Genomic DNA, 284,110 nt, shown 5'->3' with positions numbered 1-284,110 from the left:
GGTGATAGACATGAGCTTGGGCACCTGGCTTTTCTATATTTCTTTATGTACTTATATTTCTTTGGAAGCACAATTAAAAAGAACCACTAGATTTGACTTAAATAAAACCAGAAGAATTTGATTACACCTAAATAATGAAATTGTAGAACTTGAAAGAAAACATTTTAACTAATGATTTCATTATAGAAGGTTATTAAATTAGTTGTCTGTGTTTGGGGTAATAAAATAAATAAGGGAAGAATCTCAAGTAAATAAGCGAGTTAAAAGTGCCAGTTTAGCTGGGCACGGTGGTGATGCCTTTAATCCCAGCTCTCAAGAGGCAGAGGCAGAGGCAGAGGCAGGCAGGTCTTGTGAGTTGATTCTGTGAGTTTGGGGCCACCCTGCTCTATATATCGAGTTCCAGGCTAGTCTGAGACTTCATGAAAGAGAGACCCTGTCTCAAAACAAGCAAACAGAAGAACAGAGCTACTCCCACTCCCAACTGCAAGCATTTTTCAGGAATAGCCCCTGCTCTTCCTTCTCATTTCTTCTGCTGAGCCTAAGCCACTATTACCCTCAGCCATCTTTACGTGACTCTTCATCTACTTTGCTTCCACGACACATCCCCGTTTCTGCCATATTATACACTAGGTTAAAACAACAAAAAACAACCGAGCTGGGCAGTGGTGGCGCACGCCTTTAACCCCAGCACTCGGGAGGCAGAGGCAGGCGGATCTCTGTGAGTTCGAGACCAGCCTGGTCTACAAGAGCTAGCTCCAGGACAGGCTCTAAAGCTGCAGAGATACCCTGTCTTGAAAAACAAAACAAAACAAATAAACAAACATGTCTGCTCCTGGCAATACCAGTTACTTCAAGAGGAAGATGGGCATTGAAGAGGCTCCTTATGGAATTGGTTAGCCATTTGGGCAAAAAAACCTGCTCTTTCCTGGACTGCTTAATGAACTGGACATGTAGGACCTGCAGAGAAATGACTGAAGGGTGGGACGATCCTTTGGGGTTCCTACTTCATGAAAGAGTCTGCCAGACATTCTGCAGGACACAGGAAAAAAGTGACTGACAAACTGCCAATATAGGTGGAACTGTCTTTGAAATGTCCTGCTTTGTGGAAAAGCCTACTGGATATGATGGGGCTGTAGGCTGAAGATGGATGCTCCAATGATACAGAAGAACATTGGGTGACTGTCCAGGCAGCGAGATATCTCTGTCAGTTCTAGAGTTCTGCAAGTAGCTTACAATACACTTCCTGTTTACTTAGGTAATATTATATCCTCTGGAGTCTTTGATGGAGTTGAAGAATAGATAGGAAGTAGGTATAAATATTGTAACTGTAATTCTTGCTTAATAACTTTTGTTATATGTAATTTTACTATGTTAAAGTTATAGCCTTCCTTTTGTTTAAATAGAAAAGGGGAAATGGTGTGGGAGGTTTTTCTATCTATGCGTTTCTTTTATTGGTTAATGAATAAAGAAACTGCTTTGGAATTAGATTAATAGAAATGGGCTAAATTAATATGTAAGAGTTAGCCAATAAGAAGCTAGAGCTAATGGGCCAAGCAGTGATTTAATTAATACAGTATCTGTGTGGTTATTTCAGGGCTAAGCGACCTCCTCCTAAATATTACCACTGCCAGGCAGTAATGCATTTATTTAACTCAGTAAATCCAGGATACTATTATTTCAACTGATGGTCAATATTAAAGTTGAGTTATAAGTTACATTTTTCCTATTAGGTCTTGGAAATCCAGCATGTATTTTAAACAAATATACTTTTTAATATTTATTTATTATGTATACAATATTCTGTCTGTGTGTATGTCTGCAGGCCAGAAGAGGGCACCAGACCTCATTACAGATGGTTGTGAGCCACCATGTGGTTGCTGGGAATTGAACTCAGGACCTTTGGAAGAGCAGGCAATGCTCTTAACCACTGAGCCATCTCTCCAGCCCTTAAACAAATATACTTAACTTAGTTGTTTTACTTTATTTTGGTCAATATTTATATTTTCTAACATTTATAGTTGGAAAAGGAGTCACACACCTCGTTTTCCCATACTTTCAATGAATTAGAATTAAAATTCAGTCCTCCACTTGGACGAGCCATATTTCAAATGTCCTCACATACAGGTGATGAGTACTGTTTGGAGCAGTACAATACATTCATTTATTACATGACAAATCACACAAAAATACACACACTGCTGGGAGTTGCTGTCACACACCTTTAATCCCAGCACTTAGGAGGCAGAGGCAGGCAGATCTCTGTGAGTTTGAGGCCAGCCAGGTCTATAAGAGCTAGTTACAGGACAGGCTGCAAAGTTTTAGAGAAACTCTGTATCAAAAAACCAAAACCAAGTGCGCGTGGTGGGTGGTGGCTGTTATTCTGCATGTCCCAAAACCTCCAGGATACAAAAGTCCCTGTGAGCTGTTTGGTCGTTCTTTACTGGTAACCAGAGATATCCTAACTGAGAGTGGAGAGCTCAGTGGTTCGCTAAGAGGGGAACTTTATTTAGATTGAGATTTAGAAGAAGTAATAATTAATAGGAAAGTTAGTGTGATTAGTGTGGGGTGAGTGTGTACTAGAAAGGAGAGCTTCATGAATCCAGAAGAAAGCCACAAGACTGGAACATAGAGCATGAGTGGAGAGTGGGTGAGCTTGCAGACTTCCAGCATGCTGGGCTTCAGCCGTGTGGAACAAAGACTATGGCATTGGTCAGTGCTGATGTCCCACAGCAGGAAATGCAAAATACTCTGTGCTCTGAAATAAACCATACAGGACAATGTCTAATCAGCCAGCATCTTCAAAGGGGAAACTAGTTAGCAGTTCTCCTATGAATAAAGATTTATTTATTTATTATGTATACAACATTCTGCCTCGATGTATGCCCGCAAGCCAGAGGAGGGTGCCAGATCTCAGTACAGATGGCTGTGAGCCACTATGTGGTTGCTGGGAATTGAACTCAGGACCTGTGGAAGAGCAACCAGTGCTCTTAACCTCTGAGCCATCTCTCCAGCCCCTATTTGCTGACTTTAAATGTGAGTTTGGAGATAGAAGATCATTTGGAACCATGTGAGAAAATGGCTCTTTTCCCACCATGAACTGACCAATTTTAAACCTGGAAACTCTGGTGAGTATACATTTGATGAAGCCATCCTTTCCTGAACTCACTTAAACACTCTTGCAAGATTTTTAATTTAAAAATTGTATTTAGTGTTACTGTTGTGTGTAGAGACAGCAGACACCTCTAGGAGTCTCTTCTTTCTTTCATCAAGTGTTGTGGGGATCAACCTTAGGTGTCAGGTTGAACTTCGAGGGCTTTTACCTCCTGAGCCATCTCACTAGCGCACAAATGGTTTTGAATGGTTGTTTTTCTGTATCTGAGAACAACTCTGCTATGGGTGCCTCCTCCCACCCCCTCCAGATTTATTTAAGTGTATATGTGAGTGTATGCTACATGTGTTCAAGTGCCCGTGGAAGACAGAAGAAGGTCGTGGATGCCCTGGAACTGGAGTTACAGGCAGTTGCAGCACGTGGATGCCAGGTTGTTCTTCTACAAGAGCTGTACACAGCTGTAACCATTGAGCCGCTTCTACACCCCCCCCCCCCCCCCCCCTTGGGGTTTTTGTCTTAGATACAGTGTGACTGAAAAGTTTTGCTGTTGTTGTTGTTAAGTATTCAGTGTCCTGCCTGCATGCATGCCTGCAGGCCAGAGAAAGGCACCAGACCTCATTACAGATGGTTGTGAGCCACCATGGGGTTGCTGGAGATTGAACGCAGGACCTTTGGGAGAGCAGACAGCCTTAACCACCGAGCCATCTCTTTGGCCCCTTTGTTTTATTTTTTCGAGACGGGGTTTCTCAGTGTAACAATACTGTCTGTCCTGGAACTCACTTGGTAGACCAGCCTGGCCTCAGACTCACTGAGATCTGCCTGCCTCTGCCTCCCAAGTGCTGGGATTAAAGGTGTGCGCCACCACTGCTTGATAAAAAGTTTTAAAAGATATGCATTTATCAGTGAGAGAAAAAGAATAAGAAATTTGACCGTGTGGCCTTAGATTGTTCTGTGAATTTGAAAATGCATTGGAAAGTGAAAGAAGGCAGACTTAGATTGCTTTGGAACCACCCATCCCAGTGGCACCGCACATTGCTAAGAATAGCTTTAAGGTAGTGGAGAAGTGAGTGGGTTTAAGATGCATCTCAGTCTATCCACTGATCAAGCGGTTAGCATCTTGAGTATTAGGACTTCCCAGGGCACTGGATACAGGGGGGTCACTGAAAAATTATCATGCCAAGAATACATTCCGGTTTTTGCACAAGCACTGGGAAGATGGGGTGTCTTTTCCTTATTTAGGAAAGATTAGTGGAGGACGACTCGGAGCAAGGTACATAGGTCATATATTAGTAGTGTCTTTCCCACTGTCTCTGAGACAGCCAAAGACACATAGCAAATAGGCATTTGGATATGAAGACCTAGAAAAGTAAACCCGAGAGCTTCTGGCATATAGATGGAGGCAGAGGCAGGTGGATCTCTGAGTTCAAGATCAGCCTGGTCTACAGAGCAAGTACCAGGACATCCACAGCTACACAGAGAAACCCTGTCTCGCAAAACCCAAACCCGAACGAAACAGATAATACAATTGGCTGAGATAATCTAGAGAGTGGAACATGAACAGAAAAGGGTCCAACTCCAAAGGAACTTCACTAACAGACGGCATGAAGACAGGGCAGTCAGCAAGCAGCCGCGGAGAGCAGTGGTATGCAGAGGACCAGCTGGCACAGTCCTGGCAAGTGTGACCTAGGCACAGCTTCTGACGTAGTGCAGCCAGCTTCTTGTTCTTCCCTGACAATAGCTGATTCTGATTAGATCAGATATGTTAGCTGTGAATCCAGTTTCTGAGTGATTTCAAAGATTTTGTTTCAGTTAGCTTGACTAAGCAATGTTTGCTCACAAAATGCTGAGCTCTAGTGGCTGTGGTGGCACATGCCTTCAATCCTGGCTCTGAGGAGGCAGACAGGGGGATCTCTGTGAGCTGGCAGCTACAAATAGAGTAGGTCTACAAATAGAGTTCTAGATCAGCCAGGGCTAAACAGTGAGACCTCATCTACAATAAAACAAATAAACAATAAAAACAACAACAAAAGTTTTGAGTTCCACGTTGGGCCTATGTGTCCCAGGTCAGGGTAAAGCAACAAGCAACAAGCTTGGTAACCACGAGAATATGAAGTGCGCATTGTGAGGGCTGTCCTCTGTTGCTGGCATGCAGTCAGTGGCCATGTTAAACACACAATGAGCCAATCTGGAAAACAAGCTACTTCATATTTTGACACAATATCTAAATATTAAAAGTCATAAGGAATAGCTCATCTTAAACAATATTTTACTTCTTCAATTAGATATCTTTTAAGTATTAGTGCACAAAGGGAAAAATATTTTGGGCAGTTTGTACACATTGTTAAGAAGGTTTGAGGAGTTGTACATAGTTTGCTATGGCTTAAAGTAATAAATAACACTGTACCTCAGGCTGGGGGACTTAACAGAAATTCATTTTCTCTCAGCTGCTGAGAGTTAAAGGCCATGGTGCTGGCAGGACAGGTTTTCTCCCCCTGAGGTGTTTTTCCTTGGCCTGTCTGCGTCTGTTTTCTGTCTGTGTGTTCATACCGTCATTCCCTCTGTGTGTCAAAGATCTTCCTCCATCTGCTTAGTAGGACATCACTCGTGGTAGATTAGGAGTCACCTTAATGATCTTATTTTAATATAATTACATTGTCAATGATTCTGTCTCTAAATATACTCTAAATACTGAAACTTAAGACTTTTACATGGGAATTTTGTTTCAGCAGGTTATAATAACCAAAAAATTTTCCTGTAAGGAGTCTTTTTTCTGTCCTGCCAGCCAGCTCCCAAATAATGACATGGAAATTTATTAATTATGAAAGCTGGGCCTTTGGCTTGTTTTTAACCAGTGCCCATGGCTATTAATCTATGCTCTGTCACGTACCACCCATCCTGCTTCCTCCATGCCTCATTCCTCCCCTTCTGCAGCCTCCCCATCCAGATTTATTCCTCCTTCTGTTTCCTCTCTGTGACCGGAAGTCCTGCTTATACCTCCTGCCTTGCTTTTGGCCATTTAATGTTTTATTACACCAATCATAGCAATACATCTTCATATTTCTCCCTTTTGATTTAAATAAAAAGGAAAGATTTTAACTCTAACATAGTAAAACTGTGTATAATAAGAACAATTATCAGGTAAAAATTACATTTACACCAGGTGGTGGTGGCACATGCCTTTAATCCCAACACTCGGGAGGCAGAAGCAGGCGGATTTCTGTGAATTTGAGGACAGCTGGAACTACAGAGCAAGTATATAAAGCTATATAGAGAAACTCTGTTTCAAAAAAGACCAACCCCCCTCAAAAATTACACTTACAATGTCTAGTCTATACAGAAAAGCCCTGTTAAAAAACCCACCCCCCCAAATTACATTTACAATGTCTAGTCTATCTATATTTGACAAATTTAGAGACAACAATATACCATTATCTATTCTATCTTGGTGAGTCCAAAGTTTTGTCCTAATTTGCTTTTTATCCTAACTTATATTGCCAACCACAAACTATCTTTTTAGACCTTAAAACGTTTTCTTAGATAGCCAACTTAAGCTTTTATGTGTCTCAACCCTATATATTTTGCACCTCTTTTGTGAGATTCTTTTCTGAATTTGGTAACAATGAAAACTGTAACTATAACTATCTAGTCTTCAATCCCATCAAGGACCCAAGAAGGTTATAATATTACCTGAATAAATAAGAAGTATAAGGTAAGCAACTCCCAAATCTAAAAGAAATGATAAAGATAAGGCTACCTGGACAGTCATCCAAGTTCCTCTGCAACACTGGGACATCCACCTCCAGCCTACAGTCCTATAATATCTGACACACTCTTGTGAAGCAGGAATTTTGAAGGACTGTTCTACCTTGTCTTGGCAAAGTTTGGCAGTCACTTTCTTTGTGCCCTGCTTGTCCAGTTTGGAAAGCATACTGTCAGCAGTTGAGGCAAGGGCAGTTTCTTTCCCAGTAGCTAACTTTGCCACAATAAAGCAAACTCCATATGGAGGTTCTTTGATGCCCATCATCCTTTTTTGAAGTAAATTGGTACTGCCAGGAGCAGACATGTCTTACTGTCATGAAAAGCCTTAGGTTATTAAAACATCTTAAGTGCCATAGCCTATAGGTCTCTGAAGTGTTTGAAGACCATCTGTCTATCTAAAACATATCTACATTTGACCTTGAAAACATACCTAACATGGCTAAAAATTTGATTGTTATATGACTAACTACTAACATGTATTTCTTTGTTCTTTTTGGTTTTTCAAGACAGGGTTTCTCTGTGTAACCGTCCTGAGTGTCCTGGAATTTACTTTGTAGACAAGGCTAGCCTCAAACTCACAGAGATCTGCCTGCCTCTGCCTCTCGAGTAAGCCACCACTGCATGACTAACCTGTATTTCTTAATTATCCTAAGTAGTTTGTAATAATAACTTTCAAGGACTAGAAGTTTGCTTTACATTTTAAAATAAGCTGAAAAGATATAATACCTTAAACAAGAGTAGAAACATATATACAATATAACAAAAATGACCTTAAATTTGCATCAATATACACAAATTTATACCAATGTAAAATATTTGAGACTAGTTGTTGTTCAAAAGTAGACTCAACAATCCACCCTTTTATCTCATAATTTATATACTATATCCCCCCTTTTCTTTCAGAAAGAGAGCCCTGATTCTAATTTTATTCAGCTTTTTTTCTTGATCATTATCAATAACAACTTGTAATCTCCTCCTTAAATGATAATAAATATCCATACCCAATGAAAGACCAAAACCACCCACCCCACCTACCTCTTAGGAATGTGGGCTTTGTGTTCTCTAGACTGCTTCCTGTTGTCTGAGACTACTGTTGTCTTTAAGAGACCCTGAAAAACTGAGATAATGGTCAAGTCCTAGGAGAGCTAGCTGTTTCATTTGTTGTCCAGTCTCTGTGTAATGAGTCAGTTAGGGCTTATCTGAAGATGCAGCTAGAGTAGTGTGTGAGGCTAGACTATGTTTCAAATGTAGATTTTTGAGGAAACTGCAACAGAGGCATTCTGAGAGATTGAATCACCTGGAATACTTGTCTTCTTTATTGGTGTTTTGTCTTTTTTTCTTTCTGAAAATACAGAAACTTTTAAAGGTAACATATACATACATACATACATACATACATACATATATATCTGTATTAACACGAGTATGGAATGTGCAGTTTATACAAGTCAGTTAAATATGATTTTCTGTTCTATGTTTGATCAGGTAAAGGGTATTTGTCAACTTTATGAGTCCATTTGGACTATATAACAAACCCCTATCCATGACATATGAAAGGATGACATATAATAATAATTCATGAGGGCCCTGTAGCAAACAGGATTTATTGTGTCTCAGTCAGTCTCAGAGCTGTTCCCTTATAGAGGGATAAGCATTTCCATCACCTGTCTTATAGTTTTTTTTGGTTTCTTTTTTATGTCTGTAGCCTCAGATTTTCAGGAGGTCTCTCCCAATCAAATCTTTCATTTATTAATTTTGAAGAGAACCAAAACTTTTCATTTCTGGTAGAAACAAAGGCATAACCTCTTCTCCAATGCAACATTTTTTCTGATTTCAATTTTGAAGTTAAGACATTTTAAAACTAATAGGTTGGTTTAATTTAGCAGTTTCCATAATCCAATGTCTCTCAGCAGCTACTGTTTTTGTACATTAGCATTTAAAAATTTAAAAGTACCATATAGGATCCAGACACCCTACGCATTTCCCATCTTCATGTGGCTTTTTAAATATAACTTTACTCTTTCTTTAAAGACTTTACTTAATTATTTTAAGCTATTTTATTTGTCTATGACTGTCTACTATACTCTTTTTTTTTAAAAAAAAAATCTGTTTAAAGGACAGCTTTACTGTGAGCCTTCAGTGGTCTCTGACTACAAGACAAATCTTAAACAGTCAGGTCAGCCACTATGTGACTCTAACCGGCAGGGTCCAGGAGCCGTATCTCTGTATACCACTGAGCACCAGATGCCCTGAGAGACTGCAGGACTAGGAATCCACATCTGGTTCCTTGTTTGTGAGTTTGAAACTTTTTTAAAAAAGCTTTCTCAGGACTTATGTGGAAATACATGCCCCAATGTTGAAGATCATATGTAACAAGTCTTTCTCCATCCTGTTAGCCAGCTCCCAAATAGCGACATGGAGACTTATTAATTACAAGATCTTGGCCTTAGCTTAGGCTTGTTTTTAACTAGCTTTTATGACTTAAATTAACCCATTCCTAGTCATCCATGCTCTGTCATGTACCACCCATCCTGCTTCCTCCATGTCTCCTTGCCTCCCCACTCATGTCTAGACCCCTCTTTCTACTTCCTCTCTCTGCCCGGAAGTCCCATCTATACTTCCTGCCTAGCTACTGACCATTCAGCTTTTTATTATACCGATCATAGCAACATACCTGCACACAGTGTATAAATATTCCACAACACTTTCTTGCTAAGATTGCCTAGATTTTATGAATTAAAAATAGAATGTATATCCTCAAAAATTCTTGGCCAAGTCATCTAATAATTTGATATTTTGAGCTTTTACTAAGGCTCCCATAGAGTGACAGGTATTGCTCCCATATTTCAGGGACTTGTGTTTGATATTTGTAAGGACACAGACTTAGGGTCTCAGACCCACGCTACACTCATTAAAAGAATAAGTAAAAGGTTCAGGAGACCTGCCCAGAGTGTCAGAGGCCTGAGTGACCTGCCCAGAGTGTCATAGAGGCCTGAGCGACCTGCCCAGGAGCAGTGAGCGACCATTGGGAACAATGACAGCAGTGGCTTACAGAAGCTATCATAAGAAGTTCCTCTGGGAAAGAGCACCTGAGTGCCAGCCATCATTCACTGCCATTCTCCATACAAGATACTCCACCGCTGCAGTGACCACCAGAACCTCAACCCCACCTACACCTAGAGGAGTGATCATGGGAACCATGACCTTGCCTCCACCTGGAGGAGGACCATTTGAGCTTTGGGCCCACTTGCACCTGGAGGAGCGATCACCTGAGGCTCTGTTCTGTCTGCACCAGAAGGAGCATCAGTGGAGCCATAGCCCCCAACTATACCAATTGGAGGAAGAGAGACCCCCCTGAAGCACAGGCTCCACCTATAATGATAGGAAGAATAGATAGGTAGACAACAAGGGAAGAAAACACTCAACAATATAAAGAACAATACAGCACCATCAGAAACTAGTGGTTCTATAACAGCAAGACTTGAACACTCCAATACAGATTAAACAGAAGAAAATGACCTTAAAATAACTTTATGAAAATGATTGAGGCCCTTAAAGAAGAAATGAAAAATTCCATTAAAGAGTGGAAAAAAATACAAACAAAAAATGGAAGAAATCAACAAATCCCTTAAAGAAAACCAAGAAAAAGCAATCAAAACAGGTGAAGGAAACGATTTAAGACTTGAAAACTGAAATAGAGGCAATAAAGAAAACATAAACCAAGGAAATTCTGAAAATGGGAAATTCAGGTAAATAATCAGGAACCACAAATGCATGCATAAACAACAGGAATACAAGAGATAGAAGAGAGAATTTCAGGCATTTATACAATAGAGAAAATATATTCATTGGTCAAAGAAAATGTTAAATCCAACAAATTCTTAACATAAAACATACAGGAAATCTGGGACACCATGAAAAGACCAAACATAAGAATAATACAGAGAGGGGGCTGGAGAGATGGCTCAGTGGTTAAGAGCATTGCTTGCTCTTCCAAAGGTCCTGAGTTCAATTCCCGGCAACCACATGGTGGCTCACAAACATCTGTAATGAGGTCTGGTGCCCTCTTCTGGCCTGCAGACATACACACAGATAGAATATTGTACACATAATAAATAAATAAATATTTAAAAAAAGAATAATACAGAGAGAAGTCCAATTCAAAGACACAGAGAATATATTTAAAAAAAAACATAGAAAAAAACTTTCTCAACCTAAGGAAGGATATGCCTATGAAACTACAAGAAGCTTACAGAGCACCAAATAGACTGGACCAAAAAAAAGTCCCCTCACTACATAATCAAAACACTAAACATATATAATAAAGAAAGAATAATAAGAACTGCAAAGGAAAAGGGCCAAGGAACATATAAAGGCAGACCTATCAAGATTATATCCCACTTCTCAAGGGAAACAATGAAAGTCAGAAGGTCCTGGATAGGCATTATGCAGACACTAAGAGACTACAGATGACAGCTCAGACTGCTTTACCCAGCAAAACTTACAATCACCATAGACGGAGAAAACAAGATATTCCATGACAAAACCAGATTCAAACAATACCTATCCACAAATCCAGCCCTACAGAAAGATGGAAACTCCAACCCAAGGAAGTCAGCTATGTCCACAAAAACATAGACAATAGATGATCTCACAGCAGCAAATCCCAAAGAAGGGAAACGCACACACAATGCCACCACAACAAAACAACAGGAACTAGCAATTGCTAGTAAACTAGCAACCCTTAATATAAATGGACTCCACTCACCTATAAAAAGACACAGACTAACAGACTGGAAATGAAAACAAAATTCATCCTTCTGCTGCTTACAAGAAACATACCTCAACTTCAAAGACAGACATTACCTCAGAAAAGGGTTGGGAAAAAAATTTTCCAATCAATTGGACTTAAGAAACAAGCTGATATAGCTATCCCAATATCTAACAAAATAGACTTCAAACTAAAATCAATCAAAGGAAACAAAGAAGAACATTTCATCTTTGTCATAGGACAAATCCATCAAGAGGAAATCTCAATTCTAAACACCTATACCCCAAATAAAAGGGCACCCACATTCGCAAAAGAAACATTACTAAAGCTTAAATCACACATTAAGCCCCACATGCTAATAGTGGGAACTTCAACACCCCACTCTCAGCACTGGACAGGTCTGCCAGATAGAACCTTAACAGAGAAAGAATGGAACTAACAGATGTTATGACTCAAATGGATTTAACAGACATCTGTAGAACATTCCACCTAAACACAAAAGAATATACCTTCTTCTCAGTACCTGATGGAACCTTTTCAAAAACTGACTACATCCTCAGTAATAAAGAAAACCTCCACAGATTAAAAAAAAAAATGGAATAGCCTCATGTATCTTTTTAGATCACCATGGCTTAAAGTTAGAATTCAACAGCAACACTAATTCCAGAAAGCCCACAAACACGTGGAAATTGAACAGTGCTCAACTGAATTACCACTGGGTCAAGAAAGAAATAAAAAAATAAAGATTTCCTAAAATTCAATGAAACTGACCACATAACATACCCAAACTTATGGGACACAATGAAAACAGTGCCAATAGGAAAGTTCATAGCACTAAATGCCTACAAAAAGAAGCTGGGAAAACCTTACTCTAGTGAATTAACAGAAGACCTGAAAACTCTAGAACAAAAAGAAGCAAACTCACCCAGAAGGAGTAGATGGTGGGAAATAATCAAATTGAGGGCTGAAATCAATAAAATAGAGACAAAGAAAACAATACGAATAATCAATGAAACAAAGAATTGGTTCTTCGAGAAAATCATCAAGATTGACAACCTTTATCTAAACTAACCAAAAGGCAAAGAGAGAGAGAGAGAGAGAGAGAGAGAGAGAGAGAGAGAGAGAGAAAGAAAGAGAGAATATCCAAATTAATAAAATCAGAAATAAAAAGGGGGACATAACAACAGACACTGAGGAAATTCAGAGAATTATCAGGTTATACTTCAAAAACCTGTACTTCACAAAATTGGGAAATTTAAAGGAAGCGGACAATTTTCTGGATAAGTACGACATACTAAAGTTAAATCAAGACAGGAGAAACAAATTAAATAGATCTATAACCCACAAAGATATAGAAACAGTCACCAAAAGCCTCCTAACCAAAAAAAGCCCAAGGCCAGATGATTTCAGCACAGAATTCTAACAGAATTTCAAAGAGCTAATACCAATACTCCTCAAATTGTTCCACACAAAAAAGTAGAAGGAACATAGCCAAACTCTTTTTATGAGGCTACAGTTATCCTGATACCCAAACCACACAAAGACACAACTAAGCAAGTGAATTACAGATCAATCTCCTTCATGGACATTGATGCAAAAATACTCAATAAAATACTGGCAAATCAAATCAAAGAACACATCAGAAACATCATCCACCATGATCAAGTAGGCTTCATCCCAGAAGCCTACTCCAGCTTCCCCTTCTTCCCTACCATATGTATGATCAATCTGAAGGACGGTCCAGTGCCCTGCACTGAACACAGCAGCCCAGGGTTTCTATTTTCTGCCTGTGCTGTCAGATTCTTTCCCAATACCCACAGAGGAGCTATGTCCAAGATGGCTTTGAGCCAATATCATAGCCCTCCAACCTTCAGCAACTCCCTGCCCTGTAGCTTAGGACCAGAAATTTGACCTTGCTTTCTCTTCTGTAAAAGGACCACCACAGTGTATTTAACTTTTATGTGAGGTTTTTCTTTTTGTTTGTGATATTCCTAGCATGAAGCAGCTACCATAGGCTTTGTTCAAAAAGAATTTGCCCCAATGAACACTGTTTTCTTCCTCTGAGCTTTGCTCTTACCACAGTTCCGCTCTTTCTCTTTATAGATCAAATATGGGGAGGGCTGGAGCCTTCTCATAACTCTACTGATTCAGGAAGGCAGTGAGTTTGCCTTCTTTGCAGTGGACTGAAGGTCAGCCAATTCCTGCTTCTGCCATGTAGAGCCCTGGTTCTTCAAGTATGGTGGCTGGAACAGCAGCATCAGAGTCACTTGAGAATTTGTTTCTTGTGCAGATTTTCAGGCTCCACCCATATTATTTAAATTAGGGAGTAAGGACCCCAACATTGTCCAGCATGTGACTTTGATGAACCCTCTTGGTGATTATGGCAGCTACCGAGTGAGGGGGTAAGAACAGGGACCCCAGAGCCAGGATGCTTGTATTTCATCCCCTTCTTTCACCTATTATTTGGTGGCCCTGGTCCCATGAGTGGTTTCTCTGAACTTTCTTATTTACTGAATTGGGTTGCACCTGCTACAGAGAGGTGCTGCGAAATCAACTAAAGCAGATCTTATGAAGTCCCAAGACTTTGTAGTACATGGAGTCTCGGATCTTAGCATGGCATAGTGAGGGCATTACAAAATGGAGAAATGTATGCTGTTTTTAAATAAAATTTCAGAATTGGTCAGGGCTAGGCCCTTGGAGACTGTGATCTAACTGTATAGGATGCAGTCTAGGACTGGGTTTTGGGAAGCATCTGTGATAGCTCTAATGTAGATCAGAGTTTGGGACCAGAGTTTAAGATTTAAAGTTCAAGAACTAGACTAGCTGAGTACCAACCTTGATGGTTTGTGCACTAGCTGACTGACATTGGCAAGCTGCTTGTGTCTGGACCTTTAACACTGGCCTCACAGCACCTGTGTGACTCAGATTTTGGATTGCCAGTCTTCATTGTTGGCCAGCAGCCATAACTATTATCATCATCGTCATCATCATCATCATCATCATCATCATCATCATCATCATCATCTTCATTATCATTGTGGGGACCCATTCGTTTTTGGAGGCAGCTGAGTTCCCTCTACAGGGTACTCATCTCCCACCCCAACTTGGTTATAGTCAACACCCCTTTGAGAAATTGAAGCCTCCACTTACTGGAAGTGGGAGAAGATGATTTGGATGCTCTGGTTTTCAGGATATAGAGAAACCAAGGTGAAACTGACAGGGAAACTTTCCCCCTGTTGGTTAGCTTGCAAGTTCCAGAAGGTGTTCTGTAGGCCTGTGGGGTAGGAAAGAGATCAATGACCTTTGTATACTACAATACTAACCTGCCGGGCAAGAAGTGTCTGCTGGAGCAATAGTGGCACTACCATGATGGGGAGGGAGGGAGGTAACCAACTGCTTTCTCATTAGAGTTGAGGTCTCTTGCACAAGAGGGAATTTATGCCTGGTACTCTAAACCTGACAACAACAAAAACGCTGGCTACTGTGCTAGTCTGCTTTCTGCTGCTGTGATAAAGCAGTGATTAAAAGCAACTTGAGAGAGAAAAGCATTTACTTAGTTTATAGATTAGAACCCATCAAGGGAAGCCAAGGAAGGAACTCAAGGCAGAAACTTGGAGGCAGGAATTGAAACAGAGGCCATGGAAGAAAACTTCTTACTAACTTGTTTCCCATGGCTCATTCAGCTTGCTCTTTTATAAAACCCCAAACCACATGTCCATTGCTGGTGCAGTCTACAGTGGGATGGGTTCTCCCACATCAATCATTAATCGAGAATATGCCCCTACAGACTTGCCTACGGGCCGATGTGATGGAGGCATTTTCTCAACTGACATTCCATCTTCTCAGATGATTCTAGCTGGTTGACAAAATAAAACTAAAGGAAAAGCTGAGAGACAATTATTCCTAGTATATAAACTAATGACACGACCACTCTGTGCTATGATTAAGGAGAAGGTTTTATTGTAGGTAAGAGAGACAACAGCCAGAAGCATCTGGAAGAGTCCAGAGCAGTGGGAGAAAAAAATCAACTGAACATGGCCAACAGACTGGAGCTGGGCAGGAGAGAATCAGAAGAGCAGAACTGAAAGGAACAGGAAGAGAGGGAGAACATGGGAGAAAGAAGGGAGGGAAAGGAGGAAGGTAGAGAGAGGCAGACAAAGAGAGTGAGCATAACCAGAACAGCAGGGTCATAAGGAACAGGAGTAGCTGTGGGGAGGGAAGTCTGTGGGCTGGGGGAGTTCAGGGTAGGGGAGGAGGTGAGAAGGGCTAGGATGCTAGCATTGACTTTGAAATGTGTAACAGGTACTTGTGATACTGAGGGAGCCTGGAAGCAAGGAAAGGTTTTAATATGGTACTAGGTACCACAGGTAGCATTTTGTCCATTCTGTCTGTTGGAAATTTGGGAAATTGGAGTTTCCTTTGAACCTGACACCTAGATTCCCAAATTATATGGTTTTGGAAAGCACTGACATATTCCTGGGAGTCTAGAAGACTATGCACCATTTTAAGGTGTGTGCCTGAGAGGACTAGTAACACACCTAGAGAGTATAAGCTTGTCCTAAGGTAGTGCATCCTGAGGATATTGGAGGTTCTTCCCAAGGAGGAGAGGCCTGAGACATGGTTCTCAGCTGTTTGGCTCAGTGTTGTAGGCATAGCCCACTGGTACCCTGAGCCCCTCTGCAAAGACTGGAAGATTTGGTTGTTGTTCTTGTTCCCAGGAATTTCAAGACATCTTTGCCTAATTATTAACTGCCTCTGGGCAAATCAGTGTCTATAAACAATAAAGGACACAGATGTTAGAGAATCTGTTGGAGAAAGTCACCCAAGAAGCTACAAGACTGTGACAAGCAGCAATAGCAGTCTTGGGAGATGGAAGACTAGCTTTCAAAAACATTATTTAAAATATCTAGTTTTCAAAATGACAATAAAGCATGATAAAATAGAACTCACAAAAGACAGAGCAATCAACCAAAATGCCAACTGAAAAGACCCAGATTTCAGCCCTATTTAAACAAAGATTTAATTCAGCCACTTTAAAATATGTTCAAAGAAAGCCATGTCTAGTAACTAAGAGAAAGTATAGGGTTGTCATAAAGGATATTAATAAAAAGAAAACTACCATGAAGAGGTGGGTAGAAATTACAGAGTTGGAAACTACAATAAACAAAATGACAGTGTCACCAGCAGAGCTCCATTTCGAGTGTGAACAGGAAGAAGAAAGAACCCACAGACTGGGAGATGTGCCAACTGAAGTTATTCTGAAAAAGGGAAGGGTGGATAGAAAGGAATATAGGGCTCTAGGTGTTTCCTCCAAATGTGTGAAAAATGTAAGTCATCGCCATGCTCACAACAAGAAGGTGAACAAACTGAAAATCAGCAGCTCTACAGAGGTCAATTAGAGAGTTGAAGTCAGGACAGAGAGCCAGCCTACACACATAGACAGGTTAACAGAGAACCACGGCTCACCAGCCACAGTGAGACCCTACACTGGTCATTACCATATGTCCTGGAGTTAGAAGTGGCATAGCTGCAGAGTTGTGACCTCCTGGATGCCCAGTCTGAAAGTGGGAAAGATGTATTTTAAATATATTTTTAATTTTGCAGGATTGAAAATTAATAGGTTGCCTCGAGTCTCAGACATGGTCTTGGAATTTTTAATATAATTAAAAAATATCTATATCTATATCTATATATATCTTAAACTGCATATAATTTTTACTTCCAGTCGAGATGCATACTTGGATAGCTGTGATCTTAGGTGACGGGTGTAACGTTAGGCCCAAAAGGAAGGGACTCAGTTAATTTGATTCAGATGACAAGTGAACTTGCTCATCAGAGAAATGCTTCTGTTCCTGGTAAGAAATCTGGCTTCTGAACAGAGCCTCAAACAAGAGTAATCTCAGTAGGAGGGATGGATCTTTCTCTTAGGTTATCTTATATCTTCAACTATAAAAAGATGGAGCCTGAAAAGAAACTGACAAGAAAAAAATCACACAATTAACCTGACTAAAATAGGGATTCTCTTTAACTTCCTTGTTTTGCAGCTATTCAAGCATGAGGTGTGAGACCCTGCCAGTGTCGCTGAGTGTGCGCTTGAATCCTAGTGAACAGCTTCACCTCACTTCACTGTACAAGTGAACACAGCCAAACACATGTAGCTTATGATGTCAAGGGTGTTTAAAACCTCAATCCATGATTGTGTTTAAATAATTGAAACAGTTGACCAGGTTCTGATTGGCAGACTCTCAACTGTTAGACTTTAAATGATATAAAATAGTCTCTAGTTCTTGAAGCCAAATTATGCCTAGAGGTGGGACAGAATTCGGCATTGTGAGGAAGGGGGCTGGAAGCTGATGTCACAGAAGTTGGCTTAGAGCTGGTGGTAATTTCTAGCATCCCTGGCAGACCTTATCCCTCCCTCAGTGGAGTACGTTGGTCTGTCTCTGAACTGCTCAAAGAGATTGTTTAGATCCTTTTCTCAAATCACGGGTTTGAGAAACGGCAAGTTTCTGAAGCAGCCTATGTCAGAACCTTTTCCTTCTATTTGGAGGTGTGTGCTCACACGTGTGTGCACGCACGTGCATGCGTGTGCTTTAAATAATTGTCGTTAATTCAGTGCTAGACATCTTAACTTTGGTAAGTATGCTTTGTAGTCATATTGTTTCCTGTAGTCTCTGGGCTTGCTGCTCCCCGGTTTCAGATAGTAGACTAAGTCCAGGAAAGGGGGACTTGGTGGGAGGGTTAAGTGTTTAGCAGGGAGACACATAGCCTGCTAGAAGACAGAATGAGGCATAAGAAACTCCTGAGAAAGCTGGCTCATGGTCTGAACAAGCCTGTTTCAGGCTCAGCAAGAGCTTGCCTGGACACCTATAGAATCTTTTTAACCCTGAGATAGCATAACCTACTTTGTTTGTGGGGGTCTCCCATCCCTCCAAAAAAATACTGCTTTTAACATAATTTTTTTTCTCATCAGTTTAAGGCAATAACATTTTGAAGCGTCATTCCCTCCGTCCATGAAACAGCTCTCCCCAGTGTACTTGCTGGAGGAAGTTGACTCAGGGAGCACAGTTGGGAAGGTGTGGGAAGCTCCAGTGTGGGCTTTTCATTCGCTCAGGGTCCTTCACTGCCTCTGAACACTAATCACTTTCTACTGTCATCCTCCTTTCCTGGTATCTGGATTTTACTATCAAGCCTCTTTTTGTTGTTGTTGTTGATATTTTGTTTGATTGTTTTTTGTTTTTTTGTTTTCTGTTTCCAAGACAGGGTTTCCCTGTGTAGCTTTGGAGCCTGTCCTGGAAACTCGCTCTGTAGACCAGGCTGCCCTTAAACTCAGAGATCCACCTGTTTCTGCCTCCCATATGTTGGGATTAAAGTCTTGGGCCACTACTGCATGTCTCAAATCCCTTTTCAACCACAAATAAACTCTCTTACCCACCAGAGGTCAGCGTGGACCTCCCTGGACAGAGTTCCTTCTACTTACACACATGAAGATCCATGTTTGGGACCTTTCTTTTTCACTGGGGATGGGACATGGGGTAGCAGTGGCCAAGTGGTTGCTGAATTTGGGAGTGAAGCCACCTCCTCTGCCCGATCTTCTCTTCCAGGTGTGAAAGATGTCAAAGCTGAAAATATATATTCTTTTCGGCATTGCTAGCGGTCTGCTGTTTATTATATATATGCTGTTAATTTTTGCTTATCGTCTTGTCTGGAAAGAAGTCAAGGAAGTCATGTAAGTCACATGAGTAGGGGTGAAATCACTTCTGCAATGGAACACTGGGCCCTCTGCAGGAGCAGGGTCATTTCTTACTACAGTGGCTTCTGGTAGGAAAAGTCAAGACCACTGTCATGTTTGAGAGTATGTGGGCAGATGGGTACAGAAACTTAAGGGTTTTCCTTCTAGCTTGGAGCTGAGAACTTACAAGTCCACTCTTCTCAGCCTGGACTGTGTGTGTGTGTGTGTGTGTGTGTGTGTGTGTGTCAGTTTTCCCGTGTGCAAAAGCAAGCATGTGCCAGCATTGACTTCTGTCACCAGAGAGTGTGCCTTCAGGTGTTTTAACAGGACCCTGGCTGAGCACCCTTTCCCTCTCTGACACTGTAGACTGGGGAATCCACAGAGGATGCCTTGGGCATGAGCTGTCTCCTACTCACAAAGAGTATTGCTATAGCGACCTCTTCACACTCGCTGGGGAGCTCACATGTCCCCCGATTCATTGCCAGTGGCTGTGGGAAAAGTGAAATGGGTCCAGAGAATAGACTCCATGGAGGACAGCTGACAGGGATGGAAGTCAGACGAGAGATGTTTGAAGACTGGGAGAGGCAGGCTGTCAGCAGTGATGATGTCCCTTTCTTGGGACTTAGATGGTGGAGACCAGGCTGAGCCCAGCCAACTCTAGCACCTTCTTCATCATTCCCACATCTCATGGGCCTGTAGCAGCCACTGGGGTGCAAGTCACTCTCCCTTGCTTGAAGTGGCAACCTAGGTTCACATGCATAGCAACTGTAGGAGAGGAAAAGAGAGAGGAGGAGCAGGAGCTTTACCTCAAGGCTGGTGTCACATGTGTGATGGGCTTCAGCCCCGGACTTTCCCATACAGCCCTCATGACTGTAGACGCTCACTGGAAAGGACAATTCTAAGCTCATTTTGTGTGTGTCTTTTCTAAGATTCGCAAATCGTGGAGATGTCGAAAGCTGTATTGAATCAAGGAAGAACACTAAAGAAAAGATCATCCGGGCTAAACCCATTACTGATGAGTCTTGTACCCTCCAGCACTGTGAGGAGTGTAGCACCCCGCCACCTTGTTTTTGTGGCAACAACAAAGGACCCTGACATGGCTGAGGCGGAACCCAAAATTATCAAAATCAGTATTTCTTTGTCAGTAGAATGTTTTATTTTTCAAATTAATTTGTTATGTTTATACTCTTATTTACTCTCTAATATGGTTTCATTATATTCTTTGTATAAACACACAATAATAAAAATAGTCTTATACCTTCACATGGTGGTGCTGATGGTTATGAACATCATTTTTTCCTAACATTTTAACTCATTTTGAGGCTTGAGCTATATTACTATGTTGCAATATTAGCAGAGAATTAGAGTAGAAAACAACAAAGGGGTATGTAGACAATATTAAATATTAAATATTAAAGATGGGATATCATTTTGTGAAATGCCTAAATTTTAGAAGTTTTTAAAATTATGTTTAAGACTGAAACTTCTGAAGCCCAAGAGAAAAATGATTCCCCTGAGATGCCTTTTTCAGGGCTAAATTCTGTTTGAATTTTCTTACATGGGATTCCTTTTTCTTACTTACATCCTGTTTAGACCGTATTGTACTTAAATTTTACTTTTTAAATTGAAAATAGATTTTCCCATACAATCTATTCTGATTATGCTTCCAAATGGCCCAACTCCTCCCAGATCCTCGTCACCTTTCCACCCACTGAAGTCCATAGTCCTCCTTGCTTTTCTTCATTAGAAAACCAACAGGAACCTAAAGAAAAAAAAATAAAATAAGAACAAATGAAATCAAGTGGGACAAAACAAACAGAAAAATAAAGAGCCAAGGAAAATGTACAAGAAACACACACAGACATAGAGACACACACACTGGCACACACAGACCTAGACACACACACTGGCACACACAAACATAGAGACACACACACTGGCACACACAGACATAGAGACACACACACTGGCACACACAGACATAGAGACACACACACTGGCACACACAGACATAGAGACACACACACTGGCACACACAGACATAGAACTTCTATGGAAGTCTACTGACAGAACCTGGTAGTTGTTCAGTCCATAAAGCTGGATGCCTCAGCTGGTCTTCAGTATACACCAGAATCCTGGAAAACGCAGGCTCTGCTGCCAGTGAAGGGATGGACTTGCTAGAAATGGCAGGGAGCAGGGGTGGGGGTGAAGAGCAAAGGTCAAAATTCCTTCCCCCATGTCCTTATGCAGGCTACCACTAGGTGGTGGGGCCCAGATTAAAAGTGAGTCTTTCTACTTCAAATGATTTAAGAAAAAATCCTAAGAAGGTTATAATATTACCTGAGCAAATAAGAAGTGTAAAGTAAGAAACTCCCAAATCTAAAAGAAATGATAAAGACACAGCTACCTGGACAGTCACCCAAGTTCCTCTGCAACACTGGGACATCTATATCCAGCCTACAGTCCTATAATATCTGACACACTCTTGTGAAGCAGGAATTTTGAAGGACTGTTCTACCTTGTCTTGGCAAAGTTTGGCAGTCACTTTCTTTGTGCCCTGCTTGTCCAGTTTGGAAAGCATACTGTCAGCAGTTGAGGCAAGGGCAGTTTCTTTCCCAGTAGCTAACTTTGCCACAATAAAAGCAAACTCCATATGGAGGTTCGTTGATGCCCATCATCCTTTTTTGAAGTAAATTGGTACTGCCAGGAGCAGACATGTCTTAATGTCATGAAAAGCCTGAGGTTATTAAAACATCTTAAGTGCCATAGCCTATAGGTCTCTGAAGTGTTTGAAGACCATCTGTCTATCTAAAACATATCTCCATTTGACCTTGAAAACATACATAACATGGCCACAAATTTGACTGTTATATGACTAACTACTAACCTGTATTTCTTTTTGGTTTTTCAAGACAGGGTTTCTCTGTGTAACAGTTAGAGCTCAGTTAGGACATGGTCAACAAGAGAAAAATGGCTGTCTATAGAATGGGAAAAGATCTTCACCAATCCCACATCTGACAGAGGACTGAACTCCAAAACATACAAAGAACTCTAGAAACTAGTTTCCATCAAACTACCAAATAATCCAATTTAAAAATGGAGTACAGATCTAAACAGAAAATTCTCAACAGAAGAATCTCAAATGGCCAAAAGACACATATGGAAATACTCAACATCCTTAGTTATCAGGGAAATGCAATCCAAATAACTCTGAGATACCATCTTATACCAGTCAGAATGACTAAGATCAAAAACACCGATGAGTGCTTATGCTGGAGAGGATGTAGAAGCATTGCTGGTGGGAGTGTAAACTTGTATAGCTTCTGTGGAAACAAGTATGGTGATTTCTCAGACAATTAGGAATCACTCTACCTCAACACCCAGCAATACCACTCTTGGGCATGTACCCAGAGGATGCTCAATCATACTACAAGGACATTTGCTCAACTATGTTCATAGCAGCATTATTTGTAATAGCCAGAACCTGGAAGCAATCTAAGTGCCCCTCAACCAAAGAATGGTACATATACACAATGGAGTGCTACTCAGCAGTAAAAGACAGTGGCATCTTTGTAGGCAAATGGATGGATCTAGAAACAAACATCCTGAGTTGTGGAAGCCCATGTGTGAGCCAGTTCCCCTCTGCAGTCCATTCTGACTTATAAGTCATTTGAGTTCAAGATTACCTGCTCTACTTTTTCCATTAGCATTGAAGGCTGTGAGAGACTTTTGATTTAGACTGTGAGCAAAGAACACTATCTAGTAGACTGCCGACAACAACCGGCAGGAACATCGAGATAAGAAAGTAAGGCTGCTTCCAAGCAACAAGCACGTGTGGGAGAGGAGGCGACTCACTCAAGGACAGGAATGGTCTTGTGGTTAGATGCTGACTGACTGTCTGTGCTGTACTTTGCTTTGCTTTTGTATATAAGCAAGTTCTGAAATAAACTCTGGGCTCTTTGGCTGCTTGGTTTGAGCAACCGGCTAGCAGGCAGGCCCCCCAATTCTAACCCGTGTCTTTTGTCTCAGTTTCTTTCATCTGACTTTCCTTTAGCCTTAATGACCCCCCACTCCAGGAACCCTAGCTGACTTTGTAGGAGTGGACTCCTACACTGAGTGAGGTAATCCAGACCCCGAAAGACAAATATCGTATGTACTCACTCATAAGTGAATACCAGACATAAAGCAAAGGATAACCAGCCTATAGTTCACAACCCTTAGAAGCTAGAACCCTCGTCCACAAACAGATACAAGCAGATGCAGATTCCCAACTAACCATTGGGCTGAGCTCCCAGAGTACAGTCGAAGAGAGGGAGGAGCTATAATATGAACAAAGGGGTCGAGATCATGAGGGGGAAACCCCCAGACTCAACTGACCAGAACTAGTGGGAGCTCACTGACTCTGGACTGACAAGGGAGGAACCTGGATAGGACCGAATTAGGTCCCCTGAATGCAGGTGACAATGCTGTGGCTTGGGCAGTAGATGGAGGCACTGGCGTTGGTACCAGGATCTAACTCTAAGGCATGAACTGACTTTGTGGAGCCCATTCTCTATGGAGAGGTACCTTGCTCAGCCTAGGCCCCAGGTTGGGGAGTGCAGTGTGTGGAGCGTGGCTCTTCCCCTACAAGGTGATAGGACAGACTTAGTTGACTTCCCACGGGAGGCCTTACCCTGCAGAATGGATAGGTGGTGGGAAGGGGGGAGGTGGGGGCACCTGGAGGAGAGGAGGGAGGGGGAAACCGGTATTGGTATGTAAAAAGTAAACAAACAAATAAAATTAATTATAAAAAATCCCACTAATATAGGTGACAGTCTGACCTGTGGGTATAAAAATTACACATAGGGAAAGTATTTGCTGCTATTGCAGAGGACCTGAGTTTGGTTTTTAGTATCCACATGGTGGTTCAAAACTATCTCTGACTCCAGCTCCAGGGGATTGGATGCCCTTTTCTGGCTTCCAAAGGCACCTGGACGGACACACACACACACACACACACACACACACACACACACACACACAGGTGGGGTGGGGGAAGAAAGAGAGAGAGAGGAAGAAAAATTGAAATTTTAAAAATAAACCTTTTAAAAATAAGTATAGATGTTTGCACAGGTCTGTATTTCAGGTTGGCTTGCCTGGTCTGGGGCTCCCCAAGCCAATGGGTAAATGTAGAAATGGTGCTTAAGTGTGTGCTCTCCTCAGAATGTCTGGGCAGGTACTTAACCTCTTTGGTTGATCCTTATTTCCTCTGGTAGTAATTGAATAATAGCAACTGGCAGGCTGTGGACGTTTACTTGTATCAGAATATTACATGCTGAAGGTCATTTATTTTTTTCAGAGCAACCCCCTGACATGAGCAGTGTGGTCCGTCTGGGGTGCAAGCAATGGCAGGTAGGTGGCAGTCACATCTGTCGGCTGTGGTGACGGGAAAACGAGATGAAGTGACGTTTGATTGGTGCTGTCCCTACATCACCCACCATCTTTGTGACCTTTGCCTTTTCTCTCACTTAAAGTGGGACAGAGTTTCTTTCTTTTCTTTGGTTTTTTGAGACAGGGTTTCTCTGTGTAGCTTTGGAGCCTGTCTTGGTACTCACTCTGTGGCCCAGGCTGGCCTTGAACTCACAGAGATCCACCTGCTTCTGCTTCCCAAGTGCTAGGATTAAAGGTGTGTGCCACCACTGCCCCACAGGGGACAGGGTTTCTTTTTTCAAAAAATATTTATTATATATACAGTGTTCTGCCTGCATGTCTGCCTGCAGGCCAGAAGAGGGCACCAGATCTCATTACAGACTTTTGTGAGCCACCACACGGTTGCTGGGAATTGAACTCAGAACCTCTTAACTTCTGAGCCATCTCTCCAGCCCAAGAGGACGGAGTTTCTTATGTCTTCCTTCCTGCTTTCCTTGTCCCCAAAGAGCAGCTAGACCCTCCTCTTCTTTTAAAGACCTTACTATTGATGGTTTTAAAGGAGGGAGATAAATGTTAAACCAGGCTTAAACGAATTTCAAGCAGAATAGAATCTTGACAAGAATATGCTTTAAGGCCGGTGACAAGCGAGATCATGGCACCACTAAAACTTAAATTTTCTGGTATCTGCTGTGTATTACTTCTGCTCTAGGAAGCCTTCTGCTGAAACTCTGTCAGAATTAAAATGTGTCAAAAGTGTAGTTCCCAGAATGGTAAGCACCCCACAACTATCTGTAACTCTAGTTTCAGGTGATCTGATGCGTTCTTCTGGTCTTTGGGCACTGGGCATGTTTTTGGTGTTTAGACGTATGTGTAGGCAAACACCGTACACATAAAAACAAAAACAAAAACATACCACTGAGTTCTGAAACTTGTTGTGGCAGAGAAAGAAACAAAACGAGACAAACCAAAATGAATCAACTTACTCTTTGGTGGAGACTGTTTTTGCTTGTCCCCCATGGGATTTTATGCCTAAAGAATGCTATAATGATTCACGAAATTCTTTTCCAGCTTTCGTACCTGCTTATCCCCTCAATTATGTGGAAAGCCAACTTGAGTATGGAATTTGTGGCTAGTAGAATTAATGGCTTAAGCAGAGTAGTAAACTTTGCCAACTTATCAGTGAGTTTTGGCCAAGGAAAGTTCAAGTCCAGGTCATACTGACATGCCTTTGCTGCAGGGTAGGCTGCTCCCATGCAGCAGACCTGTTTACAGAGATAATTTAAAAAGGCTTTGGGATTTAAATGTCAGCACTATTTTTATTTCAAGTCTTTTTGCTTTGTTTGGAAAGATTCTCTTCCAACATTAATAGCATTTTAAAATAACTTCTGTTAAAATGGGATGGAAGGAGATCTCTTTGTTTGTTTTTTGAGATCGGGTGTCTCTATATAGTCCTAGCTGTCCTTGGACTCACTATGTAGACCAGGCTGACCTTAAGCTCATAGAGATCCTCTTACCTCTGTCTCCAAAGTGCTGGGATTAAAGGTGTGTGCCCCCATGCTCAGAGAGAAGGAGAAGTGTTTAAGGTTTGGAGAGGTCTTCATGGGTCTCAGAGACAAGCCTCTGCTGCTCAAGTTCATCAGTGTAACAGGCTTCACCTGGGGGCTGAGTTAAACCCAGATTTCTGAGTGCCTCCCGAGCATCTGATTTTTAGGAGTGAATTTTTACTGATTCTCCAGCTGATACTGGCACTGCTGGTCCTGGGCCCACACTTGGAGAACCCAAGGATGGAGGATCGATGAGTCAGACAGTAGAAAAATGGCCATGTGGCAGGCAGCACACAGTAGGTCCAATTTGTGCAAGAACACCAAAAGTCCAGGACATGCACCAAAGCTACACAGAGAAACCCTGTCTTTTAAAACTACAAAAAAAAAAAAAACCCCACAAAAGAAACAAAAGCAAAAACAAAAAACAACCTCCAAAGGTAAGAGTGACTCTTCTGTTTCAGGTGAAGGACCTGAACTTAGAAAGTTCCCTAAATTATTCAAGAACACACAGTAACAGAAAGCATTTTGTTCTGTCTTTGGCTCCAAGCTGTATCTATTAAAATAAGTTGATCTGTCTAGCTGAAACTTTGTCTAGCTCCCTCTGCATTCAGGGACACTAGCTTGTTTGTTTTAGTTTTTTTTTTTTTTTTTTTTTTTTTCCTTCCTCCCTCCCTCTGTCCTGAAACTCATAGAGTCACCTGCCTCTGCTTCTCAAGTGCTGGAATTAAAGGTGTGTGCAGCACACCCAGCTAGCCGTGTTTTAGTTTCTTGACGGGGAGGGGGGGTTCTCTTATAGGTTAGGGTAATCTCATTTTTGCCCTGTACCGTGAGGCTGGCTTCCCAGTCCAGCCCCTTCTCGCTCAGCCTCCTAGGTGCCTCCTAGGTGTGACCCCCCCACCTCATCTGGCTTCTTGTCTTGCTTTTTAAGGCAGAGTTTCATTCCACAGCTAAGCAGCTGAAGATGACACCTGAGCCCCCAGCAACACTTCCCAAATGCTGGGATTGCTAACACATGCTTTTCCTGCTTACCACTCACCATAGACACTGCCAGTCACGGAAATGTGAGTGAGGTGTTTCCCATGTATTAGGGAGTTCTCCAGAAGTCTGGAGGTACTTTAATTTGACTCAGTTTGAGCACTATCTTCAGGAGATAGAGCCACAGCCCACAGATCAAGGCTCAGTACCTCTAGACTGCTATAGCTTTCAGCTGCAGATCTCAAGTTCTATGTTGTGAGCCAGCATTTCCAACTTCAGTTATAAACTGGGGATTCCAGCTTTGCCTTCCTCCAGGTCCATTTCCTTGTGAGAGGAGCTCACAAACTCATCATCGCCGGGTTACAGGCTGATTATAGTTTGATGTGGGAGGGTCTTCTGTTTTATGTTGATATCATTGGTTAATAAAGAAACTGCCTTGGCCATTTGATAGGCCCGCCCTTAGGTGGGTGGAGTAGACAGAACAGAATGCTGGGAGAAAGAGGGAAGTGAGGCAATCGCCATGCCTCTCCTCTCTGAGTCAGTCGCCATGAAGCTAGCCACCAGGTCAGACATGCTGAATCTTTCCCGGTAAGCCACCACCTTGTGGTGTTACACAGTTTATTAGAAATGGGTTAAGTAGGGCTGGAGAGATGGCTCAGTGGTTAAAAGCATTGCCTGCTCTTCCAAAGGTCCTGAGTTCAATTCCCAGCAACCACATGGTGGCTCACAACCATGTGTAATGAGGTCTGGTGCCCTCTTCTGGCTAGCTGTATACATAATAAATAAATAAATAAAATATTAAAAAAAAAGAAATGGGTTAAGTAAGATGTGAGAGTTAGCCAGTAAGAGGCTAGAGCTAATGGGCCAGACAATGTTTAAAAGAATACAGTTTCCGTGTAATTATTCTGGGGCTGATCTAGCCCTGCGGGAGCTGAGTGGGACGAAAAGTAAGCCTGCTCGCATCCACACTACAATAGTTGAAAATAAGTGAAGAAGATGAACATCCAGAAAAAGAACCACAGGACAAGGTATGGTAGGGAAGGGTGCTTGTCATCTGTGTCCTCTCAAGGTATCCCACCCTCCTGTATCGGGGCATCTAAGTCATCTGGATGGCACAGTTTAGGGACTTTTACAGAGGCTCCATCATGCAGGCATGATCAGTTATCAACTCAGTCACCAGCTTTTCTGCTTCAGCTGCACTGGTACCCAGAGAGCTCCATCGATTCTCCTGTCTCTGCCCGTGTCAGTGCTGGGGTTACAGGCATCGGCAAGACCATGTCTGGCTTATGTGGGTGCTGGGATCTGAGCTATGGTCCTCACAGTTGCCAGGCAAGTGCTCTTACTGGCTGAGCCATTTTTCCAGGCCCCAATTTTCATACTTTGATGTGTACTTTGCATTTTGTTCCTATAAAAATTCTGTCAAGAAGAACCACCCATGTACACAAGGATCGTGTACTGGCTTGGGTTTGTGTATCAGCTTGACACAAGCTAGAGTCATCAGAGAGGAAGGAGCCTCAGTGGAGGAAATGCCTCTGTGGATCCAGCTGTAAGGCATTTTCTCATTTAGTGGACAATGGGGGATGGTCCAGCCCATGGTGGGTGGTGCCATCCCTGGGCTGGTGGTCCTGTGTTCTATAAGAAGGCAAGCCAGGGGAAGCAGCTCCTCCATGGCCTCTGCATCAGCTCCTGCTTCCAGGTTCTAGCCCTGCTTGAGTTCCTGCTCTGACTTCCTCCAGTGATGGACTATGATCTGGAAGTGTAAGCCAAATAAACCCTTTCTTCCCCAACTTGCCTTTTGGTCAGGGCATTTCATTGCAGCAATAGAAACCCTAACAAAGACAGATAGTATTTACATATATCTACATGTATACGTGAGTATCATACAAACATACTGAAATTATTGGCTGTGTGAATGGACATACACCTTTTAAATTTTAATATAGATTCTAGAGTGAAACTGTAATTTGATGCATCCAGGCTGTGGACGTAACTTTCTGGCAGAGCATGCCACTTGGCATGCACAGGTTCCTGGGTTTGATCCCCAGGAAGTAGAAAAAGAATGTGCCAGGTCGTGGTCCTCACCTTTAATCTGAGAATTTGGGAAGCAGAGGCAGATGGATCTCTGTGAGCTAGAAGCCAGAGCTAGTTCTAGGACAGATGGAGTCCTGTCTCAGAAATCTTGTCTCAGGGGAAAAAAGAAAGAAAGGGAGAGAGAGAGAGAGAGAGAGAGAGAGAGAGAGAGAGAGAGAGAGAGAGAGAGAGAGAGAGAGAGAGAGAGAGAGAGAATACATGCACTCTCTTTGCCTGCACCTTCAGGAGAGGGGGTGATTCCTACTGAAACCAGAAAAAATTTTTTTCTGCCAGTTTTCTAAATGAAAACGAACTTTTAATTTCTTCAACCATACCAGAGAACTTCTCATATGGTCAGAGTTTTCTGTATTTATTTTTCTATAAAGTATTTCTATACTTGGCACAGTCTTCTATTGGCTTCACACACACACACACACACACACACACACACACACATACACCTCATTTATACCATTTTTTTAAGTTAAGGAAAAGAACCCTTTGGCAAATCTGTTTCATGATATATATTTATCATGATATATATACACACACATATATATGTTTTCATTCAGCAGTGAATAATGACATATATATATATAAACACGTGACAGTACAGCTCATTTCTCTGTGTGCTAACCATGTAGAGTACAGGGTAGAGATATTAAAGTCTTTCCCAGGACACCCAAAGGCAGGCAGAAAAGAATTTATGTCTTACGTTGTCTGCAGAGAGGTCCACATTGAGATACCGGCCCACCTGTGAATGTTGTTTAGAATCAGAACAATCTGGCAAGAGAGTGTAGACAGAAAAGAGCAGGGGACAGACACCAATGCATGCCAGCCAGTTCCCAGAGTTTGGAAAAGGAGGGGTCATCCAGGGGCAAGAACAGAAAGACGGGTGGGCACCATCTTCCAACCTTGCTTCTCAGGCTTCCGAGGCTTCCAGTGCTCTTAGATGGCAGGCCCGTGTGTCCTTCCCACCCTCTGCTCAGGCTGCCCCTCCCCCACCGTGTGCTCCTGGCTTCATCTCTCCTGACTCCATGGCCTCTGTCCCTTTGTCCCTTGTGCTTTTATCAGTTGGTTGCCTCTTTTTTCTACACCCCACCTGCACCCCACAGCACCTTATTTTCAGCCTGACTCACTGTTGGGTTGATTCAGAGCAAGGTGCGGTAGGGATTGTTTCTTTTTTGTTCCTTTTCCTATCCATAGATCTGACAGTATCTAGCAAATAGCAGGTGTACAGTGACTTTGACTCAGGAATGAATAAGCTTTTTACCCGACTGGGACTCTGTAAAGCAGCTTTAACCCTTTCTACTTTTTTTTGGGGGGGGGGGTGTTGATTTTGTTTTTGTTTTTCAAGGCAGGGTTTCTCCCTGTAGTCTGACTGTCTTGGAACACACTCTATAGACAGGCTGGCCTTGAACTCAGGGATCTTTAATCCTTGCCTCTGTTAGGATTAAAGTTGTGTGCCACCACTGCCTGGCTACCTTTTTGTTTCTTAAGAAACACACTGAGGACAGGATCCTTGGAAGTAGAAAGTGACTTCTTGCATAGGGGTCTAGAACAGCAAGTAGTGACGGGGTAAAGATGTCAGCAAGCCTGTTTTAGGGACGGTTGATAGTTGCTGAGGAGCCAGAGGCTGTGCAGGCCAGAGCCCAGCAGGGGGCAGCAGAGGGCCGTGCAGGGCCTGTTTCCCGGGATCCTCCTGCAAGGTCCCGGGTTGAGCAGCCACAGCCTGGGTTTCGCTAATTCTTTGCAGTACTGTAGTGCTTGACAAAGTAAAGACAGAGATTAAGGCAGCCTTTACTACGGTGTTGAGATCTGCTGATACCGCTCAGATACCACACTGCTGATTCCGCACTGAGTGTGTCTTCCTGTGGGTTCCGGGAAAAGAGGAAAATGAGATTGGAAGGCAAGGGTGGGGTTGGGAGCTATGAAAAGGCTGCCTAGACCCCAAGTGGAATGGTGACGACAAGTGGGATTTAGGGCACCGGGAGCTAGGGAGGCTAAAAGCAACGGTCCAGGACATTCATGCTCAGAAATAACTTTGTTTCTTTTGTTCTCTGGTGGTTTTCCTTCAGTCCTCCTTTTTTGTTGGTAAGGTGTAGTGTGTGTGTGTGTGTGTGTGTGTGTGTGTGTGTGTGTTTTAAATGTTCAACCTATCATGGGCACCTCTAGGGAAAAGGATTTTGCACAGGTTCCTGGAGGCCGTCGAGGTCACAGACGCAGTGACCAGAGGGCAAGGTTCTGCGTGGAAACTGCTTAGTCCAGGATTCTGGTTTCTCACCTCGTACTCTGTGCATAAACACACATCCACACGCAGCATGCGTGTGAACACACCTCAGCGTGATTTAAGTCTAGGATCAAGTCACATCTCAGTCCCCAGCTGCCTAACACCCCCGACACAACCTCAGCTCCTTGACAGTGCCTTGCTGACTGCAACTGCTTTAAGGATGAACATGGAAGCTGTCGACTATTCTGTTACCCCAAAAGCCCAAGGTAGAAAAAGCCGAGAGGGATATGCAGATGAGAGACTTACAGATACGGCTGACAATGACACCCTCACCCCCAAACTGGAACTTCAGGATAGCCTGTGTCAGCTCTGTGCTTTAGATTCGATCATCACATTGCTATGGTTTCTTAATTCCTTCACATTGGGCTTTTGTTTCTTCTCTCTGGGATTCCCCATGAGTAGCCACCCCTGTCAAAACTCCCCCCCCCCCCCCTCTTTTGGTTTTTCGAGACAGGGTTTCTCTGTAGCTTTGGAGCCTGTCCCAGAACTAGCTCTTGTAGACCAGGCTGGCCTCGAGCTCACAGAGACCCACCTGCCTCTGCCTCCTGAGTGCTGGGATTAAAGATATGTACCACACAACTGCCCGATGATAGAATCTATTTTATTATTATTATTATTATTTTATGTTCATTGGTGTGAGAGTCATATGTCCTGAAACTGGAGTTATAGACAGTTGTGAGCTGCCATGTGGATGTTGGGAATTGAACTCAGGACTTCCAGTGCTCTTAACTGCTGAGCCATCTCTCCAGCCCCCTAAAATGTGTAGCCCAGGTTGGCCTGAAACTCATGATCCTCCTGCCTCTGCCTCCTTTAGCAAATCCAGCTTACGCCACCACAACTGGCCAGAGCTCTTGATGGGAAGGCCTGGAGCAGGTCCAGCCTCTCCTTCCCTCTGTCTTTTGACCTTGTGATCCTCGGTGAGACCACAGGCATGGTTCTTGGAACTTCCCATAGGAGAAGTGTTTAAACCAGGACCCACAGCAAACTCTCTGCCTTCAAAGCTGGAGAAGGATGGCTCTCTATGTGGATCTTAGTTTCTTGTAGAGGCTGAGATGAGAGTCAAGTCAGTGTCATTGGATCAGGAGGGCAGGAAACCTTGGCTGTCGTCCCCCACTGCCAGCCCCTCTAACTGCTCGAGAAGTGGATGTTACTCACCCACTTTGTAGACATGATGAAATGTCTCAGCAAGTGTCGTCCACTCAACACATAGTGGAGCTCAAACACTGTGGGGGCCTCTCCAGGACGGAATGACTGAACTTGGGCGGTCTGCCTCGTGTGTGTGATCTGCTTCGGACACGCTTTTTGGAGGAGAAAGGATTTGTGAAGAGCTAAGCTTTCAAATGTTCTTGTACATTTATCAACTTTTTGCAGGAGGTGGAGGGAGCGGTGAGGAGGGCCTCTCACAGAGGTTCTACTTGTAATGAGTAGGAGAAGCAAGGTGAACCTCAGAAAGGCACTTTCTGGACCGGTGCCATGGCTCAGCTGGTGAACAGCTCAAAGCATGAGGCCGGGAGTCTGATCCCCAGTACCCTGGGTGTGGTGGTGCATACTTATAATCCCAGCTCTGGGAACACAGAGGCAGGCCTCGAGCATCAGGCCAGCCCCAGATGACAGTGAAAGACCTTGTCTTAAAAATCATGATAGAAGGCTGGAGAAATGGCTCCGGGCCTCAGAGGACTTGGGTTTGATTCCCAGCACCCACAATGCAGCTCACAGCTACCTATAAATTCAGTTCCGGTGATTCAGCACCTTCTTCTGGCCTCCTTAGGTACTTCAAACACTTGGTACACCCACAGGCATGCAAGCAAAACACTCATACATATGAAATACGAATAAGAAATCCTTAAAAACGAAGAAATGAAAACTGCTGATTCTCCTGAGGAAGGATGCCTGAGATTGGGCTTTGGCTTCCACGTGCATGTGCACTCACGTGAATCCACACTTACATGGACACCCACCCACACGAATACCTGCCCACACATCAGCACCCACCCACATGAGCACATGCACATGAGTACACACACACACACACACACACACACACACATGAACACACATACTTCAACAACTCACATAAATACCCACCTGCATAAATACCCACCCATATAAACAACCACCCACACCAATACACACACACACACACACACACACACACACGAATACATACATATACATATACCAAAGGAAGGAGAAAAGAGAGAGAAAGAAAAAGGAAGGAAAGAAGGAAGAAAGGAAGGAAGAAAAGAGGCCCAGTGAGCCTGCCTCACAGGAAGTTGGCACCTAGACTTGGAGCCCAACTATGGGTTTAAGTTCTTTTTTTTAAAACTTCATCATATATTTATTTTACAATATTATTAAAATAGCGCTTTATACCAGGAGTGGGGTTTGAACCCACACAGACATATATCCATTGGATCTTAAGTCCAACACCTTAGCCATTCGGCCATCCTGGTGCCAGCTGAGATTAAGTTCTTAGGCCATGATGCTTGCTCTATGACATCGGGGAATACGGCAAGCTATCAAGTTTTGAGTTTCAGGCCTGAATACAAGAACTACTTCCTTGGGCCTTGGTGTAGGTCCAACAAAAACCCACAAGTAGAGCACTTATTTGGGTGCCTGGCTCCCCAAAGAGCAGCTGTTCCCACGCTGCAGAAGACACAGCACTGAGCAGGTTTGCAGGCACTCGGGAGTCCTTTTCTCCTAAAAATGGCCACACTCAGTCAGAGAGGCACAGGGAGGCAGTCATGAACAATTCGTCCTTTCTCTTTTTCCCCTTGGGAGCAGAGGTGGGGGCAGATTGGTGGGCAATGGAGCACGCTGAGCCACATGCTGCCCCTGGTTCAGACTGTTGGTGGATTAAAAGGAGGAGTTCTTACCGCACGGCAGAAGGCTGGTGGTCCCGCGGAGGCATCAGGAAATGGCTGAAGTCTTCTGAATCCAGACGGCCTGATGCTAATCTTCACTGCCAGGTTGACCTAGGAGATCCACCTCTGGTGTGCCTGGTGTTTCCAGAGAGGGTTAACTGAGGAAGGGCCACTGGTTGGCTGGTGCCTTCACCATCATGATATCAACTGAGCCAAAGGAAACCCTTCCTTCCTTCGGCTGTGTTTGTCAGTTATTTCTGTCACACCAACAAGCCACGTAACTAATACACCTGGCCTTTAAGAGTCCATGCCCTTCTCGTGTCTGGCCTTGGAGTCAAACTGGATATGGCAGGAAGCCTTCCCACTATCTGGGCAGGGCCCTGCAAGATTCAGGGAGTAGTGTATGTTAGGTCTACTCTGGGAGCAAGTGGGAGGGAGAGAAGCAGGAGAGGTAAACAGGGCATGCATTTAAGGAGATGGCTCTTACGTTGGTACCCTGCCCTTGCATGAGCCTAATGGGGGGTATCCCCCATAATGTACAAAAATTAGAACTTGGGACACCTTCCCTGCCTCACTCTGGGGCCAGTAACAGGCTTCCTGTTACTGTTCTGTTTCAGAGCAAGGGAGACGGCATCTGCTTAGTGAAGGGTGTACCTGTGTGTGAGCATGCGTGCGTGTGTGCGTGTGTGCGTGCGTGCGTGCGTGTGTGTGTGTGTGTGTGTGTGTGTGTGTGTGTTTCACATCTCACGGATGAGTGCTTGGCTGTACTCGGCCGACTTCAAGGTAGACCAGGGGATCTGACTCAGGTCTATATTCTCTTAGGCGCTACATCAGAAAGTACCAGGCTTCTCTCTCCTCCTCCCTCACAGCTGTGGCCCAGAATGGAGCTGAGGATTCTGTGGAGGAAAGTACCTCAGCATCTACTGCAGTGTGGCAGGTTCTCAAAGCTTTCCATAGCTCAGGACTCTGGCTCAGCCCCCCTCGTCCCATTTCAGAGTTTCTACAGATAGAATCAAGAAGCCACCTGTGCATAGTCTTTAGGTGCCTGGGGACATACTGAGTTTACTCAGGTGTGTTGGTGGGCTTTGACTCCTTCCTACTTGTTGCCTGGAAGCTTTCTTCATTTCTTGCCACGTGGTCCTCGACAACACAGCAAAGACTGGAAAGCTAGAACTTAACATTTCCCAGAATCCCTTGTAGCTGGGACACAAAAGGGTTTCTGAAGCACTGTGGGAGGACAGAGGCCACACTTCTGTTCCTGTACTTCCTGCTGGCCTTGAAATGGCGGGGCTGACTGGCCTTTCTCTGGGAGTACAGGCAGACATTCTTTGGCCATCAACTTGGGCACCGGGAAGCAAGGGGTACACATTTAATCGGGCGCCTATGGCAGCATTGGCTCTGGAGAAGATAGAGTCCTGGTTAGAGGGGCCTTGCTGCTTGCTTGGTGGTCCAGGTTTTCTGGGAGCCTTGCTGAAAGCTCAGCCTAAACTATTCTCTAAATAAATCCCTTCTGGTGATTCTGTAAGACACTTAATCCCCTGTTGTGAATCTGGACTGGCCGATTCTAGCCAGAGTGGACTTTACTCCCTTCAGCTAAGCAATCCGAGTGGGATGGAGAAACTTCAATAGCTGGGTTGTTCTAAGTTCTCTCTCTCTGTGTGTGTGTGTGTGTGTGTGTGTGTGTGTGTGTGTGTGTGTGTGTGTAAAGGAGTCACTGAGATGTGCTGGAGACTGAACAGAAATGTAGCTAGAGGCAGAAGGGCCCTGGATGGTGCCGGCCAGGTGCTGCTGTATTGTAACGTCCTTCCCCAGGACCTAGGTCGGCTTCATGTTTTCCACAAAGATTGTGCACATACTTGGTGTGATTTATTTATTTATTTTTGGCACTGAGTCCAAAGGAGTATCTGAATTTCACGTAGAGTATAGTAGGGCAAGAAGTGGGGACTCAGATTTGTGATGGGTTCTACTGTGTTTATTTTCCATTCTGTCCTGGTTGTCGTTTGTTTGTTTTCTGGGCAGGGTTTCAAGTTCTCTGTATCTGCTGATGCTGGTCTTGAACTTCTGGCCCTTCTGCTTCCACATCTCCAGTGCTGGGATTACAAGGATGTACCACCACACTCTATTCTCATCTTCTACCTCATCACATGCCAGTACCATGGGGCTCTCTCTCTCTCTCTCTCTCTCTCTCTCTCTCTCTCTCTTCCTTTCTCTCTCTCTCTCTCACATACACACACTTCCCCCAAGGTTCTTCCAAGCCACCACCCCCACATTTGCTTGGTAAATATTTACAGTTTAAGAGAAGGCAGGCTGGACTCAGAGACAGCATGGATCTCGAGCACAGGAGCCTCCCTTGGGTCAGCTTGGCCTGTGGATATCTCTGAAGGATGAGGTGTCCTGGAGGGAGACACTACAAGCATGTCCAAATGTTTGGCCGAGCTCATGGTTAAAAGAATTCTAAAACCAGTCACTGATTGTAGGTTAACCACACAGTTCGTGAGCTGCAGAGCATTGTGGGTACTCAATCTGAGTGGAAGACTTTAGTGCTAAAAGATGGGTTTGAGTTTTGAAAAGTAACTTTAGTTTTTAACCTCTAAAGATAATCCAAATATTTTACTAAGTAAATAAAAAATTACTATAGTAGTTAGAACTCAATAGTCTTAAACAGTGAACAAATCACCTTCATGGTGATGCTATTTTTTTAGATTTATTTATTTTACTTTATGTGTATGAGTGTTTTACCTCCATGTATTTCTGTATGTGGCGTGTATGCTTGGTGCCTATAGAGGCCAGAAGAGGGTATCAGATCCCCTGGAACTGGGGCCACAGTTGTTAGCAGCCATGCAGATGCTGAGAGCCAAACCCAGATCCTCTTCAAGAAGAGAACGTGCTCTTAACCGGACCACCTCTCCAGATATTTTAATATTTTTAAATATTAAAAATATTGTAAATATTTTTAAGTGTATGTGGTAGATGTGTATGCACATGTATGTGTAGGTGCATGGACACATACATGCAGATGTGAAGCCAGAGATCAGATTGGGCACCTCCCCCTATCACATCCACCTTCTTTTCCAGATAGGGTCTTTCACTGAAGCTGCAGCTCAGTGATTTGGGGGGACTTGCAGGCCAGCAAGCCTTGAAGGCCCGCTTGTCTCTGACTCCTAGCACAGGGGTTATAGGCACACACTACTGCACCTGGCTTTTTTCCTTTCCTTTCCTTCCTTCCTTCCTTCCTTCCTTCCTTCCTTCCTCTCTCTCTCTCTCTCTCTCTCTCTCTTTCTTTCTTTCTTTCTTTCTTTCTTTCTTTCTTTCTTTCTTTCTTTCTTTCTTTCTTTCTGTTTTGGTTTTTCAAGACAATATTTCTCTGTAGTTTTGAAGCTTGTCCTGGAACTAGCTCTTGTAGACCAGGCTGGCTCTGAACTCACAGAGATCCGGCTGCCTCTGCCTCCTGAATGCTGGGTTTAAAGGCATGCGCCACCACTGCCCAGCCTGCATCTGGCTTTATAAGGATGCTGGGGATTCAAACCCAGGTCCTCATACTTGTGTATCAAGCACTTTTAATAGACTGAGAGGGTTCCTCGGCCTGTGATTTTTTTTTTTTTTGAGACAGGGTTTCCCTGTAGCGTTGGAGCCTGTCCTGGAACTACTCTTGTAGCCCAGGCTGGCCTCAAACTCACAAAGATCTGCCTTCCTCTGCTTCCTGAGTAATGGGATTAAAGGTGCGCGCCACCATCGCCCGGCGTGACTTTTAAGTCTTTCATTGGTGTATATTTGTTGTAAGAAGTTATGGTTTCATAACTTTTTATTCACTCATACCATGACCTTTGACCCCATTCACCCACTACCCTCTCCTGTGCTTATCCTGCGTTCTTTTCTCAAACAGTGGTCCTTTTGTGCCATTCGTGTATACATGCATGTACCCGGGTAATCTAGGTCCCATGTAAGAGAAGAAACGTGACATTTGTCCTTCTCGATCTGACTTATTTCATGTAATATGACTTCAAATTTTATCTATTTTCCTGCAAACAACACTTTTTCTTTCTTCTTTATCTGAATAATCCCTCGTGCATATGCTCACATTTGCATTACCTGTTATTATTATTATTATTATTATTATTATTATCCACCTTTTGATGGATAGCTGGATTGAGTCTATTTCCTTGCCATTGCGAGTAGAGCAGCAATAAACATGGACGCGTCAGTACTATTTGGTGAGATCTAGAGAACTTTGGGCATATGGGTCAGATGGTCCTACTTTTGGTTTTCTGAGGAACCTCCACACTGTTTACGAGAACAGCCATGTCTGCTTACCCTCTAGAGGTTTCCTTAGAGTCTCAACATCATGTTCCAGGCAGCCATCACCAGCCAGAGTTGGATATCCAATAGGTCCTTTTTCTAGCATGTTTTTCTACTCTGCTATAGGCTTGGCTTGAAATGAGATTCATAAATTTTGCTGTTTTCTAGAAAATTTATTTTTCATGATATGCATGTATATTAGACTATTTAACACTTAAAATACTCATTCATGCTTCATCCAAAGTACATATACACCCTGGAGAAAATATCAGCATGTTGGCAAAATGGATGAGCAGAGCCCAGAGAAAGATTGTTCCCCCGTCACCAACTTCCTGCAGGCTGGCCTTGGCCCCATCTAGTGAGCCGATGAGCCCATATCTGAGACTTCAGCCACTCAGGGAAGCAATTGTGGCCAGATGATAGCAGCTAGAACACCCCCTCCCCCAGGAAGTGGCTGGGGCACATCCTCTAGGCCTGTCAGTATGCTATCTGGCCTGGAGTTGGAAGAGAAATGAAGGAGTCATGTTTTTGCAAGATGCTGGTCTTAAACTTGAACTAAGGATGCATGTAAGCTCATCATGTGAATTTGGGTGGATCACTGTACACAGGTCCCTTCTTCTTCTTCTTCTTCTTCTTCTTCTTCTTCTTCTTCTTCTTCTTCTTCTTCTTCTTCTTCTTCTTCTTCTTCTTCTTCTTCTTCTTCTTCTCCTTCTCCTTCTCCTTCTCCTCCTCCTCCTCCTCCTCCTCCTCCTCCTCCTCCTCCTCCTCCTCCTCCTCCTCCTCCTCCTTCTCTTTCTTCTTTTCACTTGTAAGGAGAGTTATTTCCTGTCAGCTACACTTCATTCCCACCCAACCTAAACCCCAACTAGGTCAGCCCCTAAGACCAGTCACTTCTGACCTGAGGTAGCATCTTCCTTGAGGGATGCTCTGCCCTGCCCTTGACTTTTTGGCCAGCCCTGAGATTGTCCTGGCCTGGAGCTGCAGCTTTTCTGCCCTCTTGAGTCCTGGATGCTCCATTTCTGTACTCCCTTTAACCCCCACACCTCATACCCTATTCCACACAACTGCTGAGCTGTTTTCTGCCCACCCTGGATTCTTAGAGCCTTTTCCTGGTACCCAGCGCCCTCTACACAGCTTAGTCCTAGCCTGCTAGGCCCATTAACACTGCTTCACTAAACAGCGTGGTTGGGAGGAGGCTAATGTCTTCTATGAACTCATCTTTAAAGCACCCTTTCTTTTAGCTGCAGCCGGACTTTTCTGGGACATCTACAAAGATAATTTTTAGCCCTTATTTATGGCCTGCAGTCAGTAGACAGCTCTTAAAAGTACACAGGCCACCAGCAACAGGCCCAGCACCAGGGTTACTGTCATCTTTAGACACAAACTAGTAATATCCAGGGGTGTTCCCATCTCCCATTTTTCCTTTTTGACTTATGACCTTAAACTGACTGAATATCTTGGGTTTTTTTTTTATTGTTTTGTTTTTGTTATTTTTGTTGTTGTTGCTTTTTGAGACAGGGTTTCTCTGTAGCTTTGGAGCCTGTCCTGGAACTAGCTCTTGTAGACCAGGCTGGCCTCGAACTTATAGAAATCTACCTACCTCTGCCTCCCGAGTGCTGGGATTAAAGGCATGCACCACCACTGCGGGGCCCGAGTATTTACCTTAAACATGTTCAGGAATGTGCCAGACTCCAAAGTAACCCACATAAGTATCTGTGGTCTCAGATAAAACTCTCCAAGCCTCTTTTCAAGAAGGGGACATTACTTTGACATGGTCTCCCTAGCTTGCCTACCCATGCAGCTAATGCAGCTCTCCCGACTCCTTGTTTGCCTTTTATTTCTCTCTTAGCTCCTTCAAACTGTGGGTTTGTACACACAGTACAAGATGATGTTCGGCTGCATCATCTTCCCGACTCCTGTTACCAGCCAGGCTTCCCCTGCCCTCCCTTACTGACCTGCTGGCCACTCCAGCTTTTATGTGACCATTTTAGAGCTGCCACACACGCTGCATGTCCTCAGAAGAACAAGAAGGAGCCCATTTGTATTGATAACAATAGTGCTTGAGCATGGCCACATGCTCTGTGGTTCCCAGGTGTGGTGTGTGTGTGTTCGCACACGTGTGCATGTATGCTTGTGCACATGTGAGAGTGCAGTAGCCCTCAAATCTCCTAGAGCTGGATTTAAAGATTGTGAGCCTTAATAAGACACATGGCAGCATTACTCACAAGGAATCTCTTCTGTAGGATGAAGAGCAAAGAACAAGACTCCAGGGAGGGGCGGCAGAGCTCTAGTAATAACTCAGCAGCCTAGTTCCTTGCTTCTTCCTTTCTTTCCTCTCTCTCTCTCTCTCTCTCTCTCTCTCTCTCTCAATCTCTTTCTCTTTCTTTCTTTCTTTCTTTCTTTCTTTCTTTCTTTCTTTCTAGGTTTTTCAAGACAGTTTTTCTGGGCAGCTGTGCCCTGGAACTTGCTCTGTAGACCAGACTGGCCTCAAACTCATCCACCTGCCTCTACCTCTTGAGTGCTGGGATTAAAGGCATGGGCTCTTTGCATGTTTTTTAACCTTTCAGAAGAACTTTGGAGTTCCCATTTGGACAAAAAGAACAAATAAAAGTACCAAATAATTTTTTGAGTTGTAAAGACAGATATAAAGATAACTAACATAAGTAAACCTGATTTATAGTGAGAAAAAAATTTAATGTAGCACTAGTTAAGATTGCTGTAACAAAGAGCCCAGGCTGACTGGTCTAAACAGTAGAAATCCATTAGCTTTTGGTTCTAAAGACTGGAATGAAAGCACTTCAGGGCTGCATCCTTCTGAGGGAAGGCTGCTTTAGCTGACTTCTTTTTCTCTCTCTCTCTGGGGTGCTGTTCTCCCTATAAGGGACTCAGTGCCCAAATTTCCTTTTCTTTTTTAAACTAATAGTTATTGTTAGGAATATTTTCTAACAGAGCCTCTCTGCCAGTGCAAAGAATTCCATTCAGACCAGATTCAACCAAATTAAATGCCTGTGGAATAGGGTGGTCCCCGGTGGCCAGAAGCATGGCAGGGGAAAGACAGAGGGAACACACACACAAACCCAAAACCATGTGTTCCTTCTCTGGGCCTGCCTAAATACCCTGTGGGAGAGGTCAGCGCTTGGGAGGCTGGGAGTTGGAGTCCGGACCAACATTTATATTGGACCAGAGCCCACTCTAATGATCTCATCTTAACTAATTACATTTACAACTATAACAACCTTATTCCCAAATAAGGTCACATTCTGAGGTTCTGGGGACTAGGACTTGAACATGTGAATTTTGGGGTAACAGCCCAACTCATAACAGTGATTAGCATGTGACTAGTATGCTTAGAAGGTTTACTGAAGCTTTGGTCACTAAGGGGACTTTTTGTGGACCCCCATCAGAGAGCCTTTCTGTTGAGCTACATGCTCGGCACCCCTCGTAGGAGCAGCTCATGCAGAAGCAGAGTGTGGAGAGGTCTTCTGTTCTGTTCTGTTTTTCTCCTGACCCAAGCAGTGGCAGCAGGGATGGTGAGAAAGACAGGGTAGCATCCAAGGGTCATGAAGGCCACACCTGAGCCAGATGTCCATGTTGGACCTCTAGAGATGCAGGCCACCATTCTCACTTTGTGCTGTGCTGGGTATTAGACCAGAATTTCATCATGCTTACTAAACACTCTACTACTACCTGACTACAGCCCTGGTCCCTCAATATATCTTCATGCCATTAGCTAGAGCCTAATGTCATGGTTGCTTTTCCAAGGGAAGCCATCACTCTGAAAGGCAGGGATGAGAAATTTAAATTTGAAATGCTTACTGATGACATCAGTAGCCAGGTGATCTGTCTTTTGTTGTTGTGTCTGCCTCTCATCAGGTCAAAGATCTGTCTGTGAACATTGCAACAATGCCCTTGGCTCTTCAGACCCCTGGCTGGTGGCCCCAGGGGATTGTTAGTGAACCCTTTGGTGTAGCCCAGCCTGGGATGCTGTGGCTTAGCCCTCACCTTCTCACCTTCACTCTTGAGTCTGTGTTGACTTTGTGGAGGACTTGGGATAAAGATCTATCTTTTAGGGATCCACTAATTTATCTTCTTACCAAACTCAGAGTCAGCAAGTATTTATTGGCTATCTGAACTGTCTTAGTGCTTCTGTTGCTATAAAGAGACACCATGACCAAGAAAATGCCTATAAAGGAAAACATTTAATTGGGGCTGGCTTATAGTTTCAGAAGTTTAGTCTATTATCATTATGGCGGGAAACATGGTAGCATGCAGGCAGACATGGTGCTGAAGAAGGAGCTGAGAGTTCTACACCTTGACAACACAAGGAGTAACTGTATACTGGGTGTAGCTTGAACATTTAAGACCTCAAAGCCCACCCCCACAGCGACATACTTCCTCCAACAAGGGCACACCTACTCCAAGAAGGTCACACCTCCTAATAGTGCCACTCCCTTATGGACCAAACATTCAAACACATGAGTCTGTGGGGGTCATACCTATTCAAATCACCACACTATCCAAGTTATGTCAGCAATTACACATATGTAAGATCATTATACATGATCCTGACTTGGAGTTTATATTCACCAGGATAAAAAGTGATGTGGGAAAGGCACACGGAAGGACAGGCAGAGAGCGACAGTAATGGCTGTTTGAAGGAAAGCCAGTGTTAAGAAGCAGAGAGAAGATATGGGGGAGATGACTCAGTCAGTAAAGTAGCTTTGGTGTAAGTGTAAAGACCTGAGTTCAATTCACAGAACCCCAGCATGGTGGCACATACTTGTAATCCCTGTGCTGGGGAGGCAGAGAGAAGCAGATCCCTGGGGCTCACTGGCCAGGGATTCAACTGAGCTGAATGGGTGAGCCCCAGGCCAGTGCAAGATCCAGGCTCAAAAACAAGATGAATGCTTTAAAGTTGACCTTTGGCCTCCACTTGTACACACATGCATGTGTACCTGCCCACATATATACATGAACACATATACACATGTACCCACACGCACGCACAGAAGGCAGTAAGAAGCAAGTGCTTATTTTCACCTGAGGTTTTATGGAAGAGGTGCTTATTAGTCTGGATGAGGGAAGACTGGATGGGATTTCAATGAGTTCAGAGAGGGAGGAGTGTGAAGAGCAGGCAAGCAAAGACAGGAAGCCAGAGCCTTTAGGGATTCAGGTGAGGCAGTTAGGGATTTAGGGATTGAGGTGCTGCTTGAGCATGGGGTGGTGGCAGGCTTCCCGGAGGGATATAGTGGGAGATGAAATCATAAAGATGGCCTGGATTGTGCAGGATCTTATCTTGAGGGATTAAATTTTATTCAGTAAACAATGTGGATGGCATTTAAAAAGGAATTCATGCTATGTGGACAGTCTGATCACAACTGTGTCTTAAAGGGCCTGGAGAGATGGCGCAGGAGTTAAGTGTGCACGCTCCTCCTGCAGAGAACCTGTTCTGGTTCCCAGCACCCGGATCTGGCTTGCTCACAACTCCCCGTGTGTAACTCTAGCTCTAGAAGGATCTGCTGCCTGAAGCGATGTCTCTTGGCACCTGCACTCACGTAGACCTACCCAGAAGCAGGTATACACACATATGCAGAATGAAAACTATTAAAATCCTGTGTTTTTAAGATTAATCAGGGCAAGGGAGATGGCTCAGTTGGTAAGAGAGGTGTGGCCCTGAGTTCAGATGCTCTGTCAGGCATGGCCGCATGTGCGTAGATCCTGCACTGGGGTCATGAGGGTAGAGCTAGGAAAACACTGAGACTTTCATACCAGCCAGCTGAGGCAAAAATCAGTCAAGCTTCAGGTGCAGTGAGAGACACAGGGATAAGGTGCAGCATGATAGAGCAGGATATCTGATGTCCTCCTCTGGCTCCTACATGTGTATGTGAATGTACACACACACACACACACACACACACACACACACACACATTGATTATCTAGGTTTTTCTTTTTTTTTTTTTCCCCAAGGCAGGGCTGGGGAACAATTGGCAACCAGTGTCTGATCAGGCTATTGTAACAGCCTCCACTCTGGCTTTCCTGCCTCCAGTTCTACCACATTAATCCAGTCATTACACACACACACACACACACACACACACACACACACACACACACACACACACACAGAGTTAGATATTGGGGCCTGGTGTGGTGGTGCATGCCTTTAATCCCAGCACTCAGGAGGCAAAAGCAGGTGAATCTGCATTAGTTCAAGGCCAGCCTGGTATACAGAGTGAGATCTAGGACAGCCCCAGTATGTTCTTAGAGCTGCCAGTTAGTGAGGACACCTGCTAAACCTGAATGCTCCTGTCTCTATGTGGTCCTTCCACCTCTGAGCATCCTCCAATCCAGAACTGGTATTCTCATGACCGAAAGGAAGTGTTCTTGTCCTTGTTCCCCTATTTAGAACATTGTAGTAGTCTTCTGCAAGTAATTACATGGAGTGTCTTTTGAGAAAAATTACAGCCTTCATTTTGCATGAGCTCCTTAGTCGTTATTTTTGGCTTTCATGAATTGGGACCGACCTTAGATTTCAGTGGCATGCTTCTCAGAAGCCTTGTTAGAGATGACAGTTGTCCATGTTCCCTCCCAGCCTCCAGTTTGAAGTAGAATCCCAAAATAACACTTAAAGCATGCATCACAGGGGGACATATGTGACACACATTGCTGAAGAAGTCATGGAATCTTTGACCTTTCCTCGATAAGATGGTGAAGGGTAGAGTTTCAGTGTGGCCTCTACGAGGGATTTGCTCAATGCAAACCAAATAAAATTCCTCACTGATAGGAATTTTAGACCTCTGAGAGAATTTCTTTTGTTAAGTCTGTTTACAGCTCAATGGGGAGGAAACACTCCCCACCCCCTCTCCTTAGCCTGTCTTCCTGATCTGTTCATATGCAATAGTCAGAGCTTGTTTGTCAGATTCCAAGGGCTGAACTGCCTAAAGTCTTGACCAGTCTGGGCTGAGAAAGGACTTGGGCACTTGTGTGCCTCAATGTTTATAGACTTGGAGGTGGTCTTTGCTTAATAGCTTTGCTTCCTGCAGAAATGGGGCCTCTTCTTCAAGCAATGCAAAGTTAATGCTATACCACCCACTCAGGACTCTGCCTCTGGGAAACTACTCCTGCCTCCTTTGTCCCAGCCAAGGTCTCTCTCTCTCTCTCTCTCTCTCTCTCTCTCTCTCTCTCTCTCTCTCTCTCTCTCTCTCTCTCTCTCTCTCTCTCTCTCTCATTGTCAGAGGTGGCCTCACAGGGGAGGTGGCCATTTTGACCAGTGAGGGAGGGGCATGGAGTCAGTAGTATCATAGTAGACCTCAGTCATGGTTTGCCTGGCAAAACAGCTGCCATCTCTCTCGGCCGAGCTTTGGTTCTTATGAGAGTCCACCCATCAAGCCTGTGGACTGTTGACATTCCGTCACAGAAGGAAGGGTAGAGGCAGTCCTCGGATCTTCATCTGAGATTTGAGCTGCTCCTCTCAGCCATTTGTGTACAATTCTGCCCTAATCCCACGTGGCGCTCTCCAGGGGGCGCTAGAGCACGTGTAAGCTGGGGCAAGATCGTCGTCTGCAGCTCTAGAGAAGCCATCATCCATGTGATGACTTCCCAGTGTGGCTACTCTGGGCTTTCCTACATTCCCACCAATAGCCCCTTACCATGCCCTGTAAGGAAAGCCCATTCATTTGATGCCCAAGTTGAGCTTCGTAGTAATCACGATGAGGTTTGTAACTGGGACCCTATTATGAAGGGGGTACTTCAAAGTCTACCTCAGAGCATCCTTGACCACTGAAGCTGGAGCTGAGCTGCTGCTGGTGATTTGTTTGGTTTTCTTTTGAGACTGGGTCTCACTATGTAGCTCTACGGTAGCCTGGAACTTGCTGTGGAGACCAGGGAGGCTTTGAACTCAGAGAGTCACCTGCTTCTGCCTCCCGAGTGCTGTGATTAGAGATGTGTGCCGCCATGCCTGGCCTTTTGTTGATGTTGGTTGGATTTGTTTTTTAAAGCAGGTGTTCGGAATTTTCATGTCTAAAGATGGAGATGGGGACTCCTAACCCCTTGGAGAGGGCTCCCAGCTTTGTAGCAGCAGCAGAAGGCTTTAAGAAGGCAACGGATTAAAATGTGAAAGGGAGTGTTAAGGATACAGTGCTTTCTATGGCTGGCAACTGTGCCCCTCTGCCAGATGGCATGGAAGGAAGAGGCATGTAGCAGCATCTCTTGAACGAATGAAGGAGTCCTGAGCTGTGGATATTACTGTTAAGCTGTGGTTTTGGATCCTACCAATTCTCTAAGAACAGTGGTGAGTCTTTAGATTCCTGGAGAAGTAAAACCAGTCTCCTCTTAAGATCTTGTATCCTCCACTCTTCTGACTTCTATACAGTGACATAGGATCTCTAGGCCAGGCTGGCCTCTACCTGTGAGTGCCGGCAGCACAAGCACGTGCTGCTAAGTTTGTTTTGTTTCTGTGCTAGGGACTTAACCCAGGGCTTCGTGCATGCTAGACAAACACTGCACCAGCTGAGCTCCATCCCTGCTGTCCGTTCTGGTGTGTTCTCTGGTGCCATCAGCAGCTGATGCTATGTCCAGGTCTGTGCTCCATGAACTCCATCTCTCCAGCTCTTGTAGTTTGCACGGTCCCTCATAACCTCTCTGGCTTATATCATTTTTAGCCTACTAGCACTAATGCCCCTTATACCCTACATCTAAATTCAGGTAATCTCTGGGCCATAGGATGGCAGCTCACATGCAGAACCATGGTACTGCCAAAGGCCATGCACCTGGAAGGGACAGTGTTGCTTAGTTTCTGTCAACTTGAGATGAATTAGAGAACTCCAGCTGAGAAAATGCCTCCCTCAGATTGGCCTGTAGGCAAGTTGTGGGGGCACTGTCTTGATTAATGATTGTTGTGGAAGGGCCCAACTCACTGTGGGAGGTGCCATGCTTGGGTATGTGATTCTGGGAGGTATAAGAAAAGTAGATGAGGGCTGGAGAGATGGCTCAGAGGTTAAGAGCATTGCCTGCTCTTCTAAAGGTCCTGAGTTCAATTCCCAACAACCACATGGTGGCTCACAACCATCTGTAATGAGGTCTGGTGCCCTCTTCTGGCCTGCAGGCATACACACAGACAGAATATTGTATACACAACAAATAGAATATTTTAAAAAAAGAAAAGTAGATGAATGTGAAGCGAAAAGCAAGCTGGTAAGCAGCATCCCCCATGATCTCCACTTTGAGTCCCTGCCTCTAGGTTCCTGCCTGGACTTCCTTCAAAGGTGGACTGGGATATAGAGTGTAAGTTAAAGAAACCTTTGCTTCTCCAAGTTGTTCTCAGTCTCTCATCCCAGCAACGGGGACCAGATCAGGACACACTAGGACTCGTTCTTCCTGTGGACCCATGGTCCAAATGCCTATCTCAGGGTCTTGTGTTGTCGTGTTTCAATACCAAGATGTTTTCGACATCCAGAAAAGCACACTAGGCATTAGTTCAGCCTGGGAGACTTGAGCGTCACCCTAGCTACACTGCCACTGGGAGAATCCAGCACAGGCTCAGAGGCACTAAGAAACTCGCCCTTTATCCAGAGAAAGGAAGGAAGATCACAAAGGAAGGCTCTGGTCCAAAGAATTCTTTGTCTAGTACATGGTCTATTTTAAATGTGAAAGTTCAAGGTTATGAAAGCAAACAGTTTGCCTGTGTGTTTGTGAGTTCTGGGACAGAGCTCTTTCTCCATGTGTGGAGGACATGCTCAGATAATTGTGCGATTTTTGGGCATTGCTGAAATAAAAGAGGCGCTGAGGCTACAGACCATGGCACGCAGAACAGCGACCCTGGTTGGCACCGCCTCCATGGGACTCCAGAAGGGGTCAACACTTGTAAATACCACGTCGTTAGCGTTTATATTTGCACAGTGCCCCTCATGCTCCTTTTTGAATTCTTATTCCCCAAATGCTGATGCTATTTGGGGGGTGGAGGAGCCTTTAGAAGATGGGACTAGCTGGCATGTGTAGTCTCTAGGGGCTGGTCTTTAAAGGGTATGGTCCTGTCCTAGTGCTTTCTGGTCCCTGGTCTGCCACATGCTCCTGCAGCCAGAAACTCGGCCGTGCCTTCCGAGAGCGGTTGATGGCTCCCTCTGGAATAAGCCTTCCCCTCGTAAATCATCTCAGGTATTCTGGTCTAACTAACATGAAAATAACTGGCAGACAGCTGGCTCAATCGAGTAAATGGACTGGGAAGCTTCTGCCAAGAACAGAGGACGTGGCCCGCCTTCTTCTACCCTTGTTGGCTCAGCCCGACTTCCTTATGACCTCCTTTTGTTAACTTGAATTTAGATGGCATTGACTCTGTCAGGCATCTTTGTAAAAATCTGTTTCCCAGGGATTGAGGTGGGTCTTGCACTCTGCTTCAGCCATAAAAACCAAGCCTTCCTTTTCTTTGAAGGAGAGAGCACAGACCTTGGGATGTTTAGGCTTAGTTCTGTCACAGAGCAGCCGTGTAACATTGCAAAAGGCATTTCATTTCTCTAAGCTTCAGTCTCTTAACTGGAAGCCATGCACCAAACACTTCTAGGCGTGCACTCTGAGGTGAGTTCTGTTCGGAGTGCAATGAGTCTTAAATCCTGAGTGTTTGCTTATGTCTCCTCCGCTCCCCTCCCCACTTCTCTTTCAACATCTCCAATTTCCTTCCTTCCAAGACCTGGGTTCACATCTTGGCTTTTCACGCCTAAGAGATCTTGGAGTGTGAGATGACTCTTGTGTAAATGTGAGTCAGAATACAATAGTACTCAGTAGATTAGCAGTCCTTCCATCCATTCATCCTGGAGGTTAGACAGTTCCTGAGTGTGTACCTCCCTCGGTCTTCTTTCCATCCTCCAAGTTAGTCAAGCACGAAATATAAACATCCTCCAGGCGCTGTAGAAGGCACTGGGACCTGACAGATGACAAGAGGAACTGAATATGCAGCATTTTAGTGGTGATAAGTGTAAGAAATCAATGGATGGGGTGGGGGTGGAGGAAGGTGGGGGTGGGAGGATGGAGAACCACAGGGCAGAAGAAGCAGCTCTAGAAGGGACTCAAGCACATGGAGGGACTGTTCAGCTGACAGTGGCTGGGGAAGGCCACGGTACAGCAGTGAGCACAGCGGGGGACACGAAGCTGGAGGACTGATGAGGTCAGCGTATTAGTCAGTTGTCTAGAGTAACAGAACTTGCAGAATGACCCCACCCCCCATTGTGCAGGTCCTGTTTAGGGAACCATATTGTTGAGATTTCATGGGGCAGCGTCCCTGTTACTGCTGGAGGACACAGTCTCACAGTAGGCGCCCTAGTTCTCTGGCTCTTACAACTTTTCCAGCCCACCTCAAAAGAGATGCTTCCTGAGCCTTAGGTGTAGATGCACTGAAGATATATCAGTTAGGGCTGGGTATCCCATGCTTATTTACTCTCTGCATTTTGGCTAGTTGTGGATCTCTGTAATAGCTGCAAAACTCATAATTTTTTTTTGAGGTGAAGTTTTACTATGTGGTCCAGTATGGTTTACAACTCGTACTCCTCCATCCTTGGTCTCTGGAATACTGGGATTACAGGCATGTACCACCATGTATGGCCTCACATTAGCTTTTTATGCTGAATACATGGGAAGCCATTGGGGCATTACAAGAAGAAGAGTGACAGGATCTAACACAATCGCATTGATCCACTCTTCCTGCACTGAGAGGCAGGAGGGCAGTTAGAGGAACTGATCACACTCCAGGAAAGGATAGTCAGTGGTTTAGATAGGGGTGGGGTGAGGGAAGTTGTAAGAAATGGCTGCATCAATCATACCAAAAGCAATCTACAGATTCAGTGCAATGCCCAGCAAAATCCCAGCAAAATTCTTCACAGACCTTGAAAGAACGGTACTCAACTTCATATGGAAAAGCAAAAAACCCAGGATAGCCAAAACAATCCTGTACAAGAAAGGAACTTCTGGAGGCATCACAATCCCTGACTTCAAACTCTACTACAGAGCTACAGTACTGAAAACAGCCTGGTATTGGCATAAGAACAGACAGGAGGACCAATGGAACTGAATAGAAGACCCAGATATCAATCCACACATCTTAGAACACCTGATTTTTGACAAAGAAGCTAAAACTATAAAATGGAAAAAGGAAAGCATATTCAGCAAATGGTGCTGGCATAACTGGATATCAACATGTCGAAGAATGAAAATAGATCCATATCTATTGCCTTGCACAAAACTCAAATCCAAATGGATCAAAGACCTCAGCATAAACCAACCACACTAAACCTCATAGAAGAGAAAGTGGGAAGTACACTTGAACGCATTGGCACAGGAGACCACTTCCTAAATATAACCCCATCAGCACAGACACTGAGAGAAATAATTAATAAATGGGACCTCCTGAAACTGAAAAGCTTCTGTAAAGCAAAGGACACAGTCAACAAGACAAAATGGCAGTCTTCAGAATGAGAAAAGATCTTCACTAACTCCATATCAGACAGAGGGCTGATTTCCAAAATATACAAAGAACTCAAGAAATTTGACATCAAAAGAACAAATAACCCAATAAAATAGAGGAATCTAAAATGGCTGAAAGACACTTAAGGAAATGTTCAACATCCTTAGTCTTCAGAGAAATGCAAATCAAAACAACTTTGAGATTCCATCTTATACCTGTAAGAATGGCCAAGATCAAAAACACTGATGACAATTTATGCTGGAGAGGATGTGGGGCAAAGGGAACACTTCTGCATTGCTGGTGGGCGTGCAAACTGGTACAACTCCTTTGGATATTAGTATGGCAATTTCTCAGAAAATTAGGAAACAACCTACCTCAAGAATCAGCAATACCACTTTTGGGTATATACCCAAAAGATGCTCAATTGTACCACAAGGACATGTGCTCGACTATGTTCATAGCATTGTTTGTCACAGCCAGAACTTGGAAACAAACTAAATGCCTCTTGACCAAAGAATGCATAAGGAAAATGTGGTACATTTACACAATGGAATACTATAGAGCAGAAAAAATAATGATATCTTGAAATTTGCGGACAAATAGATGGGTCTAGAAAACATCACAACGAGTGAGAAAGACATCAGACCTAGAAAGACAAATACCATATGTATTCCCTCATAAGTGACTTTTAGACAAAAAGCAAAAATAAAAAAATAAAAAAACCTCACAAAAACAAACAAACCAAAAAAACCATTCTGCAATTAACTTCCCAGAGAACCTAGACAACAAAGAGAACCCTAAGAGAGACATACAAAGACAAGATCTCTTGAATAAATTGGGAGTATGGGGACCATGGGAGAGGGTAGGAAGGGAAGGGAGAGGAAGGGAGGGCAGCAGAAAAAAATATATATAGCTCAATAAAAACAATTTAAAATAAAAAAGAAATGGCTGCATTATGGACACATGAAGATAAGGCTGGCAGAGTTTTTGGATAGTTTCCTGAGGGGCATGATGTAAACAAGACACGTATGGGTACTGTTTACATTTGTACTTGAGAACTTGAAGGATGGATTGGGTGCTTACTGAGACGGAGACAAGGGGAGAGCAGGGGCTCAGGTTGAGCGTGTTTAATTTGATTCCTGAGACATCCAAGAAGAGGCATTGAGTGAAAGTTGGATGTTTGACATGGGGGTCTGAGGGACAGATTCAGGCTGGCTGTGAACATTTCACAGAGTGTAGCACCTAGGGAGATGGCTCAGTTGCTCAAGCGCTTTCTGTGCAAGCATGAGGACCTAAGCTCTAGACCCAGAACTCATGAGAAGCTGGGCATGGCGACAAGCACGGATAATTCTTTCACTGAGGAGGAGATGGGCAAGTCTTTGGCATTCACTGCCATCTAGGTTAGCCGAATCTGCAAGCCAAATCAGTGAGAGGCTCGCTCTTTCTTTCTTTCTTTCTCTCTTTCTCTCTTTCTCTCTTTCTTTCTTTCTTCTCTCTCTCTCTCTCTCTCTCTCTCTCTCTCTCTCTCTCTCTCTCTCTCTCTCTCTCTCTCTCTCTCTCTCTCTCTTTCTCCATTCAAAAATTTCCACTTCCTCCCCTCCTCCCATTCCCCTCCCGCTCCCCCACTCATCCACCTCCCTCTCCCTCCTTCCTTATGAGAAGGCAAGGAACCCTGCCCCGTGGGAAGTCCAAGGCCCTCCACACTACATCCAGGCCCAGGCAGCTGTGCATCCAAATAGACTAGGGTCCTAAAAAGCCAGTACATGCAGTAGAAACAAGTCCCAGTGCCTTTATCATTGGCTTCTCAGTCAGGCCCCATTGTCAGCCACATTCAGAGAGTCCTGTTTGATATCACCATAGAATCTTTGTCCGGTGACGGATGGAGATAGAGACAGAGACCCTCATCAGAGCAAGGGACTGAGCCAAGGTCCAGTTGAAGAGCTGAAGGAGGGAGAAGACGAGCAAGGAAGTCAGGACCACAAGGGGTTGGTCCACCCACTGAGACAGTGTGCCTGTTCTAATGGGAGCTCACCAAATCCAGCTGGACCAGGACTGAACAAGCATGTGAGAGACTGTTTCTTAAACAAGATGGACATCTCTTGAGGAAACAGGCCTGAGGCTGACCTCTGGCACACACACATATGTGATTCTACATACATTTGCACACACGTGAACAGGCACACATAAATTTTTACAATATGGAAAAACTGTCTTCAGTGTGTAGATGGCACTTACAATCTTGAGTTTGGATAAGGTACTCTTAACGATGAGTTAAGAAAATCTAGGTCTCAGGACTGAGTCTGAGGCGGTTCAGTATTGCTCACCAGGGAGATAGGGAGGAACAAGTTCATCCTCCCAAACTCTCCTCTTTCTCTTTTTATCATTATGAAAACAACTATGCTATTTAATTCAGTTAGCATTTACTTGAAGAAAGGTGCTTATAAAACATCTCCAGGGTTTGCTCTTAAAAAGTAATGTGTGCTCTTTGCGACTTCAAAGGCTTTTCAAAAGACAGCTCCATACCCCAGGCTGGGGAAGAAGGCCGCGTGATGCAGGCAGTGACCCAGGAAGGCCAGCGCATCCCTTTCAGGATTAGTGAAATGGGGCCTTCGTTAGCATTCATCCCAGTGGAATGTCAGCTCGGAAACTTCAAGAATCTTCTGCTTCACATCTCTTTCACTTTTCCATCCAAACTTCAAGAATCTTCTGCTTCACATCTCTTTCACTTTTCCATCCAACAGAAGAACCATGTGAAGCCAGGAGGGAGAATCTGAGAAAGGTTGGAGTGTTCCTGCGGTGAGATAAGCAATCTGTTGTGTCATGAGACGGATTTAGAAGCTACAGGAAGCAGCAAGCTTGCTCCCCTGCAGAATTTGAGTAGGGAGGTGAGCCACTGCTAACTGAGGATGCTTGAGGAGGGCAATGGAGGAGCTGGAGGAGGGGTTCTGTGCACTCTAGCCAAGTTTATGTGATGCATGGGTTATCTGGCAACAGACTCTACAGCTTTCGTCACATTTGCAGAGGTATGAGGCCCTAAAAGGTGCTAAGAGAGGGCTGTCCTAGAATAGCAAGCACATGGCGGCTGTGAGGCCTCTGTGGCCATCTCACGCTAAGTGCTGTGGTCCTCACAGGCTCTGACATAGCAAGTCCCCGAGCAGAATGTTCCTGAAGGAAGGATGTGGACTTTGTACTTGGGCAAGCTTCTATTTATATTCCCAGCAGCTGCCTTCTACCTTTGAGATCCCAGATGCGTGCTTAACTTCCTCTAAGCTTAATCCCTCTATTTGTAAAATAGGAATAATAAAATCCACCTCACTTTGTAATGTGGCTTCAAGTCGCCCAGTAAACATTTGGCATGTGGTAAGAGTTTGGGAAATGTGAAGTCCTTCCGTAACTCCTTTTCAGTGGCATCTTTTGTTGCTTCACAGCCTAGGAAAGTGGTCCACGATGCTTAGGTTATGGCCTCAGGTATCATTATGTGAACTATTAGGGTTAGCTGCCCCCAAGGCAGCTCATGGTGTATGAGACCCGATTAAGCACATGCTGGCAGGTGAGATCTCTCCTGCCAGTTTCAAAGAATGGTTAGACAAGCCAGGAGTGGTGAGGCTATTATGGGTCATAGCCAGATGGGTGTGCAGCTAAAAAGGAGGCAAAGAGAGGAGGGGCTTGGAAAGACAGCATCATTTCTGGGAGACAGCAGTGGCCAGGGCTCTGCTTCCCTAGGGTCTGTGTGCTCTTCCTCTCTTGTCCTTGGGCCTTTGGAGATTGATTTATCCTTGGCACAAGCTTTTTTTCCACTTGAGCTAGCCAGAGTTGGTTTCTGGAACTCCAAGAAGCCTGTGTGGTGGCATCCATTCTGGCCCTTAGGCCCTGCACAGTCTTCTCACTCAGCTGCCCTCCCCCCAACACCTCCACAGGCCATTTGTCACTGCCCCAGACCTCAGAGCTGTCTCTCTCCTCTGGTCAGGCCAGGAAGATGGCTGTAAGGAAGAGGGAGTGTTGAAGGTTATTCCCTGCCTGGCCTGATGTGGAATTGGTCTTAGCAGAACCCAGCAGGGAAGCATCCATGAGTTAGTTTACCCAGATGCCCAAAATAGGCTTTGTTTTTCCGTTTTCCTCCCCCCTCCCTCCCTTCTTTCCTTTCTTCCTTTCTCATTTCTTTCCTTTCTCCCTCCCTCCTTCCCTCCCTCCCTCCCTCCCTCCCTCCCTCCCTCCTTCCTATGTGCACGTGTGTGCATGTGCATGTGTGTGCATGTGCACGCAGAGGCCAGCTGTTGACAACAGGTGTCTCAGTCCCTCTCACCCTTATTTGTTGATACAGGATCTCTCGCTGAACTAGAGTTCACTAACTTGGCAACACTGGCTGGCCAGCAAACCCCAAACCCCAGAAATGCTCCTGTATTGTGATGACTACCACATCTGGCCTTTCCGTGGGTACTGGGGACCTGAACTCAGGTCCTCCCGCTTGTGCAATGAACATTTTATCACCTGAGTCACCTCCATGGGTCTCTCTTCTTTCTTAGCAAGGATGTGATTTTAATTCTGAATTTCAAATCGTTCTGGATGCCCCGAGTCCCCTTGCCATTGCTGGTCTTCTCTGGGCTCCTTCACCTCCAGCTCCTCCTCCTATTTGCTCTGTCTCCAGTAAATCACTTCTGGAACAGTAGCAATAATTATTGTATACTCTTTACCTGGATACTCAGTGTTTGAAATATTTAGTCGGGGGGGCCTCATCCCAGGCCCTGGCAACCATCTTTGGAATACTGGGCAGGAAACTCCATTTCAAGCCCCCTCTCCTGGTAGTTGCCTTAGCCAAACTCCACCTCCAAGCCTGCCAAACTGTGACCCCTCCCAAGGGAGGGTCAAGACCACTCCCACAGCTGCTTAAACTGCCCCCAGAGAGTGAACACGTGGTCTCCCCTTTTCTCTCTCTTTTCCTCTCTATGCTTTCCTGGGGCAACCGGGGGGCATTGCATTAAACATGGGTGCCTTTTAATTTGGCTTAATTTGGTCTGATTGGAATCATTTGCATTGGTGGAGAGGCTCATCTAACAAATATTCCTAATATTTGGAGGTTCCACAGCGGGGGCGGGGCTGTCTTTCCCACAGGCCCAGGGCCACGTGTTGGAAAACGCTCTTCTCTGCGTACTCTCCGCTAGGCTAAGATTGGCTTTGTCTCGGTGAGTCTCCCTTTTTTACTTTATGCCGCTAGGGCTATGGGACCCATTCGCATTTATCTTTGTCTATTTTCGGGCTTTTCTGTAAGAGTCACAATTGTGCCAAAAGCCCCATCCAAGCTGCGAAGCCAGGCTTTGCTGAGGTGAGATTGCATGTATCAGAGAAGTCTGCCACTCATTTCTCACGACCCCCGTTTTTGACTCAAGAGTTTTGTCCCCTTAGACACACTGAGACAGACTTGAGTCCCAGAATTTGGCATAGACTTTTAAAGGGGTTCTTGCGATTCAAAGCTGAATCCTCAAATGCCCTTGGGCTGCCTTCTACAAAAATCCTTTTAAATTGGGGCTAACACCTAACATAAAAACAAGGCTCAAAAAGCCCATGGTTTGCCGGGCGATGGTGGCACACGCCTTTAATCCCAGCACTCGGGAGGCAGAGGCAGGCGGATCTCTGTGAGTTCGAGACCAGCCTGGTCTACAGAGCTAGTTCCAGGACAGGCTCCAAAGCCACAGAGAAACCCTGTCTCGAACCCCCCCCCCCCAAAAAAAAGCCCATGGTTTCTAGATGTGTGTTCCCACGCCCTTTCTCCCTCCCCCTCCCTGCTTCTCTAGCTGTTTGCTGTTGGTCTGGGATTCTCTAAAACAGATCTGTTTCCCCAGTCCTTCCACTCCAAAACCTTAGAGCTCTTCTGTCCTTATGTTTCTACAGCGTCTGCTAATCCTGTCCTTAATGGACCACCTCTGTGCTTCCCTGGCTCTGCCACCTGCCTGCACCGGGATTTTAAGTTGGTCAGCTGACACAGGTTCTCTCCTCTTTCAGTGTTTGTTCTCTACAACGGATCCAAATCTGTTTCCCCTGTCCTTCCACACAAAAACCGTATAGTTCCTCCATCCTTTTGTTCTTGTTCCTCCTTGCAGTGTCTGCTAATCTAGTCCTTAAAGGGACCACCTCTGTGCTTCCCTGGCTTTGCCTCCTGCCTGCGCCAGGATTTTTAAGTTGGTCAGCTGACACAAGTTCCTAAAAGTGTTTTATTTTTCTGTCTGTTAGAATAATGTGGCCACAGTATATCTGTGTGAATATGTGGGTGTGTTTTCGTAGTATGTTGCTTTATGTCTTTATGTGTTTATGTGTTCATGTTTTAAGATCTGTAAAACTTATAACTACAGATTACAACAGCTCTGGAAAATTACATACATGTAGGTAACCCCCATTTTGACCCCATCACCATCTTGGGTAAGAGTACCCACATGTGCTAGTATTTTTTCACTTATTAAAATATTCCTTTTAATCTTCTTACATTTGCTAGCATTGGTAAGCTGTAACTAACTATTGGGTAAAATAGATGTCTGATTTAACTAACAGGTAATGGTATCCAATTCTCAGGTGCCTTTACAGATTTGAGAGTATGACATTTAACAAAAGAGCTTCTAATACAGAGACATGCCAGCTCCCACAGCACCCTAGAGCTCCTCCAAGAAGATACATGGTAGCAAAAGTCCTGCCTCTGGGCTTGCCTTTGGTTTGGCAAAGCCACCCACACAGCAAAAAGCTGCCGTCTACCTCTTCAGTTTCCTGGATGCCACCCGGGAATTGATCTTCTCATCCTGCCAAGACAGGTGGACTAAATCTTCCCCCGACAGGAAAATCTTCGGGCCTCTTGTACTCAGCAGCTAATGGCAAGCCCTGCTTCTAGGACTGGTGTTCTCCAGTGACTAAGGAGAGACTTGGGATTGCCTGCGTACCTAAAAAAGCTCTCTCATTTGTGCTCATTTATCTCCCTTAGATCTGTCTAATGGCATTTGATGACTTAAGGTACTGGTAGCTCATTACTTCATTTGTTAAGTTTCCTGCTAAAATACACACAGGTGTGCCTCTTTAACAGGCTTCATAGTCCAGGACTAACAGGTTTCAGGTTTATCTTCAGAGGTTCAGAGTTTCCAGTTCCCTTTAATTGTCTTCTAAAATGTTCATGCCTTTTTACTTAAAGCCATAGCCTTTTGCTATGTCACCAAGATGTAAATCTGTTCCAGTTGCCTTATAGACACCTACAGGTTCCTGGAAAAAGTTCTGCTGCTGTATCAAAAATCAGGTCTGGTAAAAACTAACAGTCTCCAGAGCCTATTTTAGCTACATCCAGTTTCAAGCATATTTTGCAGGTCACTCCTGCTGTCTGGGCCAAGATCAACTTATAAAGTGCTCTCCAGACAATGCCAACACCTGCACCAGCTCCTGGGACTTCACCATTGGTACAAACTGTCTTGGACCAAGGACACCTACCAACTAAAATCTGATTTTATCTGCTATTGTGTCCCAATTATACACACGAGCCTCACCTATAAAACCAGGGCACTTCTCTGTCCCATTCTTTCTGGCAGTTAATGACTTCCCATGGCTAGCCCCATTCATAGGGCCAATAATAACAATACTTTTTTCCTCCTAACCATCTGTCTTCTCATCTCCCTCAAGAAACAGCTGCCTGAGAACTCCAGGATGACAGGAAAGCAGATGCCTCTCCAGCCACACCTCTTGCTGAGTGTGAACCCATCACCTCCCAGCTCTCCCCTCTTCCACATCCCTCCATGCCCACAGAAAGCAGTCAGACTTGAGCTGGCGCCTCTTTATCCACGGTGTCTAAAATGTTTGGTTGAGGGGTTTCACCTCAGCTCACTGGTGTCCCCTTATCCAAAAAGCTTAGAATGTTTAAAATATTTGGTCGGGGGCCTCATCCCAGGCTCTGGCATCCATCTTTGGAATATTGGGCAGGAAACTCCATTTCAAGCCCCCTCCCCTGGGAGTTGCCTTAGTCCAAACTCCACCTCTGAGAAAGCCCGCCAAATGGTGACCCCTCCCCAGGGAGGGTAAAAAAAGGCATGACAAATGGTGACCCCCTCCCCAGGGAGGGTCAAGACCACTTCCACAACTCTCACAGGCTACTTAAACTGCCCCTCAGAATGAACGTGTGGTCTCTGGGTTTCACGTGGTTTTCCCTTTTCTCTCTCTTTTCCTGGACTGATTGGAATTATTTGCGTCAGTGGAGAGGCTCCTTTAAGAGAAACCCAACACTCAGATACTAATATCTTGTCATATTTGCCCAGTCGTTGATCCCATGTCTATGCATGCATGGATGATCTACCCATTCATTTATTTATTTATTTAGCATTTATCTTTTTCCCTGGAACTGTCTACAGATTTTTGCCAAATGTCCCAAGAAAATTCCAGACCATTTGTTGTGTTTAACTGCTAGGACTCTTGGGCCCCCTTTTCTGTGGAGGCTCCAAATCTTTGGCAGTAACATGGTGGAAGCAATGCTGTGGAGTGCCTATGTCAGTCTCTCCCATGACAGGGGCTGCTAATCTTGTTCACGTGACTCTGCCACATTTCTCCTTGTAAAGCTTCTTAATTAGCATATCATGGAGGAAACACTTTGAGACTATGGAAATGTCTGTGATTCTTAAACTTTCAACGGGAATTTTAATATTCCTTAGTGTCTCCTCCCCATCAATAAATAACATGACTGCCAGATCACGACTGTCTAGTTTTCACATTCTTCTACATTTATCAAAGATTTTGTTCCATTGCAAAGTAGAACCTCCCTTTCTCTTTGGTTTGTCTTTATTAGCATGAACTCATAATTTTTGTTTTATTCAGTGGCCAATAACTCTTTACCAGCATTATTTGGCTGGCTATCCATTGTCTTAGTTAGCTTTCCTTTCCATTGCCATGATAAGATACCATGACCAAAAGCAACTTGGGGAAGAGAGGGCTTATGCCAGCTCCTATTTCACGTTACCATCTGTCATCTGTCACTGAAAGAAGTCAGAGCAGGGGCTGGAGGCAGGAACTTAAGCAGAGGCTATCTATGAAGGAATGCTGCTCACTGGCTTGTTCCTCATGGTTTGCCCATCTTGCTTTCTTATAGCACCTAGGCCTACTTGCCTGGGGTATCCAAAGTGATCTGGGCCCTTCTGTATCATCACTCAGGAAAGGGCCCCGTAGGCTTGTCCATAGGCCAATCTGGTGAGAACATTTTCTCAATGGAGCTTCCCTCTTCCCAAATGACTCCAGCTTATGTCAAGTTGACATAAAAGTAGCCAGCACACTCATGCTGTCTTGGATGTGGCCAATTGGAGCCTCTTCAAGAAGCTCTACTTAACTTTGACATCTTGATACTGTTTGCTTTGTGACATAAGAAACTCTAGTTTTACCTCACATTTTCCCTGTTCTAACCCCCATCAAAAAAGTCAGGATGGTACTAATCCCAATATTGGGGAGCAGAAGCGGCCGGGGAGGGGGGTCTTCCCAGGGGCTTGTTGGCAGCCAGTGTAGCCAAATCGGTAAATTCTATGTTCAGTGGGAGACTGTCTCAAAAAGTGAGGCAGACAGTGACTAAGGAAGACACTAGTCATCCACCTCTACCCGCAGCATGCACATGCACGCACATGCCCCTCCCCACATCCTACTTCTTTCCTGGCCATCTCACTCCTGTCCTTGTCACACCTGAACCTCTCAGAGTCCCAGAGAAGGTATGAGCTCCTCCTTGGATCTGGAAGCCCTTTTCTCCATGTGGTGTGGAGCTCAGCTTCCATGTCCTGTTTGGTCGGCACTAGTACTCCAGGATTATTCTCTTGCAAACTTGCAGAAACGTCCACTCGTGTCCCTTCCCTCCCTATATCTTTTCTTTCCTTACCTTATTTTCTCTCTCTATTTACTTATTGCTTAAGGCAGCATCTTTCTTGTTTTTTTTTTTTAAGATTTATTTATTATGTGTACAGTATTCTCAGTATTCTGTATGCATGTATACCTGCAGGCCAGAAGAGGGCGCCAGATCTCATTACAGATGGTTGTGACCCATCATGTGGTTGTTGGGAATTGAACTCAGGACCTTTGGAAGAGCAGGCATCTTAACCGCTGAGCCATCTCTCCAGCCCAAGGCAGCATCTTTCTATATAGCTCAGGCTGTCTGGATCTCGCTAGCCTCCTTTCTCAGCGCCCCGCACCCCCAAGCTCTGGGATTAGGGTGTGTTGCACAGCTCTCAGTTTAAACACACGTTCCTTTTAAAAGAGTTCCTGCTAGCATTTTATTGGGATGACAGGAGGCAAGAAATACTATCATCCTGGAGGAGGGACAGAGATTGGGATCTTGTGTTTGCGGTCTGCCGTCTTGGGTTGGTCACTCGAGGATGCTAGAGTTAGATTGGAGTTTGCAAACTGCAAGGTGGTGGCAAGGTTCCTCAGCTCTCCACATCGCATTTTTCATCTAGGAATTGGGGTGGGAAGCTACACATCATGTTATTTGGCAATGGTGGCAGCATTAGACCATGTGTGCACAGAGCCTGGCACAGTGCCTGACCCCGACGTCACTGAGTGACACCTGTTGGTCGCCATGCCTGCTACTGAGTTGGCCTCTCATCGTCCATTCATTCGGGATCTGCTAAGTACTGGGCCTTCCCAGAGTCCCTAAGTTAACAGGGCAGGGAAGTCAAGCTCCCTGAGAAGCTGTCCAGCAATCAACCCCAGAGCTGGCTGCATTCTTGGCAAGAAGCCAAGTCTCCTCTCTTGGCGTCCCTCTGTCCCAGGATGAGCTTTTGTTTTCCCGGGCCTTAAAACTTCTTCCCAGCCAAAGGTCAGATGGCCAGCCGCGCCTCCCTGAGCCGTGGGCCAGTATTGCCTCTGTTGGCCATCGCTTCTGTGCCGAGGACACATGGTGGCCGCTGATGGGATGAGTGATGAGCTGGAGATTTTGGTAGAGTGAGGCCAAATCCCTGTGTGGCTCCAGGAACACGGATAAATATAGCCAGAGTAATTGCTTATGTTCTTTTAAGGATTAAAAGTCAGCTTTTGGGCAAGCTGTGAAGCTCCGTGACCAGGACAGCGAGGGACACAGTTCCTTTTTTAGAGCTGTGGTCAGCACTCCTTGTACATTGCTGGATCCTAGGTCTTAGTGACGCTACCGTCACATGACTTTGGGGGTCATTAAGAGGGCACAGATAGGTCACAGATGATCCTACCACCACATTCCATGACCAGCCAGCACTGGGTCAGTTCCCCACAGGTACTCAGTCAACAATGCTATTTATTTATTTATTTATTTCTGAGGCAAGGTTTCTCTATGTAGCTCTGACTGTTCTGGAACTTGCTTTGCAGACCAGGCTGGCCTTGAACTCACAGAGATCTGCCTGCCTCTGCCTCCTGAGTGCTGAGATTAAAGGCGTGCACTGCCATCACCTGGCTTTATGGTTATTTTAATCATGTGTAGATGTGTGTACCTGTGCACGTGAGTGCAGGTGCTCATGGAGGTCAGAGGGGACTGTTGGATCCCCTGGAGCTGGAGTCACAGCCTTGTGAGCCACTCAGCCTGCATACTGGGAACTGAAGGTAGGGTCCTCCGTCGTCATAGCAAAGCAGGCTCTTACCCATCTCTGCAGCCCCATCAATGAACATTTTAAGTGCATGAATGAAAAGATTGCATTTTAAAAAATAAGAGTATCTAGTTAACAGTAGCATCCTGATGTTGGTTGTTCAGTTCTGAAATCCATAACTGTGATATAAGTGCCACCCCTGAGGGAGGCTGATGAAGGAGCACTTGGGACTCTACTATTTTTATAACTTCCTGTATGCCTGTAATTGTTCCAAAACAAAAGTTAAAAAAAAAAAAAACACCCACCAATAACCTTTAGTCAGAATCTTCCCGGCACTCTTGACGGTTGGAGGAGGCAGTGCTGGAAGACAAATGAGTTAAATCTCCGCTCAGAGCAATGCTTTTGTTTAGTTATTACTGTTATTGAATGTAAACACATGACTTAGTCCTGTGGCCCAAGACCCTAAATGAATAAGTAAGACAGAGAGAATACATGTTAGTCTTTAGCATGTTTTATTCCATTTTTATTTTGTATGTATGCATGTAGGCATGTGCATGTTATAGTAGGCACGAAGAGGTCAGAGGGCAGCTCATTGGAGTCAATTCTCTCCTTCCGCCACGTGGGTCCTTGTGGGCAGGCTTGCCAGCAGGCACATTGATCCTGTGAGCTATCTCACTGGCTCCAGTGGTTCACTTATTCCACAACTTAGATTCCTTTCCCAGGGATAATGTTTTAATATTGTTGACTCTTGTGCCAGCTTTTGTATGCATTGAGTGTGGGTGTATATGAATGGATATAAATGTCTTCATATGTGTATAAATATACGTCCACATACACTTTCCCACCCATGTGGTAGAAGATGTTCTTAGCTACCTCCCCATGTACCAATACATCAGTCTTCCGTACTGTGGCCCTTTAATACAGTTCCTCATGTTATGGTGACCCCAATCATAAATGTTTTCATTGCTACTTCATAACTGTAATTTTGCTACTGTTATGGGTTATAATGTAAATACCTGATGTGCCACTCTGTGGAGTCACTGCCCACAGGTTGAGAACCACTGCCTTAGCGGCCTTTTCCCATCGTTAGAGCAATAGCTCCCTCCTCCTTTGTTATGGCTGCACCCCATCTTCTTTTATGGCCCCCAAGTAGTGCTCATTTATGTCACTCCTAATCCCCTTGCTTGTATAAACAATGCTGCAGTGAGTAATCACATACATCTGTCATTTCCCAAGTGTGGGAGTTGTTTATAAACTAAAGTCCTAGAAGTAGAGCTGGGTCAAAGGGCACGAGCCTCACAACCTTGACAGTGCTGATGTGTCCGCTCTAGACTCGTTCTGTGGGCACGAGCCTCACAGCCTTGACAGTGCTGATGTGTCCGCTCTAGACTCGTTCTGTGGGCACGAGCCTCACAGCCTTGACAGTGCTGATGTGTCCGCTCTGGACTCGTTCTGTGTTGCACATCCACCAAGTGATATTTTACGAAATGCTTGTAATTGAAGTGAGTTTGAAAAAGTCACTTGGTGACCACTTTGGAGTCTGGCGAAAGCTTTGGGCCTCTACCAAGAGAAACAGGAATCAAGCATTGCCTCTGAGACTCACAAGTCCGTCCAGGCCCCTGGGGGAAGAGCCATGGTGGAAGGGATGGCAGATGGCGTAGAGGAAGGAGTTGTAGCTGGAACACCTCAGCTCACATGTGGGCCCTGGCACCCAAGGCGGCAGAGCATTCGAAGGTTGTTCCATTTCTTTGAACCTCAGTTTTCTTTTCAAAGGCAAAATGCAACAATTCCGTTTGTTAAGACACTTGTGAGATACACACATGCTTTCACAAAAAGTATCTAATGCACAATTAGGAAAATAGCGGGTGTTCACTAAGTGGCTTACACACATACAAGTGTGTGCACACACTCATAAGCACACAAAGCCTTAGGCTCCATTTTTAGCCTCTGGTTACCAGGTGTTCCTGTAATACCCTTTAGAGCAGCGGTTCTCAACCTTCCTAATGCTGGGACCCTTTAATACAGTTCCTCATGTTGTGGTGACCCCAAACATACAATGATTTCAATACATAACTGTAATTTTGCTACTGTTATCAATTGTAAATGAAAATATCTGATATGCAGGATATCTGATATGTGACCCCTGTAAAAAGGTCATTTGACCCCCAAAGGGGTCATGACCCACAGGTTGAGAACCACTGCTCTGGAGCAGCCTGTCCCAAAGTTAGGGCTGTTGAGAGTCACAGAGGACCTTAGTTTGGACGAGATGCCTGTGTCTTGTTTCAGACTCAGGCCCATGACATTCGAATTTCTGGAAGAGGAGTCTAGGGCTTCTCAGTTCAGGCTTAGAGGTCTGAGTCATTTTGAGGTTGGCAGAGCAGCCAGCCAGCCCAGTCAGTGTTAGTAGTTTGCACGTGTGGCTTTGCTAGTGGGATGCACATCCACAGACAGATGTGGGTTCCCAGGGAAAGAGTGATTCGTGAGGCCAACAGGCAGATCTGCTAGGCAGCAGAAAGCTTACTCAACACCCAGGAGAATGGCCAGGACGTTGTGCCGGAAGCAAGCCTGGCACAGAACCGGCTGGATACAGATTAGTTTGGGAGCACCTGCTCTGTGACTGGCCTGTGGCTAGGGGCTGGAGATGGGGCATGTGCTCATCCTGGCAGAAGAAGGCACGAGGCTGTGGGCCTTTGAGGACTGGAGTTCTCAGGTTTAGCAAGTAAAATGTCTGGTTACATTTGAGCTTCAAATGAACAACATACTATCTTGTGGTACAAGCATGTCTCATGCAGTATTTGGGGCATCCTTGTATGGAAATAATTACATTGCATTTGAGGTTTAAATTTGAGTATCCTGTGGTGATCTGCCTGGGCCACCCAAGGGCTTTGGGGTTGAGATCTCTAACTGCAGAAAGGTGGTGGAGCCCCCGTGTGGTTGTCTTAGGGTTGACAGTCTGTGCCTTGAACAAGCATGGACAGGGTGTGGACTTCAGAAGAGAGGCAGGCTTCTCCACCTGAGTTGAGGGGTGTGGTGGGGGCAAGAAATTCATCCATGCTGTTTTAGTACCCATGAGTCCCTGGCCCACAGTGTCCTGATCTTTCACTATTGTTCCACTTCAGAGATGGATAGACGGAGGCTTTGCCATGTTAAGACTACATCACTATTAGGTGGATTGACCCCCGGGGCTGCTGCCAGGCCTGGAATTAGCTAATCCCCTTCACCATGCCCTTCTTTTCTCTGGCAATTCTGAGAGTTTAAGATGGGAGTAGCCTCCGCCCCCAAATCCCTGGGACAGGAAACATTCCCAGCTTCTCTTGGCACTGGGCCAGGATCTTATCTAGGCTCACAAGCTGGCTGGACACTCGGGGGTGGGAGGCTGCTCTGCATATGTCCCCTTCATCCCACTCTAGCGAGGACAGTGTCTGGCATCTCTAACCACCCCCCTAGGTACTGCCGTAGGCTACAGGGGTACCCCTGCAAGATCCCAGGATAAGGGGCTACCACTCAGGCCCAAAGTCCCTTGAACCCTGAGACTGACTGGGAGGCTTCTTCTGTCTTTATCCCCAGAGCCAGGCTGCAGGGGGCCTGGTGGATCTCTGGTTCCCAGTCCCAACCCCTCATCCCAGCCCCTCTCTGAGGAGGAGGCAGGCAGCCGGGGCTCTGCAGCCAGAGCTTTTCAGCTCGGAGCTCTGGAGCCAGATGTAACATTGACCTTAAATGGTAAAAGCTCCCCAGAGTGAAGAGAGGCTGGCCAGGGAGGAAAGGGGAATAACTCAGTTTTAGGTAAGTCATCGCTATTGCCTAGAATAACCTGCCTCTTCAGCCCGAGGGAAGCAGAGAGGCGCCTTCTTCTCCTTAAAGGTACAGGGTGCTGGGATGGGGGCACTTAACTTTAAGTTGCAGGGGAAGTGGCTTGGTTGGGTGCTATTTTAGCCGAGTATTTTTATTGTTGCTGTCTTAAGTTTTAAATAAAAAATGAAACTCGCGATCCTCACTAAATCCTGCCCCTTCTGCTTGCTTCTAGAAAGCATGTGCAGGTTGGGGTAAAGATGGGGCTTCTCCACGAGACCCTCACCCTGGTTTTCCTGTGGGACCTTTGTGGCAGTAGAGTAACGCGGGTCAAGGTTGTGCATGATAAGCAGGGTGGGCTTTCCTCCCCGGGACTTCCTGTGTCTCTGCTTTGTTACCCCTCAGGTCCGTGTATGTGAACGGCCGTTAAGTCCAGCCGCTTCCATCCTTGACTCTGCTCCATTTCTATGAGTGACCTTTCTGACCTGTGCTCTGTTCTCAGCTCCCGTTTCCATCTCTGACCCCATTTCTCTTTTTGTACCTGTCCCCTAGCCCACCACATCCTCCACCCTTTCGTGGCTTTCTCTGTGTGTCCCAGCCTGTACCCCTCCAGAGATCACTGGAAGCTATTTCTAGAGTGAGTGGCACTCAGACAGGCTTTCCCAAAGGGAAGGTAGCGGAGCAAGGCCCAGGAGAGGCCCAGCTGCTGGGCTCCCTTCTGCGCAGTAAACAGTTGTAAAAGTTGGAGAGGCCTCGGAGTCTGCATAAACAACAGCATGGCCTGGGACCCCTGGCTGGCGCTCCTGCCGCCACAGGAGACAGCTGCTGCTCTTTAACACTCTTCAGGCAGCTTTGGGGTGGTAGAGGAAGCAAGGCAGCCCTGAATTTGGCTGAGCTTCATTCTGCATGGAGCAGGAGGAAGCTGCCAGGGCTGCCAGTCTGGAGATTAAGCGAGGAAGGACCTGGAGGAAGGGCCTCCCCACCCCCAAAGAGGTAACACATGCCAGTGGGGCACAAGCAGCTACCCACTCCTCGGTTCAGGGGTTTGCCTAAACCACACAAGAAGTGTCAGCGCTAGGATTTGAAAGCCGGTCTGCGTGGGTTCCCACCCGACACCCGACCGCTGTGAGTGCCTCTAATACTGGCCTCTGATTCTCAACTAAGCGACAACACAAACAGTTGTTACATTTTGGCTCACAATTCAGTGGCATGTGTGTACAGCATGTGTGTACATGCGTTGGAGGTGGCTGTTTGTATTCAAGCCTGTGTCTCCTCCCATATGCGTGGTGGTGAGTCATGGCCATGTATGCACCCTTTATGACCCTCTGGGAAGGAAAATCGTGCTAATCGCTCCAACACGAACAAGGCATTGCCTATAAATGTATTTTCTGAGCCATGGAGAAGTCGCACAACTGATTTATCCGCAGTTGGCCATCTCTAGAGGTTCTGCTTTTGACCCCTCCCCCCCACACCCACGTACCATTCACTTCTGCTGGGTCCTGTTTCTTGAGAGAACTGTGGGAGGAGCACAAACCCTCTTGCTGTGACATGAAGTGTCACATGGCCCCACAGCCTTGCTAGGACATACATCTGTCCCTCAGCTTTACAGGTTGGGGCACTAGGGCTAGAAGGTATTTAGTGCCACCAGTGACCCAGTATTTTAGGTAGGTTGAGTAAGAACCATGGGATTCCCAATCCCCAATAGGCCCAGGGGCTCTTACGTTGGAGATAAAGCATTCTGGGAGTTCTTGGGAGGAAACTGGATTGTTTACATGACAAATGGGCTCCAGCAGTTGGGAGACTGAGTCTATGAGACAGAGTCCACACTGTGTGTTCCATCCCCAGAATGAGCCAGAATGAGTTTCCAGAGCCAATTGTTTTTGAATGAATGGACAGATGGAAAACTTCTAAGGTTTTCCTGGTTAAACAGCACGCAGGTTTATTGATTATGTAAACGAAGATTCAAAGGTCAGATTTTGCCATCTGGGGGATGCTGGAGGGGAGGCTCTGGCTAGCCCCCTCTCCTTGCTGTGTCAACTGAGTAGCCCCACAGGGCCCCTGGGCTACTCCATAGCCATCTTCATTGTGACTTTACAGTCTGTTTAATGCCCAGGGCCCAGATGGAGACACAATAACTCTGCCCCTGCAGCTTCGGGAGCTACCTGAGTCAGAGCGGGGAGATGGAGAAGCAAGTGCTGGTATAGTAACAGCCCTAAGGGCAAGGAGAAAAGGAAAAGAAACAGGCGTTAACTGAGTTCCTACTGTGTGCTCAGACCTAGTCCAGGTGTGCTCTTCAAGTTAGTGCTTGTGTTCTAACCCAGGGTGTTGTAGCTTAGAGGCACACAGCTCTACTAGTGGGGGAGGGGTGGGGTCTAGATCAGGCTGCTTCTCTCTAGGATCAGGCAGCTTCTGCAGTAGATGTCACCCTCCCTGTGGTTAGTGACTCAGGTCCCAGGGGTGCTGCTACCCAAACAGCAATCAAGAAGAGAGAAGGGACCACCACACCAGCCCTGTGGACTGTGTGTTAGTATTCAGGTATCTGTACTGGTCTGCCCTTGAGGTCCTGACAGGATACGTCCCCAACTGCAGCCACTAAGAGCACCTTCTGTTTCCATTTGCTGCATTACCGTTGAAAGGTGGGCCTTACCCACCTCCTGTCTCTTTCTTTCTCTCTCTCTCTCTCTCTCTCTCTCTCTCTCTCTCTCTCTCTCTCTCTCTCTCTCTCTCTCTCTCTCTCTCTCTCTCTCTCCTTGCCTCTCTCTCTTCTCTTCTGCTGCTCCTATCTCCAGAGGCTGGTCTCTCTTCTCCCCTCTCTCCTTTCCCATTCATTTCTCCCAATAAGAACCCCTCCATCCTAGCTCTGTCTCATGATGTCTTTCTCTCGTGAGCTGAGAGCAGCCCTGGTCAATCTCACATGATGGACCTTTGGACCTGGCACCTGAGTCGAGGTAACTCTTGCCTGTGGCCTTGGGCAAACCTTGCCCTCCCTGCCAAGGACTTCTCTAGGGAAGACAGAAAGCAAGTGACAGTCAGACAGAAAAGCTTCCCCAGATGGTGACAGCTATAAAAAAGTGTGTGAGGACTGGGCTTAGGCACAAGATTGGACCCTTCAGCATTCCATCATGGATTAGGGAGGGGCTCACAAGGTCCCACCCTTCCCTGAGGAGCTGTAGACAGTTAAGGGTTGTGTTGGAGTGAATCTCTTCATCAGTGTAGCCATTAAGATGCCTATACTCTAGTAAGTAACCCCCCATGCTTACACAGACAACCCTAATTAACTCAGTGGCTCAAAAATAAATAATAATAATAATAAAAACCCACAGAAGAGGACTAATGGAGAAGGGGGGAGCAGGAATAGGAGGGGATAGGGAGAGTATTGAGGGTGAATATGATCACAGTTCATTTGTGTGTGTGTGTGAAATTGTCAAAACAATCTTAAGTTCAACCAAATGTCTTCTCAATAACAACATGGTTAAATAATATAATTAAAGTTATTACTACAAAACGAAGTGTCTTAATCAACACTGGTTACGTATTATTTTCCTTTATTTATAATTTTTATTCAATTATTTTCTGGTAGTTACAGTAGTTTATGCTTCTGCTAAACTTTCTTTGGAATACAGAAACAAGTATAAAAACAAAATTCAGAAGTAATTATAAAGAGGAGAGCCACTTCAGAATCCCATCATTCAGAGATAAATATCGCTACTATTATGGTATATTTCTTATTTATACGGTTTTATACAGTTTTACCATTCAAGGACTGTGCAGGCCAAGACCCTGCTTAGCCACTGAGATCGTGTGAGATTTGTCTATAAGCTACTCTCCGCTCTCCTCTCCTCCATTGTCCTTCTTTGGAGACAAGGACTTGGGTAGCCCAGATTGGCCTCGAACTCATCAAGTAGCTGGAGATGGCCTTGAACTTCTGATCTTATTCCTCAATACCTGCTGCAACTTTCAGTGTTTGCGTCACAGTTTATCAAATAGAGCTTCAAGTGTTCTGGGTGCCATTGTCATTTTTGTCAACTTAACACAAACCTAAGAGTCCCGGGGAGGAAGGAAACTCAATGGAGGAATTGCTTCCACCAGATTGGCCTGCGGGCATGTCTGAGGGGGCATTTTCTTAATTGCTGATTGATGTGGAAGTGCCCCACATGGGCAGTTCCATCCTTGGGTGAGTGGGCCTGGGTTGTTTAAGAATGTAGCTGAGCAAGCCATAGGAAACAAGCCAATAAGCAACATTCCTCTGTGGTTTCTGATTCAAGCTCTTGCCTTGAGTTCCTGTTTTGGTTTCTCTCTGCCCAAGTTGCTTTGGTCATGGGTTTATCCCAGAAAGCAAACTAGAACACTAGGCAATTAGCTTACCAACTGAGTCGTATCCCAGTCCTTTAGATTCTTTATATTGTCTTATAATTTATAAAGCTAAGACCTCAAAGGGCTTTGTAGTCTATTTTTTTTTAAGCTGCAGTTCCACTGTGATCTTTTCTCTGCATTGGTTACAGTTCTTCGAGCATAATGGTTTTGCAGTGGCTTCACCGTGCAGAGTCATGTTAGCCATGGCAGTTCCGTCAGCAGCCTTCTTGTTAGTGGTGCTTGCAATGTGGGTTTCCCTAGAGGATTACCTGAGGGACACACGTGAGGTGATGACTTTCCCATGTGTTTGGGAACTCAGTTCTCAGAGGTGAATATGTGCTGTGTGGCCTGAAACTTAGGCTGTTCTGCAAGATGTCTGCCAGTGGGGTTCTGGCCAGCCTTAAGCACAGACAATCGCATGGTTAGGACACAATTTCTAGATCCTCTTGGTCTCCTGTGCTAAGGAGGGATTCTGTGTTTGAAGTCCCATGTCTGGGAACGAGAGTTGCTAAAGCAGATAAGCCTGGGAGGATCAGGAAGTGATCATCCTGTGTGAGCCCAGCGTGCCTTCAACAGCTTTCTTCTGCTTCCTGTCTCTCTTCTTGGTAAAATGAGAACAGGTCTTGGCGTGGAACCTTTGGTAAGCAATAGCTGGGATGAAATCACTGTTTTCATTGCATTTATAGCTCTCTCTGTGTTAACTGGTACTGACTTTTGTCACTTTAGATAGGGCATAGAGTTTCTCCTTTAAATAAATGCGACAGTGGTTGCTGGCATCACTGAAGGCCTGTTGTGTACTGGTGATAGTCAGAGCTTCACCAGCAGTGGCTCACGAAGCTGTCATGACAACCCTTCCAGGCAGCTGCCATCGTTGTCTTCATTGCACAGATGAGGCACAGAGAGGGAAGGGCAAGGAACTTGCCCAACAACATGCAGTTAGTAGGTGGTTGAGCCCAGATTTCAACCTTGGTTCATTGCTTACAAATGAATATTAATAGATGAACAGGCATGACAAAAATTATCAGAGTCATGTGCAAAGGTTCCATCTAGCCTATAGTTTGTGGGGCAGCAGGTACAGTGCTGGCAGTGTTGGGGAGCTCAACCCCATGAGGGAGGAGCATACACACTGCTCACAGCCTGCTGTAGAGGGGAGAGGCAATTCCCAGAGTGGCCTCCATGGGAAGGGACACACAGCCACAGTCAGTTCTCCTACTGACACACTGAAAAGTAGGTGGTTCCAGAGGCTCCTGGCTCAATAAAAGCAAGCTGAAGACACACAGCATAGACCTGTTGTACATGTGTGGTCGGGTGCACACCGAGCCTCTGTGGAGAGGTGGTTCTATGTTGATCAGCTCTGCCGTCATGGTCACGTGGAGAAATGGCACCTCGTGCAGAGGGCAGCATGGTGCTCTTGGCTAAGCGTGTGGCTCTCTCATGGATCAGACATATATTTTGAACTCAGTTTCCTCTCCTATGGTATGGATAGTGTCTACGCTGTGAAGGTGAATCCCTCAGCCTATTGTCTGTGTTCAGATACCATCTGTTCCTCTCCAAAAGTCTCAAAAAGAAGACTCCTGCTCTCCATCTGAGGTTCTCACCATGCATAACCCTGTGTCTTGTTCTTACTTGTGTAGACAGTTTAAGGCCAGCAGGGGACTCACTGTCTAGAGGACTACCTTTGAACCCTGGCAGAGTCTTCAGAAGGCCCCATGAGGGCACCTCCTTCCTTTACTCCCTCAGGCCTGTTGAGATTCAGAGACTAATCTCCCTGATATGGTAGGTAAAGCTCCTATGGGGAAATAAAGGCTATGGAGGCCCGAGGCTTTCTAATAGTGCCCATGGTCTTAATCACTGTGCCATTGCTGTGAAGAGACACTGTGTCCAAGGCAGCTCATAGGAAGGAAAGCCTTTTACTGGGAGCTGGCTTACAATTTCAGAGGCTTAGTCCATTAGCATCATGGCAGAGAGCATGGTGACAGGCAGGAGTGGTGTCGACGAAGTAGCTGGGAGCTGCATCCTTATCCACAAGCAGACAAACACACACACACAAACACACACACACACACAGAGACAGAGAGAGAGAGACAGAGAGAGAGAGACAGAGACAGAGAGAGAGAGACAGAGAGAGACAGAGAGAGAGAGACAGACAGAGAGAGAGACAGAGAGAGACAGAGAGAGACAGAGAGAGAGAGAGAGAGAATGGATACATCTGGCTTGGGCTTTTGAAACCACAAAGCCTACCCCCAGCCACATACTGCCTCAAACAAGACCACAACTACTCCGACAATACCACCTCCCAATCCTTCTAATTCTTTTAAATAGTGCCACTTCCTGGTGACTAAGTACTCAAATACATGACTCCACAGACTCATGTGTTTCAAACCACCACACCCAGAGGGGAGGCAGGGCCCTTTAAATCTCAGAGCTGGAGGAGTTAGCACTAATTCCACAGAGAAAGAGCAGGGGGAGGGGTTGAGCTGTTCACAGGAGCATGCTTCTGAGCTCCATCAGAATCCTGCCCTCGGTGGAGCCAGCTGGTAGCATCATCTCTCATGCAACACAGTGTCTGGCCCATACCTAGTAGCAAAGCTGCTCCTTCAAGAGCTGCTACTTCAAAAGTAGCCCAAGAGATAGGTACTGCCTTGTTGAGAGACTCCGAGGTTAACACAGTCACAGGAGAGTGGGAACCTCAACTCCTGCCTTTTCCACTCGCAGGGTGTTCGACTTTTTGCCTTCAGATATGCCTGGTAGAGGACTTGTGTAATAGAAACGTCCCTGGTTTAAGACTTGCTCCAACTAGGAGGGCTTAGACTGATTTTTTTGTATGTATGTTTGTACATATATATGTGTGTGTGATGTATGCTTGTGTATATGTTCTTGGACATGTATACATGTGAGTGTGGAGGTCAGATGTCAACATTGGATACCTTCTGTCACTGTCCACCTTATTTTTTGAGACAAGGTCTCTCACAATCGGGACATCTGAACTTAAGTCCTTTTTCAAACCTTTACTCAGCTGTCTCTCCAACCCATACCCCCCCACACAGTCTAAGTTCTATATAGGCAATTCCAGGCCAGAATTAAATGTTTTCTTTAGCTCCTTCTTTTGGGTTACTTCTGGGTTGCCATTTTTTGAGCAGGATGTATATGTCATATCTGATATAACTAATACCTCATAAATTCATATGTTAGCTATCTGTGTTGTTTTGAATGGGATTGGCCTCTATAGGTTCACATATTTGAGTGCTTGGTCCCAGCTGGTAGAACTGTTTGGGAAGGATTAGGAGGTGTGTCACTGGGTGTGGGCTTTGAGGTTTCAGAAAGTTCATACTGCCTCTCAGAGTCTTTCTCTGCCTCACAGCTGTCTGTCCAGATGTGAGCTTGCAGCTATTGCTCTAGTATTATGCCTGCTTCCCTGCTGCCGTGCTCTCCGTGATGCTCATGGATGCCAACCCTTCGAAATCATAGACTCCAAGAAAACTCTTCCTTTTATAAGTTGTCTTGGTCATGGTGTCTTATCATGGCAACGGAAAAGTAGCTAAGACACCATCTAAGGTTGATAGGACCCGACTGACTCGGGAAGGCTAGATCACTTAGACAGGAACACACATCTTGTTTGTTACTAGTCTTTGTTCTTTGAAATAGGGTCTTGCTGTGTATCTAGGTTGGTCTAGTACTTTCTGTGTAGCCCAGGCTGGCCTGGAACTTGTGGCGACTTTTCTGCCTTATCATCTCAGGTTCTAGGATTACACATATAAGCCACTGACCTATCAACTAGTGACAAGGTAAACCAAACAAACACCGCACTCCCAAGTCTCCAGCTTGTATCTCTCTGCAGCTTACACAGTGAGACTCAGAGCAGGGGAGAATATTGAGCCTTCTGTTCCTACTTCTTTAAGAACAAATCCCAGAAGGCCCCAGTGCAACTGATCAGAACAGAGGCCCTGACTCTTGGAGCATGAATCTGGGGTACCTGCACCCCCACTCCAGGCCTGCTTTACTCTGTCCCTCTCTTTTCTCTTTTCTCAGTGTGTGACAATCTTTCTAAGGTCACATCATCTTCCCCATGAACAAGCCTCTTCTCTGTCTGGGAAGAAAACCTAAGTCTAATCTCATGAGCCTTCTACTGGCAGGAAATGCCATGTCCTGCACTGTGAACCTTGCATCACTGTCTATGGCGCATCAAGATTTTTGCCCTGAGAGTTTATAGGCACTTCCACAGTTAACGAGGCAGTCAAAAGTAACAACTGATCAAACCCCAGCTCCACAAATTGCCTTGTGTCCTTGGACAAATCCCTAACCTCTTCCTGGCTCCTTCCCCGTATAATTATGTCCATAGCACTGCTTAAAGGGTCATTATGAAGAAGAGGAGGAAATCTAAACCATTGCACATGCAACCTTGTCGTCCATGTACTGAGGAAAGGGCTCAGAGGGTAATGTGCTTGCTGTGAAGTGGGGGAACTTGAGTTCAGATGCCCAGTTCGAGGATATAATCCACCACAGTGGGAAAACATGGCCACAGGAGCAGCTTGGGGCTGTGGCAGCAAGAGAATGAGCTACTTGCTTATATCTGGGCAGATCAGAAAGAGAGAAAAGGGGATTCTGGTGTTCAGTTGACAGTCTCTTTTCTCCCTTTTATTAGTCCAGGACCCAGCCCATAGGGTGGTGCCCACATCTGGAGTGGGCCTTCTCTGGAAATGGCCTCATAGGCATAGACATAGGTGCGCCTCACCAGTGCCCTAGGTGTTTCTTAACCCAGTCTGTAGATGGAAGTTTCTGTCCTGCCCAGTTCCACAGCCCCAAATTCAGTCCCAAATAAACACACAGAGGCTTATATTAATTATAAACTGTTTGGCCCGTTGTTCATGCTTATTACTAATTACCTCTTCCAACTTAAATCAACCCATAATTCTTATCAATGTTTAGTCATGTGAATGGTACTTTTTCTCAGTAAGGCATTCTCATCTTGCTTCCTCTGTGTCTGGCTGGTGACTGAATCTCTGCCTTTCCTCTTCCCAGAATTCTCTTAGTCTGGTTGCCCTGTCTATACTTCCTGCCTGGCTACTGGCAAATCTGAGTTTTATTAAACCAGTAAGAGTGACAAATCTTTACAGTGTACCAAAGCATTATCCCACAGCACCAATCAATTTGACAAGAGCAACTATCATAGAGATAGAAATTGTGGTGGTCATGACAGTTACCTTTCAATACAGGATGCATAATGCCACTACTGGGAAATAGTTATGAAATAGTAAGGAAGTTTGTTTCTATATTTTTTTAAATAAAAATAAAAACTGGCTTCCAAGTTTTTTCCTATGTTCTGTCAGGATATCTTGTATTTCTTTTTTTGCTTGTTATGTTTATTTTTGGAGACAAGATCTTGCTGTGTATCCCAGGTGGGCCTTGAACTCATGATCATCTTGCTTAATCACTCAAATGCTGGGATTTACCTGTTTGCTCTCTTAGTCCTGGCATGTCTTATCCTGCACGGATGGGTCAACTGTACTATGAGGACTATTTCTCTAGAGTACAAACCTAGCCTGACCAGTCTCTGGTGATTCCTTCTCTCAGAACAAAGATCTTGAATAACCCAGCATGGGATCAGCAGCAACAGTCAGTGGTCAGGATCATGGGACACAGATGTGGCTATGGAGAATCAGCTTAGATCATCTGTGGGTCAAGAAAGACCTCTTGTGGGTTGAATAATCTTTTCCCAGGGGTCCCATATCAGATATTCTGCATACCAGATATTTACATTTCGATTCATAACAGTAGCAAAATTACAGTTATGAAGTAGCAACAAAATAATGTTATGTTTGTTGTCACCATGTGAGGAACTGTATTAAAGGGCTGCAGCCCTAGGAAGGTTGAAGACCACTGTCTTATATGCAGGGTTTCCTCAAAAAGGGGAAACTGTTGAAATCAAAAGTGTCTTCAGAAGAGCTTTTGACTTGTTAACTTGGTTTGTTTTTTCTGGCCCTCCTGCTAAGCTTCCCGGCTCTCCACCCCAGCACACACAGAGAATGGTGTCCGTCACATGTGGGAATTTTACCTTTAAGCCATTGGAGGGCAGCCTTATTTCCTTGCCTTGTCCCTGTATGGCCAGTATAAACAGACAGGTTTGGTGTTCCAGGGGCAGACTATTTCTTAGTTCTTCTGGGCCCAGGGAAAGCAGGTTTGGAGGTGTTGGGCCTCGAGGATTTCGTGTCTTAGACCCAGGAATGCTTGGCAAGTTGTCCCTACACTATTCTTAGAGTTTGTAAGGCATCAAAGTCATTTCTGCACACACAGCACTGTCTCAGAGCTCAGAGAGGAAGGCTGCATTTGATGAAATCTATAGGGCTGTGTTTTATCTGATAACAACAAGAAGAACAACCAAAGCCCTGCTATTATTACTCTAACAGCTAGCGTTTATTGAATGTTAGCTAAATACTGTGTCTGATGCATCACCTATATTATTCATATTTCTGTCACTCCGTGAGACAGGGTCACATGGTGGAAAGCGTCAGTGCCAAGGCCACATTGCCCTTGGTTGCCAAGTGCATACAGCACGTTGAACGCTAGACATTCTGCTCGAATCCTAGAACCTGGGAGGCAGAGGCAGGTGAATCTCTATGAGTTTGAGACCAGCCTGGGCTACATAGTGATTTCCAAGCAAACCAGGCTTATGTCACAAGACCCTGTTAGGAAGAGGGAGGGAGGGAGGGAGGGAGAGAGGGAGGGAGGGAGGGAGGGAGAGAGAGAGAGAGAGAGAGAGAGAGAGAGAGAGAGAGAGAGAGAGAGAGAGAACCAGGATGAGGGGGAAGGGTGAAATTAACTCTTGGGAGTTGACTAGGCCAGGAGGAAAGTATAGTTGAGTTAGTAAGGTGTCAAAAAGGTTTTCCCAGGGGGTGGAAGAGATGACTCAAAGGTTAAGAGCACTTGCTGCTCTTAGAAAAGACCCAGGTTTGGTTCCCAGCACCCATGTGGCGGTTCACAACCATTTGTAACTCCAGTTCTAGGGGATCCAATACCCCCTTCTGGCTTTCGTGGGCACTGTATACACATGGTGCATCTATACACATGCTGGCAAAATATTCATACCTATAATAAGAAACAGATATAATAAAGTTAGCTCATTGTTTCGAGAGAGGTACTAAGAAAGGGTGATTCTGTGGCAGGTTGTTCCTGGGCCCTTGGTAGGCAGGGAATGAATGGAAGAGTGAGAGTCCCAGAGATGCTCAGTGCACACCCCTGGTGCCATTTCCTGAGAAGAAATGACGCTAATGTAGAAGAGGTGATCCCTGCTCCTAAGCCTGGCTCGCACTGTGCCGGTGAGCAAACTTACTCTTTTCTCCAAAGGCTGGCTCCTCACGAGTAGACTGTTTATCCTGCAAAGGCCCAGGGATCCACCCGACAGTTGCGTGATTGAGGCCATCCCAGGGCAATAATTGTGACAGACACTGTGTGGGTGACAAGGAGGGGCCTTGCAGGTGTGTTTGAGAGCCAGCTGTTCAGGCTCATTCTCTGAAAGGCCCTGCAGTACCCCTGGGGACAGCTGGGCTGGCATCAGGCTGTGCTTAAGGAAACATTTACTGTTGGAGGGATGCCTATTTCCCTGCCGTTTTGTTAACAAGACGCTTGATTCATGCTTCAGTTTAGACAGCCACTGTGCAGATCAGAGCCAGTGGTGTCGTTTTCATCCTCAACAGAACTCTGAGAGCCCGGTTCCCTTTCCCCATGCTGTAGGTCGGTTTCTCCAGACTCGTTGGCTTTGGGAGCAGGAGAGTGTTCCTAGACCCTGGAGCTCAGTCCTGGGAAGGGATCAGAAGTGGAGGAGCCCAGGAAGACCGAGGAGATGGAGTGTGCAGTCAATAGACAGTCACACAACACCGGCTTTGACTGTGTTTCTATAGCCTCCCGAGGACCATAGAACCTGCACGGGAGAGCTTTTCCTGAGCTAGTTCTCCAGAGTTCACTTTCAGGCATGCATTAGATGGTACAACCAAGCTCACTGCTGCCAGCCCTGCCCCCAGGCTCTCATTAGCATCTTGCGGACCCCAGGTACTTTTGTCTACACGGGTCTTTTCCTCCTTCAGAAAATATTTACAGCTAGGAATGCAGCTCCGTCGGTTGAATATTTGCTTAGCAGGTACAAGCCCTGTGCTTCTTCAATCCATAAAACCAGGAGTGATGGCGCACATCTGGAACCGCACATCTGGAACCCCAGCACTCAGGAGGTAGAGGGAAGAGGATCTGAAGTCCAAGGTTATCCTCAGCTAAGGAGAGTAGAAAATAAAACCAAACGTAAAAGTGTTCTTTTCTAGCCTTGTGGGAAGATACATACATCCACCGAAACATGTTCTTTGACCTAAAAGTCCATTTTTTTCTTCTGACTTTGAAACTGGAGCACTTTTGTGGGTCCCTTGCCCTGGTCCTTCTGTGTCTGATGAAGAACTTAGTCCTGTCTACATTACCTGTTGTTATGAATATCATTAGGAGACTGTAGTGCCAGAATCCCCTGGAATTGGGGACAGCTGTGGAGTCCTGAGGGCCACCTCAGACGCACAGTTCTGCACTCTGAACCTTCCCCAGGCCCTGCTGACAGTCTGCAAATCTGTTGCCTGGCACACTGAGAATGCCTGGATCCCAGGAAACACACTGCTTCCCTCAAACCTCAGAAAGGAATTTCATGGCAGGACGTCTAAGTATGGACTCTTGGGAGATGTCTCAGTCAGTACAGTGCTTGCTGTCTAAGCGTGAGGATAAGTTCAATACCCAGGGCCTACACAGAAAGCTAGGTGTGATGGCGTATGCTTGTAATGCTAGTACCAGGAGGAGGAGAGACAGGTAAATCCTTTTGTCTCACTGGATAGCCAACTTAGGCCTACTAGATGAGTTCTGGGCCAATAAGAGACCCTGTCACAAACAAACAAACAAACAAACAAACAACCAAGGTGAATGGCTCCTGACCTCCGGACTCCACATACATGTGTGCGCATGTGCATACACAGAGGCACACACGGTCCAATATGGAAGGTGTATCCAGTATTCAATAGCCATGTAAATGTCAAACTTCCTGGATGACCTGTGTACCCTCCTCCTTTACGCGATCCCCAGTGGACAAGTGAGCTAAAGGGGCATTAACCCTTATCTGGGTTACTTCTCCAGCTTTTTTTTTTGTGAAGTACCAGTGCTCCGGAGCCATTTCTACAGTAAGCCAGTCATCAGCCCAGGGTGACACAGGTCTAGTCACAACCCTAAGTGACTCCTCTTCCTCGCCCACATCCAGATACCCTCTAACCCAAAAGGCCTTAGGGCACCCCACGTTTGTGTTTTAAAGGGGCTACTTGGCCTAGGAAAAATGGCTTGACCAAATAAGGCTGGAAGACACTATGCCCTGTGTGTCCTGGAGATTTATGCTGTGCATATGTGTCCCGAGTGCTCTGGCATGTCCTCAGGGCCGAAGCCTCTCAGGCACCGAGATCCTCAGATGGAGTGGCATGTGAGCGCTTGCTCTTTGGAGCTGGTATCGTCACTTTAACATGCTTTGGGAACAGCTAGGCTGGTGTTTGTGCTTGAATGAATGTGGGGTAGATCTCCCAGTACCTAAGGATCCTCAGCTCCTGCAGAACCACCAAGGATATCCAGACCAGCCCCCCAGAGCTCCTAGTTGGAAGGCAGGTGGTGGGTGAGAATAGGGAAAACATGGACTTTGTGTATGTATGTGTCCCGCTTTGGTTTTTCGAGACAGGGTTTCTCTGTAGCTTTGGAGCCTGTCCTGGAACTAGCTCTTGTAGATCAGGCTGGCCTCAAACTCACAGAGATCTGCCTGCCTCTGCCTCCTGAGTGTTAGGATTAAAGGCATGTCCCACCACCGCCCAGTGCTCTGAGTGTTCTTAATCCCCCCCATAGCCTCCCATCATCTCTGAGACTTCGGAAGCATCACGGTATTTCACAGAGCCTCAGTTTCCTTATTTGAAATGGCACCTATCCATAGGAAGTTCGAGTGTCTCAAGCTTCAGGCCTGTGGCAGTTCTCCTGTGATCAGGGAAGGTTGGCACTGCGACCCACCATCTTTTGCCTGTCTTATTTTTTGTCCCATGCCAATGTGGAATACTAGGGCTGGATGCCTGCAGTCCACAGGCCAGCAGGGCTCCATCATATTGCTTTGGAGGTCACTAAGACACCTTCGTTCAAGAACTGATTTCTCCCTAAGAAGGGAAGAGTCACTCCTGGGACCAACAAATGGCCAGGGAGGAAATCCAGAGAACTTTGGCTGAGCCATGGGCTGTTAGGGTCACTTTGGTAGAAGGATGAGAAGAGATCACCTGGCTAGGATTCTAGAAAGCAGGGGAGCACTCAGGAAAGGTGCACATTATTGTTGGATCTGGACAGAATCTGCCCCAGGAGAAAGGGCAGGTTAGAAATGAGATACCACCCAGGCCTAGTGGTGTAAACCTGTGACCTTAGCTACGGGAGAGGCCGAGGCAGGAAGACTGTGAATCTAAGGCCAGCTTGGGCAGCTTACTGAGATCCTGACCTAAAATTAAAACATTGAAGGTGTGTCGGGGACACAGCTTAGTGGCAGGGCACTTGCCTAGCATGTCTAGGGTCATGTCCCCATTCCATCTCTAGTACTACAAAATAAAATTTAAAAAAATAATAAGGTGGTACCAGCTGGCAGAGTGTCCACAGAAGCCTGTGCCAGCCCTGACCAGCAGGGGCTATATCTGAACAATGGTGATCTGAGAACCAATCAAGAAAGGCCAACTATTTCAAAATGACCTTAGACAGAGAGACAGTGGACAGGGGGCCCGATGGTGGCGTAGAAAGGGCTGAGCTGGAGTGTCAGTCTTGGCTGAACCTTCATGGCTGTGTGGTCTTGCCAAGTCCCTTCTGCCTGGCGGTATTGCTGTCTGAGTGTATTCAGCAGTAGACAGGAAATCCCTTGTACAATGGAAATGTTCCAAACAGAAAGACAGTGGCATTAAAACAGTCCCCTTCAAGGAGCCACAAGGACAGGGAAATCATGGTGAACCCACTGAAGAGCCTTGGCCTCTCCTCTCATGACGTTACCTAAACAGAGACTTCTTGTGTTGGTGAGGATGAGAGGTGGTGAATTAAGTCACATGACTTGGAAGTTCCACTTTCAAGCGTAAACACAAAACAACTGAAGATAGGTGTTCCATCAAAAGTGGCTATGCTAATATTTATAGCGGGGCTATTTCCAACGGCGGAAAGGCAGAAATAACCCACATGTCGATGGGCTGATAAAAGGACAAAGTGTGGTATATCCATACAATGGAGTATTACTCAGCTGTGTACAAAGAAAAGAGGTTCTGGTAAAGGCTGCTACACAGATGAGCCTCAAAACACTGTTTAGGTGAAAGAAAGCCAGGCACAAAATTACCTATTGTATGTTTCCAGAACAGACAAACCTGCAGATTCGTGCTACCTCCCACCTTCCAGAACACGTCTGTTAGAGAAGTCCAGCCCCCATGGGAGTGGGATTTTACTTTCTAACCTTCATTCTTAGGAATTAGGTCACAGCTCCACGACAGAGAACCACCCACCGCTTCTCCAAGGAAACATTCATTGTTGTCATTATTATTGTTATCATCATCATTATTGTAATTTTTATTGAGTCTCATGGAGCCCAGGGTCAGACTCTCTATGTAGCCAAGACTGACCTTGAACTCCTGATCCTCCTGTCTGTACCTTCAAAGTTCTAGGAGCTTCCAAAGGGAGCTCTTTCTGCTCCCTTAAGCCATATAGCAGGTTAAAGGTCTCTAACGCAGTAACATCAAGTGGAAGGCACAGCTTGAGAGTTTCCTGCCTGGGAGGCAGCTTGGGCAGTGCAGGGTAGAGAGGGCCAGGCAGGAGGGAAGCCCAGATGGAAGTTTGATCTGACAAAGGCATGCTGGGAAAGCAGGGACGTTTTAGAAATAGCGACATCATGCCCAAGGGACTGTCCCGGCTTAGGATGGAAAGCAATTTTAGATGCTCTTAGGACTATTTTTGGAGCCAGAACCACAGTCGTACTGCTGCTTTAAATGGTGGATGCTTAGGGAACCCTGAAGCTCAAAGGTTGCTCCCCACCAAGCGTTGGTGCAACATGCTTGGAATCTGTAGGATCTTGCTCAGGCTCTCCCTCCTGGGACTGCTTCCGGTTTCTCTAGGGTACCCAGAGCTAGAAGCACCCAACATCAACTTCTCCAATCTGTCATCTTGGGAGATGACAAAGCCATTTCAGGCACACTGTGCAGCTTGGACTTGGGAGAAGTCCAAGAAGCTAAGCCTCGAGAGGAGAGAGAACAGGACAGAAACTATCCAGACACACCAGTGGTCTTGCCTCTGCTGAGCTGCGAGGGAGCCAGCACTGGGTGCAGCTCACAGGTCACAACCATTCTTCCTGCCGAGCTCATCCATCACCAGCAGGACAGGATGACAGGTGATGTCCTCACTGTGATGGGAGTGGATGGGCAGAGAGGCAGCCAGAGCATCTTCTGGGGAGTTCTCAGCTGAAATTCCGCAGGAATGGCCTAGTGAGCTTGGAAGAGCTCACGGCTCCATGTCTCTACTCTTTCCTACAGCAGAGGATGAAACAGGTCTGGCTGTGAATCTCTGTCTGTGGGGTAAAGCCTGTCTCTGTTTATTCATAGAGACTTCAGGATGAGAACTGCATGACACAGTCCCCTTTTGTGCCCGTTCTCGTAAAACTCATCTTTGTGTATGCCTCTGCCAAACAGAATTCCAACTGTGTCCCATGAGAAACAGTATATACCCAGAAGGAAAAAAAATCTTACGTTAGAAGTAGTGTGCATGTGTGTGTGTGCGCGCGTGACTGTGTGTGGGGCATGGATAATAAAAACCCAGAGTCAGATATTGGGGTTCAACCTGAAGATCAGAAAAACAAAGCAGCCAGCTACTGGCTCTTTACCTCAGACCGAAATGGCGATTCTGCCTCCACGAATCCTCAGAATGAGACTGAGCCTGAGACCTGTCTCCTCTTGTTTCATATTCCTCTCTAGTGCTGGGATTGAAGGCATGCACCACTACTGCCTGCTTCTATGGTTAACTAGTGTGGCTATTCGGATTAAAGATGTGTGCCATCAGTGCCTGGTCTGTATGGCTGACCAGTGGGGCTGTTTCACTCTCTGATCTTCAGGCAAGCTTCATTTATTAAAATACAAATGAAATATCACTCTCTCTCTCTCTCTCTCTCTCTCTCTCTCTCTCTCTCTCTCTCTCTCTCTCTCTCTCTCTCTCTCTGTGTGTGTGTGTGTGTGTGTGTGACTACACCCGGGACCTTTTGTCTAGACAGGATCCCAGCTTGCACTAATCTTGCTTGTACTCACCTGCCTGCAGTAACTTCGTTGCGTCCATGTCTCTTGTCCCTCCTCTTCTTTCAAGCTTTCCCTGTCTCCCCTTCACACCTTCCAGCATGACCCCATCAGAGAAGCAAACTGCACCTCTTCTCTCCTCCACTCTTCTTGCATTATGTACATTTAGAGATTTAGGTACTATCTGACCTAATGTCTTTTATCACTTATGTTGGCTCAGTTCTGCAGTGCTGGGAGTGAGGACTTGCACAGGCAGGTACTGTCACTGAGCATGGGGCCCAGCCCACACCTTTTGTTTGAGGAAACTTCCCCAGAGGTAAAATACAGATAGGGTCAGCTTGCATGCCCTTTATTAATTTGTAATCCATGCACCCTATAACCCACTGATTTAAATGATTACAGTGTTTTTCTAAAACACATTCAGAGTTATGTGATCATTATCACAATCTAATTCATTAAAGTCAAGAAACTCCCTTCATGTTAACAGCCACTGTTGATTCCTATCCCCCCTGCTCCGCCCACTGTTCATTCCTTCTATCCCCCTGCCCTAAGTGTCCACAATTTACTTTGTATTCTGAAATCTTATATGAATTAAGTCAAACAATATGTCTCTTATGACTTATTTCATTTAGCATACTATTTTGAAGGTTCATCTTTTCATTTATTTTTAATTAAGCATTGTGTGGGAGGGGATAAGTGCACATGAGTACAGTACCTATGGAGGCCAGGAGAAGGCACTGGATCTACCTGGACCTGCAGTTATCAACGGTTGTGAACTCTTTGATATGGATGCTGGGAATTTGACTCAGGTCCTCTGCAAGATGTGTGTGTGTGCTTAACCACTAAACCATCTCTAGCCCTCTCCCAGATGCATGCATAGTCTAGCATGTACATTCTTTCAGATTGAGTAGCATTCTATTGTATGATTGGACCATATTTTGTTCAGCCATTGATTAATTAATAAGCATGTAATGTGTGTTTACCTTTTCACTATTGCAGGAAAGGCTGCTGTGGATGTTGTACATGTGTTTTGTGTAGATATAGGTTCTTTTCTCCTGGGTAAACTGAAGGAACGGAACTAATAGATCAATGTGGTTCTGTTTAACCTTTAGATGCTAAAGAAGTGGTTCTCAACCTTTGGGTCACGACCCCTTCGAGGGTTGTATATCAGATTTCCTGCATATCAGATATTTACATTATGATTTATAACAGTAGCAAAATTACAGTTATGAAGTAACAACAAAATTTTATGGTTGGGGTCACCACAACATGAGGAACTGTGTTAAAGGGTTGCGGTATTCGGAAGGCTGAGAGCCCCCGCTGTAAAGAGCCGCCAAAGCGCTGTCCCATTTACTGTTCCTATCAACAATACAGGCGCCTTCACTCTCCTGCACCCTCATCCAATCGGGCGCCTGGCTTTGTGATTTTTGCTACTATAGTGGGTTTGAACCGATGCGGCATTCTTTAAATTGCTTTTCTTTTTGAGATTATAACATAATTATATTGTTTCCCTTTCCCTTTCTCCTTCCAAACCCTCCCATGTGCCCTTCCTTGTTCTCTTTCAAATCCACGGCCTCTTTTTTCAACTGTTGTCATATATATGCACACATATATACACTTAACATATAATATTATAAATATATAATAAATGTAAATATATAACTTCGATCTGCTCAGTCTATGTAATGTTACTTGTAGGATGTGTGTATTTTCAAGGCTCACCATTTGGTGTCAGATAACTGATATGAATGCTCTTCTCTGGAGAGGACTCTTCCCCTCTCAGCTTTCCTTAGCTGCCTGTAGGTGAGGCCTCATGACCTTTTTCCTGTCCATTCTGGCACGTGTATTGCTGTCATCCTTGTTTGGCTCACATTTATGCTGTTATGTGTGTGAACCTTCATAGGTGTAGTTTCTGCCACTCTTAGTGACCGTCCCACAGTAAACTCAGTGTTTCTCTGGCTCTTGTGATCTTTCCACTCCCTCTCCCACAATGTCCCCCTGAGCCTTAGGTGTAGGAGTTATTTTGTAGTATGGGACCAGGTTCCATAACTGCATTTTGATTGGCTGTGATTTTCGGAAATGGTCTCTGTCGGTTTCAAAGAGAAGTCTCTTTAATGAGGGCTGAGGACTACACTTCTTGTTGTTTCTAGACAAATGTTTAGAATGCCATCAGGTGATGCTGGTTTAGTAAAGTGAAGGCTATAGGTTCTCCTCCAAGATCCATGCCTCCACTAGCAGTTGGCGAGGTTTCCAGGACCAGGCATGGTTCCCTCTTGTTGAGTGTGTTGATAATGCATCGTTATTCTGGCTTCTATTTCCTTGGTGGTTGAGCATCTTTGATGGTGAGCATTTCTGCAGCTGATCAAGAGTGCTTTTTAAAAAACATATGTGCTGGGAATCCAAATTCATATTCAGGCTCCTATAGTAAGCATCTTTACCCATCGAGCTATCTCCCAAGCCCTGAGCCTTAGTTGGTCATCTGTGTATTCTCTAGAGATGACTATTCAAAACTTTCACCCATTAAAAATGTTCTTTTTATTATTGAGAAATAATAGTTCTTTATCCTAGATATTAGTCTCTCAGTAAGTACCCCCCTTTTCCCTATTATGTCCCTTGTCCCTTGACCTTCACCCCATCCCCCACCAATACAACGTGAAGACACAATGAAAATGGAACTGTCTGGAAGCCAGGAAGAGACCTCATTAGGACCAAACCAGATAGTTTGATCTTGACTTCCATCCCTAGGACTGTGAGGAGATAAATCTCTCTCTCTCTCTCTCTCTCTCTCTCTCTCTCTCTCTCTCTCACACACACACACACACACACACACACACACACACACCATCTTGAATATATATAAATTTTGGGGCTCAAGAGATAGCTCGGTGTCCAAGAGTGCTTGCTGCTCTTTCAGAAGACCAACAGAGTTTAGTTGTTCCTGACACCCACACTGAGTCTCTCAAGACTGTCTGTAACTACAGTTCGGCGAGTTCAGCACCCCTTTCTGTCCACTGGGGCACATACACTATACAACACCCACAAATAAAATGAATCTTTTTAAAAAGTTGTGCATGTGTGTTGGGTAGTTTGTATATAGTGTGTGTGTGCATGCGCACACATATGTAGGAATGAATGCCCATAAGGGCATATACCTAAGTGGAGGCCGAAAGAGGATATTGAACGTCCCCTCCATCACTCTCAGTCTTATTCCCTTGAGAGAGGGTCTTTCACTGAACCCAGAGCTGATTGTTTTCCAGTGAGGCTGGTGGTACTCTTGTCCCCATCCCTCAGTGCTTTGGTTACAGTTGTGGTCATGCTTTTAAACAAACAAACAAACAAGCAAACAAACAAACAAACTCAGATAATCGTGTTCACACAGCAAACACTTTTACCCAATGAGCCATCTCCCAAGCCCTAAAAACTAATTTAAAAAGAAAAAAACAGATAGGAAAATGGATAAAAATAGAAAAGAATGGGTTCCACAAAGTTCTCCTTTGACCTTTACACACAAGCCCCTCCCCACTGTAATAATAATAATAATAATAATAATAATAATAATAAGCTTTAAAAATTAGAAATAAAGCACAGAAAAAGTCACCCCAAATCCTGATGTGCAAACAGCATGAGGACTTACAACATACATAGTAGCTGATTTTACAACATACATATAGTAGCGGACTTTACAACATACATAGTAGCCAACTTTACAACATACACAGTAGCAGACTTTACAACATACATAGTAGCGGACTTTACAACATACATAGTAGCAGACTTACAACATACATAGTGGCACATGGGGTCCTTCTGTGCATAAACTTGAAAAATTCTGAATTGCAAAATCTTGCTCTAACTTTGCTCCCGTTTGAGCTCAAGGTCCATTCAGGGTGATCTGACTGCTGACTGCTCTTTGTTCTGTGAGGCTCTCGATAAGCAAGAGCAAGATGCTTCTGGTTTTCCTGCATCAGGGCCTCGAGACTCTGTGGAGCTCCTGGGGCTCCTGGCGCACAGGCGCTGGCCCACCGTCAGCTCAGGCTGTCCCCCTTTCCTGCGCCCTCTGTTAGCTGGTGTTCTGGATTCTCCTAGCCTCTGAGCATTTTTTTTTTTTGCTATCCGGCCACAGCGCTTTTAGGAAGCAGGCAGTTGTAAATCACTCACAGGGCGATCCATAACACGAAGTGCCAACTCCAGGAGAACCGATTTCCCCAGATAATCAAGATGCTGCTGCCTTGGGATTTGGGCCCGTGGGGATATCTACAGCAGCGAGGAGGGAGGAGGTGATGGTGCTCCTGAATAAGTAGTGGACTGCCTGATCCTGGGTGATGAAGAATGGGTGTTGTTTTTGTCTGTGTGTATCTTCCCGTCAGGCCTCTGGGGAAAGCTGTATGCTCAGAGTCCTCCGTGTGTGTGTGTGTGTGTGTGTGTGTGTGTGTGTGTGTGTGTAGGTAGAATTTTTTTTGGATCACCAGCTCCAAAATAAACGTAGAGACTTAATATTAATTATAAATGCTCAGCTATTAGCTCAGGCTTGTTACTAATTAGTTCTTACAACTTAACCCACATTTCTTATCTCAGTTCTACCACGAGGCTCATGGTGCCCCATTTTCTACATGTCCTGCTTCCTCTGCATCTGGCTCAAGACCTCTTCTCACTCTGCCCTTCTTCTTCCCAGCATTCTCTCTGCCCTGAAAATTCTGCCTAGCTATCAGCCAATCAGCTTTTTATTAACAATGAGAGCAACATATATTCACAGTGTGAGAAGGATTATATATGTATATGCTGTGGAATATATATGTTACACACACACACACACACACACACACACACACATTTTCTTTCAGGGCTAAAGTATGTTCCTTAAGCCTGAAGGAAGAGCCACAGGAGAGAGTTGCATACTTGATGGAAAGGGCTGATATGTTAAGCCCGGCGTAGGGTGGTGGGAGGGGCAGGGTCTCTGTCGTGCTGTTTGTTGTCAGGCCTTTGGTCACCAGGAAAGACCAGGCCTCTGGCCAGTACTCCAGGGGTCGAAAGTCTAAAAACCATTGTATCAAACCTGAAAAGCTAAACCCAGGGAGGTTGGAGTGGGAGGCTGCTGGCCAAGTTGATAGAGCAATTTCACACCCAGCTTGCAAATGGGTCATATTGCTTTGAAAAATTCTAGTTCTCTTCCCTCAAGGGTTGTTCAGAAAATGTGGGCTCATGGGTGGCTGAAACTAAACAAAATGTCAGTTGGTGGAGGAGACCACAAACACTGGCCAAGGGGCTGGAGAGATGGCTCAGTGGTTGAGAGCACTGACTATTCTTCCAGAGGACCTGGTCCAGTTCCCAGCATCCACATGGCAGCTCACAATTGTCTGTAATTACAGTTCCAGGGGACTCAACACCCACGGCAAAACAACTATACACATAAAAACAAAACAAAATAAGAATAAAAATTAAGAACAAAAATGGGTAAGCCAAATTTGCCACTGTAAGGACCAGAGGAGTCACTGTGACATGTCTGTCACCCATGTGTGCTCTCTTGGATGGTAGACAGTCTAACTTATGTAAGGCAATCTTTTAAAAGAGGGGTTTCTTCCCTGTTCATAAGGGAAAATAGTCTCTAGCCAGGGCCCAGGGTGTTGGGAAACAGTAAGAGGGAAAAACTGAGTCAGCACCTCCCCTACTCTGGGGGAGGCAGTCTCAGAACAGAGGTGCTGAGGACCCCTCAGATTCACAAATGTCCTTTTCAAGAGTCCCATTTGTCACTGACACCCTTGGCCTCGACGCTCAGGGAAAGCCTATCCATCTTCCCACAGGGGCTCTTAGGAAGTGTGAGCTCAAAGAGCGCTGGAAAGGGTTCCTTTAGCACTTTTGCTGAGCCTCGGCACTCCTTCAGAATCAGAGATACACAGATGTCAGACACTGAGATCAGAAGGACACACGGAGTCTGCTAGGACACCCTTGAGCTGTTAACCAAGTAGGGGACAGTACCCTGGAAACAGATAGCTGTGACTGTGTGGGAACAGGGCTGGCTGACTTGTCTGCAAAAATACATTGTTTGTTTTGGGGTTAGATAAGTGTGTCTCAGCTATTCAGCTGTCCTTGTTGGGGGGGGGGGACATCCACAATACATAAATGAGTGTGGATGTATTCCAATGCACATTTCCTTCCTGAGACAGTCATGTTTGGTGCACAGGGGTAATTTCTTCAACTCTGTTAGAGGAATGCTTGTAATAATATGGGAGCAACAATAACAAAAGCTGCCATCCTGGTCGTTGCTTTGCGCAAGATTCCATAGTAGGTGTGGAAACTAGGCATGGTATTTTTGCTTTGCATATATTTGCATACTCATTTTCATAACAATTTAAAAAGACTTGGAGATTCGAGAGCCAAAGCCTAGAACCAGGAAGAACAAATGTAAGGCTGAAGTCTATGTTAGCAACTAAATGATTCAAAATGCCATAAGCGAACAGGGCAGAAGGTTAGAGAAGGAGCCTCCCACAGGTCCCCAAGGGCAAATGTCCTCTGAAAGGTGGGAGCTCCCAGCTCTGAAAACCTAGGCAGACCTAATAAACCCTGACAGCACCTGATTTCCTAGGGTCTGGGGTCCTTGGGGCTCAGCCTGTAAAAGGGGCTGGCCTACCCTTCCTTCCCAGAGTGCCCCTCCCACCCCCACACGACTACAGAAGCTTTGTTCTGTCTGTCCCGGGCTGCTGCTACCCCTTGTAACGCAGGCTTTAATAGAGACAGGGAATGCTCCCTGAGAATGTCTCGGCTTAACCCTGGGATTGAGCTCCATCCATGCCGTTTATCTAACAGTTAACACTTAGGTGGAGCCCTTGCCAGGGAAACAGCGGTGGTGTGGCAGATGGAACAACATGGATCTGGTTGCTAAAGGCAAGCCCTTCTCCATGATGAATTGGGGAAGGCTTAGCCGAATAAACTGCCTCTGGTCCCCTGTCAGTGGCTGGGGTGGTGGTTATTGTTGAGGTTCATGCCCCAGGTGCTCTGTTTTGTGCAGTTCCAGAAGCCGCATCACGCGATACTAAACAGAGCTCTGGCTTGGGAGTCAGACAGCACTCAGCTCAGGCCTGTTTATGGTGTGTATCTAGCAGGCATGATGCTTGGGACATGCTGGCTCATCCCATCAAGCTTCAGCATGAGAAGGTTGTTGTTAGAACTATGTAAGACCAAGGCTGTAACGGCAGATAGAGCCCGTGCTGCGTGCTGGGATAAATGTCAGTGCCCTCCCAAGGATGCCTGGGAATCACCGGCATAGCCTGGCTTCCCAGAGGAAAGTGCCCCTTCCTGTCTGTGTTATGAAAGAGTGTAACTAATGTTTGTCATGCTATGTTTTAGGCCGGGCCATGGACAATGGTCAAGCCCAGCCCCTCCTCTGGAATATAAGAGCTTATTGGTATATGGTGTGTGTGTGTGTGTGTGTGTGTGTGTGTGTGAAGGAGACATGGAGCTTCTGACAGGGTTCAGAAGGGAGAAGAGTTCTGAGGACAAGGTCATGGGAATGTTCTTACAGACTAGCTCAGAGCTAGCCTGTGGGCTGTAGATCTGTTTTTCTAGCTGGGACTCTTAGGCAGGTGGCAGAACAGAGAGGTATGGGAAGTGTCTGATGGACAGAAGGCCTCTGTGTACCCAGCTTTACAAAGTCACTGATCACATCAGGTGCAGCTCTTTATTATCCGTGCCCAGTGTCAGAGAAAAAACAAAGTATTGTTTCTTAGAACCACAGCTCACCAGGATGAAAGAGGCTACCCCTTGGGACTTGTTTCTTTTAGACTCTCAGCTGTGCTCTGTTTCACCTTGACTTCATCCTTAAACAAGTTCTTCATCATTATCACAGGGATTCTTGTTTATTCTCTTCAATGATTGGTCTACAGTTAAGAGTAAACTTCCCAGCATGCCCAGCAACGTCTTATTGTGTCTTGCTGTTGTTGTTCAGCCATATGTTACCTTTTAGCCAATTCTGTGAACAGTGGATGTGATGTCTAGGTTTCCACAGGCTACCTCCCGTCCTGGCATTGTTACCTAGGCTCCGGGCTTCTGGTCTCATGACTGCTCCTCATGCACAAAGTGGAGCCTGGACTTGAGGAACAGAAAGTGGGCGCACAATTGAAAACTTACATCTATGTTAGGAGGTCATTCAGCATGGCGGTGAGTAAGGCACTTCACACCCAAGAAGGTTTTTCCCAAACCGCCTCTGCCCTCTGGAGCCACCAGAGCTGACTCCACCCTGCATCCCAGCCCCAAGCTACTGTAGCATTTCTGTGGTCTCTGAAAGCCAAGAGTCCCTGTGCAGAGATGGACAGGGTGAAGGTGCTCCATGCCACCTGCGCTGGGAAGGCTGTCTTGGGCTCTGAAGATCTCGCCTGTTGTTTTCCCCCCGGGGACACTGCAAGGACTTTCAGCTCCCAGAGAAGAGCTTCAAGACTCAGGGCATTGTCCTGGTTGGTGATGCCGGCTTTGGGAAAGGACTGGCAACTAGAACAGTCAAGACTGAACCGTCTCCCATTGACAGCTGTTGCTAGTGCAGAGAACAGTCTGTACGGCAACTTTGGATTTTTTGTTGTTGTTGTTTGCTTGTTTTTATAATTTTTGTATGTGTTCATGTGCACACATGTGAGTGTGCACAGCATCTATGTGCAGGAGGAAACCAGAATCAGCTTTAGGTGTGTGTTCCTCAGAAGTCATCCAATCTTGTTTTCTGTTGAGACCTGGTTTTTCTTTGGCTTGATACTCACCAAGTGAGCCCCTGGGATCCTCCTGTCTGTCTCCCCAGCACTGGGGTCAGAAGCATGGACACATGACCAACTTTTTTTTAAAAGCTGAGTTCTTGGTATCTAACACAGTTCATCATGCTTACATTGAAAACATCTGTGTACTGTGCTCTCTGCCCAGCTTATCTCTTTTGTTTCTTTCTGAGACAGGAGCTTGCCATGTAATCCTGACTAGCTTAACAGTCATGATCCTCCTGTTCCCGCTTCCCAAATGCTGGGATTACAGGCATGAGGCACCATGCTGGGCTAGGAGACCCATTTTAATCCTATATCCTCTGACTGTGTGACCAGTATCTGTCCTGCATCTTTTTTTTTTATCATTTCGTTTATTGATTTTTTATTGAGCTCTACATTTTTCTCTGCTCCCTTCCCTGCCTCTTCCCTCCCCTTCAACCCTCCCCCAAGGTCCCCTTGCTCCCTATTTACTCAGGAAATCTTGTCTTTTTCTACTACCCATGTAGATTAGATCTATGTAAGTCTCTCTTAGGGTCTTCATTGTTGTCTAAGTTCTCTGGGATTGCGATTTGTGGGCTGGTTTCCTTTGCTTTATGTTTAAAAACCACTTATGAGAGAGTACATGTGATAATTGTCTTTCTGGGTCTGGGTTACATCACTCAAAATGATGTTTTCTTGCTCCATCCATTTTTCTGCAAAATTCAAGATGTCATTATTTTTTCTGCTGTGTAGTTACCTCAGTCAATATAGTTTTTTCTAGATCCATCCATTTGCCTGCAAATTTCAAGATGTCTTTACTTTTTACCACTGAGTAGTACTCTATTGTGTAAATGTACCACATTTTCCTTATCCATTCTTCAGTCAATGGGGCATTTAGGTTGTTTCTATGTTCTGGCTATGACAAACAATGCTGCTATGAACATAGTTGAGCACATGTCCTTGTGGCATGATTGAGCATCCTTTGAAGATATACCCAAAAATGGTACTGCTCGGTCTTGAGGAAGGTTGTTTCCTAATTTTTTGAGAAATTGCCACACTGACATCCAAAGGGGCTGTACCAGCTTGCATCCCCACCACAATGCAGGAATATTCCCTTTTCCTCACAACCTCTCCAGCATAAGTTGTCATCAGTGTTTTTGATCTTGGCCATTCTTACAGGTGTAAGATGGAATCTCAGAGTTGTTTTGATTTGCATTTCTCTGATGACTAAGGATGCTGAACATTTTCTTAAGTGTCCTTCAGCCATTTTAGATTCTTCTGTTGAGAATTCTCTGTTTAGGTCTGTACTCCATTTTATATTGGATTATTTGTTCTTTTGATGACCAATTTCTTGAGTTCTTTGTATATTTTGGAGATCAGACCTCTGTCTAATGTGGGGTTAGTGAAGATATTTTACCATTCTGTAGGCTGTCGTTTTGTCTTGTTGACCGTGTCCTTTGCTTTACAGAAGATTTTCAGTTTCAGGATGTCCCATTTATTAATTGTTTCTCTCAGTGTCTGTGCTGCTGGGGTTATATTTAGGACATGGTCTCCTGTGCCAATGCGCTCAAGTCAGTACTGCATCTTTGAAGTCATATTTTTCTCATTTGTAAAATGGAGCTATAATCCCTTGCCCAGAGCCTCTATCTGTGCCGGGGACACGGTGTGCCATGTGAGAGAGCCTCTATCTGTGCTGGGGACACAGTGCCCTTTGGCCCAGGCCCCGCTGTCCACAGTGAGTCTGAAATGAAATGGAGCTGAGGAAGAGGAGGGCAGATGTGGGGGTGATGCCGGGCAGAGGTGTCTATCTACTTTATTTTGTCATCATAATCAATGCCTGGCAGAAGGTAACCTGAGGAAGAAGTAGTTTATTTTGTAGGTACAGTCCACCGTGGAGGAGGTGAGGGTGGGGAGTGGAGGGTAAAGGAGTAGGAGAATATGGTGGTGTTGCTGCTCAGGCTGTGGTGGCAGCAGTGTGAGGCCAGGAACAGGAAGTGGAGACAGGAGAGGAAGCCAGCTGGGGCCATAAGCCGCAAGGCCCACCCTTGAGAGATCCACTTCCTCCAGCTAGGCCATAGGTCTCTAGTGGTCCACAACCTTCCAAAACAGCACTACCAGTTCAGGGGCCAAGTGTTTAAACACAGGAGCCTGTGGTGAGCACCTTTACATTTAAACTGTCACAAAAGAGGGCTTAGGCTGTCAGTGTCATCCTTAGTTGAGTTAAGGAACACATGGGAGTGTCTGCATGTACCCCCTTACTTGAATACTTCCTCTTCTTTATACCCATGGCAGTTGTTAGAAGTAGACAGACAGTTGTTGTGACGTGGCATGTGATTCCTGTCACTGCTGAGTTGTGTTTGAAGTGGTTTTTTTTTCTAGGCATACAGTCATTGGCTTGAGAGGTCCTTCATTGATACAAGACCTGGCCTCCCTGAAGGAATGAAGCCAATCCAGGGCAATCACATCTAGGCCCATACAGCAAGGAGCCTCACCAGGGACCATACAGCCCTGAGAGCAGAACTCTGTGCACTTGATGAGGCACCCCTAGCCTTTTGGAAGGACCGGCTCCGTCTTGCTCACTGGCCTTCGTGAGGGTGCTTGGGGCCGGCACTGCTGTTGAGACTGAATTAGATTAATTGGTATGTTAGGCCCAGAGGAACACACTTGAGGGCATAAATCAGAAGTGGCAACTGGTAGCTGCAGTCTAATTCCCCAGAGACTTGTGCTCAGTCCTTTGGTATCTCTCTCTCTCTCTCTCTTTTGGTATTAGCTTTAACATTTCTAAATCAGGTGGTTTTATTTTTAGCGCTAGAGTTTTGGCTTTTCTTGGAAGCTGAAAGAGCTTGCCAATGAAAGATGGTATTTCTTTCTGACCCCAAAACTAAATAGCAGCCATCCTAGATAGTCACACCCTCTGCCACCACAGACCCCATCAATCCGCGGGGGGTTCTGCCACTCATCCTACTGGCCTGACCCCAGAAGGAGATGCGTGTACCATCTCTTCATGGACCTTGTTTTCACAGAAGCTGCTTCCCAAAGAAAGCAAAGCCTCCTTCCTACGGATTACAGAGAGAGCAGGTCTTCCGTGCTTGTCCCTGTACTGGGCATCGCTGAGATACAAATATCTTTACAATGAATTTTTATAAGATATTCATGAAAGTAGAAATGAGACAAGTTCTTGCTGTTGAGGCATTTATATTCTAACTGAGCTGAGGCCTCAGAGAGCTCACAGTGGAACCTTGGACTATGTCACCTGAATTACAAAAGGGTTTCTGTAGATGGAGCCACACAGAGGATCACAAATGGGGTCATCAGCTGGGTTATCTGCAGGGACAGATAGGACATCACCGTCACATCAGAGTCAGGGAGTCCAAAGGCAGAGAAATACACACATGGGGGCCAAGGTCAGAGGTCAGAGAAGATGCCAGCTTCTTTGCAGGCTTGGGGAGCAGGGAGAAGGGATCCAGCCAGAGGTGAAGAGAAGCTTCCTTCCCTTGAGCCTCTGGGAGGAAGACAACTGGCACTCAGATTGTATTTATTTATTCTGAAATGTTGATACTTTTGTGTGTGTAGGTGTGTGGCCCACATGTATGTCTGGGCACTACTTGCATTCCTGGTTTCCTCAAAGGCCAGGAGAGGACGTCAGATGTCCTATAGCTGGAGTTACAGATGGTTGTGGGTGCTAGGAGTTGAACTCAGGTCTTCTTGATAAGTCCAGTGCCTCAACTGATGAGTCATTTTCTAGCTTCCTGCCAACACTAAGAGTCTAGCCTACTGAGACAGAACTTGACTTTCAACAACAAAATTGTAAAATAATAAATTTGTGTTGTTGTATGTTACCAAGTTGGTGGCTATTGGTTGCAACAGCAATAGGAAAAAAATTATAGGAATGGAATCATTTTTTTTTTCTGGGGTAAAGAGGAGGAATGGTTTAGGAAGGAGGGTGTATTTGAATTGGGTTTTGAAGGATGGGTAGGAGTTTGACGGGGAGGGATAGCAACTCACGCATAGGGGAGAAGATGTGTTGCAAACGTTATAAAAACACAGTGAATATCCCCAGCGTGGCTATTTGTTGGACACTGTGGTCAGCACATACAATTTCTGTGGTTCTTCAGGGAGGACGTGATTAAAGGCAGCTGGCAGGCTCGTAGCCAGGGTGATAGGGTTCTGTGTGCACCTGGCAAGAATGGAAGCCAGGCCTGCTCAGCTTGTGGTGTGCAGTAAACAGTGGTAGCCAGTACTCTGGGAGAAGGGGTGGCCTTCACAGGCCATGCTCGCTCGGTCTGTCTGCAGACGCCCCTGTTACAGCTAATGACAGCTGAGACGAGTCAGACAGTGTGCCACTGGACAGTTTCCACTACAGGAGTGCATCGAGAGCACAGATCCTAGTGAGACCTAGTGATTTCACAAGAGAGTGGCCTAGTGTTGGTGCCCTTCAGTTTGAGCTAACTGATTCAGTTCAAAGTCCGTGTAACTTGATTTTGTGCATATATCTGTACTGGTGTGTGTGGGTATTCAAGGGTGCGTGTGTGTGTGCATGTGCACTCGTATGTGTGCGTGTGTGCGTGCGTGCATGCATGTGTGTGTACTTGTACATGTAGAGGCCAGAGATCAGTCTTTAGTGCTGATCCTAGAGAGCTGTTGTTTTGAGACAGGGTCTTTCCGACCTTGGGGTTCACCCATTAAGTTAGCCTAGATGACTTCAGAGCTGGCCCTTGTGAGCCGGGTGAGCAGTTCCTATATCCCACAGCAGAAGCTTGTCTAAAATACTAGGTAGGGAAGACCAGGTTCAGCCAGGTGTAATGATCCTCAGATCCCCACCTGGGCGAGGCAGGGCCAATCCCAGAGCCTGAGAAGGTCCCGACTCTTCACTTCCTCTGAGCATCCCCTGGGGGCCCTGCCCTTTATGGGGCTCTGGGAACTTGGTATACCATGTGGTCCCTGACTTCAGAGGTGATGCACATCACCCTGGCGTGAGTGACTCAGGAAAGTGTCTCTGGACAGCCAGGCACAAAGGGAACTGGGTAAGATTTATTTCTGCTTGGAGCTAAGTAGGAGGCTCAGATGCTTCCCTGCCATTCCTGGTGCCTTTGAACTGCTGTGGATTGAGCAATCACACATATTTCCAAGAAGAAAAAAAAAAAAAACCATTTTTCAAGCGGACTTCTTTTTAAAAAAAGAACTGCTGAAGAGAACAAGCTGGAGAGGAAACCTGGGGCGAACGTTTTTTGACTTATTTCCTGTCGTGGCGGGGGAGGGGGTCAGTGGGAGCAGGGAGGTCTGGCCCTGGCCTGAGCATTCTTCAAAGGCCAATGGATCCAGAGCTCAGATAAGCAGGGCTGGCCCAAGCCTCCTTGCGCTTCGGTGGCATTTGCACCCAGGGCTTTCTAAGTATCAGGGCAGGAGTGATCATGGTGTTGGTCCTTATGGGCGTTGGCCTGATGGTGTGCCTTGGTCTGGCGGTGATTGACAGCTCGACTGAACAAGTAGATGGGCAGGTACACAGCTGAGTCCTTCTCAAGGCAGCCCCAGGTCTGGGACACTGAGACAGCTGGGCTGTCCCGGTCCTGGGATGTCACAGCCTCCAGAGTATGTCCACAGGCACAGTCTGTTTGGACATGCCGAGGAGCTACCTCCTTGGGGGTCTCCTCCCTAGAGTTCTCTCTGGGAAACTGGCCCAAGACTTCAGACTAGGGGGGCTGTTTACCTCCCGAGAGAAGCAAGGAGCAGGTCCCCCGGGACTCCACAGACCAGCACTGTCCCTGCTTCCCCTACCTTACTTGGAATGGTGCCTCCCCACCCTCACCCCCACCCCATACTTATATGATCACATTTAATCACGAAAACCACAATGCGAGCGGCTGCCATGTGAGCTCACCTTGTGAGAACGATACAGAACAAGCCTCAGGGAACTCAGGAAATTTGCTCAGGCACACTGCGAATCGTTCTGCTTTTCTTAACTCTGTGTCTGTTTGTACCACACACTGATAAATCCCACTCGTTCTTTCTTATCTGTGATTTTTCCACAGCCTTCATATGCTCATCGTTCTCCCCTCCTGTGTCTAGCTACAGAAGCAAATGCTTAAAGTTCCTCCAGTTAACTCTTGGCTTTCCTTTTGCGGACCTGATACTGAAGCCAGGATTTCACGCTAGCCAAGCACTCTACCACCAAACTACTTCCCATTTCCAGACAGGATCTCACTAAGTTGCTCAGGTCGGGCTTAAATTCACTCTGTTGCCCAGATGGACCCTGAGCCATCTTTGGTTTTCTGAGCTCTTTCCAGTTCTGTCTGAGACTGACGAGGCAGAGCCAAGCCTCCTCCTTTTCCTACTCTCTCATCTGCACACACACAGACACACAGACACTGTAGACACACACCAGAGGAGGAAGGAAGGCCCTGGGGGAAGTGACTCAGTGGCCTGCTTGTCATGGGGAACTCTCTCCCATTCCCTACACAACTGACATGTTGGTCCCAGACTCTTTAGTGCGGCCTGACTCACTCTGAGCAGGGTTTGCTCACCAGAGGCAGCCTGCCCCCAGTCCAGGAGTGGCTGGTGTGGCCAGAGAAAAGTGGGCCCCAGGATGGTATCCTAGACAAGGAATCTGCCAGGCTGCTGTTCTGTCTTTAGGTCACTGTGGAGTACAGAGGTGCTGCTGGGGACAATCCTAGGGAAATGCCTCCCAGGTGTTCACATCTCCATTTCTACCCTCTCCATCCATCCTTACTCCCCATTCTCCTAGCAACCCAAATATGCCTTCAGGAGAGTCAGGGAGCCATTATCAGATTGATAATGGTGTGAGCGCTCATTCATGCATCTACTTGTCCAGATAACCCAAGTGTGAGTGTGGTCAGCCACTGTGGGGGAGGGGGTGGGGAGGTGGTCAGCTGTTGCTTGTACATGGAAGTCTTTGGAACTCACCATTACCACAGGGTTGGCAGATATAACCAGGGCTTTGAACCAGACAGACCCGGGACTAGTCATAGCATAGACCCATAGCTGGCCACGACATAGCCTGGGATACCCCCAGCACCCCCCCAGCCCTGTGTCCTCCTCCTCAGCCCAGTAATGTTGGTCGAATGTCTTGCAGACCACCCCCCGAAGCCGGTGGGGGCTGGCTGTGGCTGCAGACTTCAGAACTCCTGTCATGTCTAATGCTCATTTATCTACTACTGGTACATACAGGGAAGAAGCCCTGGCCAGACTGAGGCCCCTGTGTGATTCTGAGCCCCTGGGATAAGAGACAGAATCTTGGGGCTTTGCTTGGGTTTTGGTGACTGAGACTGGGAAAACTCAGATGCCTCTTCAAAGTGGGCACGGGAAGCTCCAGAGAGCATGCAGTGTGTCTGCATGTTGCAAGAATATATTACTCTAACCCTTACACCAATCCTAAAAGGTCGGCACCAATACAAATGAGGAACCTGAGGAAGGGAGACGGATCTAGCAGGGCAGAGCTAGGAGAGTTGCTGCTGGATCTGCTGAGCTCTTGGGTTCGCTCGCAGTACACAGGAGGTAGACCTGGCTCACTCGGGGTGCAGACGCAGGTCTGTAGTTAGCCAGGACACAGAGTCTCTGCCCAGTACCTCAGGCTCAACACAGTCATCGGAGGACATTCTCCAAGGCCACCCAGGGTGAGGGCAGGAAAGAGCATCCTCTCCTGTGAGTGAGACCACAAGTAGAAGGGGGCCAGAAGCTCAGCTCTCATGTTGGTTTTCCTTCTGCCCTCGGCTGGCCTCGCACTCACATCCCAGGAACAGGGACTCACGGACCTTTTCTGAGGCTATCGTTCCCTAGACGTGGCCTTGGTCAAATCCCCGCCCTTCCCTCAGCCACAGCATCCCATCTACAAGAGTGGGAGCAGAGGAAGCAGCCTCCGGCCCCTCTGGATTTGTGGAGGGGCTTAGAGATATGTATGTATAGTCATTCCAAGCAGTCTCCTGCCTCAGCCCTTTGCCCAGATGGAGACCAGCCTGGATATTAATAGTACCCTAATCACTCTTACATTCTTTGGGTGCTAAATGAAAGCAAAAGTCTCAAGCTGTAAGAACAAAATCCTCCCTTATGAGAAGACTGAGTCACCCCAGTGAGGTCCATGAGGCTGGCTTAACCCCTTGCTTTCCTAAGGGCCTCTTGGCTCTTCCCCTGATATCTAGATTAGCAGAGACAGTGAGAACCAGACAGCATGTAGGCCATGCCCCTGGGACACGGTGACTCAAGCGAGGGGTTTGATCTTTTCTGGTCAGGCCACACGGCTCTGAGAGAGGCCAGCAGGCTTGGCCCCACAGTGACCTACAAAGTCAGGCAGATACACCGAGCATGGCGGCCACTGCAAATCCTGGGTGATAGCTTCAGGATTCTGTCACCAGCCCAATTGAACTAATTGTATTACCAGTGTTAATGCTTCCATGACCACTGCCCAGGGAGGCCGAGAGCAATGAGGGTATTTCTGGAAAGACTATTCCTGTCTTCTCCCGGACTCTTTACAACAGCCTGGTACTTGCTGAGGCACAGCAACCAGGTGGGCCGAGTCTCCTTTGTCTACCCTAGGATCCATCAGGTTCCCCAGGACAATGAGCACAGGGAGTCCTGATGGCTGTTGGGAATAGAATAAAGGTATGTGGCCTCTATTGCCAGAGCCTCCTGCCTTCCTGCCATCCTGCTTGTCCTCAGACAGCCCACAGAGTTCTGAGGAAGCTCTTACAGGACAGAGCCTATGCTTTTGACCTAGTGTGAGACTTCTCGGTGTGAGTGGTTCCATGAACAAGTCTCTGCACGCTGTGTGATTGGACGAGTAGAAAGTAAGGCCAACGAAGGGGCCACTGTCTCCGCCGTGAACGAACACGTGGCCACACCATGTGCTAGGACCCTGAAACTTCAAGCTGTGGCCTTCTCTGGGCGGGTGTACGTGTGTCCAGCTCATGTCTGGAGGTCAGAGGACAACCTCAGATGTCAGTTTAGTCTTCCACCTCTTTTGCAGTAGAATCTCTTGTTTGCGCTACATACAGCAGGCAAGGCGGCCTACCACCGTTTTAAATTTTCCTGTCTTCTCCTCCTATCTTTCCTTAGGAACAATGAGATTACCTATGTCTGCTGTCACATTCAGTTTTATATGGGCTTTGGAGATTTGAACTCGGGTCCTCATGCCTGTGTGGTAAGCCCTTTACCCACTGAGTCATCTCCCTAAGCTGGGCATGTTCCTTTATCTTCAGAAGACATTTGGCCTGACAACCACAGGTTCAGTGTTCCCTCCTCTCTGTGCCTCTGGGAGTTTATACCCCAGCTCTTCCTGCTGGAGAGGGGCTTGCATAAGACTCTTTGGCTGTACCTGAGTAAGAGAGAAGGTGATGCTTTGGACTCAGACTTACCAGTTACATGACCTTGCTGATCATCTCTGAGCCTTGGCGCTTTATTACACTAAATGAAAGTAATAAAACTTACAGTAGCTCAGTGGTAGAGCACTTGCTTAGCATGCTCAAGGCCCTGGGTTCAATTCCCAGTCTTGCACAAAACAAAACTAAGTAACACACCCCCTCTGCCATAGGGGTTTAGCACGAAGATAGCGCTTGACTATACACAGTAGTATGGGACACCCGTAGGGAAACTGATGTATGGATCACAAAGGAATATTACCTGCTTTCTTTCATGAAGTAGGTAGACTATGTTAGGATAGTTCAGGGATGTCTAGCCTCTTCACTGGCACAAATGACCGACTGGATGGTTATCCCAGCAGGAGCTCTTGGGTACTTTACCTTGGTCTAAAGGTAACAGAACCCTGTCTTATTTGTTTCTCCTCTTTGTGCCTCAGTTTTCTTCCCTGTAAAATGGGCCAGGTTCTGCTTTGCCATTGGTAAGAGTCCAAAGAGCTGATTGGCTCTTGGCATGAATCACTTAACCTGACCTGGCTGGAGAAGCATCAGGAAATATTTGGAAGTGGATTGAAAAGGAGGCAGGGAAACATGACTCAGTGTTCTCTCCTTTTATGGGCTGGCACTCAGAGCACGGCTTCCTGGAGGTTGTATTCCAAACTGTGCCCTGATAGATGTGAGGTCCACACGCCCGTGAGTCCCCGCAGACCCCCAGATGTCACCCTGCCAACCGGACTGGCTTTCGCCTTGCTATTTTAAGCAGAGAGTTTATAATAATGGGTGGGAAAGCGCATGGAGCCCGGGCAGCATGGGAATGGCCTGCAGCAGGGCCGCAAGGGCTCCCCTGGAGTCGCATGGACTGCATCTTGTCCAGCCATGGGACTGCGGGCAGCCTCCATCCAGCTGCAGCCAGCATCTCCAGGTGTGTCTGACTGCGTCCATGAAGTTTTGTTTCTGCCTAATGACTGGCAAAGGTCTGTCTTCAAGAGCGAACAGTGGAGGGTTAGACATGGGATATTTCTGGTATGGCTTTATAATCCTAGGATCTCTGAATGAGCCCTGGGCTGGGAGCATCCCTGTGTCTGGTTGTGACTAGACAGAGTCCGGGACTTCAGAGTCGGAAAAGGCCACTGCTGTGGCTGGAATTCCCATGACCCCTAGAGTCAGCCAGTATTGAAAGTCCCCCAGGAGCAAGAAACTCTTGACCTTGCTGAGTATTGTCCTCCATCTTTAGCTGGCTCTAGAAATGGTTCCTCTGCCTTCTCACTTGGCTGATGGGTCCTTGGCTGCACACCTGTCCTTTGGAGACCCTGGGCCTCATGATTACCTTTCAAGTATCTGAGAAGAGATCGCTTTTCCTTGCGGCTTCTCTGGCCCAGGCTGAAGTCTTGAGTTCGTAACAGCAAATTCTTGTCCTCCTAGAATCTTCTCTTTTCTGAACATGGTCTCGTTGTCTGAACCCTTGTTTGACAACACACAATATGCGTTGTGTAGATTATTATTATTATTATTATTATTATTATTACAAATTTTCACCTCCTCCCCTCCTCCCATTTCCCTCCCCCTCCCTCCCCTCCCCTCCCCCTCCCTTTCCAGTCCAAAGAGCAGTCAGGGTTCCCTGCCCTGTGGGAAGTCCAAGGTCCTCCCCCCTCCATCCAGGTCTAGGAAGGTGAGCATCCAAACAGACTAGGTTCCCACAAAGCCAGTACATGGAGTAGAATCAAAACCCAGTGCCATTGTCCTTGGCTTTTCAGTCAGCCCTCCATGTAAGCCACGTTCAGAGAGTCTGGTTTGATCACATGCTCCATCAGACCCAGTCCAGCTGGCCTTGGTGAGTTCCCATTAGATTGGCCCCACCATCACAGTGGGTGGGCGCACCCCTCGCGGACCTGATTTCCTTGCTCATGTTCTCTTTCCTTCTGCTACTCATTTGGACCCTGGGAGCTCAGTCCAGTGCTTCAATGTGGGCCTCTGTCTCTATCTCCATCCATCACCAGATGAAGGTTCTATGATGGTATACAAGATATTCATCAGAGTGGCTATAGTATAGGGTGCATTGTGTAGATTAAGACACAAACAGAAAGTGGAACGGCTGCCTCCCATACTTTGGAAACTGTTCCTATTAAGATAGGTTGGCCTTGCAGGGGTAATGCAATGATATTGCCCGAGAAGATGTGCCAGCTTGCTGTTACCCTCAACTGCCCATGACAGTGCACTACTGTTGCCTCTGCTGCTGATATTAATGTCTAAGTAAAGGTAATGAGATTATCCAGAGAGCTCACTTTTGGGGGGACCTAATGTTCAGTTCCTTCATCCAGTAGTCTCTGGGGGATGGAAGACACAGTGGCCCGGCCCCATAGCTCTTAGTCTCTGAAGTCAAGATAAATCTGCTTGGAGCCCAGCCCAGTGTGGCTTCTTCCCTGCCAGCTCATCTACCCTGCTCAGCCCAGGGCTATTCTGCAAATGGATAAGTTCCATTCGCATTTCTGTGCTATGGCTCAGCTCCAATGGCCCTCACAGCATAGAGCTAGACCATGAAACCACGTCGCTCTCCCAGTCTGCATAGTCAGGGTCTCTTTCTTGAGGTCTTAGAATTTCTCATTTTGAAGTGTTTATGCCAATCACAGTCTTTCAGGTGCCTCCCAACACTGGACTCAAGACCCCATGAGGGCCAAACCTATACCCTGTCTCTCTGTGTCACAGCACAGGACACAGACCTAATGTAAAGTTTGTGAAGAAAGAATGAATGACCCAGCCAGACAGAGTGGTACATGCCTGGAGTCCTAGCACTTGGGACGCGGAGAAAAGAGAACCTGTCAGCCTCATAATGAGTCCAAAACAAACCTGGGTTGCATCAAACCCAATCTTAAACAACAACAACAACAACAACAAAAGTTGTGTGTGTGAATGGCCTAGTTGACATGAGATTTCCAAGATAACCAGCAGGTGTCTCCCCAAATGCTTCAATGCAGAGTGGGCTACCTATTGGGGTAAAAGACAAAAGCCAAGACAGTACCTCCTTTGACAGCTCCTGGATTAAATGTCCCCAATTCTTTTAAACACGAACGTGGCTTAAACTCTTTAAACCACCAATATTTGATGTTTTTTGAATATTCATAACAAATCAGACATTTCCCCTGCCTTGGAGAGCCGGATCCAGAGGGTGGTGGGGCAGATGCCAGGTATCAGCCTGGTTGGCAGCACCCTGGTTTAGGGAACTTTCCAGGCCCTGTATGTGGAACAGGAAGGAGATCTTATGTCACGGGAAGCAGCAGAGCTTTCTGGCCCTTCCTACAGGTTCTAGCAGCCAGCAGCCACTCGCCTTGAGAGGGTGAGACAGTGGCTACTCAGTTAATGGTATTGTCTTGTTCTTCCCGTGAGGAGGAGGCAGACCCAGGAAAGGACATGTGGTACAGAGGAAAGAGTCATGGGCACCAATGGATGCAAACACTCTGTTTTTGTGTGATTCAGGACAAGTGACTTCCACCCTGAGAGGCTCTTCCCTCACCTGTAGGACAGAACTATTGATGCCCACCCTCACCCAAGGCCACTACAGGGAGCCAGTTTGCTAATGGCAGCCATGCAGCTGGTAGGAGTGCAATAAATGGCGTACAGATGGTATCTGATCTCAGCGAAGCGTCCTCCCTCTGCTATAGCTTTGAGGAGCTGGAATGTTTCTGTTCTGGAATAGATATGTTTACTGTAAGGACCAAATTAGATGCAAAAGGTCACCCCTGCCTGTGTAAACAAAGTCAGGGAGCAGGAGGCGATGCAACTCCCAATGCCCGCTCCCAGCCTCGCCTTGCCTGACCTCCGGTGTTGATGTAAACCCAAGCAGCCGGTCTGCAGCTCTTGGATCCTGGAAATGGAACCCAGCTTGGGACACGGATGGGAAGGATTTTGACTTGTCCTTTTGGCATCTCCCCAGCCTGCAGAGCCCAAGCGTCTTGGAGCATCTTTGGGGTTGACACAGCAGAGGTTCCAGGCATACACAACCACTCCAGCCAGGAGGCTGCCATGCCCCACATTCCTGAGGATGAGGAGCCCCCTGGAGAGCCACAGGCAGTCCAAACCCAAGTAAGTGCCCCTTCCTGCACATGGCTAGCCTGGCTGGGGGCCAAGCTAAGCATTCTGGGCTGAGGCCATGGCTTTCAAACTGGCCACAGAGTGCTCAGACAGCGGGGCAGGCTGCAGGGGGTGCCTGGGGATGGTACGTGGCTTCTGCTCTGGAGAATACGCTGCCCTGAGTTTATTTAAGTGGCCATGGTCCCATGAAGCCCGAATATGGAGCCATCCAAACAGTATATGACTAAGGCTTCATGAGATTTCAAACTACCTTGGCCCAGACTGCTCCCTCTTACAGGGAGCAGACATAGTCAAAGGTCGCTCTGCTTCAAATGAATATCATAAGTTCACAGTAAAGGGTAGGACAGGGTTTCAGGCAAAGTTGATAATAAAATAGAAAATGGTTTTTAAAGTGTTCAGTAGGAGCGTTATCATTGAGGCAGGTATGGTGGCTTATGCCTGTAGTCCAGCCTTCAAAAAAACTGAGGTAGCAGGTCACTTTGAGTTCCAGACTAGCTTAGGCTACAGACCCAGACCCCCATCTCAAAAAACAAAACAAAATGAAAACCCAAATAACAAAAGCAACGGCAATAGCAAAGAAGGTACCAATGAGGTTTTATTTTGCAAATTAAATTAAGAAAAGCAATTTTTAGCTATATATAATCACAAAATATAGGTTATATGTTTATTTTAAAATTTTTGGTCTTGATCTGCATGTTATTTGTTTTGTTTTATTTTGTATATGTAGTGTATGAATGTGTTTTCACATCCATGGAAGTCAGAGGCTCATGTTGAGTGTCTTCTTTATTCTTTATTTTTTGAGGCAGGGTCTCTCCCTGAACCTGGAGATCACCAATTCGATAAGACTGAGTAGAAAACTTTAGGAGTCTTCCTGTCTGTTTCTCACACTGCCCCCCTTTTTATGTTGGTGTAAGGATCCAAACTCAAGTTTGCATGCTTGTATGGTAGTGACTTTCTGGTTGGGCCATCTCTCCGGCCTCTGCTTATTTTTTTTTTTCTGTCAACCAAAAAATGTGTTCATATGATACCACATTCTTCACATTTTATTTTATAGCAACCCCAGCAAGAGAATGTTTAAAATGTAAGGCTATGTTTAAAATGTGAAGCCATTTCCTTTTGAAGAACCTATCTTGCCATCATCCTCCTTTTTTCTTTATCTGGTCACTGGCCCAGCTCTGTCTGATCCTCCTGGATTACAGGCCTTGCTTATGAAGGTCACCACCACTATTTTCTTTGACTTGAACTTTACCGTTGGTTTGTACTGAACTTGTGCCATGGCCTTGTATCTGACTATGGTCCATACTGATGGGTGCTGGATGAGACAGGCTTACTAAGTGAGAGAAGAGGGTGTGAGTGAGCATCGTTTTTCCAGATGGGCAGATTCCTAGTGAATATTTTCATGTTGTGATGATATTTGTTTTCTTACACATTACCGTGGGAACTAGGATAGCAAATATTTAGACGGGAATAGTCCTTGTGTCTCTATATCCCAAGTTCGTGAGTTTGAGATGTGAACTTGGCAGCTTAGGGATAGGGGGATGTCTTTTCCTTAAACTTCTAAAAAAAGAAAACAGTGAACCAAATGCTCATCTCTTTGTCTACAGACCACAGCTTGAGGTTCTAGGGAATGCTTCACCGCCTCCTGGGGGCGTCTTGGGCTATAATAGGTGCTGTTTATCAGTAATCCCCAAGGCAACTGAGGTCTGAGGACTTGGGGGAGTGAAAACGGAGTGACCACGGAGGGCAAACAGTGGTGATTGGATCCAGGTGTGGCTGCTCCCAATGCCCTGATGCTTTCTTCAACTCTGTCACCCCTGTGCCCTCTCATAGTGGTCATCTCTGACCCTCCACTCCACTAACAATGGCAACACACTGGACTCACATTCACCTGGATCCCAAATCGTGGGCATTTTCCCCAGACAGTTAACCCAAGAATAAATATGGGGAGCCTCTGTGATCCCCTCAGCCAGCAGAGTAACAGTCTGTGGGAGGAAGGAAGGCAGTCCAGTTCAACATGACTAAGCAGCTGGTGTTAGCTCAAACCCCAGAAGTCTGATCCCGAGAGGTTTTCTTTTAGACATATTTAAACACAGCACAATTTGGCAAAAACTTTTCTGGTGATAATAACTCAATCTATGCGCATAATAAAGCACAAATTAAGCTCAATAAAGATCAGACACGACTACATAGAACTCTACAGAACACCCCCATAAAAATGTATTCTATAGATCGAGACAAACAAGCTTACATTAAGGGTCCAGGGGAGATTCCAGGGTGGTCTCAGGCCTCACAGATAGCACAGAAGTCACCAGACTATTAACCACGTCCTCTCCCAGCCTTTGTGTGGATAACAGGTTATGCATCCTTCCCTTTGAAGGAACAGTCCTGTGTATTTGACATTCCAGCCTCCTCTAGTGTGTGTCTGTGAGCCCAAGGACCTCCATGCCTCCTACAGATAAAAGCAACCCGCAAGGCAAAGATCCGACTTCATCCTTGGTAAAGGCTGAGTCCCATTCTTCCCACACCTGTAGCTCTCAGCGCTTAGTAGAGGATGCTGCTCTTGTAGAGAATCTGAGTTCAGTTCCCAGCATCCACCCACAACTGCCTGCAGCTCCTCCTCCAAGAGGTCTGATGCCCTCTTCTATATATACGCATGCACACACACACACACACACACACACACACACACACACACACCCACACACACACCCACCCCACACACCCCCACACACCACACACATACCACACACATGCACCATACACACACCACACCACATATACACACCACATACACCACACATGCCACACACACCACACACACCACATACAACACACATGCTGCACACACACACCACATGCACCACACACACCACATATACACACCACATACACCACACATGCCACACACACCACACACACCACATACAACACACATGCCATATGCACACACATACACAGACACCACATACAACACACATGCTGCACACACACACCACATGCACCACACACACCACATACACCATACACACATACACACACCACATGCACCACACACACACACCACATACACCACCCATGCCACACACATACACATACACCACACACACATACACACACACCACACACACACCATATACACCACACACATACACACATGCACCACACACACACACTACACACTAATAAAAGTAAATCTTTTTTTTTCTAAAAAGTGCTTTTAAACCATATCCTCACAAGACAAAAAAGCCACTCCCCTTCTAACCCTTGTGGCTATCAGCTGCTTGGAGGTCCTGCTACATGAGGGCCAGGGTATAGGTGCAGGTGAGTTTCTTAGTGGAACAGCATGGGAGGAGTCCATGAACTGACTGTAGAGCCAAGGGTGAGAACTGTGATTGGCCAGTAGCAGCCCTAAATGCCAGTTCCCCACAAGCTACGCCTACCTGTGACCTGGAGCCAGAACCAATGAATATAATGATGAGGTGGGTTTTGATGGTCTGTCTCTGGGCTTCTAAGGGTCTGAGGTTATCCTGAAAATGTCAGCAAGTTCCAGTGGCTAAGGCAGCAATAGAACCTGGGGGAGGATGCGTGAGGGACTCAAGACACCTGGGATCCAGGAGGCCCGGATCCCTCAGAGAAGACAGAGAACAAGGTTTTAAACTATGACCTCTGTGGTCAGACCACATTGGCTTTGAATGCCAGTTCCTCCATCTCCTCATCCAGAGACCTGGATGCCAGGTCTGTAGATTTCTCATCCCCGTGGTTCCCTGTGTTACTCCAAACAGCTATAGCTGTTGCCCTTCCGTTCTGATGATCAGCTCAGCCCTGTGGCGGTTCAGAGCCTTAAACAGAGGTCTAAGGTCCACATGAGATTCAACATTCTTTTACTTCCAGGTCTGATCACCAGGCTCTGGGCCTCCCTGAGTTCTCCAGAAGCCAGATAGACATGGCTCCTAACAAGTTTCTGCCTACTGAGCACCTAACACAGCACAGCCTCAGGGGATGCTCAGATCTCTCAAGCTAGCTTGGAGCCTCCAGGGGCAGAAGCTTGGTTCCCTGGGAGCACAGAAGCCAGGCAGCCAGGAAAGCAAGGCTGGCCAGGATTCAGCCGGAAGTCCTTGGTCTGTGTGAATTCCCACTCCACAAAGCAGGCAAGGGACAGAGTATCCCTCAAGCTCATAGCTCCCTGGGGTCCAGTCCTAGTTTTGAGTACTCTAGTTCCAGCCTCCCTTTCCCACCACTAGCTGGATTCCTCACAACAAAACCACTGAAGTTGGAGGGTTAAATTGTTTCTCTGCCCTGAAACTGCTCACTGGAAGCTGTGATTAAGGCCTGCAGTGCAGACAGGCTTCCAGCACTGACTCTGCAGTGTGCTCTCAGCAGTGCGTGTTCTCTGGGCACAGGCACAGCGAAGGACACCAAGTCTGTACTCAAGTGGCCCTGACTGATTGGAGCTGTCAGGACACAAGCCTAGGATGTTTAGGGAGCACAGAATGACAGTCTGTCAGCTGGAAGGATCCTAAATCACATATGTCTTAGTTTGTTTGCTGTTGCTGTGATAACTTGGCGAGGGAAGGCTTTCTTTTATTGTGTACTTCCAAGTATCAGTCCATAACTGAAGGAAGTCATGGCATGAACCTAGAGCAGAAACTGCAGAGGAACGTGTGCTGGCCCGTCTCTTCCTCACTGTGCAGTCGCAGACCCCAGATGCAATGGGCTCACGTCATCAGCATCTCCTGAGCTGTGACCAGAAGCCGTTTAGGAAGCTGACTCCCTGGGACGGTGTGATGGCCTCAGAGGTGCCCAGTGCACTTGGGGTCATGTCAGTAAAAGCCCGAGTTTAACTTGTCCAAGTCCTGCCCCCTCCTTGGGAGTTTCTAGAAGCCTCCAGGAGCAGGCCAGTGTAGCTCATAGATGGAGCATCTACGCTCCTACTGTTCAACTCTGACATTTCCCTCTCCATCTCTATCTGACACAAAACTGCTTGACAGTAATAACTGGCCAGGCACCAGAGACTATGCAATTATATTAATACATTTCACTTTAGATAAAAAATTTACTCTTTGAAAAATCCATACATTTATACAATGTATTTTGATCCTATCCACTCACTATTACCTCCTTCAATTCTCCATAGTGCCCACCCATCTCCCACCCAACTTCATGGCCTTTTATGTTATTGATAGCCCCGAGTCCACTTAGTGCTGCTTACTCCATATGCACAGAGAGGCATGGTCGACCCACCTGCAGCTTCCTTCCTCTTCAGTAGCTACCAACCTCCAAGAATTCCTCTGCTAAGGGTAGAGCTGCGGAGTCCCTCTCCAGCCATGCTGGAATTTGGACTGGCTTGATCTTACAAAGGTCTTGCATAGGTAAGCATAGCTGCTGTGAGTTGGTGTAAGCTACAGCCATGCCATGTGTTGAAGTTAGCATTTATAGCTCTCCTCCCCATCTACTGATTCTTACATTCTTTTGTCCCCTATTTTGAGATGTTCCCTGAGCCTTGGAGGGTGGGAAGTTGATAAGATGACCCATCCACAGTTGAGACTCAGGTCCTTACCCTCAGCACTTTGACCAGCTATGAGTCTCTGCATTAATTACTGCACAAAGAGGCTTCTCTGCAAAGTGTAGGGTAGCACAGACCTGTGGACATAAGCATACATATTTAGAAGGGCTTAGACAGTGCGATTGTTTAGTGAAATGCAGCAGTGGGTCCCACCCCAGGGTCTCCCTAGGTCATGGGCTTTTGATCAGGTTTATAACATCAGGCATGAAATCCCTTCCTAGAGAGCCTCATATTAACTCAGAAGGAGATCGGTTGCCCCATACCCACCGGACCACTACTGCATCAGTGGGCACATCTTGGCAGGTTGTCAGTATTATAGCATGCAGGGTCCACTACTGGGTGAGATGATTGGTGATTGGTGTCTTTTCCCCCCTAGCCTCCTGCGTAGCCCCATCCGGCGCCATGTAGGCTTGCTGGCAGGGAGAGGGTTTCCTGGGCACTCTGGGTTGATGACTTCATGTCTTGTATCCAACTTAACCTTTAGTCCATTTTAAGAGTCAGGATTAAATTCCATTTTATAGTCGAGGAAACTGAGGCACGAAGAAGGTAACTAACTTTCTCTGAGTCTGCGTAACTCACAAGCAGAAAACCAGGGACTCCACGCTTGGCATTCTGGCCCAGAACCCCATGTTCTTGGTTTCTACTTCGTACTGAGCCCTGCTGACTTTGCCTCTGGAGTTTCTGTGAGACGTCTGCAGCCTGAGCAAGGTGACACTGTTTTGTGCTCTCAGAGCCATGGTCTGAGAGGAGCAGCAGAGACCCCAGAGAAGGCAGCCCTGTGATTTTTCAAAGCCCTGCCGCTGTGGCAGAGGGTCTTACCAAATTCCCTCTTCCCTCCCAGGAGCACAAGCGCAGGTCATAATCCTTCCAAGAAACTTGTGAACTCCTCATTCTCCTTCAGCTACATGACAAAATAGCCCAATTGGTTCTCTGGCTCCCCCAGCCGTACTCTACCAAACTAAGCCTGTCTTAGGCTGCAGCTCTGGGACACCCCAGCTCCCGCAAAGCAGCTGCTCTGTGCTTCAGGTTTACATGTTCCAGACAGGTATTAGTGTCCTGTCACACCGAGGCTTTTGTGACTGAGGATCACTGTGGCACTCCGCTGTTTGGCGGCATTACCTCCTTTCCTGTCCCCAGTTTTTAAATAGCTGGGATGAGATTGAGATGGGCTCCAGAGAAGCAGCCCTTTTTGTGTGGCCCTGTGATGGTCAACCTCAACTGGGATTTACAGCCACCTAGGAAACACTTCTGGACGTGTCTGTGAGGGTGTTTCCAGAGAGAAAGGTTAACTGATGTGGGAAGGATCCACCTTGAATGTAGGGGGCACCATCGCATGGGCTGGGCTCCCAGAACAAATGAAAGGAGAAGGCGAGCCGAGGACCAGTGTTCATTTCTCTCTGCTTCCCAACCATAGATGCAGTGTGACCGGCCACCTCACACTCCTGCCACCATGCCTTTTCTGCCACAATGGGCTGGACCCTTGAGCCATGAGTAACAGTCAACCTTTCCTCCCGTAAGCTAGTTTCGTCAGGTGTTCTGGAACAACAGTGACAAGAGGAACGGACATAGGCTCTAAGGAGGGAGCCCTTTGCGGGGACCTAGGAACCTCTGCTCTTAAAGCCACTGGGCTCCTCTTCTTGGGATCCAAATTGAAGACCCTACTAAGTACCACCATAGCATATCAGAAGTTCTTTCTCTGTTGGTGTCAATACAGTCAAGACTCATCCTGTCTTTCCTCTCGGGCAGTTAGGGCTCAGCCCATCACACTGGTCTGTCCTCTTGTAAGAGGAGATGAGCAAGTAACACCCTCTAAGCAGCCAGAACGTTCTTACACCTGTATGCCCGGGACAGAGAATGCTTCTGGGTCCCAGGCATATAGGTGTAAGCAGATTGGCAGAGTACCTGGACCTCACATTCTAGGTGATTGCAAATGATTCTCAATTACTTCAAGTTGACAATTAACACTAGCTATTATAAGACCTAAACAACCAATATTCTTTCAGGAATGAGATGGAGATAAAATCGACGATGTATATAAAATCCTTGTAACCTTGGATGGACCCCCTAGAGCAGGGATGTCCCCCAAAAACCTTCCAGCGAGAATCCTCATTTTATCTTCCTGCAAGCCAGCACAGTTGTATGCACTCACTATGACAAGGTGGCTTCCCAGTCCAGGCATGAACACCCAGGTGAGCCAAGCACATGCTCACCTCGAGAACCATAAGGAAGTCCTCAGACACTCTATCTGGAATGTTGCATCATCTTCCTTGAGAGCTTTTATTCACTTCTATAATTCGACTTCCATAGCTGTGATTGAAATACCTGGGCCAAATTAGGAATTATTCATCCCATAGTTTTAGAGGTTTCAGCCCATTATCCCTTGTCCCTGTTTTTCCTGGGCTCACAGTGAGTCAGGACATCACAGCAGGGAGCATGTGGTAGAGCAAGGCCACTCAACTCATGATGGACAGGAAGCAGGAAACTTGACAGGAAAGGATGGGGACAAGGTATATTCCCCTAGGACATTGGTGAGTTGACCCAATTTCCTCCAGTTAGGCTCCACTCCCCTAAAGTTTGAAGCACCCACCAAAACAGCACCACCAACTGGGTTCCTAGACTTCAACCTATGAACCTATGTGGGACATTTCATATTGGAGCCACAGCATTCATTTAGGTTATCACATCCTTCCAGGATGGTCTCAATTAAGATCTAAAATGAAATATCTTTGCAGAAGTTATCAATAAGGCATTAGGATCTGGTGTAGGAGGTATTAGTAACGTTTACTGGGTACCTGGTATTCATTGATCCATGTTAGATATTATCACTCCACCTTAGTATAGATGAAGATACTGGACTTAAGATGTTATGTATTTGTCAACGGTCACATAGTGGTGTCACAGTTAAGTGTAGAGTCAAACTGAAGATTCCTTGTGTAAATGATCCTGACTTTTTTGCCTCTTCTTGCCAGTGAGGCCATTGTACTAAGTTCCAGTGGTCTCAGGTGTGGGCAGACATGCATGGAAGGATGATTGGATAGATGGATAGATGGATGGATGGGTGGGTGGATGCCTGGATAGATGATGGATGGATGGATGGATGGATGGATGGAAGGATGGATGGATGGATGGATGCCTGGAGATGGATGATGGATGGAAGGATGATTGGATGGATTTATAGATGGATGATGGATGTATGTATGTATGTATTGATGGATGATGCATGCATGGAAGGATGCCTGAATGGATGGATGGATGGATGGATGGATGGATGATTGGGAGGATGCCTGTATAGATGGATGGATGGATGGCCATGTGGCAGGCTGGGTAATTGGATGGTTAGACTGAAGGGAGGAAGACATGAAAGAAGTATCATCAGGGAGGGAGGACTGACGATGATGGTGCATGAATGGGGCTGGCTGAGTGATGTTTTGCAAAGCAAGGCCAACACCCATTGTGTACTGCTCCACAATCTTGAAATGTGATGGCCTGAGAGAAACAATAAGGCTAAAGGGAGCAGGAAATTCCAATGACTATGACCCTCCGACTTCTGGGACCTAAATAGATGCTGGCAGAGGCTGACAGAATCAGAGTGGGCCCTGGGCACATGGGAGCATACACTGGGGAGCAAGCCTTCAGGATCATGGGGTAAAGAATGCCCTTTATCGTGTGCATGGAGGTGCCATGTGCCCCACAGAAGTCCTTCCCCTCTCTCCCATGGCCTTAAGACTTGACACTGGAGTCATCATTTTCTTGTAAGTCTCCTGAGAATCTTTTTATTTTGTCTTGCGAGAACAACTTCCCCTCCCAAGGGAGTCCCTGCCTGCCTTCTGGGCTATAGCAGAGAGACTGTGGATATAGTCAAACAACGTGCACCAACCTCCCACCCCTCCCCTGCCATCATTCTTATTGCTTTATCTGTGTTTATTTTGAAAGTCTGTCTAGGGAGTATTAGCTCCATTTGATGTTTATAAACATAAAGATCAGAGAAATTAAATATCTGCCCGGAGGTCACCCAGCTAGGATTCCACTGCAGGTTCACCCAGCCTCTTCCCTGTTCCCACTGACCCAGTAGGTTCCTCCTCGTTCCACTGTCACCCAAGGCCACCACAGAAATCACACTCCCCACACTTTCCTGGACTAGATCTGGAGCTGTCCCTAAAGTGTCCTAGCCCAGACCTAGTCATGTGATATTGAAGACTCGAAGCTCATATTCCCATCTATGACATCGGTCTATATTTATCCATGTGCTCAGGAACATAGGAAACTATTGTGCACTCTTGGGAATTTATGAGTGAAATAAACATTTAAATGTTTCTATAAGATTTATTAGAGGGGAACAAAATGTGACCTGTTGCTTATGACTGAAGCGAGCTTGCTGGAGGTGGTATAGCCCCACAGAGGTTGGCTGACCCTGAGGAGAAGAGATAGAGCCCTGGGGAGGCTGAGTCCTCAGACCAGGAAGAAGGACAAGAGCCAAGGCACAGTGCTGCCCCATCCTGCTTCCCTCTTTGTAGCATGATTTCTAATTGGTCTTAATAATAAAAACCTGGAATCAGATATCAGGGTAAATGCCGAAAGAAACTAGAAGCAGAGTAGCCAGCCACTAGTTCTTACCTCTATGAAATCCTCAAACCTAATGGGGTATTCTGTCTGAACAAGTCCTCAGACTGAATGTCTCGAGCTCCTGTCTCCTCCCGCCTTATATTCCTCTCTCCACCCAGCCATATCCCTTCCTATCTCTACCTTCCTAGTGCTGGGATTAAAGGCATATGACTCTCAAACACTGGGATTAAAGGTGTGAACCATCATCATCTGACTGGATCAATCTTGTGTAGCCCAGGGCAGCCTTGAACTCCCAGAGATCTGTCTGCCTCTTTCTCCCAAGTGCTGGGATTAAAGGTGTGTGCTACCACTACCTGACCTCCATGGATAACTAATGGCTTAGTTCCACACTCTGATCTTCTGGAAAACTTTATTTGTTAGATCACAAGCAAAATAACACCACACCTCTTGCTGTGTGTTCTGTCTCATCTGGATTTAGGGCTTCTTAGAGGAAGAGACATCCCCACAATGAAGTGAGCAGCATAGCACATTCTATTGTGCACAGGAGTGTTGATTAGCTTTGTGGCAAGAGTCACTTGTGAACAAGAACATGAGAGTCAGGGAGACTTCAGACTTAAATATCTTGTACACCAGAAAGGCAGGGCGGGCTGAGCCACTGGAGAGGCCGTAACAGAAGTGTTTGGGTCCATAGGCCTGAATGATTGAAACAGGCCAGGCTAGAATTTAGTTTTTCTGACCACAGTTCCAATGCAGAAATATGGACCTGAGATTGCTTATCGTTCAGTTTTGAGGAAAGCAAAAACCAAGGGACTGGAGAGATATGGCTCAACAGTTTAGAGCACTGGCTGAGGACCTGGGTGGTTTGATTCCTGGCACCACATGGCAGCATACACCCCCCACATAGGAGGGAGGGAGAGAGAAGAGGGAGAGATGGAGGGAGGGAAAGAGGGAGGGAGTCAAAAAGAGAGAAGGAGGGAGAGAGAGAGAAAGAGAGAGAGAGAGAGAGAGAGAGAGAGAGAGAGAGAGAGAGAACCGAGGTAGGCCATATGTTCATTTACTTATCTGTAGCTATATCAATGCACCCCACATCAAAATATCACACCTTGAATATATGCAATTTCCATTTTTCAATTACTCCTTGACGAAGCTGAAACAGACAAACCAACACACCGAGTTGGTGACCTGTGGCAATGGCCTTGGGAGTCACACTGGGAAACGCTGCAGTTCCACGGCCCCGCATGCTCCCCCCAAGCCCAGGCCTAACTCCATTTGTGTTTTGCTCTAAACCACCAGGACTCTCCCTCTGCAGGACCGTTTCACAGTCCTCCCACAATCATCCTGACGGGGGATGCCAGTTCACCTGAAGGAGAAACCGACAAAAACCTGGTCAACAGGTATGCGGCCCAGGCAGATGGGCCATGCTTTCTAACATGGAGGGATCGAAAGTGTGTTTCTAGAAATGTTCTCTTCGTCTCTGAATCACTTTACTGATAAAGACACTATCAAAGAGGACTGGGGAGGGAGCTCAACTGGTAGCTTGCTTCTTGCCATGTTTCAAGCCCTGGGTTTGATTGCAAGGATCACATAAGAGGTATGGTAGGGTACACCGGCAACCCCAGCACTCAGGTGGAGGCAAGAAATCAGAAGTGTAAGGTCATCCTTGGCTACATGGGGAGTTCAGATCCAGTCTGGGATACAAGAAGCCTTATCTCAAAAATAAAAATACTTATTAGCAGACAGCTTTTCAAAATGGGGAAAGAGAATTTAGGATTTTCCCCCAATATCTTTTTTTTCCCCAAAATGATGTTCTTGCTCTTGGATTTGGCCCTGTGAGATTTTAAGAAAAGCACAAGACATCACAGCATGGGAAATTCCCATAATGTCAACCCAGGTATTCCTAATCAAACCTGGAAGATGTGAGTCTTTGACTACAGACTTCTGCTGTGGACAAACCAGTCCTCCTTGGAAGATAATCCATTGGAAGGAACACTGGGTTGCCATCACAGGGATGTTACTGTTCCCGCATCATGAGTCCCTGTGTTATCTAGCTGGAATAAAATTGTCTAGGTATCATTTTAAATAATTTTAAAAGATATTCTCAGGGATAGGGATACAGGTCCGTGGGAAGGTGCTGGCCCAGCAAGTTCAAGGTACTGGGTTTTATGGGCAACACCATAGACATTAGCCAAAGGATAATTCTCATAAGAGGGTAATTTTCACAAGAGTTTGCATGTCAAGCCTTCTTCATCCATTAATTAAAGGCAGAAGCAAAAGGACAGAGTGGATACCAAGGAGGATATAAGAAATGAATATACATGCATAATCAATGTGGAAAGGGTTGGAAAAGCCGAATAAAATTGTGAAGACATTTAAGACAGCTTCTTGGGGCTGGAGAGTTGGTTCAGCAGTTAAAAGTACACATGGTTCTTGCAGAGGACCTGAGTTTGGTTCTCACCATTCAAATTGGGTGGCTCACAACTATTTGTAACTCCAGTTCCAGGAGAATCTGATGCTTTGGCCTCCTCATGCATCTGCACACACATGTATACACACAGAGAATTAAAAACAAATCTTTAAAAAGAGCTTCATATAGCCGAGCAGTGGTGGTGCACACCTTTAATCCAGCACCCAGGAAGCAGAGGCAGGTGGATCTCTCTCTGTGAGTTTGAGGCCAGCCTGGTGTCCAGTCAAGGGTACACAGCAAAACTCTGTCTCAAAAAACAAAAACAAACAAAACAACAACAAAAGCTTCACATTTTCAGGGCAGTGAAACCGTGTTCTGATCTTCTCATGCGTGTCTCTACCAGCCCCTGTGTGTGTATCCTGAGGTTTCCACAGATGATAGCTCTACATAGAGTCTGGGTCCTCACACACAGTAAATACTGCAGTAAAGTTCATCTCTTGAGAGCGGGCTTGGATACCTTGAGTGGGCAGCAGAATGGCATAGAGATTTGCTGAGTCAGTGGGGCTCCCGGGGGCTCTGCGATGGGAGACTGGCAAACAGCCTGGGAATTCATCCATTTAACATGCCCCCAAGGTGACAGCCAGAGGGCCTGTGCCTATAAGACAACAGTGAGAGACTGTAGAGGCATCCCATTTGTCAGAGCAGATGTTCTAACAGGATGACCATGTCCTGTCTTTCAGAGCTCCCAGCCCCCACCGCAGGCTTTCCCACCGACATCTGAAGGTCTCCACGGCTTCGCTGACTTCTGTGGGTAAGGGCTGGTTCAATATGAGGATGTGTTAGAATAGCAAGCATGAGCTCTTGAGCTTAGTCACACTCGGCCCCGTTCCCTCTCCCCAAGCCCAAAGGTAGAGGAGATTGGCCTCTTCACGTCTGGGTCCAGCTGCAATGATGTCTAGTTTCAGTGTCAGAATGAAAGAGGAAGAAGAGGAAGTCAGCAAAGACAGAAAAGTGTCGCTCAGCAGTGGGCTCAAGGGGCAGAATCATGGGGCTGTACTACTGGGCAGGTACATGCCCAGGTGGGAGTGTGCCCATGTGAAAGACTGGTGGCTATGATCCCCTGTTGGTTCCTACTAATGGGTTTTCATACCTTCATGGGACCATTAAAGGACAGACCATTCAAGTCTAAAACATAGACTTGGTCTTTGTATTCAGTGTTGATTACATTGTTTAAGGGGGTCGGGAAGTGAGCTGGTGTTGATAAAGCCCTGTTCATGGGAGAGCTAAGAAAACCAAGGTAGGAAGGGGCCCACTTCTCCCAGCAAGGAGGAGGGGATGTGCTGTCATTCCAGGGAAAGTGATATCTGAGTTTCCCCTTAAAGAGATGGACACACAGGAGGGAAAGGCGGTACACTAGGTGGATGAAGAGGTGTGGATGAAGCAGGAGTCCCACAGAGCACTGTAGCAATCGAATGCTGTGCTGGGCCAATGTGTCACAACCACAGCAAATGATGGAGCCCAACACAAAGTAGCTTGTTCTAGGACAGTATGATCCTCTTCCCCTCCCCTCCCCCTTCTCCTTCCCACCTCTCCTTGCTTTCCTCCACCACCGTCTCCTCCTCCGTCAGTCTATGGTTCCAGGAACTGTGGGATCCAGGTATTCGATCTGTTTCTCAGCTATCGTACATTCCATCTCATCTCCTTCAGTGTGCGAGTCTCCTTCTGGGGAAGACTTTCCACTCATGGGAACAAACGGCTGGCTGCACCTCAGTTCTTCAGATTCATCTGTGAAGCCCCTTTTCCCTCTCGGTTCCCACGACTGCTTCTCACAAGCTTCATGTGGTCATGGCTAGCCCACCCCTCTGGCTGCCTGGATGGCATTGCTTGACTGGCCAAAGCTGGTTTGGGACTCACTCCCACTCAGCCTTGGCTCTTGAAGCAGAGTTATGGCTGGGGATGGGGATTCAGAGAGTTTCTCCTAGTGAAAATGAAGAGCCACTTCTGGGAGGGACATGAATGGAGGCAGGGGAGACAGACTGGGAGCCAACCACAGAAGGGCTGGAGTTGGGACAAGGTCTTGGAAGGAGGATGTAGGACCAGCAAGGTTGGTGACCTGCTTAGATGTGACCCTGGGAACTCTGAATAGTTTCCATGGGATGAGGCAGGAGGACAGGGTGATCAGACATGGCTGCTAGAAAGGTCACTCTGTAGGCAACAGACAGTGGGGCAAAGAGACTGGCTTAAAGGCAGAGGCTTTGCAGGGGGCCGATGTAATTGTTCAAGTAAGAGCTTATGAGAAGGAATAGAAATGGGGACAGGCTCCAGGGACACTTATAGGCAGATGCTACTCCTAGGCCAGGTCTTAGACATGGAAACCAAGGAAGAGAAAGAGATGCCTGGAGTGACCATTATCCCTGAGCACCTAGCAAAGAGATAGTGTCACCCACTGAGCACCCAGGGCACTTCTGGAGAAGGGGCAGTTTGGGGAAGGATGAGCAGGAGAAAGGTGACCGTGGGATTGCAGCTGGGGCTTGGGACAATAGCTTTGAGCTTCGTCCCTAGCTACACAGTGACCAACCAGCTTGTAAAGAAACAGAGCGTGAAGGCAGGACCCCCTTTAGAGCAGAGTTAGGACAACTCTGGGAACCAAAGTGTACTTCATGAACCTTTCTGATAGCCTCAAGACAGAGGCAGGCCTACTGAGGAAGTCACTGTCTGTCCCCAGGCCCTCCACCCTGACATGGGCATATAGCTGAGTTCTGAGGCTGGAGGGCCTCTAAGGAGAGGTGACTCTCACTGGGAGCCCATTCTCTTTTCTACAGATCCCACAGGAAACGTCATTGACCTGGTAAATGACCAGCTGCCGGACATCAGCATCTCAGAGGAGGACAAGAAGAAAAATCTGGCGCTTCTGGAAGAAGCCAAGTCGGTGAGTGAGCGATTCCTGGCCCGCCGCGGGAGGAAATCAAGGAGCAGCCCCGGAGACTCCCCATCAGGTAGGGCAGGACCAGCAGCAGGACAGATGGCTGCCCTGAGCCCCTCTGAGGCCAGGCTGAGGGGAGGGAGGGGAAGATCACGTCCCAGCTGCAGGGAGACCTTGTTTCCCAGAGGGTGGGCTTCAGGTGGCCTGTCCCCTTTGCCTCCAGGTTTTAGAAGGCCCAAGCCTTGCAGAGATGACCCCTCGAGAAACCACTGTGCTCAGCTTCCAGAGTTCCAAAGCACCTAACCATCTCTTCCTCAGAACTGTCCTGTGTTTTGGTTTTAGGCCTTCCCCCATGTGTAGACAAATGCCATTCCATATGATGCCAGTGCTCTTATGTGGTCTCAGCAACTCTCCTTCACGAATGCCTAGGTCCTTAGCACTCATGCAGAGAAACCCTGTGTGATTCCCATATGCACGGACCCTTTCATGGCCCTGCACAGCAGAGTCTGGTCTAATAGTCCCACCCTCTCTGTGAAGACCCTGCTCCATGGTGGGCATCTCCCCAGCAAAGGGCTGAGAAGATTGACTTGGGCCCTGATCTCCAACTCTGGAAAAGAGACAGACTTTGAGGGAATTTCTGGGCTAGAGAGATGATTTTCCCGGGACCCTTTGCTATGCTGTGCTGTGGTCCCTCACCTTCTGTGTGTAAAGACGATGTGGGTTTTAGACTAGTCTAAACGGCCTTGGAGGACAAGGAGAGCATTGAAATCAGAGTGGTCCGATGGCATTTAGAAAGTGCAACCTTCATGTTTTTACTGCCTCAGTTTCTGGAAAGTTCTCTGAGGTCAGGTCCAGCAGGCTAAGGGATGTGACACCACACACTAGAAATTACCTGAGGGCCCCTTTGCTGGGCTGGCTATGGCAAAAGTTGGGTTGTAATAGCAGCCTTATATGGCAATACAGAACCAGCCCCTGACCCTGACAAGGCAGTCCCGGTCCCCAGGGGTGAAATCTCCCTGAGAGAATCATTTGTTAGGTGGCAGAAATCCTAGCCCTTCGCGAATGCCAGTCAGGTGTTTGTTTCCACAGCGGTTTCCCCAAACCTCAGCCCTGGAGCTTCTCCTGTGCCCTCTAGAAGCTGCTCGCTCACCATCTCCACACCACCAGGTGAGGCTGACCTCCCACCCCCTGCAAGGAGGTAGATGCACAGGCTCTGAGGACTGGAAACAGTATGGCAGGCAGCAAGAGACAGGCTGAGTGAGGGCAGGGCTGAGGTCACAAGAAGGGGCCTATGATGGGCGCTCTTTCTTCAGAGACACGTCATCACAGATTGTTTTGAATCCTCTTGTTTGGACCAAGTTTGGTTTGTTCTTGCGGTCCTGAGGGTTTAACCTAGGTCCTCACACATGCACTCTGCCACTGAGCTACATCTCCAAACCTCGTATGTATTTCAGTCTCTTCCTTTCTGGGTTGTGTCCAGCCACACCCTCAGGCACAGAGTACCATGTGGGCAGCCTGCCCTTGTCAGCGCTGGAAGACAAGCCCAGAGTCCTATATGTACAGATGCTACCTGGTGATCAAACCTTCAGGTCCCCCGTGACTCAGTTTCCTTATTTGGTTTCTATGGTGATTCGGTGTTGGCAGGTGAGCAACAACAGTGTTTTTGGCTGCCAGACCTTACAATGGATGACTCAAGGAGGTTTTGGGGGGGGGACATGTGAGGGGAGCCAGGGGTTGATGTTAAGGTGATAACTACGGAACTAAGTGACGGGCTTCACTTAACTTTGCTGGCCCATTGCAGGTTTCGACACGTGCAGTGGCCCGCAGTCCCCTTTGCCAGGAGGACCACCACAGGTAACGACACACCTGTGCTCCTTCTATGCCAGTAGATCGCTTGTTCCTAGCATCCTAGGACTCTCTGTAAGCCCTGAATGGCACAGGTGGCGGGGGTGGGGGAGGGAGGGGCACATTTACGCCCTGCTAAGCTACAAGAGGGAGCAGGCCTCTTTCCACTGCCGCTGACCTGTGTTTTCTTTCTCAGCAGAAGGGGCATGAGGCCGACATCTCCTCATCTCACCTGGGAGAGCCTGTGAGTTTGCACTTTGCTTGCTCTGCAATGATCTGAATGTGGGAAATGTTGTCTCAGAAACCTAGGCTGGCCCCTGGACAGCCTGCAGATGTGGGGGCGTGGGTGTGAGTAGAGGATGGGCAAGCAGAAGGCTCCTCTGTCTTCTGAGGTGGAAGTGTGAGAGGGAAAGAGGTAAGCGCACACCCTAGAAGGGTGATTCTGCACCCCCAAATCCAGCCACAGTCAGACATGAGCTGCACATCCCAGCTCAAGGTGCAGGATAGCTGGGGCTCTCCTACAAATACATAAATAGGCCTCCTGTCCAGGTTCTGAGTCTCCTCAGCCTGCCCCCAGGGTCCTCCTCAGCCTCCCCCCAGGGTCCCAACTCTACTTTGTCTCTTTCAGATTGTCTCCAAAGGGCTAGCCGACCGGAAGCAGAATGACCAGAGAAAAGTGTCTCAAGGCAGACTGGCTCCTCGCTCTCCTACACTGGAGAAATCCAAAGAACTTAGAGTAGAACAAAAGGAAAACTTTGATCCCCTTCAGCATCCAGAGGCGACGCCCATGGCTCAGGCTTCAGGAGCAAGCATCAGTGGGAAAATGGCCCTGAACAGCCCCCAGTCTGGTCCCGCTGAGATGGAACTCGGGAGGCAGCTCCAGAAGATAGCCAAGGAAGGCAGCCCTTTGCCCCGAGGTGCAGTCCAAGGCTCAGGAGGAACTGTGTCCCCACATCCGCAGGGACAAGGCTCTGCAGGAGAGCCTGTGGGGCTTAAGGCTGGTCCCAAAGCTGAGCTGCGGCCCCCAGTGTCCCGCCCCCCGTTAATACGGGGAGTCTCTTGGGACAGCAGCCCTGAGGAACCTGGTCCCCTGCTGCAGAAGGTACTTGCCAAGCTGCCTCTGTCAGAGGAAGAGAAGCGGTTTCCAGGCAAAGCCAAGCTAGCCAAGCCGCCTGGGCTCAAAGACTTCCAGATACAAGTGCAACCTGTGCGCATGCAGAAACTGACTAAGCTTCGGGAGGTGGGTTCCTGCCCCGCGGCGCAGTGGTCACGCCAGGTCCCCCACGAGCTACAGACTTTCGCACTCATGCTGAACTCTGGGACAGGGCAGCTTTGACTTCAAGGAGTCCCAGACTTCTTGACCTTGAGAAGCTGGTCCCATCCATGTTACGTCTCCATAGCAGCAGCTTCGGGTGCCTTTTGCTCCTGCTAATAGATAGAAGTCAGCCTTAAGACATAGTGGTCACACTTGGCCACACTTCAAGAGAAGTTGGTCATATGGACTCCTTATCCTGAGCTGTCTCCCTCCTCTAACTAGACCTGGTGACAAGAGCCTTTGATGGAGGATCTGGTCAGGACTAGAACTGGGCAAGACCAGGATAAGCAGGCTTTCTTTTTGTAATGGTATTCACCCTGCCTTCTTGGTACCAATTAACCAAGGGCCTTAGACCCAGGAACCACCACGACATTGTCAACATGGGACTGCTCCTCCATGGTGAATTTCTTCCAGTGTCTATAGTGTCCTCAACTTCCATTGGTCATCAAGCTAGGGACAGTGGTCAGTCAGGGGACTGCCCTACTGCACAATGAGTGGTTGTTGAGTGGCAGAGGGGAGATTGTAAAAGGGAGGGGTTAAGTGGATGAATGAGTCCCGATCCTGTCCCTTCTCTCTCAGAAGGCCTACCTCAATCCAGGTCAGGGACTGGGATCCTATAGATTAGGGCCTGGAATAGGGCAAAGTCCTCTGGCTCTTCTACTGAGGGAGTGAGGGAGAGGAAGGAAGCGAGGGTCTTTGCACTCCAGTGCAAATGAGAATATCTACGCTAGCAAAGACACAGCCTAACAGGCCACTGTGCTGTTTAGAGGGCTTCTGTGAGGCTGAGGATGTGGCTCAGTTGGTAGAGTGTGTGCATGCTAGTACGTACAAAGCCCTGCATTCTCAGGATCACGTAAAACCATGAGTGGTGGTAGCTCAGGCCTGTTATCCCAGAACCAAAGAGGTGGAGGCAGGAGGATCAGAAATTCAATGTCATGATCACATACATAGTGACTTTGAAGCAAGTCAAAGATAGATATAGAATATATATATGCTTGTATATGTGATAGATAGATAGATAGATAGATAGATAGATAGATAGATAGATAGATAATCATGATCATCTCTGTTGTTTTGGGGTCGAGACTTAGGAAGATTAACAATTCACATAGAACCCCCATCCTCTAATCCAGAACTCAGGGTACCTGGTAGCTTAGAACAAGGCCAGGCAGAGTCACCCACAGTGGGCCACATCCCACATTCATGAAGGCAAGTGGAAATGAAGGGGCAGACATCTCAGGATTCACCTTCATGGATTTCAAATGCTGGGAGAGTCGACCACTACCCCAGAACTCCCCACACCCCTTTAGGTTATGCAGGAAGTTGCAGAGAGCCTGGAAGTTCATGCCACTGCTGGTCTGGCAGCTGAGCACACACTTCACGCCGTCCAGTGTGAAGACAGCTGATGGGCTCTGGACCTCTGGCTTGCTGAGTATATCAGCACGGAGATGGCCTCGGTTCTGTTTGGAGCCTGAGTATTCTCTGCTGGCATCTTTCTTCATCCTTTACCAAGAGGCCAGTCACTCAAGTGGCTTCTGTCACCTGGGAGGCTGAAAACCCTTGGATAGCACCAGGGACCAGGAGAGAACTCAGGCATCCCACTAGAGGGCCCTAGTCTGACAGGAATTGGCTTGGAGCGAGGATGGCCTACTGGGTCCACCCTCAACCTAGGTCTGCCTGCTCAGTTCTCCAGGCAACGACTCTCAGGCCACAAAGATCATTGAGGAAGGAGTGTCACTTACACAGAAGAGCAGGGCAGGAAGCTGCTGCCAGCTCTGAGTTCTTCAAGACTTGCTCCCAGAAGCGGTTGCATGCATATCCAGGACCTTACTGTCCCCAAAGTCCTTAGTCCCTAAGGACCACACAGCCCCTACACACTTCCCCCACAGTCAGCTGGGCAGCTCATTTCCCTGAGGCCCAGAACTCCTTTAATAAGCAAGTCATGTGGGAGGTAGTTCTTAGCCCAATGGTGGCATTTCAGGCCCTTTTATGGACGGGGAGAGGACCTTGTGACCCTCTGGCCTCACCATACCTTGTCATGCCAATTCACCCACTCTGGTCACTGTCCTTGGAAGCCCATATAAGGCTGAGTGGTTACAGAGCCACTAGGGGACAAAGAAAAGTGTCATCTGAATTGTGTTTCTTCCTCTTCTCACCAAGGAACATATCATGATGAGAAACCAGAACCTGGTGGGGTTCAAGCTTCCTGAACTGAGTGAAGCTGCGGAGCAGGACAAAGGTAGGTTGCTGGGGCCTGCTCGTCCTCCCTCCCTGCCCACCCTCCCTGTCTGCCCTCTCTGCCCACCCTCCCTGCCCGCTCTCCCTGCCCACCCTCCCTGTCTGCCCTCTCTGCCTGTCCTCCCTGTCTGCACTCCCTGTCTGCTCTCCCTGCCCGCCCTCCCTCCTTGTTCTCCCTGCCTGCCCTCCCTCCCTGCCTGCCCTCCCTCCCTGCCCTCCCTCTCTGCCCTCCCTCCCTGCCCTCCCAGGACTGGTTAGTCCACTGAGTCGAGAGCATTCTAAGTGTGAGCAGTGGATTTCCCATCAGTACTTGTGAATGGGTGAGGGAAGCCAACTGACTAGCCCACTGAGGCAGAGCATGCCCAAGTCTTGTCTCCTTCCTGCCACTACCACCCCCAGCCCTGCTAGTGACAGTGGGTCTAGAAAGTGCCCCAGGTCTGAACTTTTGACATTGCCTTTCCCCTCACACCCAGGAAGCCACCCAAATAGTTTGGTTCCTCTTTTCAAGACACCAGAGCTCCCTCTTTCTAATCTGCTGTCACCACCAAGTCCGTAACCCAGCCCTGCCCTGCTGGGTGGCCACACATCCCTTCCTCCAAGGCTTTGCTCTCCGCTGCCCCACACACTCTACCACACTTCTCTGAAAATGAGGCAAGAGGCCAGACCCTCCCTGTTCCTACCTTAGTCTGTTCTTCCTGAGTTCACGAATGCCCCAGTATGAGCCACAGCTGTTCATCCTGGCTCTGCCACTGGCTGAACAAGCCACCTGGCCTCATTGGACCCAATCCCAGCCCTCACCCTCACCCCCATCCCCATCTTGTAACACGGGGCTGTCGTAGTTGCTTCAGACGTTATCAAGAAGAGCACATGAACTAAACTGTATTTACAATGTGCCTAGAGCAGTATGTGGTACATGTCAAGATCCCTAAAGTAGGGGCCCCAAGAGCCAGTATTTCTGTCTGGGGCTACATCTGTGTGTACACACGTGTGTCTGCACACACATTGTAGGCTCCATGCTTACAATGGTGCCTGGCACTAACAGGCCCGGAATAAGCATTTATGAAGGAACAAATGGATGAGGTTGTAAGAGTTCACAGAGGAGTTTCTGAGGTAGTTGCTTAAAAGCAACCTTAACCAGAGTGCTTCATGATGGTCAAAGGAATGAAGGTGTTTGGAGGGATGCTTCTAGAAGGGAAGGCTCTCTGTCCTTCCCTCTTCCCCAGGCTACCCCATAGACATTCACCGCCTTGCCTCTGTGCTTTGTATATGCTCCGTTGCCATTCCCCTCCCCTCTGAATCCTTGTAGCTGTGGTGAAGCAGTGGACAAGTCCGCCTGCTCTCAAATGCCCTCTTTCCTTGCTGATTTGGTATTGATGTCTATAGCTCATCTTTGCTTCTGTTGGTATTTGTTAAGTGGTGATGTATAGAATGTTATAGATAGCGTATTTTAATAATTTTCAGCCTGTGGTTCAGTGGCTTTAAGTCCAGTCGTGGCACATTGTGCTGCCGTCATCATTGTCCGTGCACAGAACATTTTCATTGTCCTCACTTGCAGTTCCACACCCACGAGACACCAGCTGCCCGTGCTCCCTCCCCCAGCCACTGCTACCACCATTCCGCTTCCCGTGTCTGTGCCTTGTGCCTTCTCTAGGTCCCTCACATAAATGAAGCCATGCACTGTTTGCCCTACTTCCTTTTAATGCCATCCCGGTGGATTCTCTCTAGCATTTTGCAGACTCAAAGTCATTTGAGACTCAGACTTAATCTTCTCCCAGGAAGCCAAGAGCAGGAATTTTTTGCTTTCATCTTACTGTTAGAGAAGCTGAGGCCCAAAGAGCTACTGACCTCGTCACATGGTTTTGCCTTCACGGGAACACTTCAGAAACATGTTTTAGCTTCATTTCATTTTAGACAAACTAATCCAGAGGAGGCCAGCGTATGGGGAGCAGGGCGGTGACTCCTGCACCACTTTCTGGAAACTTCTGCCTTTCTCCTGTGAGCACTAGTGGGCCCAGGCATCATGGAAAGGCACACTTCGCCTCTCATTGTCCACGGCTGGTGTCAGTCATCTGATTGATTGCCACATGAGCTTATTCTGGGTATCACTGGCAATGAAAAGTTCTGGGCTGAAACACAATGACTAACACCTACTCAACGCTAACCAGGCTCCCAGCGGTAAAATCTCCAGGAAAACATTTTTAAAGGACTGAATTACTTTTTTTTAAAAAAAAATTAATTAACCATATTGAGCCTGCTCTACAATCCTCAACCAGGACAGCCAGGGCTGTGTAGTGAGACCCTCTTATTTTTTTTTTTCTCATGGTTTATTTTTATTTTTTTTTATATTTAAAAATTTCCATCTCCTTCCCTCCTCCTCCCTCCCTCCCTCCCCTCCTCCTCCCCCTTCCCTCCCCTCCTTCTCCCCCTTCCCTCCCCTCCCCTCCACCCATACCTCCCCTCCCTCCCTCTCAAGGCCAAGGAGCCATCAGGGTTCCCCACTCTATGCTAAGACCAAGGTCCTCCCAACTCCCCCCAGGTCCAGGAAGGTGATCGACCAAGCTGAGAAGGCTCCCACAGAGCCCGTCCATGAAGAACAATCAGAGCCCAGAGCCATTGTCCTTTGCTTCTCAGTCAGCCCCCGCTGTTGGCCACACTCAGAGAGACGGGTTTGGTCGCATGATCCATCAGTCCCATTCCAACTGGAGTTGGTGATCTCCCATTAGTTCTGTCCCGCCGTTTCCATGAGTGAACGCACCCCTCTCGTTCCTGACTTTCTCCCTCATGTTCTCGCTCCTTCTGCTCCTCATCGGGACCTTGGGAGCTCAGTCCAGTGCTCCAATGTGGGGCTCAGTCACCTTCCCCATCTGTCGCCAGATGGAGGTTCCCTCACGGTCCTGACTTTCTTTCTCATGTTCTCTCTCCTTCTGCTCCTCATTAGGACCTTGGGAGCTCAGTCCGGTGCTCCAATGTGGGGCTCTGTCATTTTCTTCATCTATCGTCAGGTGGAGGTTCTATGGTGATATGCAAGAACTTCATCAGTATGGCTATAGGAACTGGCCTTTTCAGTGAGACCCTCTTATAAAGCCAGAACAAACCAACAAACAAAGAAACAAACCATCTTGGAACTAGGGAGATGGCTCAGGGGTAAGAGTGCTTACTCTACAAATGTGAGGATCTGAGTTCGGGTTCCCAGCACCAACATAAAAAGCCAGCTGTAGCCACAGCGCATGCCTGTAACATTGGAGCTGTGCGGGGGGTAGAGACAGGAGGACTAACATGGTTTGCTGACTGCCATCTCACCTCCAGAAACCACAGGTGTAAGGCAAAGAAAGACAGAGCAAGAGCACTCAGCATCTTCCTCTGCCCTCTGTACATATACATAGGTAGATATACATATACATTTATACATATACCTATATACACATAAACCACATACATTTATAAATACACATACACACAAAACATTAACCATATTTAGAGGTATCTTTCTAAATATGCATTTCTTCACTTTTTTAAAAAAATCAAAACACTAGAAAAACCTCTTAAGATTTTCTATACATGAGGCTGGAGAGATGATTTAGCAGCTAAGAGCACTTGCTGTCCCTGCAGAGGACATGGGTTTACTTCCCAGCACCCACATGACAGCTCATAACTGTCTGTAACTCCAGCTCCAGGGCGCCAACACCCTCTCCTAGTCTCCTCCAACGCCAGGCACATATATGGTCCATATGCATACAAACTACTCATACACATAAAATAAAGAAATCCTTTAAGCAGCTTTTATACATAGCCCATCACAGCTTTATTATTCTTTCCTGTGTTTATCATTTTTCCAAAGTCAATTTGATGGTAAAGATATAACTTCCCTTTGAAGACTTGTTTCACTGAAGTTATTATAACTAATTATATGTATTTAGATTTCATATTTATTGCTGAGTGGCTCATATTTCCTTCTGTGTGACCATCTCTATTGTAAAATATTTCAGATGTTTATAGTCCTCCATCTGTTATAAACAGTCTTGTCTTTGCGCTTGTGGGGTTGCTTTGTTTTATCTTATTTCTTTTTTTTTCTTTTAAGGAATTCCCTTGAGATAAATTCTCAGACTTAAGAGTCTCTGGATCAGTGTGTAGAAATACTCACCTCTTATCAAGTGTTCCAAATGTTTGCGTATATTTATCTTCTAAGCATGACAGTTTCTGAATTTTGTTTTGATTTGCTCCTTCTGGCCAGAATACAGTAGAGTAAGAAACAGGTGATTGATTAATAATGACAATGATAGCCAGGTATGGTGGCTGATCTTGGCTGTCAACTTGACTGGATCTGGAGTCAACTGAAATGCAAGCCAGTAAGCAGTGTTCCTCCAGGTTCCTACCTTGAGCCTCTGCCCTGGCTCCCCTCGACGATGATGGACTGTAACCTCTAAGCCAAATGAGCCCTTCCCTCCCTTGTCTCTTAGGTCAGTGTTCCATCACAGGAGCAGAGAAGCCAGGTAGAGCATGAGACATGAGGGCACACGCCTGTAATCCTAGCAGGCAGGAGGCTGGGGCAGGAGGACTCCAGGTTGAGGCCAGTTTGGTCTACAGAGTGACTTCCATATTTCAAAACAAAAAGTGTAAAGGATGACAGTTATAATGTCATTATTATTATTGCTGTAAAATGACCCTTTTGTTTTTATTTCAGTTGATTTTCTAGCATGCTCAAAGTTAAATTTTTCTTACTGGTAGCAGCTTCTTTGCTTTATATCTATTCATTTGGGGCCTAGATTATGTTTTTGGCTGTTAGTAACATATGTGACATCTGTGCATAACATGTGAATGCTGCTTTGTCTGAATGTTTTCTCTTAATGTTTAAAATTATTTTATCTTATTTTACAATATCGGCATTTTGCCTACATGTATACCTATGCACCACATTTGTGCAGGGCCCACAGAAACCAGAAGGCATCAGATCTCCTGGAACTAGAGTTACAGACAGTTGGAGGCAACATTGTGGGTACTGGGAATTGAACCCAGATCCTCTCCAAAAGCAGCCAGTACTCTTAACTGCTGGGCATTTCTCTCCTGACCTCCAGTTCCCGAATAACCACTCTGAGGCTTCATATTAATTACAAACTGTTTGGCCCATTAGCTCAGGCTTATTATTAACTAGCTCTTACAACTTAAATTAACCAATTTCTATTATTCTATATTTTACCATGAGTCTCATGGCTTGTTACCACACATCTTGCTTCTCAGACAGCTGCTGGCATCTCTCTGACTCCACCTTCTTTCTCCCTGTGGCTCTGCTTAGATTTCCCACCTGGCTCTATTCTGCCTAGCTATTGACCAAATCAGCTTCTTTATTAACCAATGGTAATAAAACATTCACAGAATGAATACAGTAGGGCATCCCACATCACCTCCCCTTTTATGTCTCATTAAAAAGGAAGGTTTTAGCTTAACATTGTAAAATTACATATAACAAAACAGGTATCAAGCAATAATTATAGTTATAATATTTAGTCTTTTTGTATGGCAAAATTAAAGAAAATACTCTATTATCTATCCTATCTTTGTGAGTCTAAAGTTTTATATCTAATTTATCTTTTTATCATAACTAAGGAAAGCTATAATTATAACTACCTAGTCTTCAACTCCATCAACCTAAGTAAACAGGAAGTGCATTGTAAGCAACTTCCAAAACTCTGACAGAGACGTCTTGCTGCCTGGACAGTCACCCAAAGTTCTTCTGTAACATTGGGGCATCTATCTTCAGCCTATAGGCCTAGAGTGTCTGACAGACTTCAATGAAGCAGAAAATTTGAAACTCTCCTGCCTTTATTGGCAGTTTGTTGGTTATTTTCTTCTGTGTCCTACAGAATGTGTGGCAGGCTCTTTCATGAAGCAGGAACTCTGAAGGACTGCCTCACCTTGTTTTGGCAAGTTCAGCAGTCATTTTCCTGTGGGTCCTCATGTTCACTGTATACAGCACATTGTCAAGCAGTCCAGGCAAGAGCAGTTTCTTGCCAAAATGGCTAGTCTTGCCACATTGAAAGCAAACTCCATAAAGAGCTTCTTTGATGCCCACCATCCTCTTGAAGTAATTGGTACTGCCAGGAATGGATGTCTCACATCCAAAGAAAATTAAGTTATTAAAACATTTAAATGGCCCTATTCTGTAGGTCTTTGAAGTGTTTAAAGATTGCCTAGTCATCTGAAATATATCTCTGTATATCTAGAAAACCTAACTAACATGACTATAAGTTTGACTATTAGAGAAGACTATTAATTTGTATTTCTTAACTATACATTACATTTTTAAATGCCCTGCATAAGCGTACCTTAACCAAGAGTAGAATATGTATATATAAAGTATAATAAAATTGTCTTAAATTTGTGTCAGCAAACCAAAATCCATACCTATATATTTTGAGATTAACAGTTATTTTTTGGATTAAAGTAGATTCAATAATCTACCTTTTCCCATCATTTCTATATCTTTCCTGAGCCATCTTTCCAACCTCTAATATTTAAAAACTTTGAGCTTATTATATGTGTGTATGTGCATACATGATATCTGTGGCTGCACATGCCTCTTCACATATTTATATAGTTTCATTTACTTGTGTTTATTTTGCTAATGCCACTGACTTCATCTTTTTATTGTTGTTGTATTTTGGTTTTTTTGATACTAAGTCTCACTATGTAGCCTGGAACTCATTATTTAGAACGATATTATTAAACCAATGGTCTTGAATGCCCTCTGAGCTTCATTTTAAGATATAGGTATTTTAACACTTAAGAGTTCATTACTCCAAAAGCACTTTATTTTTTTTATTGATATTTATTGAGCTCTACATTTTTCTCTGCTCCCTTCCCTGCATCCCCCCCCCCCTTCAATCCTCCCCCAAGGTCCCCATGCTCCCAATTTACTCAGGAGAGCTTGTCTTTTTCTACTTTCTACTTCCCATGTAGATTAGATCTATGTAAGTCTCTCTTAGTGTCCGCATTGTTGTCTAAGTTCTCTGGGATTGTGGTTTGTAGGCTGGCTTTCTTTGCTTTATGTTTAAAACCACCTATGAGTGAGTACATGTGATAATTGTCTTTCTGTGTCTGGGTTACCACACTCAAAATAATGTTTTCTAGCTCCATCCAATTTCCTGCAAAATTCAAGCTGTTGTTATATTTTTCTGCTGTGTAGTACTCCATTGTGTAAATATACCACATTTTTCTTATCAATTCTTCATTTGAGGGGCATTTAGGTTGTTTCCAGGATCTGACTATGACAAACAAAGCTGCTATGAACATAGTTGAGCACATGTCCTTGTGGCACAATTGAGCATCCTTTGGATATATACCCCAAAGTGGTATTATTGGGTCTTGAGGAAGGTTGTTTCCTAATTTTCTAAGAAATCGCCACACTGACATCCAAAGGGGTTGTACCAGCTTGCGTTCCCACCAGCGATGCAGAAGTGTTTTCTTCCAAAAGCACTTTAATAGTGTTTGTATTTCTTTGTGACTTAAACAGTCATATGTTATATTCATATATATGGGAACAGGGGTCCTATTTGTTGTTGTTGTTATGTTTATTTTCTTTTTTTATATTGTTTTAGTGGGAGGTTTTGCTTTTTTTTCCTTCCTTCCCTCTTTTCTTTCCTTTTTACACAAAGTCTTACTCTATATCCTGAACTGACCTGGAACTAACAATCCTTAAGCCTCAGCCTCCTGAATGCTAAGATTACAGATATGTGCCACCATACCCAGCTTGGCTCTGTTTCATTCTGGTCAAGATGGCACATTTTAATCATGGCTTTAATGAGACTATGCTCTATTGTGTAGTGGGACTGATTAGTCCTCCCTTGTTACTTTTCTTCTACAATGTATTTGTCAATATTCTAGACAGAATCAAATCAAAGATCACAGAATGATCAAGGAGCTAGGAGACAGGAATCCTATGCACCGGAAGTGAATGGGGTTTTACGTTCCTGACATCTACATGCCTCCTCCACGTTTGAATTTCCACCATCTTGTGCACCTTGCATGCTGTACTCAGAAGGACTGTCCAAGTTTTATTTGCTTTACAGTTTACAAACCGTTAGTTTACTAACATTCAGTTCTCAACTGGATCTATTCAGATATTTCTTTCATCTCTTGCAGAGTGTTTAATGTTCTGTGCATATGGCTCCTGCTACATTCTGTGTTACCTTGTTTTTCTTGTTTGTTGGTCACCAAGACTCTTAGTTCACTGGATTCTCTGATTGATTACTAGTGGTGCAGATGAATGTGACTTGGTGATGCATACTTCCTGCATAATAACTATTGCTACTGAATGGTAGAAGGCTGACTCCCGTGATTGTTAGGGTGACAGAAACTGCAGTGATCGCTATGCGTTGGACGCTGTGCTGAGTATCCGACCCTGTTAGACTCAGCACTCACAATAACCATGAGAAGCAGCCTTACTGTAGTCGAGGGCACACACAGAGGTTGAGGCTTATGAAGGCCGTGGTGGTGTCTCGGAACTGCAGAAGCAGGATCAGAATCCAGATGTGACCACTTTGCAGAACAGCTTTTCTTTTTGATTTGACAACTCAACCTCCTGTTACTTTTATTTTCTCTGGTTCACCGCGTCTTAGTTGTCCTCCTGCGCATGGGAGGCGACATGTGTCTCTGCACCTCTGTGTGCATTAATAACTTGGCAACACTCTCCAGCTTGATAATAGTGATAATGAGAACATTTTGCCTTGTTTCTGTTTTTGAGTGAATTTTAGTGTGCTTTTTTTCTCTCTTAAGAGTCATGCTTCTTATTAAATAAATATACTATTTAAAACTATATTTCTATGATTTGGTATAAAGTATATGTAATAATTATAAACATGATATTGTCTAGGTCTCATCACTGTGATAAAACACTGACCAGAACAACTTGGGGGCAGAAAGGGTTTATTCAGCTTCTATGTCCTGATCACAGGCCGTCACTTAGGAAAGGCCGAGCAGAAACTCAAGTAGGAGCAGAGGCAGGAACCATGGAGGAAAGCTGCTGGCTTGTTCCGCTTGCTTTCCTATACTAGTGAGGATCACGGTGGGCTAGACCTTCCCACATCTACCACGAATCAAGAAAATGCCCCTCAGAGATGTCCACAGGAAAGTCTGATAAAGACAATTTGTCAGCTGAGATTCCCTCTTCTTAGATATGGCTCATTTGTGTTGAGATGAAAAAAATTAACCAGCACAGGTATTATTTAAACCTTTTATTTTATATATAATTATATAGTTATAATTATTATATAATTTAAAAAATTTTACATATGTTTCTTTCCCAAGTCTCAAATTAGTATTAAAATCTATCAAATATATTTGTTGAACAGATTACATACCATTCAATTTATTAGTAATTTTCCATTTCTTTCTTTTTTATGAGTACTTGTTATATTTTCTTTTATAGGTTCCACCCAAGTCTGTGTCTGTGTTTGTTTTGATGTATCTGCAACTTTTCTTGGATTGGGTAAAATAAAATCTAAACCGTTGGGGCCCAGGGACTCCAGACTGTATTACCATTCTCTCTTCAGTTAGAATTCCAGAGTAAGGCATTCAGGTGCTGGCTGGCTTGGCACCACCCAGCTCTCCAGGGCCACTTTTCTGCTCTTTTCAGCTCTTGGGCAGCCCTGGAGTCCCGTGAGAGGGGAAAGAGCGAGAGATTCCAGAGCAGGGCGTGGAGGGTAACGCCCTCTTCCTGTTTCAGCCCTGTAGTGGCTGCACCAATAGCAAAAGAAGCTGGGAGTGTGGCTGCCAGCCTGGTAGCCGTTCTTGTGCCACATTCAGACTCCTTCCATGTAGACAGATTTAGTGGCTGGCTAGGCACCTGCCACAGCATCCTGTCAACTTAACCATATACCGAGACAGTTTTCCACTTAATGCCTATGCAGCTTTAAATCTTTAAAATACAGATTAAACTGATATATATTTATTTCCCATCCTATCTCTGTACTGTAACTATGGTTAATGGACATTCTCTTACATATTATAGGAATGCTTATTTTCTAGAAAAGTCATCCTATAAGTAAAATGGGTAAACATGTATGTGTGTGAGTTGTGTGTGTCTAGTCAAACTTTCCCACAAAATTATGTTAATCTAAGTATACACAGCCTGTAGCAAAATCTCACTATCTAATATTAATAGTCAATCACTGAGTTTTATGAATAGGTGGTGAGTTTGACTCCTGTAAGCACCCAGTTTTAAAAAGAAAACTATGCTGGAGAGCTGGTTCAGTGGGCAAAGTGTTTGCTGTGTAAGTGTGGATACCTATCCCCCGGCATTCATGTGCGTGCGTGCGCACACACACATGCATGTACACACACATGCATGTACACATGTGCAAAACATCTTAAAAAGAAAACAAAATTAACCCCGGAGGGTGTTCAATAAAGGAACACCCCCTCCTGTGTTCTCTCAGGCCTAGGGTGCGGGTGACTAGAAGTTTCGGGTCCTTCATTTGCTGATGCTGAGCCTTGGGCAGCTTTCTTATTCTTATTCTCTTGGCACCTCAGTTTGCCTGCCTCTGCAGTAGGATAATTATGGCCCCTACAGCCCTCACTACATAGGTGTCCTGTTCTGTGGATCCTAGTCTTTGGTTCAGTTAGAACCTGACATTCATTGTGATGACTTTTGCTGGCCCATGGAACTCTATCTTGTCAACCATGTGGGACAGGACAGTGTTGGGCAGCAGCCATCTACAGACCCTTCCCACCATGTACCCAGAACAAAAGGATTAGGAGCGCTCTGAGCTCTGGTTCAGAGAATATTTCCAGGCTCAACTTGAATCTCTAATGAGGCTTGTTGGCCATTCATGGGAGACAAGATAGGTCCTTATCAGAGCATTCTGGGGTCTTCAGAAGCTTAGCTCTTTCAGTTTCTGAGGATTCCTTTCCCTGATAAATCTAACCTTCCCAACTATTCAACCTGTCTCAGGAAACATTCTACACAATGCTTTGCTCTTTGGTCATTATTTCAAGACAAAGATAAGAGGCTGCTATAGGCCATTCCTCGGTTGTCGTCTGGGGGTATGATACAGAAGTGGGGGTTCAGACCATACCATCAAGAAGATGGCCTTGTCCCAGCAGCCACTAGTGTTTCAGGTGTCTCCTAGTGGGAACTTCAGTCCACATTCTCAACTCTTTGACAGCTCACAGCATATCCAGAGTCTCTGCAGCACACTTCTGATTTGGAGGCCTCTCTCTGCTCCCAGGATGAGCACTGGACCCTCGAGGGCCCTACAAGACTCTGTGGTTAGTGCCTCTCACCTCCTGGGCATCTTCTAGAGCCCTCTCCCGAGATGTCCACATTGGCCTTTCCTTCTCCAGCTCCTCTGTCCTCCATGTCTGAGAATGTCTGAGAACACACATTCCCCTCTTTATGGAGGGGTTTCTTCTCTTCTTCTTTGCCCACTGAGCCGCCATTTTGGATTCTCCATCCTCTTAAACAATAAGAGGGACAGCTTTGTGATGGTTTTGCTGAGTAAGGAATCTATCTTTAGCTCCAAGCCCTCCTTGCGTGGGGCATAGTAATTATTCAACAATTAGGGAAATAACTCATGAATGAATGGACTTATCTTCACTATCTATGCGAGGAAATCCAAGGGTAGGCAGAGTCATTATAATATATCACAACACAACTTTAACATTTGATGCTATCTGAGGGGTGGTCGGGTGTTTGAATCAGGATATCTGGATGGTTCTTCTGCATACCCCAAGGTTGGGCCAGTCTGATGTCTCACACAGGGAAGATACCTTCCTGAGAAGACAGATGCAGAGAAATTTATTCTAACCAGTGGCTTTAGCCTTGGAAGATAGAAGAGAGAAAAAAAAATTACCTTGTTGCACCAAAAGGCCATTTCCCACAAATACAGAAGGGGTAGAGAGGAAGGGGAGAGAGTATACTAGAGGTACCTTTCAAAATAAAAATATTACAACTTAACTGAATTTGAGTAAAGTGAAACTGTGCAGCTTGCTGAATCCCTGTAATTCCTTCCTCCCAAGACAAGAAATTCGTTTTGACAATGTATCAGGAAATACATACATTAAGGGTTTAGAGTTGTGGTGGATTTTTCTGGCATTAATGCTTTGGGTTTGGATAATAACTGTTCTAAATTCTTTACCCAGCATAATTTGGGTCACACATGGCAAGACACGCAGACCCAGAAATCATTGTCAGGAGAGACGTTTATACTCATGGATTCCCTGGCATAGGAGGTACAGCACCACCAGGGTCAAGAGGGAAAGGACCAGGGTCAGTCAGGAGGTAGAAGGTGGGCGGGAAGTGATCTTGCTCCTTTACTGGGCTTTTCATGGTAAGGGGTGGGGTAAGCAGAGTCGGTACCCTGAGCAAGCTTAGGATCAGATTGTCAGAGTAATCTTAGCAGACTCTGGAAAGGAGAGAGGTGTCTGAGTGCTGGATCCATGGTGAGGAAGGGCGAGGATGAATATTGGAGAGGGAGAAAGCAGATGGTTGGGAATATAAGTTCTAGATTGGCTGGATTGGTTTAGATGTCAAAGGGACACTCAGAGGAGAGGATTCCCTGGAATTAGCTAGCCTGGGAGAGGCTGTCTTTCCCAGATTAAAAAGACCTCAAAAGTGGAACACTGGAAAAGCAAAAAGAGCAGAACATCTTATTAAGCATTTTCTTTGCCTGAGGTATCTTCCTGCTTCCCTGTCTCTGCCTGTCTAAATGTTGAATTCTTCTTTGTATGTCATCCAGGTTATAAGATTTACATTCTACTCCGCAACCAGTTCTCACAGTAGTCCAGCTGTCCAGCTGTGGTCTTGATTAAAAGGGTTTCACATTTACCACTAGTTCCTTCCTCATGGCTGACCATTCCTAAGCATTTTATTTTGATTTACGTCTTGTTTAGCTGTTGTTCATCATCTAGTGGTTTCCCTGGGAAGCACCAGAGGAGTTCTGTGTCCCCAGTTGTAGCACATTTGACAATGCTGTCTTATTTAGCAATAGGCTGCATAGTTATAAAAGTCTTGGCTAACTCCTTCCTGTGCACCCTTGTCATCCCGCCGGGTTCGGTGCTGTAGAGACGTCCAAGACCAGCTGGTTTCTGGTGCCCCTTGGTCCTCATGGTCCCTGTAGGTGTCTTTTTCTGTTAAGAATAACAGCAGTAGCATTTCTTTATAGACATGACTTAAAAACAAAAACATCACGTGTGTAGTCAATCTCCAAGTTTATCTCCGCTCCACTGAGGACAATTTTTTCCCCATTGTGTCTTTGAATAGCTTATTTGTTAGATGAAATGGTCAGAAGGGCTCAACTTAGGACCCACCTCCTTCCATCTGTCCTTTATGACAAGTCAGTCGCTCTTAACCACCATACTAATTCAAGTAAAATCATACATATTTCCTCATTTTTCAATATACTGACTAGTTCTATTTTCAATTTCTTATTCATTCTGTGCTTGGTCTTTTTGTTTCCTTAAATAGGAATTGTTTGATCGTCTTGTCTTGTTCTGGTTTCTTATTTTGATTTTTTTTCTTCAGACTCTAATTCCTCCTAGAGTTAAGCACTTACAGTATGTATTTTGCACAGAAATGCAGTTTTGCGTTTTTCTGAGTTCCTTGCATCTCTGTGTCCATCCTGACATCTGCCTCCTGTGTGTTTCCATTCTTCCTTCCCTTCACCTTCCGTCTTTCCTTCCTCTTTTAACCCTAGTATTTTTGTCTGGTTGCTATGTCATTGATTTTCATTTCAATTCTTTCTGATCCAACCCTTCTACCTGGGGTTTCCCTCTTCTCTTCGTGTGTGTGGCAGGTTAATTTCGTCCGCTGCCTCCTGCCTCAGCTGGGCTCTCTGTCCTCCTCCTCCTCGGGAGTTTAGTTGCACACTGGGTGCTTGTGTGTGCGTCTGTACTACTCGGGTGGGAAGAAAAGAGAAGCTCAGACAAAGCTGTGAGTGACGACTTTTGTAGGGCTGGCTTTCTGCTTCTTTGTTCAGAGTTCAAAACCTGAGTTTATTGTGCCCAGTTGGGATATTTCTGCTACCACGGCTGGGGATTGGTGGGGTTTGGAACCCAATTTAGGACAGAATTATAGCAAGAGTTTAAGCAGGTGTCTATTGTTCACACTTGACCCAACCCTTCCCAGGAGTCATTCTCTCTTCTGCCAGGCAAAGGGAGGGAAAGACAGACAAAAATCCCTGGACTTTGGCCACTTTGCTGTTTTCTAGAAGTAGGACCTGTAGGCATGAGGTAGCTTCGTTAGGAGCTTTCCATGTCTCCTGCCACTCACTCCATCAGAAGAGAATGAAAGGTGTGGGCACCATATTCATTTCTAGGAAATTCTTGTTTTTAGCCATTTTTAAAGCACCGCCTTTTCCTGAATTCGAATGTTGTTGCATGTAGAGGTGATTTTTTTGTTTGTGTGTATGGTTGTTAATTTGGTTCCATTCAGGAAGACAGTGTTTAATTCTGGTATCCAGTTATGGGATTGCTATTTTACAGGAGTTGGAAGCCCGAATTAATTTCTTTACCCCTTTCCATCTTTTTCCTCTTCTTCCTCCTCAACTTAAAGACCTTCTTTAGAGGGACGCCTAGAGTGTGTTCTTCACATGACGTTAGAGTTGATCATTCAGTTACCCACACTTTCAGGCGCACCCTGCCTGCTTGGTTCTTCACTGTGCGTGGTGGAAGTGTGTGAATACATAAGACCACAGGCGGCAACTTTGCCACTTGACACGTGGAACTGTCAGTGAGCAATAAATGCCAGCAGAAAACCCAAGCGTTGACTGAGAGCTACAGGAACATCTAGTCTAATGTTTTACCCAGAATGCACTGCTGGCTGTTCTGTCCCCGAAAGATGGACCTGTAGCCTTCATTTGAGTAACTGAAATAATAGGGATCCTAGAATACCATTTTGTTATTGAAAGGAGTGAAGTGTTTAAATCTTATTTAATGGAAACCTAAGTGTGCTCCTCCCCTCCCTGCTTGGTCTCCTTTGGTGATAGGAATCCCAGCCTTAACTCCATATAGATGATTGCTACATCTCTGCCTCCAGTCCTGATCTCTAGCCTGAACTGCAATTCTGAATAATGAACAAGCAAGTTTGGAACACTGCTAGGCCAGAGGCTCTGGAAGACAGGAAAACATAGGAGTAGATTGCTGCCTGTAAACCCAAAATGCTCACTGTACAGGATAGGGATCCTGAGCCAGCACAGATGAAAGAGACCCAAGGCTTTGACTTCACTCTGAACGTGCTGTGGGTACACAGAAGATTGCAGCCAGTCTATCTTGCATGGATGTGAAGGTTAATGCCAAGGGTGTTGGCCATCGTCCTGCATTAACCTTGCTGGAGAACATCTGGGTCTCTCAGACAGCAACACAGCAGAAGATGTATAGACAAGGGATGGTGTCTGGAGACCATGCACTGTCGGATTCCCTAGAGAGCGATGGGGAAATAGGGACAGATCCAGGAAAGGGCTGGTTTGCTGAGGTACAAGAGCTGTTCAAGCAGAAGAGAGATTTATGGTTTGCTTTCTCTGTTTCCCGGATACGATCCTGCATCATTTCAGGAGGCAGCAAAGGCTGTTTGTTGACTCTGTTGACTAGCAGACATCCGTAGTTTTCATATCTGTGACAGGGCTGACGACCTTAGCCTTATCCTGGAAAATACCCGCTTCTGTTACTATCTAGTGGCAAACCAGGTATTGACTTTTCTGTAGGAGCTAGATGATAGTGCTTTTGAAATTATTCGGGAAAAAATTATCAGTCAAGATATCCCCGGAAGAGCCTGCCAAATAGAGAGGTTTTTCTCAAACACCATAACCAAAGAGCCAACCAGTGTCCAGTTGCCAGAAACCAACACTACACACTGACTACATTCCTACTTGACACAGTGGAGAGTTATGGGAAGAAGCAACTGGAGACAGATAGATGTTGGTTTGCAGTCAGGCTGTACTGTTTACTATGTCTGTAATCTCCGACAAGTTACCAACTGTATTGAGCCTGATATTATCCACCTGTAAGAAGGGATGATTGACGTGCCACAAGGACATGTGCTCAACTACGTTCATAGCAGCATTGTTTGTCATAGCCAGAACCTGGAAACAACTTAAATGCTCCTCAACCGAAGAATGGATAAGGAAAATGTGGTACATTTACACAGTGGAGTACTACACAGCAGAAAAATAACGACATCTTGAAACTTTCAGGCAGATAGATGGAGCTAGAAAACATTATATTGAGTGAGATAACCCAGACACAGAAAGACAAATATCATATGTACTCACTCATAAGTAAGTTTTAAACGTAAAGCAAAGAAAACCAGCCTACAAATCACAATCCCAGAGAACCTAGACAACAATGAGGACACTAAGAGAGACATACATGGATCTAATCTATATGGGAAGTAGAAAAAGACAAGATCTCCTGAGTAAATTGGGAGCATGGGGACCATGGGAGAGGGCTGAAGGGGAGGGGAGAGGCCGGGAGGGGAACGGAGAAAAATATAGAGCTCAATAAAATACAAAAAGAAGGGATGATTGAAAAGCAGCTCTTCAGATCACCATGAAGGCAAAGTAAGATAGAAGACAATTATAAGGGCTCTGGCAGGTAGCAAAGTGTTTACATGGCAGTCGACAGTCTTCCTGGGCCCTGAAGCGAGCTGCCAGTAAGTAGTACTAGCTTGATTGAAAACAGGCATCCTAAAGGAAGCATTTTATTTTCCAGGGGTCTCTTCTGAACTCGCCCCAGCTGCTGAGGAAGAAGAGTCGAAGAGTGGTCTGGACGTGATGCCTAGCATTTCTGACATACTGCTGCGCAAACTGAGGGTTCATAAGACGCTCACCGGAAGGTAAAACCACAGCCTCAGCTTTTGAAGACCTTTCAGGGGGCACCCATGTTAGAGCCTGGGTGGAACACAAAGGAGTATCAGTCTTGGTTCTTATCCCAGAAGGGATCCAGTCCAGTGGCCCAGGCAGGGCTGATTCAACCAAACTCCAAGTATGAGCATGGGCCGGGTTGGTATTTCCAACTCCAAGAGTATATGGAATTCACAGGCAAGAACCTTTGAGGACATAAGGGTCACCAGAGCTGTGAGTAGTGGGCTTTGGGGCAGGGGACACATGGCTCAATCCAGATAAACCATTTACCTGTGGGATGCTCTGTATATGGAGAGACGTACAACATTCAAAATCACACAAAGAACTAAGTAGAAAGCCCCAGACGTCTTCCTGAGTCTTAGCTTCATTGTCCTTGCAGGAATCATAGTGTTCTGTCACTAGCAGGGTGCGCTAAGTGAGGCCATCTGTGGGCAGGGACTTGGGACAGTGTCAGCACGGGACACATCCTTGAGAACTGGATGGGAAAGTACAGCATAGGGATTTGAGGTAAGGAAGTTGCTAGGAAGACCGTGAGACAGGGCAATAGAAAGAATGGCACAAGAGTAAGGCACTGGGGAGAGCCAAAGAGACCTTTATGATAGGATAGAGGGGAATCCAGGACACAAGAAGAGGCTGCACATGCAGAGACTTGTGAATAACTTTAAAAAAAAAAAAAGGAGCAGTTTTAAGAAATGGCGGTGAGATAGCTGGCAAATCACATACCAAAGAGTGAATCTACCGTAATCCACAAATGCCCAGCTCAAAATGGACCACAGACCTAAATGTTAAGGATAATACTGTGGAAAGCTTAGGAACTGCAAGAGGCAAGGCTCATGAGCTATGAGCTTAGGCTAGCCCATGACTTTAGATAAGACAGGAAAAGCACAAGCAGAAGATTTTAAAAGAATAGGTGAACAGTACGTCACCATCATAATAATCTCCCCAAAAAAGCCTGTGCTGTCAATGCTGTCTAGAAGGTGAAAAGCAGCACACAGAATGGGAAAAAATTTACCAGGTAAAGTACATGTTTATACACTCTATCAGGAATTCATGTAATCCAATTAAATTTAGATAAAGAGTTCCCCCAAATGGACAAAGGCTTGAAACAGGCATATCAAGGCGGGTATACAGAGCTACCTGAGAAGACACTCCGTTGCTCCATTGGTCCACCTCCTCGCTGCCTGTGCAAAGTCTCAAGCTCTGCCTTCAGAGCCGGCTGTGCCATGTGACCACTTGGCCTACATTGAACCACCCTGTTCCTTACCGTATATATGCTGATGTGTTCTGTAGCCCAAGGCAGAACGTGTCACCAAAATAGAAAACCAAGCTTGCTGAATTAATTATGGAAAGATATAAATTTCATGTAATACCCAAATGAACCCAGATGTCAGAAGCACTCTGAGCTCTTTGGTAAACCCCCAGACAGTTTATGCCTGCTCTACATAACAGCAAGAGAGTGTGTTGACCCTCGGAGGACAGGGCCTGTAGGGTGGGGCTGTGACAAGCACTGCAAGCATCAGACATCTTTGCTGTTGTTTGTCCCCATGCTCTGTTTCCTGGCAGCTTGATGGCCACAGGGTCTTGCTGTCTCATCCTGACAGGAAGGCTCTCGATGTCCCATGTCAAAGGTGAGAACCAGCCCTTTGCAGAGATGACTGGTCCCTACCCTTGCTCTCGGGGTCCCTCCGTACCCATCCAAGGGAGGAAAGCTGTGTTTCCTGAGAAGTTTATTGATGGCCTGCTTGCTCGCCAAGTCCTCTGAGGCGAGTTGGACCCCTCCTGGTCTCCCCGCCCAGCACAGGAAAGCGCCTGTGTGATATTTACGTTATCGGGGCTTCCAATGGGGCCAGCTTTAGTTGCTAAACATTACACTGGAAGCCACATGGAGTGGGTGTGCAGATAAGGAGTCTGCTGACTGGGGCAGGCTGTGGAAACTGTGCAGGAACCTCTCGGGCTGCCTCTATGGCAGCTGGTATCCACTCACACTCTGATCCCAAGCTTTGGCGGTCTTGCTGCAATGAGATCTTCCAACCCTTTTCTTGTCTAGTAGTTCTGAACCAAATGGGTGTTTGTCACACTCCTCAGAGTCTAGGAAAGAAGGAGCAGTCTTTGCAGAGGTAGAAATCCCTCAAAAGCTACAGTTCACCTCAGACACATAGTTAGTCAGTGACAAATGCATGTGTGTGTTCTGATTCCTCACAGCCTGCGGGTGAACAGTAGTAATAGCCAAGTTGTCATATATGGCTAATCTGAAGTGGGCATTGGTTCTAGGATGCACACATACACGCACAACACAGAAAACAAACTCCAAATGCCCAAGACCTTGTATAAAATGGCACAGTACTTACATATAGTCTACACAACCCTCCCATACTTTAAATGATCTCTACATGATTTATGATATCCTATACAGTATAAGTTCTATATAAATAGATGCTTTTCTGTGTTGCTTAAAGAATATGGCCAAACGGAGTTTGAATAAATTCTCTATAAACGTAATTTTTTCAAAGTTTTTAATGTATATTGTTGGTTGGTTCCAAGAATATGGAACTGGTGTATGTGAAATACTGCACTGCATACACACACATAAGCTACATACGTGATCATGCGTACATATGTGTGTATGTACAAACATAGAGGTTGTTATTCTGATTTAACTAACATGGGATGTAGGGCATTTATAGTGGTCGTCCTCGAGGGCTGACCTCAACATTTAATGTTTTCCATACCGCCTCTGTGAAGGTCAGTGTCTCACAGATGACCGGAGATGAAGAAGATTCTGCATCCTCTTCCTCTCACAAGCTCTGCTCGCTCCTCTTCTGGTGTGCATGGCTTTCTGGTCGTTCAAAGTCCCCTTCTGCTTCATTGAATAGGTTGGATAAGGTTCACTTGTGCATTTTTTCTTCTTCACAGTGCCCCTCCACTCTCTGAGAAGGAAGTTGAGGTAAGTGACTCAAGGACCCTGGGAAATGTAGTAACTCTTTGACAGGTTTACCTAAACCTCCCTTCCTCCAGGGTCTGACCCTGACATTTTTACACAAGAGTGAGGACAAGTGACTGTGGAACATTCTGGATATTTGTTCCCAGCCCACTGCCGAGTTTCCTGTGCTTGCTTCCATTCATGGAGGATTTTGACATGTCTTGTTGGAGGTGAGAAGGTTGCTGGTGCCTCCACCTTCAAAGACTGTCGATGTGTCATGGTGGGTGGGTTTCTAATACAAAGTCAGCCAGGAAACTGCACCAGATTTATTTCAGTTTTTAAAAATGTGACCAGATTTCAAAGTTCAGACTTTGGTCTGGAGGACAAAGTTGCTTGCCCCTGAGAGTTTGGGCAGCTAGAAGGTCAGCGCAGCAGATAGCGTGAAAGCTGTTGGCATGGTCTTCCCTGATCTGACCATGATGACCCTGTGGGTCTCCTTGTCCCAGTGTTGGGTGATGGGTGAGTTGAGAAGAACTTTCATCCTGGTGAAAGGACAAATGAACAAGAAACAGCAGAGGTGAGACAGGAGGGATCGTGAAGTGGACCAGATAAGCAAGCAAAGGAAGATAGACAACCTGAGCTGTCTACCCCTAGGTAGCACAATGGCCTTGAACCAGACGTTGTTACTGTAGAATGCACACAGCCCTCCATGAAGCTGTTCTCCTAGTAGCTCAACCAAGTGGATAGAGTAGGATTTAAAGCAGAAGAAAAACGGGGAGATAAAACAACTCACTCAAGGTCTCAGACTCAGGATTTACCAAGGTCAAGAGCTGGAAACAAATATTCCAACTGACTTCAGGACCCTTTGAGTCAGGCATAGCTAAACATTGAGATTTGGTCACAGATTGAGGCTGGATAGTAGAGAATTCCCGTCATTGGGCTGTGAGTCAGAGCCCCCTCTAGCATCTGTGGAGACTGACCATGGCAGGTCTTTAATGCCAGATCCTGTCCTCAGATATGTTCTAGCATAGCCATCAGCAAGCTGGAAATAAGACAGACTTGGGAATCAGAGCATCGAAGGTCAAGTCCTTGCTCTGCTACTTCTCCTGTCAAACTGAACAAGTTAACAATGTCTCTAGTCTTGGTCTCTTTGCCTGTAAAATGGGTGTAGGAGTCCTAACTCCAGAGAGATATTGTGGGGTTAAATGCAGCAATCACAAATTTCACAACAATGTGATGATCAGTAAGGGGTCACTTCCAGTAGAACCACCATCATAATTTAGGGATCAGTTTTTGTCTGGAAATAACTGCCATTGGTCATATTATATGAACTTCAGAAGCCAGGCAGAGTCAGTGACCACAAAGTATGAGCAGCCGAGGTGGCTTAGTGAGTAGAAATATATGCTGTACAAGCCTGTCAACCTCATGACCTATGGTACGCAGAAAGAACCAAGTCCTGACCTCTACATGTATGCTATTACACACACACACACACACACACACACACACACACACACACGACATGCATACCACAGACAAACACACACATGACACACACACGCACACACCACAGACAAACACACGACATACACACGCACACACACACCACAGACAAACACACACGACACACACACCACAGACACACAACACATACACATGCACACACACCACCGACAAACACACACAACACACACACGCACACACACAACACAGACAAACACACACGACACACACACGCACACACACAACACAGACACACACGACACACACACGCATACACACAACACAGACAAACACACACGACACACACACATACCACAGGCAAACACACACAACACACACACACACACCGCAGACAAACACACACACACACCACAAACACACACACATACACACACATACACACACCACAGACAAACACACACAACACGCGCGCACGCGCACACACACACACACACACACCACACAAAGATTCAGACACACACACACCATAGACAAAGACACCACAGGCAGGACAGATGAAGCAATTGGAACTGAAGCCCCCTCCTTTACTCCCTTCTGATTTCTTGTGTTTTTCTATTTTTCCTCCCCAGGAGTGATGTGTTATGGTGAAAGCAGTATTAATAGCATGATCCTGGTTCTTGGTAGCTCCCTTTCCCCTAGGAATTCCACATCTGAACAATGCCCCCCTTGAAAACTTCATTCTTGGAGGCTGGAAATGGCTCAGTGGTTTCGAGCACCGGCTCCAGGAGACCTGGGCTTAATTCTCAGCGCCCACATGGTGGTTTACAGCCATCTGTAACTCCATTTCCAGGAGATCCAACACCCTCTTCTGGCTGCCAAACACCACACTCACTTGGTGTGCAGATGTGCATACAGGCAACACACCCATGCACACAGAATGTTTTAAAAATTAAAAAAAAAATTGTTCCCGTGTGGTGTGTTTCATCTTGGGCTGGAATATTTATTTCTAGAAGTTTATCTTAACAGATCCATGCCTGACTTTGTCTAATCTGGAAGTTACTTAAAGCTGACATAGGAATTAGAAATAACAAGCCTGAAGATCACCTGGCACTTCTTTAGATACAGGAGTTCCATGCAAATCTTCCAACCTCTCTCCCACCCCCCACCTCACAATAGATCCCAGTATTAATCCTGACTGCTTCCATGGCTGGCTGCACTGGTCTACACCCATTTCAACCCAAACCCAGGCGTTCATGCTCTTGATTTGGGGAAAAGTAGGCCACTATTGTCTGATGGTTACACTTGTGCTCTGGACCTCAGGGTTGTCTTTTGTGCGTTTGTGTGTGTTCACTGTGAAGGGGGTGGGTTCTCCTGTACATGGAGGCCTTGGACTAGTTCCAAAGACTCTGGCAGAGGGCTTGAGCAAGAATCCCACCGTGGCCTTGCTGGCTGCAGTGACTCCTCCCAGCACCTCTACCGCACTCTTGTTCCCAACAGAACGTGTTTGTACAACTGTCCTTGGCCTTTAGAAATGACAGCTACACCTTGGAGTCTAGAATTAACCAGGCTGAAAGGGAACGCAACCTGACGGAAGAGAACACTGAAAAGGAGCTGGAGAACTTCAAAGCTTCCATTACGGTAATTGAGGGCCCAGTATATGAAGTCCTTACAGAGCCACTGTCTCTAAGGGTGAGGCCCAATACCACACTTCTTTTACTAACCAAGTGGTCTCTGGAAATGAGAAGGGAGCCAAGGCCCCGACAGTCTTCCTCAGAGGACAGGGAGGAGCTGAGGCAGAGATCCTGAGGGTTTGGCCTCAGACCCCCCCCCCGCCCCCCGACAGCTCCTTAGGAGGGGGCTGGTTGGCTTGGCTGTGACTCCTTTCAGGCCAGTCAGCCAGATGTAACATGTCTCTACGGGGCTTCTCCAGTATCTGGAAGACACTGCAGCTTGGGCTTTGTAGGAGTTTCTTTTCCTAGCCAGGATGAGACCCAAGTCTTGTCTCATGAAAATGAATCCAGGTTTGGCATGGGTCATCTTCGTCAGCTCAAACCGCTCTAATAAATTACCTTCGGCTGGGTGATTTAAGCAATAAACATGCTGTTTCTCTTAGCTCTGGAGGCTAGAAGTCCAGGCTCCAGGTTCCAGCATGGTCAGGTCCTTACTGAGGTCCTCTTCAGACTTGCAGACGACCAGCCCCTCATTCTAGCCCTACATGGTAGAAAGAGAATAAGAGAAATTTCCGGGGCCCCTGACATATAAGCACTACTCCTGTTTACAAGTGCTACACCCGGGTGATCTAGTCAACTCCCAAGGGCCCATTCTCCCATCTGCACATTGGGGTTAGGTTCTCAGCATGCACAGGTGGGAAAACAGTTTGAAGTCTCAGGATGATGCCCTTGTCATCCCTCAGTCCTCATCCTCCATCTGGTACCACTGTGAGCACCGAGAGACCTATCAGAAGCTTCTCGAAGACATCGCCGTCTTACATCGTCTGGCTGCCCGCCTCTCCAGCCGGGCTGAAGTGGTGGGGGCTGTGCGCCAGGTGAGCTCCATGGTACTGAGCCTTGCTGGCTGGCGCTGTTCCAGCTTCAGTGATTAGCACCATGACACAAACAGGGTCAAGAAGAGGTACCACCCCTTGATGACTGGCATTCTCTGTAGGTTGTTGAGATATTCCAACACACTTGGTGCCTATTAAACCTTTGAAGTATTCCTTGAGGAACTGTTTTCTGTGGACTTTGAAATCTGAGGTAGACTGTGTACTGCCTTCTTCCCTTAGAGCTGGTCCACCATTGCTGAGTTAGAGAATTCCCTGTGATAGACATCTAATTAGCTTTCCCGGTGTGTTTTATAAATATATGTGACTGGAGAGCCCTTCCATCTCATTGTTCTTACGAAATACATACTCAGCTCCTATAGAAGCAGTGTTGGGCAGAGCATGCTTCAGGTAAATGTGCTGTTTTTATTTAACCCACCCGGTAACCCTGTAAAGTGCCCTCCACCTCCCAACTCTATCCCCAGTAAAGTTGCATGTTCTCAGAAAGATAACTTCCAGAGAGAAGAGAATCCCCAAAATTCCAAACATTTTGAGTGCCTCCATCACATTACAAGTGGAAAACAACTAACTTTCTGCGACAAGACGCAGCCAAAATGCACTAAAAATGTGCAAAATTCTCTCTGGGCAACATGTATAATAAGATGAAGAATGTGTTTAGACTTTGGGTCCTATTCCCAAGTGACTTCATTGTGTATATGAGCTATTTCCAGACCTGTCAAAACCCCAGACGCTCTCAGTAAGTCAGGGATACTGAAGTCGTTCTAGCATCAGTGAGTGGCGGAGCTGGCACAGGCCAGGTTAGACCCCACACCTGGGCCACGCTGAAGCTTGGAAGTACATGGAACCTCCACACAGTGTTGCAGTGCCTGAGTTTCTCTCTAACTTCCATCCCTTATTTACACCGTGGCCAGAGCTCTTCATGCACACTTGAGAGTCACTTGGGGCTGCAAAGCAGGGGTGCTGATGACGGCTGCCATGTATGATTGACTCAATGCATGGAAAGTTTTGATCCATGTGACACCATTGTAGCCATGTCCTGCCGCACAGCTTGTGTGAGTGGATGCTCTGAGGGTACGTCCCCCAGCACCGCCTGGGAAATGAAAGGAAGCCAGGCCACCAGGCTGACCCACCCTGGTGTGTTTCCGGAGAGAGAGCTCCTGACTCAGCACTGTGGCCTAGGAAGTAGGTCCAGCTGGGAGCAATACCAGAAGAAGGCTAGGGAAGGACCAGGTCTCCATCCCACATGGCTGTGGGGACCTTTATAGGGAATCCCCTCTAGTATAGACAGCACCTAAGCTGGGTCCTCTTGGGGACCCTGGGGTGTGGGGGAAAAGACACTTCCTCTGTATATAATCCTTCCAAATATAGTTCCATGTCACCGACTCTCTTTTTACTCTTCTTTATTTTTACTTAATTATTTTAAAATTTTTGTTTTTATATGTGTATGGATATTTTGCCTGCATGTATATCTGTGCACCACATGTATGTCTGGTGCCAGCAAAAGCCAGAAGAAAGCATTGAAACCCCTGGGGACCTCTGTCTGTAACTACAATGTGGGTGCTGGGAATTGAACCTGAGTCCTCTAGAAGAGCAGTCAGTATTCTTAACCACTGAGCCATTTCTCCAGCCCTCACTTATTTATTTTTGAGGTGGGATTTCAGTAGATTGTCTAAGGTGGCCTCAAACTCATGACCCTCTTGCCTCAGCTACCTGAGAACTAAGGTACAGACATGCACCACCATGCCTGACTTGTATCCTTCTTAAAGTGGTCTTCATCCCGCCTTGTGGTCTCTATCCTGCCTTGTGGTCCCCGTCCTGCCTTGTGGTCTCCATTCTGCCTTGTGGTCCCTATCCCACCTTGTGGTCCCGTCCTGTCTTGTGGTCCCCATCCTGTCTTGTGGTCCCCTGTCCTGCCTTGTGGTCCCCATCTTGCCTTGTGGTCCCCATCCTGCCTTGTGGTCCCATCCTGTCTTCTGTGTCTCAGTGCTCACTTCCCTCACTGGTCCCTTTGGGGCAGCTCCCGACACTTGTCCCCTGTTGCTGTCACTGCTACCAGTCTCATTTACTTCTGTCCTATCTCCATCATACTTGGTCACCCCCGCTTTAACATTGTCAGTGATTCCTCTTTCTCTGTGAAGTAAGTCAAGATCCCTTCATCTAGCATGTGAAGTCCTTCATGACCCAGCCCTGGAGCACTTCCTCCCAGCAAACCCCAGAGCTTCTTGATTTTTGATATGAAGTGGGCTGTCTGCGCTATGCTGTCTTGCAGAAGCCCTGGGAGAGACTCAGTGTCCCACTGTGATATGAAACGGTGCCCACTTTCATCCTAAATGATTCCTGTCTAGAGAGTAAATCTTCTACATACAAGTCCCATGAGGAGCTGCCTCTGCCTCCAGATGCCTTGAAATTCCCTGGCCTCGGGTGTTTGTCTGTCCTTCCCATGTCCATGCGCACACCCCACATCTGTGACTCGAGACCATCTCCACAAAGCCCTCTTCACCTCTTCTTTCCTAGAGTAAAGCAATCCCTTCTTCCTCTCACTTTTACCTGTCTCCTCGCTGGTGGGCCTGTTTCTGAGAGTCCCTGTCTCAGCCCCATGTCACAGGTGACAAACTCGCGGGACAGATTCCCATCTGATGGTCCCTGTAGCCTTTGTATTCTGGCAGCCCAGGGCTGAGCTCAGAGCAGTCACGTGTGGACGGTGCCCTTTCCTCAGCTGTCCGTCATGCACCTGTGTTCTCCTTCCCGCAGGAAAAGCGCATGTCAAAGGCAACGGAAGTGATGATGCAGTATGTGGAGAATCTGAAGAGAACGTACGAGAAGGACCATGCCGAGCTCATGGAATTTAAGAAACTCGCAAATCAGAATTCAAGCCGCAGCTGTGGTCCCTCTGGTAAGGAACTGGGCTTCTGTCCCTGTTGTGAGGCCAGGTCCCCAGTGGTTTCAACCCAGGCCACAGGGATCAGGACAGCTTCAGGGCCTGTTTCTACTGGAGGACCCTGCACCTCTGTTCAGAGCTACTCATGGGGCCTTCACAGCAGGTGCTCCAGTGAGACTGAGGCCCTAGAATCAGAAAGCATCAAGGGTACCCAGGACCTCCCAACTCCTAACAGTTAACCAGAGTGGCCGATACCACGCCCACTTTGTGAGTGACCCCAGGCCCCATAAGTCTATGTGCTTTGGGATCACCCTTTGGGCACCACGTGCTAGGAAATCTGGACTTGACTCTGGAAAGCATTAGGGATCCAAGGATTTCCATCAGGAAAACGGATAAACACGTTCCTGGCTGAGGCAGCACCCTCTAAGTGTAGAACATCAGTTACGTAACTGGAGCAAATCCGTGTTCCTAGTCCAGACTGGCCTCAAATGCGAGAGGCTGCTTATCTCATCGTGTCCAGCAGAAATGTTTAAGCGTTTCTGCCAAAGGATATTTAAGCTTCTCAGTCACTCAGAAGAGCAGAGCCCAAAAATATTGTGTGTTTGTGAGGATATTACAGCAGTCCAGGGGAGGGATGGAGTCCAGGCAGTGGGGCACAATGAGAGCCTAGCTAAGTGAGCTAGCAGAGACAAACAGCAGATGCATGGGTCAGACACAGAATTCAATGATTCTTAGTGTTTTAAAAGTTCTCTACAGGACGACAGAGAAAGACCCACCTGTTTCTGCTTAAGGGAGTCAAGGGTGCATGTATCCAGGGAGGTCCTCTGCAGGGTTTTAAAGGAAAAGTCGGAGGAGGAAGTCAGCAACCAGGTGGAGGAAGTGGCGTGTGTGAAGGTGTCGAGGTGGGGGATGGGAGCAGGGTGAAACAACCAGTGTGACAAACTTGCAGTGCTGGGGTCACGTTGAGAGGCTGAACATAAGACCTGTCAGACCAAGGCCACCTTCCAGGACACACTGGCAGCTAGACCATGGTCCTGGAGGAGCAAGGAGTCAGGGGGAGATGTCATATGACATGTCCACATTTTATTCTTGTGCTACTCTGACTTCAGTAAGCACAGTGTGTGAATGGTGTCAAAGCTGAAGTAGGGACAGCTGAGCTCAGAGGCTTTTGCTTAGTCCAGCAGGGAAATGACAGTGCATTGGACCGGAATCTCTCCTTGGGTGCTGCCAGGGCTTAGAGTCTGGTCCAGGAGGGTGACTAGCTGGAGAAAACAGCTTGTCACATCAAGAATCCCCGCGGAATGCAAACATCCGTGTTACCAAGAGCTGGGGGAGGGAAAGTATAACAGACTGAGAAACCTTTATAAACAGGAGGTTTCACAAGCTTCCTGGGGAGTATCAACGACACTTCCCAGAGTCCAAAGGCCATGCACACATACTCAGGGCTGTCTGCTTTGGATCTCAGCAGGCAGGTTCCTGACCTGCAGGCATCTGGGCCCCGAAATAACTGCTCTTGGCTACAAATGGGGAAGGTGATTCCAAGAAAAGCCTAGTATGTTGGTTCGGTAATTATTTCTCTACAAGGTTCGGGTCTCCTGCACACCAAATGTATCTAGGATTTATGGGTAAAGTCAATGTCATCACAGCGGATGCTTATAATGCCAGCACCTGGGAAGTAACGGTAGGATTATGGTGAGTTCGAGGCTAGCCTGAACTATAGAACAAGAACCTATCTAAAACAAAACCTGAAATGCTCATGGGATGATGAGTTAACCAAGGGTCTCATTCATTCATTCATTCATTCATTCATTCATTCTAGGATGGTTTTTGAGCACTTTTGGTATGCCCCAGATGACACAGCCCCAGTCCCAGTGCTGCAATAAAAGCACTTCTTGGGCTGGGGCGATGGCTCAGTGGGTAAAGTGTTTGCTATGCAAGCCTGAGGACCTGAGTTCAAATCCCAGTGTCCCATGTGGAAAGGCTGGATGCAGCCACACTGATCTGTAGCCCCGTGCTGGGCAGGAGAGGACAAGTGGGTTCCTGAAGCTTGCTGACTAGCTAGTCTAGCAAGCTGGTGAGCTCCAGGCTCAGCGAGAGGCCCCATCTCAAAAAATAAGGCGAAGATCAATAAAGGAAGATGCTCTGACTTCTGTGTGCACATAGAAATCATCTCATGTACACTCATAGTTTTAATTCATAGTTGAATGCTTTTCCATGCATTTGTTAGGCATTTATACTTCTATTTTGTAAATTCTTTGATTATCCCACCTGCGAGATTAGAATTTTATTAATGTATTTGAACTCTCACTTATTAGAGTGGTTCTGCTCTTTGGGGTGACCAGAAAACTTAAAAATCCTTTAACTGAAATGCTTACAACTTCCTGCTGGACAAAATAAAACAAGTCGTCTAAAAGAACAGCTGAGCCCACAAGAAATGAAATGGAAATAACCAGAAACAAGAAGAGAACTGAAACCACGCTGACCCTGCGACTTGCTGGGGCCAGAGCCACCCTGCTTATCTGGAGCTGTTTGCCTCCTATTTGAGACCCACTCTTGAGCCCTGGTGGCAGAGCAGATGCTGTGCCTCATGTGGAAAGCAAAGCCCTTCTAGGGACGCCTTGAGATAGACTCTATACAAGGAATAAGAGCTCTCACCCACCAGCCAGAGGAGAAGCAAATCCGGAAGCTTGCCTGTTCCACCCCGAGCCCTGGGTGGAAACAAAGTCTTCTCTCCTTCCTCCTAGGAAAAGTACATGAGTGGCAGCGGCCATGGTGCAATCTATGGAGATTCTGAAAGAACAGCAGGATGGTGTCCAGGAATACTGTCAGCCCCCACAGAGAGGCACACCCTGCACCGGGACAGCCAGACTACGTAGGGCTGGGTGAAGATAAGCCACAGAGGAAAATACACAGTGGAACACAAATCATTAGCCCCACCAAATAGAAGCTTACACCCCGAGAACATCATCTAGTAATCAGAATTCTAAAATCAGCAGAGACATGAAAGGGACGAGTGAAAACACAAGATCAAAGAAAAATTATAAAAAAATGTAGAACTCATCAAAATGAGAAATCAGGGTTGAGGGAGACTTGGTAGGTGTGGGGGTGGTAGCCACGGTAGAGGGGTTTTCTCAGTATTCTGAGCTCATCACCCTGCCTTATTTTCCATCTCCTAGAAGATAGACCAGGCCTTGTAGGAGTCTTCTTGGGCAAACCATGTCCCCTCTGGCCTGAACCCCAAAAGAACTAGTGTGCATGTGGCTCTGGTTTTCTTCCTCCTGACTGATGACTGCCAGTCTCCCAGACTGTTCATCTTGACTGGGCGATTTGAGATAGTTATCCAAATTGCAGTTGAAATGGATACAGTGATTAAAATATATATTTTTTAAAAAAGGTTTTTGGGACATGGGGCATGGAGAAGGGCCTACAGTCCATTTGCCAGGTGGTCCCACAGGTGAAATTAGACACAGAAAACCTTCAGAGAAATAACCTAGCATCTTCCACAGCTAAAGAAAGACACAAATCATTGGAGTCAGTAGAATAATGAAGTCTGTGGGGAAAAACAAATGCCCATGAAATAGAAATGTCAAAACAAATAGAATAAGAATTGTGGACCCTGCTCAGTGAGTAAAACCCTGGCTGGGCCCGCGTAAGGACCAGAGTTCGGATCCTCGGCACCCACACAAAACTCAAGAATGGTGGTGCACACTTGTCACTCAGCACTGAGGAACTGGAGAAAGGCAAATCCCAGGACCTCTCTGGCCAACAAGTCCAGCTGAAACAGTAAGATCCAGCTTCAGTGAGAAATATCACCTTTCAAAAGTAAGGCTGGAAGAGAAAGAAAAAGACGTCCAATTTTGACCCCTGGCACATATGAGCATACATTTAGGGCATGCGTGTGCATCCTCCATCTCTCACACACATATAGAAAAGAAAAAGATAAGTAAAGATCTTAAAAGTAATGAGAAGAAAATTTGCAAGTAGACGGTAATTCTCGAGAGCCACCACAGCACTAGAAAGCAGAGTGGTCTGACCCCTCAAAGAACTAAGGAGGAATAAATGGGTGGCATGCAAAGTTGAGGGCTAGGGAAGGTGATAATAAGAAAGTGGTTCTTTCGTAGGTCCTTCTGAAAGGGCAATTAAAGAATGTACTGGGATGAGGGTGGAGTGGAGCGCCAATCAGTAGGATGCAAGAAAGGATGATGATCAAGGATGTGCATGAGCATATGGACGGAGTCAAATTAGCATCCAGTAATAGCTAATTGAATGAATAATGCATAACTTGGGGGTACACAAGGTGACACAAAAATGATTAGGGTTGGAGAGAGTTATTGTTTTGAGCTCTATTTAGGAACAGCCTGGAGATCTTGGTTAATTTTAAATTTAAAGCCAAATAATATCAGAAGTTAAAGTCATGTCCCAAAGATTAGAACTAGAATGGGTAATTTCTCAATTGAAGTTTAGAATGGGAAAAAATAGAAAAAAATCAAGGACTAAATCAGGTAAATTAAATATGGATAATAAGATGGTAGAGATAATCACAAGAATTATAGACAGTGCAAAGCTGTTGGTTGACAAGATCCTCAGATTAAGGGAAAAAACAAAACAAAGCATACAGCTATGTGGTTTTCAAGGATCATAGAGGATGGACAGACATACAGACTACAAGATGCTGGCAAGGCCAAATCTAACTCAACTGGCCTGGAAGATACCTTTCTGATAATTTTTGGGCAAATCATACTTGGAAATATATTCAAAAGGACAAGATTCACACTTTTGAAAACTAAAAATATTTTTTCATGTATCCAACTGTTCTCTGACTGCACTCTTATGCAGGTACAGTGTTGAATACTGAGTATGAATTGTATCATTTAATATACCGGTGTATAAGAAAGGTCTTATGTGATAGCTCCCTTTGTGTTTAGTCATAGTGTGGGTAACACATTGAAACTACTTCATCTAGCAAACTTTTATTCTGAACACCAAATCTTTCTTGTTCATAGTGTTTCCAACTGTCTGTCCTTTGAGTGAACATGGAATGAGTCTATGTGCTGAGTCCTGTTCGCACACCATCTTGGGTGGTCCCAGAGCCTACAGTGATGTCAAATGAAGCCCAGGAACCCCCAACTGGGGCTTCCCATAGTGTCTAGTGGAGTTAGAATAAACCGTTTGCTGCAGGTGACTTTCTTCCAGGAGAAAGCATCAGACAATGAAGGATCCCTGATGCCCAGAACTCTGAGCCATCCCTGCAAAGCCAGCTATGACTCATGGATAGTTTGGCTTAACTTCTCCCTGTCTGTGGCCTATTGGACCCCAACCTGAAACTCACACCCATTTTCTTCTGTTCTCTCCTATTATAGAAGATGGGGTCCCACGCACGGCGCGATCTATGTCCCTCACGATGGGCAAGGTATGCATGGCCAAGGAATTCCAGGGCTCCCAGGAGAAGCATGACAGAAGTTTTCGTGGTCTCTCAGGTGGTCATTTACTTTTGGACCTATGGGGACCAGCAGAGTATTCAGCTTTCATACTTGCTTATGTGACCCCTGATACCCCATCTTCCTTGCTCAGCTGTAGTCTTCCCAGCTCTGCAGTAAGAGACCCTGAAACGATGCACCCACCATGGCTTTGCCATGGGCATCTTTTACACACAGTCTAGGATGCTACTCAGAGAATAGGGTCTCAAGACGTAAAATGGAGATGTGTTGAGAGATCACTCATGACCAACAGAAAATTTGGCTCAACTTTGGTTCACTCTTTCCACACTGATCCCTAACACAATCATCACCCCCAAACCAAACAAACTACTGAATATTAGAGGCTAGCAAGCTTTTCCAATACCCTCAGAACTATGACTGTTGTTATTCCCAAGACAGGAGGCCTGAATCGCTTCTCTTCCCATAGAACATGCCCCGCCGGAGGGTCAGTGTTGCTGTGGTTCCCAAGTTTAATGCCCTGAACCTTCCTGGCCAAGCCCCCAGCTCATCACCCATCCCCTCCCTACCGGCTCTGGTGAGTATAATGTTACCTGCCTTCTGTCCTTTTCTACATTTTTCTCACACCACTGCTACGGAGAGGATGCAGATGGGGACAGGGTCAACAGGGACAGGAAATTTCCAGCAGAGACTATGGATGGAGGTACACAAAGCAACCCAGTGTAAACTTTCCAGCTGTCCTGAGACTCGCAAGCTGAGCACAGACGACTCAGGAGGTGTACTTCAAAACAGTCACCCCTTTGAACCGAAACATAATTCTTTAAGGAGGGTGTGCTTAAAGAAACCAGCAAACAAACTTTGCAGGGTTCAGGGGGTCATGTCAGCTTTATCTGAAGCAAGGCTCTGGTTGCAGAGTCTGAGTTCACAAGGTGGGTCTCATCCTGTCTTACTCATTGCAGCGTTGATGGCATTGAAACCCGAGGGCAGCCCAGGGCTTATCAATAGGAGATGTGCAAGCAAATGGGAATAAAGAATTTCTATAGAATGTCACCCATGATTTGTTATGAAGAAATGAAAGTTTTTATATATAATAAACACATATTGGGGTATATGTAAAATAATTCTGTCTTATACTTTTAAAATTTGTATAATTTATTTTTATTTTATGTTCACTGGTATTTTGCCTGCATGTATGTCTGGGTGAAGGTACCAGAAGCCCTGGAACCATAATTACAGAGAGTTGTGAGCTGCCATGCGGGTATTAAACCCGGGTCCTCTGGAAGGGCAGCCAGCACTCTTAATGGCTGAGCCATCTTTCTAGCTTCCTGTTTTGTACTTTTAAAAATGTGTCTCTGTGTAGACCACAAAATATTATGGAAGAAATCATTTGAAATTTAATAATTGTTCTAGGTTCATTTCTGTTGTGATAAAAGATCCTGACAAAAAGAAAGCTAGGGAAGAAAGGGTTTATTTGGCTTTCAATTCCGGGTTATAGTCCATCAGTAAGGGTATATCAAAGCGGGAACTCAGCCATCACAACCACAGACCAGAGCTGGATACCCCGGCGATGGCCTTGGCCTTCCTGCATCAGTTGGCAACTCCCATAGGCATGACCAGAGGCCAAGCTCATCTAGACAGTCCCTCAGCTGAGGCCGTCATCCCAGGCAACCCTAGGCTGTGGCAAGCTAATAATTAAAAATTAATCATTACAGTAATGGTTATTTCTGGACAGTGATAAAACAAATCACTTAATTTTCTTCTTTGCTTTTTTTTTTAGTATTTCTATAGGTCATAAAAAGAAGGGTAGAGAAAAATGTCCATGTCATACCAGATGAAGGCAATTTCTACATATAAGCAAATCTTTTCTATACCTACAGTCTTTGTGGGCCTAATGACTTCTCTCTAACACTTTGAACCCCTTTTTCCAGTGGTTTCTCTAGTCGCTGTGCACACCAGCACAGCTGTACAGAGAGAAGTTAGTGTACAAGAAACCGGTCACTGTTAAGTTTTTATTACCTTGTAAGTATTTTGTCTGTGAAATGAACCTAAACTCTGAAACATTTGAAGCAAGGAAACTTGAAGAGCCTGGAGAGATGGCTCAGCCATTCAGAGCACTCAGCTGCTCTTCCAAAGGACCCCAGTTCACTTCCCAGTGCCCACGTGGTAGTTCCAGGTGCAGGGTGTCTAGCACCCTGTTATGGTCTCCATATGCAACGCAAGTTGATGGTGCACAGACATACATTCAGGCAAGCATTCATGCACATAACAGAAAAGTTTAAAAAACCAAAGTGTTTTTAAGAGACTAGAAAAGGTTAGTTAGCAACAAACCTTTTTAGTAGATCTATGGTTTGCAACTGTGTACCTTAAAACAACCTGTTCCCTAAAATCGCAAAGGCTGCATTGAAAGCATCCTGATCATGGATCCCGCCCCCAAAACTCTGTACATTTACCCCCTCCAGGTGATCCTAGTGTAGGCCGAGAGCCTACGCTTTAGCCAAGACTGCTGCAGCAGAGCAGCACGGGCTCCCAGGAAAACTGTGCAGAAATGTCTGCCAGCTCGAGCACATGTGACATCAGGCGTCTCCTGGCCTTTGCCCTTGGGGCAGTACCTGTGAGAAGAGTGACGCTTATGTGAATCCATCCTAGGGAGTTCCAGACCCTCATTTGGCAGGAGGCCTACTGGCTCTCAGGAAATGGGACAGGGAAACTGAGGCTCCCTGCTAGGATGGGGCCTCAGAATGCAGACTAGAAAGCAGTTGGGGGAAAAGGATGGAAAGAGAAGGGGCAGCAGCCACCCTCGCCAGCATCACCTGAAGCCTGGCAGCCCTGGCTGCTTCCTTCATCCCTCATCCTCAGTTCTGGCTCCTGTTTCCATCCAGTCTGAATCGCCCAACGGAAAAGGCAACATAGCCGTCCCCCCGGTGCTGCCTGCACTTTTGGAAAAGTAAGTTTCTCTGTTTTCCACTTAAGTTTGGGGTTCTTTAGAAAAGCATCTCCAACTTCCTTTCTTTACTCCCATCCTCAACCCGAAAATGAAATAGAAAGAAAATCATTTCCAGGGGAAATGAATTGGACTCTGAGGCCCACAAAGATTACAGATCATTCTTGGACCAGGAAGATACTATGACTGAGGTCAGGTACACCCAGCCTAAGATTCTCAGAGAGGCAGACAGCATCCTCGTTAGCTGGGGATCTTTGGGGCTGTGGACTCAAAACAGCTCTAATCCCACAGGGCTAATATAACAGGTCCACAGCAGGCTGCTCCAGTGTGGCAGCATCCATCTCTCTGTGGTTCCCTTTACTCCGGCCACATCATGCTGATGCCAATCGGCAGGCTTGTAACATATGGCTGCTCATTCCCAGGACCCCAGACAAGACCTTATCTAGAGGAAGGTGAATGCATCTCTTCCATTTGGGGATAGATATGGTTTAAACTATCCTGGAAAAGGGGAGTGGGCCCCCAAAACGTGGTGACTTTGGACAGAGTAAATTCATTTTTTTTAAATCTTTCTGTCAAGAAATAGAAAAGAAGATACACATTGGCTCGAGAGCTGATAGGGTCTCCTGGGCTTACTTTCCCAGGTACCCGTGCAATCGGCAGACCCTCTCCTGCTGAGCCAGAGTGCTAAGGTTCTTCTGTACCGGGGTGGGGTGGAAAGCGAGGGGGATGGGGGCAGCTTATAGTTTACTTTTTGAACTTTCTTTATCTGCTTGTTGGGAAACATGTGGACCACAGCTGCCACCTCTCAGGACTTTCTCCTGTGTCTGTCCTCATTTGCTGGAGCACAGACTTCGTTTCTCTTTCTCTGCCTTGGAGCAGCTTGAGCTCTGATTTCCTGTTGCTGTCAGTAGCCTTGTGTTGTCCAGCAGAGAACATGACTGCCGAGCCCCCTGTCAGCTCAGAGATGTTCTCAAGCTCCCTACTTCCAGACTCAGCCTGTGTTCCTCATTCTTGGTGTGTGGGATTGCCAAGTCCCCACTCTGTCAATATTTGTCCTCATAATCCTTTTCATCGTGGAGTGTTTCCTCTTCCTTCCTCTCTTCTTACTCACTCCAGGAAACCTCGAGAGATGACAAATTCATCACCAAACATAAGTATCTAAGGCTATAAAACCTTACCACATACAGCCATGTGGCCTAATTCGTGGCTCTGATCTACCTAGAAATGATCACTTATACTCTCTGAAATTCTGCCAGTCTGCACTTTGGGCTCCTCAGTCTGTTTCAGAGCACTTCCATCAAGGGCCTCTCTCCAGCTCTAGGCCAACAGACCCAGCCAAGGTAGAAGATCTAGGTCCATGCTCTCCTTGATAGGCTCTCTCAGAACTAATGTTCAGGACAGCTGAGAACTCCAATCCAAGGCACTGGAGACTGTTAAGAACTGGAGATATCCTCTGTAAGAGAGTCTGAGGGGCTGCCCCAGATCTCAATCAGTGAGTAAGGATCAGGGATAGTGGCACCTTTCGCGGGTTTAAAATCAGGAGCTAAAAGGCCAAAGTGACACTCAGAGTCAAGCCACAGGTTCCCAGGGTGAGTTTGTAGGCCCCACCTCCCCAGGCTAGCTCGAAATTGTCATTGGCCATGTGGATGCTGTGGCTGACTCACCTACTGGAAATATATCGAAAGAAAGATGGCTGCAAAGAGGGGAGGGAGGTCTAAGGGAGGGAAGAACACTGGAGGCTCCACACAGTAGCACCTATTTCCAGCAGAGTTAGAAAAGATGTTCATTGATTTTTGCTTTTCCTCCAAATGCACAGACCTAGAAGCATCATAAATCCCCAAGTGGCCAATAATGGAACAGCGTGCAGGTGAAAGTGAATTCATGCCCTCTCTACTTGTATACAGATGCACCAATTCCAGTTAGCCTAGTCACGTTGTTGAAGAGAAATCATTTATCAGACATATGTAGTTGCATTGAGCTTCATGTTACATGATCCCATTTCCAGATAAGGGAGGGGAATGTCTAGGCATGTGATAGCACAACCATGTAGCCTCTGGCCAGTCCATAGTACAGAGCAGCTGACTATACTGTCTGTCCCATGTGAGCTTAGAGCGAGCTGAGTCTTGCTTTTGTAGGTCATTTCATAACAAACCACTCTTCAACTCAGCAAAGGTCCAGAGATCTAGAGATTTAAACATATGTTAGAGAATGGTTTTTAGTTGTCCTTATACACATAGGGGAGCTGTGTGTCTGTGGTCTTTTATTCTTTCATTCTTTTGACAAGTGCTCTCAGGGTCAGTTTCTCAAGGAGCACTAGTCTAGTGGGAAAGTCAGACAGGAAGCAGCCTATTTTTCCACGGTGCGTTGAATGTTGTCATAAGGAAGTGCACGTTGCTAAGGGACCAACACATGAGAAAATGTGCCCCTAACCCTGTGTGGGTGTAAGATGGGGTGGGGCTCAAAAACTGTTTCCACCTAGGAATCTGCTTTTAAAGTTAAGCCTAGAGGTTTTATGATCAACGAGGTGAATGGGAGGTTAACGGTATCCCAAGGTAGTGGTGAATTCAAAGAAAGATGATGGCTGTGGTGGTGGTGATGACAACTCTTGTTCTCAGTCAAAACTCATTCCTGCATGCCAGGTGCCTTTCCCCCTGCTTGCTGTCCATTCCATGTCAGCCCTGCCAAGGACCTCATTAGTAGATACATTATTAACATCTCTGTCTTATTGATGAGGAAAATGATACCCAGAGATATGCTCCCTGAGCTAACACAGCTAGAAGATGGCCTGGCTCATGCTCTTAACCTCTTAATAGAACAGAGGACATTCAGAGGGGCTACAGAGGAAGGGAGGAAAAGAGAACTCTCTGGGGGGGGGGGGGAACCCGGTGATCAGATGGGCATCGAGAGCGGGACAGAGCAGGGTATGAGAGGGTGTGTGCAGAGCCACTCACAAAGAGATCAGCACGGCTGGGGTGTGGGGGTGTTAGTGGGTTATTTTATGATAAAGCCATGATGCTGGCATGACACAGTGCAGCATTAGCTATTGGTTTAAAAATCATTCTCTTCTGTGCCTTTGAAGTAGCCAGGGTCATTGAATTTGCACAGCAAATAATCTATCCCCTTGTTGATTGTATTCTAGAGAAAACTTTATCCCAGGATAATTATCATCCAAGAATCTGGGACTGGGTGCAAGGAGGCAAGGAAGGTTCTATAGCTCAAGTTCTCTGGAATGGGCTTATCAAAAGAAGCCACTGAATTGGGATGATTTAGCAACATTGCTGAGTTTAAGAGGCAGGATCTGCCCTTTGGAAAAGTTGAAGTCACTTTCAAATACCGCTCACCGATAAACTGATAACCAGCGTGGCCAACAGTTTACTTTGGACAAACAGACCTCATGTGACTGGGAGCCGGGCACAGTGATAAACACAGCCACAGTTTAATGAATCACTCAGAAAGAAGGCACAGGATTCCAGGTTGAGGATGGATGCCACACAGTGATTTCTGCCATGGGCACAGATTGTGCCCAGCCCTTGTTTGCAGCGATGAATGTCGATTCTCTTAGCCCAAGCCAAATTCTAGGCTCTCAGGAAATCCTCATTTACAGATAGGATCTGTTCATTTCACTAACTTCTTGTGCAGGGTTAGATGGGTCCTTGTGAAGTTGGAGTAATGGAAGCACTCTAATCTGCACCAGGCACCTTCTAGACCCTTCCAGACAGCCCTCTCTGTGATCATGATCAGAGGGTGGGATAGGCCGGTGGGAAGGCATTCTGCCTTTGTACAGAGGGGAGATGACAGATCCCCTTGTGAGGAAGGAACGCCTTGCAAGGACAGTAGACAGCACAGTTAAAGCATGAGTCAGCACCAACCTGCAACAGGGCCGAATTTGAGCCCTCCCACATACTAATTATTACTGGAGTTAAGGTCAGAACCCAATCAGCCAATGAAAGGGGCCAAATTAGTAGTAGAAAACATAAAAGGATTTATCCAATACAGTTATATTGGGAAGAAAAACAGAGATCCCGTGACCCTCTGCCTAACATATCCTCAGTCCCAGCAGGAGGGGTGGGTTTAGGTAGAAGGCCAGAAATGAGGATAGCTAGAGAGTTCTGGCCAGAGTGTGGTCCCTCCCATCATTGACCTGCCAATGTCTCTGTTTCACTCTGTCCTGCAAGGTAATCTGGGAGGTTGCAAGTCTTCTGAGGGCAGACGAATTTCCCGTCCGGCTGGCCTAGGCCTCCACCAGCATGAGATCCCCGAGGGGATTTCAATTTCTCAGGGTACATTGTTCTAACATTCTGATAGCCAAGGGGAGGCCACATGTGTCTTTTCTATTAGAATATCCTCATTCCTGCCAGGCAAGAGGGTTACAAGATTTCACAGTCTCAGGATGGTATTTAAGGTCTCTGAGCCTGGGGTGCTGGAGTTTGAACCAGGCCTGTCTCAGGCACATTCTCTTCATATTTGTTTAGCTTTAAGGACCCTCTAATGTGGGCAGCTATGGAGGAAAATAAAAAAACTAAAGGGGCGGTGACCGTACTTCACTTCTAATGTATAAATATGCTTAGTGAGATAATAAGATAATGGCCGTCCCCGCCCCTGACTCTAGCTGTGTTTTTCTCTGCTTGCTCCAGTCATTGAACAAATAGGAAACTGCTCATTAGGCTGAGGCCACAGGGAAGGGAGTGGAGAGTATAGCTTGCATGCGGAGGATTGTTTTGAATAGCTGGTATTTTTAGAGCGTTATCTTTCTTGTTCGTGATGGGGTTTGGTTTTTAGCCTAACGAAACATATATTTTCAAGGTCTGAGGGAAAGCTAAGAGATAGGAAGTTGATACCAAGAGTAGGGAGCAAGCTGAAGACTTGGCCTCTGCCTAAGGAAAAGCAGCCGTGACCCCTTAGCTTCCTGCTAGGAGGAGGCTCAGCTTGCAACGTGGTCTTGTTTCTGGGCTCCTCCATCACTTCTAGTCAGGTTAGGGGCACCAACCTGATGGCTGCAGAATCCATCTTATTAGGTTATTAGGTTGCTTTCTTTGAACTTGTGATCCGATTCATGCATTAGAGGGGCTCCAAGCATGCCCAGCCATCCTGAGGTGGTTTGCTAGTGTGCCTGTTTTCCTACTTTGCCACACAATGCTTGTGCTTGCTGCTGTTTCGTGGCCTTCTCAGACCCTCTGCTCTCATTCTCTGCAAGAGACTTGGCTTTGTTCTTACAAAGGATGTTTCAGCTTCACCATTAGGATAGGAGGCAGCTCGCCTTTGTTCATCGGGACCCCACTTCACTGCCTTCCACTTCTGCTCTTTGTCCAGTTAAGGAGAGGTTTCTCTTGCTTTTTAAAGGCATTGGTTCCTTCAGTCAAAGGTACTGTCCCTTGGCCATCCTCTCTCATCCCCTCCGGGTCTTTCAGTCAAAGGTACTGTCCCTTGGCCATCTTCCCTCACTCTCTCTGCCAGGCCTTCTACCTGTTTTTGAATTGGCTTGCACCCTTGACCCATTTGTTCAGCTGTGCCATCCTGCCAATGCACTAGTCCCCTTCCCAGCCCAATCATGGCTGTACCTTTCTTCTTCCCTTTCCTTATTACCTCAAGGCTCCATGTGACCCTTGCATCATCCTTGAAAGACCCAGACTTTCAGAAGACGCAGTGAAGCACAATGAGCCCTCTCTCCCTGACTCTAACATTATTTCTGTCTTTTTAGCCTTTTCCTCCTTCTTTCCTCCTCCTGAGAAGAGTGTTGACGATAGTTGTCCTGAGATCTCTGCTCCTCTTTCCTTGTGTTCTCTCCTTAGGCCATCATCCATTCTTTATATTCTTTATATTTATATCAAGTGGCTATCTCTGCCTCCCTTGGACATCTCCAACTGTCTTCAGCATTTCTTCTCGGACACCTCATGTACATGGCAGTTTATTCTGCTCCAAACTTAGCTCCTGCCGTATTGATTGTTCTCAGCAGCTCAGGTTTACAGCACCCATTGCGTCCCAAAGTCTTTCTGGCCTCTGCCCTCTGCCTCAGCTAATCTTTGCATATATCTCATCTTTGAGACTGGGGGCTTCAGTATCAGCGCCTCAGAGAGGCCTTTTTGGACCTTCCACTCTAAGCACACTCTCTCTTTTCCATTTCCTGTCACCAAATGGTTTCTTTCATAAATATTATAATTCGTAATTAATATGATTACTTTTTCCTTCTACGAAACTCTACATTGGCAAAAATGGGGGCTATCTTCTCCTCTTTCCAGTTCCACATTGCCTTGAGCCTGTAGCGTTATCATACTCAATGCACAGTTGAAGGAATAGTCGAAAGTCACAGACACTAACTACAAGAAAGAAGGGATCTAGCGTACTTCAGTCTGCCTCCTTGTGGCAGTGTCCTGTTGCCTGGGACACCTGCCTTTCTAGTCACAGCACCTTCTGAAATAAGAGTAAAGTTGGATTTGGGGACATCCAGCAAAGGGAGCTGGTGTAGTCTCTGCCTCCTCAGTGGTCTAGGGAAGATTATTGGAGTGAGTCTTTATAAAATCTTGTATCAAGGTAGATGTTTTAAAACCCGAAAGCCCGTGAAAGAGCCCGAGTTTCCTCTTTGAATCGGGAATCAGGCCAAAGATAGGGTTTTGTCTTCAGATGTTCAGTCTCTCCCTGCAATGACGCCCTGTGCTTCCCTCCCCTCGCTAGTGGAAAGACAAATGCAGAGGCCGACTGTGAAGCTTGTGCCCCCGTGTTGCTCCCTAGCTGCCTGGAGGACGTGAGCCAGGAGAGCAAGGCCAGGGCAGAGGAAGAGGTCTACAGCAAAGGGTGAGTCAGACCTCGCCACCCCGAAGGCACCTGGCAGGTCTCAGAAGTGAGCTTCTCACACCCTGGCTTGCTTCTGAGGAGTTTGGGGGAAGCAGTCAATGGACCAAAAGCCTCTTTGAGTCAAGAAAGCAGGACACAGGACGTGCTTAGACAATGGCCAGCTTCAGCTAGACTCCTCTCTTTTTCAGGCATGTTGCCACTGCCTAGAAATGTCTACACATCAGGGGCCTGGGCTAGGTTCCTCTTGGTGCTGCCTGAGGCTACCTGACGCATGTGCAGAGTTGTCATGTTGCTGCCAGCAGTGCCCAGGGGCACCTTCAGCGGTGCTGCCTGAAATCGCCCTGCTGTTCCCTATAAGTCAGAGCTCCTCCTCCTGCCCTTCCCTGCCGTTTCCACCCCTGCCTATCTCTAAATGAGCTGCATTAGCAGCCGGTGCCAGCTACCAGCCACTGGAAGAGAACACTGAGCAGGGCCAAACGCCCAGGACTCAAGATAGAGACTCACCTTTAACCTAGCCTGGTGCCCCATGACTCCTGAGGGAAGTTTAGCTGACCATGGGCACAGAATCCTGTGGTATCTGTGTGACAGTCACTCAGTGGTGGGTGGGGTCATCCCAGCGAAACTAATGAAGTTAGCCACCTGGCTGTCAGACAAGTGAGCAGATATGTTCAGGGAAATATTGATCCTGAGAGAAATCATGGGGGGCTTTTACAGGAGGGTCTCCTCAGAAAACACAGAAGCAAAGTCCATCCACTGGTTTTGTGACTATTTTCTGGGTACCTCCCTACATCAAGGCCTGACATTTCTGAAAAACACCCCAGCACCCTGAGATGAGGTTCTCCCTAAAGCTGAAGCTCCCAGGTTCCACAGGGAAAATGCAGTCTTATCTCTGGGGAATGTTTTGTAGGATGGTGACCAGCAGTAGATCTTGTCCCACATTTTCCTCAATCAGTTTGTCACACTGTCACATAAACAGGAAGGATGGCTGAGGAGTGAGGGGAAATGGTACTGACATGAGCTGTGTTGGGGCTCAGCAGAGTTTCCCAGCTTTTTCCTGTTGAATGGAGCCACAGGAAGTGCGCAATGACTGGAAGTTCTTGAGTCTTCTCCCCCGGGTCTGGGGCAAGAATGCCCCGTGTCTGGTCCTCCCTGACTCAGCTGTTCCCTTTTGCCCTCCAGATACCAGGAAGGGGTAAAGAAGACAGAAGAACTTCAGGACCTGAAGGAGGAGGAAGAGCAGAAGACAGAGAGTCCCGAGGAACCAGCAGAGGTAGAAGAAACTGAGGAGGAAGAGAAGGAGCAGAGAAGCAGGTTGGAAGCCTACACTTGGATACCAAATGGGTTTCAGGTCATTTTACCTGTTGAATCTCACAAAACGGATGGAAATGCCCTTCCTGGATGGCAGTAGGGCTGGTGGCCAGCAGAATTCAAGAAGGCACTGACTCTAGAAAATTAAGTTAGAAATGGCACATTTGCGAAAGCTGAGGCATCAGAGGTGGTCGTGGGCACGGAAGAAAGCCACTAATAGCTCTTAGGAGCCAAGAAAGGGAAAAGGACATTTGGTGGACTCCCAGCCAAGCTGTGGTCATCCCATTCCACAGCCACCACCATAGAAGAGCTCATATCGAAGGGGCTGGCCCGAGTTCCTAGAGAGGGTTTGCACAAAAACAAGAAGAGCAGAGGGAACATGGGAGGCAGGGAACAAACTTTGCTCAGTGGCCATGTTCAGTCTCTAATAGGTCCCTGCTATGATGACCAAACACTTGGTCATTTGCATGGTGTCTCCGCTTCAGGTTGAAAACAAACTCTTTTGTGTTTCAAGCTATCTTCTTCTAATGAGTGGAAGAGGAGAAGGAACACAGACTTGGCCCACTAAAAAAAGTCTCACTTTCCCGCACAGAACGGTAAATTCAAAACCAAACAAAACTGGCACTAGGGATTGAACCCAGGACCTTGCAAATGGCAGACAAGCACTCTTCTCTTGAGATGCTTCTCCAGACCAGTAACAATAGAAATAGCCTTGTCTCATTGCAGGGTATTCTATGTAATAAGGTCACAACTCTATCGGCCAGAACTATCCCACACAGGAATGTGTTTAAGGACAGAATCAACTATTCCTTAGAAGAGGCATACACTGCTTGATCAATATAAGGATAGGGCAACACCCTAGATTTTCAAAAAAGCCCCAATTTCATGTATTATACCCAATTATCTCTATTAGTACATCAAAACCATAAGTCTTGTTTTTGCTTTGTTTTGTTTTTTTTTTTTCCTCAATTGTAGTTGTAGTAACCTTGGAATACTTCACCGAAATTTTCTTTTAGATACCCTCAACTATCCTGGGGTTCAGAAAATTTCCAGACAACACCATTAGCTGTATGATCCCAGACACAGTGTCTGTAACTGAGTCTCCTGCTGGCAAGCTCCAGAACCTACTCACATGTCATGAATAGGTAGTAAGTGAAGGTTAGAAAGATGGTAACTCTATTTCTAAGCCTTAGATGCCATCAACAGAGCCCAGTGGTGGAAGAAGCAACCAGCAGGAGGGGGCTTGGCCTGCCTGGGTCAACCCCAGTGCCAAGGGAAGAGCTTTCTCAGCATGCCAGGGAAAATGCTTCCTCGAGGTAAACATGCTCTCTCTGGTGAAAGAGCCTCAACTTTAATCATGGAAGCACAACCCTGACTCCAAGCAACTGCATCCAGTCCTCCTTACATCTCACCTCCCTCTTGGGGGTCATCTGCATTTAATTTTCAGACCACCAGGCTGCCTTTGCCAAGCCCAAGCCTGCACAAAAGCTCTTCCTTTGGCACCTTGAATTCATCTAAGTCAGGCTAGAATTTCTAACACTTCCACACACAGCAAAAGAACAAAAGAGAAATAAGCAGAGCAAGCACACGACTATAAACAGTCTGGCTTACAAAGCCTTATCTAGCTAACTCCATCTCTGGTAGTTGGCAGCTCCCTCTTGTCTCATGAAAGCGGGGGGGGGGGGGTACAAGGTTTTGCCTAGGTTCTTTTCTGCCCATCTTGTGAGCAGTTCTGGGCAATGGCCACTTGCAGTACCTGAGCCTTTAGAGGCCCCAGTGGGACCCCTATCCTTCACGCCTGATTACAGCTGTTTTAGGTTCTGAGGCGACAGCATCCTCCAATGACTGACACGGATCTGAGTAGCGCCCTCCAGAGGGTCCTCAGCCTTCAGCACAGGGGTACAACTTTACTTTTTCAGGCTCAGCCCATCTTCTCAGGACATTTATCATATAAACTGCACACCCACTGTCAGAAAGTTCCTCTCTCCCCCATAACCCCAGCCAGATTGGTGCCAAGAGCTGTCATGATTAATGCCAGATGATAGTCAGCCTACTATGGAGTCCCTTAGGACCAGAGTTGCCAGCAGGAGACTTCACTTGAACATGAGTCCCCTGTGGAATGTTGGTGCCTCACTAGCAAGCAAAGTCTGAAGTTATCAAAAGTTCCATGGGCTGGAAAAATGGTTTAGTTGCTAAGAACACTTGCTACACAACCACAAAGACTGGAGTTTGGATTCCAGCGCTCACATAGCAAGCCAGGCATCCGGTGAGCGCTTTGTAACCTCAGGTCCAAGAAAGGCAGAGACAAGAGGATTACAGCAGCTTGCTGGCTTCTAGCAAACATGAGCTCCAGGTTCAAGGAGGGACCCCAGCTCAAAAGCCCAGGAGAAGGGGATAGAGGGGAGCATCCAATGCCCTCTTCCTGTCTCCATGTGCAGCCAGAGGTGCATACACTTGTGCGTGTGCACACACATATTTACACACACACACACACACACACACACACACACACACACCACAGAGAGTGAATTTTATGTCTTGTTTCATACATTTTAGAAAACACTGGGACTAGAGAGATAACCCGGTAGTTTAGAGCACTTGTTGCTCTTACAGAGGACCTGGATTTAGTTCCCAGCATACACTTCATGGCTCACAAAAATCCTAATTCCATTTCCAGGGGATCTTACACCTTCCTCTGACCTGTATGGAAAGCAGGCATGCACATGGTGCACATATATACGTTCAGGCAAAACACTCATACACACAAATTAAATAAACCAAAAAATAACAGGCAAAACACTCATACACACAAATTAAATAAACCAAAAAATAACAGGCAAAACACTCATACACACAAATTAAATAAACCAAAAACTAACAGGCAAAACACTCATACACACAAATTAAATAAACCAAAAAATAACAGGCAAAACACTCATACACACAAGTTAAATTAACCAAAAAATAACCCCCAAAAACAAAACAAAAAAATAAATTTAGAAAAAGTTGACCTAAGTAAGCCCAGCAACTAGCCCCTTATTTGGGCCTCAGCATTGAACTCTAAGTCCTTTAAGTTTCTTCTTCTTTTATTATGCAATGAAGCCATCTATTATAAATATTGATCTCTGGAAGAACTTTCGGCAAAGTAACCCAGCACCTTCTTAATGTGGTCTATGGCATTATTATGTAACACAACTGAGATTCACACTGTGTCCTGTAAAACTGGCTCTTTTCGCTCACCGCTGGCTCAGACGTACTCTATGGGCATGAATGATAGTAAATCAGGTCCAATACGACTTCAAAAACAGAAGGGTTAGCATCAAACATTGACCCAAAGGAATTATATTACTAGCTTAATTTTGTTTCTAGTCTCTCTCCAAAAACCAGGTGACCGCTTAAGGATCGCGTACCCAGATATTGACCCCCTCTTTTGTAGACTGAGGATGGATCTAGGGGCTGGAAAGATGACTTGGAAATTAAGAGAACATTCTACTCTTATAGAGGACCTAAATTCACAACCTCCTATAAATCCAGCTCCAAGGCACCTGATACCTCTGGCCTCCACAGACACACGCACACTGGTGGGCATACTCCCCCCTCCCTAAGTGTAACTAGAAAGCAAATCTGTAAGTGTGGATTTAGAGTGACCTTCGCCCCACACCAGCAGCCTGTTTTGGAGCGCAAAAGTATAGCTCAAAAAATGACTATTTTGGATTCCAATTATATCCCACTAGGATCTCAAGATGAATAGGGCTAGAAGGAAGGAAGCTTGTACTTCACATCTGTTCCTTCCAAGCAGTCACATAAATAGCCAGTGATTTCTTGGAAGCAAGTGCGCTAAGCTGTCTGTAATGGCTTGTACAGCTGAAATTGCTGGTGGGGTTCCTGCCACAGACACGAAGCTAACTGCTCTCCCTGTGGTCGTGGCACCCAAGGCAAGCCTTTCAAGGACCTGGTTCCTTTCATAGGAGGCCATTTGCTGAGGACTTTGCCCCATGGCAAGCCATCTACTTCCCACCAGTTCTCTGTTCAAGTTTCCATCTTCCTGAGCCTGAGCATCACAGCGTGTTTGCAAGACATGTGGCCTACAGGAAGCCTTTGGTGACTCTCCCCACCTCTATGGTGTAGTAACCCTCAGTCATCTTGTTTTGCAGGTCATTGAGTTGGAATTGGACACAGGAGAAAAACATAGCTTGCTTTAAATGCACAGGATATCTCCAGAAACCTCTAGGATGGGACTCCGATCAAATGTCCTTTTACTAAACTGAAAAGAGAGAGGATGGGCTGAGAGGAAGTTGGGAAACAAGCAAACGTGATTAAAGAAGAGGAGACAGATGCAGATGAGAGACAAAGAGGAAGTAACAGAGAGAACAGTTTGGAGAGCGTGGGGGAAGAGAAGGAGGGACGAAGTGGAAGATGGGCATAATGATGTTGACAAACATCTGCTTGAGCCTCTCACAGTATGGACTAGTGGCACCAGACCCACCTGGGGATTCTTAGGTCGTTACTGGGATTCTCATCTGGGGATATTTTGGATACGAGCTGCCAGGCAATTCTCTGTGTAGCTAAGCTTAAGAATCTCTGCCTTAGACAGCATAGGAGGTATCCAAAGACAGGGAAGTATGGGTCTGGGCATCAGATATGTGCTTGATATACTAATCTCTCTATTCCCTCGACAGCAAACTTGAAGAACTGGTCCATTTCCTACAAGTCATGTATCCCAAACTGTGTCAACACTGGCAAGTGATCTGGATGATGGCCGCGGTCATGCTGGTCTTGAGCATTGTGCTTGGCCTCTACAACTCCTATAACTCGTGTACAGAGCAGACCGAGGGGCCCCCTGGGAGATCCACCTGCTCCGCGGCCCAGCGGGACTCGTGGTGGAGCTCAGGACTCCAGCAAGAGCAGCCAGCGGAGCAGTAGGGCCTCAGAGTCCTTAGCCATGCCCTCCTCTAGTGCATTCACCCCACACCCTGCCCCCGCGTACAGTGTGCCAGGCCCAGGTGTGCCCATGTGGCCACCCATCCCATTGGGGAACAAGGAGGCTTTCTCTTCCCCCTCGTCACCTCCGTGGAAGCTACTCAAACACCATAAGCTGATGGTTTGAAGGGATCAGCAAAACTGCTCTGGAAAAGTGTCTGGTGGACAAAAAGTGACCTTCACGAAGGACTCTGACACAAGGGAAGAGCCCTGCCCCTGACCCGGAGGGCTGGGAGAACTGAAGGCCCTTCATTCAGGGGACAGCGAGAAGCCTGCTCTCTCTTTTCCTCCCTATGCTTCATAATCAGGAAGAGTTGCAGTTAATGGCCAGTACTGACCATAAGGATCAGACCTGGGACTTGGAGTCACAGCGTGGATATCTTCCCACTTCATTTGCCACAACCACTCTTTAGCCTTCTCTCTCTCCTTCAGAATCACCATTTCTTGTCAGAGCGTGGGGAAGCTTCCTCAGAAAAGTACACAGGCTAAAAGTAGCCCCATGCTCGAAAGGGAGCAGGAAGATGCGAGTTAATATATAGCGTATCTTTATGCATCTAGACTGTACACACGACATGTTTGTGCACAGACACCCACTCTCTGGAAGTGTGTTCCGCTCAGTGGTAGCCATATTGTGCCAAGCAATTGGTTTTCACTGGGTATGGAACAGTAGTCACCAGGCATCAATACAGGGAGCCCTCCACACACTCTGAAGATGTTTGAACGTCCTAAGAAATCACGTCTGCATTGCACGTCGGGTGCCAGTTTGGAGCTGCTCTTCGGCACGGTCTGTCCCCTGGTGGTGCAGTGCCTTTGAAAGTGATCCTACGTAGCCAACCCACCCCTTGGGTAAGAAAAGGTGTGCCTTCCACTCCAGACTCTCACTCTGCCTTGCACCTCAGGGCTGCCGTTCTCATGCTGTTTCCTGCCCAAATATGTCCTTTGGAAGACCTGCTCAGCATCAAACGGAAGGAGCGGAGCGCATCTCACCTCCAGCACGGCATCTCTCCCACGGTTCAGCTGTTGCCCTCATTCGGCTCTCATCAGTAGAGACAGGACTTCTGTGGTGGTTGCTTTTCATTCTATGGTGTTGCTAACACTCATGTAGACCTTATTGTGAGTCAAAACTGTCTCAGTGTTATATAGGTAGTGATTCATTTAGTCCTTAGGAAAAACAAAATCTGAAATGGGTGTTTCTCTTTCTCTGTTCAAAAAAGGAAACAGAAGCATAAACGATACAAGAACACATACACACACACAAACATACATACACACACACACACACACACACACACACACTGATTCAACTTGTCAAGCATATATAGCTAGTAAATAAGTCATTTGAACTAGAGTGGCCTAGCACCAGGGTTGTACCCCTGACCCTTCTTCTATGGTCTCTCACCTAGGCGCCCTCCAATCTGATCCCACCCCTGCCCAGCTGGCCCTTCTGTTGTTTCAAACCTGCCATGGTTCCTAAATGAAATTGTTACTCCTGCTGTAGGTCAGCTCATGAGCATCTCTCCTGCTCTTGTCTTTTTCTCGCCACTCTTGAGGACCAGTCACAAACACTACCCCTCCATACAGGCCTTCCACGTTCTCACCACGCCCAGCATCCTGGGGGCATCCCACTTAGTGCTTCTGGCACTGGTGAAATTTCAACCCTTGACCTGTATCTACGGTCTAGCTTATTTATACATCTGTCTCCCTGGGCATTTTCCCTCAAATCCTATGCCTTACCATCTCTTGGGTAGGTACCTAACATGGCAAACACTTTGGACGGAATCATTCAGTGTTGGTTGAAAGAACAAGTGAGCACTGAAGGTGGAGAGCAACCTAGAACATGAGGTTTCCCAATACCATAACCCTCAGGACCTTCCTGTCTCCATGAGAAACCTGTCACGACTGATTCCTAACCTCAGCTTGTTTTTACCTTTCTCTGTTTACTCTGAGAGAACAAGAATGGAACCAGACTACAGCAACCCCTTCTCCCAACTTTAAGACTCCATGAAATCTCTCCTTTTAGACAGACATGCCCGCCCTCTACCAACCCCGACTAGGCCTCACATTAAAATGCTGGTTTTGAAGGGACATCCTTTACAGTGGATGGAAATGGCGGAGTGAGGAACCCAAGGATGTGCCATTAAAGGTGCTGAGATTCAGAGCGAGGCAGTGGGATTTTGCAGGCATAGGTAGATTGTTTACCTGGTGTCTTCCATAGGAATAAATACAGCCAAAGAGATTTAACTACTAAGCACTGTATAGCCAAAGACAGGGTGTAGACAGAACGCAGAGAGAGCAGCTGTTAGGACTCTAGGGGGGGAGTCAATGTCTAGTCTCAGTCCACCCCCATACCCAAAGAAGGTCCAACTTGAGCGAGCCCTTCGTCCTTTGGGCCACGGATTCCCATCCCGTTCTAGGTGAGACAGAGTCAAGGGGAGCATGTGCAAACGGCTTCAGCATCATCACTGGCCTCTGAAGCCTGCAGGAGCCTGGGGCCTAGACCAGCAAGCACACTACTCCAGCTGTGAGGGCAGCTGAGGAAAAGAACATCTCCAAAGAGCATAGCCATACTTCCAACAGCAGGGCTGAAAACACGCTCGTTGGGCCACCTTTTCAAGAAAATGGGGGATAACTTGAAGCAGGTACAGCTGCCGTCACACACGGCCAGTGGCACGGAAGCCAGCCTTGTGTTTCCTGACAATCACAACAAAATGAAATAAAACTTTCCATTCAAGATGCCTCTGAAACCAGACATTTCTGCTTGGCCTCCAGCGTCTGGTTGCCAGCCTTCTGCTGCTGAGGAGTGGGTCTGCATCACCACTGATGTCACTTCCTGAAGGAGCCACTGTGAAGTCTGTCTCCTTTTGTGCAGCCTGGAAGAGGGAACAGCGAGGGGGACGCTGGACCTAAGTCACCGGCTGTCAGTCCTTCACGTTAAGCCCCGCACAGGTAGGTGCGCTAGTGCTGAACTTAGAATGTCACATAGCTGAGTTTGAAAATAAACGCACATTTCCAAACCTTTGGCAGAAGTCAGACGCCTCTTTGTTATGTGGAGTCGAAGCCTAATCTTTCTCCAGTGCTGAATTAGATCCCCAGAGAACTGGAGAATCAGGGTCTAATCTGTAAAGATGGGATCTTTCTCCAAAGATGTCTGTGACTTTTACCGTTGCTAAAATACCCTGGCAAAAACAACCTCATGGGGGAAGGGTTTGCTTTGGCTCACAGTTAAGGGTACAGCTTGTTATGGTGGTGGTGGGGATTCTTGGTAGCAGGAGCTAGAGGCAGCTGGTCACATGCAGCTCAGCCAGGAACCAGAGTGGTGAATGTGCTCTGCTCACTTTCTCCTTTTCATATAATCCAGGATCCCTTCTAGGGAATGGTGCCCCCCACGGTGGGCAGGTTTTCCCACAATTAGCCCAGTCACCCACTATAGGTATACTCAGAGGCTCATCTCCTAGAATCTAGGACCTAGAGGTTTTAGCTTTGATAAAATTGACAATGGCTGTCCTCCAGCTTTTGGATATGAGATACGACTCTTGTTCATGTGTTACATTTTATGGGACCGTCAGACTCAGGATAGAATATCCAGTTTTTCCTTGTAGGAGTCAGTTCTCTCCTTCCACCATGTGGGTCTTGGGGTTAAACGAGGTCATTAGGCTTAGTGAGTCACACCTTTTCCCACTGAGTCACCTCAGCAGACCCTAGGCCTTGGTTCTCTTTTGTTTTGAAGTACGTTCTCACTTTTAGTCCGGGCTGGCTTTGAACTCATGATCCTCCTGCTTTTTCCCTGTGAGTGTAGGCGTGTCCCCACCACGTTCAGCTTCAGAAGAGGTTCATTTGGTTCACGATGCTGGAGTTCAAGCCCATGGTGCCTTTGCCAGCTCGTTTCTGACAAGGAGCTCCCAGTGAAGGGCAAATAGTAGTGACAGGTGTGGACGTTGGGGGGAGCAGCCATGTGTCAGAAAACCAGAAGCAAAGCTCTTCCTGCTGTTCTTCAGAAGAGGCAAGCAGGTCTCTCTTCCCCGCTCTCTCTTCTCTCTCCCTTTCATTCCCCCACTTCCTGTGTTTCAATAAAACCTCCCACATAAGCTCTGTCTGTATGGCGTCTTAGTCTTTCGCCCGCTGTGAGGCCTCTGGACTCTCACCCACCAAGGTCCCTCTGGGACATAATCACACATTGGTGTTATGACTCTGCCAAGGTCTCCCCACGGTCCTTCCCACCCGTGGGCAGGTGGCCTGAGGCATGCAGAGACCCTAACCTGGACTGCTAGATCACTTTCCAACTACCTGTCTGCTGGGACCACAACACCCGCTACTTCAGTCGAGAGACAGGTGGGCTCCTCTAAAGAAGACGGGAACAGAAGACACTCCAACCAGAGCTTGCTCCACAAGCGGTAGTGCTAGCCAACTGAGAAAACCCGTCTTTCACCTCAACTGCTGCAAGGACCCTCCTCACACTGTGGACAACAGGGCACTGGGGAACCAACTGCCTCAAGTTACGGAAGACGAAGGTAAAGCCCTCCCACGAGTCCTTCCTCTGCAGAAGCCTGGGGGTTGTTCCGGGGCCCTGCAGGCTTACCTCTGCCAGCTGGAAGACGGATGTTGCCCTAAGACCTGCCGTCAGCGACCATGGAGGACCTTGGGTTGGCTGCCTAGGTAGCCAATCAAGTAAGTCTCTGTCATTTTTAATCATTAACCCAGGTAAAATTGATCCTTCTCCAGAACTCTGATGCAGTTTGACGACTGACAGCTTTGCCAGCTTGACAGCAGAACCAAGGCTTCAGCCGCCTTCTCAGTTCTCTGTGTAAACTTCAGATCACAGGCCTCACTCTCCTGGAGCCAATACAAGGTCTAGACACAATTCACCTCATTACCAGACTCAAGAAGAGACAACGTGCAGGACAGATTTCTCCTGAATGTTAAGATGATGCCGTAATGAAGGAAGGAAAGGAGCAGGTCCTGCCAGGAGCTGACCCGGCACAAAGCTTGGCATGTGAGGATCTGAGATGCTTTCGGTCTAAGAACGTGTTCTAAGGTGTGCAAATGCCAGTTAGGAAGGTCTGAGGGAAAAGGCCTAAGTGCCGATAATCTTGACACTAATCAATAAATTTCTGATAAGCCATTAATCTAGCTCTGGCAGAGTGCCAGCACTATCACCACAGTTACAAGCTCAAGGTTTTAAATCCCCTTTGGTTGTTTTCTAAATATAGACCCCAAAGACGCCTTTCATTGCGCAAGATCATCTGTCACAGTTTTTTCTGGATAGAAGAAAGATTGTTAATGCTTTTAATCAAAGTCATTTCTGGCACAAATATACTGCCATTTCTAATGTGTCTAGACTTATGTTTTCACACACTCAAAGAATTCTTGTAAGTTCCAGGAAGTCAACGTGGGTTCACCTCGAACAAGTCAGATGCACCCCTCCCTTCCTAAGCAGCCTAAGCCTCCCTACCTTTCCCTGGTCTTGACATCCCCTTCCTCAATTACCAAAACCTAAGGAAAATATGTTTCCTTAACTTAACCTTTTCCTCTGCTCTACCAGCATCTTGCCAGGTTCAAGAGGCGCCAGACAGTTCCACATAGCCTGGACAGCAGTAAAACAACCAGATACCCTAGGATGTGACCAGCACCCCAGCTTTCTCAGGTCCCCCAAAGATGGTCAGTGCCCCAGATCAGCAGGAAGAAGTCTTGAGAACTCAATACCCTCATTTCCCTAACCTGCCACACCTAACTTCTGACCTTTTTTTTCTTTTTCTCATTTTTTTATTCAAGATTTCCATCTCCTTCCCTCCTCCTCCCTCTTCCCTCCCCTCCCTTCCACCCATACTCCCACTCCACCCCTCTCCAAAGACAAAGAGCCATCAGGGTTCCCTTCACTATGTTAAGTCCAAGGTCCTCCCAGCTCCCCCTAAGTCCAGGAAGGTGAGCAACCAAACTGACAAGGCTCACAGTGAGCCCGTCCATGCTGTAGAGTTCATGCTCATTGCCATTGTCCTTGGTTTCTCAGTCCTCCTCCACCGTCAGCCACATTCAGAGAGTCCGGTTTGGTCCCCTGTTCCATCAGTCCCATTCCGACTGGACTTGGTGGTCTCCTGTTAGATCTGTCCCACCGTCTCAAGGGGTAAAAGCACTCCTCGCGGTCCTGGCTTCCTTGCTAAAAAAAAAAAAAAGGTCACATCCTGAGCGAGGTGACCTTTTTTTAAAAAAAAATAAATAAAGAATAGAAGAATATTAGCATCCAGATGAACCTGGCCCTGTCCCTTGAGGGCCTGACAGAATGCGTCATGTATGTCCTGTATCACACCTGCATGCAGGGCAGGTAGTACCCTGTCTCTTTAAAGGTGAAACTCTGCCTACTTCTCTCTTTTTCCTTTTCCCCTTTCTCTCTCTGCATCTCCCTCTCTTTCTCTCTTCCTTTCCTTCCCCCACCCCCTTTATTTCAACAAAACTCCCCACTTGAAAAGGGTGGCCAGGATAGGCTTCCTTCCTATATAACAACCATCTCTCAAAAGCTCCCAAAGGAACTGCACAAGAAAAACTAACCCTTCTTCCTCATATGGTTCCACCCTGGAGACCAACTGTTTAACCACAACAGAAACTTGAGTGACACTCACACTGCATCCCGTCCGTAGCAATGGCCTTCATTATGCCATTTCTCTGGCATTCCTGAACCACTCTAGCCTGGCGATGGCCATGACGTCCATCTTTCCCCTTGACAAATGAAAACTTTGGCTGAGATGCCCAGATCCTGCCTCCCCAGTACATTGGGGAGTGGTCCCCATGGGTCCAAGTCTACAAATGGCCATAGTTAGACCTAGTCAGAGTACTGGGGATGTAGTGGCTGGAATGGGAATGTTCTCCACAAACTCATCTGTTTGAGTACTTGGACCCGAGTTTGGTGCAACTGTTTGGGAAAGACTAGAAGGTGTGGCCTCATTAGAGGAGATGTATCGATGGGGGCAAGCTTTGAGGTTTCAAAAGTCCCAAACCATTTCAGTTAGCTCTCTCTGCCTCACGCCTATGGATCAGAATGTAAGCTCTCAGCTACTGCTCCAGCACCCTGCTCCCACCATGATGGTCATGGAGTCACCGTCTGAAACAATAAGCCTCTATTAAATGCTTTCTTTTAGAACTTGCCTTGGTTGCAATTTACCATAGAAATTGAAAAATAGCTAAGACAGGGCATATCTCTGAGATCAGGAACTCTGTGCAGGGTGGGACCTTGGGTGGTCTCCGTTGAGAAGAGTATTGTGTTCTGCAAAAGGGGGAAATAGTGAGCCCCATCCTGGGTGGCCAGGCAGGGATGCTCAAGCACAGACCATTCCATGTTCACCAAGTCATTTTTCTTTTTCACTCTTGGTACATAGCTGAGTTAAAATTCTTTAATCGGGTTAGATGGGAACATGTGCCTAAGTTCTGATTGCTCAGCTGTGAACAGGAGTGACATATTCCAGGCTTAGCCTCAAAAGCAATCTTTAGCAGCGTATCTACATTTGCTGGTTCACTGTGAAGATCCCGGAAGGGAACTCAGAGAGATTAGAAGACAGGAGTGCCACGGGAGACAGGTGGAAAGAGCTTCGCTCTGTGAAGACATCATTTTGTGGACTCCTCAGTATACACACTCACTATTACTGCCGTCAGCACCTGGCAGTCATTGGAATACTGCAGACTGATCAAGTAAGCCGTTGAGTTGTGGAGTTGTTGGTTGCAGTAGTTATACTACAGTGACTAATACACTTGCCTCCCTGTATATTTCTTTCTTTCTTCACCTTTTTTTGGAGACAGGGTTTCTCTGTGTAATCCTGGCTGTCCTGGGACTCACTCTGTAGACCAGGCTGGCCCCGTACGCAGAGATCTGCCTGCCTCTGCCTCCTGAGTGCTGGGATTAAAGGTGTGTGCCACCACCACCCAGCCCACCTGTACATTCCTTAAGAATAACCCATATAGTATTTGGTGCCGTAGAATCACTATTATTTCTAAGTTCATGCAGCCCTGTCCTATGACAGGCAATGAAACTGGGGCCCAGGGAGTTCAAGTGCTTCTTAAAATATGCTCAAGGACACATGGATTATTGGTGTTAGTAAGATTTTTTGTTTGCTTGATTTTGAGACAGGGTTTCTCTGTGTAGCTTTGGAGCCTGTCCTGGAACTCGTTCTGTAGACCAGGCTGATCTCCATCTCACAGAGACCTGTCTGCTTCCTGAGTTCCCGGGTTAAAGGCATGTGCCACCACTGTCCAGCTAGTGTTAGTAAGATTTAAACCCAGGTCTGGGCACTGTCCTCAGCCCAGCATCTGCACTGTATTTCTGTGCTGTCACTTTTCAAAACCTCCACTCTATTTAAATTGCAAGTGTTGAATTTAGACGACAACTCAAATCTTCTTCCAATCAAAGCCCATGACCTCGGAGTTAAGCTCTGTCTTTGATGTCGAGTCCAGCTATGGTACTCTGTGGTCTGGTGACCTATGAACTTTTACTCCTGGTTTTATAACCATGGAGTAACACTGGCTTGCACATTTCACATTTGCTGCTGCCCTTTGGCGTTCAATGGATAATCACTTTATTTAATTTTGCAGGGGTCTAATTGCACACATTTCTCCTCTCATTTTTGGTTCTCTCTGGCGATCACAGCAGCTATTTTTTAGAAGAGGACAGCACCAGAGGCTGCGTTTCCTCGTCCCGATCATTCTCAGACATTGTAAAGCAGCGTGCCTCTATCGTCTCTGCTTCAGCTCCTGCCTCAGGTTCCTGCCTCCAGTTCCTGCCCTGGCTTCCCTCAGTGATGGGTTGGGACCAAGTAAGATGAAATAAACGCCTTCCTCACCACGCTGTTTGCGTTTTGTCACAGTGACAGAAAGGAAACCAGAGTAGTTCCTTGCAACAAAGCTTCTTACATGGAGAGGGTGAGAAGCTGATATCGAGTATATTCTAACACGGGGAGGTGGCAAACACCAATCGAGTTCCAATCACCCATCTCCGGCAGAGACGCTCCCTTTCAGGAGGAGATGGTTAGCACATAGTCTCGTAACTGCTCAGAATGCTGAGAATAGGTGCCTGCCGAGTACTCAGACCTAAAGAGAATGTTATGCCATTCCTCAAGCCACCCCGCCCCAAGACTCGGGGAATACAGGAAGGAGAGTGAGCAGGAAGGCCGGAGAACTCTAGGGTGAGAAAGAGTGCTGTGGAGTGCGGTCTCTGGGGTGTGATGTGGCCCTCTCAGTCGTGAACCACAGCAGCTGTGGCCAACTGGACCCGATTGGGACCATCCACACCCCATCATGCCCGGGAAGGTGTTCATGAGCAGTTGTTGGCCACAACTGGCTGCCAGGGAAGAAGGCATCATTTCTCTTCAGGAATGTAGCCACTACTAAGATGCCCAAGCAACAAGGAACAACTCCACATCCGTGCATATGGAAACTATCTTAGTAAAACTACAGACTATAGGCAGAAGGCAGCGTAGGAGGGAGATTTGCTGAGAAGAGGGAGTTGGGAAGGAGTAGGCAGGAGATAAGAAGACAGGGCAATGGGGTGAATATCAAAATACATCATATACATGTATAAAATTGTTCATTCTTAAAAAAAAAGGATCCAGGCTAGCTTTAGTACATAGTAAGAACCTGTCTTGAAAATAATGTTTATTCCCAATCATATTCTAACAATGGCTAAATTCTTCTCTTACCCAGATCATTAACAAATTGTTTCCTGCTTATCCCTAGTACAAGCGTTCATACCCTCTTTATCCAAGAAGTCCCTGTCTGTCACTTTGTTTATGGAAGTTGGTGTCTTCTGACTTCTCATAAGTTTTTCCTCACATGCTCTGTCTTCTACAGCTAGTTTTCCCTTTCTGCCACCCTCTCTCCCTTCTTGTGATGATTTGTTCTTTCTATCATGATGCTAAGCATTACAGACAATTACAGAAGGACACACTTCCTACCTCTCTCTAGAACTTCAGTGCTAGCATCGCTATGTTTATGCAATGCCCTGGGCTTGTGCACAGATAAGTAAGGAGTTTACACTGGTGATATTCAGGTGCTATTTCCCTGTCTCTTAGGAGCTCTCAGTGTTTGCAAAGAACAGATTTTCATTACCAGAATTTTCTGCACATATGTCTAAATTTGTTACCCATACCAATTACGTAGAACTAGTTATCCCTGTGATTACATGTGTTAAATTAAACAGGCAACATTCAGTCTGGATAGATGGCTAAGTATTTAAAAGTAAGTTCTGTTCTTGCAGAGGACCTGAATTCAGCTCCTAGCACCATGTTGGGCAGTTATACTGCAATTGGGATCTAGCACCCTCCTTTGACCTGCCTGGGTTTCTGCATTCCTGTACACATACCCACATATGGGCACACACATAAGCATTAATTTAAAAATAGTAAAATAAATCTTTGAATAGGCAAGACCACTCCCATAAAGGACACTTATTTTGGATAAAACTCACAGACCTTTGCTCAAAATATTACTCAAAAGCTCTAACTATAATTATTGAAGAAGATGAACCACTGAAAATCCAGTTTGGAAATGTCAGGAGCATTCTGACTGAACACAGTGTAGATATCGTCCATATACTTCAGATGAAGAAGGTGGAGACTGAGCTGAGTTCTACCAGAATACAGGAGAAGTTACTAAGTAAAGTGTGGCACAATAATCCGGATGGTGGTGGTGCACACCTTTAATCCCAGCATTCGGGAAGCAGAGGCAGGCAAATCTCTGAGTTCGAGGCCCATGTGGACTACAGAATGAGTTCCAGGACAGCTAAGGATACACAGAGAAACCCTATCTTGAAAAGCCAAAATAAACAAATAAATAAATAAATAAATAAATAATCCCTGTGGTGATAACTGTTATGCAAATCAAAGTTCCTTTCGTAGGGTGCAAAATGTCTAATTTAAAAAAAATCGTCTGTTATTTGTGTTTTAGAAGTATGACTTTTAAGAATGATTTATTAGTATGTATGCATACATCTTACGAGTGGGTATATGTGATGAGTTTGGGTGCATCAAATAGCCTGGAGTTGGAATTACAGATGCTTATGAGCTGCCCAGTATGGGTTCTGGGATCCAAACTCAGATCCTCCGGAAGGGCAACAAGTGCTCTTGATTGTTGGGCCACTGTTTGGGCCCCAAATGAGACTTTATGAATCTGGTCTCTTGGAAAAAGTGAATCTCCTAGCAATGTAGATGTGTTCAATGTATGTAAGGAATGAGTGGTGTTTTAATGAGCATTTATTATCATAATTAGCATCACTATTATTTCTCTACACAATACAAGGCAATGCCGCTGAGAAGGGGAAAAACAACTGGCTGTAGGAAGGAAGGAAGAGGCACAATTTATCTTCCGTCTCTCTTAGAGGCAGCGACAGTCACAGGCATATACGGATGAATGGGCTTTGCGAACCACCACAGTGAAGTGTGGGAACGGAACCCACAGGGAATATGGGATCAGGGGAAACCTTCGGCAGCTGACACTGTGCTATCTGCCTTCCTCATTTGTGTGCTTTCTGAGTCAGCATTAGCTAAATGTTCCAGAAAGCCATCCACAAAGTACAGCCTGGGCGTTCAAGGGATGTTACTTATTTCCTCTAGTGATTCTGACAAATCAGAAGCTTGAAAGCAGGGAAATCCTCAACATATTTCTAGAACTCTCCATCCAGCCTGGTGATTGAGCATCTGTCTCCCTTACTGCTGGTGACCAGCGGCCGTGCTTCTGAGGGGTCTGCACAATGCTCAAGCACTTTAGCCTAGTGTTGCTTCTTGCCTCTGCTTGGACCACGAGGCTCCCCGTCCAAGGTGCTGTCCTAGCACAAGGTAGGTGTTTTACCAGGTTTCTAAACAGAGGATAGATAAGGTCTTGGGAGCTCTGCTCTTGACCGTGGGCTGTTGGGAATGGGGAGACTCTTGAGAGAAGATTGGACCGGTCTTGTTGCTCAGCCAGAGATGTTTCTGCTGTGTTGTCAGCTTCAACAAAATGACTTAAATTCACCTTTACATCACTTGGAATCTTATTTTGGGTTATGGGATATTTTTAATAATAATGGTTTGAAATAAAAAATGAGAAGTCTTTTGTTTTCAAAGGGTTTATTTAAGAAGAAAGCCAGGGTTGTGAATATGTAAAGTGATGTCGAGCCTGAGGAGGAATGAGTAACTTGTTAAATATCACCCACTTTATACTACTCTATGTAACTGTTTTAATCTCAAGGTTATCCTGCCACTAGAGCAGAATTTTAATTTTAATTTGCAGTAAATTCAAAAGGCAGAAAATCAACTGAAAATACAGGTTTAAATTTCTACCCTCAGCAGCACTGAAGGGAGGGATTCTGTAGCTTCTGTGTTTGTGGGAAGCATATAAGGAAACCCCTTTCTGCATAGGAGAAACACTGAAGCCACAAATCACTGATTACAGTCCTGAGCAAGTGAAGTAACAGGGTTATTGGGGAGTAACCTTTCCGCTGAAGATGCTGAGACAGGCGCTGTATCAGGAACGGACATTCGGGCTTGATTGACAGATTGCTGGAGACAATTTTTATGAGTGGTTAGAGTTAGATGCCCAGAACGGTCACATTTAAATAAACCTGGTCCTCTTAGAAACCCCATCGGGAGACCATTCCCATTCCCCCTGCAACGCCGCTATCACACGAGTTATTTTGGAGTCTTTTTTTTAAAAAAGATAGTTTCTTATAGCCCAGGCTAGCCCCAAATACACTATGTATCTGAGAATGACCTTGAACTCCGGATTCTTTTTTGCCTTTACCTTGTGAATGTTGAGATTACAGGTGTGTACCACCATGCTCAGTGACTTGAAGGCACTGCGCGCACTAGGCAAGCTCTCCCAACTAAGCCACATCTCTAGACCTTAGAAAACCATTTTTGATAATGACCCTACCTATATGCTTCATCCTCAATAATGGCAAGTTTTTCCTAAGGAAGTTAAATACTTGGAAAGAACGGAAAGGTAGCTGGTTGCCAGCAGAAACTCCTACTGAACTCTGGTGATGTAGTGAGCACAGACAGAAACTTCTTAAAGGATTTGTTACAGAGAGATTCAGAATTGAGTATATATGGAGTTTTTTGATTCCTCTCTCAATAAGACATTTTCTACATGAAATAAAAGGCTGGGTGGTAGAGGCGCACACCTTTAATCCCAGCACTTGGAAGGCAGAAGCAGGCGGATCTCTGTGAGTTTGAGGTCAGCCTGGTCTATAAGAACTAGTTTTAGCACAGCTAGGGCTGTTACACAAAGAAACCCTGTCTCAATCCTTCCCCCACAAAAGACATTAGTGCAGCCAAGGGAATTGTCTGATCCATGCAGGTAGTAAATACTAACACTTGGCGTTGACTCCACCCTATAAGAGTCCCAAGAACATACTGTTCCTACAATCTGTGATATTTTTTAAGAAGTCTTACAGAAAGCAGGATAGGAGTGGACCCTTGGATTCCAGCTCGGTGTTAGAATTTCTAAATGAAACTGGAAAGCATAAAGATTCTATAATCGATCGCCTCCCATGGATCCTACCTCTGCTAGATGTGCATTACCTAGTTTAATTCCGAACACAAGGCCTGACAGGGTATAATTTCACAGATGAAAGCTTTGACTTGTCCCCAAGATTCCAACAGCCAAGTAACAGCCGGCGAAGGAAGGAGTTCTTTCCCCGGGCTTGGGAATTTGAAATGGACTTTCACAGATAAAATCTGACAGGGGTGTGTGTGTCTGACAAGAAAATTTCATGCTGTTTTAAGTAAGTTTCCAGTTTTGGGCCATTAGGCTGTCTCAGAATCATGAGGTCCTTGGACTGAAGGCTAGACATCCCTTCCAGAGTCCTTCAGAGCTATTAGAAGGCTAAAATGTCTTTTTTTATGGGCTTCCATAGGTAAAGCCCAACAGGAGTAAGGCAATAGAATACAATAAAACCTGGTAATTTTATATAGGTCTGCAAGTTCCACTGAAGTAGGGAAACAGCCCCCAAATCCACTAGGTTTTGAGAAAAAAATTATTCTGAGAAGTTCCACTGCCTCAGCCTTTCCAGGAAGATCAATCTGTGGTGGGTACATCAGTTGCTTAGAAGACCAAAGACAGGGCTCTTAGCTACAGTTATCTACTAGTTCCTGGTATGGCAGATGCTATGCCAAGCCCTGTTAGAATTCATTCACATGACTCCCACCACCTGTGTGGTAGATGATGTTACTCTCTAAATTCCAAATAAGGAAATGAGCGCAAAAAGCTAGAATAACAATCATCAGGTCTCAGAACTATAGAGCAGTGTAGGTGATCCCAAGCCCTGCTCCCACACAAACTCAACTTTCTTTATTTAGTTCCCTTGCCCTGCAAGTTTTCCTGCCAACTCCTTCGGGAATTTCTGAGTAAGCCTGTCCTCCAATGGCCAGAAAGGACCTGAAATGGAGAACTCACATTCTTTCTAGCAAATTCATGGCCAGGCCCCTGTCAAAACAGGAGCGTCCCTGGCCACATTACTTTGAAGTGTTGCTAATGATTATTCTGTTAACCAGAGCTCTGAATTCTGTCTTCCTCAAAGCCTCAGAGCTTTCCTTTAGAGACTAAAAGACAATGTTTGAAGCAACTAAAGTGCGTAAACCCCACCCCAGGAACTGGTTGATAGCTAAAGCCCTCAGGTGATTGGCAAGTTCCTTAGTGCCGACTGAGCTCTTGGTCTGGAGATTTACAGCCGCTGCCAGGCATAGCTAGAATCTAATCCAGAAGGTAGTCTTTGTGGGATGTTCCTGGCTTGTGGTGTTATTTCTAAATCCAGCCCCAACCTCACAGACCTGGGTCAAGACAATGATTCTCTGTGAGAAAGCAGAGTCAAGAGAGCTGGGAACAAAGCCAGAAGCAAACTGAAGACTTTATGATTTCCTTCCAGAGCTTTCCATTTCTACATGCAGATACATGGGGGTCGCCCTCGTGGGCAGAAAGGTAAACCCGCAGATGAATTTCACAGAAGCTAGGGAGACCTGTCAGATGCTGGGACTGACACTGGCCAGCAAGGCCCAGATGGAAGCAGCACAGAAGTCTGGCTTTGAGACTTGCAGGTAAGAACTTCACTAAAGCCGGTGCAGTAGACTTGCTGCCTTCTAACCTTCAGCCTATTCAACCGATGTGTATTCTTCTACAGCTACGGGTGGGTTGGAGAACGGATCTCCGTGATCCCTCGGATTTTTCCAAACCCCAAGTGTGGGAAGAATGGGGTAGGTGTCCTGATTTGGAACGCTTCCCCCAACCAAAAGTTCAGAGCCTATTGTCACAACGCATCTGGTAAGTGGGACCCACAGCCACTTCGAGTGGCCCATCTTCTCTGGGTGTCTCTGAATCTGAGACCTGTGGGACGGGCAACCCTGAGCAGCCTCGGAAGCAGCAGGATAAGTCATGGGTCCTCTGAATGTCCCAAGACCAGGCTGGGGGAAGCGATGTGCCCCGCAGAAGAGAATGTCAGAGAAGATACGGATGAGTGACAGCAGAAGGACAGGGCGTTGCCAGAAGCTCAGGGTTGTCACCTCCACTTCCCGGGTTTCCTAAAAGATAAACAGGAAGTGGGAAGAAACAGATGTCTATAAGTGTGTGATGCACCCCCTCAGACAGAGCAATTGAGGGGTTAGCTATCTCAAAGAACCTTGAATTTCCCGAGGAAGCCTTATCACCCTCAGTCTTCAAACAAGGAAATGTATCTATGGGGACGTTGGTCCACTTGTCTAATGCTTCAGTACTGGGCATTCCCCATTTCCGTGATGAAAGAGCTGCACCCGAGCGGTTTATAAAGAAAAGGAGGTTAGCTCACAGTTCTGGAAGGTCAAGGTCATGACACAGCAGCAATTTGACAATAGAGAGGACTTCATGGCATCACTAAGGCGGGACAGTGTGGGAGAAGAGTGCTCACGTGCTGAGATTGGGGGCCAGAGAGCGAGGGTCCCAGGAGAGGTCGCTGATTTCTTCAGTACCCTTTACTACCTCCTGCTAGGCTCCATCCCTTAAAGGTCCCACTGCCTCTCAGCATTGCCATGCTGGATTCTAACACATAAACCCTGGGGGACACACTTGAGTCATATTCAAAGTACAGTCTCAGTGAAAGGGTTCAAACTTGGCTCTGACTCTGACACCGCGTTCTTCCCCCTCCCACAGAACTCACACGCTACACCTAACATCTTGGAAACAAGGCCCTATCTCGCTCTTTTGAAGGAAGAAGTTGAAACTTAGAGAGTAGAGCTCGTGGTTTGCAGCCATCCTGACGGGCTTGCCCACAGGCCTTGGTAGCCCTAACCTAGTGGTTTTCCTGAGTCATTTCTCAGACCATTTTCTCAAAAAATGCCTTGCTGTTCTCTGTGTCATAAGAAGGCTGCTTGACTCATTACTTTTCACATGTGTCCAACTTTCTGAAGGTCAGATAGCGAGTGGTTGTATATACACAGACAGATGTCAATATTTGTCAATATTAATTTGTAAGATCAGAGAGAAAAGTAATGCTCACCAGCCAACTTCAGCAAAATTGAATCCAGGAATTCCAAGCAGTTCTCTGAACTAAAGGACTTTGACATAAGAAGGGCTCTTAGAGACACCCGTCCTGCCTTCACCAATAGTTGAGTGTGTGTCTGTGTGTGTGTGTGTGTGTGTGTGTGTGTGTTGGGGTGAGGGCTTTGACTTCCCGCTGACTCTCCTGACATGATGGCTTGCCTCCTTCCTTCTCTGTCACCCCAGCCTGTCTTAGCCAGAGAACTAGTGGTCTGTGTGCTGGCTTATCTGACTGCCACCATTCCTGGGAGCTGGCCCTGCCTCCTAGCTGCTTCCCCACCAGCTGGCCACACAGTGCTATGGTACCAATGCCTCTGACTAAACAGAGGCGAGGAAGGGGACTCAGACGTGCCTGTTTCCTCCTGCTTCCTTTATGTTGTACTCTCAGCCCTGTTATTTCCTACACCCTGAGAGGTCAAGAGGCTTCAATTTCTGGTGTAGGTGGTGTTGTGTAGTTGGGGTCACATGACAGTAAACAGCCAGTAGTTCCCAGTATTGATTGCTCCAACTTTGATTATTGGGGTAAGGCAGTGACTAGCAGACAGAAAATAAAATGAGGAGCTCCGTTTTCTCCTTTGTAGTTAGTAGGTAATCTAGCAGATGGTATTTCAGCGCCATGCAGATTTCCCCACTCCAAACCACCAAATGATTCTTGCTGAAAACGGCTATCACATAGCAGTCTGCAGAGTAGGGTTTTTCTAGGTCATTCCTCCTCTCCACATCTATCAGCTAGCCCCTCCCACAACACACACATATGCATGCATGTATACACGTACTTTCTCCACCTTATACTACACAGGCATGTGACACTTGATTTATTACAAGCACATTACAGTAAGTTTTATGCTTATTATTTAGGTCCTGTGCATGTTCCAGACCTGGTATGTGGGAGTCCTGGAACTCACTACTGCTTCCCAGCAGTGGACAGGCCCAGGCTCACTTTGTACCCTGTTTGCTCCTGCGGGGAGAACAGCTCATTCCTCTATGGCCCTCTGGTTCTTCTGAGTGCAAGATGCTAACCAGAACCAAGATCTGCATGAAAATTACTCTCATTACTTATGGTGTTTTCACTGAGTCTTAGCAAGGTGTGTGTGTGTGTGTGTGTGTGTGTGTGTGTGTGTGTGTGTGTGAGAGAGAGAGAGAGAGAGAGAGAGAGAGAGAGAGAGAGAGAGAGAGAGAGAGAGAGAGAGAGTTTCAACTCCAATTTAGTAAGTTGCTTTTCTGGCTTTGTCTTATCTATCTACTCCTACACTCAACATCTCAGTTCTCAGCATCAACGTGCTGCAATGGTCAAAAACAGTCAGAGAGGGCTTCCTCCTGATCTTTTTAGCATATTTATTTCTGGTCTGTGCCCTTGTTTTGGGCATATAGAAAGGTCTGTGGGCTGTTGTTTACTTTTCTCACAAAAAAGAAGCTGGAATACCACACACTGCTCTGTTAATGACTTTTTCCACTTACAGCCTGGAAATTAGCTGGACTGTCTCACAGAGAGGTCTCTGATTTTTAATGGTTGTGTTTTTAATGTACTCCAGTGGGTGTTTGTATAGTGATTTATTCAGCCCATCTTCTATTGGGGAACTTTTGTTCTGTTCCTAATCTTTTTAAGTTTTAGAAACCAGACATTTCTAGATTCTCCTATTCTGCACAATTTGCAAGAACCCTCTACGGCCCCTGGAGGTCCTCTCTCATCTGCATCTGGCCCCTTCCCTACCTCATCCATTTGGTAATTGTCACTCTTCTGTTTGCCCTATAGTCTTAGGTGACTTCCCATATAATGTAGCATGTGATGCCTTTTGCATATAAAAGTAGATACATATGAAAACTCTTGAATATGGTTAAAAAGGGTTGTGGACCCCAGTTTAAAAAAAATGTCCTCTCCTGCGGAGTAAATCCCAAGCCCTTTAACAGGGTAGCTAGCAGTCTGGATACCCTGGCCAGATCTCTCTCTCCAGCCCTGCCTCCTGTTTGCAGGCTTTTCCCTCCCGGGCATGCTCACGCCATCTCTGGGGCCTCACGGTGCTCCTTGTCATTCTCCTGACCCGACTATTCTTGGATCACGCAGGTCCTGCTGACTGGGACATCCTGTTCTCTCCCTGCAGACGAGCTCTGCTCTGCTTCAACCACACTGGCCTTCTTGTTCATGGAGCGGGCTCAGCGCAGCCACGTTCTCACTCTGGGACTTTCTGTTTCCTTCCAGCATCTGTCCTAGATCTCTAGTAACAGGCTACTTTGAGCTGCTGGGTCTCAGGTTAAGTACTGTCATCCCGGGAGACTTCCTTCATCTCCGCCTTTGCCAGTTTAACCCACACCCTGTTTCTTATCACTGTTTATAGTCTCCTGAAATTCATGGGTTATTTATCCTTTATTATCCCCATTCTTCCAATGGATCAGAAGTTTTTTAAGAGCAGGCACCTGGCATGGAGATAGTACCCATAAGTATCTGTGGAATGGACGCCATCAGATCAGACCTCCACACTCCACCCAAGTTCCTCTTGCCAGAAACAGGAACTGTACTTTATGTGTCCCTGTGGTTTAGAACCCAACAGTGTCTATTGTCTCTGGGTTTTCTACCCTCGCTTTAACAAAAAATGTCCATTTTCTGGGGGACGAGCCTAGGAAAGACTAAAGAGAGGGAAGCGCAAGGCGACAAAGTCAGCAATGATGTCTATTTGAGCAGAGCTGTTTGCAAAGCACCATGAATAGGAAACGATATCGACTTGATGCGTGTGTAGTACCCATGACCTTGACTAGTGACGCCTTCCATTCTCAAAATCAAATCAACGTACTGAAACAATTTCTTGCATAGCTGCAGTTCTGACCAGTGACATCCAGTGCTATAAATAACCAGGGTTTAAAACAGATGTCAATTTGTGTTGTAAGATATTGTGCAGCCCTGCCGCTTCCGAACTGATTGAGGAAGTAAATTTGATGTCTATGAACTTCAGCATCTTCCTGTGTAAATGAAGGCTTGATAAAGGCTTCCCGAGATAGGTAAACATCTGGTCCATGGCAGACCCAGAGTTAGAAGAAGACAGACAGACAGATGCATTTCCTTGAAACTCTACAGAGTTGGAAAACACCAGTCTCCTCCTCCTCCTCCACCTCTACCTCCTCCTCCTCCTCCTCCTTCTCCTCCTCCTCCTCCCTCTCTCCCTCTCCCTCTTTCTCTCTCATCACTGATTTTATTTTAGATCTTGTTCTAAGTGATATTGTAGGTCTCCCCCACCCCAAGTTACTCCTTCCTCTCTTTCATTTGCTCCTTTCTTCATTTCTTCTTTATCAGACATTCACTGAGCATATACTGCATGCCAGGCACAATAATCCAATCAGACAAATGTTCTGCTGCGGCCAGTTCACGGTCATTCCAGAGGGGGACAAAATGATGGGAATCAAAATATGATCGGGCAAGGGCCAGAATATGTGTCTAAAGACCCAGTCTAGAGAAGTCTGGAGCCTGGGGGAGAGATGACTAAGGAAACAAAATTTGATTTTCAAAATCAAATCAACTTACTGAAATAATTTCTTGCATAGCTGCAGTCCTGGCCAGTGACATCTAGCGCAATAAATAACCAGGGTTTAAAACAGATGTCAATTTGTGTTCTAAGATATTGTGCAGCCCTGCCGTTGCCAAACTGATTGAGCAAGTAAATTTTGTCTATGAAGCAGACAGAGGTTTTAAAGATGAAAAGGGTATCATGAGAGAGCCAGGGAGATTAAGAAATTGTAACAAGAACTGAAGGGCTAGTGGGACAGCAGGACCATTGAGAGAGAACTCAAGCTTTTGAGTGTCCTAGCCCCATGCTGTCAGCATGGCTGGATCACCAAAGGCCTCCCGTCCAGGGGAGGTGGATGCTGCAGGTACTAAGGAACGACATTGAGATTAGACTTGAATCTTGGTGAGACCTGAGTTCTGACTGCAGTGAGGAGCCTGGTGGAGTCCTGCTGCCACGCTTACTTCTTTTCCTTCTCCCAACAGACACCTGGGTTAACTCGTGCATTCCAGAAACCATCACCACATTTGACTCCATGTTTGACACTCAGACACCCACAGTAGAATTCCCTGTGAGCAGCAGCACCGACTCGGCTTCATCCCCGGACTCCACAACTCATGTACCTGCTACCACCCGGGCTCCACCTTCCACCTCCATGGTACGGAAGACAAAAAAGATTTGTGTGACGGAAGTTTATACGGAACCTAACACCGTAGCTGCAGAAACAGAGTCACCTGTTATAAGAGAAACGGCATTCAAGAACGAAGCAGTTGGCTTTGGAGGTGAATGTCTTCTGGGTCTATTGGGCAGGCAACTGTGTGTGGCAGACAAAGGCACATCATCCAGCTCATCCTCGTGCCGAGCACCCAGCACCTACCAGGCACAAATCAAAAGCTTAGCACAAGCTCCTTTTCCAGAGACTCATAGCACTGGCTTTATAAAGAGCCTCAAGGGTCAGGTCACACATCATGAGCATAAAAGAGCTTCACTGCTTTTCACAAATAAATTATTATCTTTTACTATAAACACAGAAACATGGACCTACATGGCCTATGACTTTAACCCAAACGCCTGTTTCTCACAAGGACCTGTGAGACTGGTCTTGGGGCTCCAGAAAACAAGTTCTACCTTTTTCCACATTGCAGTGATAAAGGAGAAGCAGAGAACTCCCCACATTGTAAACTGGGTGGGTGAAGGCACCTCCTGCCAAAGCCCAGTGACATAAATTCAATTCCCGGGACCCACACAATGGAAGAACTGACTCCACTAGCTGTCCTCTGACCTGCACATGTGGATGGTGTTGTGTTAGAGTCCACACTCATCCACCTACACACACACAAGTACACAGACACACATACCACACACAGAGACACACCTACACACACACACACACACACACACATACACAATGTAAAAAATAAAATTCTATGTGTATGATTAAAAACAGTCACAGAGAAGGGCCTTCTGTGCTCTCTTACCTGCATCACACGTAAAAAGCAGTCATTGCTTGCACAGACAACACAGTGTACAAGCACAAGACCGACAAGCCTGTCTCCCCCCAGGTGTCCCCACAACCCTACTGGTGCTGGCCCTCCTTTTCTTTGGCGCGGCAGCTGTCCTGGCTGTTTGCTACGTGAAAAGGTGAGTCTGTTGGCACATGTCTAATCTTGTGATCTTTGCACCTAGCTTGTATGCTTCCATGGTTGTTACTGGCATTTGGTCAAAATGGAGATGGCAACCCCTCTCAGACCTCTCTACCCTGTGACCTCAGCACAAGTACATCATCTAGATATACAGTAGATATTAATGGGCACCAAGCTGAAGAAATGAGAAAGGATATGTCAACACTGGGGAAAATCTTAGGCTGTAATGAGTTGGGGGTCTTCGTCTGGGATGAAGGAGTTGGGAAGACATCCAGAGTTGGTTCTGTAGGTACTATCCCACATGAATGAACCCACTAAGATGGATGAGTGATATATTCAAGTATGCCTGTATTAACATCAAAATAAAAATGCCTAGGAGACTGTACCAGCCTGTCCTGTGGTAGACAAAGTGTTATTTGCTGTGACATGTGTCACGCGAAGTCTCTCACTGTGATAAATGTCTGCACCAACAGGTATGTGAAGGCCTTCCCTTTCACAAACAAGAGTCCAAAGAAGGAAATGATCGAAACCAAGGTTGTAAAGGAAGAGAAAGCCGATGACATCAACTCTAATGAAGAATCAAAGAAAACTGAAAAAAACCCAGAGGAGCCGAAAAGTCCACCCAGAACTACTGTGCGGTGCTTAGAAGCTGAAGTTTAGAGGAGCGAGAGCTGAGAAGCTCCACCTGAGGCAAGTTTCTTGCCAGGCAACCAAAGAAGCAAGCTATTGTTGGTTCCTAGTTAGTAAAAGACTGTGGAGTCCTCCACACGGGGGCCTCTCCTTACTGCAATCTTCTCCGGACTCCGCTCTCCTACCTCCAACTTTTCCACAGCCTCCCTAGCTGTCAGTCTCCCAGACACACAGAGTGCCAGGCCTAAAACAGCTCCTCAGCTCACATTCATACACAGGCCTCCAGGCTGCCGGACACCAGGTGAAGGCTGGAGTCCCTGAGACAACGCCAGCCCCATAGTCTAAAATTTTCCTACAGGGAAATATGAGGCACAAGTAAAATAAGGAAAGATACAGGAGGTCATGGAGAGAGCCAGGTGACTTGAGACCTAATCTTTGGGAACCCCAAATAAACAGAGCACTAGAAGAGAGGCTGGGTACTGATAGCAGCCTTGTCAGCAGACTGTAAATAAAGGCTGGGGCCAGGAAGCCCCTCCACAGACCCGAATCACGTCTTAGAACACAGAAATGCTTTCTTATCTCTCTATGGTTGCTGCTGTTCTCTATAAACAAATACACTTTTGTAAGAAACCAAAAAAAAGAGGGGCCTGGGGGTGGAGATGTCTGTGGTAGAGCATTTGCCTGGCATGCGCAAAGCTCCCAGTCCAATACCAGAACCCACCCACCCTCACAAACACAGAACAAAACAAATAAAAATGCACATTTCCATGTTGAGCTGTTACAGAACCCATTCTGAAAGAACAACTATGTTTAAAGGTAATAAAGTTTCAAAAGAAAAGTCAGATGATCCACTACAGCCTTAGAACCCTTTACCTGAAACGCTTTGGTACCAACGGTATTAAGAATTTCAGATTATGTTTGAAGTCTGGAACACTTGCATCTACATAATGATATATTAGAAAACCCAGTCTGAATATGAGATCTATTTATGTTTCACGTACACCTGTACACCCAGCCTGGAAGTAATTTCATACAACATCTTAAAAATAACTTTGCACGCGAGATAAAGATTCCTAGTGTGGCACTGTCCCCTGGGGGCATCATGTTGACTTCTAAACAGTTTCAGACTTGATAAAAGTTTGGTTTTCAGATTTTGGGACTGAATATGTCAGGTGCTAGGTAAGGTATGAAATTCTGCAATTGCATATTGTTCATCAGAGAGTTTTGTGTAGTGGAGTGTTGTCTGAAGCTAATGTTTTTCCCGCTTTGATGCCCCTAGCTTATCTACTTCAAACTAACTTTTTGTTGCTAAGAATAATCCATTTATTTTCTCTAACACAACAACTACTATGACCTTAATTTATTAATAATGTATTCGAAAGTGTATTCTTACCTCTACACATCAACTTATATCTTTGCGTGCCTTTAACAAACATATTACCAGCTCTCATTTTCCCAGCAAGGAGAACCTGAGATGTTAAGAACTATTGTACCCCAAATAAACCATTTAGAAAGTTCCTTTGCTCTTTTATTTCCATAGGAATACCGCTTGTGTAAAAATTAAAGGGCTACATCATAATCCATACTTAGCAAGAGTAAAATGGACACAGAAGTATATATGTCATCCTGTGGGCTGTCTTTGTTTCAAATGGTCTCATTTAAGCTGGTCAGTGTCATGATTTTAGTGTGAAATAGCTCTCACGGGCTTGTGTGGTTGAACATTTGGTCTCCCCCTGATTCTGCCATTCTGGGGTCTTGTGGAGTTTTCGGAGTTAGGTTTTACCTAGAGGAAATAGGTCTGGGGAGGTGGACCTTAAGGTTTGTAACCCAGCCCTACTTGCTGCCCTCTCTTTGCTTTCTGGACCACAGCAACATGAGCCAGCCGGCTGATGCTCCTGCTGTCATGGACTCAGTTTCTCACCACCATGCCTTCCCACTGTGATGAGCTTTCAAACTGAGCCACAGCAAAGCCTTCCTCTCTGCTCAGGTATCGGCACAGCTGTGAGAAGAGGGTTGCACAGTCAAGTTCACACGCAGTAGTCCTTTACTTGGAACTTGGGTTTTACATCCCAGTCTGCTTTAGTTCCCATGAGAGGCAGGGAGGGGAGAGCCAGAGAGCAAAAATGAGAGTAGAAGCAGTCGTAATCTCTTAGACTCTGTGTCCAGTTCATGCTTAGAAGGAGAGGCTTATCCAAGTGCATGTGCGCCAGGAAGCAGGGAGCCTGGGGAGCCGATTTAGAAGACTCCCTACCACAGCAATGAATGAGTCCTTCCTGCTCCAGTGCAGCTTGCACCTGCTGCCGTGCTAGCATATGCCACCTTCCATTATTATAATTACACACATTATCCTTCCTTCTGTTCCTAACGTTTGTGCAGATACATGGAGGTACCACATATAACGAAGGCTATCAGAGGGCTGGAGGGATGGCTTGGTATTAAGAGCATTGTCTGTTCTTGAAGAAGACCTAGGTTCTGTTCCCAGGACCCACATGGCAGTTCACAACCATCGGTATTCCAGTCCCAGGGGTTCCAACACTGTCTTTTGATCTGTGAGCACCAGGCATGCATGTGGTGGTACACAGACATGCATACAGACAGAACATTCATACAAATAAAATGAGTAAATTGTTTTAAAAAAGCGAAGCAGCTCTCAGTATATGCTGAATGAGTGAATGTGCCTAAGCCTTGAGGCTAGTTATCTGTATTAAGTGCTAAGAATATTTTCTGTACAGCCAGCTGTCCCTGCCCACCTAAATCTTGTCTTGATGGCTTTCTGTTGGTGCAGATAGCAGCTGTGAACTGACCAAAGGATAAATTATGATAAATTAATACTATTGAACATGATCTTTCCTCTCCGAGTTTAAATGGACTCACCTTCTGCAATCGAGAACATAACGTATCTGGGAATTTGGGGTGGTTGTTGTTGTTTGTTTGTGTGTAGGTGGATGGAACTAGTAGTTATTGGAAACAATGTCAGAGACAAGAGACAAACCTAATTCTAACTTTGATGGAAGCAAGGCTTTGTCTGCCAGGAATCTTGCCCTGCATGATTGCCGACGCAAGCAAGTAAACCCAAACACGAAGATGCTCACTCAGAATGTCAAGAGTTCAGTGGATAAGATGAGGTTTGCATCTGTGTGGAGGAAGAGTGTTGTGGGGTCGATCAGAACTGAGAAATGAGATCTGTCTTAGGGTTTCTATTGCTGTGAGGTGGCGCCATGACCGTGGCAACTCTTCCAAAGGAAACATTTAGTTGAGGTGGCTCGCTTACACTTTTTCCAACAAAACCCTACCCACTCCAACAAAGCCACACCTCCTATAGTGCCCCTCTTTATGAGCTTATGGTGGCCAATTATATTCAAACCACCACAAAGTCTGATGAATGGATCTGTAGCTCTGGTTATATTTTTCTTATTATGAATCCTACTTCACTCTTTGGCTATGTGCGCAACAAACAGCTTCCACAGAGACCCTCGCACTGGGGTTAACTGGCTGATTTAACACAGCATGGCAGGGGAAGAGGTAATTATTCTTGCTGTAATGTATAGACTTCCTCTATTCTCCTCTCTCAAGACCATGGTTTGAGAGGTGCTGCTGCGACCTTCATTCCCCTGGATTTTAACTGTGGATAACTAGCTCCTCTCTACACTGCAGGCAGTTCCATGCTCTGCAGGAAAGCAGTAGAGTGGTCCTGAGAAGTGTGAAGTCTAACCCGTTTTCACGACTTGCTAGGTAGTTCTTGGGTGACTCACTTTCTGCCTCTGGGTCTCTGTTTCCTCCTCTGCGAAGAATGCAGTCAGCCCTGTCAGCTGTGCGGTTTCATCAACTACATGCAGGAAGCTGATAATGTTTGCCATCCACAGCCGCTCACAGTCTTCCCTCGGTCTTCCCACAGTCCTGTCGCAGATGTTGAGTGACCTCGGACGTACCTTCCTAGAAAAGAATACATTTCAAAAGGCAAATGCGTCTGAGCTTCACTACAGCACTGTATATACTGGGACTGCACTTGACCTCAGGTTATCCCTGGAAAATTCCTGAGCTGTGGGGATATGAATACTCACCACAAACAGCATTATAAAATAATCCTTTTTATAAACTTGGAGGCTTCTTCTGTAACTTATTATCTCTATATATGTTTTCCTATAAACATTTTGACACTTTTTTATATATAAGAGAAAGGTCTCCTTGTCCTGCTATAGAATAATTTAATGACAGATGGTGGTTAATCCTTATGTGGTGATTTGGATAAGAAAGGCCCCCATAGCCTCATATATTTGAATGTTTAGTCACCAGGGAGTGGCTCTATTTGAAAAAATTAGAACGATTAGGAGGTGTGGCTTTGTTAGAAAAAGTGTGTCACTGGGGGTGGACTTTGAAGTTTCAAAAGTCCACACCAGGCCCAGCGTCTCTGTCTCTGTCTCTCTCTCTCTCTCTCTCTCTCTCTCTCTCTCTCTCTCTCTCTCTCTCTCTCTCTCTCTCTCTCCCTCAGCCTATGGGTCACAATGCAATTCTCAGTTATTTCTCCAGCACCATGTATGCCACCACACTCCCCGCCATGATGGCAATGGACTAAGCCCCTGAAACTGTAATCAAGCCCTCCTCTCCCGTTAAATACTTTCTTTCGTAAAAGTTGCACAAGGTCATGATGTCTCTTGACAGCAATAGTACAGTGACTAATATATGTTTCAGGTAGCACTTACTAATAAGATAGTGGTTTTATTTTGTTTTGTACTCTAGTTAATTCGCCATATTTATGTGAAGTTAAGAAGAAAGCTGTTGTGCTAAGCAGTAACTGTCTAGACTTGTCATTAATGGTACTATTTTAATTATCACCTTATGTTATCTTGGTCCTGTAATCTCTTCTTTATCCCAATCTTTGCTGTACTCACTATAAAAAGAATACTGGCCCCACTTTAAAAATTTTTATATGATTTATACAGAGTGATTTTTCTGACTTTTATGCTCAGTAAAGCACAACAATTAGCATTTCGAAATAAGCTTGCAGTCAGATGGTGGTGGTGGTGGTACACGCCTTCAATCCCAGCACTCAGGGAGGCAGAGGCAGGTAGATCTCTGTGAATTTGAGACCAGCCTGGTCTGCAGAGTGAGTTCCAGGACAGCTAGGAACTGTCTTGAAACTTTGTTTTGAAAAACCAAGATAATAATAATAACAACAACAACAACAATAATAATGATGATGATGATGATGATGATGATGATAGACTAGCTATATCTTTTCCCATAACTTTATTGAAGTATAGTTGACCTACAATAAACTACATATGGGTAAGGTATACAATTTGAAAAGTTTTCATATTATATTTATGTCTGTGAAATCATCAACTAAGACAATGAACATAGCCAGCACCCTAAAATATTTCTTCTCTACCCCTTCGAAGGTTTTGAGGGGTGGTGCTTGAGTCTGAGCCAAGGATTCATGCATGCCAGGCATGCATTCACCGCTGCAGTAGCCACTTCTAGTCCCCGTTTGGTCACTGCAGTGTTTCTCAGCTGACACCATTCCCTAGGCAACCACTGCTCTGAGTTTTGTCACTAAAGATTCCTTGAAGGGAGAGCCTTTTCTAATTTTTAAAAGCCCATCTTCTTTTAGTCCAGGTATTTGGGTTCATCTGTACGTAGACGCTGCTTGTTTATTTTCTGGTCTCCCAGACCCCAAATAATCACACAAAACTATATTAATTACAACACTGCTTGGCCTATTAGCTCAGTCTTCTTTTAACTAACTCTTACATCTTAAATTAACCTATTCCTTTTATTTTGCATTTTACCACAAGGCTTGTGGCCTACCAGTAAGGTTCCCAGGCATCTGTCTCCTTTGGCGGCTACATGGTGTCTCCCTGACTCTGCCTTCTTTTCTGCTCTATCTCTACATGGGATTCCCACCTTGCTCTATTCTACACTGCCATAGGCCCAAAGCTATTGGTTAATGATAATAGGTTATTACCATTAACCGATGGTAATAAAGCATATTCACAGCATACAGAGGGGAATCCCACATCATTTATCTACATTGTTGAATGTGTCAATGTATTCTTTATCATTGCTGAGTAGTATTCCATTGTGTGGCTTTATGAATTTATAAAAAAAGTGAACCGTTTTCCATTCTCCTGTTGACAGATGCCTTAGTTAGTGCTCTATTGCTATGAAGAGACATCATGGCAACTCTTATAAAGGAAAACACTTAACTGGGGCTGGCTTACAGTTCATTATTAGTCCGTTATTGTCATGGCAGGAAGAAGCATGGTGGACATGATACTGCATAGTAGCTGAGAGTTCTGCATCTGGATCAGCAGCAGCGGGAAGAGAGAGTGACGCTGGGCCTGGCTTGAACATCTGAAACCTCAAAGCCTATCCCCAGCGGCATACTTCCTCCAAAAAGGCTACATCCATTCCAACAAGGCCACACCTCCTAATAGTGCCATTCCTGTGGGCCTATGGGGGCCATTTTCATTTAAATCACCACATCAGGCATCTGGTTGTTTCCAGTTTGGGTCTATTACAAATAATTCCAGTTTTGGTGACCTAATTTTTGCATGGTTATATGCTATAAATGGGATGACTGGATTATGTGGTTAGAGCATTTGCTTAGCTTTAAAAAAATGGCCATGAAACTGAGAAGCTTCTGTAAAGCAAAAGAAATGCTCAATAAGACAAAATGGTTGCTTACACCAACCTCACACTGGACAGAGGGCTGATCTCCAAAATATACAAAGAACTCAAGAAATTTGACATCAAAAGAACAAATAATCCAATAAAAAATGGGGAACAGACCTAAACAGAGAACTTTCAACAGGAGACTCTAAAATGGCTGAAAGACACTTAAGGAAATGGTCAACATCCTTAGTCATCAGAGATGTAAATTAAAACAACTCTGAGATTCTATCTTACACCTGTCAGAAATATCAAGATTAAAAACACTCATGACAGCTTATGCTGGAGAGGATGTGGAGTAAGGGGAACACTCCTCCATTGCTGGTGGGCGTGCAAACTTGTACAGCCTCTTTGGAAATCAGTATGATGATTTCTCAGAAAATTAGGAAACAATCTATCTCAAGACCCAGCAATACCACTTTTGGGTATCCGAAGGATGCTTAATCATGCCACAAATGCATGTGCTCAACTATGTTCATAGCAGCATTGTTTGTCATAACCAGAACTTGGAAACAACCTAAATGCCCCTCGACCAAAGAATGGATAAGGAAAATGTGGTACATTTATACAATGAAGTACTACTCAGTGGTAAAAAGTAAAGACATCTTGAAATTTGCAGGCAAATGGATGGATCTAGAAAAAAACTGTATTGACTGAGGTAAGCCTGACCCAGAAAGAAAAACATGTACTCACTCATAAGTGGCTTTTAGACATAAAGCAAAGAAAAACCAGCCTACAGTCCACAACCTCGGAGAACCTCAACAACAAAGAGGACCCTAAGAGAGACAGACATGGATTTACATAGAAAGGAGAAAAAGACAAGATCTTCTGAGTAAATTGGGAGTGTAGGGGTCACAGAAGAGGGTAGAAGGGGAGAGGAGGAAGGGATGGGAGTGAAGAAAAATATATAGATCAATAAAAACAATTTAAAAAGACCACGGTCTTTTCACTATAATTGTATCAATCTTACACACATCTTGCAGGCAATCTCTAATAACCCCAGTTCAGCATTCTTGTCACATCTCATATTGCCCTTTCAATTTAGCTGCTCTTGTGGAATTGCATTGATACTTCATTTTCCTTCTAATTTACATTTCCTTAAAGAAAAATGTTGTCAGACATCATTGCATGTGATTATTCACCATCTGTAATCTAGAAGGCTTGTCCACTCGCTAACCATTTGAAAAAAGTGGTTCTTTTTTGAGGTTTAAGAAATGTGTATTCTAATTAGAAGTCCTTTGTTTAATATATTCTGCTTTTTCCAAGTCTGCAGCTTGCCATTTCTTTTTTTTCTGTCTTTTTAAAAAAATTGTTTTATTTTATTGATTTTTATGCATGTGAACATTTTGCCTGCAAGTATGTCAGCAGCCTTGAGCCATACATTCCTCCACAGCTAGCAGGTGGGGTGGAGCTCCGTCTCCAGGCAACGCGCGAGGGCGTGGCTTTGCGTCACTGAGGTGCGACTGGGACAGCCAACGCGGCGCTGCCGCCTAGCGGGTTTAGCTAAGCAGCGGCCGAGGCAGCGTCGCTGGCGCTGGGAGAGCAATGCCTTGAACGGGGTGAGCCTTGCAGCGCCACCCCCTCGCCGTGTCCCTTCGCAGCCGCTCCACGGTCCTGGAACGGGAGTGGAGGCCCGCGCAGCACGAGGTTGCGTTGCCGGGCTTCGGGGGAGCTAGGCCGTGCTGGTTAGGGCCTCGGCTGCGGGCCTGGGGCACCGGCTTCCAGGGCGGGTGGATGCGCTGCTTCCGCCTTCGCGGTGGGCGGTGGTGCTGAGGAGAGGTTTCCGACCAGTTCTGACAGTTTTGAATCTTGGCGCTGGCGCATTAAGTTTAGCTGTTGGTTAGCAGAGCAGGTGCGCCGAGGAGGGGCGGAGGGGCGGCGGCCGAGGCGGAGGGTGGCCACAGGGCAGGGCTTCTAGAGGGGAAGCCTGGGCCTGGAGCGTCGGCCAACCCGCCCAGGCTGTCCACCTGGGCCTTTGCTTGTCAAAATAATTGCTACCTTGAGAACCTGAGAAAGTTTCCTTGCTAATCATAATTGTAGGGTAAGTCGCCTTCTGTGTGCAATTTTATTCCAGAATGTGGGTTTACTGTTGTACTTCTCCAGCCTAGCTATTAAGTAAATGGCAGTGTGCCTGCATATTCTGACCCAGCCCCATTTCTTGATGCCCAGCACTTCATATCTTTCTATTGGATATATGTAGCTACAGTAACACTCCCAGTTGCTTTTAATCCTATGTCTCGAACTAAGTTGGTCGTTTCCACTCCTCCCCTGCCCATTGTTGCTATAGAATGAAGTTCATCCTTCAGAATTTCTGCTTGGGCGTAAGCTGATATTTGTCTTTGAGAAGATATGCCTTCTGTATTCAGAACCCTCATAAATAGCATGGTCTCTCTCACACACACCTTAATGCTATCTGGTTTTAGTTTCTGTATGATTGTGTTTTTCAAAAAGGTTTTTGTCATTTGACATAAGGGAACAGTATATATAAGGGAAATATATACAGTATTTGATCTTGTTTGGTTCTCTGAATACATCTAAATTCTCTAATTAGAGGAAGTTGATTTCTCTTCTCTTCCTAAACAGGCATAAAAGTTGCAAAGAGAATTCATACAAATCTAGTATATTTTAACCTCTGAGCCATCTCTCCAGCCCTACAAATCTAGTATATTTTAAAAAATAAGTATAGTTACTAAGTACACCAGTACTATTAGAACTCCAGCAATTGATCAGTACTCTGTAGGTTTCCAGTCTTTGTGAAAAGAGTTCTTTAGTTTCATTTTCTCTTCCTTAAGACCTTTGGCCCCAGAACAGGCATTCTAGATTCTGTAGTGACTGACCAGCCTAATCATTGGACTGTTATATCTGTGTTAATTTCAACAGCTGGTACTTCTTGTAAATTTAGAGTTTGTGTAAGCAGTGAATAATAAGGTAAATAGTGTCCTCAAGACCCAGTTGTAGAACTTAGTATTTATTACTAAGATTATAACATATTTCAAAGGTGCCATTAATACCTCAATCCTTGTCAATTGATCATCCTCTCTCTCTCTCTCTCTCTCTCTCTCTCTCTCTCTCTCCCTCTCCCTCTCCCTCTCCCTCCCCCCCCTGTGTGGGGGTGGGTGGGGGTGGGGCGGGGGTGTGGGGAGGGGTTCAAGTGGACACCAGAAGTCAACCTTGGGTCTGGTTAGACTGCACCTGCTGGCTAGCAAGTCCCGGGGGTCCTCCTCTCTCTGCCTTCCCAGCACTCTGCTTTTCACATGCCCTCAGGGCTAGAACTCTGGTTGGTCCTCAGCCTCCCGCTGAGCTCTCTAGCCCTCACCTACTCATCTCGCAAGCTGATTGTCTCAGTTTCCCTCTAATCCATTTCTGGATAGGTTTGTGGTTTAAGTTTTCAGAGTCTCTGTGTATGATGAGCATTACTGGTGGTGCAGTTGTTACAGTCTTAGAAGGAACATTGAACTACAGCGGCTCATGTGCCACCCACTGAAGAATGTGGCATTTTTGGAATCCTTGCTCTTCCCATGACTTTCAGAATAACAGCTTTTATTTAGACCCCCCCCCAGCTGCTTTCAGGAAGCACATCTCTGTTTTTCTAGAAGGGGCCATGCTAAAAGTGGCTCTGTGATTTGAGAGCCCACCTCCTAGCTCTTTGAGGAGTCCAGACCACAGACTTGTCTTTTACCTGAATTTTATTGCCAGTGGTTTACCAGCAAATTGTGTCTGCAAGCGGCAATACTGTTCTATGGTTTCAAGGGAGATGTGTGTGTCGTTTCCCAATATATATAGATACCAGGGATAAGTTTTTACAGTTTTACATTTTCCATAAATATATTTTAACTTGTGCTCCATGTTATTGTGGATGCATGGCTAAGCTAAAGATGAGTGATTAAAGTGCACTGCGTTGACTAGAGAAACAATACACACTCGTCTGTTGTTCAAAAGCGAGAACACAGAACTCCTACGGAGGTGTGGAATTGGCTGGTGGCTGAAGGGCGACTTCAGCAGATGGCTTTTGTGGATACTAATGTCAGTGGCTCCATATTACACATAAATAATTGAAGTATTTTTACACTAGTGGTGGAAAGTTGTTAATATTGGTTAAATGAAGGCCCTTCCTCCTATCCAGTATGAACACCCTGGTTCCATGCCCTCAGGTAGGTGTGGGGTCACTGATTCAGTTTCCTGGATTCTAAGTGCCATTGCAGGAAAACAGTATGCTGCCTCACACTGTAAACCTTAACATTCAAAGTGAGGGTACCAGTGAGACAATGGACATTGTCTAATTCAAAAAGCAGCAAAGGCTTCTTTGCAGATGGGGTTTTGATGAGCAGTGTAGGATACCAAAACATGACATTTGAGCATAAACAGTTTTTTAAAGTAGCAGATAAAAGATCCTACTCTTCCTCCTCAAATAGGGGGATGAAGCAGTCGTGTGAAAGGGCCTGGTTTTTACCATGGGAGATTGCCCTAGCCCCGGCTCCTTTGTCTGGGCATCTTTTCACAATCGTCTAGTAAGTGTCTGTGCTTTGGGTGCTATTTACAGTCGTATTTTTCTTGTGAAGACTTCCCCATACATGTAAAAAACAAAATCAAAACTGTATATAGTTTTCCCCTGTTTGCTTTAGCTAGTCTTGGGAACAGTGGGAGACCCTGAGGTGTACAGGAGGGGACAGTTGCCTCCCCTACAAATGTTGATCCAGTTGTCATCAGTTCTATTAAGTCTCGATTGAGACCATTTCAGAAGTTTGGTTTTCTCTGTTAGGTGATACAGATGGAATTGAAAGCATCAGGCTGGCTGATGAGAGTCTGTGAGGCCAGGACAGTAAAACTTGAGGAAAGTTAAGCTTCATTTTGAGACCAAAATGTTAGGTTAGAGCAATGGTTCTCAACCTTCCTAATGCTGTGACGCTTTAATGCAGTTTCTCATGTTGTGGTGACCCCCCAACCATAAAATTATTTTTGTTGCTACTTTATAACTCTAATTTTACTACTGTTATGAATCATAATGTAAATATCTGTGTTTACTGGTGGTCTTTGGGGTCACAACCCACAGATTGAGAACCACTGGGTTATAGGTTAGCACCTCCATTTTGCACCTGGAAAATTCTTTGTGTAACTCATTAGATGAACTTCCGATCTTTAAACATTTTCATATTATGCATTGAAAAGTTCATGTATGTTGCAGCAGCCCTTTCCATTGCTGTGGTGGTAGGGCATTCTTTTATAAGTCTGACCTTACCCTCTGTACTTATTGGCCAGTCTGCTCTTTGTAAGTAGGTAACACAGTCTCACTTCTCTTCCATGTGGTAGCTCCTCAGTCATTTGAACAGGCTGTTGTGCTGCATAGATCATCACAGAGCTGCTCACAGCCACAGTCATGTAAGACATTCTGCTTTGGAACCCGTGACTCTTGAATGTGGTCTAATGTATTGGTACTTTTAAAGGGTGTGGCTGCCTTGGGCTGAATAAAAGCCTCCTGTGTGGTCAGCCCATTGTGTAATACAGTAGAGCGGGAGGCTCCTTGCTGTAGACATTTGCTTCCAGCAGGAGTTTAGGGGTGTTTTGACGTCTTTGCTTAACCTGTTGTACTGTTATTTTTGATCGAAAGCTTCAGGACTCCTATTTTGTGCTGCTCTAAAGTGCATCTTACCTAGGTGTTTTTGTGCAGTCGCTTTACAGAATGCTCCCCAGGATCAGCTTCTTGCTGTGGTTAGACTTAGTAAGTCACTGAGACTTACACAGTAATATGGTTCTTTCAGATTGGGCAATTATCTGAAAACATCTTAAACACTCATCTTGATTTTGTTTTGGTGTCACCATGAGGAGAAGGATCTCTGGTGACACCAGTGTGTTTATTTCCCTCAAAGGCATCATGATCTACCTATCTCAGATTTCTGCCTAAATGTCTTCCCCATGCCCGACTCTTACAAGCCCAGACTATCTTTCTGAACTCCAGAGTTTGCCCAGGGTCTCTTTTCCGACTCAGAACACCCTCCTGGGCTTTAAAGGCGCTCTGTATTTATTTGGTGCAGTGTTTCTCATTTTGTAAATATGCTCCCTTGTGTGACTGTTGCCCCACCCAACCGTGTTGGATGCCCCGTGGAGCCGAGAACTGTCTTTAGTTTGCTCACCAGACTGTCCCCAGGCCATAAACAATGCAAACAGTACTTGTTAAACATGGTTTTATTTTTCACAGCGTTGCTCTGTGTAGCCCTGGCAGCCCTGGAACTTGATGCATAGACCAGTCTGGCCTTGAACTCAGAGATCTGTCTGTCGCTGCCTCCTGAGTCTGGGATTAGAGGCGTGCACCATCACAGAGCAGCTAAACATAATTTTTAGAAAGACCGTGTATGGCACTGGTTTCCAGCTGGTCTGTAGCCATTTGCTTAGGATGTTTCCACACATTTGAAATAGAACATGAAAAGTAAAGATAGCATGCGTTTAAATATCTATCTGCAGCATCAGGGTGAAGTCGCTGTCTTTCTCGACAGGGACTTACTCTAATGCCATACCCTACTTATCATGTTATTGTTCTTTTACATTTTTCTTAGGTTTTGGGCATTTGGGAATTTTTGTTTTGAAACTGTTCTTGCTTAGGATAAAATGGAGTTCAACACTGTTGTGTTTTGGGTTGTCACTAGTCTGTGCTGCCCAGAAACCACTAAGGTGGATTCCCTGGACATCTTTTCTAAGCTGGGAATTTTAATGATTCCTCTTTGGATATAGTTGGTGTAAGTCTGTTATACTTGAACACATTTAAAATGTAATTTTTTGCCTTCAGAGCTTATGTTTAGTAATCCAGGTTTCCCTTCCTTTTTACTATTTCTCTAGTATGGTATTAATTGCTACCACATAGGTTCAGATCCAAAATAGTAATGGGGGAATTTATTTTTTAGTATAATTGTACTTTTACTATATTTAAAGTAACTTTAAAAGACATATAGTACATTAAATTTTAACACTGAAAGTGATACATGTTTATGGTTATATACTTTAGTTTGAAGTCACATTTTTTAAACATTTATTTGTCTTGTGAGTATGCGTACGTGTGTCTAGGGGAACACATGCTACCATGCATGTATGGAGGTCAGAGGACAGCTTTCAAGAGTTGTTTCTTTCCATACTGGGACTCCTGAGGATAGAACTCGGTTGTCAAGCTTGGCAGCAACTGCAGATGCCCACACGCCACCTTGCCAGCCCTAAAGTCACTTTTAAATTACATGATAAAGCAAACTTTCTGATGAAATTCTTTTCTATGTAATTGTTACTATTTCTCTTGGTTTATGTGGTAAGGACATTAATTGAGTAAAAGCAAAAGATTTTTTAAATGGTAAATGAAATGGACTTTCTTGAGGTGGGAGTTCAAAGTTTACGTCTACACCATACCATCGATTTAACCATTTCCTTATCCATAGAATGGGGATATAAAAAAATGCATCTGCCCTGAAGGGTGCCGTGAGTAGTGAATGATGTCATCTATGGAAAGCGTTTAGTTTGTAGCTGACATGTAGTAGACAGTCTGGAAATGTTCTTAGAAAAATGTGGTCACTTGACTGTGTGTGTGTGTATGTGTGTGGGGGGGGGGCTTTGTTTTTGATAGAGACCCATCGCTCTTCCAATATCATAAGTGAATCATTTAGCTGTATGATTCTGAAAACTTAACATAAATCTTTACTTTAAAAACTATGGTTAAATAAATTGTGTCTCAGATTCATTTGAGTTGACTGAATCCCTCTAAAGGTGCTGGTAGTTTTTCTTTGCTTTTTGAGGGATGAGTGTGCTAAATAGTTTTATATCAACTTGACATAAGCTAAAGTCATCTGAGAAGGGGGATCTTCAGTTGAGAAACTTCTTTCATAAGATGGGGCTGTAGGCAAACCTGTAGGTCATCTTCTTAATTGGTGATCACTGGGGGAGGGGCCACCCTTAGGCTGGTGGTCCTGGGTTCTGTGGGAAAGAGGCTGAAGAGCTAGCTACCAGGATCAAGCGAGTCAGCAGCACCCTCCATGGCCTGCACATCACCTGCCTCCAGGTTCCTGCCTTGGGTTCCTGTCCTGGCTTCCTTCAGTGAGGAACAGTGCTGTGGAGGTGCAAGCCAAGCAAACCCTTCCTCCCCAGGCTGCTCTGGTCGTGTGGTCTTCATCACAGCAGTAGTTACCGTAACTAGGACAGTGAGATTGTTGGTATTTTTTACAATTATGTACAAATAACGTTTGCATTGTATTTAACAGAAATTATGTGAAGCAAAACTCTTTCTGAATTCTGAAAGACACCATTTCACCATGGGACAGCAAATTTCGGATCAGACGCAATTGGTTATTAACAAGTTACCAGAAAAAGTAGCAAAACACGTCACGTTGGTTCGAGAAAGTGGCTCCTTAACCTATGAAGAATTTCTTGGGAGAGTAGCCGAACTCAATGATGTGTAAGGCTTGCTCATCTTCATCCTTTTCCCTTCATGTATGACCCCATTTGTCATGGCTGTATAGAAGGTAACCACATGCTCTGATGAATGAATTTTTTTAGCATAAGTTAGAAAGTGCTACATTGACTGTCTGCTCTAATCAGACTTTAATGTAGCTATTTTAACATATGGAAAGGAAACAGGGATGGGAGGAACTTAGAATGAAGTTGGAACACAGACAACGGGTATGGCGAAGCAATGCTGGGATGTCCTGCAGCTCAGCAGCTGTGTACTGAGAGGCTGTGGCTGACTCTGCTGTGGAAGACTTAAAGGGCACACAAACAAAGAGAATTTGCCCTCAGTCACTGGAGGAAAAGTCAGACAGAAGCATCAGCCGTGTATCTGTGTGTGGTCATAGTTTGTTCACTGAAGTACAGTCTGTTTAACTCTCCAGAGTGAGTTCCTAAGATGGTGGAAATTTCTCACCTTGAACTTAGGCTTTATAGATTTCACCTCAGTTTTTGTGCTGATCTATGTAGAAGCTTTTTAAAATACAAAGGGTTCTTTGCCCTCGAATGGCATCAGACACCAATGGTTTCTCAGTACTGATGGTTGGGTGGCACCTTTTATTCCTCTTAAACCTTCCTCTGGTAGCACCTTCTACTTTATTCAGTATCAACCCTTTGTCTCTTTGAGAGTTTATTTAAAACTTTCCTAAGATACTTTAAGTGATATATTTAAAAATAATTTTATTTTGTATATATAAGGTTTTGCCTGCATGTATGTTTGTGCACCACGTGCATGTCTGGGTGCCTGTAAAAGCCAGAAGAGGGCAGCAGATCTACTGAGACTGGAGTTACCTACCATTGTGGGCTGCTGTCAGGTGCTGGAGATGGAACCCAGGTCACCTGTAAGCGTAATCGGTGCTCTTAACCACTGGCCCATCTTTCCAGCTCCCCTAAGTGATGTCTTAAAGGTTCTCTCTAGTCTCTTCAGTCTAACCAGTGTTCGCTGAACACATGATATGCGCAGTGCGCTGCACCAAGGGATTGAAAATTTTAACTGATTATCCATTTTAATTGACTACTCAAATACTGACGACACTTCCAGCTGTCTGTGAATCAGAAGTTCCTTCCGTCATCCTACATTGCTTCTCATTCAGGCACCCCAAAGCCCAGGACCACTATATGCAAATTTATAGTAGTACAGCCCTATTAATAGCTTGTGCTAATACATATGCTCCTGTGCCAGAGGCTTTATGACAACCGTGTTGGATAAGTGTTGGTGTACAAGAAAGCTCCACAAGAGCCTGGAATGGAGTATAGCAAAGCCTTATTTATCTGGGGTAAACTCACAGAGAGAGCCGTGATCCACAGTCCTCTGTGCGCTGGGAACTGGAGCTGAATCCAGCAGCCAACAGGCCCATGCATTTATAGTACATGAGACCACGCCCAGAGTGGGCCGGTATCTTAAAGGCTATTGGCTGAAGGACTTCCCATAGCAGATAAGGGACATGCTGACAATATGAAACATAAGATCATACTTTCTTTATGAATATAGTGCCTATTTTCAGTAAGTTATGAAGTCTAAAGGACAGTCCTAAGGTTTTTATTAGGAGTTGCTTTCTTTTAAGAACACTGGATTTTATTAATTAAAAAAAGAAAAAACTAGCTTGTTTTTGAGATCATATTTATATAGATGAGTAAAACAGGACTGAGAGTGCTCGCTTCGGCAGCACACACTGAAGTTGGAACCATACAGAAGATCAGCATGGCCCCTGCGCAAGGATGATAAGCAAATTCGTGAAGCGTTCCATATTATTAAAGAAAATAGGACTGAGAATTCCATAGTATCAAAAGAATAGTGCACCTTATTCTTATTTCAACTTTTAAAAATATTACCGTTATTTATGGGGGCAGTACACAGGTAGAGGTCAGAGGACAACTTGAGGACTCTGCCTCTCCTAACATGTAGGTCCCAGGGATTGAACATAGGTGGCCAGGCTTGATAACAAATGCCTTTTCCAAGCTCTAAGCCATCTCTCCACTGTTCCAACTCCTAGGAAGAGTAATTCATAACTTTGCCATCCTTTAGTACTTTATATATGTAAACTCAGACTATCTGATGAAATTTTGCTTATTGACCTAAAGTTTTTAGAAGAAGAAGAAGAAGAAGAAAACCTCTGTCCTGCAAGCTAAATTATTGTGCGACAGTAGAAATATAATTCCTTTTATTCACTTGGGACAGGATACCTGAGTGAGGGTTTTTGTTTTGTTTATTTTTGATGGGTTTTTATTTTTGTTTTGTTTTAACAGTGTTGAAAATTAAACCTAAGCACTTACTGCTGCCTATACACCGAACAATACCTGCAGTATTGCTTGAAACTCATTTCCATGGGCTAAAGCTGGGCATTTCATGAGTGCAGTGCTCTCTGCTTGCTGTCTGCCAACCCTGAAGTCAAACACAGAGGTGTGGTTGGTTTCCGGGAAACAACTGGAAACTGGCATGTCAGTTATTCCCTTTGGCGGGCTTCCTGGAGACAGGTTACTTGGCTTGACTGGAAGGCACTTAACTGTATGCAGCTCTGCTGCTGGTGTTCAGAGAAAAGTCAGTAGTGGGAAAGGAAGCTGCAGCCTTAGGGCTTCAGATCAGTTTTAGTTGGCATTGATGGCAAGATTCTGACTGTTGTGTTGTCTTTATGCTAGTGTGGCTCTTGTAATTCTTGAGGAAAGGGCGTAGAGCTGTAGTTAATATCACAAACTATTTGCTTTACTTAACTGAACCCAAAATTAGTATACTTTAAAAGCTTTCAAAAAAGTATGTTAATGTGGTTATGTAAACAGGATTCAACCAAGAGCAAGGTATTCCTCAAAATTATGTCTATTTGGTCAGCGTTTGTGTAAGTTAAGCCAACAAGCTTTTACTTAAAGTGCCAGGTTTCTTGGGCTGTGTTTGTCAGGGCTGATTGTTTCTGCATGTTTTCTCATGCAGCACAAGCCTGCTCCAAGCTCTCCTTGAGCTCCTGACCCTCCTTTCTGCCGTCTTCCAGGCTGGTGTCACCATGCCCAGCTTTAGACCAGTTTTTTCTAAACGTCTTTTCTAGACACTCAAAGACAACTGAAATACAGATACGGAGACAAGTATTCCACAGAACTTTTGACTTTAAAAACTTTGGAAACTAAGTATGTGTTCAGAACATTTCTGTCCCTGTGCTGGAGGAATCAGCTTTTATATCACTTCTGCTTTTGTCTTCCCAGTTGGAAAGTGTTTCTTGAGTTTGGTTTTACTTTTCATAAAATTAACAAATGTGTTTGCCTTTTTCCAGAACTGCTAAGGTAGCTGCTGGCCAGGAAAAACATCTTCTCTTTGAGGTCCAACCTGGGTCTGATTCCTCTGCCTTTTGGAAAGTGGTTGTACGGGTTGTCTGCACCAAGGTGAGACTGTAAAGTCTTCTGTTTCAGTCATGCTGTTGGGGGAGTTAGAGGCACATTAATAATGTAATAGACTATAAATAAGTGTTATTGCTTTTGTAGTCTTATAAAACATAGGGTGTGTGTTGTGTGTTAGTCTGTGTATGCATGTGTGTGTGTGTGTGTGTGTGTATGTGTGTGCGTGTGTGTGTGTGTTAGCCTGTGCATGCATGTGTATATCATGGTTGAGGCCAGACGCCGACACGAGGCATCTGCCTCTATCGCTCTTTACCTTGTGTTTTGAGACAGGGTCTGTCACTGAACCTGACACTCACTCACTGTTTTGGCTAGACTGGCAGGCCAGGAACCCCACCCCATGCCAGGATCTGCTCATCTCTGCTCCCCTAGTGCTGGGCTTACATGCACACCTTTGTACCCAGATTTTATGTGGGTGCTGAGTGTCTGAGCTTAGGTTTTCATGCCTGTGTGATTGACACTTCACTGAACCACTTTCTCGGCCCCTAAAGCATCATGTGATACTGTTCTTGTGTCCATGTGACACTGTTCTTGTGTCCATGTGACACTGTTCTTGTGTCCATGTGACACTGTTCTTGTGTCCATGTGATACTGTTCTTGTGTCCATGTGACACTGTTCTTGTGTCCATGTGATACTGTTCTTGTGTCCATGTGACACTGTTCTTGTGTCCATGTGACACTGTTCTTGTGTCCATGTGATACTGTTCTTGTGTCCATGTGACACTGTTCTTGTGTCAAGCTAACTGTTTGACTCTTCACTGTTGTCAACTGCCAAGTCACAGAGGTTTTTATAATTGGAGGAGGTGGTAGTAAACTTATCTTTGCCCTCCATCTGTCTTTTGAGGCTTAGCTAGCTGTAGAACCCTCCGAGGACACCGTAATTAGCTCTGAGATGATACCTTAAAAATTAGTTACCTTAGGAAATTCCTTCTTTTGAGAACATTGGGTTACATTCACCTGAAAACAATATCCACCGGAGAGGCCATGGAGATTTTGAGTTATGGAGTGGACTTTTGTCAGGAACGTACTATTTTGTAGTTGGGTTTTTATATCTTAGATAACTGCTAAAAATATCTTGGCAGCTGTTGCAGAGTATTGGAAAGCTTCCTGCTCCCAGTAAGTTAATTAAAATAGCAATTCTTAGTCCCAGGCCTTTGAGAGGAAATGAATTTTTATTAGCTCTCCTTCAGTCTCAACCCCTCCTCTCAAAGGTAAGATAAGCCATATAAGCCTTAATTCACAGCTGTGGATGCCCTGAAGTCCATTGCTGACCAGTCAGACTCTCCCCCAGGTGAGTCACTTGACTGTCTGAAACACATTATATAAACAATAACACTCTGTTTATGGATGTGGATGGAGTCTAATATTGTTAAGCAAATCTTGAAGGACAAAGGACAGTCTTAAGAGAGTTATCTCAGAAGATGATTTTTTAAGAACACTGGATTTTACTCATTAAAAAAGGAAGAACAACTTTGTATGATCTGTGTATATGTGTATATGTGTATATAACACTAGAACAAATGGTATCATACACTGCAGATAAACGCTAGTGAGTCCCAGAAACAGAGACTACCGTGGTAGCCTGTTCCTTTCCACAGTGAGTTGTCAAGTTTACCTCTGCTTACTTCCAGTTTCTTCAAGCAGAAATGTGAGCAATACACTAGGAACTAAGAGTTCAGGAAATGCCATGTCCTTGAGGAAATGAAACTATAGTTCAGGCCCCATCCCTTCTGAGCAAGAAAGAATGCACAGACTCTGCTGACTTGCACCTCCAGAGCCCTCCAGGCTCCAGTTCATGCTGCTGTGAAATGACTTGTGAAGCGCAGGTCTCGGCTCACGGCCTTGCTGGACACTGCAGCCCTCACCGCATGCAGGCTCTCCCCGCTCTTGTCTGGTGTTCATGGGCTGCCCTGGGACTCCAGACTTCTCCTCTACTTTATTCACTATTCCCTTTTGCGTTCTGCATGCCATCAATGTTAGTGAATTGAAAGTGTTACTTTTACAACTCACACCGTCTGATATTAAGTTCCCTCAACTAGAATGTCTTTTCCTTCTGTCACTTTAATGGTCATCAGCTATGAGTCACAGAACACTTGCTTTAAACTAGTTTAAACAAAAGCCTTTTATCTTTGTCTTGCATCAGCAAATCATAATGCACTGGCTCCGGAGCTGGTTACAGGCCCAGCAGATCTCATGACCCACACTGGTCACTATTCAGTCATACTGTCTACATACACACACATACTCTCTCTCTCTCTCTCTCTCTCTCTCTCTCTCTCTCTCTCTCTCTCACACACACACACACACACACACACACACACACACACACACACACAGAGGGTGGTGGTGGTGGTGGTGGTGGTGGTAATTGGTTTATTTCAGACTAACTAGCATTGGTTCCTAAGACATTTCAGGGAGTGGAAAATGCCAGAATAAAAGCTGGTGTCCCAGCAACTAAAGTGGAAACGGTGCCTGGACAGTCAGCGGCTATTGTCACTCTTGCATGTTGTCACTTGATGTTTCCAAAGGTCCACCTCAGACACCATCTCATCCGTAGTCTCCCTTCACAGGAATTCTCTCACCTCTTCTAAACTCCAGTAGCTCTCAGTTTCTACTTTACAGCTAACATTCAGCATTAAGAATAGTGTAGTCAGAGCCGGGCGGTGGTGGCGCACGCCTTTAATCCCAGCACTCGGGAGGCAGAGGCAGGCGGATCTCTGAGTTCGAGGCCAGCCTGGTCTACAAGAGCAAGTTCCAGGACAGGCTCTAGAAACTACAGGGAAACCCTGTCTCGAAAAACCAAAAAAAAAAAATAAATAAATAAATAAAATAAAATAAAATAAAATAGTGTAGTCAGGCTGGGGAGATGGCTCAGTGGTTAAGAGCACTGGCTGCTCTTCCAGAGGACCTTGCTTCAATTCCCAGTACCCACATGGCAGCTCACAACTGTTTGTAACTCCAATTCCAAGGGATCTGCCACCTTCATACAGACATACATGCAGGCAAAAATATCAATGCAAATGAAATAAAAATAAATTAAAAAGAAAAAGAAATAGTTTGTTCAGTCCCTGGCTTCCCTGTGGCTCCTTCGGCAGGACTGTTCCTTGCAACTGTGTCCTGCCTGAAATACTGTGCTTTGCATCCGTCAGCTCGGCTTGTGGCGGATGACCAAACCCTGCTGAAGTCCCTCTGTGTGGCCAGGGCTGAGCTCTCCTTGTGTTTGGTATGTGTGTTACCTACATTAATCCTCATTTCATAAAACACTTAGTTTACAAGGAGGAAACCTCTATAGCCTGTAGAACTATCAAAACAGGAATGCATCAGCCTTCCAGTCCTTGGGTTTTCTGTTGCTCCTTTTGATAACAGAGTTAATGATTGATATTATTATTAGATTCTTTTTGCCCCAGCAACTTTCACTACATTACTATATAAGTTTAAATTACTGTATTCTTTTGAAATCCTTCCTTCCTTCCTTTCTTCCTTCCTTCCTTCCTTTTTCTTTCCTTGTTTTGTTTGTTTCCTTTTTGAAATAGGGTTTTTCTGTTTAATAGCCCTGGCTGTCCTGGAACTTTGTAGACCAGGCTGGCCTCAAACTCACAGAAATTTACCTGCCTCAGCCTTCCAAGTGCTAGGATTAAAGGCATGCATCAACACACCCAGCAAAATTCTTTCTTGAAATAAGATTCTAAGTAGAAAAATAAAAGTATTAAAGACAGCTGGGCAGTGGTAGCACATACCTTTAATCCCAGCACTCAGGAAACAGAGGCAGGCAGATCTCTGAGTTCGAGGCCAGACTTTTCTACAGAGTGAGTTTTGGGACAGCCTGCACTACACAGAGGAACACAATCTTGTAAAAAAAACAAAACCAAATTAAAAAAGTATTAAAGACAAAGGCCTTTAGCACCTTCATTTGTGTGTGTTTTTTTCTTGACGGTAGATCTATTCAAAGAATTTTTATTTGCAGTTCTTTGCAAAGGCTCTTGGGAAGCCAGTATATGGATTAGAAAGAGTTAAGTCTAGTGTGGAGAAACTACACTATGTTTCTAGGCTGAAAACGTTGTGTTTCTTCTCTTTAGTTTTATTTATTTTATTTTAATTTAAAAAATTTTGGGGGAGTTAACATGTTGTCTCAGTATCGTAGTCTCAATTATTCTGCCTCCCTGCCCCAAGTGCTGAATGTACAAGGTTACTCACGACATTTGCTTGAGAACTTCATATTCATGATTCTTAAAACAATTATAAACATATTTTAACCTTCAACTTATAGTAAGATCACTCTTATCTATCTATGCACCATTCTGATTATCCTCAAATAACATTTAATTCATTTTTAAATTATGTTTAGATGGAATGTTTTATGGGTATGACATTAGAAAAGTTATTAGATTAATTGAAAATTATGTTCTGAGGGGACCGTAGAGACAGCTCAGCAGTTCGGAGCACTTGTTGCTCTTGCAGAGGTCCTGTGTTCACTTTCCAGCACCCACATGATGGCTTACAACCTCTATAACTCTAGTTCCTGGGAATCTGATAACCTCTTCTGATGTCCTCAGGCACCAGGCATACATGTGGTGCACATAAACACATGCAGGCAAAACACTGATGCAGATAGAATAAATAAATATATAAAACCCCAAATTTATGGACTGAAGGGGCTATTAAGAAAACTTCAAAAGAAGACTGAGGAGAAAGTGTTTAGTCAGCAAGAGCCCGGCACAGTGGTGCACAGTGGTATAATCCCAGCACTAGGGAGGCAGACACAGGAGGATTGCTAGGACTTCCTGGCCAGCCAGCTTAGCCCAGTTAATAAATTCAAAGCCAAAAAACATGTGAAAGGTGTCCTGAGGAGCAAACAATGCCCAAGGTTGACCTCTGTCCTTCTCACATGTGCCCACACATAGAATCACCTATGTGTGTGCCCACACAGGTCTTCATGAAGTGCGTGTCCTAGATCCCTTGGCTTAGACGAGGACCTTGCAGTTGTCCTTTGCTTGTGTCCTTCAGTGCTCCAGACCACCCACGCTCAGTCAGGCCCTCGCTGTGCCTCTCCACTTTCAGTGATTCGTGGGACCATCACTTCGCACCTCCTAAGCGGTCCCAGCTTCTGTTTGGTGTCCCTCTGTGTTCTGAGCCCAGTAGCCATTCTTCATCACGTTTGAGGTGTAAAGTAGGTCATGTTATGTCTTGGCTCAGAGCGCTCCAGTGGCTTTCTGTGTGCATAGAATAACAAAGTCATTGAGGAGATCAGAAAAGCTGTATGTTCTATTACTGCCTCACCTAACGTTAGCTTTCGTCACCTTTCCCTGTCTCACCCACTTGCAGCTCCTTGCTGGAGTCCTTGTGCTTCTCACCAGGCGCACATCTGTCAGACTGGCACGGCTGTAGCATTTCACCCTTAGGGAGCCATGTGCGAGGCGCCCAGTACCTCTTCCTGGAAAGGGACATTTAACAACAAGAAGAGGTACTGGACCTCTGGTTGGTCAACCCTTCAAAACTGTTATATCCTCATCTTACTGACTTTCGTACTATGATATATGCCCCACTCTGATTTTCTGAAGTCTTATAAAAGTGTCCTCTGTCCTGTCTCAAGTATCTTGTATCAGATTGTCAAGTGGAGGGGGTAGAGATACAATCTACAGAGGAACTATCTCCAGGCCACTGGTTCCACTTCATAGGAAATGAAATTTTGTAAAATCTCAAAATTCACTAACATTTGTTGTTTAATGTAGCATTCTGGTTTAGTTTAAAAGTACAGAGTTGCCCAAATAATTCAAGAATGAAGCTGAAGAACTAGCTCAGTAGAGCACACTGTACAAGCACGAGGACCTCAGTTTGAGATCAAGAACCCGTGTTAAAAAAAAAAAAAAAAAGCCAAGTATAGTACAGCATACTTGTAATCTCAGGATGGGGGAGGCAGGAACAGGCAGATGGGGCCTCGAGGCCTCCTGGTGTGTGAGCCTAGTGGAGTCAGCACGTTCCAGACCAACTGAGAGAACTTCAGACAGAGCACGTAGCCAGTGTCCTACCCACAGTTAGCCTCTAGCCTCTGCAGCACCTGCACATCCCATTCACACAAGTCACACACAAGGAGGGGAGGAAGCCATCCTCCTCCTCTTAGTGGTAGCAGAATAGCGTGCATACGTCCTGTAATTAAACGCTGTTAGGCTGGAGGATCTCCCGTTCTAGGCCAGCCTGGGTGACACTGCAAGTTCTTATCTCAAAAAAGAATTAGTTAAAACAGCAAAGTGTATACATTTTCGTAACAATCTCTAAAACTCATTTCTCAACTCCGAGAAGGTCGCCTGATGTTATCAACTCCAGACAGGATGCCTGATCGTCTTGGCAAGGTTTTTTTGAATGTCAGATGGGAAAATTTAGTCAGTTCTCTGATGAGTTCCACAACTGAAGAGAATGTGAATATTTTTTAATCAGACTCTTATTTTCCTAGGTGTATTACACACCACAAATTTGTTTCCTAGGATATTTGACTGAATTGTGTGTCTGTTCCCCCCTTCCCTGTTCTGTTTCTAGATTAACAAAAGCAGTGGTATTGTGGAAGCTTCGCGGATCATGAATTTATACCAGTTTATTCAGCTTTATAAAGATATCACGAGTCAAGCTGCTGGAGTGTTGGCACAGAGCTCCGCCTCTGAGGAGCCGGATGGGAGCCTGTCCTCTGTAACGTCTTGTCAGGCTAGTCTGTGGATGGGCAGGTGTGTGCGCCGTGGGGCACAGTTACAGTGACATTCTCCCCAGTGCTCTGTGACACCCTCAGGCCGTTGCCTCCCCTACCTCCCCCCCCCCCCCTGTGTTATAGCCCAGATCAGTCCTTCCATTCTGTCCCAGATTAAGGTGGCTCACAGCTCACTCTCCAGGAACCCACCCTGTCTCTTGCATTTATGACGTTAATGACTGATGCCTCTCCTTTAATGAGTTTTTAGACAGTCAAAGCCATTTATAAAATTAAGTCCAAGAATTTGACAGAATTGTTTCAGAAATTATCAAATTGGAAGTTAAGTTTTTAAATGCTGTCTTGAGGCCTTGGCAGTCCACTCAGGAAAGAACAAGCGGCTGTGTGCCTGTTGATGCTGATTGGTCTCGGGCTTGCTGCCGTGGTGCTCCTTTATTCAGCCTCATGTACTGCTGTTCTGTCTGAGCTTTCCCTCGCCCATGCTTTCGGTGTTGCAAGCTTCCACCTGCTGCTGCTTGGCATGACATATTTAAATTTGTAAATGCCTACTGGAAAAGACTTCCATGTTTCCAGGCATGTTGATATCCTTACTGGGACACTGGAGATGTCCTCTTAACGTTAAGAATGTGTTTGGCAGGGTTCCTCTTTATTCCTTTATTGACACTTGGAGTTTTGCTTCATTCTGAGTGTTTTGAAAGCTGACAGTGGCTTTTGCATCTGTAGCTACACAGCAGCAATGAGAAGCAAGTGGCCTTTCTCTGCCTGTTGGGGTCGTCTTCAGGAAGGTGCTGAAGTGTTGCTCCTAGAGACTAGGAGAGCAGTGCCAGTTGGTTAGGTAAGCCAGTACTTGGCTTCATGTGTTGTGGGCTTCTAGTGGTGCCCTGGTCCCAGCTTCTAGAAAAGAACTTTGCAAGTGGTAGGTGAGCCTGGGGGCCTTGTGCAGTCCTGCATATTGTCACATGTATATTTCTATTAATGCTGCTGTTTGTTGAGCCTTGCAGTTCATTAAATCCTAACAGTCCCCAGGACTACAGCTGGTCCTATGAGGAGGCGGGCTTAGAGGAGTATTGTAGCGCTAGATATTGATTGGCACAGCGGACTCCCATTTAGTGCATGGCAACTCAGTGGTTTGGAGGAGGAGCTGGAGGTTGTCCAGCTCTGAGGTGCTCCAGTGCCACTGAGCCCAGCGACTGCTCTTCTGTGCTCTGCAATGTCCAGACTGTGCCATATTTCACCACGTGGAAACCAGCGTGCACTACAAGTTATGTTACCACCAGCTCAGAGCTGTGTGAGACCGCCTCAGAGAGGCAGTCCTCCTCACGTCCAGATAGCTCGAATTCCTGTGAAGGTTTTCGCTTTGCCTTCTATCCTCAGTGTATCAGCTGGCCCTCTGGAGGCAGCACAGCAGAGGCCCTAGAACCAACTTGCCTATGTTCAAACCTTAAGTCCTCTCTTTCCTCAGTTTCCTCATCTTTTGTGAGAGGCTGAGAGCAATGGCATGTGCCCCAGAGGACTGTGTTAATAGATGGGACACAGAATGGTGCCCAGCACGTAATGGTGTGTGTAGGTACATTAACTGTCACCACCATTATTAAATTATAGAGTGCCCTGCTTGAGTGCGGTGGCTGTGCATGGCCTCTGGAATGCCACCAGACAAGTCCGATCTCTTCTGTCCTTCAAATGTCGAAAACTAACCAAATTCCCACTGAGCTCGATCTCCAGAATAAGAGTCTCCAGCCTTTGTTTCCTGTTCTTCCTGCACTGGTGTCCTGTGACTCCATCTGTCAGGGCGCTCTCAGGTTCTGTGGTAGGAAGCGGCACTCTTCCAGCTCCGAGTGGTCAGGTAGAACAAGGTTCTCTCCTCCTGCTCACTGTGCTAAGAGGAAGGTAGCAGAGAGGGGCATAGAGCAGCTTCTGCTGGCAACGTCTCCATTTGCTCTGGGTATATTCAGTTGCTCTTCTCTGTAATGGCCTTCTGCTCCTGATTCTGAAGCTTCCCTGTAGAACGCCTGTCACTCTGTGGAGTCCGCAGGTGATTGGAAGCTCGTAGGCAGAAATGCTAAGCCCGCTGCGTCTGGTGTGGATCTGAAAAGGCGCCTAAGTGTCAATATGCATGAGCTGATGGGTGGATGTGTATAAATGTTCATATGTGTATTTGCATGTGCATATATGTGCGCATACACAAATGTATGCATGAATGCACATATCAATCCACACACATGTAGGTTTCCACTCATCTCACCATTTCTGTTCAGCGAGCACTCTTTTCTCCACGGCTGGAGCAAACAATGTGTTACCTCACCCTTGTGGTATGTCTGTTGTAATGCTCCTTAAAGCAGGCCCCAGCTGTCCCTCAAGTGTGCTGTGAGATCAAGTCCTACTTCATTCCCTCTCTCTAGACTGCCTCTTGCTCTCCACTCTCAGCTAATTTTCTGAAATCCTGAATCAGCAGGAATTTGTGTTCCCTTGATTAGATGCTGTTTCTAGTTTGCCTCTTAGAACAAGTTCAGATTTGTATTTTGACAATTCAAGAATCAGATTGTCTTTGCTATATTATCAGTCTTTTCTCTCAGTTTAATTCCTGAGCATCATGCGGCCTTGTACACACACACACACACACACACACACACACACACACACATTTCATGCCTTCATGGCTTACTTTATGCTCTAGAATGGTCTCTATCAGTGTTCTGTGATTTCTCATGTTTCCAAAAATACTTACTTGGCACATACTATGCATGCTGCACATTTGATATATGTTTATATTGTGTTCAAATCAGCAAGTTCTGAGTGCTATTGCCATGCCTTACATGCTGTACTATAAATTCAGCAGAGATGGAAATTGTATCAGACCGGCTCCTCCCTTAAGAACAACAGAGAATAAAACATTTACAATCACTTTAAGAAATTTGTATTCAAAAAGCTAAACTATAGAGTGACTAATCATGGAACAGCAGTATTCAATTTTTAAATGATTTAATTGAGGTAAAATTTGGTTTTGAGAACAGACGGAGATGGATATTTTAAGCCGAGCTACTGGAGTTGGCGCTGAGGAAACTGTGCATGCAAAGGAGCCTGGCTTCCGTGGCGCTGGGTTTCTTCCTGGGAGCTTCCTGAGCTGGAGCAGCTGTGCTCCAGCCCCCTTGGGTTTCTTTGGCATCTGATACTGACCACTATGCTGTCCCTTCGCTCTGATCTGTCAGTGCCACTGAAAGGCCCTGTTGATGAGGCAGCATGCGTCTGTTATGACAAATAAATGATACACTGGTTCATTTCCTGTATGTAAATTCAATATGTCTAAGATGGACTGAGTTATTTCAGAAAGACCTGAATATGCAGTTTTTGTTCAGATTTTGTTTTCTTTGAAACTGCACAAAATTTGTCTCTTTATCAAGTTTTTCGAGTTTCTTAAAGAAACTTAACCTTGGTATTTCTTCCGTAATGTATTTGCTATCCCCAAACGGTGGGAGCTGTGGTCTGGTTTCGCTTTGCACATAAGTCATGCTGTACTTTATACTTTGGTATTCACTGATGCTTTTTTAAGACAGTGGAACAAAGTAGGAAGTGTGTGGACAGAGACTGTCATTGTTCCAGCTCAGTTTTCACACTCAGGGTGAAGCAGCTGACGGATGAGGAGGAGTGTTGTATCTGCATGGACGGGCGAGCTGACCTCATCCTGCCTTGTGCTCACAGCTTCTGTCAGAAGTGTATTGACAAATGGTAAGTTATCCACTCCCCTTGGGATAGCTGAGGCAGCTGGACTGCGAGTAAACAACTGGGAATGCAATGCTTCAGTACTGACACGAGAGCTTTGCTCTTCCCTACTCCGAGTTTCATTGTGTGCCCACGAGTTTAAGTATTTTTATACCTAATGCTTACAAAGTATGGAGCTGTGACTTTGTTGAATTTTTTTTCTTTTGCTTTGTTTTGTTTTTATTTTTCAAAACAAGGTCTTTCTGTGTAACCCTGGCTGTTCTGGAATATTCCCTGTAGACCAGGCTAGCCTCAAACTCAGAGATCTGCGTGCTTCTTCCTCCCGAGTGTTGGGATTAAAGGCGTGCACCACCACTGCCCAGCCAGACACTGTAAGCATCTTGATGCCTGATTTGAATCTAGAATCAAACACTTTTCCCTTTTTCAGCACCCCCACCACATAATTCACTGTAATCCACATATGTGTGTAGAGGAGCAAATCCTCGGCTGTGTGACCTGGAGGGATGTTTGGTCAACTAATTAAGGTCATTGGTTTACAAGATAATGGAGCATTTAGAAAAATTTATAATTGATATGCAGTAAGCTATATATGTATCTGAAGTATAATCTCATATGCTTTAATTTATGTGCATACTAATGAAATCTGTCAGAACAGGATGAAGAGCAATCTGTTACACCCCAGAATCACCTATAGCCTGATTCTTAAGTAGCTATTAAATGCTTTCAGTTGCTAAAAATACTTTAGATTTGCTAGACTTTTAGAGTGGCACCATGCAGGGTATTCTCCCTGTTGTCTGGGTTCTTTCATTCCATGTAACCGTCTTCAGATTTAACCATGGTGTAGGTGCAGAGAAGTGCCAAGTAAAAGCTTCTGTATTTGTTTGTGGACAGGTATGTTTTATGGACATGTATTTCAATTTTTCTTTTTCTACTTCAAGTGGCCAGATCATATATAACAGATGTTTCTCAAGAAATTGCCAACTCAGTCCCAAAGCAGTCATTACTTAAAAAAAAATTTTTTTTTGTTTTTTGAAACAAGATCTTGTAGTATTTAGCCCAGGTATGCCTCAGTTGGAATTTGCAACATTCCTCCTGCCTCAACTTTGTAACTCTGAAATTATAGATGTACGCTCTCCAGTACCACATAGGAGTTCCACTGTCTTCCCCACTGATGTGACACAATCCTTCAGAAGGGTCCAGTCTGGCTGTGGGAACATGCCCTGTGCCCTCTGAGGCCTTTGCATTCCCCTCTCGAATTCCAGCCTCCTGGCATCTGCTCACATGATGTGCTGTGTCCAGTGATGGGCCCGCTGTCTCTTGGCCCTGCCTCTGTGTGGCTGCCTGCTGTGCAGTGCTCTAGCTGCCTTGCCTTAGCTGTTTCTTCAATAGCCTGCCAGTCCTCCGAGGTCCCCTACTTCTTTTTATGAGTCCTGGAAACTCATAGGACATCTGGCTTGCAATCACAGGCTCACTTTGCTTCTCACCTCTTGGGAGTCACATCCTTGTCTGTGTCCAGTGTTTTACATGAACCTCATCTGACACCATTCTTTCAGACATTGTGTCCTGTGTGTTAGTTGTTTTAAGTGGGAAGATGTCTTAGGATTTCTATTGCCATGAAAAGATTCCATGACAACAGCAACTCTTATAAAGGACAAACATTTAATTGGGGTGGCTTGTATTTTCAGAGGTTTAGCCGCTATCATCATGGTGAAGCATGGCAATGTGCAGGCAGACACCGTGGCCACACAGTGATCGGAAGGCAAAGGAAGTGGACTGAGGCACTGGATGTGGCTTGAGCATATATGAAATCTCAAACCCCACCCCACGAGCCACACTTCCTCCAACAAAGCCACACTCCCTAATTGTGAGACTCCCTTTGGGGGCAGTTTTCTTTGAAACCATCACAGAAAATAAATCAGGTTTCTGCTGGCCAGAAGCAGAAATTGATTGTTTTTAAATTGTGATGTTTTATTTACAGAAAACCACACATAATTATCTTGTAAACCATCTCCAGGGAGCCCAAAATCAACCAAATAATGTATGCCAACTCCATAAATTTTTTGGAATAAGTTTCTCAGCTTTTGTACAAAAGCAAAAGAACAGTTGATGAATTGGTTATTTTCACCCTAGATTTCACTGTGAGAAGAGAAAAACACTGTCTTTTCCTTTCATAATATATTTCTAGCTTAAATATGGTATTTAAGTTTCCAAAGTAGTATTTGATTAGGGCAATCCCATTGTAAAACATAATCTTAAGTAATCAAATGTGTACTCTGTATTAGAAAATTATCCTGTATATAATTTTCATCTCTTGTTTTAAACCTCAGATGCTCCGTCTTTGTACAATTTTCTAAAGTTTTCTTGGTTTTGAACCAAAGGATATTTTATCAGACCTTTAATTGTAATTAACTTGTCGAAAGTCTTTTATTTTTTTGCATGTGGTGGCACACACCTTTAATCCCAGCACTTGAGAGGCAGGGGCAGACAGACAACTGTGAGTTCAAGGCCAGTTGGTCTATGTAGCAAGGTCTGTGCCAGTCAAGGCTGCATAGAGACCCCTATCTTTAAAAAAATGACCTTTATTACTCAGTATAATAATTAGTAACCATCTTTGCTGCTACCATATGCCTACCACTGGCCAAACATGAATCCCAAGGCACAGTGGCTTCCGCTTAAATAAAAATAAATATTTACACTTTGATCAACTCTCCCACTGGTAAGAGGTAGCTTTCTCTTAGGACATATAAGGAATGTGTATTAAAAAGGAAAACTTACTTGGATGCAAGAATAAGAATTAAAGACCCTGGCTTGTGGTAGCAAACAAAATGGTGTGTGGGGGGAGAACACTGCGTGTCTTTTTACTGGAGATTAGATACAGTATGGCCTCTTCATACAGTACATGCTCTTTGCAAAGTAAACGCAAGTCCAGGTGTGTTGGTGTGTGCTGCAGTCCCAGCTCTGAGCAAGTGGACGCAAAGGATGGCAAGCTCTAGGCTAGCCTGGGGACTGGAGAGCAAGACTCTTTCTCAACGGGAAAAGCAGTAAGACTAAAACAGCATCTTCTGGTACAGAATGGGTTGTAGCACAAGGTCAGCGAGACACACAAGCTTCCATTTCCTGCAAGCCTGAGGTTTTAATCCATCCCTAGTAAAATATGTAGACAACTGGTTGGCTCTGGGGAAGAGAATTAAAGGTTGGGATGAAGAGAAATATTAACTCTTTTTTGTGTGCTTTTAAAGTATTTGCTTTTTTTTTTTAAGCCATCTACTTTTCAAGCAAACCTGGTTTTTTTTAGAAAAAGAAAGAAAACAATCTTGTTTTGCTTGGACTTCCCTGACAGGAGTGATCGGCACAGGAACTGCCCCATTTGTCGCCTACAGATGACTGGAGCAAATGAGTCGTGGGTGGTGTCAGATGCACCCACTGAAGATGACATGGCCAACTATATTCTTAACATGGCTGATGAGGCAGGCCAGCCCCACAGGCCGTGACTGAGCTGCACTGCACTCTGGTTATAGAGGAGGAGAGGAGGATGTGTGGCGCACACAGGAAGATCAGTTTTCCCCCCCTCTTATTTTTGCTATTCTGATAATATGCCCCATTCTTAAATAAACTCCCTTCCCACGTCTTCCATGTAGGGTGGGCTACACTTTGCTACTGTTTGGCCATATTCCCCTCTGTCCACCTGTTCTTCGTTGCTCTTGAACCCTTTGCTACAGATAGCAGCAATACTTGACACTACTACTTTTCAGGGAGGGGGTGTTCTGCATCTTCTTAGCTAGGTTTAAAATGTAGGGTATTGAAAGCTGTAGCCATCTGAGCTAAACTACTGGAACTAATGTCTCAGTGGGGTTGCTACTGCTGGGACCTGAGGTGCACTCCGCCCCCTTGTGGTTCATTCTGGATCCTTCACTACTGTGGCCCAGTTGCTTCCTGGTGTTACTGTAACTTCAGCGTGGGTTCTGGCGCTACTCTTGATCACTGCGGTGCTGCAGCACTCAGAGAAGGACTCTGAGCTCGGGACTTGGTCTTGCAATGCACTCGACTGGAAGAATTTTCATGGCTGTTCTCTGGACCTGGGGAGGGGTTCACTGGATTATCCATAATGCCCCGAAGGAAATCTTTCTTCGTGCAGATACACTTTTATATTTCCGGGTCACTCTGAGTCATCAAGTCCTGAGCACCTTTCAGAGGCCTCGGTTTCCTCAGATCTCTTGGATTAAAAGAAAAGGAAGATGAGATGAAGCTTTTCACCACGCATTAGTAGACCCTTGAAGTCCAGAGAACTGTTGGCTTCTCCCCGTTCCTCTGCACTCCTGCGAGAGTCTGAAAAGAGTATGGCATAGGAGTGCAGTGCTCAGCCGATGCAGCCGTGGCTTATGAGTAAGATTGTTAACAGCTGAGCCTGTGACAGAACTACTGCATGAAGTCACTTCACCTTCAAGAGACCTTAGCGGTCCGTAGACATTTCTCACTGACTGACTGCAGGTTTTCCCGTTTTTCTAAGTACAAAGGTACACAATTAAAGTTGCTGCTTATTGATTTTTAATTAAGATCTTAATGAGAATACAAGTAAATCCCTTTCAAAGAAGATCTGACTTGATTCTGCCCCCCAAATTCTGCAGACTTCAGTTGTCTACTGACTGTCCCAACAGGACAGTGAAGCCTCCGGTGTGTGAGCAAGTGCAGTGCTGGCCTCTCTCCTAGCTTAGCTGTGTGTGCTGGTTTCCCAGCCTGAGACGGCTTTACTCTGCTGTAGAAACTGACTGTATTTGTGGTTTTCAGACCTTAGCAGTGGAACTTCTCCCAAGTAAATTTTTAGTCTATATGCACTGAGTGTATGCACAAGTTACCCCCATTATATAGAAGCTACATTTTATTAATATAGGTGTCCTTTTATAAACCTAGTACAGTGTGGTCACCATTAAGTCAGGGTAGGAAAATGTCACAGTGATTGGTGATACAGTTTCATTAGAGTTTATTGAGTAACAAATTTGTGTGATGAAAAGCTTTTGTTTTGTAAAAAATACTACTAATAGTATTTCAGGGCTAGGGGTGTGGTTCAGCTGGTAGAGTGCTTGCCTAGCATGCGTGGAGTCCTGGGTTCCATCCCAGCACTGCATAGAGACAAGCAGTCCTGGTGGTGTGTTCCTGTAACCCCAGCACTTGGGAGGAGGAAGCAGGAAGATCAGAAGTTCAAGGACATCCTCAACTGCATAGAGAGTTCAGGGCCATCCTGGGCTACATTGGGACCCTGTTTCAAGAAATGTGTGGGTGGTGAGGCTGGAGAAATGGCCCACTGGTTAAGAGAAATTGCTGTTCCTACAGAGGACCTGAGCTCAATTCCCAGCACCTACACTGGTGGAGTACCAACCGCCTATAACTCCAGCTCCAGGGGACCCATACCTCATCTGACCCACCCCACACCCCAGAAGTAAATCTTGAAAGCATTTTAAAATTCATATTTTCAGATGATTCAACCTCTGTTGATTCTCAAGTGCTCTATGGAACCTTGGGATAAGTGACCCTCTGAGAGATTTTCCAGCCCTAAAAATTGAAACTGTCCTTTTGGACTAGACTTGCTGGGTTTAACTCAAATTGTCTAATTGAAAATATTTCTGAAAATGAATAACATAGCTTTATGGGTTTGGGATCTTTTCAGCAATAGCTAGAACTTTTTTTCCCTGAGAATCCTTCACTTTTGAAGGATTAAACAGTGTTTAGAGATTTGATATTGCCCACAGCCCTTTCCTTGCAGTGTGAGCTCCAAGATCCCCTGTGCAATGCCAGTGTCACGGCTTGCCTCGCCGGGTAGATGAGCAGAACTCTGCTCATTCCGTCTCTCTTCAGATGGATGGCGGGTGGGCCTGCCTGCTGCAGTGTCTGATCATAAAAGTGGTAGCTTTGTCTCATGGTAAATACACAGTTTTCTACTCTGTACAGCTTTGTCTTAAAATGAGGAGTACTTAAATGCATTTACCATAGTAAGGAACCGTGTGCCTTCTGAGGTGTGTGAACTGCCTCCTGCTCTGGGGAATTTTTGTAATTTGGACCGTTAGTGCTATGCTCACTCAGTAACCGTGGATGACCGTAGACACTGGGTTTCAGAAAAGAGTTTGACTGTGTACTGATGTAAAGGCCGAGGGCAGCAGAACCTCTTTTATTCTTGAGAGAAGCTGATACAATGTGCAATTTCAAATTCTTATATACTAAATGTCTATATTTATTAGAAGACTTTTATATTGTGCTCTGGGAATTGTGGTGTTCGTGTGCTATGTTTTGAGATGATTTCCTTGTATTAATATGTATCTGGGTAATAAGGCTGCTTGGAAACCTTTTGGTTCCCTGATTTTTAACACTGGGAAATTGGATTCATTAAAAGATAGTCCAAATAATTTGCATTTGCAAGTGTTGGGAGTTTCCTTGCTTTCGGGGTGTCTCTGAACTGAAGCTTATTTTGTCAGCTCACCACCCACATTGATGAGGGTAACACGATAGCAGTATAAACAGCAACACGGCCTTGCTTACCTTTCTGCCCTACTACCCATTAGACAGAATAGAGGGTTGAACACTGCTCCCTGGCAGTTGCGTATTCTCCGTGCAAAAGGATGTCATTAGAGAAGTGTGTAGCGCGAATTCTGATTGTTCTTAATAGAAACCCGGAGTCAGATATAGGGGTAAATGCGGAAAGATGAGAGAGACAAAGGAGCAAGCCACAGCCACTTCTTACTTCGCCAGCTCCTCAACCTGAAAGGGTGTCCCCAAGATCCTGTCTCCACCCTCCTAGTGCTGGGATCAAAGGCATGTGCCTCCCAAGCCCTGGGATCAAAGGTGTGTGCCACCACTGCCGGGCCTCGATGGTTAACTACTGGCTGGCTCCACCTTCCAATCTTCAAGCAAGCTTTATTTGTTAAAGCACAGACAAAATATCACTATAGAAGGGCCTTAAGCTTCACTGCCCAAGAGGGAGAGCAGAAGGAGGTGGCAGCTTAGAGGTGAGTTCGCTGGTGCCCGTCAACCATACTTGAAGAAGAACACACTGGTATCAAAAGCCTTCTCAAATCTACTTTGATAAATACGCCACTCTATAGGCTTAGCTCTTCTTCGTCTTCCACAGAACAGAAGCCCAGAGGCTGCTCGTCTGTGCTCTGTCCCTTTTGTTGGTGCTACAGTCATGGTGCCGGCATGGAACAGTACGTGCATCACAACCAGTCACCTTCATTTGTGTTTAGACCCAGAGGAAGAGCCCACCTCTCAGCAAGCAGTAACTACTGGGTGAGCCAGACTCGCTCTCAAACCCACTTTCCTTCCAGACCAAGCGAGCAGATTCACCAAGCATGGCGGTTTTCAGCAGCACAGCTTAAGTAGGATATAAGACCACCATCCGCCCTTAGGATTGGCCAGAGAGCATTGCATGGGATCTGTGCCTTTAGAAACCTGGCTCCAAGCTGGGCGGTGGTGGCGCACGCCTTTAATCCCAGCACTCGGGAGGCAGAGGCAGGCGGATCTCTGTGAGTTCGAGACCAGCCTGGTCTACAAGAGCTAGTTCCAGGACAGGCTCTAAAAAAGCTGCAGAGAAACCCTGACTCGAAAAACAAAAAAACAAACAAACAAACAAACAAAAAAAGAAACCTGGCTCCATATAGTCTTGCCTCTGCTTCCAAACTGTAAAGCAAGCAAAAGCAGGGATTCATCCCCACCCCCCAAGAGGGTCAGTGAAATACAGAACGTAATAAAATGCAGTGTTAGAAAAAGAAGCCTGGGCAGCTCTCAGGACATGTAAGACTCAGCACGTGCTGGCAAACGGACTAAGAGCGCCAGGGCAAAGCTCGAGGTGCGGCTATGCTGCTGCTGCCGTGTGGGTAAGCTGGCAGGGTCTGAGCTTTGACCTGCAATGCCCCCCACTTCTCACAGCTTTTCCCTCTACCCCATCTTAAAACAGTAAATATTTGCTCCACTGAGTCATAATCCTAAGAGAGTTTATTTGTAGGTTTTTTTTTAAAAAAAAAGTAATTGGTACAATGAAAAACTGTACAATACTTACTATGTTTGGGCAAATGTATACAAACGGAGGCCTTTCAAAAAACAGTCCCTCAGATGATGACAGGCTTTCATTGTTTCGTAGTCAGCCATGTAAGATGGTAGATTTGCCTGCTGGAAGGATGACATGGCTCCATAGGTTGTGTGGCTGCTGAAGAATAGTCTAGAATCAAATGCGCGTCTCCCAGGTAAAATGATACAGAAGGACTTCTGCCTTGTGAATAGCTAGGAAAGTCTTTGAACATTGTTGAGTATTCTGCACATACAGATGCCAAAAGAGGAAGTCGTTCCGTTCTTTCATATGCATTTATTGAGCACCTACTGTGTTCTAGGCACTAGCAACAGAGATGAGTGGTCTGAGAAAGTGTAACCCCACACTGACATTAAAAACTTCTACCTGGCCCCTGGGACCACGATAGCTTCTGAAGAAATCTGTGCTCTCAAGTAAAATGCACCATATTAAAGTAACTTAAAAAAAATCTAACATTTGTGAAGCGTAAAGGGAGAGTAGGGAAAAGACTGAATCAAGGACCTCTGTGTCCTTCAGAATGTTTCACTGCCCCGCTCTGACTCCTGGGGGAAGGTGGTAGCAGTCGTAATCATAGGATTTTAGAAGCAAAAGGAACAGAGGTCCTCTGGTCCTATGCTTTTCGGAGGCCTTCATTAAAAGGCAACTATGGCATGAACAGCCCCAGAACCTCGTGCTGTATCTTCCCCAGCCCCAAAGTGGTCCATGAAATGGATTCACAGAACTCGGTTTGCGGTGACTCGCCGAGTCCTAGCTGAGGAAACACAACAGGAGTGATGGCATCAGTGGGTGCACTAGGCTTCCTGACAAGAAAGGGGGGGCGGCTAAACATGAAGAAACCCATTTTTAAAAACTGCACAAATCATCAACAGGAGACTCTCATTTTCTCTCAAGGTAGCCCCTTTATGAAAGGGAACTTTGAAGGGGTGTAAGGCAGCCAGCCAATCAGATGCTGAGAGGAGCATCGCGGATACCACTCAGGCCTAAGTCACTTGACTTTCGGGCCCAACCATACATGCACTGCAATCACAGAGACGTGGAAAACGAGGAACAAGGATACACAAGTGCCGGCTCCCGGATCCCCCGCCCCTGGGAGGTGGCCAGCGTCTGGCTCAGAAATGCTAACAGAATAGGCATGTTTATAAAGTGCAACCAAAATCGGGATTTGAGATTTCTTCAGAGGCAGTCTCGTCACAGACGAAAGCCCTAGTGAGATCCTGGCCACCATTAGCCCCAGCAGACTTGAAACCGAAAGGTGTGAGCTTGTGTCGTGTGCTGCGCCTATTTGGTCAGGGCTGTGATCTCCTCCGACTTCATGGCATCGGACAGGAAGCTGAGCTCATTGCACAGGGTCTCGTAGCGGAATGCCATCCGGATCTGCGCGACGTTCGTCTTTCGGATATCGTTGCCCTCTGGTCCTTCTTTGTAATAGTTCTGTCCCAAAAACTTCTGTTTCTCCTGTGGGCCAAGAGAAAGTGAGACCAGATTCATTTTTATATTCACATAGACAGCTTTGACATGAACCCCAACACAACTACTGTATCTAAAGCTGATCCTCAGTGGGGACATCTTCCTCCCATGGGACTCCAAGTCTCCCCAGACCTCCAGGTCATGATCCCGACCACTTGGTCATTCTCTCCTTTCTTGTGAGAGAGAATTACAGAACTCATGGGCCTGTGCTGGGTGGCAAGCAGAAGAGGAATCCCTCCTGAGAGGTAACGCGGGCAGGCAGTTCTGTGTTCCTGGAGAGGCTGGATCCCAGAACAACTCACATGGCACTTAGACATTTAACTGTCATCTCTCAAGACCCCGTAAGAACCCTCTTCCTGTTCAAATGACATCCCCTGAGCAGATGCTCAGGTTCGCAGTGTTGGCTCCACATCTGATTCTTAAGGGAGCAATACTGAAGTGCCGAATCTCATGTGTGCACTCAGTGCCTGCTCTTGCCAGGACTGTTTTAGGGCCTGTGGACATAACATGGAGTAAGCCTCTGCTCTCAACTTCCATTCAAAAGGGAAACTGAAAAACACATAAGAAAATGCATGGCACAGTGTCTGCAGTGTGGCATGCTATGGCGAAAAATAAGGGGAATGAGGAGGGCGGCCAGGGAAGGCCTGGCTGAGGGCATGTCTGAGGTAGATGAGGGGCAGCCATGATGGCCCCTGAGGTTTCTCCTGGAGCCTGAATGTCAGGGCTCCTGAGACCTGGCTTGTTCAGCTTGTCACCTATCCCAGTGCCTAGAAGGTACCGCATGCACAGAGGTCTCTGTGCTCACTTATGGAGGGGAAAGGATTGGCCAGCCAATCACACGCACCTGATGCGAGAGGCCGCTCTGCAGCACGCTGTTCCTGGCGATCTCACACAGGTCGCATGTGCTCAGCTTCCACACTTGGGCTGCGATGGCGTATTCCTCCATGAGCGCTTCCTAGACCCCGCCCCAGAGCACACGGGCCAGGTGAGACAACACTGCAGCCTTGCCACACAAAAAGCGCTCTCCCGTGGCTTTCCTCTACCCATCTGTGTGTGTGCAACTGCGTGTCACCACATGAGATAAATCAAGGAAACTTCTAGGTTTGTTTGCTCACCAGCACGGAGGGCCTAGCAGGTCAGAAAGCTGGGGTCCTGCTCTTCTGTGAGAGTCCTTATTAAAAGGGAGGCTCCTTAGGTAAACGAAGGAGCATTCACGCCAACTAACAAAACAAGGATCTGTAAGTGCGACCCAAAGCAGCAGCCTCTGAGATTGACCATCAAGTGATGGAGGCTTTGACAGAGAAACAGAAGTGAGCACAGGGAACCCTAACTTGCAACAACTTGGTCAAGCAGTTCAGCCAGTTAACTGTTGTAGTGTGATAACTGTTGTGGTTGTGATTGACTGATGCAGTGTGATTAACTGGTACAGTGTGTGATTAACTGGTGCAGTGTGATTGACTGATGCAGTGTGATTAACTGGTACAGTGTGTGATTAACTGGTGCAGTGTGATTGACTGATGCAGTGTGATTGATGCAGTGTGATTAACTGGTGCAGTGTGATTGACTGATGCAGTGTGATTGATGCAGTGTGATTAACTGGTGCAGTGTGTGATTAACTGGTGCAGTGTGTGATTAACTGGTGCAGTGTGTGATTAACTGGTGCAGTGTGATTGATGCAGTGTGATTGACTGATACAGTGTGATTGATGCAGTGTGATTGACTGATGCAGTGTGATTGACTGATGCAGTGTGATTGACTGATGCAGTGTGATTAACTGGTACAGTGTGTGATTAACTGGTACAGTGTGATTGACTGATGCAGTGTGATTGATGCAGTGTGATTAACTGGTGCAGTGTGTGATTAACTGGTGCAGTGTGTGATTAACTGGTGCAGTGTGATTAACTGGTGCAGTGTGATTGATGCAGTGTGATTGACTGATACAGTGTGATTGATGCAGTGTGATTGATTGATGCAGTGTGATTAACTGGTGCAGCGTGTGATTAGCTGTTACATGATTAACTGGTGCAGTGTGATTAACTGGTGCAGTGTGTGATTAAGTGTTGCAGTGTGTGATTAACTGGTGCAGTGTGTGATTAAGTGTTGCAGTGTGTGATTAACTGGTGCAGTGTGTGATTAAGTGTTGCAGTATGTGATTAACTGGTGCAGTGTGATCAGTAGCTTCATTCCAGGGCCTCATATATCCGACTGGAGCTGAGTTGTTGTAATCAAGGTTGAGACTGAGTTGAGCTGTTGAGCCTTCTGCTGGAGCTTACACACAAGGCCAGCAGCCTCTCAAAAGCTCAGTGCCCCTGTAGTCCGGCACATATTCAGTAATTCATTTTATTTTATGTGCATTGGTGTCTTGTCTGTGTGTCTGTGAGGGTGTCGAATCCCCTGGAAGCTGGAGCTAGTCTTGAGCTGCCATGTGGGTGCTGGGCATTAAACCCTGGTCCCCCGGAAGAGCACCAGTGCTTGGGAATGGCTGAGCCATCTCTCCAGGCCCCGCCCCTCCTCTGAATCAGGCACATTTTTAGTGCCTGCTTTTTGCTTTACTTTTTTGTTTTTGTTTTGTCTTTGGAGACAGGGTTTCTCTCTGTCACAATCCCAGCCGTCCTGGAATTGTCTTTGTAGCCCAGGCTGGCCTCGAACTCATAGATCTGCCTGCCTCTGCCTCCCGAGTGCTAGGATTAAAGGCGTGTGCCACTGCACCTGACTAGCTTTGCTTTTTATTTAACACACTATTTTCATTAAAATGTTCAAAAATAAAAGTTAAAATGAGTAAAATGTAACATTAAATATGAACAAGAAAGGCTCCCTCCACATGGGGAGATAATGCAGTCCCAAGGGGCTGGGCTTAGCCACAGCCCTGCTCTGACCGGGAACTGTCTGCTGTCCATCACCGGCGCTTTCTTTCCCGCCCATTGCCTCCAGTTGACGGTCTTAAACTGTGCTGACAAAGGCTTCTGGGATTCAGAGACCTTTTGCCAACTTCATTTGCCAACTGTGTAGCTGTGGCGAGGCAGGATTGCTTTCATCCACTTTTCAGGAAACTGAATGTGGGCAGAGATGGGAACCCAGCTGTCTCCTATTAAGCGAGACATTAAAGCAAACCGCAGAACACCACCACTACTCTTGGGACTGCTGTTTTGGGAAATATTTTCATAACTTTTTTTGCTATTTATACAATATTTAATGATTCCATTACTGTTTTGGGGTGGGTGGAGGTGTGTGTGTGTGTGTGTGTGTGTGTGTGTGTGTGTATGTGTGTGTTATTGTCATTGTTGTTTTTAGTTTCTCAGTTGTTTTTGTTTTGTTTTAATGCAAGTTTTCATCTGTAGCCCAGGCTGGCCCCCAACTCTGGGTCCCACTGCCTCGGCCCCCCAGTGCTGGATTACTGGCATCAAACCAATACAGTACTATTTTTTAAAGGTAAAAGATTTTTACACTCGGAAGAGAAACCAGAGTAGTATATTACTGTTTTTAAATAAGTTTGTGAATATTTTAAAAAGCATTCCTACTTTTTCACACCATGAAGAGCAACAGACACAACAGAGATAGGAGGAAGCCCCTTGAAGGTTTCTGTTCTGGGTGTCAAGGGCCCAGGGCACTGCAGCTTCTATTGTTTGCCAATTGGGTGGCTGATCTTGTCAGCACCAGTGGAATGCTCTGGGAACACTCGTGGCTGTTACCCATGCGTGACATCATCCTTCCCTTCTCTCCTCCCAGAGACCCAGAGCATAATCATGAAGATACTACTAGCAAAGCCAGACGTGGTGGCACACACCTTTAATCCCAGCATTCCAGAGGCATAGGCAGAAGCAGGAAGATCTCTGTGATTTCAAGGCCAGCCTGGTCTACATATCAAGTTCTAGTTCTAGCCAGTCATGGCTACAGTGAAACCTGCTCTCTCCCAAAAGGGACAAATACTATTCATCTAAAAAAATCTTGCCTCAATTTGTGGGTGTGTGGTGTACTAGTCTATTAGACTCCATTAGCTTAAGGAAGAGGGTGTTCTCTGCCAACTGCACAAATAAAAAGGAAGACAATATGGAGTGTTCTAATAACTCTATCAAGATCACAGAGATACATAAAAAGAAAAGGTGTAATGGAGAGAAAGGCAAAGACTCCCCTCACCATGGACTCATCCCTTGACTTCAGCAAGCCACATTACCCCCAAACAGAATTGGGGTTTGGGCTCACATCCTCACAGTGACAGGCTGGGGAGCCCCAGGACCGACGGCTGTGGCGCACCCCTGAACTCCCCCACATCCTCACAGTGACAGGCTGGGGAGCCCCAGAACCGATGGCTGTGGAGTACCCCTGAACCCCCAACATCCTCACAGTGGTAGGGCTGTGGAGCATCCCTGAACTCCCCACATCCTCACAGTGGCAGGCTGGGGGGCCCCAGGACTGATGGCTGTGGACCACCACTGAACCCCCACATTCTCACAGTGGCAGGCTGGGGAGCCTCAGGACCAGTGGCTGTGGAGCGCCCCTGAACTCCCCACATCCTCACCTTGGTGTAGTGGAACTGCATAGGGTCATCAGTGGAGAGCGAGACATGCAGTCCCTTGTGCAGGAATTCCCGAAGCGGGTTCTTGGAATATTCCAGAAACAGGCTGTTGTTACTGAGAGGAGACATGGCAATAGGGATCTGAGCCAGGTAGTAGAGATATTGCAATACAGGACTCTGCAAAAGAACCAGCGAACACTCGTGTGACATGTGCCAGAGGATTGGCCAATGCCGACGGAAACCACAGGTTGAGAGTGTCTGGACCACGAAAGCTGCGGTGTCCAGGCCCACCTGCCTCTACTGCCTGCACTCCCCTCATTGCTGTGACTTGCAGGGAGTCTTGCCCACTGTTTGAAATACCCGCTTCTGGTAGGAGGCCACATCTTACTCTCTGCACAGGGTGGGCAGGCCACAAGAACTCCCATATGTATGAGAAACATTCAAGTTCGGACTTTCATTGGTTTAGATATAAAATATCCCCCATAGATTTGTGTGTTTGAGTATTGGGTCACCAGCTGGTGGCACTGTTTTAGAAGGTTGTGGAACCTTTAGAAAATAGAGCCTGGCCAGAGGAGGTGGGTCACTGGTTGTGGGCCTTGAAGTTTTCTAATAGCTAGGACCCCCTTCCCACCCATCTTCCACTTCCTGACTTCAGATGCAACATAACCCAAGTATCATTGCATCCCATGATGGGCTGTATCCTTCAAAGTGTGAGCCAAGCTAGACCCCTCCCCCTTTAAGATGCTGCCTGTTAGGTGTTTGAACAGGGCAGTGAGGAAGTGACCAGCAGAGGCTGTACACACTCTAGCCCCTGGGAGACCTAACCTGAAGGGAGGAGGCAGGCTTGGTGCTATAGTTCCCTGATGTAGCACCGTCCCTTACACGTGTGACCAGAGAGAGGACGTCAGGACCATAGCAAGGGTTTCAGTGGCATCACCTGCACAAAGCAGAAGCTAGATGGCACTGTGGCCACCACTGGGGACTGTGAGTCAGCTATGGACCTCATGTGGGTCCTTTGTCCAAAGCCTCTAGAATGAGGGGCCTAGGAATATTGCAGCGCAGAACAAGGGTTGTTAGTCAATGTGGAGGGATCCCAATTCTGTGCTTAACATTGCGTTAAAATTATGCTATCGAGGAAGATGGCTGGGGGAGATGGCTCAGAGCAGGCAGTGCTCTTGTAGAGGACCTGAGTTACATTGGGGGCAGTTCACAATAACCTTAATTCCCGTCCAAGGGACAGGACAGCCTCTGTAGGCCCCTCCGCTCACTCATGCATGGACTCACATACAGACACACATGTAATAAACAATTTTTAAAAATTAGTCTTTAAAAAAGAAAGAAAAGGGGGCTGGAAATCCTAAATGACTGGCACTGCTTCTATAAAGTAAGGAGGCGATTTCTGTTTACTTTTTTTTAAAAAAATCTAAATCATGATGTGTTTGGTTATTTTATGATTAAAAGTGAACCCAGCTGCTTTTTTTTTCTTTTTTCAAGATAGGGTTACACTGTGTAACAGTTCTGGCTGTCCAAGAACTCACTCTGTAGACCAGGCTAGCCCCGAACTCACAGAAATCCACCTGCCCCTGTCTCCCAAATGTTGGGATTAAAGGCGTGTGATTAAACCACAGCACTGCTGAATCCAGTTGTTTTTGTTGGTTGTTTTTCCTGCATTAATTTGTTTTGTTTGTTGTTGAGGAAGAGAAGGAGGAAGGGAGGGAGGGAGAGACAGAGACAGAGAGAGAGAGAGAGACAGAGAGAGGGAGGGAGAGAGGGAGAGAGAGAGAGAGGGAGAGAGAGAGAGAGAAGTTAGAGGGGAAAGAAAATGATTAAAATACATGAAAATAAGTAAAAATTGTCAGTGAACCCGAGAAGATGGCAGGTAGCCCAGCCTTCCAGAAGCTATGGCCTCCAGCACCACTGACCACCACTCTGGGGTGGGGGAGGAAATGGAACCCAGCACACCCAGCATGGCCTCAGGGAGTGGTCCACTTACCTTCTTGAGGAGCAGCCCATGGGAAATGTTGTCTGCAGTCAGAAAGGCGGACACTAGGTGGGTGATGGAGCCTGCTTCCCCACAGTGAGGCCGGAACAGGAACGTGCTCAGGCCTCGTTCCCTGTGGAAGGGAGGCTCCAGGTCAGGACATGCCCCTGGTTTACCTTGCCCACACCCCCAGCCCAGGACGCACTCCGGGGGGAACATCCCCATGGCATGGTCAGCACAGCGAACCCAGTGCAGCCTAGAAACTGCCCCTCCTACAATGCAGAAGCCAAGAGACGTCACTTCCAGGGCAGAGGACTCCCTTCCCTGCTTTCCAGGACTGTAGCCTCCATCCACCATGAGAAACCAAGTCCAAACTCTTTGCCATAGAAATGAGCAAAGGCCCAGAGGGTGACGTGTGTGGAAGACACTGAGCAGCTCAGTGACAGAGCCACGCCTGGAAAGCCTGTCTCCCAGAGCTCAGCTAGGACCCCCTCCACCCTGGTGCCAGGCTCTTTCCTCAACCCTATTCTAAACCTCCATACCACAAACTTAGGTTGACTCCGTGTTAGCCAGTGAGAAGCCATGATCCCAAAGGAAGGTAAAGGAATATCAGACTTGTAGAGAAGGGAGTGTGGCTGTGTCCTGTGTCCCCCAGGCACAGGAGACCAGCCTAGGGCTTATGTAGACTGAACATGCTTCACCCCCATCTCTCCTGTGCCTGGACTCTGCCAATCACATGCAGTTACGTTTTTCCAAAGCACAAATGCATATGTGCAGATGGCTCAATGGCAATAAACAAGCATGCATATATGTCTGCATGTCCTAGGTCTTTTCTTTCCCAAGGATCTACAAGGCCACATAGAGATATGTGCTGATGAATATGTACATATGACACGTGCATGCAAATGTATAGCATCACTGCTCAGAGGATACATATCTGTACTGGCATGAGTCTCCTCATGTGCATGCCCGCATGTGCGAGCAGCTGTGATAAATTTAAGTAGCTGTTTGGGTGTGCATGTTGGCAGAAGTGAACACAGACCCACGGATCACATGTGTGGAACATGGTCACATCACCCACCTGCGAAGGTTGTTCAGCACCATGATGTTGGCATACATGTAGTACAGGTAGTAACTGTACGGTGGGTTCTGCTCGCTGGTCCAGAGGTCTGGACTGGGACTCTTTTCTGAGAACATGTGGTCACTGTGCTTGGACTCATCATCCACACTGTCAAACCCTGTCACCTGTGTGGGAAGTAACCACGGTGACATTGAGCCAGGGTAGGAGCATCCAGGACTCAGCTCAGCTCCAGGAGGGGTTAAGGAGCTCATACTTCTTTTGGGGATCCTGGGCCTCTGCAGCCTTAGCCCTCAAAGGCACAGAGATGGGGTGCAGCCCCTCAGTGTGTCCCGTAGGGCTCCCCAGTAGGCCCAGTAAACCAGCCTAGAGAATGCCCAGCCCCAGTGTGGCAGTAGAGACAATGAAGAACCTGAGGCTGGGCCAGATGAGGGTGAGTCTGAGCTGCCAAGTTTTCTCTTTGCCTTGCTGAAGAGGCAGGATGTGCAGGAAACAGGAGCCATTGCCAACAGCAGCAGTGACAGTCTGGGATGGGAGGGGACCCTCCGTGATAGTCTGTGCACCCACTCTCATCCCTCAAGCCCTCCTGGCCTTCCAGCTCACCAGCTAGCTAGTACTCAAGTGTCACTGTGCGGGGGGCGGGGAAGGCGGTCACTATAGCCTCGTTTTGTTGTTGAGCAAACCAGAACCGAAGTGATTTAGGAAACCGTCCAAGTGGGATGAGCGGGTTCTGGGCCCATATAGACTCCAGGGCTGGATTCGGGCTATAGGGAGAGGATTCCTTTGGACTTGTCGGGTAAGACACCAGCTGGATGCCTGACAGCAGTGGCCCAAGAGGCATCTCTGCTCTGTTGGGAAGGACCTGGGAAATCCTTTCTAGCAAGTATCTCCAGTCTCCAGGCTGAGCTGGGGATTCCTGCCCATGGCCGCCCTTCCTTCCTTCTCTCCTGGGGATTCCTGCTCATGGCCGCCCTTCCTTCTTTCCTGGGGATTCCTACCCATGGCCGTCCTTCTCTACTGCGGACAGATACAACCTTGCCCAGCATTACCAGCAACTGCTACCCTGAGAAGCAGCCTCCTCTCCACTCCTTCCTTTAGACAGCTTCTTGGAGCTGGCAGCCCAGGACTGGGGTCCAGGAGCTGGGAGGAAAGCAGAGTAGGAGGGAGGAGGAAGACCAACCGGGGCACTGTGGAGCAGGTGTGCCCTCCTCTTCCACACTGAGTTCACGAGAGGCCCCAGCACTTACATATTTGAGGAAGAGGTGAAGTTCCCGGTTATCTTGGGGGTCGATGGTAGCCTTGAAAAGGGGCAGGAAGATGTTCTCCAGCATCTTCCCAAAGTTTGGCAGTAGTTTCTTTGACCTAAATATGTCACTGGGGGAATCAAAGGCTTGCTCGTTAGGATTTGATCTGCTGGGTGGGCCCCAGTCACTTTCTCAGCAGAGCAAACACCCAGTGCAGAGAGTGTCCTGCAAACTCCGCATCTTCCTGTGCCCACCAAGTCAGAGGTGACCCCGAGAGTGAAGTGGTGGGCTTCAGGCTGGGTGAGATCGGATGAAGAAGTCCTCAAGCAGACTCTGCCCTCGGCTGCTCTAAACCCCATGCCCAGCCCAGCAGGGGACAAGAGAGGCGCTCTGAGTGACAGTCAGGGAGGGGTCAGCAATGCAGGACTCTGCCGGTCATGCTGTGCTCCAGGCTCACCCAAGTCTTCAATGAGAAGGCAGGAAGAAGTCCCCACCAAGGCCTTGCTGCATATTCTTCAAAAGCAAGAATGGCATGTGCCGAGGGCCAAACACAACCACTCCTCCTCACCCCTCAATAGCACAGGAGTCATGGATACAGGCTGCGGTCCCCAGAGAACACAGGGCAGACATGGGCACGGTACTTACTAGATCCGGGGCACCTGGATGATCCAGCGCATGTTAGGGGAGTAGACCTTGTGCTGGATGAACCAGCGGGCCAGGCTGTGCCACTCCTGGGGACTTCGGCCATAGATGGAGAGTCGCGGTTCTGAGTACTGGTACTTGCTGTCCTCCAGCTCCCGGGCCACCTCCTGGTACCAAGAAGAATTGAGTGAGCCCAGGAGATTCCCAGCTCTATGGGAGACCCCAATCTCCAAGTGGGCCCTGGGATCCTTTAGCTCCCTGCTCGTAGGTGGGAAAGCTGATCTAAATCTCTGGTGTTGCCACGTAAGCACCCACTCCCCAGCCAAGGCTTCTCCTGGGAGAGAGGCCAGGGTTTGACACAGGTGTGCTGTAGAAATGGGCCTGGCTGTAGAACCAGGCTGAGCAGCGGCCGTGTCTCCACTTGGAGCCAGCCTGCGACCATCCGAGTTCAGGCTGCAAGCAGACAGGGGTGGCACCAGGATACTATGAGCTCTTCCTTCCTCTCCCCTTTCCTGCCATTGACCCACACAACACACCTGCCCATGCTTGAGAGCAGGAGACCGGCATGGGCCAGTGCTGAGTGGTACAGGGCCTTCAGGGAGAGGAAGGGACAGAGGTCATGCCTGCCCCTCCTTTTTGAAGGCAGTCAAGGTTAGGCCTCTGAAGGGACTGAGGATTCACTCACCTTGACCATCCGAGCAAAGTACTCGCCTCCCAGGAAGTTTTCAGTCTTCAAATACAGGTCCCGAAGTTCACTGGCCCCCACCGGGTTGTACTTGGAGTTGAACTTGTCAAAGCGGTGGAAAGTCTGCCGGCCCTATAAGCAGGAGACACCAGTCAGCTCCACCACATTTCTCTGCAGCTACCAACTGTTTCTCCAGGCCATTACAAGACAGCCACACTGGAAAATGTTGTCATCCCCATCTCTGTCTCTGTCTCTCTGTCTCTCTGTCTCTCTCTGTGTGTCTCTCTCTCCTTCTCTCCCTCCCTACCTCCCTCTCTTTGAGATAGAATCCAACACTATGTAGTACAAGGTAGCGTCAAACTTGCAATCCTTCTGCCTCATCCTCCAAAGGGCTAGGATTTTGCCTGTCACCATGCCCAACTCTGTAATTTTCTGCATGAAACCTTGGAAGTCCTGAATGCCAGGGCCACGTCCCCTCAGTCAAATAGGACTATTTGGACAGGACGATGGTAGAGTCTAATGAACACAACCGCCACACAGAGCAAAGGGTTCAAGACCACTGAACAATCAAAAATAACGAGTTTAGTGTCAGGGAAAACGGCTCAGCAATTGGTGTGCTTACTGCACACGCTATGGATCAGAGTTCAGATCCCCAGAAACCCACATGAATGCTAGGTGGCTGTTATGGCCCTGCCTGTAATTCCAGCTTCAGAAGTCAGAGAGAGGGGACCCCCAAAGAGACTGACTAAGACTAGCCATAGCAGTGAGCTCTAAGTTTGATGGAGAGACCCTGCCTCAATTAATAATGTGGGAGAGCAATCCAGGATGACTCCCAGTATTGACCTCAGGCCTTTACATACATATATACACACACACACACACACACACACATACACACACATGTGCAAAAACATACATACATCACAGAAAATGGAATCAGAAAAAGAAAGAATAAAGTTTTTACTGTGCCTTTTTAGGTCCACAGTATTTCCCATGTGTATCTGTTATGTTTGCATTGTCTGTGAATACTGTGTTACTCTCTACTTTCTGACTGTTGAAGGTAATGCTGCTATAAACACCACTATGCAAGTGTCTGTTGACAACCCAGTTTTCAATGCCTTCAAGTGTACGAGGAGGAGTCAACAATAGTGGATTCTGTTTCTTAAAGAACCACGATGCAGTTTCTACAGCAACCACACCATCATTCAACACTCTAACAGTTTTGAAAACTAGAAGTTGCATGATAGTCATCACTTTATAAATCTTTTTAATTTTTTTTTTTTTAACTTCTCTGTGTGTGCCTGTTTGGCTGGATGTGTTCCAAATGCATGCAGAGCCTATAAAAGCCAGAAGAGGGCGCTGGGGTCCCTGGAACTGTAGTTATAGGCTCTAGTTAGCTATTGACTGTGGGCTCTGGGAACTGAACCCCTCTCCTGCAAGAGCTCTTAGCTTCCGGCTCTCCAGCCCCACAGTCATCATTTTATAGACAAGAAAATAAAAGCTTAAATGAGTCACCTAAAGACACATGACTCCTAAGTGGGATTAGCCTTGGAACCGTATGATTTCATGCTGCATAGTCTTCCTTTGACACACGTTTATTCCCGGCCCTGTTATTCAATAACACCAGATTCCTTCCACGGCCTCTACCACAAGCAGAGAAAGATGATCCCCCAGCCACCCACTGCACAAGCACAGCTATGGTGGCTTCTATGGGGAGAGTACTCCCCGAAGGAGGTGCCAGGGCAGAAGCTCACTCACCGCATGGACGTCCAGCGAGTCCACGGTGAGGTCGTAGGGGTCCATGTGCAGGCTGTCGAACACCTGCCGCAGGGTGATCTTCCGACCTAGCTTCTCGGCCACGGTTCTGTCTGGCTCTGTCTGGTACGTGTGCTTGATGAAGCGCAGCAAGTGCTTCTGGTTCATGCAGGCTGCCGCGTGAATGTGCGTGTCCACCTGGAACACATCCCCACTGGCCAATGAGCTGGGTCCCCTCCCCTAGAGATGTGGGAGTCCCCTCTGTGTGCTGTGATTACCATTAATGAATAAAGAAACTGCTTTGGACCTATAGCAAGGCAGAACTTAGGTAGGCAGGGAAAGCTAAGCTGAATGCTGGGAGAAAGAAGGGCAGAGTCAGAGAAGCCATGGATCTTCCACCTGAGACAGATGTTGGCAATATTACCCAGTAAGCCACTGCCACGTGGAGATTCACAGATTAATAGAGATGGGTTAGTTTAGGATATGAATTAGCCAGAAATACGCTTAAGCTATTGGCCAAAGAGTATTGCAAATAATACAGATTCTGTGTGATTGTTTGGAAGCTAGGTGGCTGGGACCAATGAACAATCAACCTTTCTTCCTATACCCTAGTTACCAAAGAAGCACAGCCCGCCATGTGGAGCACAGGGCTTTAGCACTATGTGGGTGGTGGAGCCTGTACCTGCCATCCCCCTTCTAGCTTCTCCTCCAGGCCTCAGAGTTAGCCCCCTTCCCTTTAGCCCCACCACCCAGCTTACCTACAAACAGCATTAAAATAGTTTTGTTTTAGTTTATTATTTTTTCCCTCTTGACAAATCCTCAGTGGCCCTCACATGCTCGGGGGAACCCAAAACTTTAACTAGGAATCAAGGCTGCAATGCAACCGTAATTCTCCCCTTCCTGCCCCCATCAGGTATGGGGCGCCACTTATGACTTCTCAGGCACCAAGCTGCTCTATGCTGGTTCACATGGCCCACGTGTCTTCCTACCCACCAAGCTGATCTGTTTCCTTCTGCCTCCTCCACGTGGAAGGACCCTGGGCACAGCTAATCCAGTCTCTCCCTTGCCCAGCCTGGGCACTTGGTACAGTCATCCACACCCATGAGCACATCCTCCTGACCCTCCTTACATGTGTCTGTCTACCTGGGAGTTCCTCAAGGATGGGGACCAGGTGCACTGCATCCAGGTCTGTGGCACCTACCCCAAGGATTGGTCCAAAGTATCAGGCGAGTCATGGGTGGATGAATGAATGGGTGAACCCACGGTACCATCAGTCCCAGGGGTTTCATGTAACTATTGGAACCCCACTCTTCCCACTGACTTCTCTGGAAATTCCCCAAACAATCTCCCCAATAGAGGTAAGAGGGTGTGTACCCCACCTTTCTCGGTTAATTCTATCTCACCCCAAACCCAGGAATTCCAAGCCCATACATCAACTGATGTCCCTCACTCTAAGCCCACATGTAGACTCAGACTTCAGGGCCAGTTCTAACACACAGGCAGGAACCTGGAGCATGGCTCCCCTTGCACTCAGTGGAAACAGATTTCTCACAGGAGGCGCCAGCAAAAAGCCCAGTGGGCTCTCAACAATGTTTCGGGTCTTCCATAGCATGCTAAACTCCTGCAGCACCAAGTTGTCTCTTCACCTCTTGGTCTCCTGGGACAGCGCATCCTCACCCCAGACCCACGCCACTTGTGCCTTTAGAGACTTTAATTTATGTGTATGTGATTGTGCTTGAGTGTGTGTGCGTGTGTGTGCGAGAGAGAGAGAGAGACAGAGAGAGAGAGAGAGAGAGAGAGAGAGAGAGAGAGAGAGAGAGAGAGAGAGAGAGAGAGAGAGAGAGAGAGAGAGGAGAGAGAGAGGAAAGAGAGAGGAGGAGCAGGAGGAGAAGGAGGCCTGGGAGGAAGGGGCTCCTGAGAGAGAGGAGGAGGCCTGGGAGGAGTGGGGGTGCTGAAGAGGGCATTGGCTCCCCTGGAGAGGAAATCACATGCAGTTGTGAGCTGCCTACCATGAATGCTGGGAACTGGACTTCAGTCCTCTGCAAGGACAACTAAAACTGCAACCACTGAGCCATCTCTAGGCCCCACCTGTGCCTTTAACTTTTCTCTTTACTCAACAACTCTCAGATGTGGACCATCAGTTGAAAGTTTCAGAACTAAACTGATTGCCTATCTGACATCTCTATTTGAGGAACTCAAAGACAGTTCAAATTTAATGTACCCCCAACACTGTACTCTCTGTCTCAGACCATAGTCCAAACATGACCATCTCCCGGGTTTCAGTGTCTGAGAAATGGCACATCCTGAACCCAGATGTTCACCACAAAAATATGGGGCATACACAGTCTTCCAGGTCCCTTGTCCCAGTACCAGTCAATCCCTTCAGTTCTCCCCTGCAGACAGATGTGCTCCAACCTCACTGTCATAAGAACTCTCCCTCCTGGGTCCAGAATAACCTCTTCCCAGGTCCGGCAACTTCTCCTCTTGTCCTCTATCCACTATGCCAACCTCACACACACATACAAGCTAGAGCTGACATTTTAAAAAACACTATCACTAATCTTAGGGTGAGGGCTGTGGTAGTTTGAATTAATTGGCCCCATAAGCTTAGAGAGGGTGGCACTATAGGAGAGGTGGCTTTGTTGGAGTAGGTATGGCCTTGTTGGAGGAAATGTGTGGGCTTTGAGGTCTCATATTGCCCAAGCCTTGCCCAGTGTCTCAGTTTACTTCTTACTGCCTGCGGACCAAAGATGTAGAACTCTCAGCTTCTTCTCCAGCATCGTGTCTGCCTGTACCTGCCATGTCCCACCATCATGATGATGGACTAAAACTGTAAGCTACCCAATTAAACGTTTTCCTTTGTAAGAGTTGCCATGGTCACGGTTTCTCTTCACAGCAATAGAAACCCTAAGACTAGGGCGCTACTAACATCAGCTGGGCCCATCTCCCTGTCACCTCTATTCCTACTCTTTCTGGTATGTTCCACCTACCAGGCAGGCTACGGGAAGAGCTGATTAAGTCTCAGTGGGCATGCTGGGTCACCTTGCATGAGCCCAGGAAAACTAAGAGAGGTGTTCCTGTACACCAGCCTGAACCCTGTAGCTGCCACTGACTGGGCTCTCTGCCAAGGCTGGGGTGAGGAGGCACTGACCTCAAGCCAGGGAATGCTGTCCACGGCTGGTTGTTCATCTGTAAGTCATGCCAAGCCAGACATTTGATCTATTGGACTCTGTGTACATTATCTCAGCCAGCCATGGTGTTGGACACATCGCTCACTCAACAGGGTCCTTCCTGACTTCAGTTTCTGACACTTCTCCAAGAAAGACAGAAACAACTCAAAGCTGTGGAGCCCAAAACATGACACAGAGCAGGGCTGAGGCTCTCGGATTCAGAGATGAGACCGGACAAGATGAGCCTGGCTTCACTCGGTGCCGTACAGCCTGACTCCTATCTCAGCATGACTCCACACGTTCTAGCTGTGTCCTCCAGCCTCCCGGTCATACACACTGCCTGTGGTGGCTCCCGTGAGTCACAGGACCTAGAATGAAAACAGCTGGACTATCTAGGAGTCACCCAGTCCAAACTTTAGAATCTCAAATGTGACTCTTTTAGGAATAAGTACAAAAGGTCTTCACTGGAGATCAGTGTCTTCCGCTCACCAGAAAAACCTACATGAATACTGTCACATGAGATGAATACCCTGTCATAATGAATACATGAATATTGTCACATGAGATGAATACTGTCACATGAGATTAATACTCTGTCATAATGAATACATGAATACTGTCACATGAGATGAATACTCTGTCATGCATGAATACATGAATATTGTCACATGAGATTAATACTGTCACATGAGATTAATACTCTGTCATAATGAATACATGAATACTGTCACATGAGATGAATACTCTGTCATGCATGAATACATGAATACTGTCACATGAGATTAATACTCTGTCATAATGAATACATGAATACTGTCACATGAGATTAATACTCTGTCATGCATGAATACATGAATACTGTCACATGAGATGAATACTGTCACATGAGATTAATACTCTGTCATACATGAATACATGAATACTGTCACATGAGATGAATACCCTGTCATAATGAATACATGAATACTGTCACTTGAAATGAATACTCTGTCATATATGAATACATGAATACTGTCACATGAGATGAATACTGTCACATGAGATTAATACTCTGTCATACATGAATACATGAATACTGTCACATGAGATGAATACCCTGACACATGAGATCCTGGTTCCCACAAACAGTAGCATCTCAGTGCAGGACTGGTTGATATTTGGGACTTGAGCTAACGCTGGCCATCCCCACACCATGCAGACATGAGTAATCAATAATACTATTCTTTCTCTAAGCTTGAACACCCCAGGTAGCCTAGAGATGCCTTCCTAACACACGTGCTCTACTCTCACTTCTAAAGTCTCTTCATCCAGTCTGAGACTTCTGTCATTCTTAAAATACCCATGGGGTTCCCAGGTTCAGAACCTTCCCATGGCCCTGCAGCCTCCCTTCCCCTCCTGGCTGACACCTAAGTTCCAGCCCCACCTGCTTGCCCTCTCTCTCCTTCCTTTTCCCTCTCCTGACTTCTGCAGGTGCTGCTCCCTCCTTGGGAATGCCACTCTTTCCTTCCCCACATCACACACCCTTCTCTGCTTAGTTCCGGCCTTTCCTTGAAGCCGCTCCCCACCCCATCACAGCCCTTGTCTCTGGAAATTCTTAACAGCAGCGTGATCCTGAGCCTCAGTGTGTCCTACCTACCTGGAAGAAAGTGGAAAAGCTCTAGACACACACACCTGTCCTTGCTGCACTCCTGCAGAAGGCAGAAGGTGCCAGAGACACTTGGCCATTTCATGGGTAGAGGAGGGGCAGAGACAGGAGCATCTCAGTGATTCACTTTAAAGGTCCTGACTCCAAAGGATGTAAACCCTCCACCTCCTAAATCCAAAGAAGTCTTAACAGCTTTTCCTCTGTGATGATCCTAACCCATCCGCTACCCCAAAACTGCTAGTGCTTAACTATTAGGACCAATTAGCAGACTGTCCTGATGCTGCAGGAGGAGACTTGCACCAGCAGATGCACAGATGGATACAGAGTGGTACCGTGGTGTCTGAGGATGCCTTTCACCAGTCTTCCTCCTGCATTTGAGCATCTTATCACACCAGGCTCCTCTGAGCTGAACAGCCAGGAGACCTGATGCTCACCCAGCTCCAGCCCTAAACAGACTCAGGGCATCATTCCCCGGACCCAGTGTAGGGCCAGGCGAGTGGCTTGAACACTGGCCGTGACGTACCTTTCTCACATTATAGAAGTCTCTGTGGGGGTTACTCTTCAATTCCTTGAACTCTGACATCTCGTTTAACATCTCATGAAGGCTGAACTTGGATTCCAGAAAGTTCAGTCGCCGGTGACAATAGGTTTTCCTGCAAGTCAGTAAGAGACAGAGACCACAGTAAGAAGTCATATCAAACATCAGCTTAGCGACCTCCAGAGAGGGTAGTGACCCCCTGGGTGGAAAGGTCAGGCTCTGATAGGATGGAGGAGGAGAGCTAAGATTCCAGCTTCCCTCAGACCTGCCCAGCATGCCTGTGCCATCTTGCCTGTGAGGGGACAGCTAAGACAGGAAAGCACCAAGTCTGGGACCCCATGCAGGTTTCTGTTGTCTTCCGTGTTTGGGCAATTAGCGCAGGAATAAGTGTCTGGTGCGTAGCTATAGAGACAGTAACACCCCAGACTGAAGAGCACAGTATGAGGCCAGTGTCTGACTGAGCAGCCCCACCATTGTTTCCCTCACCTCATTGCTACTGCCAGCCAGACGTCTCCCACACCCAGCTCAGCTGCCCAGTCACACAAACCTGAGTACAGTTCACACCTCCCTGCTTCCTCCTCAGCATACCCAAACAGCAGATGCCTTCATATCTACTACCCTACGCCTTCACGGAGGGCAGCTTTGTGGATATAGAGAGATGGCTCATTGGTTAAGAGCACATATTGTTCTTGCAGAAAACCTGAGTTTGACTCGAAGTATCCAAATCACGACTGCCTGTTACCAGCTCCAGAGCGAGGACCTGGCAGCTTCTGACTTCCTCAGATGCAGATATAGACATGTACATATAAATAAATGACAATGATGACATTTCTAATGCCACCCTGCCACAGTGTCATCACATGCAGAGACGAGCCCTGGGGTCAGCACAAGGGTCTCCAGGTGGGAAAGGAAGGATAATGTCACTCCCTTCAGTGTCTGTCCTTGACAGCTTCTCAGACAACAGTCACTGCCCATAGCCCTGGCCAAGGAAGGCTTCCCAGAAACTGTCCCTTCCTCTTCAGGGTGTTAGTTCCAGCCTCTGCTCAGTGAGGACCAAGAGCTAGCTGCCTGCCCTCCCCCGTCCTGCTCTTTTCTAACAGAGATTAGACCTACACCCTTCATAACAAAACCCAAAAGCACTCTGGTGGCCCTTCTCTTTTCCAAGACTTCTATTCCAAAGGCACAGAAAACTAACCCTTTACCATTCGTTGGTTAGCTCATATTCCTACCAGAAAGAGAGCTACCAGCCCTGTCAACTCCACTCAAGCCCTCAAACACGGGTGGGGATGAGAAGGGCCCAAGCTCCCTGCATGCTACTACTTTCAAAACCACAGAAAGCCCAAGAGCTGAAGCAACAGTCTTTACTCCTTCCATGTTTGTCCGGGCTCTGAGCTGGCAGCTCTCTGCAGTGTTTCCTGGCCCGAGGAGAGGGCTGGTGTAAGGGACACAAGCAGCCACTGTACACGGAAGCTTCTGCATGTGTGTATGCAGCGGGGCAGCAGAAACAACTCTAAGCCTGTGACTCCCCTCAAAAGGGAAATCCAGGATAGTTTGCATGCATCAAAGCCAGCTGCTCCTTCCCACAGCACCCACACAATGAAAGGGGGAGTCAGGGTAACTGGCTTACGTGGGGCCATCGGTGATGAGCGCAAGAATATGGCTCATGTCCACAGTATAGGTTTCCAAGTCAGGATAGGGCAGGCTGTGGGGCTCCTGGCGTTCCAGCATCGTCTGGTTGTCGTACACAAAAAGAATGCCTCCCTGCATGCGGACCAGGTAGCCCAGGTTGGGGGGTGCGTCATCCAAGCAATAAGGGTCTTCTTGCGGCAGTGGGGGAGGGTGGAAGTCTGCAAAACAGGATGAGGGATGGCCAAGTGACACTGCTGACCTCGTGCAGTCTGTCGGCTTCCCTGGTCTTTTTGTGTAACTCTCACCACTGTGCAAAATAATTGTCCTTCAGTCTGTCGGCTTCCCTGGTCAGTTTGTCTGTATAACTCTCACCACTACATAAAATAATTGTCCTTCGCACACTGGGTATCAGAAGACACACTGATTTGTGTTGTTAGCTGCTATAGTCCAGTCCCTAGATCAACCCTGTTCCAAAGCTGGCACATCAATGTGTGTGCATGCGCACGTATGTGTGTGTGTGTGTGTGTGTGTGTGCATGCATGCATGTGTGTGTGCGCGCACACGTGCGCACACATGTGCATGAGTGTATGTTTAGTTTAGTTAAAATGGACTTCACATTCTTCAGCTTCCTTGGCCCCCAGGAATGCCAGTTTTATCTTTAGTTTTTAGAACAGACTGCCTGTGTGTTCTCCCAGTAAGAGAATGGGCAACACTGAGAATGTCTGAGGGGAATAGTTGCCCCGCTTCCCACACTTTTTTCCGAGTCCAATGCAAACAAGGAATTAGACAGAAGCCACCCTGTCCCCCAAAGAGCAAAAGGAGCAGTGACCAGGCCCTTACTCCTAACCACCCCGCATACCCCCTTCTCCACCCTGTCATCCACCCCATCTCCTCACCCCCAGGAACTGCCTAGGATGGAGTTGCTTGTCCAGCAGGGAGCTGGTTTGAGTGAGCCCAATCCAAGCAGTAAAACCCTTCACTCTTTCCCCTTTGCCTCTTTGCATCCTGACTCCTGGCCTAAAACACCCCTTGCTTACCCAGCAGGCTGCTATGAGGGCCATAAAAGCCAGGGGAGGAAGTTGCTTTATAAGCAGGTGTGCCCTATACAGGACCACAGGGTCTTGCTTACGGTGACTTAATAATCTTTCTTTTGACTTTAGGATTGTACAGAAGTGTGTCTGTCAGCCAGAAAAACACTCAGTGAATTACATGGGATATTCAGGACTTTGTTACTAAGTAGGTTGATGATTTTGCGCAACTGTAGGTTCACAGAAATGTTTTGAGTATGGTTAACATAAATTGGATATATTGAATGCATTTTCAACTTAGGACATTTTCAGCTTCTGGTTGGTTTACTGGGCACACAATCACCAGCAGTCGAGAGCATCTGCTTTCTCATTAGCCTTCAAGTTCTCAAACTCCTAATCAGCTGTCTCAGCCAGGGAATAAACACAGCAAGTCAGCCAGCACCTTGTAGACCAGTTGCCTGCCAGGCGGGAGGAACCTTGGCAACTGATTGGAAGAGGCACCCAGGGCAAGGTGTCCTGCCTCAGACTCTGGAACAGGATGACCCCGAGCTGTGATGGCCACAGAGAAAGCAACAGCAGAGCAGGGTGCTGATGGTGCATCAGGCACAGGCAGAGGCCAGCCCAAGAACCTCTAGATAGTGTAGGGCTGTGTAAGGGGCCTGTGTTAGTTAGAAAGGCCTGTGTGAAGTCACAGCCCACCCACCCAGAGACTGTGTCACCTCACCACACTCATGCCCAGAACACAAGGCCATTCTGTCATGTAAAGCACACATCTGATGGTCATTTCCACTTGGCCCCAGAGACAGACAGGGAAATAGCCCTGGAAAGGCTGAGATTTACCCAGGTCCCTCCCTGGTGGGAATGGATGCTCAACACAGAACTGGGCCAGAAACAGGGACAACCTAGCAGCGGTTACCCCTAAGGCACCCAGGGTACTGGCCTGGGTGTAATCCCCAGGCCCTCATCTGATCCCTGCCCCTGCATCTCAAAGGTGAGGGTCCCCATGCCCTTGTTTTAGTGACTTCAGTCCCAGCCTCTGCTGCTCCTAGGTCACTCACTACATCAGGAAGATACCCCACCCTTTCTCAACCCCCTTCCCTAAATTTGGCAGCATAAATGTGGCTGCCAGTTATGGAACATTCTAGATGCCATATCTGTCCTAAACACTCCACACACACTCACACAATCTCACCCAGGGAGGCAGCTTCGCTGGCATTCCATTATTTTTCAGACCGCAAAACTGAAATTTAGAGGAGTCCTTTGCTCCAGGTCCAAGAAATTGGCACAATCCAGACATGAACACAGGTATGTTTCACTTTACAGTCTGCTTCCTCTGCCCAGGGGCACATGGGTGCTGTGTCTTATCCCTCCCAACCCAGCCTGTGCTGACCATTTGATTGTACTGTCTTAAACACGTCAGGAGCCCCACCGGGAAAAAAAAAAAACATCATCAGTAGACAAATTCTCAATCAATAAAAAAGCCCCAACCAACTCATGGGTCAGGCCAGCACAAAGGATTCCACTAGCTTCCAAGACACCATACCTGGAAGACCCTCTTCCAAAGGTACACTTTCCCCCTGATGAGCCAGGTACTGGGCTGTGGTCCGTGGGAAACGGTGGTAGGCAAGCCGTGCATACTTCTCCCGGATCATCAGGGCCTTGGCCAGGCTCTTGGCTGCCTGTTCATAGTCTTCTACAGTGATCTGCAGCAAGAAGGCATGCAAGAACAGTCTGCCCACAAGCCAGAAAATCCACGGGTCCCAGATGTTAAAAGCAAAACATCTATGTTCTCAGGCTGCTGCTCTGCCAACCCCAAGCTGTCAGTCAATCTGGCAACCATTCAAAATCACATACTGAGCACTAAGTGTTTCTGTAGGTTTTGTTTTGTTTCTTAACTAGGAAACTGGGCCCAGAAAGAATCCATCACTGCCAGGAAGTTACAAAGTCAAACTTCAGACCCTGGTCTGACTGATCCCCAAAGCCCCAGGAGGCTCTCCTCACATATGGAGATGTGTGAGACCTCTGCCTTTCCAGACTCCATTACCCTAGTCACTCAGTGAAGACAAATGTCACCGAAGTCTGAATTTGCTTGATGAGCTGCAGATGGACAGGCATGACAGGAGGGCAGGGACACCGAAAGTGGGGGGCAGGAAGCTGGAGCAGCAAAGTGAGGGAAGCTGGGCCTGGACTGACTCTCTCTGCTTCACAGTTAAGAGGCTGGGCCTGGACCATTCTCCTCTGCTTCACAGTTAAGGAGCCTGAGCCTGGACCATCCTCCTCTGCTTCTCAGCATCACTGGTTTGGCCGAAATGTCAATCTACAGACGTCTGTGCGCCTGTCATCCAAGACCCTGATATTTGCATTTCTCCCAGTTGCTTCGGATGCCCTTCAGGGCAGATAATAAAGTGTCATGAGTACAATGCCCTCTGGTCTCTCTTGCCCTGCTCTGTCATCAGAGGGAAGCGGTCAGCATATGTCTTCCTCATTCATTTCACCAAGCCTGACTCCTTGCTTTTTAAAGTGGAAGCAGCTCCCTTTCTGCCTCAGATACCCTCACAAGGGTATATTCATTCTCCTCTGCACCTTCCAGGGGGCTGGGCTCAGAGCAGCCAAGGGGCAGGACAGCAGATACATTCTGACAAAGCAAAGTCTCCACCCGCAGAAGAGCCAAAGGATGCCCCTAACAAGGGGTTCAGGAGGTAGCCAAGGAGATGAGAGAAGGGGCAGGGTTCCTGGGGAGGAACAGCCACTAGCCAAGCTGGTGGGCCCACCCAGTGGCTAGCCCCAGACCTTCTGGGTACCAGAATCAGCACGGTCATTGAGCCTCTCATAGGCTCCTAGCTCTCTAGATATGCATAGGGAAGGGAGGAAAAGGGAGGCAACCGTGCACGCTCCTATGCTCATTCAACATGCATCCAATCCACGTCTATCCTCTCGTCCATTACTCCACCCACATGTGTGAGGTAGACAAGCCCTGGCCAGGAGTTGGTAGAGCAGCAGTCTGGCCAGAAAAAGACTGCATTAGTTCCCATCTAAATTCCCATTCCAAGAAGTCAATACACGTGGGGTACAACCGCACGGTGGAAGGCTATGCACTCATAAAGAAGAACAAAGACGCTCTTTCATAAATTAATAAATCAATACAGTATCATCTCTAATGAATAGAAAAAAACATACTCATTTTTCTCATCGAGAGCCTATCTTGCTGGTTGAGGGATTCCTAGCCTGTATTTAAAGATACTGACCTAAGCACGTAAGAGCTAATTTTACACAGCTAGCGCCATCCCATAGTCTCCCCAGACACTGGGAATGTGGACGGTTGCACCCTTCTCACAGGGCAGATTTCTGGGCTGGGGAACACACAGAACTAACTGGGCACAGCCACCCCATGGCAGCCTGAAGCCCTTGGTTTTGCACACAAGGGTGGGACAGCTCCAGAGACCTGTCTACATCCCAGTCTCCACTAAGGCCTTCCTTCTCTTCAGGTTCCTGGGCCCCTTTCCACAACTTCCCAGACACACACACTGGGCCAGGTTTCCAGGGCGGGGATGGCCTTACCCCCGCACAGTAATCTCCGCTGATAGTGACCCGCTGGTACTCAGGCATAGCATAGGGTGCTGGCCCAGGCTTGGAAGCAGCCCCAGGGACCAGAGGGGTTGCAGGAGACATGGTCGGACTGACAGTTGGAGGACCCTTCCAGTCTTGTTGTGTTGGCATCTGCAGGGACAGGGACTGCGACCGGATCATCTTGAAACTCTTCTTTCTAAGAGCCAAGGACACAGGACAGGGGAGACATCAGCTGCGAACAGGGAGAGCCTCAGGAGGCAGGAAACTCCCCTGTTTTCAGCCGCAGGTGCTAGGTACCACTAAGAAGCTTCTGGTGGGCTAGGGAGATGCTCACTGATAAGTCACTTGCTGTACATGAGGACCTGGGTTTGGAGCCCCAGCATCCCCATAAGAGCTGGGCATCACCGTGGGCATCAGTGACCCAGCACAGGTAGACGGGGGTGGGGGAGCTCTCCGGTCAGTTGACCTAAGTTCAATGAAGATACTGTCTCAAAAAATAAGGTGGCGCTCAATAAAGGACAATATCAACCTCTGGCCTCCACACCTGCACCTGCACACACACAAGTTTCTGGTTGCTTGTGACTTCCTCTACTCAGCCCTCCAGATACTGCATCTATGGTCACGTATCACTCACTGATGTGGATGGAGTTGCTGGGACTCATGACACATGACCTTGGGTCAGTGCAACAGGGAACAGACAGACAGACACAGACCGCACTGCTGGGGCTCCAGGACCACAGTGCACGGACATGAAGGTGACACCAGGTCAGAGAGGCATTTCCCAAGGTGCAGACAGCACACTCTCTTCAAATAAGCCAAGCTCTAAGCCCTGACAAACGAAGTCTCCAGGAAGATTGCGGACAGGTTTGCAAAGATACACCATTGTATTTTAGCTACAAATCTGGGCACAGGAACCAGAAGGGGTGGGAGGAATCAATATGTTCGCCTCCTTGGTTAGGGCCCCAAGACAGAGGGGCCCTATGCTAAATCACACACCAAGGCAGCTGCTTTCTCCAGCCGTTAGCCAGCTGTTTGCCATCCTGGCAGCAGCTGGAGCTGGTACAGCTCTTCATGCTGTCAGAGAGGAACTGACCAGTGTGAGGCCTGAGCCTTGGACCTTCAGTTCTGGCACTGAAAGACAAAACCTTAAGGCTGGTTTATAATGCTGCAAGTTCATGGTTACTTGTGAGTCTGATTTGTGATGACTTGACTTCCTTTGTTAACAAAATCAGAAATGTTTCGGTTGGCATCACTCCAAGTCCTGGAATCCTCAGGGAGGAAATGACTCAGCATTGGGATAATGCCTGCTGCACAGCTGGAACCGTAAGCAAGTCCCCGATTAAACACCTGCTTCTCTAAGCCGTCTTGGTCATGGTGTCACCTCACAGCAATAGAACAGTAACTAAGACATCCCAGTGACGGTGGCTGTGGAAGATCAGGCCATCCCAAGTGGGACCATGCTCACCCAGCAGTAGCCAGCTTCCTGCTGGCACCACCCGGGTCTCCTCTCTGCCCAACCTTCCAGAACCCAGTTCACCCCACCTACTTGCCGTGGACCTCTCTGACTCTCACTTGTCTACACTAAGGACCTGTGTTCCCACCTCCCTGAGATAAGGCTGTTTAAAGCTAAGAGATGGAACTGACCCCTTCTCAGGAAGTGCCTCTCCAGGGCTCCCATGGCTGACAAACCAGGCTGCTTCAGGAACCTCAACCAGAACCCCAGGGAACCCCAGGTTTCCTCTGGCCTGCTGTGCTTCACCTGGAACTGAGGCAACATGCTACACCAAGAGAGACAGATGCCAGTGTGGGCCAGTCAGCCACTCCTGGGTGTTAGATGTACCCTGAGCATAGAGGTTCCCTGCTCAGCTCATCCCATGAGACTACAGTTTCTGTGTCACACACACGCCTGTCAATCACTGTTTCAACTCTACACCAACATTATTTCCTTATGCCTCAGTCTAGCCTGGGGTCTGGCCCAACCAAGGAGAAGCAATGGGTAACTTCTCAGGTGAGCAACAGGTAAGAAAGATTTAAAACAAAAAGCAGTCTGGAAAACTAAGCCAAGAACCTACCAGGCTTCTCCTATAAACTCCCCAATAGGAATAAATACATCTGTTCATTGAGGAAGCCAGTGCCCACCAGCTGGTACCCAGAGAACTCTCACTATGGCTCCAGCCAGATTGTCACACACGGGTGGGGATATGACTCAGTTGGTAGAGTATTTGCCTAGAATTCATCAAAGTCCTGAGTTTAATCCCCAGTGCTACATAAATCAGGCATGGCGTCACACACCTATAATCAAAGCAATCCAGGGGTAAGGATAGAAGGATCAGAGTTAAAGGACATTGTATGATAGTCAGCAAGTTCAAGGACAGCCTGAACTACATGAGACAGACTGTCATACAAAAATGTCCACAGGCTGAGAATTCACACTTACAAGTCTAGGACCATCTACTCAGGACTACCATCCTGGAGAGGGGCAGAGTGGGGGATGGAATCACCATTGGCTAATCACTGAGCTGGCATCTGTGGGTAGAAATGCTATTGTCTACCGCTATGTAATACATCACCACAGACTTGACAACTTGAATCAATGCCCATTTGTGACTCCCCAGTCCTGTTCGTGAGAAGGTCAACTAGGATTGGCAAGGGCTCCGAGCTCAAGCCATCCAAAGGCCAAAACAGACATCGGCTGCATTGGGCTTTCTGGAAAGAATTCTCTTCTAAGATCAGGCAGGTTGTTGGCAGAATTCAATTCTACATGACCGTGAAGACTGAGATACCCAGTTCCCTGGGGACTTGGCCAGAGGTCACCTTGGCCCCTGCAGACCTCACTCTGATCCTGGAGAAGAGCTCTGTCTTCAGTCAGGAAACTCCTGAGCAGTCTGTGTTCCCAGTCTCTCTGACTTCCCCCTCTGTGCTTAGCCTGGACAAGCGTTGTTTTGACAGCCTTTGTAATTAAATCCAGTTCACCGACAACCTCCCCACCTTCACGTCACGCGATGCCTTTTCTGCAGGCAATCACAGGAGTGACAGCTAATGCCCAGAGTCTGGAGATCAGAGCGAGACATCTCGGCTGAGAGAGACATTGAAAAAATTCTCCCTATGGGGTGTGGAGAGATGGCCCAAGGATAAAGTGACTGCCACATAATCGTGAAGAGTTCAGGTCCCAGCACCCTCACACAATCTGGGAGTTGGTGCCTGTCCCAGCCCTGGGAGGCAGAAACAGGTGAATCCTGAGGGTTTGCAAGCCAGTGAGTCTAGGGCCAGTAAGAGCCAGTTTCTTAAAAAAAAAAAAAAAAAAAAAAAAAACAAACAAACAAAAAAACAAAAAACAAAAAAAAAAAAAAAACGGCAGAGAGCCACAAAGGAAAACACCTGACAAAGGCCTCTGGCCTCTACACACACCCACACATACACACAAGAATAATTAATTGTTTGATTAGTTCTGCCTACAATAGACCGTAGACTCGTCTACTAGTATCTACACATGTGTGCATGTGGGTGTGCACATATGCCATACACGCCCTCTTTCCCTCACAAGGCTGTATGAGCCCTACATGTGCCACAATAACAACAAGTCACACAGACGCACCAAGAGCTTCAACAGATTTAGAGAACCATAGGGTCTCTTGCGGGAAGACTTGAAAGACTAGGCACCCAGCCTTTCGTTTCTGAAAGATCAGCATTCAACAAGCATTTACCAAACACCTGTTCCTGGCTAGGCTGATGCAAGACACAGAAACACCCACAGAGTCAAACAAAGTGTGACCTGTTGTCACTGATAAAAGGCACTTCATCGCCAGGCACTTAACTGTCTGTCCACAGCCCACCTGTTATGCCTTGTGTTAGCCTCTAGGGTGCCAGGGTTAGCCAGCTCACTCTGCTGCTGGCCTGCTCCTGCCTTCCTCCAGCCACATGGCAGAAATTCCTTGCTTGCCAAGGAGCTGGCAGGGTGAGCCACTGTGCAGGCACCAATTCCATACGAAGTCTGAGGCCTGGGATTTATCTTCATGGGCCACAGGGAGCTTCTTGCTGGCCAGGCTCTTACAATAGGGTAAGCTGGTACGTTGTCCCCCAGTACCAGTCTAGTGTCCCCATCTGGGCTACAGCCCTTGGCTCTCCCTGCCATTCATCATGTCCCCACTCCTCCTCTGCCCATTCCTATAACAAAGCCTTCCTATAACATCTGATTCACATACTACACCCAAGTCCAGAAGTCTGTCTGCGTGGAGGGTCTTCTCAGAGCCGTCCAAAGCCTCTGCTCCTGTGCATCCATCCAAAACCAGCTAGCCAAGTAGAAGAATCAAAGCAAAGCACTCACCAAGCTCTCAGAAATGCAGTGAAACTCATGACCCCACCTTCTAAACCTCTGAGGTCCTGGGTAATGACAGGTACATCAAACAGAACCCCAGATTCTATGGGTTTGCTAGGATCACAGAGATGGCCCGGGAAAGTTGGACGAATGTTCATCATGCAATGTGGTCATGTCATTGGGTATTTTGGGATCCCAGAGGAGACACCTAATCCAGACTGGGCATCGGAACAATGAGCAACAGGGACAGAGGAAGAGAAGGGGGGCTTCTCAGAATGGCAGCCTTTTTTGGTTCATCCCTGCAGCATACCCGTTCATTCCAGTGGTCCCTGCACCTCCATATGGGAAGCAATCCTCTAAATCCTGGAGGCAGCGGCCAGCAAAGAATGACTAATAGCACGCTCTGCATGCCATTGAGTGGGGCAGGTTTCTGCACTTCCACAGACTCAGCTGCATTGGAGGCTTGTCGTGGTCACTGAACTGTTCCACATGGAAATGAGACCCTGGTGTAAGGAGGGGAGCAACTGAAGAGCTGGCACATGCTGTGTGCCTGATGCCAGAGATCCCAGCCTATGTGGGGAGGACATGGAAACAGCTGGCCATGGGGCATGCGGTGTGCTAACTGCCCTAAGGGACATCTACAGTGTATAGGAGCAGCGGTGGTGGCCGCTTGTTCTGCGGACACGGCCAGGTGACTAGCAGCCTGACAAGGAGGCTGAGTGTGCAACTTTTCCACACTCAGAAGCCTATGATGTGCAGAGACTCAAAACCCCTCCTTCCTTATTTGTCTTAGGTCACCAGAAGGCTATTTTTTGTCCTCCATTCCCAGCCTGACCAAGGACAGACCCCATTTGTCTCAATACTACTCCCCAGCCTCAACACTTTTCCCCAGCCCTACCCAACTGTCTTTCTTCCTGAAAGACCCCAGTGGTCAGAGTGAAACAGCCCTTACTGCAGCTTATTTATGTATTTACTTTGTAAGTATGTATATACATGCTCGTGTGTATGTATATGTGTGAGGTAGGTATGCACATGCGTGTGTGTGTGTGTGTGTGTGTGTGTGTGTGTGTGTGTGCGCGCGCGCACACGCATGTGCAGGCCAGAAGTCAACATCAGTTGCCCTCCTTAATGGATATTTACCTTAGCTTTTGAGACAGAGTATCCCTCACTGAACATGGAGAACCAGCTAGACTGGCTGGCCAGCAAAGCCAGGGATCCTCCTGCCTCTTCCCCTGCAGATCTGTGACTGGAGGTGCACACAGTCATGTCCACCTTCTTCATATAGGTGCTGAGGGTCAAACTCAGGACCTCTGGCTTGAACAGCAGGCACTTAAAAAGGATGCCATCTCCCCAGCTGCTTTTTGCTGCCTTTTATAGTAAATATTACAATTTCTGTTCTTCATTGTAAAAGCAGATGAATTGGATATTTCAAATAAAGCGTTGTCAATAACTGTGATCTAAAAATTATGGACTCCGGTTTAGTAAGCTTTATCAGACAAAATAATTTAATGGCACTTCAGCTGTACTATGCTCAATTTATAACAAAATCCCATTTATCGATTTTACTCAAAACATTCTCTGGGAGGCAGCTGTTCTAAAGAACCAAATGCTTCCCCTAAGCCTGCCCCCTTTATATCATGACTCCTCAAAAATAATCGTACAAGGCATTCTTCAACAAAATCCCTAAATCCTGAGCTGTTGGTCAGGGCAGGCAGGACATCACTTGAAATTCTCCCTGGCTGACTCAGGTCATTCTCGTGTTATTCAGTCACGATCTTAGCGACATTGTGTCCCTAGACTTCGAGGGGTCCTGTCCTTGTATCCATTTTCATAATCATCGTCTCCTCTCTCCTCGCTGAGTACCAAACAAAAGAGTAACAAATGCAGGGAGAAGCTCCCAGCACCATGCTTGCTTATCATGCCTATTAGTTCATTTCATTTGTTTAACTCTCCTGAGGCAGGTCCTTTGATCATATTCTTGTTACAAACCAAGAGACAGGCTCAGGCCACTAAAATCCACATTCCTAATTTTCTTATTCAAATCTTCCATGGTACTGAAAAGCAAGATAGACATGCTTATTAGAACACGTCCTAAAATAAGGAGAGAGGAGGTGGGAGGATCTAAGAGGTCACAGGCCAAGGGCATCGGATTTCTTCTGGGAATGATCTCAAAGTTCAAAGCCTGGACATGGTGGTTCATATCTGTAATCCCTGAACTCAAAAGGCTGAGACAGAAGGACCATAGACCAAGTCCAGTATGGGTCTCATAGCAGGACACCCCTCTCTTTCATTTATTCATATATATATATATATGTGTGTGTGTATGAATATATATATATATACACACTATTGTTTGTGCATACATGCACGCACACATAATTAAAGCTAGGCTTTGCTGTGTGCACCTAATTCCAGCAGGGGATGCTGGGGCAGGCTGAGGAAGAAGGATTGTCATGAGTTTGAAGTCAGCCTGGGCTGCATAACCAAACCAACCAAGGATTCAGAGCAAAGCCCTGTCTCAAATAAACAAAGCTAATTCATTAAATTAAGTGTAAATAATGATAATAATATATTCTCAAACTGATCACAATACTGGTGACATAAGAGTAAATACACTCAAACCCAGTGAATTACACACATGGTAAGTGGACAGACTGACTGGCACATGCGTGATCTCAGGACAGCTGTAAAAGAGAAGGAGGGAAAGGCAGAAAGAGAAGAGGAGCGATGGACGGAGGCGCTCTCCCTGCACACAGGTTGCTCAGAACCTTTTCCATGTTGTCCTCAAACTTGGCTGAGTTCCAGCACATGCATTAGTAGGATGTGAACTCTGCTAGTGTTGGGGTCAGGTGAGGTTAAGAAGAAAATTCTGCTCAGCACTTTAGCCGGTGCTGGGTCAAAAACGTCTAGAATCTGACCGAGTGGTTTTTTTGTTTTTACACATTTAAACACAGTAAAACTGTGGGAAAGGTCTTCTGGTGACAGTTATCACAACGAAGCTTCAGGATGGCTACACTGGAAGTCCCTTGCAAAGGACGTCCCTGTAGCAAAGCGCTTGTGACCTTTAGTGTAAGAGTAAGTTCTACTAGGGCAAAAGACAAGATCTCCGGAGTAAATTGGGAGTGTGGGGGTCAGGGAGAAGGGGAGAGGGAAAGGAAGGAAGCGGAGTGGAGAAAAATGTATAGCTCAATAAAAACATTAAAAAAGAAGAAAATCCAAAAAAAAAAGAAAAAAAAAGAAAAAAAAGAAAAGACTGAGTTCTACTGACTGAGAAACAGTGCTCTGGCATCCGGGCCTAGGCAGGAAGGGCTTAAAGATGGGTTCTACTAATTGAGAATGCAGAGTACCTGGGGCCTCTTTCAAAAGGATGAGTTGGTTCTATTTACTAAGAACCAAAGTTCAAGACTAGGGTCTAAACAATGCTCAGGATTTGGGGGATTCAGGAAGGCTGGCTCCGTAGAATAGCAAAAGATCACCAGATTGTTAGACAACATTCACTCCAGCCTTCTGGGTGAACAGGCACTTGTCATTTTCTTTCCTTGAAGAAAAAAGCCTGCTTGTTTAACAATTCTGTTTTTTTTCTAAGTCTTTCTGTAAGCTGTGCCTTCTACATGCTAGGAAACAGAGGTGAGCCTCAAAGGGAACAAAGACCCTCTGGCAACTCCAGAGCCCTCCAGGCTGGGTTTGCCTCCTAAATTGACTTTCAAAGGCAACCCACCCTTCCTCCTTTAGACCCTCACCCACCCACCCACCTGCCTAGCAGAAGCCTAGCTATGGTCAGAGGCAGCCAGCCCTCGAGGAGTGGTCTTGCTGGTTACAGATCTGGGCCTGATTTATATAATTAGAACTTCTCTGAGCAGCCTTGAGTTGGTCCCGAGCTCCACCAGGACTGTGTCTAGACCCGGCCCTGTTCCAAGAGCTGGCAGTCCTCCATGGCAGGCTACCAAGTGACGGGCGCTCATCTTTTCTGCTCATGGCTAGGCTTCCGCCTTGCGCCTCTGTATTAGATTTAAGAGTCGTAGGTGTCTTGTTTTGTCCAAATAAGAGAAGAAAGATGGCTCCATAAGAAGCCTTCTGTGAGTACCACTGGCATTCAGAGCAGACGGACGGGGGAGGGGTGTGTCCCAAACTAGAAGATGCATTTTGCTTCATAGTTGAAAATACAGACTCATCGGCTGGGGACCTGGAGACCTGCTGCTGCTGGTTGGCCTGTGTCCCAAGGCTCCTTGCCACCTCTTATCTCAGAATACCGGGAGGGATCACTGATGGACAGACAAGAAGCTGGGGAGCTATCTTCCCTGGAGATGGTAGTTTCTGAATGGCTACATAAAGACACCTCCAGTAAGCAATGAAGAGACAAACCTCATGTGAATGACCTCAGCCCCAGGGGTCCCTGGGACATCTGACAAACAGTCAAGGGCCCAGGTGGCTTTCAGAAATGAAGCTATGTCTGGCTGTCCTCTTCATGCCGTTCAGAAGCAGTGGTTACATCCCGGGGAGCAGCATCAGGTATCACTCAGAGAGCAGGGCAGTGTCCTGGTTAAATTGTCCTGTCACTTACTGTGTCCCTTGTGCAAGTCTAGTCAACCCCCGGGAGCTCCATTTGCCTAGTCAGCCACGTTGGGACACCAGAAGCTTCCACTGCAGGCTTAACATGAGGAAGAAGGAAGGCATGCAAAACCGGGAGGCCTAGGACTTGGCTTGCCATTAGCATCCGGCAGCAATGAGTGCTATTGCTGTCTATCTCAGTAGCAGGAAGTCAGGTGGCAATATTTACATAGTGAACTATGACCTAGGCATGCAAGCATATGCTAATTCCATCATTTTTCAAATTGTCCCATAAGACTGGCCATTATCATCGTCCCTTTTTAGATGGGGAAGAACCTGAGTCCCAGAGAAGTTTCCTCTTTCGTCCTGAGTCACAGAGCATGCTAGCGAGTGGCAGAACCCGGCTGCCCTGTGCGTGGTGGCAATGGGGAGGCAGGACACCTTTTCTTTGCTGACACTCTCTGGTCTCCAACCTGGGTAAGGCCTGGGCTGGACCCCGGGGAAGTGAGAGGCAGATGCAGTGCGCAAGTTAGGGAATCAGATGGCTACAAATCAGGAAACTTCCACCTAGCAGCAAAGGACAGGATACATTTCTGGAGAGTTTGCTGTGAGCTCTCTGGAGACCACAAAATGCCATTTGGATCAAGAGTAACAAAGCTTCCATTTTGCTCTGAGCCTGGGCTCTGATGGGAAAGTGCGGGCTCCCTCTGAAGATGTCTGTGGAAACTTGCCTCAGACACTTATTATGCTTGGTAATACCAAATGCCGGGGACTCCTGCTTTCATTATGAAGGCCCAGAATGCCCTATTCACAGCACACAGAAGGCTCTGCCGAGCATTCAGCCCCGGAGGCCAGCCCTTGTGATGCCCGGGCAGTGTAGACAAGGGACGCCAGAGTCTGACTCCTTTTACTTTACAGGGATGAACATGGCAGGAGGTCTGGGGCCAAGGGCACTCAGTGGTAATGATGGCTCCTTCCTTCAAGGACTCAAGCACATCTGAGGAAAATAGAGACTGATCTTACAGGTGGTCAAACTCTGCTCCTGCTTCTTTATACAAATATCAACCTCATTCTTCCATGGAAATGCCAGAATCCTATCCTGCCAAGAAAAATGAAGTAGGGCTTGTTTTCAAAGAGGAAGACTTCTGTTCTAGGGATATGGCTCGGTCTTAGATGGTGGGAGGCTTGCATAAAACCTTGGGTTCCCTCCCCACTGCCATATAAACCAGGCATGGTGGCTCACGCCTGTAACATCAGAACTTAAGGGGTGGAAGCAGGAGAATCAAGAGCTCACAGCTAACCTGGGCTGCATGGACCATGCTTCAAAAAAAACAAAGTGAAAGGAAGGCCTTGTGAGCATCTGTTCCCGAGGGGTGCTCAATGAGGGTTCTAAGTCTAAGGCACCCGGCACTGCGGGGTGCAGGGCAGAGAGGTACCCGCTAACAGCCCCGCTACAGACTCCAGAAAGTCTTATTCCTTTATAATTCTCCTTGCCCAGGAAAGTAAGAAAATGAGAACTTCCCCATTGCTCTTCCCTGAGACCTTACTGTTTCTTAGGAGCACAAGGCTAGCCTATGGGGCCCTGCTCACTTCCAGCCACAGGGCAGAGGACTGCTCCCTATGACTGAACGGGCTTCCTGAAGGTGTGAGAGCCCATGGCTCTGGGTGGCCCGTCTACCTGTCAGGCTGCCATGAGCCAAACCACAGCTAGACTTGAAGTAGCAACTAAAACCAGCCTCAACCACCCCATCTTTAAATAGCGCACTTTCATTCTCAGTGGTCCCCCGACACATATACACACTTCCTGACCCGCCTACCTCATAGCCCTAATGCCACACTTAGACCCGTTTGTCTTCCATCTAGTCTGTGCCATTCCTCTCTTTCCCAGGGTGTCATCTGCCTTCTGAACTGGATTTGGCCAATGGCAGAGACTGTAAGAACACAGAGGCTCCAGGAAGGGTAAAGCTAGGGACGGAATCCTGGCCTGCATCTTGGCCCTGAAGGCAGCGCTCAGCTACTGCCTAGTCCAGCTCTCCCAGGGATCCCAGTTCCAGATGCAGCTGCATCCCATCTTTGGACTGTTGGTCTCACCTAGAGGTGGTGACTGCCCTCTACTGCGTGTCCTAGAGGGCAAAGCTCTCCTCTGTTTGTATTCTCCATCTCCATGAGCCATACAGCCAGCTCTTTACACTATAATCCTATTTCCAGTATTTGGGTGGCTCTGTCTTCTGGTTAGACTCAGACTAGTCCCATCCTTATCATAACTTGTCACTTCTTTATTAATTTGCACAGTTACTTAATTCTTGTCCCCACCCAGTGTAAGCTCACGGGGCAGAAACTTTATCTACAGTACACATTGTGACACCTTCAGTCCCGACGCATGCTTGGCAGAGAGAGCATGCTGAGAAAAAACTGGAAACGAGTAAAACTGGTGTTTTGCCTAGCTCCGCAAATCCCCTCAGAGGGAAGGCTGCGTGAAAAGTGCGCGCTTCCACCTATAATCTGCTACCATAACAGCCGCAGGGGAGCCTGGGAGACGGTTCAGTTGGTAAAGTGCCCACAGCACAATCATGAAGTCCTGAGCTCTGGGCTCCAGAACCCACATAAACAGTTGGGCCTGGTATTAAACATGTATACTCCCAGCACACAGGAGGCAGAGATAGGCAGGTTCTTGGAGTTCACTGGTCAGCCAGTCTAGCTTAATCAGAGAGCTCCAGGTCTCAGTGAGAGACTCCCCCAAAAAAACAAGGTGGATGTTGGAGAGAGGTTCCAGCAGTTAAAATCTTACACTGCTCATTCAGAGGGCTTGTCTCAAGCAGGAACTCTACTTCCAGATCCAAGGGAGCCAACACCCTCTTCTGGCCTCTTCAAGCACCTGTGTACGTACTCCAGCACACACACACACACACACACACACGAATAGATGTAGGGGTTGAAGAGATAGCTGACAGTTAAAAGTGCATACTGTTCTTCCAGAGGACCAAAAGCCACACTAGGTAGCTCATGACTGCCTACGGTTCCAGGGGATCAGACAGGCGCCTCAGGCTGCCACACTCACTCAAACAGGCACATGCCCACATGTAGACACACATGCCTACACATAATTTAAAATTAAAGTAAATAAATCTTTCAATATAAAACAAGGTAGATAGTTTCTGAGGAGCGACACCTGAGGTAGACCTCTGGCCTCCACATGTAGGTCACACACATGCTGCATACCCCACACGCATGTTCTTGCATGCACATGAATATGCATGAATACAACATGCACTAACAGCAGAACGGTGGCTTTGGTCTTTTCACATAGGCAGAGGACATCAAGGCATCCTTCAGTAAATACCTAGTGAGTTAAGTGGCTTTGATTAAGAAAGCATCGGAAGACCCAGGGATGTATCTTCTTCCTCAGATGCCCCAACTCAGGTCACACGCTCCACACACATGAAAGCTGGGTCGTGGGAACAAACCTTTTCGCTGTCTCCACGGACTTTTGCTCCGCAAGCTCCTTCTGCAGCTCTCTCTCCTTGGCTTCCTTCTGCCCGATGGGACAGTCCTCGGGGACAGTGAACAGGGACATGACATCTTTGCTGTCCTCTTCTCGGAGCACCTTAGCGAACACCTTCTCCGCCAACAGCCGGACTTGCTCGTCCAAATCGGACATGTTCAACTTGGGGAACTGGCGAGGCATCTCGGCTGGCAAAGAAAGAACAAATGTGAGCCTTCCTGGCTTTGAGGATGTCCTGAGTCCCCAGAGTGAAGTCCAGGCCACTGACCCCAGGCCTGGTCTTTGAGTCAGCTGTGGACATGGAGAGGGATTCCCAGAGCAAGCTCAGCAGACCAGATTTCAAAACTAGCTGCATTAGTAAGTGGGTGTGAAGTGCAGAGGACAGCTCACATTTCATAAGCAGCAAATGTCAAAAATCAAAGGACAGACTAATCATCTAGGCTTCTCGGGTTCTCAAAAGTGTGGGAATGGGCAGCCCCACCCTCCTAACTTCACTTACAAAATAGAGAGGATCAGGAGAGGGTAAGGAACAACCCTTCTCTAGACTGCTGGGGGCCCGCCAGCCCTGCACACCACCTTCCAGTTCACACCTGCTCCCCAAGAGGGAAGGCCCAAGCTCAGACCCAGCAGAGAGCTTTAGCACAGCCTGGGGATACCCAGCAGCGCTGTCATTCAAGAAGTGAGACCTTGAGCTGAAAAGAAGGACTCAAGAGACCACAGTCCCAAGTCCCCCCCCCCCCTTCCCCAACCTTCCAGAACTATCTAACAGGGCACTGAACATACATCAAAGGCTTTAAGCAGTGACATCATTCACTCAGCTGATAATTCACTTCCTTATTTGTTTTGTTGTTGTTTTGTTTTGTTTTTTTTTTGTTTTCAAGACAGGTTTTCTCTGTGTAACAGCTCCGACTGTCCTGGATCTCACTTTGTACAACAGGCTGGCCTCGAACTCACAGAGATTCACCTGCTTCTGCTTCCCAAGTGCTGGGATAAAAGGCGTGTGCCACGGCCATCTATAATTCACTTCCTAAAAGAAGAAGCTTTCCCCATCCGCCTCTCTTTACTGCTGCTGCTTCCTTCCTTCCCTCCCTCCCTCCCTCTCTCTCTCTTCACTCCCTTCCTTCTTCCTCACTGTCCTGAGCATATTCACTGGGTAAATTAACCTTATCAACAGTCCAGATCCTTCCCCAGGAGTTTTGTAAAATGCAGGGGAGGAGGGGAGCTTGGGGGGAGGTCACCAGGGGAGCTGGGGGGGGGGGTCCCTACCCACCTACTACCAGTGTCTTTAAGGCTGTTTGAAGAGAGGGTGGTTTTGTTGGCTAGGTTAGATGAGGGTGGGATGGGGCTTGCTGTGCTCAGTCAAGGATGGGAAGCAATTAGAGGACAGGGCTCATTAGGCCATTTTGGGTCATTTGCTCTGAGGCCTCCAATTTTTCTCATCTGCGAGATTAAGGGACGATGTAAATGGTCTCTAGAGCCCTCTTACTGTAAGTGACATAATTCTAGGTAGTAGAGAGGCTCAGTACGATGGTCTTCTCTGTAGCATGTATGGCTAATTCATGACAAACAGGAAGGAAGAAAACAGGTTGGTACTGGGCAGACCGAGCCATGTCTGTGGTCTTGATTTTGAAACCAAATCCCTCCCTCCTCCACAACCCAGGGATGTGTCTTTCTGGGGCCTCTCAGTCTAAGGAAGACAGAGGGGAAGGACCACCCAGCATCCAACCATGAGGGTCCAGGGAGTAGCCAGGGACAGCACATCAGCCGAGAACAAGCAGAAGCCTGTGCCCTGTGAGGAGAAAGAGGAACAGAACTGGCTGTGTGTGTAGTTGGGGGTTGTCAGAGCAGAGGCTCAAGACGAAGGTGACAGGGAGAATGCAGGCTTGGAAGGCAAGCAAGGACAAAGTGAGATCCTTGTCCCCCAACTCCTAGGCCATCAGTCAACTGCAGTATCCTAAACCTCATGTCACATCTCTGAAGCAGACACAGAGAGATCCAGACAAAGGGCAGCAGACGCAATCCTGCCGGAGCAAGTGAGCCCTCCTGAAATCAGCAAGGAAATAACCTGAACTAAGGAACAGGATCCACAGTTTAAAGATCCTGTGAATAGTAAATAAAGAATTAAGATACAAAAACTGTGCTGTGTTTTGATTACAATGATATAAAAATGCATTCCCTTAGCTGACTGGTGGTGGCACAACACGCTTTTAATCCCAGCACTCTAGAGGCAGACACAGGTGGATCTTTGTGAGTTCGAGGTCAGCCTGGTCTACAGAGCAAGTTACAGAATAGTCAGAGCTGTTACACAGAGAAACCTTGTCTTGAAAAACAAAAAAGAAAAAAAAATGCATCCCCTTATGATCAGGGCCATGGGAGAGTTACACACTGAAAATGACCAGATGCCATAGGAGTGCTGCACACTCAAAATAACCGGACCACAGGGGATAGATGTTTTGGTTTGGGTTGCTTTGTTTTTGTTTAAGATAGAATCTTGTGATTATAGCCAGAGTAACCTGATATTCACTCTAGTCCAAGCTGGCCTTAAATTTGCAGCAATCCTCCTTCCTCAGCTTCCTGAGTTCTGGGATTATAATGTATAAACAGCTATACCCAGCTGGGATATCTTATTTTAAGAATTAATGCCACTATAACTTCATTTTTTATTCTCATTCTTTTTGAGCTCACTATGTAGCCTTGGCTGGTCTGGAGCTTGTAGTATAAACCAGGCCAATCTTGAACTCACAGAGATCTCCCTGCCTCTGCCTCCCGAGTGCTGGTTTAAAAGTGTGTACCACTACACATGGCTACTTTCACTTTTTAAAATACTACGATAATAGAAAGAAAATGGATGGTCTTAAGACTCCATAAGAGGAAAGTAAGTCACACTTCTTCCTCCAAGATTTGACTGATGGGTCCTCTCCTGCCTGACCCACACAGAAAAATACTGGCTCAGAGAAGTTTGTACCACAGAGACCTCTCTGCCTAGCTCCTATCCTGTGTACAACCACCCCTTCCACAGATGCACATAACCTGAGCCAGACACACCACTCTGGACCCCCCCCCCCCAGGAAGGAGCATTTGGAATAGATAGCCCTTATGCCCGAGGCTTCTTCTGCCACCATCTTCATCTCTGAAGCTCTGTTGACTTATTGAAGTCAATCAAACATACTCTTCGTCACGCATCTTCCTTATCCTTGATCCTCCCCTTTTCCTTAGCTTGAACCTGCCTCCCTCATACTGGGCCCCAAGAGAAGATACATGCTCCTGGTTAGGCGGAGCCTGAGAGCATTGATGGAGGAAAACCCGCCTTCCCCAGGTCCACCGGGCACACAAGACTCCAGGATGGAAGAAAAGTGCTTCCCCGTAGGACCTTTCCTTTTTCTCTCTTAAATTCTTACTAGTGTAAATTCATTGTGTAAAACAACAGGTTTCGTTATGTGATTTTTCATACATGTATGTGATGTATTTTGCTCATTTCCGCACATTACCTCTTCCCTCCCTGCCCCTCCCACCCAGAGTCTTTTCTTTTAAATTTGCATGAATCAACTAAAGAATTCTGATGAGCGTCCCACACACTGATGAGGACTTTGGTCCAGGCTTTCTCGCAGTCCCAGGCTTGCGAATGGATCTCAGTGGGCCTCAACCCCTGCACCACATCTGCTGCCTTCTGGCCATCCTAGACAGATCCTCACCATCCCTCCCCTCTCCAACCACTAACACCTGCCAGGCCGGTCTTGCCAAGAAAAGCCCACTCTGCTAATGCCAAGTAGAGTTCATTCAGCTCCAGCTGCCCCATCATGCCTGGCTTTCAACCGTTTGCCAACTGAAGCCAGCAGGGTTGTAAGACTTAACTGTGAACTCGCCAGCATCAGTCAGCTAACGATACAGCTTATCTTGCTGCTTCACACAGCTCGTGAGCCTGAACAATTGCCCAGGAGTTAGAAAGTCTCAAACACCACCAGTTTCAAGAAACAGCAACTTTGCACAGCACCAAGACAACCCCCCAACAACCCCCGGAAATGTGGCCCAATGCCACCAAAACCCTTCCCTACACTAACAAACCTGTTCCCTCCTCCTGCCAGAACCTCGATGCAGAACCCGGGTTACAGACCTGAACCTGGTGTCTCCATAAATGAGTCTAAGGATGCCACACAGGCGACGAGCTGCCTGTGTTGCCTGGAGCTGAGTCAGGGCTGGAGCAGCTAGCTGAGTCCTCCCTGCTGTGGCTAGGGTGGGAGGTCTCTGTTTTGCATATCTGTGAGCAGGCAAAGTCTGGGCTGGAAATTCTCCTGCGAATACGAAATGCAAGTGGAAAATTTCCAAAAGCCCTAAAGGCCTCAGGTAACGCTGGTTATCCAAGGCAAAATGGATGTAGGATCCTGAACACCCCGTCCTGGCCCTGCTCCCAGCCTTCACCAGAAGAAATGAAAGCAGCCAGCACCGCTGCCCTCCTGGGCAGCCACACAAGATAAGCTGCCCTCCCTCCAATGCCCAGGCTCCAATAAAAGCTGAGCGGGGACTGGTGATGCCATCACCTTGGCTGCTTCCTGTATGAACCCCACTTTAGGCCTGATGGGACAATAGGGATCACCTCATCAAGGGAATTCATGTACAGTAGGGGCTGTTCTGCCTGCTCTCAGAAGTCCCGTCCTGTAAAACAATCCTCCTGAAGGCACACTACAAGTCGACAGACAACCCGGAGCTCAATGCCTCCTCCTACTTCCCTCCCCCTCAAAAAAGAGGAAAGGACTATGAACTGCTTCCTCCTTGGCCAGAAAAGAACAGAGCCCAGAATAAGGGGTGACCTCCACACAGAAGCAGGCGACAGAAGGGCAGGCAGCTGAGATAAAAAGCCTATTCTCCTCTTCCTAAAAGAAACCACACATCCAGGTGACTGGACAGCTAACAAGCGCTGCCAGACTCCCTTCAACCCTCTCTCTGTGTCTCAGTCTCTCTTTCCTATACACCCATATACACACACCACACTCACAGACAGGACAGAAGCACCCCAAACCTGGCCCGACCACGTTCACCCCTGTCCTCCTTTCCTTACCCCTACTCACAGTAGCGTCCCAAAGCGCAGGCTGGATTCTATAACTGTCTTTTCACAAGTGACCCACAGAGGACAACAGAGACATAAACAGGTATACACAAGCCCTGTGTATAGCTTTTCCCCAGCCCTTTAGGAAAGTGAAGATGCCTTCCAGCGACCTCACCAAACTGTGTGGGTCTAGGAAAGTCCCCTGAGTGAGGCGGCTATTTCTATCGTGCTGCTTAAATCCCGAAGCGACGAGCCCAGGCGACGAGTCCAGAAGCACGGGTCAGTTGTTTTCCAGCTGGCTAGCTGTGGCCCTGTCTTGGACCTGAGTCACCTGCCCATGTCCAGCCGAGAGGTTGAGCCTTGTTGTGCCCACACTGCAACTCCTGGAAGCCCAGAGCAGAATTACAGGGCTGACACATGACCTCCTGCTGTGCTTTAGCAACCCAGAGATCGCAATCCACCTGTGCACACAACTGTTTCATAAACAGTACAGTCAGCAGGCCACACACAACCTGGAAGCGAAGCCGTGTTTATTCATTAAATAATTCAGTGTGCTTATAGTATGTGGGAAGGGGAAGTCAAGCCCTTAAAATGATTCTATCAAGGGGCTGAAGAGATGGCTCAGGGGTTAAGAGTGCCTTCTTGCTCTTGCAGAGGACTTGAGTTCAATTTCAGCATGTACATCAAGTAACCACTTGTAACTCTAGCTCTGACACATTCTCTGCCCTTTGGACACACACACACACACACACACACACACACACACACGGCTCTGTCAAAAGACAAATGGGAAAATGATTCTCACTGCGGGCGTTTTGGGAAGGCAATGGCATGTAAGGAAAGTGATCAGAACATCCTGGACCATGACTCTTAAGTCCAACACACTCAGGTAATTTTATTCTGTGCCTTTAGTGGGATTCTAGATAGCCTTGGTCTAAACAAAGTGCAGTCTATAAAATCCAAAAGGGAAGAAGATCTAAAACTACCCCTTTCTTCACAGGGATTTCCATACAGCTTCCGTTTGGTTTGGCTTGGTCTTGTTATTGTTGCTATTTTCTAGACAGGGTCTTGCTATGTAGTCCCGGTTGTCCTAGATCTCACTACATAGACCAAACTGGCCTCGAACTTAGAGATCCACACCTGCTCTCCTACTAAATGCTGGGATTAAAGACATGTGCCACCAAAGCCCAGCACCACAGCTTCTACTGGTAGACACATCAGTGAGAAGTCCCGCAGTAAAGAGGCCACTGAACACACTTCACTGGCCACCCCGTCATGGGAAAGAACATCTATTAATATCCCGTGGCATCAGAGCTAGGAAATGCCTTCCACTTGGTCTTCGGTTTCCAGTTTAGAGAAAGCTGCCATCCCGAGACCAAGCTAACTGTGAAGCCAGCTCCACCAGGTCTAGGCAGAGCAGTAGGGCAGCTCTGCTCCGATTGCAAGGGCAGAATAATGGCCAAGGGCCTTCATGGCTAAATGAACAGGGACCACTCTGTCTCAGGAGGACCTGTGATGCTCAAGACCTCATGGTTTACCTTGAGACCAGCAAATTGCTGCTTCTGTGGCCGACATACCTCAGTGGACTGAGCCGTGCTCATCCCTTGCTTAAAGTCTCATTTCTGAGTGTGTGCATATGTATGTGTGTGCATTGTGTGTTTTACATGTGTGCATGTGTGTGTGCAGGTGCACTCACCTGAACATGTGAAAGCCAGAGGTTGATGTCAGTTTCCTCAATTGTTTCTTATATCCTTCTGAGACAAGGTCTCTTTACTGAGCTGGTCACTGTTCAGCTAGCCTGGCCAGAAGGCCTCAGGATCAGCCTGTCTTGTCCTCTTAGGGCTGGGGTTACAGATGGGCATTGATGCACCCAATTTTTATGAGGGTTCAGGGGATCTGAACTCAGGTCCTCATGCTTGAGCAGCAAGCACTTTACCCACCGAGCCATCTCCCCAGCTTCCTCACTTCCCTCCTGATCCCTCATGAAAGGATAACAGGATGAACTAAGATAACAAGACCCAAGCCTGCATCCCCTACTCCAGAGACCAGGGAGTGTTCACTTTTATAACTTAATTGTCCCTACATGGCAGCAAAGGCTGGGATCAAATTATGACTCATTATGAAACACATCATTCTACTCTCTAAAAGCAAGACACAGGCTTGCCAAGAGGGGCCAATTTCCTTCTCATTCCTGAGACATGTGTGACAAGAGTTGGGCACCTGCAAAATATCACCTCCACACACATCATCTGTCTCACTGTGATTATACCCCAGTGCCAAGGCACTCGGCACACACGCACACACGCACGCGCGCGCGCACACACATACACACACACACATGCAAATGCACACATACACACACACAAACACACACACGCACACGTGCACCCTGAAAAGAGGTTTACATAAGACAATGAATGAATGAATGGTCTGAGCTGAGGTAGAATCCCCCTCTGGGGATCTCAAGAGTCAGTTGTGTGCATGGTTAAGATTACAGACTCCAGTCAGACGACCCAGCACTGAATCCTGTTCCACATCTTGTTTACATGGCCTTGGGCGGATGATGAAACTTTCCGTGGCTTTTTTATTCCCTATAATAGAAGAGTAATAAAAATAGCAATGCCATGAGATGCCATGATTAATTAGTCAGCACATGGGAAGTGTTTAGACTCATCCTTAGCTCAGCATGTGTCTTTCGTAGGTATTACCTGTCAGCACCATTATCTTCTTCATCATCGTGATAGCAGATACAAGGGAGCCCAGAAGGAAAATGAATGCAAAGTTTCACACAGACACTGACTCCTTTTATTTGATTATTTGATGTTTATCAGGTACTCTCCCAGTTCCTACCTGAGTACGGGAAAACGGAAGCCATGCTTAAATGTGAAACCAGATCTGAGGGGGGGAGAAGTCGTCCCCTCTATTATTGCTACTTCCTGGACTCGAGTCATCAGCCTGCACCCTCATCAGTTCCTCATACGGGGGATTAAAAGGCAGAGCCATTGTCTCTTGCCCTACAACGGCAGTCAGCACATGGAGGAAACAGGCTAATCTACGGCAGCAGAGCCATGCCGCCGAATGTTTCAGGAGAGAAAAGTATATTCTTCCCTAATTCTAAGCCTGCATTGCACTTGTCCAAGATACTGTCAAGATCTGTGATTGACTTAGAGGCCATCTGGAGTGACCACAAGAGTAAGAGCAAGAAAAGCAAACATTTTATCTCGAAAGTGTCTTGACGTAGCTGAAAGCCTGCTAACCCGATTCCAGGACTTCAGGTCTGAGATGGGGTGGGGGGGGCTAAGAGTATCCCACCAACCCACCTAGAGAGAACGGCGACCTCTCAGCTTCTTCAGAGCAAGTCAAGTCCCTCCAAGTCGCTCCCAGAGGTGGAGCTAATGATGGAGCAGGGGCTCCTTCTGACTGGCTCAGAGGCCCCATGGCAACATCCATGACTCCTTGAATCCAGGCAGGCATGTCTTCTTAGTCTAATCCACAGCCGCTCAGGACCATGCTGGACCCAACGCTGCCAGCCTTTACTCGGTAACTTGGCTTATTTATCACTAAGAAGCTTCCAGCTACATACAGTTCGGGGACAATCTAGTTAGGAGTTGTCTCCAATCCAGGGCCTATCAATCTTACATGACAGGGCTCTGCCAACCTAGACCAGCCATTAGCAAATCTGCTCGCAAAGCAGACGCAGGAAGTTCAAGGGCGGAACCAACCAACTAGAGAACAAAGCTGTACTCCACCCTTAAGCGGTGATAGAGGAGGTAAGAAGGGGGGGCCTCAAACGACTCATCACCCTACCATCCCGTCCACACCTCTGCCTCCCGCTAAAAGTCCACCCCAGCCGAACACATCCCACGGGTCTCGGGCACCTAGAAACTTGTCCAGGAACTCAATAGCCAGCAAGTCCCAGAATCTTTAATATCCCTAAATCTTGCGAATTTGTTCTATGCCAGGAAGCCGCTTCAGGCTCACCGGAGGCCTGTGGAGCCCAGGCCACTGCTGGGTAGGGAAAGGCAGCACGGGACGGGGGACAAGCTCTGGGGGTGGGCACTGCGGAGGTTCAGGTCTTTTCGATCTCAGGGGACTCCCGCAGGACGCCGGCCCAAGGTCGGCGCAGCATCGTGCGCACTCACCCGGTTCGGAGGACAGGGCCATGGGGGTTGGCTGCCGGGCTGGAGCGCAGGTGCCGCGCCAGGCAGGGCGCACAGGGCAGCGGCTGCAGTGCACTGACGCCTGTGCAGACGAGCGCGTGGAGCTGGACCCGACCAGGCCGCGCTTGCAACCCGTGCCTGTCCGGCAGGAGCCCGCAGCTCCCGGGGACCGAGCTTAGTGCTGCGCAGCAGGGCCCGGGTGTTCGGGCTGGCGGGGCACGAGCGGCCTGCGCTGCGGGATCGCGCACTACCTGGAGGACCCTCAGCTACCGGCGGCGCTGGGCCGCGCTACCAGCAGGAAACCTGAGCACCCGGGCGCGGTGGCCGCCCTGTCCTCGGCCGGAAGCGAGCCCGGCTCCACCCGGGCTCCGCGGGGCCGCGACACAGTCCGGGGTCAGATGCCAGCCAGGATACCCGCTCTGTGCCTCACTACCACCAGCCCAACTGCAACGCCGCGCCCCCGGGTGTTGCAGACCTCCTCCCCTTCCCACTAGGACTTTCCCCAAAACAAGATTCTGGAGGCTCAATTCCCCGCCAGGACACTTACTCTAGGTAGCTAAACCGATCTTCAAGCATTGGTTTTTCTCCAGGTGTCGGCCGGGTCCCTTGAATCACCTTCCCGCCCCTCCCAACACACAGGCGTGCGCGTGTACACACACACACACACACACACACACACACACACACACACTCCCCTGTTCTCCAGCCTTCTGCGGTCTGGTTTCTATGCCCGCCCCTCAAAGTCCGGAATGACCTCCGAGTCGCCAAGGCCAGCGGGAGCTTTCTGTACACCCTTGCTCACCTCTTCCCAGCACTAGAGTCCTCTGACCACGCCTTCCTTCCTGGAACAGAACTCCCAAAGTTAGAACCCGGTGCCTGCCGCCCTCGTACAGACACGCTGTGTGAGGCACACTTTCCATAGGCTTGGGCAACCGGTTTCTCAGCTTCCATGGCCTGGTTTTCCATTATGCTGCTCCTGCTCCAGAGAATCTTAGGATGCCAGCTCCCTGGATCACTCCCTCAGCTCTCTCAGAGAATCCGGGCCCATTCCCATGGTTTTAACAGCCTCCTGCCTGCTGGGAGCTGTTAGACCCAGAATCCTCCAGAGCAGCAAGTGCTAACACAGCAGAGAGCATCTCAACCAGAGGGTCCCAGGCCCAACTCCTAATGGCCCGCCTGTGTTTCTAGTCTTGACATCACCAAGCACCCAGTCTTTAAGCCACGATGGGGACCCATCCTTGACTTGTGCGTCTTTTAGGCCATTACCCCTGCTTGCCTGCACTCATTTCACAGCTGTCTCGCTTAGGCACCAAACTTTATTCATAACCTGATGCTTACGATCTACTTAGTTTTACATGATACACAGGTGACTGCTAATATACATTACAAAGCACACTAACAAGTGTCAAAAGATGTGGTAAAGATGAACCAATAATAAAATAAAATAAGACAGGTCTCCCTCTGTCGTCCTGGCTGGCATGGGATTTGCTGTGGAAGGCCGGCCTCTGCCTCCAGAGTGCTGGGATTAAAGGCGCGTGCCACCACACCCAGCAAATCACTTTCTTTCTAATGAATGGTTTGCTGCAGCTTTTTCTTTTCACGTTAAAGTTGGCCGCAGTCCACTTGGTGAGAGCACCATGGTTAAGCTAGTTTATTAATCCTAGTCAGAGTTTACTAAACCCTAGTTTAATAGTTAATGAGACTAAAGCATATTCAATTAATAGCAATACTTGGTTCTAATGGCTACTGTTCTGTTTTAGATTATTTTATGTGTATGAATGGTTTGCTCCCATATAGATCTGTGCACCACCTCTGTGCCTGGTGCCTAAGAAGGTCAGACGAGGACACTGAATCCCCTGGAACTGGAGTTATGGGCGGTTGTGATCTACCAAGTGGGTGTTGGAGATAGTGCTCTTAACTGCTGAGTCATCTCTCCAACCCCTTGGCTGTTGTTATTTGTTTTCTAACAAAACACATCAAGCAACAATAAACAGAACTCTGTCTTTCCACTTATTAAATCAGAATTCTGTTTAAATAACACCTCCCAGTTTTGTAAGTGTGAAATGTCACAGGAAAACTGAAATCAATGTTCTCAGTGAGTATTTACCAACCATTCTAGAAAATAGTTTTAATACATAGGGTATTTTCATTGAGATAGTGATTAGAAGATTATAAACACTATGCTTTCAGAGCTGGCCAGATAGTGCAGCCAGTAAAAAAACTTCTCAAAAGCATGAGGACCTTAGTTTGGTCACATATTGTGGCCCTGCACCAATGTGTCCCCACAATCCCAGTAATGGGGAGGCAGAGGCAGCAAGATACTTGGGGCTTACTAGCCAGCCAGTCTAGATAAACCAGCAGACTTCAGATTCAGTGATGACTGTGTCTCAAAAAAGTAAGGTGAGGAGCAATTGAGAAAGACACCAGACAACCTCTGGCTTTGGCACATACACACAGATTGCGACAAAGGGGATAGGTGACACATTCATTCTGTCATTAAACTTATGTAGCAGGAACAGTCCAAATGCCATTTTCATAGTGCATCCTGTAATATGGTTCATTTATTAATATTCCCTTAAAAATACCCCCTTACCTGAAAGACATTATGGGGTTTAGTTTTGTTGTTCTTGCTGTGTGGGTGTACACACACCCTCTATAGAACACACTTGCTACAGCCATAGTCAGCAGAGGTCAGCAAGTTTGGAACATTTGTCCTTTGGGTTAAAGAGACACATCTCACGGATATTAAGTTCTTGGCCCTGAGCAATAGGATTTCCTGTGTCCCCCAACATTTCATTGTAAAGTGTAGTAAAGCTCCCACTGTGTTTTACGGGTGTTTCTGAACTGTTCCGTAACTTTATTGAAGTTATCCAGGGAAGAGTGAACAGTTGGTTTCACGCAGCAGTCTTCAGGCGG

At 46.4% G+C, this 284,110-nt stretch overlaps 4 protein-coding genes, 1 long non-coding RNA gene, 1 other non-coding gene and 1 pseudogene across 11 annotated transcripts; 4 read left to right on the top strand and 3 right to left on the bottom strand.

Annotated features, from left to right (window-relative positions):
* Positions 1-34,029: 34,029 nt before the first annotated feature.
* On the bottom strand, positions 34,030-34,112 carry Trnal-uaa. The gene has a single exon. It is a non-coding gene; the product is annotated as a tRNA-Leu (tRNA).
* A 32,467-nt stretch (positions 34,113-66,579) lies between these two features.
* Positions 66,580-176,911, top strand: Irag1 (inositol 1,4,5-triphosphate receptor associated 1). 3 transcript variants are annotated; one of them, XM_042055152.1, is made up of 21 exons: positions 66,580-66,668; positions 106,276-106,424; positions 117,853-117,953; positions 119,704-119,774; positions 121,786-121,959; positions 122,976-123,053; positions 123,688-123,740; positions 123,931-123,975; positions 124,360-124,971; positions 127,207-127,285; positions 143,983-144,106; positions 147,048-147,078; positions 150,016-150,156; positions 150,932-151,063; positions 153,830-153,971; positions 159,317-159,366; positions 159,861-159,968; positions 162,271-162,335; positions 169,002-169,121; positions 170,301-170,432; positions 175,109-176,911. In XM_042055152.1, exons 2-21 carry the CDS (start codon positions 106,365-106,367, stop codon positions 175,350-175,352), a joined length of 2,562 nt encoding a protein of 853 aa, XP_041911086.1. In that variant the 5' UTR covers positions 66,580-66,668; positions 106,276-106,364; the 3' UTR covers positions 175,353-176,911. The 3 variants fall into 3 exon arrangements, with proteins under 3 accessions (XP_041911086.1, XP_038187468.1, XP_038187475.1); XM_038331547.2 differs by lacking the exon at positions 66,580-66,668 and adding an exon at positions 106,852-106,860 and having other exon boundaries at positions 106,236-106,424; positions 123,928-123,975; XM_038331540.1 differs by lacking the exon at positions 66,580-66,668 and having other exon boundaries at positions 106,213-106,424; positions 123,928-123,975.
* Positions 162,505-180,039, bottom strand: LOC119815427. Of its 2 annotated transcripts, none has more exons than XR_005285507.1 (3): positions 179,986-180,039; positions 176,397-176,610; positions 162,505-163,453 (listed from the first exon to the last, which is right to left on the bottom strand). It is a non-coding gene; the product is annotated as an uncharacterized LOC119815427 (long non-coding RNA). The 2 variants fall into 2 exon arrangements; XR_005285505.1 differs by lacking the exon at positions 162,505-163,453 and adding an exon at positions 164,161-164,514.
* Positions 180,040-186,903: 6,864 nt separating this feature from the next.
* On the top strand, positions 186,904-199,205 carry Lyve1 (lymphatic vessel endothelial hyaluronan receptor 1). Its single transcript, XM_038311276.1, has 6 exons — positions 186,904-187,216; positions 190,285-190,453; positions 190,537-190,676; positions 195,901-196,197; positions 196,978-197,056; positions 197,532-199,205. The coding sequence occupies exons 1-6, from the start codon at positions 187,132-187,134 to the stop codon at positions 197,716-197,718; spliced, it is 957 nt and encodes a 318-aa protein (XP_038167204.1). The 5' UTR covers positions 186,904-187,131; the 3' UTR covers positions 197,719-199,205.
* A 6,620-nt stretch (positions 199,206-205,825) lies between these two features.
* Rnf141 (ring finger protein 141) lies at positions 205,826-233,010 on the top strand. Of its 3 annotated transcripts, none has more exons than XM_038325181.2 (6): positions 205,826-205,919; positions 212,589-212,782; positions 216,087-216,195; positions 222,739-222,920; positions 226,514-226,621; positions 229,956-233,010. In XM_038325181.2, the coding sequence occupies exons 2-6, from the start codon at positions 212,640-212,642 to the stop codon at positions 230,104-230,106; spliced, it is 693 nt and encodes a 230-aa protein (XP_038181109.1). In that variant the 5' UTR covers positions 205,826-205,919; positions 212,589-212,639; the 3' UTR covers positions 230,107-233,010. The 3 variants fall into 3 exon arrangements, with proteins under 3 accessions (XP_038181109.1, XP_038181129.1, XP_038181118.1); XM_038325201.2 differs by having other exon boundaries at positions 205,869-206,007; XM_038325190.2 differs by lacking the exon at positions 205,826-205,919 and adding an exon at positions 206,061-206,401.
* LOC119806014 lies at positions 214,483-214,583 on the top strand (annotated as a pseudogene).
* Positions 233,011-234,861: 1,851 nt separating the features above from the next.
* On the bottom strand, positions 234,862-281,291 carry Ampd3 (adenosine monophosphate deaminase 3). The gene is made up of 15 exons (XM_038335749.1): positions 281,177-281,291; positions 271,956-272,181; positions 259,620-259,824; positions 257,605-257,764; positions 255,032-255,251; positions 253,390-253,519; positions 248,055-248,249; positions 246,297-246,428; positions 245,615-245,778; positions 244,973-245,099; positions 243,729-243,892; positions 242,660-242,780; positions 240,670-240,843; positions 236,998-237,108; positions 234,862-236,141 (listed from the first exon to the last, which is right to left on the bottom strand). The coding sequence occupies exons 1-15, from the start codon at positions 281,196-281,198 to the stop codon at positions 235,965-235,967; spliced, it is 2,328 nt and encodes a 775-aa protein (XP_038191677.1). The 5' UTR covers positions 281,199-281,291; the 3' UTR covers positions 234,862-235,964.
* Positions 281,292-284,110: the final 2,819 nt, after the last annotated feature.

This window comes from Arvicola amphibius, chromosome 1, assembly GCF_903992535.2.
Source record: "Arvicola amphibius chromosome 1, mArvAmp1.2, whole genome shotgun sequence".
Taxonomy (NCBI): domain Eukaryota; kingdom Metazoa; phylum Chordata; class Mammalia; order Rodentia; family Cricetidae; genus Arvicola; species Arvicola amphibius.
The sequence above is the reverse complement of the archived record's forward strand: the minus strand, read 5'-3'. Positions and strand labels throughout refer to the sequence as shown.

Bases quoted from the DNA above. Each gene is read 5' to 3' on its own strand.
- Rnf141 (XM_038325181.2), top strand. From the start codon at position 212,640: ATGGGACAGCAAATTTCGGATCAGACGCAATTGGTTATTAACAAGTTA. The intron at 212,783-216,086 runs GTAAGGCTTGCT...GCCTTTTTCCAG, and splicing joins GTAGCCGAACTCAATGATGT to AACTGCTAAGGTAGCTGCTG. The intron at 222,921-226,513 runs GTGTGTGCGCCG...TTTCACACTCAG, and splicing joins GCTAGTCTGTGGATGGGCAG to GGTGAAGCAGCTGACGGATG.
- Ampd3 (XM_038335749.1), bottom strand. From the start codon at position 281,198: ATGGCCCTGTCCTCCGAACCGG. The intron at 255,252-257,604 runs GTATGGTGTCTT...CCTGTTTTGCAG, and splicing joins TTTGGAAGAGGGTCTTCCAG to ACTTCCACCCTCCCCCACTG. The intron at 246,429-248,054 runs GTGAGTGAGCTT...TCCTGCTTATAG, and splicing joins ACTCGCTGGACGTCCATGCG to GGCCGGCAGACTTTCCACCG.
- Lyve1 (XM_038311276.1), top strand. From the start codon at position 187,132: ATGCTCAAGCACTTTAGCCTAGTGTTGCTTCTTGCCTCTGCTTGGACC. The intron at 190,677-195,900 runs GTAAGTGGGACC...TTCTCCCAACAG, and splicing joins CTATTGTCACAACGCATCTG to ACACCTGGGTTAACTCGTGC. The intron at 196,198-196,977 runs GTGAATGTCTTC...GTCTCCCCCCAG, and splicing joins CGAAGCAGTTGGCTTTGGAG to GTGTCCCCACAACCCTACTG.
- Irag1 (XM_038331547.2), top strand. From the start codon at position 106,236: ATGGGAAGGATTTTGACTTGTCCTTTTGGCATCTCCCCAGCCTGCAGA. The intron at 123,741-123,927 runs GTAACGACACAC...TTTCTTTCTCAG, and splicing joins TGCCAGGAGGACCACCACAG to CAGAAGGGGCATGAGGCCGA. The intron at 162,336-169,001 runs GTAAGTTTCTCT...TCCCCTCGCTAG, and splicing joins CTGCCTGCACTTTTGGAAAA to TGGAAAGACAAATGCAGAGG.